This window comes from Aythya fuligula, chromosome 1 (assembly GCF_009819795.1).
Source record: "Aythya fuligula isolate bAytFul2 chromosome 1, bAytFul2.pri, whole genome shotgun sequence".
NCBI lineage: Eukaryota > Metazoa > Chordata > Aves > Anseriformes > Anatidae > Aythya > Aythya fuligula.
Window position 1 is genome coordinate 162784579 of NC_045559.1, and position 288358 is coordinate 163072936.

At 37.6% G+C, this 288358-nt stretch overlaps 6 protein-coding genes across 16 annotated transcripts in view; 4 read left to right on the top strand and 2 right to left on the bottom strand.

The window, feature by feature from the left end:
* The first annotated feature begins 12990 nt into the window (after positions 1-12990).
* On the top strand, positions 12991-206234 carry MYCBP2 (MYC binding protein 2). Of its 11 annotated transcripts, none has more exons than XM_032183624.1 (86): positions 12991-13268; positions 36869-36944; positions 44384-44599; positions 48584-48737; positions 50438-50634; positions 50855-51097; positions 51369-51440; positions 54414-54510; positions 59303-59376; positions 60516-60654; positions 61448-61524; positions 63048-63252; positions 65707-65871; positions 66413-66571; positions 67026-67230; positions 69219-69364; positions 71468-71569; positions 80957-81064; positions 87601-87720; positions 88129-88210; positions 94182-94299; positions 97735-97939; positions 98311-98464; positions 100989-101161; positions 102258-102383; positions 102494-102621; positions 104359-104450; positions 104994-105128; positions 105219-105302; positions 107001-107097; positions 109061-109253; positions 109915-110189; positions 110981-111202; positions 112828-113019; positions 114120-114326; positions 114482-114613; positions 114919-115097; positions 118017-118159; positions 118985-119085; positions 120296-120514; positions 121814-122039; positions 122390-122508; positions 123639-123726; positions 127534-127586; positions 128358-128530; positions 129210-129354; positions 131172-131384; positions 134015-134070; positions 134459-134574; positions 136498-136595; positions 140826-140942; positions 141688-141828; positions 147386-147460; positions 149599-149823; positions 150777-150909; positions 153820-153945; positions 158956-159141; positions 165449-165550; positions 168288-169928; positions 170962-171131; positions 171871-172115; positions 172766-172933; positions 174540-174697; positions 175131-175330; positions 175730-175879; positions 177936-178096; positions 178518-178674; positions 179233-179457; positions 180107-180172; positions 182134-182373; positions 182512-182610; positions 183352-183432; positions 184969-185235; positions 188059-188342; positions 188609-188705; positions 191705-191824; positions 193583-193684; positions 195382-195510; positions 198076-198208; positions 198489-198592; positions 199678-199866; positions 200360-200467; positions 201423-201632; positions 203882-203989; positions 204189-204354; positions 205429-206234. In XM_032183624.1, exons 1-86 carry the CDS (start codon positions 12991-12993, stop codon positions 205542-205544), a joined length of 14376 nt encoding a protein of 4791 aa, XP_032039515.1. In that variant the 3' UTR covers positions 205545-206234. The 11 variants fall into 11 exon arrangements, with proteins under 11 accessions (XP_032039515.1, XP_032039524.1, XP_032039533.1 ...); XM_032183633.1 differs by having other exon boundaries at positions 182512-182601; XM_032183642.1 differs by having other exon boundaries at positions 13037-13268; positions 158980-159141.
* An 8423-nt stretch (positions 206235-214657) lies between these two features.
* On the top strand, positions 214658-229869 carry FBXL3 (F-box and leucine rich repeat protein 3). Its single transcript, XM_032207943.1, has 5 exons — positions 214658-214879; positions 219327-219690; positions 221471-221593; positions 224683-224854; positions 229048-229869. Exons 2-5 carry the CDS (start codon positions 219328-219330, stop codon positions 229689-229691), a joined length of 1302 nt encoding a protein of 433 aa, XP_032063834.1. The 5' UTR covers positions 214658-214879; position 219327; the 3' UTR covers positions 229692-229869.
* A 4167-nt stretch (positions 229870-234036) lies between these two features.
* CLN5 (CLN5 intracellular trafficking protein) lies at positions 234037-242668 on the bottom strand. The gene is made up of 4 exons (XM_032207715.1): positions 242518-242668; positions 240300-240465; positions 238837-239062; positions 234037-236138 (listed from the first exon to the last, which is right to left on the bottom strand). The coding sequence occupies exons 1-4, from the start codon at positions 242613-242615 to the stop codon at positions 235627-235629; spliced, it is 1002 nt and encodes a 333-aa protein (XP_032063606.1). The 5' UTR covers positions 242616-242668; the 3' UTR covers positions 234037-235626.
* A 3645-nt stretch (positions 242669-246313) lies between these two features.
* LOC116492171 (glutamine amidotransferase-like class 1 domain-containing protein 3A, mitochondrial) lies at positions 246314-251336 on the top strand. The gene is made up of 4 exons (XM_032192717.1): positions 246314-246519; positions 247566-247737; positions 249542-249746; positions 251043-251336. The coding sequence occupies exons 1-4, from the start codon at positions 246412-246414 to the stop codon at positions 251233-251235; spliced, it is 678 nt and encodes a 225-aa protein (XP_032048608.1). The 5' UTR covers positions 246314-246411; the 3' UTR covers positions 251236-251336.
* A 1871-nt stretch (positions 251337-253207) lies between these two features.
* On the bottom strand, positions 253208-261869 carry ACOD1 (aconitate decarboxylase 1). Its single transcript, XM_032204564.1, has 5 exons — positions 261795-261869; positions 257828-257989; positions 256628-256717; positions 254992-255197; positions 253208-254162 (listed from the first exon to the last, which is right to left on the bottom strand). Exons 1-5 carry the CDS (start codon positions 261867-261869, stop codon positions 253208-253210), a joined length of 1488 nt encoding a protein of 495 aa, XP_032060455.1.
* Positions 261870-287664: 25795 nt separating this feature from the next.
* The window catches only part of KCTD12 (potassium channel tetramerization domain containing 12), a 2256-nt gene continuing 1562 nt past the window's right edge, over positions 287665-288358 (top strand). Inside the window, exon 1 of the mRNA XM_032206906.1 lies at positions 287665-288358. This exon is cut by the window's right edge and continues 1562 nt beyond it. Coding sequence (XP_032062797.1) covers positions 287665-288358 — 694 coding nt within the window.

Sequence of the window (288358 nt, forward strand, 5' to 3'; positions counted from 1 at the left end):
AGATCAGTGCAGAAGCAGGGCAGGAGGAGGCTCCATGCACTGAGCAGAATTTCCCCTACAGCCTGTGGAGAAGCCCCTGGTGGAGCAGGCTGTCCCCCTGCAGCCCATGGGTCCCACCTGGAGCATATCTCCATGCTGCAGCCCGTGGAGGAGCCCCCGGTGGAGCAGGTGGATGTGGCCTGGAGGAGGCTGTGGCCCACGGAGAGCCCCTGCAGGAGCAGGCCCCGGGCCGGAGCTGCAGCCCGTGGAGAGGAGCAGGAGCAAGGAGCCTGGGGGGAGCTGCCACCCGTGGAGGACCCATGCTGGAGCAGATCCTGAAGAGCTGCTGCCTGTGGGCAGCCCCCGCAGGCTCAGTTTGGGAAGGACAGCATCCCACGGGAGGGACCCCACGTGGAACAGGGACAGAGAGTGACCATGAAGGAGCAGCGAAGACTAAGCGTTAGGGACTGACTGCAGCCTCCATTCCTTGTTCCCGTGCGCCACTTGGGAGGATGAGGTAGAAGAGGGTGGGTGGGGGAAACATGGTTTTAGTTTGCTTTTAGTTCTTACTGCTCTAATCTGTTAGCGATACGCAATAAAATACATTAATCTCCCTGCACTGAGTCTGTTTTGCCTGTGATGATAATTGCTGAGTGATCTCCCTGTCCTTATCTCTACCCTTGAGCCCTTTCCATTGTGTTTTCTCCCCCTCTACCTTCAAGGAGGGGGAGTGAGAGAGCAGTTGTGGTGGAGCTCAGCTGCCTAACTGGGTAAAACCACCACAGATCTTCAATTATTTGCCTAAAATTAGTTTAGAAAAATTGGGACTCTAAAATGTTTCAACATGCCAGCTGGTTGAACTGTTGTTGATTCTTAGAAAATGAACTGCAACCTGCAGAGCTGAAATCAGATTTGGAAAAATAAATAAATAAATAAACAAATAAATAAATAAATGCCTGTTTTTCTTCTATGTAGTTAAACAAAATAGACACATGAAGCAGTCTTAGTTTAATAAATCTTTGAAAGAGTTTTCCATTCTTGTGCCCATCATCAGTCTTAAATAGAGTACTTTAATTAGGATCTCAGATACTTTTTTAAAAAATGAAATTAACTTACATTTTTCCCAAATCAGTTGAACTAATCTAGTTTGCAACTATACTTCTTTAATTTTATCAATCTGGCTGATCCCTCTTTAGGTTTCTAATCATAGAATAATTTATGTTGGAAAAAATCTTCAAGATCATCAAGTCCAACCATCAACTGAGTTGTATCACTAAACCATGCCCCCTAATAACATGTATTCTTAACGTTTTATGAATCCATTCCTCTGTCTCTTTTTTTAATCCGTTTCCTGTTGAGTATCTTGTTTTGGGTTTTTTCCTCATTATGTCCTGATAAATTATGTTGCAAGGCATGTTTTTTATGGTTTCTAAAAAGAATTCATGCATGTTAGTATTTGCAAGCACTAGCTGTGTTGTTGATACACAAATAAATGACTTTGTGTTCCCTAAGCTTTCATAAACGAACAAGAGGGGAAAGAGGAAGATGATGCTCTCAGTCTGACATGAAGATGGAATGCAGCTGGAGACTGTAGCTGGACCCAGATGTCAGGACATACCCCTCCATTCCACAGTTTAGATTGGCTTAAGTACCATTAGCGTAGCAGAAAGGAAGTCAAATAAGCAAATAAAGAGAACACATTTGTTTTTCTTAAGAAGCTTTCTAATCTTCCTTTCCAAAATGTACTACTGGCTGATCCATCTCTTCCTAACATTTAAAGCTCTAAAAGTTTGGCTGTCTATTCAGATCGTGACTAGAAAAGGCTCAGTCAACACTTGTTCCTTTTGCTACATTCATAGTGAACTACTGGCTTTAGGGTTACTAAAGGAATTTATAGGCTAAATTCAGTAGAAATCAAGAAGCAAGGTTAAAACTTATTTAATTACTAGAATCAAAGCTCCAGCCTGCTTGCTTGCTTGCCTTTAAAATGACCTGCCAGAAAGCACAGCTTCATGTTCATAAACAGATTTTGGGGAAATCTTCAAAGAAATAAGTTGTTTTTCTCTTCAAACCTTTCATGCTTTCTAAGCTACCCAAACTATTCATTTCCCAAACATTTCTAAAACATTAGATTGGCTAATATTAAGTACATTCATTTAAAACAAATTTATATTATCATCTATTGCCAAATCTCCATAGCTAGATAACTAATATAATTTAACTTTGAACTTGGGTGCTTTCAAAAACAATTTTATCAAACATCCAAGATATTCCAACTCAATAAAGACATAGCTTTCCTCTCCTCTCTAGACATTAAATATGATTTTAAAGGGTAACTAGAGTCTTTCCGATGGTAAACTAACTGCTATTTATCAACATTCCCATCATTTAATTCATTTAATCCAAATAAAACAAGCTTCTTAAACCTGAATTTTCCCTCAGTGGATATCTGCAAACCCCAAAATCCCGCGTAGCCTTAATATTTATACAGAGCTGTTGTTGCATACAAAAAGGGTTTGATTTTCAGAAGATCTTGATTTTTTTTAGAGCTAGTCTTGGTCTGTTCTTCAATATTAGGGAAAAGCCTACTCCAGGAGAAGAATAGCAGGGTTAACCTTATCTTCACATATATCTAAAAATTGCAATAATAAAATTTTATTATGAAATCCACAGTCTAAGCATAAACATATTAACTGAAGTTCAAACAAGAATATAATAAGTCCCTGTTTTCCTCAAAGCACAGCAGAAATAAAATTCTAGAACTTTGTGAGGTAAGAAGATCTAGCAAAAACATTTAAGCACTTGCATCTGACATGCATCTAGATCAGCTGCCTAGGCACCTTAGCGCAGCAGCCCCAGAGCATTTCCTGTATATAAATAAATAAATAAATAAAAAAGGACTATTTTAAGTGCAAGGGGAAAACTAATAGGATAAGCAATGGCTAGCAGCTTTGAGTAATTAAGGTCTAAGGACTGTACTGGGATATAGCTTCAGATGAAACTGAACTCACAGGAAAAATAAAATTACAGTAGCTAGCAAGCAAGATTATTGAACTTTGCAATATAAATTTCTCTATTGTGTTGTTCAAGAAACAAGGCTGGTAGGGCTTGCCGGAAAGCCTCTGGTGAAAATGAGTGAGAATTTAAGGGCTAGAATGAATGAATGCATTTTGACTTTACCAGCTCTTAAAATAAAAGAGAGCTATAGCTGAAGGTGCAAACACATTCAATGCTCACCTATAATAATAATAATAATAAAATTTAAAAAAGCCTTCTAATAGCAGAAATTAAAAGCATAGCTCCATCACCCCATGCTAGAAAGATTTGCAGCATAAGCCATATCCACCTTCACATTTTGCTACTTTGCATTGCATCAAGATGAGCAAAGAACTTGAAGTATCACAACTACCTAATTAACAGAGGTCTGCAGCTTTTATGTACTATTTATCAGTTTCAGGCTCTAATTAAAATATGGTGGGTACCTCTGGAGGGCAATTCATTCCACCAGAAAAACAGGTGCTAAGGACAGGTGGGATAAACTGATCTCTGGAGATACTTGTCTCCTTTTATTTACAATGGAAAGATCTTAACTAGTGTGGGCAAAACAGCTAATACATAGGTGGTTAAAGTAAGTGAGTCCTGCCTGGATTATTTGCTGCTTATGCTAGACTGAGATACATGTATGTTATGTACTTAATTAAATTTTAAGACAGATTAATCTGAGATACTTAACCTTTAGATGACTAGAATTAGATAAAATACTTCTGCCCTTTTGTAATAAGAATGACTATCTTACAGAAGGAGTTGTAGGTTAACTTGTATTATTCCAAGTGTGAATTAGCAGAGGCTAATAACTTCTTTTTTATGTTTCTCTGATTTACATTGTGAGCAGGAAATACTTGAAATTTTTATCAAAATGTAGCTGGCTAACTTTACATTGTATTTCATTGCTTTAAAAACATTAGTCCAATAACCGCTTTGAATGGAGAAAAGTGCCAAGTGCTCATAAAGTTGTCCTAAATTCAGCAGTTAGACACATGGTGCTTCCAGATTATTTTGAGCACTGTGTTGCAAACAGTCCTGTTTTCCCATTGCCTGTAAGTGGGTCTGGAGCAAAGGAGTGGAGGCAGTCCAGCTGTTCTATTTGACTAGTTATTTTGTAGGCTGCTCCCAGTATCTATATCTCTGTTCCTTTCTTCAGACATAAGGATATGGCATTCACAAAGCTGAAGCAATAGAAAGAGGAATATCTTTGTATATCTCTTTGTATATCTACATATACGTAGAGTATATGTAGATAGAATCACTTCTCTTTTTCTCCTCTTCATTTCTCCATTCTGTAATCAAGGATTATGTTAAGTCCTTGATACAACACTGTGCTTAGGTGTTATGGTAATGGAGTATGGATTCCTCATTATTGGGAATGAGAAAAAGAAGGTGAGAGGACTGTGTGTGACCTGAAGGACAGTGGAGGGTCTTTGATGAATTTTGATGAATAATGCTTTCTTTGTGAGTTTGCAAAATAAAGCTTCTCTGTTTAACTGCAGTAGCTGTATAGGGCTGACAGTCTCACAACCCCGCTAATTTTATTGCTTTTCATTTAAATACAAAAGTATACTAGAGGTAAAATCTTTATTTGAAAAAAAAATGTATTAGTAATGTTGTTTTCTTGTTGGTGGTGGTTTTTTCTTTTTTTTCTTTTTTTTTTTTTTTTTTTTTGAGTGGGAGAGACAGACAACTATAAAGTAACTTAACTGTAAAAAACTTGTAGCTTGGGGAATGTGCTTTTTTTTGTTTGCTTGTTTGATTTTTTTTTGTGAGGGACGTTTTTGTTTATTTTTATAGCATTAATTTTTTACTGTAGGGGGGCTGGATTTCAGTCAATGAAGTATACATTGTGATAAAAGTAAATTCTTTAAAAGGATTAATCGTATATATATTTTTGAGAAGTACTTGCTTATTTATAAAAAAATGTTTTATAAATGTATATCTATATGTTTTTAAAATATATAATATGTTTTATAAATCAGTTTGTTTGTTTTATGGTCCATTGTTTTATATGTAGTTGATGTCTGAGTCAAAATGTTTTGTAGTACTAACTTTGATTGCTACACTTGTAGCTTTCAAAGAGAGAAAGAAGATTTATTTAATGAGACCTACTTTATTTTTTTTAAGACCATAACTTATGCTATTTCATCTTTAGTTGTCTAGTCCTGCAATCCCTTCTGTTACCTGAGTGAGGAGAGATACTAAAATAAATACAGGGTAATTGTTTTCATTCTGTTTGTACTTTTGATACTAGCATAGATTTAGTCTTCTAGTTATCTTTTTATAGATCTTTGAGTACCAAGGAATTCCAGGAAAAAAAAAAGTATCTTGAGCCAAGGTTTTTATGTGCTTCTTCACTATAATCAGTTTATTGAAAAAAAAAAAAAAAGAGAGAGAGAGAGAGATCTGTAGATCTTCCTAACATCTAATTTAAGTACTAATGAACAGGGTATGCGAAGTGCCCAACTGCTTCAAGGTAATGTAGGCACTTTCCAAATACAGAACAAACATGTTATGTACTTAGTGCTTTTAGCAACTTCACTATCATTGCTTATTAGTAGGAAGAGAGAACATAGTTCACAAACCTTCCTTGAGTCAATCCTCCTTATTTCTCCTTATCCCACTTTGTGGTTGTTTTAATTCTAGTTGTCTTAATTTTGCAGCTGAACACCAGGCTTAAGCTAATTTGTCTTCTTTCCTTACTCAAAACAAATTAACTTAGAAATTCTGTTTCTACGTTTAAACTTTTCCTCTTAATATCCTTTAGTCAATTATCCTATCTCTAGATGTGGGCCTTCAAAAACATTAGATGTTTTAGAGGAATGTCTAGACATCTAATGTCTGAAACATCTAATTATCACACTTCTAAACAGATTTTTTTAGTGTACTCAATGTAATCATGGCATTAGAATGGATTTCTTTGTGATCACCACATTTCAGTTCACAGATCACCTTCATTCATAGCCTTTGTAGTCCAAACCAATTGTCATTAAACTGTACATAAGTTTAATGGACACACATGTACTGCTAAATAAATGAGGAAAATGTTGGCCCTGTTTCAGGGTCAGTTGGCACCACCTGCATCATGTCCTGTGTGTCTAAGACAGCTTCTTCTAGAGTAAACTAAATGCATCTATATGATTTAGTCACGGCTTTGCTGCACTGCTATTCTGAGTACAGAAATGTGCCTAATGTGCTGCCATTCTCCCTTGGACATAATCTCCACTGTTTTCTTTAAAGAAGAAGTAATGATCTTGCCGGTTATATAAACTCTCCCTCAATTGGTAATGAGGCCAATTATGTAAGTTGAATGCTTGATTATGTTAAGACAATTTCACTAGGGTCTTTAGACTTCTATCATGCCCATATAAGCAGATAGAAAATAATAGTGATGCTTCTCCATTTCTGTTTCTTACATGCAAGGCTGTACCATATGTGTCTGGTGTTCTCCTTGTACCACAAACACCTTTCTACGTGATACCTCTCACTTTGCACTAAGATTAAGAAATTCTCCCCCCTCAATGAGATATGCAGATTATCTCACTTGCACATCGTTCACTACCACTTGACTAATGAAGTATCCAACTTTATTTTCTTGCTCATTTTACAGCTAGCAACTTGTTTTAATATTTTCCTGTATACACTGGAACCAGGGTAGGTGTCAAAAAATATCAATCTGTGACTGAACTTTGGTAACTGCAAATTTCTAAAGCTTTAGATTACACCAAAACACTTATCTGCTGTGTTTTATCACCACTGGAGACTTTATAAACATGTTTACAGTACTTATCGATGTTGTTTATATTGTTTCTGTCCAAAGGAACTTGGACACTCTTGTTTTGGCCACTATTGAGTCCCCCATAAGGTTTTTTCTTAATCAATAGATAACATTGTATAAATTATTTGTATTTCTAAGATTAAAAAACTTCTTTTGACAAGTGCTGGCATAATACTGCAAAGTTCACAACCTTTTCTGGCCAATTTCTCGACGTTCTTTGTGGAGAAATCTTTGCTGTCCTCTTCACGTCAAAGCGGAAGAGCCATGGCATCATCCTCAGACTTTTCCTGTTTGCTGGCATTTGTATATGATTTATATATATATATATATATGTATATATGTATATGTGTGTATGATACTTATTTAGGTGTTGGGTGAGAATAGACAGTTGCCCACCACTCTTCAACACCTTTCAAAATAACACAAGTAACATGCAGCTCCACTGAACAGCAGTATTGGCTGAGATTTGTCAGGTCAATCAATGAAGTATTTGGTTATCAGTAGCAAATCCAAAGACATTGCCATCTTCCAGTGGACTGCTAGTGGAACTCGGGCAGTAGAATATCATGTGCTAGAATAATGTTTGGGCCAAGGTAATGTGCCCAGCATCTCAAAAGTGTCCAACAGTCACAAGCATATTTCTTCTTTGTGATACAGGAAGTGATTAGAGCTGCTTGAGATCAATTCCAAATTTCAATAAGCTCACATCCTCAGAAACTCCAATAAAATAGCTCTACATAGGTAGGCCCTTGTTCTTACATAAGTAAGGAATGTCTATAGATGCAGAACTTTGAGTATACATGTATGTACATACATGTATGTACTCTGATATGACCTTGTTTTTTGTCCGTCATAGCTCTATTTACTGTGCTATCATTTATTCCTTGTAATATTTATAAATTTGCAGCAGTTATAGTTTTTTTCCTTTCCTGTATTATCTCCTCTACTGGTATGCTTCTTACCTCTTCTATCTCCTTCTAAAACAGAACTAATCAAAAAAAGTGATAGGCAATGCCTGAAAAAAAAAAAAAATTGCTAACTTTCTTCTAACTTTCTTCAATGTGGTTTTGACTCTCCCAGATACAGAAGATCTGTTTGTATGTAGAATAGTGTCTAGGTCCGCTTCCTGCCACACTGTATGATCCTCTTCCTGCAAAGGTTTCTGTTTCTTAAAACAGAAAATTTTTAAGTAACTTTCAGTTACTAAAAATACATTTGTGGATAACTGCATAGGTTTTCAGGCAGTTGCACCTTAGAATGGTGTGTTTTCTTTCTTCCGTGATTACACAATCATCCTTTCACTCTCCTAGCTGGACTTACAAAGCTCTCACAATTGTCCTAAATATATTCCTGGCATCCTTCTCTGAGACTGAAATTTTAGTTTAAGATTGACCTTTTTTATCCATTTGAAAAGTCTCAATAATGTAGTTTCAGTCTTGTATGAAGACACAGTCCAAACAGAAATATAATCTCATCCCATTTTTCTTTTTGGGATATGCCTTATTACTGTTTGGAGAGTAATGTTTGCAGCATTAGGGTGTTTTTTTTTCTGCCAAGCTAAGTTTCCATTAGAATGCAGGTGTTCTGTGTCTTGCAAATGATCTACAGTCCCTGTGTCTGTTGCATCATTTCTGGTGGAGGACTGGTCTTGAAGACCTAAGTGATTCCTCCATTCCTACTTTTCTACAGTAGGACTTCTGAATGGGATTGCATCTTCGTCTATATTTTATTTCTTCACCCTATGTAATAATCCAATAAACATCTCATGTTATCTGGGACAGGACTTGAGATTTCCAAGGACAAGGTCCAATTCCAAAGTTGGCTGGCATCTGTAGATTTGAATGTGAAACCACATTTTATCTTCCTCTCAATCTAAATAATTTCACAGTAATTATATTTTATAAATCATTGTTAATGTCATCTTTCAAGTACTCTTTTTGGTTCTTGTAAATATTTTTTTTCCAATTCATACACATACTACAGTACTGCTGGTTATAATGTTGTACATAACTTTTCTCGCTTTTTGTGTCTTGGTAATATTTCTTCTACTCCATCTTTGTAGGAATGACAGAAAAGACTGAGTTAAATAACTAATTGCTACCTCCTTGAAAGGAAAAAGTTACTCGTGAACAGCATGCTTATTGGAACATGTATCTATTCTTATTTATTCTAATGCCAGTCATATCACCATGTTATAAGTAAAATGCTGGGGGTTTCTCTCTTGATCTCTCTACTGTACCTGAAAGAAATCATTAGCTTAACTTCAAGAGTCGATGCATATGGTACAGCATAATGCAATGTCTGAGCTGTAAGCTTTTACTTTGCACAATTTTTTTCTGAAGTCAGTTTTAAAGAGAGAATTTCAAGGAGAAGACTATACAGTTTGGCAAAGGCAGAAGTAAAGGCAAAATGTTACCACAACAGAAAGTATAAAAACAAAAGTTGGAGAAGCAGTATACAAAGAGACTTTCACATTAGTAAGCTCTTTAGGATATACGTGACAGCTGGCATATAAAAAGAAACATATGCTTTGTTTTTTTTTTTTATTTTATTATTATTATTAGTTTGTTTCCTTCTAGCACTTCTCTACAATTAATGTTGGGAAAATTCGACTTGCAAAAAAAAAAAAAAAAGGCAAAGCAACTAACTTAGAGATTTTTTTTTTAATACATGAGCTTTGTTTTCCTTCTCATGGGCTGTGTAGAGAAACTAAAAATGGGTAAGCATAAGAAGTTGTCACTTGTAAAACAAGCAGGTGAGCATCTCCTTTGTAGGAATGGAGAAGGCCCTGCTTTTACAGTCAGCGTAGTTCCTGTCCTGCACTTTTTATCATTAAAGAACTCTTAAAAAGTGCAGCACAGGGATTATCTTGTAAATTATTTTTTTCAATAATAATGATGTCTCAAAAAAGGAAAAAAAAAAAAGTGACTTTAATTGTATTCAAAGGTTTACAGAATATCTGAATAGTGACAGCAGTTTAGTAACTGAGGTATATAATTTCTCTCCTCCCTTCCCTCATTACTGCTTTAAGTCCTATTTGTGGATAAGATGTGACAGTAAGAGCTAGTTGCTTCTAGTGAACAAGAAAACCACCATCAACAGATTGTAGCAAATCATGAGTTTTATCACGGAAGTACTGAATTCTGTGGTTCATAACTTTCTGACTGCAACCCAACATGCAAAGGGCCTAGTTTGCATATTTTGAATTTATCTTATTCTGTATTCTTTGCTTGTGCAGAGATTAATATGTTGGTTTGTATCGGTTTGAAAGCTTAAAAAATTAAGGCCTACCTAGAAATATCATTAAAAACTAAAAAGGATTATGAAATTGTAGATCTTTCCCTTTTACATCCAGTCATGTAGGATACAGGAGCTTTAGAATTACCTGTTAGGAAATTATTGTAATGCTGTGTTGAAACCCATGCCAATACAATGTTCATGTGAGCAGTGATAGTCAACAAGACAAACCGTCAGACTCTGATTCTGGATGACTTCTGAACAATTTGTTCTGCTAAAACCTACTTATGAAGCTGCCAAGTGCATGAAAGCAACTGCTGAAACCCCACCTTAAAGTAAAAGGGAGAGACTGGCAAAGTGCTTCATTCAATAACAGCAAGTAGATGTTGCCAAAAAGGAAAAGAGTATTGTCAGAAGCAAGATATACTCTGGTTGCAAAGTAGAACTACCAAAAAATGACAGCTTTTAGTTGACAGAGACTGTTATAATAAATCCATCTTCTAAGCATCTCCTGTTAGATAAAAAGCACTGCAGCTACATAAAACAAAGGGCTAATCTGGTGCAAACTGTTTCTCCAAAACTGTGGTTGGTTGGTTGTTTTTTTCTCTCCTCTGGGCACAAATTTGAACCCGTACACAGTTACACTAACTGCAGAAGTTAGTTAGAAGTATGCTCAGGTCTCTCTTGTACTATGGAGCCCAGAACTGGACCCTGTACTCCAGATATGGCCCCACCGGTGCTGGGTAGAGGGGAAGGATCAGCTCCTGTGACCTGCTGGCAAAAAATTGCCTAATGAAGCCCAAGATACCATTAGCATTCTTTGCAGCAAGGACACACTGCTGGCCCATGTTCAATTTGGTGTCCACTGGGACGCCCAGGTCCTTTTCTGCAGAGCTGCTTTGCAGCTGGTGCCTGGGGTCCTCAGTTGTGCTGTTGGTTGTTGCCAAATATACCATGTACGCTGAAATTTACGGGAGGAGAACAGTGCACTGTGGATAATTGGTGAGATCAAAAAAAAAAAAAAAAAAAGCAAAAAGACTTGAGATAAAGAGATGCAGAGTATTAATAGTTGCAGCTTGGGGAGAACAAAGTTCGTGATGCCACATGTGGCTCTGTACAACACAAGCCCAGACAACTTCTAGATTGTGGAGCAATATGCAAGAATTGCAATAAATTGCATCACTTTCATAAAACTTTGCCAGAACTTTGCTTTTATAGCACACGTATTAAGATGGCTACTACAGCATTAGTGCGGAGATGTGACAGGCAATGTTACACCAGAAGGGAGTGCTTTTGCCTGGCAGTGTGTTTTTGGTTAAGGAAAAGTAACAGCTGCTGCAAAAAGCATACAAACGAGCTGAAAGGTGCTGGGGGTGGCTGGGTGGGGGCTCCCTCTCTTCTGCCATATTCTTGCCTCTAGGAATGACTTTAGGGAGTTCCTAAAAGAGGAGCTAGAAAGCATTATTATTCAGATTTCTAAAGGGAATGCAATTTGGTGGTGGTTAGCACCGTAAGACATGGTGCTTATCTCAGTGTGGTTCCTTCTCTCACTGCTGGATTATCCTTTTCCTTTTTTTTTTTTTTTTTTTTTTTTTCCTACAAACACATTACAGTATAAGAATTATACCTGAAAGCTTTTTATGTAGTTAGTATTTCAAGCACCTTTATGATGGTCTCTGCCTCTAAATACATTCAGAAAGCACTCTTTTTTCCTCAGTGATGGTGTTAATCTGGCCATCTTTCTGTGACTGTGAGAGCTCTATCCCTAAGAAAACCTGTATAATTTATTATCTTTGACTTCTCTAGTCCTCTGTAGAAAGTGCTTGAAATTTGGCATGGATACATAAGTGTTGGGGAGTAATACCCAAGCTTCAGAAAGATTACAGTCGCATATTGACTTGCATTTGCTGTTACGCAGGGAGCTGTTTGCAGATACGTATATGCTGATGTATTCAGCATCAGCAGAATTACAGGCTTTTTTTAGGCCTTCATTTGGGGAGAATAACAATAAATGATGGCATACATCTTGTTTGGGTGACAGTTTTTGGCAGACTTAAATTTAGTTGCATTTTGCATGCGGTCTTATTTTAGGAGGATCTTCTTTTCCCCTTTTCTACTTTATTTTTACAGCATGTACTCTGAGGCGTACACCTGAAGCCCTCAGCTGGGTAGAGCAGCAGGGAGTGTGACAAAACTGCAGGGCTGAAGTGACACCAGATCAGTGAAATTTTAAGGAGAAAGGAAGGCGAGGAGTGGGATGAAAGGAGGCAGCACAGGAGGAGCGCGCTGCAGGGGCGCCCGCTGCAGCGCCTCTCCTGTCCTCTGAAGGCAGCTGAAGCACCGTGGGGCTTGGGAGGGCGATTTGAGGAAACCTGGGCCTAAAGGGGCACCTCCATATAGGAGGGGTTGGGTCTCCGGGGGGCCTCCCGGAGCCTCTGAGGACTGAGGGCCGGCAGCTCGGCGCCGCCCGCTCCTTCCCCCCCTAAATACCCTCCATTTCGGGGCCGAGCCACGCATGCGCCCGGCCGGGCCCCGGCAGGGAAGGGAAGGGCCGGGCCGGCGGAGGTGGGGCCGGGGCGGCTGCGCGGCGAGGGGCGGCGGCGCCCAGCAGAAACTCCGGAGGGGAAGCGGCGGCCGCCGGCCTCCGCCCCCCGGCAGCGGGAGGAGGAAGCGAAGCGGGCGGCCGGGCCGCTGCCGCCGCCGGCCCCGAGGCGCAGGGTCCCGGCCGGAGCTCGGGCGGGCGTTTGGCTCCCCAACCTCCCCCAGCCACCGCCGCGGCGTCCCCCCAGCCCCGTCCCCGGCGGCCTCGCAGCCCGCGGGGCGGCTCGGGCGGCCTCGCCATGGCCGGGCCCCGGCGGTGAAGGCAGCGGGAGCCGCCTGCGGCCGCCTCCGTGCCCGTTGCCCGGCCGGGAGGCAGCGCAGCCAGCAGGGGGCGGGCGGGGAGGGGGATGAGCGCTGCCGCCGCCGCCTCCTCCTCCTCCTCTGCGGGAGCCGCCGCCGCCGCCTGCACCGGGGCCGAGGGCGGCTTCTTCTTCCTCTCGGGCGGCTCCGCGCCCATGGGGCCCGAGGAGGGCTCGGCCGGCGGGCTGGGAGCCCTGGCGGCGCCGTCGCTGGGCTGCCGGGGCCGCTACCAGCTGCTGCTGTCGGGGAAGGCCCTGGCCGACAGATACCGGAAGATTTACACGGCGGCGCTGAGCGACCGGGAGCTGGGGAGCCACCCGGGCAGGTACCGAGCGCCCATCCAGCAGCGGGCGGGGGGCGCCGACACCGCCCCCTCCCCGTCCCCGTGTCCCCGAGTCCCCGAGCAGGGCTGCCTGTGCCCATCTCCCCTCCACTCCCCTCCCCCAGCCGGGTTTGGGGCCAGATGACGCCCTTTTGGCCAACGGGGGCGATGTCTCGGCGCCCTGCTGCCATCCGGGGCCGGTGCCCCCGGGATAACGGGACCTGCCCGCCGCCGTTTGTGTGGTGTGCCCGCTCCGGGCATCGTTGCCCGCGGGAGGCGGAAAGATGGGGGAGAAGAAACGGGGCCCCGAGGAGGAGGAGGAGGGGGTTGGGGTCGTGGATGGCACAGAAATGGGGCCTTGAGCCGGGATAAGGCGTGGCGTGGGGGCTGATGGCAGGAGGGAAGCCCCTTCAGTCGGTGTGGGGTTGGTAAATGGCTGCACAGCACGAGGCGCTTGGCATCCTCGGGTGTTTTCGGGGTTTTGTTTGGTTTTCTGCCCGACTTGAACAGCAGGGGTCACTTCCCCCACAAAAGGCTGCGTATGGGAGTGTGTAATAGTGTAAGAAACTTAAAGAATAACGTAATCTTCCCAATGTGCTCTTGGCAAGTGCCGGGAGCGTGTGCTCTCTAACGCTGGCGTCTGACATCTTTGCGATTTCTGAGTGCTCCTCAGATCATATGACAGGGAAGCTACACCTTTTTACATATATGTACAAAATATATACATATATATATATATATATAAACATATATATATTGTACATATATATATATAAGCATATACATATATACACACACAAATATCGTATATACACACAGTGTGTATATATACACTGTAGTATGTATATACATGTATATGTATAGTATTTATATATATACATAGTACCTGTAAGTTTTCTTACCCTTGTTATTCCTTAGCTCAGCACTCGTGCCTTTTTCCTTTACATCTTCTTTTGCTACTTTTGAGCATTTATTCTTGGGACTGCAAGTGCTAAATGTGAAAAAAATTTATGTTAAGCTTTAATCAGATGTGATTTATCAGATATTTAATCTGAGTTTTTACCTTGACATGTCTGTACTATTTAAAGCTGTAGTTTTGAGGTTTTGTCTTCAATGGTTTTTGGTTTCAGCATAATTCAACTGGTATCTCTTCTACTTCTTGTTGTAGAAAATACCAGCTTTTAAGTGGGTGTAAATTTCAATATTTTTAATACTGTATTCATGTATTAATTTTGACCCCAAGACACCATAAATTGCATTCATTTTGAGTCTGTTTCCAACTAACAGGTTATTATGAGAATGACAATTAAAAGAGAAATGGTGACATTCAAAAGTTGCTGTGTATCTTCAGTTTTGAAGACTAGAGTTAGTCACTTGTCTTGGCTGCATTTTATAATCTTACAGTAAATCACTTACAGTAAATCACTATCAAGATTATTCTGTAAGCCAGAATCCTCTGTACAGGGGAAACAGATTGTGTTAAGGTATTAGGCAGGTGAATGCCAGCTAATTAATTATGGTGAATACAGTCAGTCTGGATAGTAGGAATTTTAAGAGGTTTAATGTTTAATGACCACGTGTTGCTCACCATCTCTTGATACTGACCTCCAACATCTCTTGCATCAGACTGATGGCAGCCAATGCACTGCTCATCATCTCCACCCTTTTCCACAGCAATGTCAAAAACATTCCAGTTTTAAGATTTGAGAATTTCAGCTACCTGCTGGTCTTCAAAAAGAAATTGTGAGGCATTACTAACATTTTCCTGTGCTCTAAGGCTCTCTGCTTTGAAGGGTGATAGTACAACCTGCTTTTGATATGGTGACATAGAATTCTTGCTTCATGTCTGCAAAATTGTGCTCCGCACTTAATAGCGTGATCAGTGCCTCATTGAGCTCTGTTATTCCAAACACTGACTTAAATGTTTATGAAGAGCTAGAGAGCCGTATTAGAATGCTTGTGCATGGAAGAGGAAATGAGGCATTGTGCAGAATGTGTAAAAGTTGCACATAAGATTAATTTCACATTTGCAAGGTGTTTGTGCTAGCTGTCACCTGAAAACAATGAATGCCACGTGTTGAGTAGGATGGAGTAATTGGCTTTGAAATAGCTCTAGCAGTGCTTTGCACGTCCCCCTGTAACACTGGCTGTGGTGTTACAAAAACTTTGATTGCTGAAAAAGATGGTTTGGTTGCTAGATGGTTTTGTTGCCCCCACTGTGTTTACATAATTATTTATGTAGTCTCTTGCAGTAACAGATTAGAGACTCGTGCTGGGTTAAAATTAACTTGGCAAAAATGGTTTGTTGTAATCCCGCCTAATTCCCTGATCTGGCTCACCTTGCAATTGTACCCATGCTTGTGACAGTGTGAGGGGAAGGTTGCACAGGAAGGAATCTGCACAGAGAGGTGGGAGGAGAGAGGCTGCTTCTTTTGCCACCAATGCTAGGCTAATAATTTTATGAAAGGGAACAGAAATAAAGGATCTAATCCTGTAACTTAATGTACAGCCATCTTTGGTCAGATGACAACTTTTAAGTATCTGTTACGGTTCCAGAGCAGTGGGAAATTTACGTGTCAAATCACGATTGGTTTGGAAGATGAATCTACTCTGAGTATGTTTAACCTGTAGTAAAAATACACGTTTTTTTTTTTTTTCTGATTTATCACTTGGAATTTAATCCTAACAAGCACCTCTATCCAGCTGAATTGCTGCTACTAATCCTTGTGTATCTCAGGGTTTTCCCTAAACTGTCAGACCCTTTGCTTTTCTTTCAATTGTGTACACATACTAGAAGGCTATCAGGTAGGTTTATTGTGTTCTTTGAAATCTTCTGTCATATACAGATAGAAATGAATTTGTAATGCCTTTTGTGTGGCCTGTCTTGTCATGAAGATGTTTACTGAATAATCTTGACTAATGTGAGTTTTTAATATTATAGTGACAATATATTCTGAAATGATAGTAATTTCACACTCACATCTTGAGTGTTTTCCCATCTGGTTTGCAGCTATCAATTGATCTTTACCAAAAAGATAGATTTTTTTTTTTTCCTGAAGAATGTAAACTCAGCAATTGTGGAAGTAACATCATGCAGACAGATCCAAGAATGGTTTCCGAATCGGTTCTTCTATGATCCCATATGCATTTTAAATTTCTTATAAGAACTGTGTCTGGATTTCTCTAGTAATATTAGGTGTCAGAGATACAGCAGTATTTATTGAATAATAATGAGCAATAATATTGAATATACTCTTTATGCTCCTTACTAAAGTGAGTCATCCTGCTGAGCTTATCAGGTTCTTAATTTGTTCTTTACATAGTTGCTAGAAACATCCTATCAATTAATGTAGAACCATTAGGAACTTAAAAATACAGCTGCTTTTTCTGGATTACCTTTTTTGTCCATTACTTCCTTATTAGAGTTGCCTCTTTCATATTAGTTCCTTCACAGGAGAAGGAAAAAAAAAAAAAGCTTGTATTTGTGTCCTGGGAAGAAAAAAAAAAAAACAAACACACACACACCAAACTAATGATGCGAAGTGGCTTGCCTTGAGACCAAGGATAATTTCAGTTATTGCTGGAGTATAAGATTTCTGCTGTTGACCAGAAATCAGATGGGTGTTTCTCCAGCCATTTTGACTGAAGAAGAGGCAGCCAGTGTCGTTTGTTTCATGATGTTTCTTTCTACTGGATGATAAAGAAACTTGGGGAGGTAGGCCAGCTCATAGTGGTAAACTATACATCCTTCGGAGCAAATGGATCACTAGTTCGTTATTAAGGCCTTTCACAGTTAAGTGAAAGTCTAAAGTCTTCACTTATGCCCCGTATGCTCAAAATGCAATGCTTGTTTGGCTGTGGAGTACTTTAAATATGTACTTGATATGTACTTTTCAAAATTTTATTGGAGAAATGCTATTGAAATAGTTCACCTGTGTGCAAAGGTACTAACGCGTGTGTAGAAGCCATGTTTATTAATATTTATATATGAAGTTTGTGTAGATGTGGTAGTTGGTAAACCAGAAAGCCTAAATTTCCTAAGATCTAAAGTCTTTACAAAAGCTATAAGCTGCTTTCTGCTTGGGAGTTGATACTTCTTTTGTTTTGTTTTTGTTTGATGAAACTATAATTGCAAAGAAGCATGGAAGCATTCATTTGATTTGGAAAAGGAAGGTTAATATATAGAGACCAATAAAATGATTAGTGTTTTTTTTTTTTGTTTTTTTTTTTTTTTTTGTGAAAATTTGCTTCACAGTTTTCCAATTCTTACATTTTGTAAATGTCATTTTACCAAAAAGAAAATTGAAGCAAGTCCATATGTAAACTTAAATTTTCTAATAAAATAAAAGATTTATGTGCTGCTGAATCTTACGTTAAACTAACCTTTCCTTTTGAAAAGCTAATAAGAGTTCCTCTCTGCTTTAGGCATTTTGGCTGCAATATAGCAATGCTTTAATACTTTATTTTCAACCCTGGATATGAGGAGAGCAGACATCAGGCTACTCAGGAAACTAGGTAGTAAGGGTTCCTTGGAAACGGCTTTTGAAGGCACTGGGGTCCTTCAGTGTTCACTTTTTGGGTACTACCTCTTAGGAACACAGGAGCAGGCAGTTCGAAAATGCTGGAAGTCAAGGAGGCAGGACAGAGGCTGAGTAGGAAATCTGGAGAAAAAGAGAGATCCTGATCCTTCTACAGATTGGGAGGGAAAAAAAGTATGGACACTGAAAGTGAGGTTGGGTGACATGGGAGGACTACAGAGATGCTGCTGGCCACTCTAGGGAATTCCCAATCAACTAAAAGCTGGCAAATGCTGTCCCAGTTCTCAGGAGGTCAAGAAAGAAGACCCTGGTAATTGCAGGCCTGTCAGTCTCACTTCAGTGCCTGGTAAAATTATGGAGAAGATTATTCAAGGAGTTATTGGAAAATGTCTGAAAGACAACACAGTGTTTGGACATGGTCAGTAGAGGTTCGTGAGGGGAAAGTCCTGTTTAACAAACTCAGTTTCCTTTTATGACAAGGTTGCCACCCGTCTAGGTGACCAAGGGAATGCAGCTGATACAATCTTTTTGGATTTCACAAAAGCTTTCAATAGTGTCTCTCACAGTATCGTTCTGGACAAAATGTCCAGCATAAAGCTAGATAAGTACGTAATGTGGTGGGTGAAAAATTAATTAAGCCCAGCTGACAGGCTGGGCTTAAAGGGTTATAGTAAACGGGGTTACATCAGGCTGGCAGACAGTCCCTAGTGCGGTTCCACAGGGCTCCATTTTTGGGGCCAGTTCTCTTCTATGTTTTCATAAGTGACTTGGATGCAGGGCTCAGGTACATATTAAGTAAGTTTGCAGATGACACTAATTTCTGCGGAGCTGTTAGCTCCCTCTTAGGGTGGAGAGGCCTTGCGGAGAGATCTGGACAAATCAGAGGGCTGGGCAAATCACTAATAACATGAAATTTATCAAGAGCAAGTGCTGGATTCTGCATCTGGGATGGGGCAGCCCTGGCTGTACGTACAGACTGGGGGATGAGAGGCTGGAGGGCAGCCCTGCAGAAAGGGATCTGCTGTTCTGGTTGATGTCAAGTTGAACATGAGCCAGCAGTGTGCCCTGGCAGAGCCAGAAGGGCTGACCATGCCCTGGGGTGCGTCAAGCACAGCACTGCTAGCTGGTCAAGGAGAGCGATGGTCCCAATCTGCTCTGTGCTGCTGCAGCCTCACCTTGAGGGCTGTGTGTGGGGTTTTGGGTGCCACAATATAAGAAAGATGTAAAATTTAGCATCCAAAGGAGGGCTACAAAGCTGGTGAAGTGCCCAGAGGGCAGGATGTGTGAGGAGCAGCTGAGGTCCCTTGGTTTGCTCAGCCCAGAGCAGAGCAGGCTGAGGGGAGGCCTCATGGCGGCCTGCAGCTCCCTCACCAGGGGAGCGGAGGGGCAGGCGCTGAGCTCTGCTCTCTGGGGACAGCGACAGGACCCGAGGGAATGGCATGGAGCTGGGACAGGGGAGGGTCAGGATGGGGGTTAGGGAAAGGCTCTGCACCCAGAGGGTGGTCGGGCACTGAGACTGGTTCCCCAGGGCAGTGGTCACAGCACCAAGCTGCTGGAGTTCAAGAAGCGTTTGGACAACGCTCTAAGACATAGGGTCTGATTTTTGGATGGTCCTGTGTGGGGCTGGGAGTTGGACGCAGTGATCCTTGTGGGTCCCTTCCAACTCAGGATTTCTATGACTGTATTTATGATATATTGATTTTATTATGATATTATGATTTATTCTGCTTTTAGTTAGCTGGGATTAACTTGTTAAAGCCATGTACTTCATATATCTTCTTCACTTATATTGTGATAATGGACGTTGTTCTACAGAGTGATTATTTTAGAGTTGCTATAGTAGGTGTTTAGTCTAATGTGGTTTGTATTTCTTCGGTGTTTGCATAGAAAACATAATGAAGTGGGAAAGAAGCAAGTAACCTGTCTGATTGTAAAATTATTAATAGGTCAAGTTGATAAAATCAGGGTGAAAGCACTGAGGCAACTAGACTAAAATTTCTAAGCACCTTTAAAAGGACAAAGTGAATTCTCTCTCTGATATGAAAAACTATAAAAAAAAAAAAAAAAAATGGAATCCATGAGGGGAATATTCTGTTTTTTGTGGGTTGCTATAAAGGAATTTCCATTTTGCAAAAATGGATGTGCAAACCTCTTTAGATGTTTAGCAGTGCTACAGGAGACCTTTGTCTGTGTAGTCATGCGTCCTTCCATTTCTTATGAAGGAGGAGCGTGTGTAATTTGGAAAGGCACTAGTGCATGTGATAGAATCACACAGTGTGGTTCTTCTATTTATTTTGGAGTACAAAATAATACTGTGTGGAACGTCTTGTTTTTCTGTCACAAGTTCAATTGCAGGCCATGCTGGAACTGAATAGAAGTTACAAAAAAGCCCTGTGAAACTAGGTTTTGTAGCTCTGGGAGTGTGCTTGTATGAGTGCGTGTCAAGTAGCAGCAGCTACTGTGTGAGCTGCTATTTAGGGACATTGGGAGTGTGGACCAGCGGAGAAGGAAAACAATTATTTGGAGAACATGTCAGTTTGTTACCAAATCATCTGTATTGTGGATGTACCAATTTAATTTAGTATTTTGATCATCGTTGGTTAAGGCTTCTTAGTGTTTATATTGTAATTGTGTCAGGAAGCATCTTTCCAGAAAATTATTACAGCAGATTGCTGCCTCTTCTTCCCATTATTGGCTCTTCCGTTTCAGCTTCAGGATTCTTACTGACCCTAATTAAGCATAGGTAAGGCCCTATGTTCTCTTCCTTTCTTGGTAGATTGATCCTTGGTGTTTGGTGATCTCTTGTTACTGCTGCTAACTTGAGGATCTTGGCTACTCAAAGTGTGCTCCAAAATGCTGTGTTTTTAAAACAGTTTATCCTTTCTGAACATCAGGTTGTGGATTATTGATGAGAATATTTGTGTGAATGTGCTTGTAGGTGTTGGTATCTGCACAGTGGCAAAGTCCTCAACTGCAGCAAGACCTCTGGCTCAATTATTAGCTTTATACTTCTAGAAGCCAACATGAGCTTAATGTAACGGAGTTATACGAAGTCTCTTCCACTTCAAACCAGCAAACATTGCCTGAATATTCTGAAGTTCACAAGAATTTGGAATTTTAATACCCAAACATACAAATAATACAACTTCTAAGTAGGACAGGATGAGAAAAAACGGCCTATTAGATTTGCAACATTTGTGGTTTACTTCATTTCCTCAATATTTTAACCAGCGACTGATTTTTTTTTTTTTTTTTTTTCTGTTTTATTTCAAGATGGGCCACAGCTTCATGGTTCAAGGAATAATTAGAGCTAATTTTGCTTAATTGGGATTGGACTTCCATTTTTTAAAGACATACGAGTTCTGATGGCAATTTAATATTGAGTCTGATATTCTATTCTCAGCAATCCTCAGACTGATCTGCGTGTCCCTGGGATTCTTCCACCTACTGATTTGAGACCATCTGTTTATGTGTTCCAGTCTTGTTTTCTTTCAATGCTGGTTTGTGGTGGGGCTTCTTTTGTGTTTTTGTTGCTGTTTTGTTTTTAAACTGTGAGGGAATGCCAGTTAATGTTTCAATTCCAGCTATGCTAGCTGCTCTGGCAGACTGGTGGTCTGTTAAGTGACACATAAGCAGTTAAGGTTAGGCTGGAGCTGGAGTAATATAAGAAGTTACCATCCCCCGCTGCTGGCTGTGTTAAATGAGTTGAACGGGCTGTCTGCCTCCTGAGCGCTTGATGTTGAATTTGTGCTTCCACTGCATGAGGATTTATTTTATTTTTTTTCACACTTCTTCCACTCCCTGTCCCGTCCCCTGCCATATTATGCTCTTCCTTTTGGCCACAATAACTTGAGGATGCTGTAGTAAATTCTTCTCTTGGTATGACTACTGATATGTTTATAGAGAGCACATATAACATATCACTAAGTCTTTTGTACAGATCCATTTCCTGCAAACAGATTTGTGTCCTCCGTTTACTTTGGAAACTTGCCTCCTTACAGTATCTCTCGAAAACATGGTTGCATTTCTTTCTTACCTTGCTTGCCATAAACAGCACTTCAGACTGAGATGCTGGTTGGAATAATAGTCCTATTAATAATGAAAGCTTTTATATTTTAAATATACTCTTGCTAAGTAATCTTTCACAGTCAATTCCTACCACTGTACCACTCCAAAAGATGAGTACTAGAAATTGGCACAGGAGAGTGGGCTGCTTGTGCTCTAAATGGCTACACTAAGATACATGGTTTTTATGTGTTTAAATATATGCTTCATTTTTTTCTTAGCAACCAGTATTTCTTAGTAAATAGCATATCATAGCTCAGTACCTTCCTTCAGACTGATAAATATCTGGGACTAAGTTTTTATCATTACAACTGTACGATGCTGCTTCTTTGCATGTGATATATCTATTGCTCCTTCAGTGTGAGAAAACTGTGGGTATTTTTCTTTTCTTACCAATTTAATAAGTAAGTCTGTACTAGTCTGCACAGCCTAGACAAGAAACTAAAGTTCAGCTACGTTGTCCCCACATAAATCTGGAGCCCTTTGGTTAGATTAGTGCCATACCTTATTTTTCGTTTTCTTCCCTTGATTTTACTTGATTCATGTTGCCAAGAATTGCTTGATTCATGTTGTCAATTGTTTAAGGTAATGGTTTTTCAGCTGTGGTTTGTGAATTCCTGGAAAACACTTCACAGATTCTGTGAAAACGGAAGTAAGATAAGGTGGAAAAAAAAAAAAAGCCCATTGTTGGTAGTTTTAAATCCATCAGAATGATCCAAACCACTACTGAAAAATTTTATAGGTCTACAAACATGAATAATTGGAAGTGTCTTCTATAACTTATGCTGCAGTGTCATAGGATTTAGGTTGTTTTGATCATGGGCTCTGTCAGTCTGGAAAAATACCTAGCTAAGAGTTTGAGCCTTAACAAGGTCAAACCCTGAACTCTTCATTTCACTTCTCCAGCGTTCTCTGTCTTCTTGATAACATCGCTCATCTTTTCTGTTGCTAAGCCTTTAATCCAATGATTGTCTTTATACAGATCTGTGGCCAGTCTTTTGCATTACATTGAGATGAGCTTGATTTTAAATACCGTATTCTCCTGTTTTTATTATCACAGCCTCATCTCTCATATCTTGATTTTTCTCGAAGTATTCTATCCCCTTTCTCTGCAAACTCGCTATCCCATTTTATCACTAGAATATAGAGTGCTGACCGTTCGGAGAATGTAAGTTTTCAGTAGTGTGCACGAGGTGGTTGCAGCTTGTGCTGTCCAGTGAAGATGGTGCAGTGTTTATTTGTTCCTTTGTAATAGCAGTCGCTCTGTCTAAGGATTTAGTACTGTCATTAACAGCTGTAGTGTGCTTTTTCATAAAGTGTGCTCTCTTTAAGTAAAGTTCTTCCTTAATTTCATGGAGTTGATTCTCTAAATTAAAATTCCACTGATATGATTTAAAAAAAAAAAAAAAAAAGCTTTGTACACGCTTCAGTTTTGGTGGTCGCATTTGGATAGGAAAGTGGCCAGAGGTTCTAATACTGTTTTTGCTATGGCAGAAAGACCTTTTTATTTTCACCTAAGCAAAAAAAATAAAAATAAAATAGCCCTAAATCTGTCTGTAGAGGTGAGAGATACAAAATGATTTCCTCCACACTGAAAAACTAGAAGTAGAATACTTCACTTACATATATTCTTGCAGATCTAGTTTCATGGATAATGTTTCAGCTAATTCATGAAAAATCAGGTAATTACAGAAAAGGAACTATACCTGTCAGTGGTTGTGTTGAGAAAGCATTCTCTTTGTGCAAGGAATACTTTGTAGGTGTGCTTCCTTGTGCAGTCACTGTGTTACTAAAACAGCACAAAAACAAACATTTTATTTGTAAAAGGGAAATTTCTAGATACTGTTTTGCTGTTCTGTCATGGTTAAATTAAAATCAGATCTGTTTCACTTGTGTAGTTGGCTTAAAGGTTTAAAAAGGATATTCCAGCAGGCTGAATAACCTGCTTCCTTAAGCCTCCAAAAATTAGATTTTCGAGGAAAAAGGATGCTAATTGTTTAAAAAATTCATGTAATAGTAATAATGATACCATATTATGTCATAAACTTGAGAAATTGCTCTGAGTTATGAAACTAAGAAGTCGTGATTAAAATGATGTGCAATTGCTGCTCACAAACAGCAGCGCATTAAATTCCCAACTGAGAAAGTAAGTAATGTTTTTTCTTTTTCTGTACCAGAGTGTGCTTTGATGTCTTAACTTACGTGTAGCTTCTGCTTAGCTCTGTATTCTTCCCCATGCAGTGTTCTCCCAAATCCATCAGACTCCTTTTTTGATTTTTTTTTTTTTAACCTTTTCTCTTCAGATCCTTTAGAAGCCCAGGTTAGCCTGTCCTACTAGCTTGCTTCTGTTTTTCTCCTATTTTAATTGGATTGCAGTTGATACTCCTTGCCCCGATTTACGGATTGAAGTGGCCAGATTTTGATGATTTTTCCATTTGTAGATACACTGCTTAAGCTCTGACTTGCCTTTTATATTGGCATGGTGAAAATATACGTCAGAATGCTTTTTTAATAATGCAAAGAAGATAGTACAGAAACTGGTAATGGTTTGGGGGACATACATGTGGCTGTTAGAATGAGCGTTGAGCTATTGCTCACTTTAGTAAAAAGTGGTGGAGATCTCAGATGTACCACATGAAGATAGTAATGCTTATAAATATTTGAAGTGATCTGAAGATAATGATTATTTTTTTTTTGATTGCAGATATAAAAAATAAGCTTTCATTATGCTGGGAAAGGCTTGATTGTACTCTCTAGTTGTGTTTTGAGATCTGTCACTCAAGCTGAGTGGTTTCCTTCTCTGGTGATTCTCACCAGTGAGTTCCTTAAAACATCTGGGGATGCCTGGGGAGGAGTATCCACAGGCACTAGTAGGTGCTGGGGGGCTGGCCAGCTGCAAAGCAGCTCTGAGAAGTAGCTTGGGGTGCTAGGTGTTCAACATGCTGACTTTGAGCCAATAATGTGCCCCTGTGGCAGAGAAGGCAGATAACCTTCTGGGCTGGGTTAGGAGGTGTTGCCAGCAGGTGATCCTTCCTCCTTGTCCAGCTCTGGTGAGGCTGTATCTAGAGAACTGAGTTCACTTCTGGTCTCCTCAGTACAGGACAGACATGGACCTACTGGAGAGAGTCCATCAAAGGGCTACACAGATGCTGAAGAGACTGGAGCACCTCTCCTCTGAGGAAAGGCTGAGGGAGCTGGGACTGTCAGCCCGGAGAAGAGAAGGCTCAAGTGCAGTCCTGTCAATGTGTGCAAATACATGGTGGGAGGGAATGAAGAAGAGTTAGCTGGGCTCTTCCTGGTAGTGGTCCCTGACAGGACAAGAGGCAATGGACACAACAATCATGGAATTCAATCTGAACACAGGGAAACACTTTAAAAAAAAAAAAAAAAAAAAAAAAAAAAGAAAAAAGTGAGGGTGACCAAGCACTGGAACAGGTTGCCCAGAGAAGTTGTGGGGTCTCCTTCCTTGAAAATATTCAGAACCCAGCTGTGTATGGTCCTGGGCAGCCATCTCTAGCTGACAGTGCCACAGCAGAGCGGTTCCTAGAACCACAGCATGGCTGAGGCTGGCAGGGACCTCTGGAGCCTGCCTGGTCCAGCCTCCTGCTCTAGCAGGAGGTTTATAGGAGGCTTACCTGTTGTCTTCTGATGGGGGTGTCCCAGGGAACAAACCCCAGTGGTGTTGAACAGTCTGTACTTGCAGCAGGGATGTGCTCAGGCTGTGGTGGTCATGTTACTGTGAACATGTATTGGACTTCCATGCCGTAGTTCAAGGGAAGTAGGGGAAATCAGAGGGGAACTGTAAAGGTAGCAGCAGATGCAGTTTTAAATAAAAGCTACGCAGGTGTCCTGATGTTCCTGGAGGAAGAGGTGCATGGTGACAAGATCCAATTGCACTGTTTCGTATCGTCAGCTCTTGTGAGCAGTTTCTGGTTTGTCCCAACGTTTTGTTGACTTCCCTCCCACCCTTTCTTTGGTTTTATATTTGGTGGATGTTTATCAGTTGTTAACAGCAATGGTCTATGCCCTGTAAAAAAAAAAAAAAAAAAAAAAAAAGATTAAAAAGCAAGTAACTTCTTGCAATAAAAGAAGAAATACAGTCCCACAATTTTAAGCTCTTCAGCCTTGATAACACTTTTTTCTTTAATATTCCCTTTCCTACATTTTGAAGTTGAATAGTTGAATTTCCATAGCAAAAAGACAGTGAGTAGTAAGTGTCTTGCTGACAGGCACACTAGTATTTATCAGCTGTGGTTCTCCGTTATGCTATTTGATGTTAAGATCAAACTTGAAACTGGATTACAAATTAACAGCTGTTTTGGAGCACTTTGGAGGATGGAGTAAATGGCATGGGAGATAGGGAAGCCCAGCAGAGGCTGCAGTTGCTTTAATGCCTCTCCATAATGGCTCTACCCTTCAGCTGTGTGATCATGTATCAGATAAATTATTTAGAAGATAAAGAAAAAGCACAAAATACACATCATTGTAGTTCATCAGAAGAGTACTGATTTTTTTTTTCTACGTGGCTGAAAACTGATGCAGATCCAGTAGAAAAGACAGTAGTGCCTCATTGCCTCATGATATGTTAAAACAATTACAATCAGTGGTGAAGGCAAGAAGAGTGAAATAACAGGCAAGAGAGTAGCTTGGTGTTTTCACCAACCTGATGAAATTCCCCTGTATGTTGGTTAAAAAAACTGGCAACAGGCTGAAACAATTTCAGAGCTATAAGGAATTATCTTGGAGACTTCACAGATGTATGAAGTTCTAAAAGACCAATATAAAGCAGATTAATAAACAGCTCCTGAATTAAAAAATGGATGAAAAAAGATTTGATGTACTTTATAGACTACATTTCTAAACGTACTTAAAAAAAAAAATCTTTTATAAATCAAGGTGGTAAGTTAGACAAGGTGGATTTATGATGAGCCCTGTCTGGGTGTAGTGGTTTAGCCCAGCAGGCAGCTCAGCACCACGCAGCTGTTGGCTTCACCTGCCTGCCTCAGTGGGAGGGGGGAGAGAACTGATTAAAAAGTAAAACTCATGGGTTGAGATAAGGGCAGTCTAATAGGACAGAAGAGGGGTGTGTGGGGGGAATACAAATAAATAAATAAATAAATAAATAATACACGAAACAAGTGATGCACAATGTGATTGCTCACCACCTGCTGACCAGTGCCCAGCCAGTTCCTGAGCAGCCCCCCAGCCAACTCCCCTCAGTTTTATTGCTGAGCATGCCATCATGGCCAGCCTGGGCCAGCTGTCCTGGTTCTGCCCCCTCCCAGCTCCTGGTGCACCCCCAGCCTGCTCACTGGCAGTGTGAGAAGCTGGGAAGTCCTTGGCTCCATGTCAGCACTGCTCTGCAACAGCTAAACCATCAGTGTGTTACTAACAATACTTTTCCTTCTAAATTCAAACACAACGCCATTCCAGCTACAGTGAAGAAAATTACCTGTCTGTAACCAGGACACTGGGAAACAATACTTGGTCACTATTAACAGTTACCTGAAACTCATTTTCAAAAATTATGGAGGAAGATTAGTACTTGCCCAAAATGCTAAGTGCTAAACTTACTCTGAGTGAGATGATGGTTAAGTTAGGACCCAGCTCCAGCTGGCTGTGGACCCAGCCTGTCCTTCAATTTGGCTTGCTGTGAACTGAAGCAAGCCCAGAATAACTTGTAGTAGATCAGCTAGGAGTATAAGAGATCCCTACATTTAGCCTTGGGTCTGCTCTGGGAAACACGCTGAACTTCAAACAGGTGCAAATCAGAAAAGCTGGTGTTGCCCGCATCTACTCTGCCTGGACTGTAGCCTTCCTGTAGTTGACTATTTTTGCATTGCCTTCCAGCTGCTAATTTGGCTGCTCCTGTTCTAATGTAAAGGGGGTTTATACCTGTTGAGAAACCCACTGTGGCTACGAGCTGCCAACCGGCCCGCTGCCAGACGGCCGATGCCGGGAGCAGCCGTGGTTGTGCATCTGGATCTGTCCTAGGTCCTGAACCGCTCCATCTCCGCAGCCGTGTTTTCAGAGAGAGGATTGAGGTTGGAGATGAAAATGTTTGCAGGTGATGCAAAGCTGGGAAAGATTGCAAGTATTACTGAAGATAACAACCTCAATAAATGTTTAGCTCCAAGGGAAAACAACCAATGTGCACAAGTGTAAAACCAAAGTGAATGCAAGTTAAGGTAAAAGTATGATAGCTTCTACACATTGTATAAAATTATGAAGTGAAGGTATCATACTGTTGGAGTGTTGTTGTTTTTTTGTTTTGTTTGTTTGTTTTTTGTTTCCCTGAAATGTAGATTCTTTTCTGTAGAAAACCTGAAGTAATGCTTGGCCTTTTGTTTGTAGCTGAGGATTGGGGGGGGTTCATTGTCTCTTTTCCTGAAAAGCTAGGTATGACTATAAGACAGTGAAATTCGTATCAGTGACTTAAATGATCTGTGGTTTGAGCTGAAAGAACTGAGACTGTTTAATTGGCAGAAGACTTATTTCTCCTGAGAATTGAAATAAATTCAGGCTGGTCATGGAAAAAGAGGAAAATAAACTTTTTTCTATCATAAATAAATAAATAATAAAAAAAAACAAACACACAAAACAAACCAAAACAAGCCATTAAATTGTCATAAGGAAGATAAAAACCTCACAAAGAGCTTGATTAAGACCTCACAAAGACCTTTCTAGTAGGATTACCAAATCATGTTACCATGTTGACAGCATGATCAATAGTATTGGCTGTATATTGGCAGTATTTAATAACTTCATAAGGAAAACACCTCTCAAGGGTCTCAAGAGTTATGGGTTAACCTTGGAAGGCTAAGCAGCGTGCAGCCACTTGCTTGTTCCCTCACCTCCAGGGGGATGGAGCAATGAGAAATGGAGAGTAAAAGTAAAAAACAAACTAACAAAAAAAGACCCCCTCAAAAAAAAAGAAAAAGCAACAACACCCTTGTGTTTTGATGTAATTGGCTAATTATTGAAGGAAAAGTGAACGAACAGAAAGAAAACAAAAGTGATGGAAAGGCAATGACTCACCGCTCCACAGGTTGACCCATACTCATCCAGTTACTGAGCACGAGATAGCTAACCTCCATGAACCCTTTGTTTTCCCTTTTTTGCTGCTGGGCATGTTGTTATATGGCATGGAAAACCCTTCAGTTAGTTGGGGTCAGCTGCCTGGTTCTGTCCCCACCAACCTCTTGTACACCCCCTGATCTACTCAGTGGGAGCCTGCAGGGTTGTCTCTCACTACTCAGTCTCCCAGCTGCTGTTGCATAACAGATTTTTTTCTTTCCCCTTTCTGAAATCTGCTCTCCCAGAGGCCCAACCAGTGTCACTCGCTAGCTCAGCTCTGGCCAGCAGTGAGTCACTTTTGGAGCCGGCTGGAGCTGGCTCTGATCTGGCCTGGGGTAGCTGCTGGGCTCTACTCACAGATGCCATCCCTGCAACCACCCTGGTACATTGCCACGTAATCCCAATATAACGTTCAGCTAACATTAGTGTGTTATCAGCATCGTTTTGGTTCCAAATCTAAAGCACAGCGCCATATGAGCTGCTATGAAGAAAAGTAACTACATCTCATTAATGTAGTTATGAATTAAGTGGAATTTGACTTCCTGTGCTGGACCAGGGAATGGAAAAATTAACCTTTTTGGTTCCTTCCTAGACACTTTTAATGATTCTAGACTGTTCTCCACTTGTCAAATTATGTTGTAGATTGTCTGTACATTTGAAGTTTGAAAAGTCTTGTTAAAGGTCCTGTACACACTGTCCACATCACAGAATCACAGAATGGACGAGGTTGGAAGGGACCTCTGAAGATCACAGAATCACAGAATTTCTAGGTTGGAAGAGACCTCGAGATCATCGAGTCCAACCTCTGACCTAACACTAACAGTCCCCGCTAAACCATATCCCTAAGCTCTACATCTAAACGTCTTTTAAAGACCTCCAGGGATGGTGACTCCACCACTTCCCTGGGCAGCCCGTTCCAATGCCTAACAACCCTTTCGGTAAAGAAGATAAAGCAGATCATCCAGTCCAACCCCCCCTGCAGAGCAGGATCACCTAGAGGACATTGCACAGGATGGCATCCGGGCGGGTTTTTAATATCTCCAGAGAAGGAGACTTCAAAACCTCTCTGGGCAGCCTGTTCCTGTGGTCTGTCACCCTCACAGTAAAGAAGTGCCCCCTCATATTCAGCCAGAACCTCCTGTGCTTTAGTTTGTGTCCACTGTCTTTTGTCCTGTCACTGGGCACAACTGAAAAGAGACTGGCTTCATCCTCTCAACAGCCTCCCCTCAGATATTAATACACATTGATGAGGTCTCTCCTCAGTCTTTTCCAGGATCCGTTTTCTTTTCCATTGATCCATCTGCATCAAGCAGCTCTCGATGTTGCATGTAAGCATGTTTTTTGTCATGCATTTCCAGTACCCACAGGTATTGGCTATATCCAAGATAGTGTGTGTTTGATTCAAGTGATTGGCTTGTCTTAATATAAGCATATACTTTAGGTGTGGTGGTATACTTTTCATCCCTTGTTTTCTTGTTAGCTTTGCATAGTACCATAGTTTTCATTATGCTAATTCCCACAGAAGTCTGCTTTTATGCCTAAATTTGCTGTGTTTGCCGATCCAGATGGTGAACAGATGAAAAGCTCAGTATGTCTCTACTTGGAAGCATAATCAGAAACATAGCAAGGTACCAGGAAAATGCTAAACAATGCTAGAAAAAATGTACTCATTCCATAATGTACAAGCACAGTTACAGAGCAGTCAAATTTTACTTCAGTATGTAAACACAGGATCACAGAACGGTTGAAGTTGGAAGGGACTTCTGCAGGCTGTCTACTCCCACCTTTCTGCATAAAGCAGTCTTTTTCTGCAAAGCTACTTTCCAGTCAGTTGGCTGACAGCGTGTATAGGTGCGTGGGGTTATTCCTCCCCAGATGCAGGACTTGGTGTTTCCCTTTGTTAAATGTGATGACATTGCTCTTGTCCCATTTCTTCAGCCTGTTGAGGCCCCTCTGAATGGTGGCATAACTATCTCATGTGTCGACCACTCCTCCAGATTTTCTGTTATCTGCAGACTGGCTTGAAGTTGGACTCTGTCCTATTATTCACAACCCTATGATGCCAGCAGTTTGGCCAGTTTTCAGTCCACATTTATCTAGATTGTACTTCCACAGTTTGTATGTGGGAGTGTTGTGACTGACAGTGCCAAAAGCCTTACCAGTGTTGAGATAAACAATATCCATTGCTCTCCTGTTACCTGCCAAGCCAGTCTTTTTGTTGTAGAATGAAAGTTTGGTCAAGCGTGATTTCCTCTTCATAAATCCAATCTGACTGGTGTCACTTTCTTGTCCTTTGTATGTTCATTTCAAGGATTATTTACTCAATCGGTTGATGAAGCTGACAAACCCGTACTTCTTCAGGTCCTTCATCACCCATGAAGACAGGAGGAACGTTTGTTTTCTTCTGGTGGTCAGGAACCTGTGCCAGTTATGACCTTTCAAAAATTGTTGAGAGTGGCATTGCAGTATCAGCAGCTAGCTCCCTCAGTACTTGTAGGTATATTCTGTCAAGTCCTGTTGACGTGTGCATGTCCACTTTATTTAAGTATTCCCTACCCTGATGCTCCTCCACTGAGGGTAAGTCATCCTTACCTTCCCTCTGGCCTCAGCAGCATGTGGTTGCTGAATTCTAGTCTTACCATTAAAGATGGAGGTGCTCAAAGTCTCTTGTAACCTGGTCCTTACCCTGTTCAGCATTGGGCTCACGTTTTCCCTAGTATTCCTTTAGTTACTTGTACTTTTGGTCCTTCATATCCCATGCCAGATTCAACTCCAGGTGGGCACTGGCTTTTACACACTCATCCCTGAATGCTCAGGCAGTTTCTTCATTCCTCCTGGGTGACTTGACTCTGCTTTCATCTCTCCTGTTCTTCCTGTGCTTCCTTTTTACGTTTGAATTTTGTCAGGGGCTAATTGTTCCGCCACGTAGGCCTCACGTCACCTTTGCTTGACTTCCTGCGTGTGTGAACAGGCTGTTTTCGAGCTTGGAAGTTGAAAATGAACTCTCCTGCACCCCTTTCTCTGGGAGGCCATACCCCCATGAGATTCTTCAGAGTAAACCTCTGAACAGGCTAAAGTCTGCTCTTATGAAGCCTAGGGTTGTAATTCTGCTTTTGCCTTGCTCCTTTGTCACAGGACTCCAAACTGCAGTGTCTTGGTGTTATTGCAGCCATGACTGCCCCCAACTTTAGTGCACCCAACTGGCTCTTCCTTGTCTGAATGCCAAGTCCAGCAATGTGCCTTGCCTCCTTGACTCCTCAATTGTCTGTGTCACTAAATTACCACCCAGGCACTCTGGAAACCTACTGCGTTGCTTGTTCCCTGCTGTGTCGTCCTTCCAGCAGATAGTAGGATGGTTAACATCCCCCATAAGGATCAAGGCCTGTGAGGTTTCTTGTAGGCCTCACCAACTTTTTCCTGTTCAGGCTGCGTGTAGCTGACACCCAAAATACTGTCATATTGGTCTGCTCTAATCCTGACTGTTAATTTCTCAACTGGCTTTAAGAGTTGTTGAGAACATTGTCAGCTATTTTGTCTCTTGTCTAGATCGTGAAAAGGACAAGGACAATTCACTTGCATTATGCAACAACCATGATAAATGTTCTGGTGAAGTTTGGATGTGGGAAGATAAAGGAAAATCATCAAACTAAATGGTAGAAGTGTGAAAATTGTGTTTGCAACGTCTTTTTAGGTATAAATTAAAAGCTTCCAGACTAAAAGGAGGGAGTACTGAAGTCATTGCATTTTCTGGGCAGTCATTTTATATTGATGCAACTTGGTTTACTCAAAATAATCTTCTCTTCCTTATCTCTCTTACAAATAAGTCTGTAGTATTTTAGCTCTTCAGCAGTGACTTAGGAGTAGTGGTGCTTCTGTGTGCTATTGTGTGACTGTAAAGATAAGGCTTTGAGAAAACTATGACAGTCAGGTGTTGTAATATGTTTATTTAAAAAAGAAAATCACAAAGGCGTTTGGACTTCCTGCAAATCCAGTACCACCCTGATGGTTTGCTGGGTGGAACTTGAGGTAAATAACACTCAGTGCACAAAACAAATCTGAGAAGCAACAGAAGTTTTAAGTTCATCAGTACTATTAAGCCTTGGGGGAAGTGCTCTGTTTGCATTTCCTCAGGTTTTTCAAACAGAGTAAGATCAGTGGTTTTGAGGCAGTCGAGGAGCATCCCCCAAGCAATGCAGCAAATACTGCAAACGCTAGCTAATGCTACTTCTGATTTGAAACCAGATGAGCTAAACATGCTGTTACTTCCTTCCACTAGAGATGCCACAAAGCTGAATGGAAGTTGCAGTTGTGTCATTTAAAAGCCCAGCAATCTGTTGCCACTTTTTTTTTCCTTTTGGTTTGAGACAATTGCTAAATATTTGTGAGTTGAACATTGAGAGTTGAACATCTGTGTGATTTTATGTCTTTGCTTTTATTTTCAGTGGATTTTTCTCTAAAGGCTGTAATAGCACCGCTTACGCATTCTTTGCCACAAACATTTTATTGTCAAGGTCTCCTCATGTTCTTTAGTCGTTTGATTTCCTTTGTGGTCTAAATCAAAACTAGTAATTTAGTCTCAAATGCTAAACAGTTTACAGAAAACCTGCCTAGGTCTTGCTGATAATCAAAGTTTGGTTTGTGTGTGATGCTGATAAACAGAATCAATAGCTGGCTTGAAAGTTAAAAGCCTTTTCTCACTGGAATTAGACTGTTAGCAGGGAGTTTCAGGACCTTTGCACATGACAGTTTACAGCTATTTACAATTGTGAACCAAAATTTAATTAATAATTCAGCTAGAAAATCCAACCGAACCAAGCCATATCAGGTGTTGTTAATCTTCAGCCAGTAGAAGAAACAGGCAGATAATTAATGCTTGTGGTTTTGAACTGGAAATGACTCATAATCTTCTTAATGTTATTTTTCATGAAAATATTTGACCACATATTATCTCTCCTATCTCAGTATTAAACCTCCTGTCACAATGGCATGTAACTGTAGAGCTGTGAATATCATGTATGTCTTTGATATATGCAGGTAAATTGTAAACAGGTGGTATGAATACAGAAACGTCTATAAAGTTAGTGTTGATGGGTGTTTTTGTTTGATTATTTATTTTTAATAATTAATTGCTTACTAGTTCTGAAGTTTCTTTTGAATGCAAGGTGAAATTATACTTCCTGCAAAAAATGTTTGAATTTCAGTATCCTTGAGATTTTGTTTTAAGAAAAGAAAACCAGGAAGAGAAATGCGGATTTTCAGTATGGCTTTTCTATACCCAAGTAGTTTGCATGCAGGACTTTATTTAAGCCTAAAACTTGCAGAAAATAATGACTACAGTAGCGGAGTGACTAGGAAAAGCTTGCATTTGCAGCATCTATAATAGTTGATGTATGAATGTGGGAGGTCACAGCACCACCATTTGGACTCTGAAAGAGGAAATAAACCCATTGCTGATCTTTTCACTCACTAACTGAAGAAGACATTATCTAGGTATTGTTGACAAATGAAATTAGTCCTTAAAATGGCAAAGGTTTTGTCACTTTGGAGATGAACCCAGTCTTAGAGAGGAGAAAAAGGAGGTTTCATTTTGAGGTATTTATTGATAAATACAGCCAATGAGAAAAATAGGCACCAAAATAGGGACAGCTCCTGTGAAATATTTACAAAATGGAAAGGAAAAAGTGCTCGTGATGTTTGCAGATTTTAACAAATTTGGAGACTTTACAAGGCTTTTGGCAGGCAGGATTAAATTTGAAATGTCTTGACAAGTTGAGTTACTGTCCTTTTTTTTTTCTTTAAAAAAAAAAGAATAAAGAGAAAAGCCCTTTTGAAGTTGGCTCTAGTAAGTGCAAATTGTACTGAGCAGTTGTATTGTACTGAAAGGCGTAATTAAATGTACAACTAGGTAAAGAGTAATGCAAGCTCAGTTTGAAGGTTTGCAGGAGAAAGTTTTCATGTTATTATGGGTTCTGTGAAGCTGGCCTGGTAATACCTAGAATACAGTTAGGTGTGACCTTGGAGGCATATGAGGCAATTCTTCCTCCTCTGCTCAACAGTGAATAAATAAGTACTGTCTCAGTTTTAGTCAGTGTGGTTTACATTTGGTATTGGCTAAGAGAGTCCACAATAAATCCGGACTTCTGCACCTGACTTTAGAATAAAAGTTTTATAAGAGGGTATTTGGTCCAGAGAAGATTGAGTGACTACAGTGTTGTGTTTGACAACAGAATAAGGAAGAAGAACTTGTCCAGTATAAATATAACTAAATAGTGAAACAGACTATGGAGGGTGGTTGTGGAAATGCAGACATTAGAGATTATGTGGATTGTTATCCCTCCTTACTTCCTCTTAAATACATTGGGCAGACTCTTATACATTGATCCTTTACCATTGAAGGGACCTTAGGAGGTCATCTAGGTTCTCTTCATAAGCTTTAACATACTGTATTTTTTTCCCCCTCAACTAAATTGCCTCTCTTAACTACCAGGATGATGGTAGTTGTTCCTTTTTATATACAAGACTCAAAATTTATAAGAAAAGTGGTGAAGCGATTTGTTTTTGCAGGAAGTGTCTTGAAGAAGTGTGCGCCACCCTCTGAGTGTTAATAGATGAAGGTGGGAAAGGTGATGAAATGTCTAGTGGGCAGCCTTTTGGGGATACTCTTTGCAGGGTTTCTTTGATCTTGTTTTGTGACTGGTGAGTGTCAATCAAACTTCAGTTTCTAGCTGTTGCCTGCTGGACCACAAGAGGTGTATCCTCTTGAAGTCTGAACACTGTATAGGAGAGAGTTGTAAGAAATATGCTTCTAGTCCCTCAACTATTGTTCAGAACAAAGTTGTTCAAATAACATATCACCCTGATTCTCAGTCTCTTTCCAGTTTGTTCCCTGAAATTGAAACTAGTGATTTTCAGATTCCATAGTTTTATTTCTCCAACTAATCTGAACTGTAAACCATTTGAGTAATGTTTGAGTGGCATAGAAGAATGTTAGTACCTGCTGCTTAAAGTCCAGTCTAGAACAAGCTGTGTGCTGCACAGATAACATCTGCCTGTTTTGCTGAGGGCTCGTAGTCCGAACAGAATAGAGAAACATAGAGTAGGTTAAAATGCATACATCTCAAGCAGAGTTTTTTTGGTGGTGGTGGCAAATGTCTGTGTGTGTGGCGTCTCTTCTACTTTCGTGTCTTTTTTTTTGTTGTTTGTTTGTTTGGTTTTAATTGGATAATAGAGGAGAAAAAGAATGTGATAGGAATGAGGTGTGGGCAGAAGAGGGTTAGAGGAGCGTGTGTTAGCTGGAGCTGTAGTATGAAAAGATGGAAATAAAAAGTCTATAAGTTGAGGGTGGGGAAAGAACACACTGAAGTTTTAAAAGTGGCGTGTTCAAACGTTGTAGTTTCCTTCCATCGCCTGAATGCTCTGCCAAATGGTGCATCTGTGAAGATGTCTTTTTGTATAGGGAGGCTTGAATCTTTATATCTGGGAAAGCCTTTACAAAAGGTGTGTGTCCTGGTGTGAATGTTCTGGTTTTGGTAGGACCAAAACACATGTTCTGGTTCTGATGTAACCAGTTATGAATCATTAAGTATTCTAATTTCTAGCATCGGTATGGTACTAATGGGCTTGTAACAGAAACAGTAAGGTAAAAAGTATGAAATGGAGGGTTGTTCTTTTTTCTTGCCCTAGCAAGTAGTCTGCTTAAAATAAGGAGAATAAAGGTTCTCGATCCAGTGGAGCATTAGGAAAGCACAATTTTAAAGACGTCTGTACACTGAAATTTTGACTGTATTGGTTCGTATTGCTTAGGCGAAAAAGTTTTAGAGGACTTACCACATATTTTTATTTGCTGGTACTGCTGTTTACCATGGGGAAAGGAAGGAATTTAATAATAATTATAATTATGTTTTCTGCTTTTTTTTTTTTCAGGAGTAAGAAACTTTTTAGCAAGAAAAAATTGAAAAGGAAACAGAAGACTAAATTAAAAGTAAAAACACGCAACAAGGTACGTGTGTAACTAACTTCTAAAAGTTCTGACTGAAAAACGAAAGTAATTTCAGTTGAGAGATGTGAGAAAAATAGCAATTCATTTGTTTTGAAAAGATAACAGTCCAGCTTTTTTTTGTCTCTTTACTGCATTCTGTGTGACCATGATACCAATGTTAACCTTTTTATTCCATGCCGAACATTAGTAGCAAATGCAATTGGATATGACCAGTGTTTTGTTTCCCCAATTCCTAAACTGTAAATATAGCTAAGAAACATGTTGGTCTTAAAGTTAAATTTTAAGAGATGCACGTCTAGCCAGGAGTTAGAGACTAGTGCTGTAAAGTTCTGTCCATATTGGCTGAAGGAGAAAGGGAGCAAGCACATAGTGTCTACATAATTCAAAGTTATCCTTGAAAATTCCTCTGCAGTGGAATAGATGATACTTAACAGTTTGTATTAATATTTTCTCCTCTGTTCATATCGCTTTAAACAGCTGGGAGCAGTACGGTGAACTTCATCAAAATGTTTACATGCTTGACTTTTTGCAGAAGCCTAGGCAGAAGTAGCAGTAGTTTGTAATACTGCTTTGCTGTACATGTATTCCTTCTCTATTAGAGAACTATTATTTCTTCATTAAAGGCAGAGTTTTGGAGGGATTTTCATGAAGGTTTACTGTAGGCATGGAGGATTATTCCTAGGTTTCTGCTGTAGTCAATGAGGTGAAAGTAGCTCTTTTCTAGAATGGTTGTGCAGGACGCTACCACTGAACTATCCGGTGAAAGCACTTTCTAGTCAGTTGAATGCCCCTGTAATACAACTAAACTGTAGATTGCATTGGCCATCTTATCCGTCTTTGCCAAACCTCCTGCAGTTATTCTATCTCAAGATGGATGACTTTGGGAGGGTGAAGCAAGCACAATATCTCTTAAGTTTATATTGCCTTTTTGGATACTTACCAGATTGTTCTGCTTATCTCAACTAGTGCAGCTCCAGACCAGGGTATAGAAGAGACTTATCTTCAACATTTCTTCTGTCAGTACTGTACAGTGAAGTGTTTCTAGTTCAAGCTAAATTTTAACCTCTTTTTCTGTCACTGTGAAATTAAAGTTTTTAGCCTTCATCGTTTTTATCAGACCCCCTGTCAACACAGAAAAACAAATTACAAATTAGAAGAGACAGTGCAGAAGGTGGTTAGTCTTTGTGTGTTGTCTGGTGACAGAAACATGTGCTTTTAAAGGAAGGTCACATCTTTGATCACTGTTACTGTATAGAGGGAAACTTGTTTTTGTGGATAGTTGTTCCCTAGTTGAACTACTAGTTAGGAAGCTAAATCCAGAATTACTGTTCCCCACAAGCTTCATAGTCCAGCCTATTTACTGGATATAGTTGCATTGGATAAATGGATTCATAGGATTCTTTTTGAATGGCAAGAGAAGACATGAGCGTAATGATTAGATGTGAAAGGTAAATAAATCAACTAAGGTAAATATTTGTTGCTTTAAACACACTTTTCAATAATATGGCAACATTTTCAATGTCTTCTCTATCACTCGTTGTTTCAACCTCAAGAGGGCATCCCTTTCTAAAAGATGCTTGAATTGTTCAAAGAATTTGTTTAGGTTTTATGCTCTGTGTTACACACAGGTTAGATCAGATGGTTATTTTAGGTTTACCATCTTTAACAACAGATTAACTTTCGTCTCTTAGCTTATAGTCTATTTCCGTCACATCTGAGAATAAACCATTCTTGCAGTTCAAGAGGAAGGAAATAAATTCATGAGAAAATAAGCTATGTCAAGATTTCATCTTTTGGTAGATCAGATTGTTCAGGTGGAAGACAAATGTAAAAGAAACCAAAGGGTTCTGGTTTTCCCAATTCTTTCCTTGCGTGTTCTAGAACATCACAGAGGACTAACTGAGAAGAGCACTTGTGAGTCTGGGCACTCCATTTTATTAAGAAAAACATTTAGGCTGCCTTTCGACCTCTTCTGCATAATGCACCCTTTTTTAGCAGGAGCTGTACATTTACAAGGGCAAATCACACATCAGGCTATGGGTTTCTGTGCTTCATTCTCTCTCCCATAAGGTAGCCTTCTGTCTTTTTTTGGGAAAAAGTAACAAAAATAATTTTTCACCTTGATGTACTAAGGCCATGTTTATGATTCATTACTTACATTGGCTTTGCAATTCCTCAGACTTGCATTTAGATTTCATTATTTAGTAGGCCAGATTTGAATTCTTATTTCTTCAGTATCTCTAAAACTTAAGAGGAAGACTTTTCTAATTTTATCCTAAGTTTATGAAGCATGTGGTCAGCTTTCTTTTTGTTTACCTAACATGTAGAAAGATTTTGTGAGGAATTTAACTAGGTTTATTGACTTTACAGATTCACTATCTATTCCTCTGAAAAAAATGTTTAAGTCCTTCTGACCACTGAAATGACCTTTCATTACTGTTTTCATCACTTTGTGTGGTTTCAGCTGAGATGTCTTCTTTGAAGTTTAATGTTACACATTTTGAAAGAATAGTATTTTGTTTAAAAATACTCTTTTCCAACCAATATTTAATTTCATATGTTTTGACAAAACAGAAGATGTGACAAATATTGTGTATCTCTTAATTTTTACAGTGCATGTTCCATAATATATCTCCATATAAGAGTTGTAGTGATAACAAGTGAAACAACAAAGGTTTCATTTCAAAATGTTGCACTTTTCATTGAAAAGTGTAAATCTGCTTTTTGGTCTTGGAGCTCCATTTTCTTTAGGGCAATGATAATTTCATACTCTGGGAAACCAAATGCTTTGGGAAGGAAAAATGTAAAGCCTGTCTATCATCTTGTCTTCAACTTGGACATCCTAGAAGCTGTGCTTCTGGTCATTCTTAGACTTAGTGAGTGCTTTGGGTTATAATATTAAGTAATTATGTAACTAGAAAGAAAAAAACATTTAGAAATTCAGTGATAGCTGCTTTTTACCTTATCTCTAGTGTTACAAAAAGACATCTCATATATTTGTGGATCCCAGTACACTTAAAAACAAAACATGCTATTTTATTTTTTTTTGTCTTGAAGTAAAGAGTTCCATAGTTAAAGATCATTCTTCATTGAATTCATAGAAGTTTGTTGACATTCTGGTTTAATATGCAACTGTTTTCCTTCACAATGTAGAAGTATTTTCACAGAATCACAGAATAGTTGAGGTTGGAAGGGACCTCTGGAGATCATAGAATCATAGAATCATTAAGGTTGGAAAAGACTTCCAAGATCATCTGGTCCTACCATCCCCTACCACCAATATCACCCACTAAACCCTGTCCCTAAGCTCTAGGTCCAAGTTTTCCTTAGACATCCCCGGGGACACAGTGATACCATCACTTCCCTGGGCAGCCTAACCACACTTTCTGAGAAGAAGCGTCTCCTAATCTCCAACCAGAATCTCCCCTGGCACAACTTATGGCCATTCCCGCTAGTCCTATCACTAGTTACCTGTGAGAAGAGGCTGACCCCCAGCTCCCCACACCTTCCTTTCAGGTAACTGTAAAAGAGCAATAAGGTTTCCCCTGAGCCTCCTCTTCTCCAGACTAAACAACCCCAGTTCCCTCAGCCGCTCCTCACAGGACTTGTGCTCCAGGCCCTTCACCAGCTTCGTAGCCCTTCTCTGGTCACAGATCATCTAGTCCAGCCCCTCTGCCAAGCAGGGTCACCTAGAACACGTTGCACAGGATTGCATCCAGGCAAGTCAGTGAATTTTGTGTCAATGAAATACAGCATCGTTAAAAGAATTGTCCTAACTAAAAATAGACTTTATTACTTCTCCTTGAGAAATGCTAAACTTTTGTGTGCTTGTACATTTACTTTTATTTCAGTCGTCTTTTTTTTCCTCTTAAATGAAAGACAGTAAACTGTTAAAGTCATAGTTTTCCTTCAGTTTTAACTTATTTTTACAACCTAACAGCTTGCTATTCAAAAGAGGATTTATTTAGTAGAGTTAAAAGGCCAATGATTTTAAACTGAGAAAACTAGGTAGTGTATTTCAAGATGATTCTTAAAGGGCATTATTAGGATTGTGACTATATTTGTCAAGTGTCTAACAGATGGACTATAAAGTGCTTCTAGTTTCAAAGAATTTACAATTCTTAGAAACAACGTATTGGGGGGGGAAGTGGAGATACAAGTAAGACATAAACAGCGGGTCTACATCATAGCTAGGAAATTAAGTCTAGTTCTGAGTCATTGTAGTGCTATGCTGTCTGTTCAGATGGAGCAGGGGGTTGTGGAGAACTGTACTGTAGTAAGGTCTGGATAGGAGGTTTTTGTAGCTATAGTTTGTGTACTTCTGTAGAAGAATGAGACACTAAACAGAATGGCGAAGGTGTTTTTACTATTTAAAAGCTAAAGCATTACGTAGGAAACTTTTTAATAGTTGTAAAGTATTGAGAATAAGGAAGGAGTTTTATTTCTGAAAATTAGTCAGCTTATTATTAATAGGCAAGAGAACAGGCATTGGTATTTTATCTAGCACTGTAATGTCTAAAATTATCTGTGCTGTTGAGATGATTTAGTCAACCTATTTCAAAAGAGGTGCTGTAAGCTACAGAGCTACAGAACTCAGATGTGTTCCAGAAGTTAAGTTCTGGAATAAAAGTTAGGCTGAACTGACAAGAAGGAACTGGAAACTCTTCACAGATGTTGTTAATTGTAATGCATGATACTAATCAGATCAGTGGACTTCAGATAGAGATCTGCCAGATAACTCTGGTATTTTTCTTTTCCTGTAACTGTTAAGTAGGAAGTGCATAGTAAATGCACTTTTTTTTTTTTTTTTTAAACCTGGTAGATTCAAGTGAATTAACTGAAAGCTGATGTTGGGTATTTGTCTTATCAGCAGTTGCAAAATCTTAGGGTATGTATATGAATATTTGACATAGAAAAGAGTCATGTTATAACCATTTAGTTTTCTGATGCCAAATTAATTTTAAAGAATATAATTGTTCTGGTTTTGGCTCTGATAGAGTTAATTTTCTTCATAGTGGCTGGTATGGTGCCGTGTTTGGGATTTAGAAGAAAAATAGCGCTGATAACACACAGATGTTTTAGTTGTTGCAGAGCAGTGCTTACACAGAGCCAAGGACTTCCCAGCTTCTCACGCTGCCGTGCCAGCAAGGAGGCTGAGGGTGCAGCTGGAGCTGGGAGGGGACAGAACCAGGACAGCTGGCCCAGGCTGGCCAGAGGGATGTCCCATAGGGTGTGGTGCCTTGCTCAGCCATAAGACCGAGGGGTTTGGCAGGGGTTTGGCAGGGCAGGTGCTGCCCTGGCATGGGCTGGGCATTGATCAGTGGGTGGTGAGCAATTGCACTGTGCATTGCTTGTTCTGCATGTATATTATTATTATTTATTATCCCTTCCTTTTCTGTCCTATTACACTCTTTTTATCTCAACCCACAAGTTTTACTATTTTTTCGTTTTTTTTTTTTCTGATTCTTTTCCCCATCCCCCTGGGTGGGAGTGAGCAAACGGCTGGTGCTTAGCTGCCTGCAGGGTTAAACCACAAGAGAAATAGCTCGTTGTCATTGATACCAATCTCAATCTGTTTTGGCACAGTTTGACACTGGAGTAACACATCATGCTGTATCTTGAATTCTTCCACTTTTTAATATCACGGGTTTTTAACAGCAACTTTATTAATTTCTTTCTGTTCATGTTGAACAAGAACTAAGCTTATCTTGCTTTTCCATCTCTAGTACCAGAAGTTTTGCTGTGCTCAAAAAATATATATCTGTATTTACTTTATTTTTTTAACTATATATATATATATATTATTCTTTTTACATTGCTTTTGTGAATTACTTCTAACACTGACATGGATAACATAAATTAACAGTGTTGGATAAAACAGCCTGCAGAGTAAACCATTGCTTCTTTGTGTCTCAGCTTCTAATAATTTTGTAGTAATAATGAAAAGGAAGGATATGCAAATATATACCAGTGCAGTTAGAATTATACCACAGTCAAAAATAAAAGGAAAATTGTATGAACCACGAAATATCTTGAAGTTATTTTGAGTTTTAAGTTTTGTAACATATGGTGTTAAAATGTTCTGATTTGGAAGGCCTTGTTATTTCTGTTAATAATTAAAACATATGTCCAGGTAAAAATGTATTATGAATCATTGCTGAATTTGACGTTCAAAGTTGTGGCTACCATAGAAAAATAAACCATTCCTTTCAAATATCAGTTCACTGGTTCTCAAACTTCTTTGGTAGTTGAAGGTCCTTTTCCCCACCCTTGTATGTGTATTTCCACTGTGATCTTTTCCATATCACTGTAATCTAATTTGCTTTGTACTACCCTGCCAAACAAATGCATTAATTCACAATACCTGGCCCCTGAAAGAATAAGAAAGAAGGAAAGAAAGAAAAGGCAAAAAGCCTCAATGCTCACCACTTCTGAAGAATTCAACAAGCAAAGAAAATAACCTTGTGAAGTTAGTCATAGCCCTGACTAGCTTAATTGTCCTTCAAATTTTTCCTGCCTTGTTCAAGCAAGGCTGTCCTGCATTCTTAACCTAGGCTTTCCTTCTTTACTTAGTCTTTGTGCCATCTGTCTACACCAGGGTATTATAGGGAATTCCTTACATTTACTCCGTATACCTTAAGTCCAGTTTCTCACACCAGCCTAGTCTTTGGTAGTACGCAACCTAAGAGAAAGTATAACCTGGACTGTTTGTTTTGGTTGTGGATTTTGGTTGTCTTCCGTTTGTCCTATCTCATTTTACAATCTGAAGAAAGGGAGAATAAGGGGCAGAATTTCACAGGCCTTGACATATTTTTTTTTTTTTTGCTCAGTAGTTTGTCCATTAGTTTTTCATTTGTTTTCTAGTTATACGAAATTATTATCCACGGTTCCTGCTGTGGGGAGGTTTTGAACTTGCCATCACGAAACAGTTAACACTATTAAAAATTTCTAATATGCATTTAGCAATCAGATTAAATCTTTATTTCCAGAGAATAAAATTAGCAACCACAATAAATAATGCATTTTAAAATTCAGTAATAATAACAAAACTGATCCTGGTAAGAAGATAAATCCTGAATTCTGCTCGTCATTTGGCTGTGGCACAGGTCTGAACCTTTCTTTAGTCTGCACTGCCTCTGTCCCTTTTCATTTTTTTATCCTGGTGTCCTCATCACAGTATGAGAGAGAGAGACTAAAGCCAGATGGAATATACTGAAATTTCTTCCTTTTCCTCCTTTCTTCCCTGCCTAAAATATGATTCATATCTCAACAGGAAAGTTCAGTCACCAGTTTGAGAACTGTTTGGTCAGCCAAAATTTCTAAGGCTCTGTTAAGATGACTTAAATTTAGCAAAGCTTGAAACTTCTAATAAGCTTCAAAACAGAATTTTCATTTATTTTTTTTTAAATCAACCTTTTTTTCCTTTTTTTTTTTTTCAGACGGAAAACCTAGAGAGTACAGTAACCATACCAGATATAAGATTACATAGCAATCCTTCAGCTTTTAATGTTTACTGCAATGTCCGCCATTGTGTATTGGAGTGGCAAAAAAAGGAAGCATCTGTATCTTTGGCTTCAAAGAACAGCGTGCAGAGTGGGGATTCGGACAGTGATGAAGAAGAGGAATCCAAAGAGCCACCTATTAAACTTCCAAAGGCAAGTATCTCTTTAAAGTGTGCCATGTGTGTGGTTTAAAGTTTGTATGTTATGTCTTCTGAGATTTAGCAGTGTTATGGACAGAACAGTTGCATGTGGAAGCTAAAAGGTCAGTGACATTAAATGTGTTAGAGGTTATGTGTTAGATGGGTATGTGTTAGATTAAGAAGAGACTCTGAAGGGTGGTGCAGTTTTAAAAGAAATGGTGAATTAGAAAAAATAGCATGGAAATTCAGTAAGAGACCTCAATATTCCTTTCTTAAAATATAACATCAAATTACATACTTGGTTACAGTTACTATAGCAGTTATCAAATTGATGAAAACCAGTATTCTTTCAAACTATTCATTTTTTAGCAAAGAAACTATTAAATATCTAAGAGTTCAAGAACTTCTGCTTATTCAACAATGATTTAGATGCTTGTTACAACCGTAAACTTTTAAATAACTATCTAGATAATATTGGATTGTTTAGATACCTATAAAGTAAGAAACTTTTATTATTGCTTTCATTTGCATATATAAATTTGAAAAAGGCATACACTTGAAGCTGTCTCACAACAAGTAGTAAAACTTACAGGCTAACTGTAAATTGATTTGTATTCTGAATAAGTGTCTGTCTTATGCTTTGAGTATAGTGTTCTGTTTTTTATGTATAATGAAAAATATTTAGTTGGGTTTAATTTGTTAAATATAGACAAAGCTTTTGAAGTTTCTAAGGCTTATAATATTACCTAAACCAGTTTCTGAAAGTAATCACTACCTTATTTTAAAGAATACCGATCTCTTCAGTGTTTGACACTGAGGTGAAAGTCATACTCCAAAAACACATAACCAGGATTTCTGCTCTTCCAGGTTCTCAAGTGTTAACTGTTGAAGTTGGTTGGTTGTGTGGTATAGTGATACTTTTTGTTCTGAAAATCCTTCGTTTAATTGAGAAGTTGAAAACATTGTATTTTTATGCAGCGTGAGCTTACTTTAAGATGTTCTGTTGAAATGTCTCTTAATCTGTTCTGTTGAAATGTCTCTTAATCTTAAAAGTGAGGAAATCAGTTTTGTCAAAGTTCTTGTTTAGAATACAGTTTGGAATAAACGTCTCTGTAATGAGATTGAAGGGGAAAAAAAAAAAAAAAAACACACCCGATTTGCTCATTTTCAGATGTTGCCACAATAAAGTTTGTATTTCTGTTATGTTTGGACAGTTTAGCATCTTGCTTTGATACCTTGAAGTTTTGGATTTACAAGAAATACTGGCCTTTGCCTGACTATTTGAAAGAGGGCAGATTCAGTTCTACTGCTCTGATTTGTAATTACTAGAGTTAGAGAGAGGCTTTGTTTGTCAGGGAGAAGAGAGTGGTGTCTTATATTAAACTTAGCATTGGGCTGTGTTTGATCCACAAAAGCCCTGTAGTAAAAGGAGCAAATGCTGGATTAAGGTAGAATTAAGCGATTAAATATTCTTTATTCCTGCAGTGGCATACATTTTACTGTTTTGTTAATGAGCTCAAGCTCATTTAAGCAAAAGTTTAAGCAAAAATGAAAGCATTTTAAGTTGTAACAAAAAGTAGAAGAAAAATAAGTATTCTCTTCAGAAACTCATTCTAAGTCTTTTAATATTCATTTGGAGAATGTTTTACCTGTGTAAGTATTTTTTTATGTATATAATAATATTCAGCATTAATTTTAATGTATGACAATACATATTATTTTGTATTATTAAACAGAAGTGCAGATGTTAGGTAATTATGAGAGGGAAGACAATAGTGTAGATAAGATTTCTGGAATAAATCATTGGACGAAATAATTATGGGTCGTAGTGGTTACATTCAGGACAGTGTTTTGTGTACCCTTTTTAAGGTGAGCTATGCTTTTGATTTTAAGCTTCAAAGTTTTTAGAAAGGGGCGCAGGAGGATGGCTTCATGGAGAGTGTCAGTAAAAGCTGGCAGGCTGTAACACAGAAAGTGAGAACACAGCAGCACTTGTTTTGGCTCAGAAAGCCTTCAGAGAGCTGTGAGAACAAATTTAAGGTGTCTTGAAAAAAACTGTGTGCTTATTCTGTTCTTCACTGTACAGAGTTGGAAGGAGTTGAGATAGATAAAGACTTTTTTTATTTATATGATGTTTGGCTTTTGAGTCCCTTCTGTCGCTCTAGCTCAAATAGTGGATTCTTCACAGCCTAATCTCCTAGGCTGCCTGTTTGCCTTTTCTGTTCAGCTGGAATGGTGCTTTTGGAATGTAAGGAGGAGCCCGGGAGGTGGGATGCCATTGTTTTGTCTCTTCCTAGCTGTAGCAGTGAATCAGCACGAGCTGTAGTTCCCAGTGGTACCTGAGTGAATTTTGTGAAGTAACGTTTGCTGTGCTTTTTCACTGTTTATACTTGGTGTCACCCGGGTCTGCCTGCTGACTTACTTCATAGGAGACCTGAAGGCAAAGAGACCTGTTTTGAGAAGTCTGCCCAATATATCAATGTCAGATACCAAAACAAGAATGTGTGTAGATCAGGATAAATCCCAGTAGAGCTATCCCTAGTTGACGATAAGTTGGTTACTACTGTAGTAGAAGTTCACCAAATTATTTTCTCTGCTGTTTTTCATGCATTAGGTTCCTTGCTTTCTTCAGGTGCTAGACAAGGTCTGTTGTCTGAAGACTGGGAAAAACAGTGACTCAGAGATACCCTTACTTTTCAGTGATATTACTTCTAAAAACATCCTACAGTGTATCTTATTCTTTAGCTTGCAAGATCATAATGACTTCGCATCCTGAAGAACTATCTATGCTGTTATTTTGTTGACAGGTTTTTCTTCCCGTGTAGATTGCATGCATGTCTTTTCCCCCCACTCCTTAGAGTGTATGAAACGTAAGGTGTAATTTGCAGGAAAATTGCTGTTGAAGACTTGATTCAATTTTGTTTCTTTTCTTCCTCCAGAAATCAAGCAAGTGGTAAAATAACTCCTGAAAGACAGGAATTGAAATAGATCGAATGACAGAGAAGACAGCTATAAGGCATCCAGTATATGTTATAGCTGGCTGTCAGACATGAGTGACAGTTCCATTAACAATTTTATTTATTTTCACGTTTCACTCCTCCTTAGATTTGAATCAGGAGTGAATCAGTATTAGATACTCCAAATGTTGGGGCTTTTCCAACATCTTAGCCTCAATGTTGTTTTTTTTTTTTAGTAGAAACACATAGTCAACTTTTGAAGGTATGCTCACCTATTTGTAATGAGGTAGTCCTGCTCACTTTGCTTTCATCTTTGTAATTATTAAAAATACTGACTTTGAGAAGGCAGTGAGTGGAACAGTCGGTAGGGATAAGCATAAATATAATCTCAGAATATTCAGGAATGCTGAAAGGGAGAGTTAAGAGTGGCTGTAACAGGTAACAGTGCTCTTATAGATGTTGTATTAGTTGGCATGAGGTGTGTCTGTGAGAAGTACATATGGAGCTTTACTGACTAGTAACTAACCTCCCTTTTTATTGTCACAAAACAATCTCAGAGGCTTTGGAGAGGAAAGTACTGGTGCTGCCAGTATCAGCTGTCAAGTATACTTCGACTCAAGTAGGGAACTCCAGCTGCAAGCCAATTCTCACTTGCTGGTTCACAGTAATGAGTGATGAAAAAGGGAAGAAATGGTCTGTCAGCTCAAGTATGAACTTAATAGAAATCAGAAGGGGTGAGAGGCAGAGTTGGTCTTATGCTGTCTAAAAATTGAGTTTCCTTATTTTTTCAGGGTGCTGTTACTGTGCTTAGATATGTTCTTTCATATAATCATACTATCTCTGTTTAATATTTACTAGTATGGTTGTGTAGGTGCTTTTTTTATTCTGATTTTTTAAATTACTGTTGTATTCTGTATTACATAGTGTTATTCAAATAACTGTCTTGTTCTGTGAATGTTGGGATATGCCTTTATTGATTAAGCAAGATCTGAAAATATCATATTAACAGATATTCTAAAGTATTTGTACTTTTTTTTTAGATCATTGAAGTTGGATTATGTGAAGTCTTTGAACTGATAAAGGAGACAAGATTTTCCCATCCATCCTTGTGTCTCAGGAGCCTACAAGCCCTACTTAATGTGCTCCAGGGCCAGCAACCAGAAGGCCTGCAATCAGAGCCTCCTGAAGTCCTAGGTATTATCACGTTTTTGTTCCCCCATCTGTTATTGTATTCAGTAGGAAAAAAAAAGTATCTTTTTTTTGTTTGTTTTAATTAATATGGTTGTTCGTGCTCTTAACTTACTGAGTTAATTCTGGAGTGTAAATTCCCTTATGGTGTGTGTAACCAGTAATTCTCAGCAGTAATCTTTTGTAGAACAGAAGTGTTGTCATGTAAAGGTTCATTTAAAAACAAACAAGTCATATTTGTTATTGTGTAATGCAGGGTTTCATTGAAACATAGTAAACCTGACAGTCTTATAAACTGTGATTCATTTGTTTTACTGAATCTATAAAATACTTGGTCTTACTGCAAAGAAGATAATTCTATAGTGAACTTATATTGCAATGTACTGTTGTATTCTACAGCTTAGCTATTTAATGTTGTAATTTAAAAATAAATAATAAGGCTGCTAAACAAATAGAACAGGATAGTGAGAGCAAACTAAAACCATTTTCCCCTGGAGCCTGCTTCTTCCTAGGCACAGTTTCAACCTCAGTTCTTCAGCCTTCTAGCCCTACCCCAAGCAGCACAGGGGAATGAGGAATGGGGTTTGCAGTCAGTTTATAGCACTGTTCCTCCTCACACTGCTGCTGCTCCAGCCTGGGGTCCCTCCCCCAGGATACAAGTCCTGCACAGACTGCTCCAGTGTGGGGTCCTTCCCATGGACCAAAGTTCTTTAAGAACTGCTTCTGCATGAGTCCATTCACGGGCTACAGTCCTTCAGAAATGCGCTGGTTCAGCATGAGTCCCCCACAGGGCTGCAGATGCTGTCAGAAAACCTCCTCCAGGGTGGGCTCCTCTCCATGGGCAGCAGGTCCTGCCAGGAGCCTGCTTCACCAGGGGCCTCTCCACAGGCCACAGGGGAACTTCAGCTCTGACACCTGGAGCACCTCCTGCCCCCCTTCTGTACTGACCTTGGGCTCTGCAGGGCTGGTTCTCTCTCCTCAGTCTCTCAGCTGCTGTTGCACAGCAGTTTTGTTGTTTGTTTTTTTTAAATTTTATTTCCCTTTCTTCAGTCTGCTCTCCCTGGCTCAGCTCTGGCCAGCAGCAGGTCCCTTTTGGAGGTGGCTGGACCTGGGGCAGCTGCTGGGATCTGCTCACAGAGCCCATGTATTATTATATTCATTATTGCCATGTAATCCCAATACAGACAAAAATTAAATTTATTTTCACACCCTGATTGGTACCAATATTCAGCCTTGCATATGATTAAAGTAATTTTCAAGCTTTGATTTGAAATGCTTATTTCTGAAAAATGGGCTGTGCTTCAATATGGGTAATGTTCATAAAGATTAGACAAAGCCTGTGAAAACCTACACATCATCTCAGTGATGAAGTACACTGAATAGGCAGGTAAAGTAAGTCCTCCTGACTTGTCACTTATAGTAGTGTTCCACGGTAACATGAAGACTTAAGGTTTTTCATGTTCTTCCATCCTTGTGATTTTCCAGACTCACCTTTCTCTGGGTGAAATAGAATGTAGAGTTAAGGTTGATTATTATAGCCCTGTTTAAATGGGGGGCAGCCTTTTCTGCATCGAAATAGGGTTAAACTTAATGGCTATGGGAAGATACCATGTAATTTGTAAGTTTAAAATTAATTTCCCATTGGTTGGCAAACTATCTAGTATGATCTTGTGACTTGTCTGTTTAACTGCTGTGTTTATCTGCAGAATCCCTGTTCCAGCTTCTTCTGGAGATAACTGTCCGTAGCACGGGAATGAACGACAGTACCGGACAGTCCTTGACAGCACTTTCCTGCGCTTGCCTCTTCAGTTTGGTAGCCGCATGGGGAGAGACAGGAAGAACGTTGCAAGCAATCTCTGCTATCCTCACCAATAATGGCAGCCATGCATGTCAAACTATTCAGGTTGTGTAATAAAGCTTTTCCATATCTGGAAATTTGTGTAAATGATGTCTACATGAATTCCAAGATGATCTGATATGTAAATTCAGATAATTCTTTTCTCACTGTTTTTAAAATAAGAGTAGGTATTTCATGGTCTCTCTTGAGATGTAGATAGAATAGAAAATGGAACACTTAAAAATAAGCATGTTTTTTAACTCAGTTTTTGTTTTACTGTTTTTAGGTGCCAACCATTTTAAACTCTCTTCAGCGGAGTGTACAGGCAGTTCTGGTGGGCAAAATACAAATCCAGGACTGGTTCAGTAATGGGATAAAGAAGGCAGCCTTGATGCACAAATGGCCATTGAAAGAAATATCTGTAGATGAAGATGACCAGTGCCTGCTTCAGAGCGATGGTTTTTTCCTATATCTCTTATGTAAAGATGGGCTTTACAAAATTGGCTCTGGATATAGTGGGACAGTGAGGGTAATGTTACTTTTTGTCTAATGAATGATAATTAAAATATTATCCTTTAAGATGTCCTGTTTCCATTGAGAATCTTTTGTAACTTAGTTATGATCAGTTTTTACATTTTGTCTATTCTGTTCTACTGATTTCTATGATAATTTTGCAGTATTTTCCTACAGTTTTCACTTCTCAGTATGGCTGAAGATGTTGTTCAGATTATAAATGATTGATTAATTGTATAATTGTGATTCTGATATTTGTTTAACAGTTGGAATTTTCTGATTTCCAGGGCCATATATATAATTCTACATCCCGCATCAAAAACAGAAAGGAGAAGAAGTCTTGGTTAGGCTATGCTCAGGTAGGTGAATGCTCAAAACATAACAAGCACCCTCCCCACCCTTCCAAGAGTAATTTAAGAAGAGAACAGCTTAGAGGAAGTTTACACAGATATACTTTATATATTTGCTTTATATATATTTTGTAAATACTTTATTTACAAAAGTATTTCTTTGGTACTGAGTTTCAAGTTACAGTGGAAGATAAGGAGCATCTAATGGTATAAAAGAGGGAATAATGAAGTGTCAATTATTTGCATTGTCACCAGAAGACTTTCTCCAAGTATGATGGTTCAACATTTATGAATTGTGCAGTGACACTTGATGTCTGTTTCTTTCAGTAAATAAGTTGGTGGATGTAAAAATGCTGTTGCAGCAAAGTGCTATAGCAGATGCTTATAATACCAATTTACAATTTATTTTTTTAAACATTTGCAGTAAAACATAGAAGTGCTCTTTAGGTCATTGAGTGTGGATTGAAGGGTACATAAACCATAAGTAGAAATAATTGTTGATGTTACCCCAGGGAAATGTTACCCCAGGGAAATGTTAACTGTATTTGGATATTTGGATGTGTGTTTTTTTTTTTTTTTTTAGAGTTAGTTTCTGGAATATTGGTAAACTTTTTTTTATACCTTTGCCATTCACTATAGAAAAAGTTTTGGTGTGGGTTTTTGTTTGTTTGTTTGTTTGTTTTTTCAGAATCAAGTTATTACCATTCAGTGCTCTCAAAAAAAAACCACCAAACAACTAAATGAAAGAACACTGAGTTTGCTACATTTTTATACTACCATTTTTATTGTATATTTACTATTAAACAAGTGATCTCATTGCCCGTGTGAAACTAGATATACACCTTGTCATGCTTTTGAAGTGAAATTTTTCATTAGAAATACATATTCTGTTATTACAGATGCCACATATATAATAGCTGATTCTCTTTAGTATTACAACAGATTATCAACATATACTGATACAAATGTGTGAGGATGCATTCATTCAGGAAACTTTTTTATTGGTTTGAAAACAAATAGGATCCATACAGTTTCACTACATACAGTTACATATTTGGACATTGTGCACATAGCTATAAATATATTTAATATTATTCCTTGCATGCTTGTACAGCTGTATGCATTCACACAGTGATTGTGCACAAAGACACTGCTAGTTGGAAAAAAAGTCAGTCTGGTGCTATATTTATAGGAGGATACATAAGTTTCATTTACTGCAAAGTATGTGACCATAAAAGAGGTGAAATGTGCCCACAGTTACATTTCCCTTCAGTTGCTATGTTGAGTCAGCTCAAGTTCAAGTGATTTTTCTTATTTCATGATGCAAGTTGTTTCAGACTAAAGCTTTTCTATCTTTAATGGTCTTTACTTCTTATTTTTCCTAGTTTGTGTTGCTTTTTTGTTTTTCCTTCAGCTTTGATGAATGTATCCAGGAAAATTCAAGTAGTTTAGATGGAAGAAAAAGCGTCGGATGTATTATTCATTCAAGTTAGGTTATCATAACTAGGGTCTGTGACTCTTTGGCAAGTAAAGGTATTTTGAGGTTAGGCCTCAGTGACTACCCTGTGAAATACATCCATTCTTAGAGGGGTAAATCTCCACCTGAGACCGGTCACGCTTCAAGCAAGTGCCAGCCACTGTCAAATCTCATGGTGTGACACTGCCACTGTCAGAATTATCATTTAGTCATTATTCACATTGGTCTCTGGAACCCTCCTATAGGTGAATACTACTTTGCTTGGCCTCAGTCACATCTAATTAATATGTTCATAGGTGCTCTTAAGTAATCCTTTTCCTTTCATGTGGCTGCATTTATAGCAGAAATGTTCTCTAAATGTAAATTCCCTGACTGTGTTCCTACCCTGCTCCTCAGCATCTTTGAAGGGTGCAGTAGGATTTGCAAGATCTAAAAAGACATAGGAGGAAAGTTGCCAGGTGCCTCTCATATGTATATGCACGTTATGTGGAAGTGTGGGCTTATGTAGGCTATCTAGATTAAGGTAAAGCAAAACATATTTTCTGTGTTTATATATGCACTCAAAGTTATAGGTGTAAATAATAAACCTCAAACGTGAGCTTTCAGGTAGGTAAATCTTTTTACTGAGAAACCAACTATAAACTGGTGACTAAATGAAACTTAAACAAAACAAAAAACTAAAAAACCCACATAAGAACAGAGAGAAGATACTGTTTTGCTATGCTAAAGTATACCAAAAGGTGTACAGCATCAATATGCTTGTTGATGTGGGCTGCTGACCATATATGGACTTTTGGGGAGCTGAAGGTATTCTACATGTGGAGAAACTGGAAGGGGCAATCATTAGTCCTGAATATGCCCCTTCACCTAGGTCTGGTTAGGAGATGGGAGGTGAACAATATAACAACTCATTTTATGTAACTTTTTGTGTCATGGCTGCTGTCACCAAAATCCCTACGTACTTTGGGGGAATCTCTTTCATGAAAAGCTTAGAAAGCTCACAAAACAAGATAGTCCCTATTGGAAGTCAAGGTGGTTAGCTAATATTTTTGAAAAATCTTACAGCCTTTTAATATACTTACTCATTAACATTTAGTCTACTATATGGGTCAATATATGTATCTTCTTCCTGGAATTCGTGCAAATCTTTCACTATTTTAGAAAATGGGGACAGTAACATGTTTTTTGCCGTGGCTTTTAACTGTATTTTATACACATATGAAGAACAGATTTACTCCATGTGGCTTCAGAAGCTGTATGTGAGTATCAGCATGTTGATCAGTGTGTGGAAAGTGTGGTGGGTGCCAAATTTCCAGTATTCGTCCAAGAATTTAATTATTGAAAAGAGAGTTGATTATGAAAGTAGAGCACATTTAATGTGAAACGTTTCAAAAAAATTTACACTATGCCTAAAATAATAATCGAATCTCTTTCATTTTTGTCAATGACCTTTGATGTATTTGAGATTATTTTCATACCAATGTATATATTCTTACTTTTACCAGGGCTATTTATTATATAGAGATGCGAACAATCACAGTATGACAGCCATAAGAATAAACCCTGAAACTTTGGAACAAGACGGTACAGTTGCTTTGCCAGGTATGAGCTTCCAGATTTGAGAAGATGGTTATAGTTTACTGTTTACATGTTATATATTTTCAAGTAAGCAGAAGAGAAAGCACAATAGATTTTGAGATAAGAAAAAAAATGCTTTATTGTGGCTCTGATTTGCTGCATTAGACCAGCTTCAGGGTTTTATTCAGAGGTTTTGCATCAACACCAACTACTGGAAGAATACTGTAATTTAAAAAAAAAAAAGTATAGTTATCTCAATTTAAAGACTCCAAGAGTTTAGCTTCCTTCTTAAAGAATTTTTACTTATTTCTGGTTCGGGCTTTAATAATTTGGCTTAGGTATGACTTTGTTTCCAGTATCTTTTAAATGGAGATAATCACAAACTATGACCACAGCCATTTGATTTTGAATATAGGAAGAAATATGTCCAAAAACCAAAAGAGACTAATGAGCACTGGACCATGCTTTTAATGCTTCAATTAGTGTATTTGTTGTTTGTATTTTTTCATAGGAGCCTTATAACTTGTGTCTCTGCTTAGAAAATTAGGATGTTTCTCCAACATATTTTGACGGCTTCCTTGGTGAAACTTGTCTGTTAGCCAGCCATGTAAACAGACAGGGCGAAAGAATATTTTTTTTATCAAACAACAACAGGTTTATTCTTACAGATTAGAAGAAAGATTTTGTATTGCATCCTGGCATATATAAGAAGGCATTGCCTGAAGTCTCTGAAAAATTCTCTATTCTTGTATTTCAAAACCAATTTTTCTGAAACAAAATATGCATGTAGAATCTAGTCTATGCAATATTTGCATAGTCCTTAAAATGCTAGTGTCACTTGAAGCTGCTTGGTCTTTGCGAGGATGTATGAGAAATTTGGGTGAGAGCATGTTCAAGGATCTGACAAATTGCCTTACAGGATTGTTTTTCCACTTTATTCACCTCAAGGCAGCTTCAACTGTTAGGGTCCTTTGAGGTCCTTAACTGTGTTACCACTGATAAGCAAAGTATTATTCTTCATTCAGGCCTTGAGAGACACTTGAACACATTTGAAGTCTACACCTCAAAGCTGTTAGCTTTATTCTGCAAATCTTGGTGAAAACAAGTGTCATTCTTCAAGACAGCCTGTTTATACTACAAAAAGGCACAAATGAAATAGAAATGTACTAAACCTTCAGTGCAAAAGCAAAAGTCTTAAAACTGTGGAAATACCCCTTCAAAAATCCTTCACAAATTGTTACACGGTTGTGTTTTGTGTGGTTTGTGATAGTGTTGAAGTAGATGCTAGATGTTGTCCATAACTGCTGCCCTTTGTACTTCAGCCCTTGAACTTTGCTGTCTTGCTTTCTGCACTTATACACATTTATCTCATACTTACTTATTATGAGCAGATAATGGTCTTGTTCTTTTGGCTAGAACAAGTGGAAAGGGCTCCACTTCTTGTTATTTCTGTTTCCCATTAAAAGAAAAAAGATGGAGGTGGGTGTGAGTACGTGACCTATCCTGAGGAAACCCGAGTATGTACGTAACTCTAAATAGTAATGGCTGTCCCATGTCTTGTAGCATGTTCTGTAGTTCTGAAAAACCACACCGGATAGAACTAGAGGGCAGTGACCTTGCTAACAGCTGAACACAGATATGAATCCAAGTATTTCCTCCAAATTGGTGTGGTATTCAGATGTACTTCTATCCGGAGTTAATCTCTTTCAAATGCCCTGGTTGGTCATAACACATTTAAATAAGGCATTCGTATTTATTTGTAAAGGGATGAGTAGGAGATTGGGTAATGTGATGAGGAGTTGATGTAGCTAGAAGTCATGTGGCATTAGAAAACTCTGTGAACTGTGGAACATTATCTTCTCTTTTCTCAGACAGTAGGATCCACCAGCTTCTTGAAACTATAAACTTCTCTTCCAAAGGGCTGCTAGACGACAGATTGGCTAGATGGCATCTGACAGATGATCTAGCCAACCTAACAATGTATGTGGAACTACCAGACTATTTGTCAACATTCTTGCATCTAATGAATGCCTTTGAAAAGTTTAATGCACTGTCCTTGAGCTGTCGGTCTTGCCTTCCCGGTGGAAATATCACACAATAATCACCAAATTCAGTGATATGCTATGTGATCGGACCTGAATTTACAGAGGAGGTTTTCATCTGAACTGTTTCTTTAATAGTAATTCTCACTATATATGAGAAAAGTTGGTGCGTTCAGCTGAAGTAGAAATAGGTTTCACTGTTCTTTAAAGTTGCATAAGTATTCTGGAGCTAAGGGCTGTTTGCTTGTTCTGCATAGTACCGCTACTGAAGATGGAATCATAGAATAGGCAGAGTTTAAAGGCAGACATGAGGATCATTGAATCCAACTCCTGACTCCACACAGGGCAATGTCAGTGTTGAACAGTGTATCTGAAAGCATTGTCCAAATGTTTCTGGAACAATGGACAGGTTTGGAGCCGTGATCACTTCCCTGGGGAGCCTGTTCAGTGCCTGACCACCCTCTTAGTGAAGAACCTTTTTAATAATATCCAATTTGAACTTCCCTTCACACAACTTTAAGCCATTTCCACCTCTCCTATCCCTGCTAACCAGAGAGCAGAGATCACCTCCGTCTCTGCTCCCACTCATGAGGAAGCTGTAGATAGCATTGAGGTCAACCCTCGGTCTCCTCTTCTCTGAGCTTAAACTGTTTGCTCTTTGTAACTCATGCCCTCTAGTCCTTTCACCATCTTTGTTGTCCTTCTTTGGAAACATTCTAGTATTTTTATATCCTCCTTATATTGTAGAGACCAAAACAGATAAGCTCAGTAGTATTTAATAGCAGGCACTACATTCATGATACCTTGTATGAATATGGAAAGTGATATTTGTCAGTCATCTTCTCTTGGAGCCTTTGAAGTGGCTATGACTAGCATGTGTCTATAATTAAGTTATTTAGGTAAGATATAAGAACTTCCTGCTACAGTACTCTCCAAACACAAACCCTGAGTAGCTTTTCTTGATGCCCAGAATAATTTCCAAAGTCATAATGAATGACTACAGATGATCAGAAGAGCTCCTTGCTAGCTGAGATACTTACACAGTCCTACTGTTTGCAGATACTTCATTCACCTTCCATTTTCTCCTCTCCCCATTAATTTGATATTTATTGATGCATCTGGGTTATTTAATCAAGTGCTAATGTTTAGGAAGTCTTCCAAAGAATCTATTTTAAAAAGTCACACCTGTTCCCAGTTTCCTTTTTGAATGAACCAGACAAATACATGAACAACCCCCCAAAGTTGTTTATTGGGAGGCTTGTCTCTTCAATAGTAATGACTCAAGAATTAGGCCAAACAACGTAATATGGATCTAGTGATGGCAAGAATATCCCATTTCCTTGACAGTTACGCTTGTGTTAGCTCCTCATATGCCATTCAAGGGATCTTAATACTTACCTATAAGACATCCGGCTTCCTGTAGCCTTTCAGAAATGTCATTTAGATTATTTTTGGAACTTCAAGCTATTGACAACTCTTTCTGTTACATTGCTAATACCACTTCGCAGCATAGAGAATAAAGTGAGCTGACTTCAGTCATTAAATCTGAGCATAGTGTTGAGAGAGCAGTATTTAAAATTTCAGTGTATATGCCATTCTCCATCCTGCCTGCTGCTTACATACATTGTGTTGCATAGTTGTATGTGCTCTGTTTTAGGTCTGCTACTTCAAGATATGAGAATTAGAGTAGGCCACCTAATGCATATTTTATTCCTTGTAAGACATTTATTTTTGGACGAGACAATATAGCAGGAAATAGTAAATAAGATTTTGGATTTGTAAATAGTTCAAGTATTTTTTCAGATGTATTATTTTTATTAAAAGTACTTTCTCTACCTACTTTGCAAAAAATAACAAATTTGCTAATTGTGCTGGAAGCATATTGTGTATGTTTCATCTAGCGTTAAATCTGCTGGATAAACTGACCGATACTGGAACTTTATTTAGGTTATTATGCAGGTACTTAGAGCGTAAAATAGCTGTCCTATAGTATTCTTGGAAGAGGCCTCTTTCCTCTGTGTGATCAATGAAGGAGACACCTTACATGTACAAGACATAGAATCTCCCTTGTTAGTAGTTCCATCAGCAGAGCAGGAAAGAGACTGTATAGGGATATACCTCTAAACTTGTAGAGAAAGTAGTTGTCTTCTTTTTTTCTTTAATGTGGGCAGAATTATTTCCCTACCTTTTTTTCTTGGAAGAGACCAACCTGTTTTCAATAAATGCATGATACATGCAAGTATAAGTCTTACAGTTTTCCACAAAGCACTAGGTTTTCTCCTGATGAACAATGGAAAAACAAACGATGATAAGTTTGATTCTCTCAGGTTCATTTATTTCTGTAGGTTTTATATGTTGGACTTAGTAAACTTCTATTAAATATAATGAACCTTACTTTAAAAAAAAAAGTCTTTGGGGCATGGGAAAGACTCCCAGGCAAAACTGAAAATTCTGTTACAGAAATTTAGATTACCCCTCACATGTGAATAGTAAATTATTTTACAATTAAATAGCGGGGTAACCTCTTACATTGCACACAACAGAAAGAGTTTTAATAACTTGTAAAGGGATGGAGGAGTAATGTATGTAATATATAGGTGAGAGAAGAGATACAATAAAAATCCTAAAATACCACATGATCAGGCCAGTATGTTCTCTTTGTAGATCTAACTAGAACTCTTGTAGTTAGATTGTAGTGAGAATAAATTAAGTGGAAGCAGAGAACTCTGTATGTGTGTTAATATTAACTAATCAGTGCACTCCATCTTTCACAGATTGTCATACTGAAGGGCAGAATATCCTCTTCACTGATGGAGAATATATTAATCAAATAGCAGCATCCAGAGATGTAAGTGTTATATATGATGGGTAAACTATTTTTCTCTCACCTAATTGCTTTATTTTACAAAATGTATACGATTTCATTTTTGCTTAAAGTTTGGCTTTTTCTTAGCTAACACAACTAAGGAAGAAATCCATGTAGCTAAAGGTAATGAAAAACTGCCATACATGTGTATATTCACACAATTGATTTGTGATGGAACATAATTTTTCAGATAAGTTTTAAGAAAAACTTCATCACTCTTTCTGGGAAAAAAAAATCTTACATTACATAATAATGGCTTTTTAACATGTTCTTCTATAGGGGCTCTGTGGGATAAGCTGCTTTAGTGTAATTTTAATCTTAATTTCATTTCCTGTAATTGCTTTGGTACTTGTTGGAGAATTTCAGACAGACTTAATAGAAGAGGTAGCAAAGATATACTACATTCCAGTAGATTTTATATGAAAATTCCACTGGCCAAAACTGTGGAATAAATAGCTGTGAAGTAAGCTGTGAAGTAAGTGCTTTGGTGAGAGGTGAAACTGTGTTAGCTGTTGTATGTTTTCTTTGGCAGGCAGTTATTGCATTCACAGTTCTGGACTGGTCACTGTTTACTGCCTGTGAGAAAACTGTAACACATGGATGGAGCAGGGCTGGGGTGGGGCAGGGTAGGCAACAGATACTAGCTAGACATGCATCTGTAAGGAAACCAGTATTAACCAGTTTCCCTATTCAGACAACTTGTTTTTAACATGGCCAGATGAATGTACTTGTAAACAGAAACCTCTTTTAACTACTATTTAAATCAGTCATCCTTAAACTGCACTTAGAATTTTGAGTTATGAACCAGAAGAAGTTTAGGGCTTAAAATAAGGTTATAAATCATTGTGAAAGCAAGACTTCTGTGGTGAAGTTGGAAGCTAATTATTTCTATATTAATTCACTATTTTATTAGCAAATTCAAAATATTTTTAAGGTCTGTCAGATGCTTCTCTTCAGACCATTCTGTTTGCCATTTTCTTCTTTTTACTCTGTACTAAACGTTACTTTATCTGTGTGCCATCTGATAATTTGCTCTGATCTAGTATAATGCACTTAGACCATGAAAAGTAAATCAGTGTATTTATTGTTCAATGAAACAATGAATATTTTATTTATTGCAGGATGGTTTTGTAGTGCGAATATTTGCAACAAGTACTGAGCCAGTACTGCAACAGGAACTGCAGCTTAAGCTTGCAAGAAAATGCTTACATGCCTGTGGCATCTCATTGTTTGATCTGGAAAAAGACTTGCACATTATCAGTAAGTCCTGTTCTTTGAAGGTTAATAGTAAGCTAATAATTCAAATAATAAGACTGAAACCCTGCCCTTCCCTTTGTTTGCCTTTATTATGTGAAGGAAGGTATAACTCCATTACAAATATCAAGAAGTATGAGGTTTTTGAAACAGCTTAAACACTGCTTGACTCATAGTAAGCCAAACAGTCGTTTTGAACCACAGTCTTTCTGTCTTTACCAGTATTTTCCTTTAGTTTATAGTTTAGTTTTAAGTATAGCATTGTTTGAAACTTAGACTTCATCATAGGGCTCACATAACATGTATTTAAGCTGTACAACTCCTTTCTGTGGGTCAGTGTTTATGAAAGTTAAAAGAACTGCTGGCTGGATTCATGGAAAGGAATGCATTGAAAGATAGATACTAACATATTTGAAAACCGCATTTGTGTCAGAATTTCTGAGATGGTAAACCATTGGTATCTGTGAAGGTAGTTTGGAAAAGTCACTTGGCATCTGCTTTGTTTTTGTTTTTGTTTTTTTGCTATTTTAGGTGACTGCTTTTGGCAGAACAAAAGGATGTTTGGCTACGTGGACCTTTTGTCTGACCAAGTGCAGTTGCTCTTACATTAGTGTTTTTTTCCTGTTTGAACAACTCCACCATGTCTAGCCCAGTAAGCCTTCTGGCAGCAAAATTTGTTTCACTTGCAGCTTTCTTAGAACCTTTGTTGTTACAAACTCTCCCTGATGGAGAGTCCATTAACTAGTCTGTGGAACTGCCTGGTAAAACTGACTGGTTAACTGCCTTCTTCCTTGCACAGGTACAGGGTTTGATGAGGAATCGGCTGTCCTTGGTGCTGGAAGAGAGTTTGCCCTTATGAAAACTGCTAGTGGAAAGGTATTAAAAATGTTTTGTAGTAAACAGCATCAACATATTTCTATTTTTTTTTAATTTAATTACTATTTTCAACAATTTCTTTTTGCCTTCTTAATATGTTAGAATGAATTTATATGACTGTATTTAAATTTTTTTTCAGAGTCCTCTTGAAAGGGAAAAATGCAAATAATTATTTGAAAACATAAGTAGATGAAGTTGGAACCCCTGGGTAATTGGTGGCTTTTTTGGTTGAATTTATAGGAATTTCTACAGTCACTCTTACTTGGAGACAGTGTGGGGTTTTGTTCTAGATTTCAGGGAGAGAGATTACCTTTTGTCAACAAATGATGTATTAGCACACTTGCAAAAATCTTGACTTCCTCATGACTTTCCATAAGCCATCTAACAATAGCCACTTACGTCTCAGTCTGTTTTTTCAGGTCCTTCAGACAATTATCATGAAATTTCCCCCATAAGAAGTTTTTGTTTGATTTTAAGTCATTTGATACATTGGTTCTGCTTAGTAGAGACTGTTTTTCAGGGGTGCTTGCACATTCACTGAAATTTAGAAATAGTTTCGCTTACTTTCACCATGACTTTTTGACATTATTTAATGTGTTTCTATGTCGGTTTGGAAAAGCAATGTTATTTCACATGTATAAGCATAGATCTTTGTTTTCCTGTGCTCAGAATTTTGTTGCTGTACTGGAAGGAGGCTTTGTTATGCCACAACAGTGAGATTGTTATGCTCACAACAGTGAGATTCATGAAAATGGTCACATATAAGCTTAATTACTTTTTCCCAGTAAAATTTAATAATATGAAACCTAGAATTTGGTCAAGCTAGAACTCTTCAGACTACAGATGGAGACAAATTATTTTGATCTTCAGACTAAGATCTCTCGTGTAGTTAAAGTCAGCAAACTTCCTAGTTTTGGTCTCTTAAGTTGTGTGTTTAAGCATAAAATACACTGTACAAGACATAATGAAAAATGGCTTTAAGTGCCTACATATGTTAACACACCTATTTCATAGTACTGTCCAGAGGAAGTCTTTTGTCCACATCAGTCATTTTGTATTTGTTCAAGTGACAAATTGTGTTTTATGTTACTGTTCACGTGCTCACTGCATTTACTGAAAATAAGTTTTTTATATATATAAGCATATTAGCATTCATAAAAAATCAGTGATTTTAATTATTTATGTTGTTTTTATACCACATTGCTTTTACAGAGACATTTCTCTTAAATGTTTTTTAACGCTTAGTTTCCTCTTAATAGTTTCTCTCGAACAGTTTCTTCTTGTGTATTTAATTTGTAAAGCCAAACAATTAGATACTAAAACTATCTGTTTCTCAGTAGAATGCATATTTCAAACCAAGTAGAATCTAATTAGGATGTTCCTCTCATTAAATCAAAATTCATAGGTATAGGATAGAGATAGAGATATCAGAAAAAGTTCCATGTGTTTTGAAATCAGCTTCAAACTAATACATGTTGAAGTGTTGTGGTGTAACTGCAAATGATATACTGTTTTTTTCCTAGATTTATTATACTGGCAAATATCAAAGCCTTGGAATCAAACAAGGTGGTCCTTCAGCAGGAAAATGGGTTGAACTACCAATCACGAAATCTCCAAAGATTATTCAGTTCTCGGTTGGACATGATGGTTCACATGCCTTACTTGTTGCAGATGATGGAAGTATATTCTTCACAGGTTCTGCTAGTAAAGGAGAGGATGGAGAATCAAGTATGTATTAGGTTGCTTGATCAGTACTTGTTAAAAGCCTATCAACTGCTTTTTAATTTCAAAGGAAAATTGTTAACATTTTCCAAGAACTTGAAAGCACGCCATCGGTAGAATTATTTTATATAATAGATACATTTTATAGGAAAAGTTTTTGAGAGTTGTATTAAAGTACTTACCACATACTAAGGAGATTTTGTGTATGAGCACATAACTTTGTGAAGTTATGCTTTAAGCAAAAATTGGATGTTTCTGAAAACTTGACTCTTGTGAACTTTCTTGTATTTCAGTAAAGTTTTTCAATGACATTAAATATTGCTGGGTTTGAATTTTACCCCAATATACAACCAGCATCACTGCTTCTCTCAGCTAATGATGTTGAACTCATTTTTAGTACAGTTTGGATTCTGTGGTGGGAGTGCTATTTTAATGTTGTTTTGATAAAAGTCAGTCGTGTTCAGTCAAGAGGCCATGCAGTCTGTCTGGGAATTTGTCTAAAAATCTGAAGACCCAAACTTTTGCCTCTTCGCTGTTGTTTTAGAGAACTTTGTAAACTGGTGTTTTGCCAGCAGATATTTCTCTGTTATGGAGAAATTATAGAAAAATAATACAAAAATTACCTCCAAAATTAAATATTTCACTTTTGGAAACAGACTGTTGTGTTTGTTTGTGTGAGATTTAGGTGGGGTGGGGAATGGTAAAGACTTTAATAGTACTGAATTTTTTGTGCCTCAGTGTAGTTAGTCAGAACTATCAAATTGAACTCTTTATGCAGTAATAGATGGTTAGAATTTAAAATAGAATTTTAAAATAGATTTCAATTGTGTATGTGTGGGGTGTATATATATATTGTATATATATATATATTTGTTGTATATATATATATACAACATGAGGTTGAACCCAGCTTTATCTCAATTAACTGTATAGTAGTTTTACCTTTCAATGAAGTTGCTAACTACAACTCATTGGGCTCCATATGCAAGGTTTGGCCTAACTTATTTTGAAACAAAACATCTATAGCCTAGTGTTACTGTGAAGGACTAACTACACAGAACAGACAGTATTCTCCAAGAATGTATATTTTTTCCCATATGGCATAACTAAAATACAGGCAAGAACATATTATATTATAACATATTTGACACATGTAGAGGGGATTCTTGAATGTTCTCAGGGGACAGAAAGTTAATATTACTCCTGTATAAAAGTCTGTGGATAACAAACATGGTATCAGCCACAGCAACCCTGTAGAGTTTTAAATGCAAATCTACTGAAAATCGCATGGAACGAAATCGTATTTCTTCCTTCAGTAAATTTAGAGTAAATTTAAGAGATTTAATCATTTGGGGCAAAAAGATTTCAGAAAATGTAATTAAAAGCAGAAATTTCAAGATTTCCTTGGGCAATTATTTGGGCAATTAAAGAGAAATGATTCTTTTTGTTGTATTAAATTAATTACAATTTCAGATGAAACAGAAGTTTAGCACTTTGAAGTAAATTGCTGTCACTGCTTTTGTTTGAGTAAGGGAAATTGAAGTGGACCTCAGCACTAGGTCTTTTTTTCTGGAGAATATGATCAGGAACCTGATCAGGCTATTCTCAGTTCTTTTAAAACTTCAACTCTGTTCAGACTGATCTAGTTGTCTTTGTCACTCTGTCATTTGGCTTTGAGTGGCTCAAACTTTACAATTTTTTTTCTGATTTCTTTTAAACCTAGGTAGGAAGATCGGTTTTCTGCCTGCAAAGTGCGTGTACACTTTCTCTGTAGAGAATGTTAACTGTTAGCAATTAAAGGTAGCTCACAGTCCTCTGACTTGGGTAAATGCTCATAGGCAGGAATAGTAGCTGTTAATTGTTTTATCTGGTCTTTAGCCATTCTTTTATTGTTTTGTTTAAGAACAGAGTGCAAACAATCTTTTTGTTGTTGTTGCTGTTGTTTTTTAATAATTTTTAGTACTTCTCTTTTCTCCTTAGAGGAATCTGTTAAGACTCAACTGTTTTTAAACATCATTTTAATAAACAGATAATTTAATATTTTTCTTTAGAAAATAACAACAAAACTTTTAATCGTATAGCTTACTTTGCATATATTGTCACATATTTTTCTGAGGTGGCACTGAAGACTTTTTAGTAATTTTGGTTTTTTTTTTGCACTACATATTGGTTTGTAAACCTCATGAAGTATGAGGTTAGTTCAGTGTATATATAATAAAAACAAAAACAAAAACAAAAAACCATGAAGGTTCATTACTGAAAGATACCGACTCATGACTTCTTTTTGCAATTGAATTTTTAGAGAGAAGCCAGTGCAATCCAACAAAAATTAGACCAGGAGATCATACAGATGGATTTTTTTCAGTAGCAATCTGAAAACTAAGCCCTATTTGTATAAAAGATGTTATTATGCATTCAGAGCTTTCTTGAAAAATAACTTGTAATTTAATTTATTTAAAGCTAAAAGCAGACGGCAGTCAAAACCATATAAGCCTAAAAAAATCATCAAAATGGAAGGAAAGATTGTGATATCTACAGCTTGCAATAATGGAAGCAGTTCTGTGATTTCAAAAGATGGAGAACTCTACATGTTTGGAAAAGATGCCATTTACTCTGATAGTACAAGTAAGCTAATATTTGTCTTTTAAATGATTTCTCAAGTAGAGTAATTTAAATTAGTTTGAAGTTTTTTACCTGTGGAAATGATGTCTGTATGTTTCTTACTCTCCTAATAAATTTCTGAATTGCTGCTGATTCAGCCAGATATGACAGAAAGATAGAAAGACGAGACTGAGTTTCTTTAAGTTCTGTAAAAATATATAGGGACATACTCCACCAGGGACAAACTCCCAAATGAATGCATCCAGTAAGGGAAAAGAATTAAAATCAGTTGTGTTCTTAATATGACATTAATTGTTTTTCAAAATTAGTGATTTGGAGCAGGGCTTAGTTTGCTTCTGGCTTTTTTCTTTTTGCAGGAGACATAATCTAGAACTAATTCTCTTTTCACTTCTTACTCTAGCACTTGTTTTGCTTATCCATTATTCTTTTCCCTTACTGTTAATTTAAAAGTTGTCAGTACTCATTAATAATTGTGTAATATTGCAGAAGTTTTCATCTCAGGTAGAAAGTGCAATTTATCACTCAACTGCTCTGTGTCATATAGGTTTAGTAACAGATTTGAAAGGACACTTTGTGACTCAAGTAGCCATGGGCAAAGCTCACACCTGTGTATTAATGAAAAACGGAGAAGTTTGGACATTTGGCGTAAATAATAAAGGACAATGTGGAAGAGACACAGGCTCCATGAGCCAGGGAGGAAAAGGTGAGGAACCTAGATTTTTCCTTTTGTTTTGTGTGCTGGAAAATATCACAAGTAAAAAAACATAACTATATTTATTTAAAATATAATTCTAATACTAAAGCTTAAGCACATACAGTGTACTTAAAAAACAAAACAAAACAAAAAACAACAAAACAGGCATGCACAAATGCACATGCACACAAACTTTTATTTTGTTTGCGAAAAAGCTTTTCTTTAAGAACAACTGAATAAAACCAAACCTCATTATTCCTTTTCTTAGTTGTGAAGGCTAAATACATGCACCAGCTCACGCTTGGAAAAGTTTCAGAGGTGTCGTTGTGCTGACTGAGCGTATAAATCAGGCATTTGTAGTTGTTCCTTTTAAAATCTGATCTGTGAGTGTTCTTCAGATCTTTTTCAGTAGCCATTGCTGAGCTCTGAAAACAGCTGTTTATTCTTTCAATATCCCAATTAGGTTTTGGAGTTGAGAACATGGCAACAGCAATGGATGAAGATCTAGAGGAGGAACTCGATGAAAAAGATGAGAAGTCCATGATGTGTCCTCCAGGCATGCATAAATGGAAGCTGGAGCAGTGCATGGTGTGCACTGTATGTGGGGATTGCACAGGCTATGGAGCTAGCTGCGTTAGTAGTGGCCGTCCTGACAGAGTTCCTGGAGGGTAAGCAGACATAAGGAAATAGACTTACTGTAGTGGGTTGAACAGGTAAAGCATGTGTTGAATTCAAACTGAGCTGTTGTGTTCTTAAACTTCAATCTAAGATAATATATTCAAACAGGTATGTGCTTTTAAAATCAAAAATAAGTGATTTTTTTTTTGCAAATAGCTTGTAATGGTTGGAGCTTATTTAAATGCTTTTAAAAAATTTCTTTAGGATATACCTTTTGTTTTACTAGAAGCTGTTGAATATGAGTAACAATATAGGTTGTCTCTTGACAAACATGTCACTAGAAAGGCACTTAGAGAACAAAGCTGTTATCAGACGTAGTCAACATGGGTTCATGAAGGAAAAGTCCTGCCTTAGTAATTTGATCTTGTGCGATAAGGTTACCCGCTTAGTGAATGAAGGGAAGGAGGTGGATGTAATTTTTCTGGGTTTCAGTAAGGCCTTTGCTACTGCCCCTCACAGTGTCATTCTGGGTAAATTGTCCAGCTGTGATTTGAACAGGTTCATGCTCTGAACCTGTTCACCACTCACCGAGTGGTGAACTGGCTGAACAGCAAAACTCAAGGAGTCGTAGTGAATGCAACTACATTTGGCTGTTGTCTGGTCACCAGCAGTGTTCCCAAGAGCAGAATTCAAGGGCCAATTCTGTTCAGCAATTTTGTTGATGATCTGGACACAGAAGCTGAACATATCCTTAGAAAGTTTGCTAAGGATGCTGATACTGAACTGGGAGGTGCTGTTGACTCTGGGGGGATGAGAGGCCTTACAGAGGGACCTAGACAGAGTGGAGCATTGGACAGTCAGCAACAAAGGAAAATGCTGGGTTCTGCACGTGGGACAGAGTAATGCTGGACAAAGGTACGGACTGGAAGATGAGTGATCAGAGAGCAGCCCTGCAGAAAGGGGTCTGAGGGTGCTGGTTGACAGCAGGCCCTACATGAGCCAGCAATGTGCCCTGGCAGCCAAGAGAGCAAACCACATGGCGAGCCAGTCAAAAGAGTGGCAAAATTCTTCTGCCATATTTAGCATTGTTGTGGCCTCGTCTTGAATATTGCATACAGTTCTGGGCCCCACAATATAAAAATGGTGTCAAGATACTTGAGTGTGTCCAGAGGAGGGCAGCAAAGCTGATAACAGCGCGGGAAGGCACGGAGAGGCTGAGGACACTTGGGTTGTCTAGTTTGGAGGAGAGGAGGCTCAGAGGTAACCTCGTTGCCCTCTGCATCTTCCCAAGGAGGGGAAGTGGAGAGGGAAGTGCTGGCTTCTTATTTGTGGTAACCAAGGATGTGCCGTGAGGGAATGGCACAAAGCTGCGCCAGGAGAAATTGAGACTGGACATTGGAAAAATGCTGTGAGGTTGGTCAAACGCTGGTTTGACCCAAGCACCTAGCAAGGTGCTTGATTGCTAAGGCCTGTCAGTGTTCAAGAGGCTTTTACATAATGCCCTTATTAATATGCTTTAAGTTTTGATTAGTTCTAAAGTGGTGAGTCAGGCTGTTGGACCTAATGATCTGTGTAGGCCCCTTCCAATTGAACTATTGTGTTTTACTTACAGAGATGTTGGCTACGGGATAACCTTTCTTTGTCCTATGATGGAAGATTTTATCTTGGTCTTCCATTTGATTTTATCTGTTACTTCAGGTTTGAGCAACATAAAGGGACCACTGCTTTGCACATTGCCATTACTTTCTCCAGCATTGCATGTGCTCACTGTTTCCCTGTTTGTGTTTTCATGTAGTGTGCATTTAATTAAATGAAGAAACATTACGCTGAGAAGTCAGTACAGGTGTGTATCGTCAGTGTATGCTCCCAGGCACCGTGCAACAGCATCTAGGATTTAAACTAGTTATACTTTTTGTTTTTCTTGGGAAGAATTAAGTTATTAGTTTGTTCTGTCTGTGAGCATGAATGTTTTAATTACCAAGGCATCAATAATGCATGAGGATTAAAGGTGTTGATAAAGCAACTCTGTTTGCTGCAGAATCTGTGGCTGTGGCTCAGGTGAGTCGGGCTGCGCTGTATGTGGCTGCTGCAAGGCGTGTGCTAGAGAACTGGATGGCCAGGAGGCAAGGCAAAGAGGAATCCTTGATGCTGTAAAAGAGATGATACCTTTAGATCTCTTACTGGGTAAGTGATATGAAATTAGGAAGATTACTTTTTTTTTTTTTTTAACTTACTACGATTTTTTATTTCCAGTTGAAGTGTTTTTTTTTTTTTTCATTTGTTTCCTTTGATACTTCTGTTTGTACTCTTTAAATAAATCAGTCTTATTGCTGACTTTTGAAACCTGAGTTGGAATAACAGGTTCGTGTAGAAATAGGTGTTCTTTTCAGTTAATACTTTTGCTTGCATTTTAATTTTTTTTGTGTTGTATGATAAAAACTTTACCATAACTAATGCAGTTCTTTCCTTGCAACTTCTGGACTTACATGGTAATTTTAGTGTAATAGTGTTAAAATGGATAAAATATAACTTATCAGACAGATTTATTTATTGTTACTGTAGAAAAGTGGGATCATTCTGGTAAGTGAAACGTTTCAAATTTTCCTTTACTATAGATACAAGTGTGCCATTTTGACCTGTGTGGTTAGGATACTAAGACTGATCCTACAAAGTTGTTCTTGCCCATTTTTGATAACCTGTGTTTTTCTGTAATCTTATCATTTTTGGAGAGAGGCAAAAGATGGGAAATATAATTTCTTGAAATTAGAATTTTTTGGAGTAGGTATGTTGCCAGGAGTATGGAAATAAATGAAAAATGCGTATGCACATAAGGAACACCACCTTAAGTCTTTCCTTATTCTAAGATCTGTTATAACAGCATTTTTAATATTCTCTGCATTTGCATCTAGGCAGTTACAGATTTTAGGAGATTTTGCTAGGTCCAACTTTTCTTCCTTATTTCTTTATTTTTTTTATATATATTTTTTATATTTATTCTTTCTTCCTCTTTTTTTTAGATTTAAGGTAGAGGCCTTAATCCTGCGTAGAAGTAGTATCTGATATAGAAAAGGAGCGCAAAATAATAATATGCTTAAGTTAAAATATTTGTGCATCTCACCAATTTTTATTTTTATCTTTTTTGAAAAGTAGCCATCGAAAATCTCATGCTATAATTTGAATGTGAGTTTTTTTCCACATAAAAGTTAACTGGAATGTTTCTCTTGATAAGTTATTCTAACACTAAAGATACCCTAATGTTACAGAAGTAGATTTATGCTGTATTGCACTGGCAGTGAATGTAACAACAGCATCTCTGCTTACCAGCTCTATTTTCATGCATGACCAAGGATGAGTTAAGGTTTTTACGTTTACCCCTGCTTTGCTAACTCCTCTCCTAGCAGAATAGGTAGCTCTTGGTCCTGTGTTGGGCTTGGCATAGTTTAAGGTGAGGGCATTGAATTGATTGACTCACATTCGCCTGGAGAAAAGTGACAGTGCTTCAAGGTGCATTCTGTTTTATCTGATGTCAGGGGCACAGTTTATATATGTATATAAAATTGCTACAGTTTCCCAAAGAAACATTGAAGAAAGGCAGTGCAAACAGCAGTTCTGTTCTTGTGTTCATTTAAGGTGATCCACAGCACAAAAGTGCTTATCAGTACCTTTTGAATTCATATTAAATTAGCTAGCTGTTAAAGAAGTCAGGATTTACATACAGATATATTCTGTTAAAGTAATCACATGTTTGTAAGGACAGAGCATATGGCGCTAAAGCATTCTTAACCATGTTTTCAAAACATTTTAAATAGATCAGATATTTTTATAGTTTAAGTGATTTATATTTTAAAATATTAACATTTAATTTTATTATTTTTTATGTTTGTCATTTGTGTTTATGTTTGTTAATAAACCTTTCTGATTTTTTGGGGGGAAATACTGCAATAACTATGATAATAGATAACTAACTATAAATATGTAATATGCCTGATAAAAATAACTATTTCTTTTTTTTAATTACTAAATTTAAAAATTGCTAAATACTAATCAGTAATGCTGAAATTGTGGCAGATTCATGAAAATCAGAAAATTCAGAGAAAAGGCCTAGTACTCTTAAGAAATATTGCTCATCTCTTTTTTTTTTCTTTCTTTCTAAATATTTTGTAAGAGCCATATAAGGGGCAGGTAGGAAGTTTTCTTCAGTTTCCATTTACTAAACTTCCACTGGGGTTTATTACTCTCCTAATATGTAAAACTATCTTTAAAAATTGTTTCATTTTCTTAATGTAGCTGTCCCTGTTCCTGGAGTTAATATTGAAGAACACCTTCAGTTACGGCAAGAAGAAAAGCGGCAGCGTGTAAACAGGAGACATAGATTGGAAGAAGGAAGAGGTAAGTGACTTAATGATGAGAGGCTCGAATAGTCTAAGCAAACTTACTCTGTTTTCTAAGAATGGATATTAACTAATTTTGCTAAGTAGGCTGATAGAGTAATCAAACACAAATCAGAACATAAAAAACTAGCTTATGTTATTTAGCTTTCTTTAGGAAAATTGGGAGAAATCTATGCATTTGTTAATGTGCATTCATTAAAATTTCAATGGTGAAGAGTAGCATTTGGTATTAATATTATATATTCAATTTTCACTTTTGTTGTTTCAAAATGGAATAATAATTATTTACTGTGAATGCTTAAACTGTCTTTATACAGAAAGACTTAAAATGTCTGCAAGCTTGTCCAGTGCTCATTTTCTATAGTATGAATTATTTATTATAAATTATTAATGAATTTTTATACTACATATAAGGCAAAATTGCTTGTTTTGTAAAGTGAAATTTTCTTTATTTGAATAGCCTGAAATGATCCAATACACTGATGAAATTAATCAAAAAACACTTGATCATTTCAAAATTTTACCGATTTTTATATTACCTACCTCAGGAATTATTGCTGACATTCTAAACAAACAGACTGTGTTTAAACAAGTTTTCAGTGCTGTTCTTTTTTAATATATCTCAGAATCTTAATCTGTTAATTAATTGAAGTTGAGAGATTTTAGATTGATAGAACTCGTAATATTTTACCGAAGCATGCTGATGTGGTTGCTAATATTATTCTGCACTGGGGAGAGGAACAGTTTTGTTGAAATTTTATGTTGTTTAACCTTCTGCTGTGTTAGTAATGCTACATTTTGATTCTGTCACTAATTTCTGATTTGTATTTTTTAAAAATAACTCCTTTTAAGATTTAGTTAGTTTTTTTTTTCCTAAGATATAATGTACATTGTGATCAAACTTGTTTTTTAGAGTCCAAGCCAGTGAACCTTGTGGAGCAGCTTTTAGTTTTATTTCATTTGCTTGTAAGAAATTACTAGCATTATCACAAGTAAGGAACAAGGAAAAGAGAGCCTACAGATCTGGAGGATAACAGAATATTTATTTTTCTCTGAATCTTTGCAATTAATTTTAGCTTTGAGGTAGGAAGGAGGAAGCCTTTATTTTTTTCTCTGTCATGCTGGACCTGCGTGCTGCTGTCAAATATTACAGACAGCTAATGACACCAAAGTGTCTCAGAAAGGTAATAGTGACAGAGCCGGAAAGTAAATTTTCAATTGGCGGGAAGGGGAAGAAAAGCAGAGCAAACCGGAGCAGCTCGTCTCTTTGTATGCCATATGTCTCTTAAAAATGTTCTGAATCTAAGTCTCAGATGATCAATATTAGGCACGTGTTGTTATTGTTGGTTTGATAGGTGTAGGGGGCTGTAGTTAAAGTGATGTTGCTGGAGAGCTTGTTGCATGCATCCACGTTATCTGAATCAAAGAGCACTGACATTGCATAGCTCTGTGTATATTGGAGGTAGTGGGTATGTCTAGTTGGAAGAGTGGAGATTAATCTCCTGTTTCAGTTCAGGATGACTTAAGCGATTAAGCTGGGAATATTGTTTCATGAATACGTAGAGAAATCTTCATTTATACAATCAAGTGTTAATCAGATGAAAAAAATGGTGTTTTGTTGCTTCTCTGTCCAAATGCTGTAGTTTTCTATGAATTGGTGGAAAGAACGGCACTGTTCTTGAGAACTAATGTTGCTCTTCTGTTTTCATGAGAGAGAGAGACTGGGAACTTTTAAATATCTATTGGATACTCATTTTGGTGTGCAAAATGTTTTGCAACCTGAAAAAACTTAGTTATACTAATTTTAAAAAAGAATAAGCAGGCTGCTTAGTATACCCAGAAGTTTTAATATTTGTGGATTTTTAACTGAACAAATGCTCACGAGGTGAAATAGCTATTCATCAAGCCAAAGGAAGGTTTTAACCTTTCACTTCTCTGAAAACTTCAGTTGATTGCTTGAAGGCCAGGTTAGCTCCTGTAGGGGCCTTCCTTCAGGTAGGTAGGATTTTGTTAGGATTATGATTTCAGGGTTTTGGGTGTTAAAGTGTGGTATTTGCTATCTTATGCAAGATCAGGGAGAAACAAAGCATGGATAGCTTCTTGTGTAGTAAATAATAGCATCCATCACTGAATGTTGCTGATCACTTTTCAGTTATGTGTAGTGACCTTTATTCAGTACAAATATTCTCTCAGTAGATCTTCAGAGTCTTGTAGACAAGATGACTCTGAAAACTTTGTAAGTGAATATGGGAATATTTCATTCCAAAAACAAAGAAAGCACACAAAAAAGAAACCCCTCACTCCTCTCCTGCTGCATGTGTTGAAATAGGAGTGAGTTGGAGGAAAAAGGTATAAGAGTACCAGTATTGGAAGTAAATTGATTTCCACATTGCAAGTTTCAAGTTGTCTAATTTGTGCTCCTTTAACAGAAAAAAAAAAAGCAGCTTTAATCTTTTTGAAACGTACACTTAGAATGTCTCCAAATTTACTTTTGTTACAGTTACTTACCTCTGTAACAGTGCTGCATTGGAATTAAGGGAGAAATTGAAGGCTATGTCTACAGGTATAATCATTTAACTCCTTTAAGAGGTCTGTTGTGGAGGATGATGAGTATGCTTAACTTCATTTGCATTGTTCAACAAACATAAAGTGTGAATTTCAGCATTTTGGAATGAAAAAGTAGTCATTGGTAGCTGTAATACGAATGGCATAGTTAAATGTTACTGTATTTTCAATCAAGAGCAGTTAACTCCTCATCTTTCAACAGCTTCCAAATCAAAGTAGTCTGCCAGTGTTGTAATGTACAGGGTTTATGTGCTGTTTAGCAGCACAACTTGGAGTGGTTAGTAACTTCAGAAATTTTTGCTGTTTAAACTGAAGGCTTCTTTTTTTTTTTTTTTATTTTTTGTCTCGAAATGACAGCCACAATAGATTAGATGATACTTGCCAGAATAGAGTTGCAATTAATAAATCGTTAGTAAGACTACAATCAGTTGATATTTTTCTTTCACTCAAGAAAGAAGTTTTATTTTAGCAACACATTAGAGCCTTAAAATTAGCAATGGAAAAGTGTTTCAGTCTCCGTTAATACATTTAGTATTTGAAAAAAAAAGTTAAGAGTTCCTTAGCCTTGGTTAAATTCCTCTGGACTTTTCAGTGCAGCAAGTAGTGCAGTATGTTCACTTGGCCAGTTTTGCTTCCTTTTGGTCACGGTGTTAGAGCTGCTTCACTCAGCTTCTAGCTCAGCAGCTGTGGGGCAAGACAAGTGAAGAGGGCTTAAAATCAATTCCACATTTTTAAATCTTGTATATGACCTTTTGAGAAATTTAGAAGCTGTTATGAATACAGATGGCTATGCTAATAGCTGTCTAATATCCCAATATAATGATTGATGGATTTGTATCAGCTTTTCACTGTCTCTTAAAATCTGGTGAGAAGCCGGTGTACAATACTGTACCATACAAATGCTTGCTGTTTTTTTCAAGCTGTTTAGGGGGCTTGATGGGAGTGATGAGAGGTGAATGTAGAAGTAGTTGCAATGTCTTCTTTCCCCTGCTAATGAGAAGTTTTGTATGTTAGGACATTCAGAACATGGTTAGGCTGTTTTTCCATTTCTATCAAACACTGGTTGTCTAGTCTCGAGGATATTAAGTTATGCCTTAATGGACTCATTGCACACGAAGTGTAACAAAGTTTAGATTACCATTTTCTAAGTGAGCTGATCTGGAGAGCTGTCCCTGCATTTTTTTCAGGTTGGGATTTGAAGTAATAGAAGTAGAATTTCAGTTTATTGCTTAAATATTAATCTGTTGCTCGTGGGTTTTTTGTTTGTTTGTTTTGTTTTAGAAGGGTGTGAGAATTTCAAAATAGCTTTTTAAACGAGCTATATTTAAGTAATACACTAAAAGATACAGAAGTAGCTGTTCATATGGTGATTACAAACAGCCTCTTCATTCACTGATATTTCACTACTTTACTCTTGCTCAGCCTGTAATGTAGAACTTTTAGATGATCACTACTGAGATACAGATTTGGTGTTTAACCTAGGTTTTGCCTTTTGATGCCCATACAGAAGGGGAAAATTATTTTCTTTCAATCTTACTCCACTTGGAAGAAAAAGAAATCTGGAAATTGATTGATATTAGTCAAAGCTGTTCTGTAGCGAGACAGTGTTATCTGAGGCTTCATATATTTGAGCAATTTTAGACTTTTCTGAAGTGTAGCTAATTCAGTTATTTCAGCAATTAGTTTTACTGTGGCAGGCTGAGTATCATTTAAATCTGTTTAACTGACATCTGCTCAAGCCACTACAAGCTTGAAATGAGTTTGTCAGTAACACTGTTATTTGCTGAGCATATTCTTATATATTTGCTCAGCATATGTCATTGCTGAGCATATACTTAAATATACAGCAGAACTGTCTATTCATATGCAATAATTTTCATTTAATATTAGTGCAGCTTTTTCCATAAATTTATTTAAGTATTTATGTTGATGCTTTCAGGACCTGGAAGTTTTATTTGTTTCAAAGTTTCTTAAAACAAAAAACTTTGTACTTGTATACATATAAATTGTATCAAACTCATACCTGACTTTCTGTTTCAAGAAAGCTTTCAAGAGAAGGTTGTGTGTTTTTGTCCTTAATTACCAGCAGGTAAGGTTTTGTGAAGTTACATTGTTATACTTGAGTTTATGACTTCTGTCTGAAAGAGGTGATGATTGTTAATTAAGCAAATTTTTAAAATAAAAATCTTTATATTTGTTATTGTTTTAGAACTCAGATTTGCCACAGAGTTAGTGAAAGCAGTTGCTTTATATTTAGTGGTTTAGTTCATCTTATGTTTATACATACAGAAATGCATCTTTCACATTTGTTTAACAATAGGTATACAGTCAAGTATTTAGAAGAGAGAAAGTGCCAAAATTATTATCATAAATGTTACTTCCATCTCATTTTCTCATACCCACCCCAGTTGTCTTGCATGCTTGTATTGGCTAGTCTGCATCTCTTTTTCACCATAAAAAGCCCTAGCAATTTTTCCTCCAGACCTGATTTATACACTTTAACTGTCAGTAGAAAAGAACTGTAAAAACAAAGGAAGATTCCATTTTTGGATATAATCCATTTTTACTTTCAGTGTTCTGAACAGAAGAAGCAAACTGTAGCAGAGGACAGTAAAACAAAAATGAACCTTAGTGTCTGCATCACACAGTGTCAATTTACACAAATGTTTCTGCTGTGATAATAAATTGCCACTCATCATCTGAAAAAAACACAGTTTTAAAGAATTTGCAGTTAACAATTAATATGGCCTCGTAGGATTATTAAGATTGTTTTTTGTTTGTTTGTTTTTTATCTTAAACCTAGAAGTATGGATATCTTAGTATCATAGTAAAATGTGTTCCGCTTTTAACTATTTGTCCTCAGTTTCATTTTTTGAAATAACCTTAAAAGTTTATGTACTGTTGACCTGTTAGATAGGTATTTTTTTTTGTATATTAAACGTTTGTCTCTGTATTTTATTATTTCCTAAAACAGTCTGTTCTTTCTCTTACAAACACTCAAGAAGACAAAAATAGGGATTTACAATGGAAAGCGTCATCCAAACTAGGAGATTCAGTTAGTAAATATGTGCTGAAAAGCTACTGTGTTTGAAAGAACATAAATAAATTGTGAAATCAAACACCAACGAGTGGCAGAAATCAAATTTCTTGTGCAACCTTAATTTATATTGCTTATGTACATACATTATGATACAATTTTTAATGATGTTATTTTGTTGTGTTTTTTTTTTTTCACATAACCTGCTACATTCAGTGCATTGGTCTAAGTAACCATTTGAGATCATTAATTTCAGTCCTCTGTAACTACAGCCAGCCAAATAGCAGTTGTTTAGGGAATGATACTAGAAGAGATCAAAATATGCATAAAACAAATACAAATACAAATCGGATAGAAAACTCTGAGGAAATTCTGCCAAAGTGCTTCGATGGCCTAGAATGCAAAAAAGCACTTAAGTGTGTATACAGAGACTCTGTTATCCCATAGTCAACTGCTTTGTTTAATAAACAAATTCTATTTTTCTAGAAAATAAAATTACTTCTGTTGATTAACAATTTTTGCTTTATGCTTTTAATTCACTGCCAAAGTCCATTTTGAAAGGCCTTGATTCTGCAGGTCCCAGAAAGAAAAGCTAATATTTATAGCTTAGAGATGTTTGATTTGGGAGCTATGGGAAAACATTCTATAAAAACTAAAGGGAGAGAGTGAATAGCATTTTGCATCATACAGCAACTGATTTAAAATAGCAACGTTACAGTTTACTAGTGGCTGTCATTCCTTTAACTCTCTAACCTGAGCTACTAAAATAGCTGAATAATAGGTTATTATTCCCTATGTAAATCTACATTAGAAGCTTCTGGAAGAGTTTTTTGAATGATTTTCTGCATTTTTTAACAAAATAAAGGAAGCATATGGTGTATGGCTGAATCATTCCACCAAAATAATTAATAGCACTTAAACTCTGCTCCCTTTGTACAGGCAACTTTTGATGTAAGTAGAAAGTAGACACAGTCTTCATAAATTGTTCGATTGGTTTGTGTCCTGTGGTGTTATATTCAAGGGAGAGAAGGTTCTTCACAGCACATGACTGAACATTCAGGCATCATAATACAATCAAAATGCAGATATTTCCTATGATATTTATTATCATTACGTTACAGATCTATCATGCATAAAAAGCCAAAAACAATGATAGACATACTCATTCTGTTCCATGGATTGGATACAAATTATTATGAAATGGAGAGATACTGTATTTAACTTTATTTTGGACTTGAGTTCCTCATGTAATTGATGGGAACATATAGGATATAGGAATATCCAGAAGCAAAGCTGCTTTAGTCAGAAGGTTGGACACCTTTACAGAGTCATCGTATTGACTAAGGGAATGAAATTCTGTTGAGGGGCTTGGCTATAGGCAGCAGTGTAGTAGCAGTATGCTGCCATCCTTTTATGCATCCCCAATATTCTTTATCTCCAAAATTTCTAATAATTCTTTTACTTACCCTAACATACTTAGTTTCCTTCTGTCCTTCTGATATTTTCTCTCTTGCCATCTTTGCTCTTAATGCCAAAATACCAAACATTGCGTTCAGGGCTGCATCCAGTCCCCTGGGCTATATGTTATGCAGGCATTTTCTGGAACTTTGGAATTTTTGGAAATTTTTTGTCTAAATTATCTAGAGATCGTGTATTCTGATTACCTACAAATACCTTAGACCCACATACTTCATACCTGCACTCTTTGCAGTCCTTGGATCTTTTTTTGTAACTGTTTTCTAATTCAAGCTTCACTTTTGTTATATTGTCAGGTCCAATCTCTGTTTCTTGGGCTTTTTATTTCATTAGGAACTTCTCAGTAGTAAGCAAGTCCTAGTCTTCCATCACTATCTTTCTTTTTCAACTCCAGTCTGTTTCCTCCTGTTGTTCACCTAGCTTTTCTCAGTATCTTTTGTCCTCCTAACATTCCTAGCTTTCGTAATTTGCCTGTCATTTATCTCTCTCCCCTTTCTTGACTTTTCCTGGTCTGCCTCAGTACCTCCCTTCCAACTTGAAAGAGAGAAAGAGATAGTATTTTTTGTGTGAATTTAAGTACTAGGAGGTGAGATGCTAAGCATAGCAAATGGCCTGGCAGAAGGTAGTCTTTGCCAAAAATGGTAACTGAGAATATGGGGTGGTATTAAGCATCTATTAAACAGAAGCTCGGATTGATAGGAAACTGAGAAGCAGGAAAACAGCAAGACAGTTAGAGGAAGAAGCCTCATGATGAAGGTAAATCAAAAACAAATTATGATTCTTGGTCATAAGGAGAAGTTGGTTCTTAATTAGCAAGTTGACCTATTCTGGTTGAACTGGATAAAGAGACTCCAAGGGTGAACCAAAACCTCCATGGTTGAATGAAACCAAAAATCTATGCTGTATATAAAAGACATAGATGTCTAATGAGGTTTTTAGGCATTATATTAGGTAACACATGTAGGAAATTCAAAGCTGAAAGGAAATGCAGTAATTAATTTTTAACACATTTATAGTTTTTCTTTTTTAAGTCAACTTTAAAAAGTCAACTTTAGTCAACTTCAGTGTGTAAAGTTTCTTCATTTGCAGGTTCCAAAGGCAGGTAGATTTGGCCTAACTTCCACTTAAATTTCTGTTCATACTGTTCCCTATCAGTGAGAGGTCTGATGGTGTAAAGCTGAAGGAAGGACACTTGAGACAATGAGCATTTACCAAAAGTTAGCCTAAATTAATTTGTAAATAAAGATTACCTATGGGAATCTTGGGGAAGAACAGGGAATACTAATTTTCAAAGGTTCATATAATCCACTTAAAATGTGACACAAAGCCTGACTTGGAGGGTTTTTTTAAAGACCATTCATTGACTGGGTCTGGAGACCTGTGGAATGGTGTGGGGTATTTATCAGAATTAGTTGCTCCTTTGCTATGATTTCCATGTGATGTCTGACTTCCAGAAGCAGGAGATGCTTCCAAAGAAATTCTTGATGGCAGACTTAACCTTTAGTAGAAAGGTTAAAAGTAGAGTAGAAAGTACAAATTTAAGCAAAAAATTGCTGTTCCATTATCTACATATAATCAGCTTTGATTAAACTTAATATAGCTATGCATGGGTCTAGATTAAAAATAAAAAATCTGAAGAAAACATTAAATAAATACATTATTGCTTTCTTTAAATATGAATCTTCTCTTGAAGATTTGACTTTTACATAGATGGGAAAGATTCAAAGAATAACTTAAATAGATTGCAAGATTGATAAGTAGATCAGAAAAACAATCATATTTGAATGATTTTACTCATGGAACCGGTTATTTTTGGATTGCTGTTTTCTTTATAATTGATAAATGAATTTTAAATCTGGTAATGATAAGCAGTTGTGTGGCTATGTTCTTTAAATTCAGCACTGATAAGGTGATATTCCAAATTATTGTTTTTGAATGTAATATTGTAGGAAGTAAGACGTGATAATTAATCTTTTATACTATTAAATACAGTAATGTATATTTGCTATCAAATTTTACTCCACTGTGAGTCTGTGTTTCCATTACAGTTCCATTACAGTAGAGTTTCATACTTAAAAATTTAGGTAAAGCTATCACTGTGGGATGTTCACTGTTTCTATGCATACTATTTTGGTCTTATTATAAAGAGATATGAATTTCTTTTCATTGGGGCTTTTTGAATTTAGACAAACAAGATTTATTATATAGTTACTCTTTTTTTGTCATTGCTTTTAATTTGAATTTTGTTTAACACACTGTTTCCATTTTGTGAGCTTTCCTATGCATGTGCAAAATGTTTCTCCTCAGGCCCCCTTGTATTTCCTGGTCCTATTTTTATGAACCATCGAGAACAGGCTCTAGCCAGAATCAGACCCCATCCAGCACAGCTAAAGCATAAACGGGACAAGCACAAAGGTATTTGGACTTCCTTTTCAGCTAGGGTGGAAATAAGCCGATCCTCCCACCTCACCTCTTCCATGCACTGAATCTGTCTTTTCAAAGAAATGCACAAAATGGCTTCTGCCTTTCTTCTTGTTAGTATTTTGTTACCTGAGGAGAAAGAGAACGCATTTACATGTTGACTTTTTATTTTTTTAAGTGTAAATGTTTGGTAGTCTGCATTATCTTTGTTTTCCTTTCCCTCTGCTTTTTTTCTTAGTTGAAAAATGCATTGCTTTCCTTTGTCTTCTCATTTCTAAGGTTGTCTCATTTCTAAGGTTCTTTCATTTGTAGGAAACTTTCACACCTTCTAGTGACTCAGCTGTGACATTAGTACTGTTAGTGTTTTTGTTTGTTTTTGAACTTCTGTGCAGTGTATCTGGGGTGATTCCTTTAACATAAATTCTATACTTGCTAATTCTGGCATAAAAGTTTTTCATAGGTATGTTGTCTATTAAAAAACCTTTTTTAAAGAAAGCAAATATTTAAAATAATGTAAATAACACTTTTTTTTTTGCTAGCTTTGAATGGGGAACGTATAGATCATAGTACAGTTTTTACATTGCAATATTCATGAACTGAACAGTTCTTTTTCAGAATGTAAGGAGTTACCTTTGATATTTCTGAAACTTTGGTATGTCTGGAAAGCCAACTCAGTAAACATTTAATTTCAAAGTGTGTAATGTGTTTAGGTGTAAATGATTTTTATTTTTTTTTTGAAGAAATACTATATTACTAAAAATTTCAGCTGCAAAGACTATAGTTGAACTGTATCAAATTTGATCAGTCTGTATCTGTGTATAGATGTGTGTACGTATGTATTTATAAAGGAAGGATACGTTTGTAAAATGCAGATTACAGACCTGATCAAAGTAATCAGAAAGCTCTAAAATGGTGTGGGCCCAGAATGTTTCAACATTTTTAAAGAATAGCTAAAAAAATTTTGAAAAGAATTGTTAGAATGGCTTTCAAGTTGAATTCATGCAAGTTAGTGATTTGTATTTGGCATGTATAGAAACAAATCGTATGACAATTTGAAGACTTCTGGGATATGATTTCAGTGGGGAAGAGGGGTGATAGGCCTACCTAGTTGTGAACATACCAGATAATGAAATTATCTCAAGTTTTTTTTAGGGGAATGAAAACAGAATCTGGTCCTTTGTTTTTGCATAGTATCTTCCTAGTCTCCCTGGATAACATATCATCTGCACTTTACCACTTAAATAAAATCTATCATAATCTCCCTGGGAGAGATTTCATGCTGAAAGGCAAATCATACAAAACCTGAGTGCTGTCATTTGAGTGACACTTGGCTGATAACCAATTTTCTTGAACTGGGTACTTCTGCTAGGTATATTGCATGCAAGCCCATGACCCTATAGGAAAGTGCATGAAGAAGTATGTTCATGCTGCCTACCTCTTATTTTTTGGCATGTGTTAGTAGTTGGAGCTCTCTTTAGCTCTGAGTAGCTACATCAAATATTTCCTTATAAGAGGTACATGCACTAGTCCAGTTTGAGGTTAACATTTATTTCTTGGAGTGTGTTAGCACACACAATGCAAAAGTCTGCATTGTGCTGAAGAATTTTGTTAGATACACTCTGTGTACCGACCATTTATTTTTCCTTAAGGAAGGCCATATGTAAAGAAATTCTGTTTCTTTTAGTGTGTTTTTTTTTGTTTGTTTGTTTTTTTTTTTTGTTTGTTTTTTTCCTGTCTCATACTAAACAGATCAGGAAGATTTGTCTTGTGTAATGTCTTTAGAAACAAATGCTGAGAACCCTTCTCTGCCACAGAAGATGGCTTCCAGAAAGAAGGCCATAAATTCCACTAGAAACTAGAAATACCCTCGTAACAAAGGAAAACTGGTGAAGTGGGTTGCTATCAAATAAGGGGTGAGGTGAAAGTCATGGAAAGAATAAGAAATATACCTCATTTTAAGACATTCTTCATCTGCTTCTCTTACTATATGCAGAAGATAAAATCAATAATCTCAAGCAATCTGAGGCAGGGATGTTGACTTCAGGAAAAGGACACTCCAACATTGAAATGGGTATGCTCTTTTGTCTCCTTTTTGAATGTGATATTTTCCAAGATAGCATTCTTACTTCAGGTGTTTCTGGTAAGGTAGTCTTTTAACAATTTACATCAGTCAGACCTTCAAGATCTTCTTGCAGGGAAAATGCATTTCAGCTGGTAACATTGTTGAGGCAAGGACTAGACTTGCAGATACCTGTTCCTGCTTCGCAGTCTTCAGCTGCTTATCTTCTCCTGATAATGATATTTATTTAAACTTGAATGGGAACAGCTGCTTCAAGGACGACAGTTGTGATCTAATTTAAAAGCTTGTACATCGTACATTGGTATATTATCAAATCTACATGGCTTTTATTTGTGGAATTATTGTGTTGAATTCTTCGGTTGAAAACTCCTTTAACTTTATCATGAATAGCCATTATCTGGAAAGCTTGCCACTGTCATCCACTCATTTCACATTTATAGGGTCTGCATATAAAGATCTTTCTTATTATAAAAAATATGTATTTAACATAATCCTAATCATTCTAATTTGTGTCTGCGTCTTCATCACAAATAGAAAGGAGAAGGCACCACCTTCTTTGGTAATCATGGAGTGCTTTGAAACTAAGAAGACAAATCAGCTTGTCCTTCATCCTCATTCTGTAACAAGATAGTGACTTCCCAGTCCATATTTCCAGTCCCAGGGGACTTTATCATTGTGGATCTTGAGTAAACAAGATTAAAGTCTGCAGAAGTCTGTACATTTTTCAACTATAGAAATCAGCTGAGTGGAAATTAAAAACAAAGTAAGCTCCTTGAGTCAGTTAAGGTTCTGTAGCAAACACTGCCTTTTTCCTGTATTTTGTAGTAGTGGTAATAAAATATATATATATATAATCCAAAGAATATGAAAACAAATACCAGAAGGACAAAGGTTAGAAGAAGCTGAAATTGTAGGGATGGAACAAGTTATATAACAATGATTTTGTAAATGCTAATCCAAAATTAGTGTGTTCAAGAAAATTTATGTTCTACTTTTTAACTTTAAGGGTAAGGGAAAGAGAGTTTGAAGCACTTACCAGAGAAAAACACTTAACAAAACCTGCTTGCCAATACTGGTACAAAAATTTTGGATAGAGTTGTTGCTATTGAGTTTGTAATTAGAATGCAAATACATTACCACATTATCATACTTGTCATGCACTTGAGATTCTGCAAGGAAGATCTCACCCAAGCTCTGTAGCCACCTCTCAAGCATTCAGTAGACTTGCTTATTTTTCTCCCCTTGTAGGAGGAATGATTTTTACAACCAGAGTGTGTTTCCTTTCCCTCCTGTACCTCCTGCACTGTAGCTATAATATTGCTTACTGATATTTCAGCTGCAGTGTGTGATGGGCAGTCAAGCTGCAGTCACAGGCTGCTTTGTTCAAGTAATGTGGTGTATAGAGCCTATAGATACTAAAGCATTGAGACCATCCCATGAGGATTGAACATCACAAATACTAAACAGTAACTTGACTGATAGGCATTATTTGGGTGATCTCTGCTGAACTTAAATAAAGAAACGTTGACAAATGGTGTGGTATTATTAAAAGACAGTTATTCTATGAAATTTTTATGTTGACAAGTATGTAGAATTAAAGCTTTTCATCTGTGGGGAGAAGAACCATGTTTAACAACCTTGGAAGCGCTTTGTCCCTCCTCTAGAAATGGTCCGTGAGAAAAAAGCAAATATCATCACCCTTCCTGCAGCAGCAGGAGACCAACAAAATGGGCCTCAGGTCTGGGCCCAGGTTCAGTGATGCCATTTTGTAAAATATTTTTTTTCTCCAGAAGAACTCTCATCTATAGCTCATGACTTCACTTGCTGCTAGAACTGAATGAGTTTTTTCTTTGTTGCTGGAAAACAGTGGAGAGCTGTTTTTATTTTGTTTGGTTGGTTTTGTGGTAGCAATATTAACCAGGAGAGCTTTTGAGCACAGGGGAAAAGATTGTCTTCAGAAACTCATTTCCCTAAGGAAAGGGGAGTTGAAGGGTGTTTTTGTGTGTTGTTAATAGTTATACCAGTTAGCACACTTTTCTTCCCTAAGTGTGAAAGGTATCCAAGTTGAAAAAACATCATTGTGAAGCTGTTCGTAGCACCCACCCCTCAGTGATGACAGCAGGAAGCATTTTTGAGCTTTCCCCCAGTGCTTTCTTCTCTTTCATAGAGTTGAAAGAGACAAAGTGGAAGTCCAGTTGGATAACACTGAAAGTAGTAACTTTCTTGCTTGAAGAGCAATCTCTGCTTCATTAGTGTTCCTTTCTGTGCTTTCCCCTTCAGGTTGCTTTGGTATTACTTCTAATGAAATGAGTATGTGCACAATTGTTTGAAGAAAAGCAAGCATGTGTCGCCACAGTTACATTTGTTCAAGAAACATCCCATTCCTGCATTCTTAAAGACTTTGACAAGTTAGCTTTGGAACTCAAAAGTCTCAACTCTGTAAATCTTTTTCCTTTAAAATAAATCTGTTTCTTGGATAAGGAAATGCAGAAAATTATTTTCATGTCAATGTTCTTTTCTCTACATCATACACAATAGTATTTAGCATTTCCTTATGCATAATATGGTATCATTTTATGCTGTGTGTCTAGTTAGTTTCATTTTGGGAAGCACATACAGCCCCATCACATACATAGTAGACATGTGCCTTCCTGGCAGTTGACTGTTGCAAAGTGCATTTGCACAGTGGGAGAGCTTATATTTGTCAGCATAGCCATCAGTGGTGGAGGAGGAGAGACAAGGGGCCACAGGTGACCTTCAAGAACAATTCACATTGCTCTGTTAGAAAAGTATGTGTGAAAGAGGGAAGCAGTAAGTAGGCTGCTTCCTGAATAAAATATTATGGCAGCAATATTAGCCCTTAGAACCATCTATTGATTCCTTTGTCATATACAGTTTAATACAGAAGTTGGTATAAAAAGTTGGTAGGTTTTGAGAAGTAGCCAAATTACTAACTGAAATAGTAGAAGCATGTTAAAGCAGAATTATATGACTAGAAAAAAATACATGTTTTTTCAGGTGTGGGTTTTTGTTTTGTTTTGTTTTGTTTTGTTTTTGGTAAATAGTCTCTTTGGTTTTGTTTTTTTTTTTCTTCCAAATAAGAAAAGTTTTGTTATTTAGTTATATATTTATTTATTTTGTGATGTGTTGAAGTTACTTCGAAAGATTTGCAAGGTTTTTTTTTTTACTATGCATTTATTAAGTATTTACTATGTGTACATAGTAAATAACGAATGCTCAGAGTCCAGACTTCCACTAACAGTTGTTCAGGAAAGCATATAGAAACTTTTAATGCAGATCTGAATTAACAACACATCAAGTGCTTTCAGCAGCAGTTGTTTCTCTGTATGAATTTTGTTAATAAGGTAGTAATAATTGGTCAGAATTATCACAGAGGCAATGTAGGATCTCTTGGGTGCACTTATCCCTTTTCTCCTCGTTCACGGTGCTAGAGAAACCTCTAGTTTAAAAGGATTTTATAACAGTAGTTAAAGGTGTGTTTACTTGGCCCACTTTGGTAATGTGTGTATGCTGCAGTCATATATGGCATTGGTCATTACAAAAATGCACTTTATTCAGAGCTTTTGTTGCCAGCTTCCTTCACAGGTATAAGTGTCTCAGTGGTGCTGAGCATGTTCTCTTTCTCTGTTTCCTGCTGGTGTTACAAAACCACCTTCCTTTGTGACCTTGTGACAATGTAGTTTAATTACAGTCTAGTTAACAGACTTAAACATCTTTTTCCCAAGATAGTGGCTTTCAAGAAGTTGATAAATAATACACTTATTTGTCACTTCCGTACCGTTATTTGATAAAAGTGCTGTTTGATTATAGGAACCAATAATGCACTGCATACTTAATAACAGAAAGCAGAGAAATGTCTAAAATTCATCATAGACCAGAAACAGACATGGTGGTAGTGAGTCTATCAGTGTTGTTAGAGATTAATTGTGTAACTAATTGTTAGTTATGTAAAGCAGGGCCAAGTTGGAGTCAGGTAAAATCCTTAACAAGTAGAGATTGAATGAGCCAGACTAGGCTATACCTGTTGTGTTCAAGTACAGTGCTTTCTGTGTAATTGATAGTTATTTCCTTGAAGAACAGAAGTGATGGTTATTAAGCAAAACTTCTGAAGTTATTGCACTTTCCTGTTTTGCTCATCGTTTTTTTCTCCTCTTCAGAAGTTTCTGCTTTAGAGGATGTGCTGTTTTCCTTTTGTGTGTGTAACTTTGATGCAGTAGATTGTTCGGGAGTAGAGCTTCTGTCATCTTTCAGATGATTCCTTGTTCCTAATTCCTTTGATTACTTGTTTTGAGCTCTTTCTCTCACTATTCTGTGAGTTCCTTCTCCTACCTTACAAATGGCAGGGTGGGGATTATTGACTATTCTTGTTCCTCCTCCTAACATAACATTTTTGGAAGATATGATATATAATTACAAGTTTTGTTTATAGACGGAAGTGGAGAAAGAGGTGAGAAGGATGCAAGCAAAATCACAACCTATCCACCAGGGGCTGTCCGCTTTGACTGTGAACTGCGAGCTGTACAAGTCAGTTGTGGATTTCACCATTCAGGTAAAAATAAATAAATATGAATTATAGTATAGATTCCTTCCCTCCCTTCCTTTTTTCCTTCTTTCCTCCCTTCCTTCCTTTTTGAAGTTTGAAAAAGGTTGCACTATCATTTTGTAGTATACTACATTGTCCTTCAACAGTGCAAGACACCACAGAAATACCATATATGGAATTGTATCAGAGTTTTTAAGCAATTTTTGAGCCATTTGGTAACAACTGCATGGCACAGCTGTATCCCTGTGTAGAGATGCTAGCTGTGATATGTTGTGGAAGAAGGTATAGATCTTATGGTGTTCCAGTAACAATTGGTAAATATTCTGCCTAGAAAGACTAACCAGCAGTGGTGCAGTACACTGTTAACACATACATATCTCAGGAAAAATATTGTTCTTTTTTGTTTGTTTTCAGTGGTTTTGATGGAGAATGGTGATGTTTACACATTTGGATATGGGCAGCATGGGCAACTTGGACATGGTGATGTTAATTCCAGGTAAGCTGGTAATCGCAAGGCATGGCTGTGTATTGCTGTTCTGCTGTATAAAAAGTGGCTAAATTTCTCTGTAGCTAGGAAATGAGAAAACTCATATATTTTCCCAGTTAGGTACTGCACTTGCTCCCCATAAGCCCGTTGGGTAGATCCATTGTTAGTAGTAACCATACTGTTGTACTGTGTAGGTAACATGTTCCATATGTGAAGGCTTGTGTGTGTAGTTATCCGTATAGCTTTGATAATTGGGTTGTAAATGCTTCTGTCTCTTTATTTCTCTGTCCATATATAAGGGAATAATGTTGAAATCTCCTTAAGGTATCGTTATTTCTGGAAAATATTGCATATGCAATAATTAAAGTACTATGAGGTTATAAACTGAGATTAACCTATTTCTGTTACATTACTGGCAGTAGTTTGCTTCTGACTCTTTGTTTTTAAATAGTTTCCAAAATTAAATCACAAAGTTTGAGTCTCAGCTGCATGTTGTTGGCACTTACTTTCCAGGTCCGCATGAGAGTGACGTGTTTTTTGTGGTCAGTGGAAATAGAGAAGTCAACAGAGTCTGGAGAACTATCTGACTAACCAGCTGCCACTTACCTAATTCAGATATATTGAGTAGCTCTGTAAAATATATTGCCTTGATCTCCATTGACTATAGTGAGAACACAGACAACTAAATACAGGTGTCTCTAATGGGAAGCTGAATCTCACTCTTAGTATCTCGTCTGCTTATTGAAGTAGATAATCAATGTTTTGCAGTAAGAGGAAATACAATAGTGTTGTTCTTTGGGTGTGCCCATGTACCATATGTGTGTAAGATGGGGTTTTTTAATAGTAGGGATCATTGAGGCTTTGGGTATGTCCAGTAATGCCCAATATCCTTACATAAAAGGCATAAAGAGGGAGCATCCATGACTTGTCTTCAGTTCTGTTGTTTCTTTTGTAACAGTGAAATAAAAATTGCTTCAACATCTATCCTCCTAATCTCTTGCAAGACTTCCAAATAGTCTCTTTTGTCAAGTTTCTGAAGAAATCATCTTCTTCTTAAATCTTTCATTGCATTCACTATACAAAGGGAGAGAGGGAAGGAAGAACGAAAGTTAATAGGAAACATTACTTTGCATTGGCTGCTGTGCCAAATGGTAGTCTCTAAACTGTTACACTTACCCAGTCTGCATTAGACTGGTGAATGCTGTCCCTGTTTCTGTCTGTAATAGGGCCACGTGACAGTAGTCTTTTTCATTCCTGGAAATTCATGGATACTGGAAGCTGCAACTGCTTTAGCAGGCAGTTCAAGTCACTCCTAGGATAAGGCTAGTTGTTCTTTGAAGAGATACAAAAAGCAGTGGCGTTTGTACTGGTAACTTACTGTCTCCCATTTCCAACTTAAATGAAATTGCTTGGGTTTTTTTTTTTTGAAGGCATCAGGGCTATCTGCACTATTTGTCAGAATTCCAGGCAGTAAACGCCGCATCTGTTGCTTATTTAGACAGAAACTGGATGGAGACCAAATGAGATCCTAGAAGAGAACGTGAAACATCCTGTGTGAAAAGATAGTGCCTGACCAGTCCTAGAAGCTGAGGAGCAGCTTGGCACTGACCTTTGTATCATTCCACAGCAGATCCTAGACAGTGTCTGAAAAAAGCCTTGAAGAAATTTGGAAAATGTCCTGTGCATGAGAACTGGCTGTAGTACTATATTGCTGTTTAGCACCATCATTCAGATGATGATTTCCTCATTGATGTACTTCTTTTTCCAGCTTTGAGTAGAGATCACTCCTCTGTCCTCACAGTAAGGGACTCAGAGAAGGAAACAGGGAATCCTTATGCAGAGTTCCACCTCAGTTGGGACGCAGTGGTGCTGAGATGGCCAGCTCCAGCCAGGTCAGTGGTATGTCAGTCATGCAGTGTGTCACATTGCCTGTATTGACCTCAGGAAGACCATTGTCTTCTGAATCCAGGAACTGATGATCTTCTGTGTTTCCAGGAGAGGGAAGAAAAAAAAAAAAAGAGGAGATACTGTTTAGGCAGCCTAGCTAATACATGGTGGCCCCTGAAATCAAGAACCGACAGGACAAATGCAACAACTCTCATTTTCATGTGAGGGAACCATCTTCATTACCAGATGATGTAATGATTGAAGTTTCTGGGCAGCAAGTGATGACTTATCCTTTCAGAGACTTCTGTCTTTCACTGTAAAGAAATTCTTGAAAGTAGTGAGTCTTGAAAATGCTTATCTATTTTGAATTCCGCACAACTGTCTAGACATGTCTTATTCCTTAATTAAGGGGATTCTGGACTCCTCGTTTAGACAGTGATAAGCACCACAAATTCTTTGTACTACTCCAGAAAGAATAAGGCATGTTACATGCCCTAAAAAGACTTCAGACTATTATTTTCTGTGTTCACAAGCAAACAAACCAGCAGATGAACAGGATGACATGATTCTCAATAAACCATTGACAGAACTGAAATGGTGTGAACAAGCAATATGCACAGGATGATGATGTTTTTTCTTCAGCAAAGGCTTTAGTCACTCACAGATGGACGACATACAAAAGCAAGTGATCTGGTTCCTGGGAGACCATTTTTTCCATATCAGTATGCTGGAGCTGTTAAACTAGTCTGCATAGGCTTTCTGCTGTAAAAGCCACAGCAGTAGATGTTGATGAGATATTTGCTACGTGAAGGATTTGACATCCCCTGCTCTTCAAACTAGATGCTGAATGGGTGGATAGAAACTCAGTGGAAGCAAGAAACACATCGCGGTATCTAGTATTGGTTAAAAATTGTGCATCTTGTGTTTGCATAAGCAAGGAACTGTGCCTTGGTGATGCTTTTCTCAAGAAAGTGTGACTTAAAACTTCAGGATCTTTCTGTTAGTGTTCAAAGTTTGCTTGCATTTCTTGTACCTGCTGTTGCTTTCAGCACTTGGCAGTCAAGCTCCAAAAATGGAACCACTGAAGTAGAACAACATGATGTATCTTTGCTTCCAAAGGGTCAACAATGACATGGAAGAAATACTTGAGCATGGACAGTCAAATATGTTCTATGAGAAGACAAAGGGTAAAGACTACTCTATTATCTCTACAACAAAACGTGTCCCGTAAGACTATTTCTAGGTGCATTGTCCAATTATTTTACTTCAGTTGTGGACTGCCGGTCTTACTTACATCTTTTCACCAAGCTTCCATTTACATCTAAAATCTGAAGATCTCCACTTTGTTTATTTTTTTAACCCCTGTACTGTCCAGCTCTGCCTGCAATTTACAGTCGTTTTCTTTTGACACAGTACACAGTAACAAATAGCCCATGGTGAACCTGATCTTACAGCACCACGGTCAGCAGCCCCATGTGAAATGTTGTGCACCTGCCAGCCAGCTATCGGCTGGGCATCTACCATGGACAGGCACCTATTGCGGGACATCTTGTTGAAGATCACATCACATCTCCTGCCAGACATGCTTATCCTTCAGGACAGAGGAGGGTTTCACTGTGGGTAGCCTAAATTGTATCTGGACTTCTTGTAGGATCCTGAGTTAGCTAATGCGTGTGTATCTGCTGCTTTTCATTCAGCAATCTTCAGTTTTCCCAAGGGATCTCAGGTTGCTATGTGTATAGCTGAGTTTGGTCTGTGATTGATCTCTGTCAAGTGCCTGTGTCTCATCCAGAAGCCAGAGAAACTGTGATTTTGACACAGTGTCCTTCAAATCCTTCTGAGAAGAATACTTCTCAAATGCAGAATGTGTGCTTGTCAAAACTTTGCCCAAAGGGCCTCTTAGATTCTTAAGGGTCTACATTGTTTTTCTATGCTGAGTTTCAGTGGATAGGAAAATACTTGTATCAGTTTTCACATTCCATATAAGGCAGTCTACCCTGTTTATTGTATTTTTCCAAATTCCTCCTAGTTTTATGAAGCAAAAAATATTACTCTTATGCAGTTTTACTGTATTTTTTGACGTGGTTAAGTGTCTTTTTTACAATTCATTTTCATAGTAGGTGTGCTGTGGTTAGCCATTCCAAAATTGGGTGATCTTAAGAAAAGGGCTAACAAGTATAACATGCTACATCTGTCTACTTTAGTTGCTTGTTCATTTTTGCTCTGCTGTTACTAAGCATATATCATACTCAACTTTCAGGTAATATAGCTGATAGATGGAGTAAGATTTGTGTTTGTTTTTTTTTTAATGTAAATTGTTGTATTTATTTGTCAGAGTAGACATCATAGTGGTGAGATTAGAGAGCTAATACTGCTTTCTGGCCATCTGTACAAAAAGAAATTGTGAAAATTTTTCACTCTAAGTGTTTTTTTCATTAGTTTTTAATTATGTTTTTTTTCTGCTTCGGTATCTTTTTGAGCTCTCATAAAGTTAATGGAGGTTGAACAATGTCTCAGTAATGTTCCGTCTGTTTTTAAAATATTTCATCATTGCTGCTGCCAAACTTAGCTTTGTATGTGTATTATCTTACTAGTGTCCAAACCCTTGTGCTTTTAGGCCAACAAAGACTTACAAATTTATTAATGTCATGTTTTGTGTCTTCTACCAAATTCTGTGCTGCTCTTCAGTCTATCCATTTCCCTCACAGTCACCCACTTCAAGCAAACGTTCTCCACAAAGGAATCACTTCTTTCTGTATGTGTTCCCTCTCAGGTCGTTATTCTGTCTTCATACTATATTCCTCTGTTCCACATTTCTATGTGTCCACATCTTCCCTTCTCTTACCCTTTAGAACATACTCTTCTTCCTCCTACTTTTTTGCCTTCAGTGTAGCTAAAAGCAGAACACACAGGTAACCCCTCTTTTTGCACATCAGCTGCTAAAGAACTGCTAGGTAAATGTGGGCTGACACTTCTTTATTCCAACATAAAACAATCTATTCTTATTTCATTAGATTAACTTATTTTTGAAAGTGCATACAAGTAAGTATATATAGTGCTCCTATTCTCTAGGGTCAGAGTTCCCAGACATGGAGTTATTCTGGAGTCACTTGTTCATCAAATACACAGTCCAAAATAATTTTGAAGTGTAGGTAGTCATTCGTTATAGGACTCAGATTTTGGTACAGTTCTTATAGTCTCCTGTTCATTTTATTGTGATTTATGTAAAAATTTTAGTTGTAGTGTTTCGTAGTTCTTTCTTTTTGTCTCTCTTGCTCTTTCTATTCTGAGTCATCACTGCAATCTTTCTTTCTTTGCTTCTTGCTCATGCTGCTGTTTTTTTTCATTTATTTTGTTAAAATGGTAAATTGATTTTCTTATACCTGTCCATATTTGGGAGGCATAAATATTACACTTGTCCAGATCGTTATACAGGAAAACATTTGGGGGAGGATTGTTCTTTCTCAATTCTGTGAATTTAATGGAGAACAGGTTTTTAATTCCTTATTAGAAAGTTACTGGAGGTAGGTGGACCCTCGCTTTCTTTTATGGTTCTGTAGACAGCTAACTCAGGAGGGCCACAGCAGTATTGCTTCTGGTCATTGTACTAGAGTACCAACCACATAAGGCTTTGATCACTTCATCAATTAAACAATTTTGTTAAGTACATAATCAACATCCTCGCTACAGATTTTTTTTTAATGCTACCATTCATTGCTCTATATTTTGTATGCCTATACACACACACATATTTATTACTGTACCTACTGTAACAGAAATGTAATCCTACAATAATATAATTACCCATTTTTATTCAATAGCAATTCCTGAGTTTAGTTGAAAAAGGTACTTGATCTGGTTCCCTGTAACAAGAAGGTATAAACTCAAATATCTGGTACAATTTTTCAAGCTTCTGTTCATTTAATAAGTAAGATGTTGCTTCACATAAGTAAGATGTTGCTTGGCAGATGTTCCGTATAGTATCTGAACATAATGAATGTATTTCAGTTAGTGAAATCATAGTAATACTAGTATATACGTTATATGTTGCATAAGCATGTAATGATACAAAATTAATTTATTTTTGATATAGGGGATGTCCTACTTTGGTGCAAGCATTACCAGGTCCTAGTACACAAGTTACTGCTGGAAGCAACCATACAGCTATTCTCTTAACGGATGGCCAGGTTTTCACATTTGGAAGTTTCTCAGTAAGGAAATAATAACGTTTATTTATGGGAATAAACTGGTAATCAATGTATTGCTCAAAGGCCTTTCAAAATTGTTCAATTATATTGCAAGCATAGAACAACTCACGGATTCTGCATGTCTTTTTATGTCTGTGTCTCATGTTTAAAAATGGGACCTCTAATATTGTTGTGTTTATAAAAGCATGGTACCAGGGATTCTTGGCAGTTTTGAGGTGGAACAGTTTTCTCAAACGCTTTATTGTTACAAGCTCCATTGCAAATAAGTATCTATTGGATATTCTATTACCTGCATTAGTTGGAAAAGTAACAGGGTCACCTTTTCTTCCATAGAAATGGCAATGAATTGCAGAAGTTGTACTTACAATTTAGGAGAAATTGTTGATCAGTACAACACAGCATGACTGTGGTACTTTTCTTTCATATCCACCTGGCATGTACTCCCCCATGTCCATTGGGATCAATTTATATTTTCACTGAATAAGCACTTCAACATCATTTAATCCCCCTTCATCCTGACTTCAGGTCTTTATTTCGCCTTGTCCTTGAAATGCTCCCTCACTACAGTTTTTCCAGGGTAATTTGTTGTTAGTATTTTCCCCAGAATGTTCTTTTAACAAATACTCGAGTGTAGAATTGTTTTTATAAGTTTTAAAAACAATGTTTTGCCAAACACAACAGATACATCACCTTTTGGAGTCTGTATCTTTTTAAAGAAAATGCGAAAAAGGTGAAGATTGAAATTTTAGAATTGAAAATTTCATTTTTAATTAAAACTGTGCCCCAGATGACTCTTATATTAGTTAATAATCATTGTTTTTCACACTTTGAGTTAGATCTTCAGTCTTTGTCAAAAGTGACTTGAGTATATAAAGGCTTAAACTTTGTTGACTTTCTGTGAAACTTAGCTCCTGAAAATCCAAATTCAGTTTGAGAAATAGGATTTTAAAACTTGTCTGTTGATTGAGTCTTTCTCTTAAAATAAATAAATAATAAATAATAATAAATCACCCAGAAACAAAAGAGGCTTTGAGGCCGTATTTAGACCACCTGTCCTAAGTATTTAGTCTTATCTAGTCTTAATACTATCAGACTGTAAGTTCACTGAGAGTTTTATAAAGTCAGGCAAGCCCAAGAGCAAGCATATTATTTGTAAGTGTCTTCACTAAACAAACAACTTCACTGTTGTTTACAGTTTGAAGTATTCTCTTATAGCATACAGTTTCATTTTCAAATAAAAATGTGATGAATAATTTCTAAATAGGCAAAAAATGAGATGAAAGCAAAAAAGGTAAATTTTTCAATACTGAGATATTCAGGAAATAGTTTACAAAATAAAAAGGTATGTTACAATTTGCCTTATTTGCTAACATGGTTTTAGTTATGACTGAAGTGTAAGGGGAAATTGAGATTGATGGATATGTATGGTTAAAAAAAAAGTGGGCTGTACAAGTTCACCTACCTAGAGGGATACACATTAGTATCTATACATCTTTTTTAATAGAAAAACTTCACTGAAAATTAACTTACTAGTTAATACTGTATTCATATAACATGTAAATAAGCAGGAAAAAGAATATAAGTAGTATGTGTCCGTGCATGTGTATTCATTATACATACATTACATACATGCAGTATAACTTTATTGTTTTTCTTTCTTGGTTCAACTTTAACAAGTTTCTGATTGTGCATATGTGAATAGTGAATTCCCTTCATTCAAAATTAGTTCAAATGTAAACTTTAAAGACTGGACCAAACTTCTAAATTAGATTATCCACATCAGTCTCTTCCTCATTTGTCTCTCCCAAACAAAAGTGGTGGTTTTGCTTCAATATAGAATATAATGAAAGGATGATGGTATGTCAAAAAATATTAAATATGCCTGAGAAATGGTATTACAGTATTGTGTGTACTTACTCTTCAGGTTTTGTAAACTCAGGAGTGTAGAAGTAATTTTATTTTCAGAGGTTGTCAATTTGGAACTTTTCTTTTAGCAATCGTGATGTTTTTAATTAAAGAAACTATTGATTGGTGAGGGAAACTACATGGTGTTAGAAAACGTGCAAATTTTGTTTCTTCAGGGAGGTATTGCAGTACTTGGAGTGCCATATTTGTTTGTCTTCCTATTTGTAGAATGGAGATCTCAAAATTCCAGTCCATATTCTCAGTTCTGGATTTGGATTTTATGATGTGACTTCCCAATTAGATGTGAATAAGCTATCTCTGAAACTGAAGCAGGGATTGGAATTGTAATTCTCTGTTCTATGGAGTTTCCCACAAATCTGCAGTTTTGGGCATTTTTTTCCCCCCACACCTTTTTTTTAATTCTTGGCTTTATGAACTTTATTCATGAAGCTTAGTTTGACCATGTTCCTGTTCAGTCTCACCTGTAGTTAATATTTAGTGTTATGTAGAGAGAGAGAAGTAACCTGCTGGGCACAATGTATTTGCTGTACATGCGTGTTCTTCTCTTCTAGCATTTTAAATTATAAATTACCTTAACTTCATTGGTACTGAATTAATTTTTTTTACCCCAGTGAAGCAGATGGAGTTTAAGCAGGTTTATTGCATCAGTTCTTACTAGATTTTAAATTAGAAAAACAAGGTAGATTTAGATTAGATATAAGGAAGAAATTCTTCACTCAGAGGGTGGTGTGAACAGGTTGCCCAGAGAAGCTGTGGATGCCCCATCCCTGGAGGTGTTGAATTCCAGGCTGAATGGGGCTTTGAGCAACCTGGTCTGGTGGGAGGTGTCCCTGCCAATGGCAGGGGGTTGGAACTAGATGAGCTTTAAGGCCCCTTCCAACTCAAGCCATTCTGGGATTCTAGATACTTAGGCACTTAGGTCCACCTTTCAGTTAGCTCGCTGTAGATTGGAAATGAAACCCTAGATATTCAGGTCAGGATGTTAATGAGCATATTCAGGGGTGCTTGCTTAGGCATTTTATACTCTTTTTAGCTCAAATTTGATGTGCTAATAAATTTCAAGGAACCATTAAGAGTTATGTGTTCTGTCAAACTAAAAGTCCATAGAAGTTCAGAACTGAGTTTAATTTAGGCTGTCTGAATAAGTTCCTACCAATTAATTCCTTGTTTAGCACTGAAGTTATTCAAATATTGAGTATTTAAATAGAATAAATGCTGTTATATTTGACTCCGAAGGTGGAAATGAATGTTCTCCCTAATGGAGTGTTTGAGTTCCATTAAAAAAAATAAAAAATAAAATAACTGAATAAGGAGGGAAGAGTATTTCTCAAAAGCTTGCTTTATATAAACGTCTAGTAGTCATTATTACTTAAAGTAGTCATTATTTTCTGAAGGTAATTTTGTGGTAAGCTCTCTCTTCCAGATTACTTATTTTTTATGCTTTAACTGTGTAAGTAACCTGCTTATCTCTGAGACTTGGTGTTAATTACCAATTTTATATTCTCTCTATAGAAAGGTCAGCTTGGTAGACCAATTCTGGACATGCCCTACTGGAATGCAAAACCAGCACCGATGCCTAATATAGGCTCTAAATATGGACGCAAAGCAACATGGATTGGAGCAAGTGGAGACCAGACTTTCCTCCGGATCGATGAAGCTCTCATTAATTCTCATGTGCTTGCTACATCAGAGATATTTGCAAGCAGGCATATAATAGGCAAGAAATCTTCTAGAATATTTTAAATGCTTACAAAGTTATTGGAGAAGAATCAGATTCAGGCATGCAAACAATAAAGGAGCAACAAATTGAAAAAGTGAATAGAGCAAATTAAAATATTTTAACGTTGTAGTTATACTGAGCATGGCTCATGGCTCCCTTAGAAATGTAGTTTTATTAAAAATAAGATTGTTAAGTCTAAGCTTTTTTGCACTTCACATTTTTTGCAATCTTACTATGGTTTATTATTTGCTGTAGCGATATCTGTTCTTTGCTACTACATTAATGCTTCATGCATAGAATATGCCATGTAATGAGCAAAGTCTTTTTTATGTTTTTTTTTATTATTATTTTTCTCCCCCTTGATCTAGGTTTGGTACCAGCCTCAATATCAGAACCTCCTCCTTTTAAATGTCTTCTGATAAACAAAGTAGATGGCAGTTGCAAAACATTCAATGATTCTGAGCAGGAAGACCTTCAAGGTTCTGGTGTGTGTCTGGATCCTGTCTATGATGTTATTTGGAGGCAAGTGTGGATTATAGCTCCTCAAGTCATAGTATAAAATCCTTTAAAATTATTTTGGGAGGCTGGAGATTTGATTATGCTCATTTCCTGAGTAAACAAAAAAAACAGTTCTGAGTCTTCTATGCATCTTATCATTCTCATTCCAACCTCATGATGTTTGGGGAATCCCAGTGTATTCTGCTTATTTTCTTTTTTATTCTTCCCTAGATTTCCTTCATCTATTTAACATTGTACTGACTACTTGAATTTTCTTGACATTCCAGTTTCTACAACATCGTGTCTTTCATCTTTGTTTTTCTCTCTCAAGCATTAGTGATTAAGACTTAAACAGAAGGAATAGAATAATAGTATTCTTTTCACCTCTGATATTTTGAGGTTAAACTGAAGATATTTACACAGATAGTACAGGCATTCAGGTTACAGTTGTCTTTGAGTGTTGCATTCAGTGGAGTCGTTTACCAGGTATAGATCATAAACCTTTGTTCCAAAACATAACATCAGATGCTTCTCTAAAGAGTTATTTTATAGCTGTATTAGACAGTATTTGGGACAGAGAGTTGAACTGATATCTGGGTGCAAGTGGTGGGTGATTACACTTATTTTTGAAGACTTGCTCAAAACACAGTAATCACTTAAAGTTAGAATAAAGCAGGGAACCAGCTAGTCAGCATTCATCTGGAAAAGATACTATCACGTAGGAGCATATCTTGAAAAGATCATCGTGTCCAGGCTACTTCCATTCTACTTTGGATGCCTTCATCCAAAATTGAGGCTTCAGAACATAATATGGGAACTTAACATTGAAGCATGCATGTTTGCTAGGCATATTTCTTTATGATCTCTAAAATTCCTTGGGTGGATGTAGTCCTGCATTGTGCACATCCCCAGTATTGTTGGAGTTTAATTCTCCAGTTTAAGTTTTCAATCTCCAGACTAAGTTCTTACTTAAATTATGATGAGATTTGAAATAAGGAAAAGTAGCACCCACACCCTTTCAAACTTTTGGTTGTGGTATTATCAGCATGACTAAAAAACACTGAAAGACCCGATTTGTGAGTTATTCCTGGCCATAAGAAAGCAGGAAGTTTCAGGGTGGAAAAAGGCAGGTGAAGACACTCAACTTGATGTAAAACAATAATGGTTATTCAGCTTGACAAATTTCAAACTCAAGTTTCACATTATAAGAAAGTAACTTAAAGGTGATATTATGGGTAAATGTGGGTTGTTAAGATGTTGTTCTATTGCCTTTCAAAAATTTGGAAAATAGAAGTAAATCTAGAACTTCAGGACATAACTATGAAGAATGGATTATGGAAGTCTCTGTTTGCAGATTTATTTCTGTGTTATATTCCATACTTGTTTAATAGAAAATATTAAAGCAGTCTAAAGAAGAGATGTTAATAAATCACACAGAATCACACAGAATTTCTAGGTTGGAAGAGACCTCAAGATCATCGAGTCCAACCTCTGACCTAACGCTAACAGTCCCCACTAAACCATATCCCTAAGCTCTACATCTATATGCCAGTTGGTAGTGAAATATGTGGTATATTAATTATAATTCAAGGGCAGTTTTATTCATGCCTATTTAAATGAAAAGGGCAGTTCCTTTGTACAAACTTTTTAATTTTAAAGATATTCTTCACAGTTTTGTGAATTTTTTTAGTTAGTAGTGTGGATAAATTCAAGTGGTTAAATCATTTCATGTATCTTTATATACATATATGCATGTATATAAATTTAGACATTGCTAAATTGTTGAAATCCTGAATAGATGTAGTGTCCTGTAATATCTTTAGTTAAAACTTTCCTTCTCAGTTACTTATACCATCTTAGTCCCTTTTGGATTTTTAGTCCAGTGTACCAAGTGAAAATTTATTTTCTCCTTAATCAGAACACTCCCATAGGCCTGTGTCTTTTAACTGTTTCTTCCTTTTACATAGTTATATCAAAAACTTCATTTTCTTTTTGTGCATGTTGATCTATAGTATAGAAAGTCTTTCTATTCCGTTGTTCATGCTGCCATTTTCTATGATCCTTTAAAAACTCACAATGGGATCTTATACATTCTAAAAGCCCAAACAAAATATGTGGATTTCTCAAGATCTTTTTAAACTTGTTTAAAGGTGAGTAGCTTTTTTACGTTCACTTTTCATCTTTATCATTCTTGAGCACATCTGCCATTATGTCTAGTACTTTGCTACTTAATTCATGCTTCTTAATAGATTATACCATTTTAATATTTATTAGGTTTGAAAAGTGCCTAACATTTTCTACAATATGCAAATCCATAATATGATCGTTTGACTTGAAGTACAATAAGAATGTTGTCTCTCCATTTGCCTAGTGTTAAGCCAGTAAAGCTTATATGCATTTGGTGTAATGATGTGCACTTTTAAGAGTTTGTACTGGAATATCTACATTTTACATTAAAAAGCTTATTTAATTATCAGTTAGTTTTTTGTATTTTTTTTTTAAGTAGGTGAAAGGGTTTTTTTTTTTACTCTGTTTTGTCTTGCTCTAGGTTTCGACCAAATGCTAGGGAACTGTGGAGTTACAATGCAGTAGTTGCCGATTCCAGACTTCCCTCAGCTCCAGACATGCAATCCCGGTGTAGTATTTTGAGTCCAGAACTTGCTCTACCAACAGGTTCCAAAGCTCTAACCACCAGATCTCATGCAGCTTTGCACATTCTAGGTACACATTTATAGTTGATAAGTCAGAAGCTTAGGTGAAATAGACACATTACTTAATGTATAAATGAACTGTAGTGTAACAGCTTTCTGACTTCTTTTTTTTTTTTTTAAGTTAAAATCTTTTAATTTTTCACCATTGTTCTTAACACTTATGATCTGGCTGACATTCATTTATTTTAATCAAAATAATTTTCTTCTGCCATCTTAATGATGCTAGATGATTTTAGAGTTCTGATGGAACCTGCAGAGGTAAGCAGAATACAGTAAGAGAGCTTCCTAGATAAACTTTTTGGACAGTCTGCAGTCAATACTCAAGTTAATTTGCAGTCTCCAAAAAAAAAAACCAAAAAAAAACCAGAAAAAGCACCCTTAAATGTGCAATTTTGAAATTAATTCAGTATCTGTAACTAGAATTACTTTTTGCAGCTTTGTATAGTCAGCCATTAAGAGTAATATGATTTCCTTTTTTAATCTAAAAAGCCCACCAAAATGAAAAATAATCCTGTAGTATTCATGTATAAATTGGCCGTAACCAACATGTCCAGTGCTTCAAAGCACAGCTTTGGAAATAATTTTAGGTTACTTGCTCAGAGATTGTAATGTGTTCATTGTCCTGTGTGTTAGAGACAGGATAAATTTTAACTTGAACAGTATTTTTTGTGTTCAAGTCAGAATAAAGTATCTTAGGTAACCATGTATATGAAGCATAAAGCTTTCTATGAGGGCTCTCAAATCTGCCCATTGTTCATTTGTTACTTCAGCTCTTTTTTTGTGGTAATATGGGAAGTAAAAGTAAAACCAACAAACAATGAGAGTGTTGCTGGCTATTTATTTACCATTAGATTAAATCATGTTTCTTGGTTATTCTGGAAATTAAATCAATTAAGTGACTTCGATCTTCAACAGGAAACCTTCAGATTTTATAGCAGTGACCCATAACCTAATCAAAATTAAAATGATACTTAGGAGACTACATGTGGTTTAGGGACAAAGCAGCTAGGTTGCTTTGATCTTCTTAACTAGGATTCATTTCCATTTCACTGATCATAATTAACAGTAAGAAATGTTAAGTGTTTCTTGGTTTTGCTTTCTTTTAGGTTGTCTTGATACTTTGGCTGCTATGCAGGACTTAAAAATGGGTGTAGCAAATACAGAAGAAGAGACTCAAGCAGTAATGAAAGTTTATTCTAAAGAAGACTATAGTGTTGTTAACAGATTTGAAAGTATGTACACAGTAAAATTTTATAGCATAAATTAATCAAGCTTGTGGAATAAAAGACTAGGGTAGATTAACTGTATTTTTTTATTATTGTGATATTTTTTTTCTCTTTAGGTCATGGAGGTGGCTGGGGTTATTCAGCCCACTCAGTAGAAGCTATCCGTTTCTGTGCTGATACAGATATTTTGTTAGGTGGTCTTGGTCTTTTTGGAGGTAGGGGTGAATATACTGCAAAAATAAAGGTAAGTTGTTTGGTTTTGTTTTAAATAATTTTACATCTCAAATTCAGAACTTTAGAAATGCCACCTGCAAACATGATTAATTTTATTTCTTGATGAATGAGTGGTTTCCTGTATATTAAAAGCATTAATAATAGAACTGGCACCAGGCTTCTTAGTGAGAAGTAATGAACCTTACACAGGTAAGGTGGATGAGGTAGAGAACTGAAAATTACTATTCTTAATGGTCAAGAATTAGACCGTTCTAAATGCTATGCCATCTTACAGGTGCCTGGATCTGATACAGCAGTGTGTAGAATAGTTCTGTGATCATTTTCATGAAGCTCAGAACATTTGCAGAAATTTTGTATTGTGGGCTTCAAGTTAGAAACACATCATGTGTCGGGATACATGGGGAACTGCCTTTCAAAAACAGGAAAAGAATACTTATCAGTAGCTGGAATTCTTTTAGTAGCAGCTGAACCGTTGCTTCCCACAGTTGCTGTCATTTCTTTCCCAGACTGACCTCTGGGTGGCTTTTCAGCTGGGATTCTTCAATTGAAAATGAATTGAAATAGCACCAAGCATACAACTTGTGTTTGCTTTGTGCTGAGCATAAAGATGATTAGGACTGGAGCATGTGTACTGATGTAAATAATTAAATAAATTGGTTTTGAATTGGAAAAAAAAGCTCAAGTAAACACGGTGCGAATACAAGAGCAATCGTTTCTGATAAATACCTTCTGTTCTTGCATTTAATAGGGATTTCAAAAACTCCCTGAAAAACATTAAAAAGGAAGGAAAATAGCTGTAGGAGATCTCTGTTTGATCTTTATATAAGAAATATGTTACTGTTGTCATATGTCTATCATTTAATGGGTAATTGAGTTTCTTTTTCTGTTTTCAGATGAATAGGGCTACTAATTATTACGGTTTATTTTAGGGAAATTGATGGTATGTGGTTAGCATTTACATTTGTGTAAGACAACTGGAGAGCTGAAATAAATAGTTGTAATTTATTCTAGTTTAATACAGTCACTTAGAATTACAAATGATTAAGGAAATCAAAGAAAGTTAACCCGAAAAGCATTACTAAGGTTTAAGTACTAAAGATTGTAACCCTGACAAAGCATTCTTGTATTATTTGTTTCTGGTTGTCTAAGATTAGCTTATGACCAAAATAAGATTTGCCAGTCCTATCACAGATAAACTACATACTAAATAGGGTCTTACAACATAAGTCATAGGTATGTATTTTGGGCCTCTCTCAAGCTGATCAAATTGAAGAAGTGATTTTTGACTGATTAAGAAGCCCAAGTTCTTTTGAAAAGTGTAACATCTTTTGTCCTAGTCAAGAACTGTTCATGATATTACTGACAGTCAAGCTGTACCTTTCCAGATAAGCTGAGTATATCTCCAGACAGAAAACCTTCATATTCTGCCAAACTTTGCCTTTTTTAGATGCTCTGTATTTGTCTTGTCTGCAAGATTTACAGAGTTTCTCCACTTAAGATTAGAATATATTTGGGCATAAGGCATTTGGGAGATCAGTGTCAACTGCTGTTTTTTAATAGTTCATGACATTACAAAATCCTGACTTCCAGGTCAGAATTTCCCTATCAGTAACAGTGACTAGCAGTTATTTTTGGGAAGGGGAAAGAATAATATTGAACAGTTTCTGGAATACAAGACAGGAAAAAGTGGTGGCACGAAGTTTGGAACAGCTGAGACATACTTTTACCTTTTTTCTTATTCTACCAGTTGTTTGAATTGGGTCCAGATGGGGGAGACCATGAGACCGATGGTGACCTTCTTGCTGAAACAGATGTCTTAGCATATGATTGTGCTGCTAGGTAAGATATTTCCCTTACTACTCATACTGAAAGGATGCTTTGAAAGATGAAAGAATTTACCATTGAAACAATCCATGACTAATTCTTTTAAATCTTAAGTATTAAGACCCATGTGTATAATACTAGTTTCTTAAACGTTCATGAGTAACTCCTAAGAATCTATGCATAAACTCTTGTAATTTACTAAAAAATTTACCCACTTACATTAGTTGTAGTAATATGTATTAAATGTAATTAGCTTGGTGTACATTTTAAATTAACTTTATTTCCATTGTTTGCATTTCATATCTGATTGTTTCAAAATGTAAGACCATGCTAGATGTAAGCATTTGCAGGTCCTTCTGAATTTAAAACAAAGAAAAAGTAAAATTTACTAGTGTTTTCCAACAAATTATTTTTAAATGTCAAATGTAAATAGATACTTGAGATTAATAAATTAATTCCCATTAATTTTGAATTTTCTTTTATAAATGGTATAATTTGTTAAAGATCAATATATAAACTGATTCAGTTATATATATTTTTTGAACTTATTTCTTCCAGAGAGAAGTATGCAATGATGTTTGATGAACCTGTACTCCTACAAGCTGGCTGGTGGTATGTAGCTTGGGCAAGAGTGTCAGGACCTAGCAGTGATTGTGGATCTCACGGACAGGCCTCTATTACTACGGATGATGGGTATTTTTTTTTCTGTATTTTTTAATGCAGAAGAAGAGATCTAATATTACTTGAATAATTGCTTTTGTTGTTGTTGTTTTTCTCTTTCAGTGTTGTCTTTCAGTTTAAAAGTTCCAAGAAATCAAATAACGGTACAGATGTTAATGCAGGACAGATCCCACAGCTACTCTATAGGTAATATTTTGATCTCTATTTAGAACAATTTAATGACACAATTTTTAAGCAGAGGCCCTATTTAAACAAGTATATATTTCATAGCATTGTTATTATCTAAAGTTAAGGAGATCAGTATCTGAAAAATTGACGTAAAACTTAGTATCTAAGAAAAGCATTAAGTACATTATACCACCATGTATTTCTCAGTGGTTTTTCTTTAAAAGCTTATTCTTTGCATGTTATGTTCTGAGACATTCTGTGTTTCCCATGCAGAGAGTGCTAGGTGACAGTGCTTGGCAGGGGGGTTGGACCAGGTGATCTCCACAGGTCCTTTCCAACTTCAAACATTCTGTGAGACTTTCATTTTTTTAAAAATGACTTTAATCATAAAATCATAGTTCTATAGAGCTTTGTGACTTCATCCAACGTTTCACTTCTAGTTGGGAAGTATTCCATTTTGTATGCTTCACTTTTTGAGTAGTATAATATTAAACAGATTTTCACATTGCATTACTGTAATGAAAAAAAGCTAAAACGAGTTGTGCTTTACAATTAGCTACCCTAATTTTATTGTCCCCATGATAAATATTATGCAAGTGGTTTTAAAAAGCAAGAACTCTTTCACTGTATTATGTATCTTTCAGACTTCCTCAGATATATACAAAACCTGATACATGTATAAATATATATATTCTTATATATATATATATATGTTAATTGAACCATATGTATACATCAGGTCCCTTGCTATGTCCTTTTTATGGTCCGTTGTCAGAGCAGCTGACTTCCAGGTAAACTCTGTGTCCATAGATGCCTCTCTATCCAGAGGAATGTTTTGACTGATGCACGTAAAGTCCTGGTACAATTTATTAATCGTTTGGTTAATTTCTGTGGAGATACAGCTATAACCAAAGACAAGCAAACTTAGGGCCCTCTGAGGAAGGATGTGGCTGAAGAGCCACAAGCACATGAGGAAAGGTGCTGCATTAACATGTGCTGCCTATATTGGTTTTGCTTTTATTGTGTGGGACTTTGGGACCCACCTTCAGATACTTTAATTCCAAACAACATCCTATACACTTCAGAGTTAAGAATAGACTCAGGGATGTTATATCCCCAGGAAATAAAAATACTTTTTTATTAGGAACCGGAGTTCTTCAAGATGTTAGTATCCCTTTGGTCTCCTCTTCTTTTGCTTCCATATAGGTACATGAAGTTTTGTCTTTTTTCATTGCAGTTTGAGTGAAATTGAAGTATACTTGAACTTGTATCTGCCTTCAGGAGGTGTGGACTGATTTTATCTCTGTGAATACTCAAAGACAAAAACATTTGGTTTTAATTCTGAGTGCTTGATATGCATTAGATATCACAAAGTAAAAATGATGACGTGGCCTACACATACTGAAAACCAGTATTCTTTGAGAAGTAACATTTCTAGTCCTAAAATTTTTATTTGAAGAAATACAGTAAATGCTTGTATAAATTTCACATAGATCTCAAATTTATTCAGTTGTCACAATACTGCTAGTTGAACAGAATTCAAGTTATTTAATTGCTGGTCTAGAAGGGTTAGGAACTGGAGGAAGTTATGCTGAAATTGAGCATTTATGGATAACTCTGTTAAACCTTTCTTTGTCTGTTGTTCTTCAACAATAGAAACGGGAAAGCTTGGTGCAGAATTTAGGTCAGTTCTTAAATCTTAAATTGTCCTTCCAGGCTGCCAACAAGTGATGGTAGTGCCTCCAAAGGAAAACAGCAAACCAGTGAACCTGTGCATATTTTAAAGAGGTCTTTTGCCAGAACTGTGTCAGTGGTGAGTATTATCTGGAATCCTTTCTGTTTTGTGCATGTTCATTCATACATTCATACTTACAAAACCAAAAGATGTATGTGTGATAATCATTAGTGTTTTCGTTTGTTTTTTTTTTTAAACCTGCTGTATCAAGCAGAAGTTACACTGTTATATAGAACTTCTGTATTTTGATTTTGTTCAATTGTTTTTATTATTTATTTGTTTTCTGAAGTTTGCGGACTTCAAATTTAAGCCTAAGCTAACCTTGGTATTAACCTTATGATGCAAACCTGGAAATATTTTTGTTTATAAGGCTTAGTTTACTTTTCATGTATGAATTTCTTAGTTTTCTTTCTGATTGGCTTTGTTTTGTTTTGTTTTGAGTTTTTACTTACTGATTGCATTCAATGTAAAAGCCCTTACTGCAAAGAAATTAATATTGGCAGATTTTAGTTTAGTTTAGTTTTGAAGGAGCTTAAATGTATTCTCTTTTCTGTGGCTTTTACATTGCCAATTAGTCATTGGTAAGATTCATTTTCCTCTTGGATGCTTTCCAGTATGCACTGAGTATCAGCATTTAATTAAACTCTGATAAGATGAGGTAAGGAGTATTAATAGCTACAACGCCCTGCAACTATTACTAGAAGATAGTGTGCAGTTCTTCACATACAGCAGGACTAGCAGAAAGCTAGTCAAATTTTGAGGCGTAATACACTCCATTGAAATGATGTATTATGATGCAGAGTAAGGCTGATTCCATCTTTGTGTTTTCCATTTTTGTGTTTTTTACAGTCCCTTACTTACCTGTTACAAGCAATGATTATTTGTTGTTCAGTTTCATCCTTTTTTCAGTTTCATCCCATAAAATATATTTTATGCTGCATTATGTGTACTGTCAGTATTCTTAACTAACAGTTACATAGAAATTATTGACTACATACAGACATGTTCAGTCAGGTTTTCTTAACCATTTTTTTTCTCATTTATATATTCTGTATTTTTTCAGTATTCTCTAATGATCAGAATGATCTTCCAGTTTTCAGGTTAATTCTAGAAATTTGATATGATTTGTGTTTTTAGTAATCATATTATTAGAATGTATTAATAGCTACTCTAAATATGTTTACTTTAAAATTTTCTCATTAAACTAGGGACTACTGTGGCTTTTAATCCTTCACATTGTATCTTCCTTCTTCATTATTTTGATGCTATTATCCCTCACCACAGATATGAATTGGCATATGAGTTTTATCATTCTAGAGAATCAGGCATTGTGGACATTGCATACGTAACTGAACAGTCAGTGTGTTTGTTGCAGCTTGAAGGTATACCTGCACCTTGTAGGTAATCAATACCAAATACTTGTAGGGAACCTTCTGAGGTACAGCTGTATGAAACTAACACATTTCATAACAGTAGAAACGAATTTTTGGATAAACAAAACTTTGTAAACCCTCAGGTTCCTCATGGATTACCAAGTGCTTCTGTTGAAATTTCCAAATACTGTAAATGTGATATAGTTCCCATGATCTTGCAGATCATAACTGCTTAAAAGCAAGGCAAGACCAGCCCTGATACATTACCATTATGGCAAAAATGTATTCTGTTAAAAGTAAGTATCACACTATTCAATGCAGATTAAACAAGTAAAATTTACTGAAAAATCTGTATTACAAATGAATACAAACAGCTGTCAGTTCTTAAATAACTAAGAGACTTCCACATGCCTATTATTATAATGTGTTATAAATTGCTTTTAGGACAGTAATACAGTGAAATACTCCCTATCTTCTCAGTTTGTGTATTCTCAAATAAATAGGTTTTGTGTCTTGTATGGTAGATTCATGTAGGTATAGGTATGTTTTCAGATTAAATACTGATATAGATGTTTGCATTTCATCTTGTTCTGTTGGTGAAAGTTCATTTTTTTGTTTTGTTTTTTACACAAAATCTGTCTTCCTTTACGCTTCATATCCTGAAATAGGAATGCTTTGAGTCTTTATTGAGCATTCTTCACTGGAGCTGGACAACACTGGTGCTAGGAGTCGAAGAACTTCGTGGACTTAAAGGCTTCCAATATACTGCTACTCTTCTGGATTTAGAAAGATTGCGTTTTGTGGGTACTTGCTGTCTGAGGTTGCTGAGGGTCTACACCTGTGAAATATATCCAATATCAGGTAGTTTCCTTAATTCACTTGTTTCGTATTTATCGGCAAATAATAATGTACAGGACAGGACATTGACAAGATTGATCTATTATTGTAGAGTGAGCTGTAAGATGAAATTGCTTCTACAGATATTTTTATTGGAGCAATTAAGAGACTTAATTGCTCCAATAGAAATGGGATATTGAAATGGGATATTGAGATGGGTCAGAAATGGGATATTTGCAGCTAACCGTATAACCAAGTGTCCAATACCACATGTTTACACTGAAACTCATGTATATTTTAATTTTTGTTTTGCTTGACAGTTGAGTTCTTTTAATCCATTTTGTCTTCATTTCTCCCATTTCTGTGCATAGTACGTGCTTTGGTAGTGAGCACAATTTAAATTTGAAAGACAGTAAATGTTTTTCATGCCTGTAGTTTAATAATACTTATATTAAAATTCAGCATGTATTATGAAAGACTGGAAAATTGGAAGTTTTTGATGTGCAGGTTTCTTTGATGTAGCTTAACACACCCTTCGCTATTTTGCTTTGTGAAATTAACATTTCTAAATATACATTAATCAATGTTGCTAACTTCTAGTTGTTTTATTTGCATGTATAATGTGCATTTTATATGAAAATGTTTAATTTATTGAACATGAATGCTCTTCTTTTTTATAACCTAGCTACGGCTAAGGCGGTTGTAGAAGAAACCAGCAAGCTAGCAGATTGCATTGGAAAAACGAGGACCTTGCTGAGAAAAATCCTATCTGAAGGAGTTGATCATTGCATGGTCAAGTTGGACAATGATCCCCAAGGATATCTCAGTCAGCCCCTGAGCCTTTTAGAAGCTGTTCTTCAGGAATGCCATAATACATTCACAGCTTGCTTTCATTCTTTTTATCCAACACCAGCTCTCCAATGGGCATGTCTTTGTGACTTGCTCAATTGTTTGGATCAGGTACATGAAAGTTTCACAAGTGAACATTACAATGTAGCTTGCTCTTGTGCTCAAAGAAGCAAAGCAGTTTTAAAATTCTTTATTGCTTTTGTGTATTGCTTTTTTTGTATCATGGTTTGAAATTCAAATTCTGCTGTGGTCAAAAAAACTGCTGCACACTGCTTTTTCAGTGTGTAGTCTATGCTTTATATGTGAATATATGTGTGGAATTTTTGATACTAATAATTCGTCACTAATAAACAAGTAATTTCTCATTATTAAATGTTGCAACAATGCTGTGATCCAGCAAAGTAGATGAGAAGCTGGCAATATTATCCTATAATCAGCAAGTTTTTCCTAAGCGTCTTGCTTATTCTGAATGAGCATCCCGCATCTAAGTCGCTCACTTGCATTAAATGAGATATAAACAATTTGTTTCTTTGCTTGAAAATTCATGTAGTATATTAAAATCCAAGGAGGAAACAGTTCGTTAGCATATTATTCTAATTAAATTTTAATTATAAGAAGACTTCAAGGTAGTATCATGATTTCAAAAGTAATTTAATGGGTTTATTGTTTTAAAACATATGTCATAAAACAAATTTTAATTATTCCAGTTTGAAAGATCTGAATCAAAGCTCAGGAGAGAAGATAATGTAAAATTCACAGCAAATCTAAAACTACATGAAATTGTTTATTTAAGCTATTTCTATAATTACTATAAAACCGGAAATTTCATTTCAAAAGTTTTTCTTCCTCATTGACTTTGAATGTAACAGTGCATTTCTATTTATTCCATTTTATGTTTTTAGGACATCCAAGAAGCAAATTTCAAAACCTCCAGTAGCCGGCTTCTTGCTGCTGTTATGTCTGCCCTCTGCCACACTTCAGTGAAACTGACCTCTATTTTTCCAATTGCTTATGATGGAGAGGCATTGCTTCGATCAATGGTAAAACAAGTCAGCACTGAGAATGACTCTGCTCTGGCCCATCGTTTTCCTCTTTTGGTTGCACATATGGAAAAACTTAGTCAGGTTAGGATATGTTCTAAAAATTTAAAAACCTGTTTTACTTTGCAACAAATAAAAGTTACGTAATTTAAAATTTTAGTTTTATAAGGTTGTAGCTGAATTACTTAAGTGCTTTCTTTCTAAAAGATTTGTTTCAAAAATTTATTATTTTATCAAATTTTTATATTTTGGTCTGAATTACTCCAGTTCTTGCCTGTTTGAGAACAATGTTTGAGAAAAGATGTTTATTCTGGAATATAAAAATGGTAGAAATATAGTTTAGAGTTGTCTTCTGTTGCACAGTGTTCTCTGCAAGTTTCTCAGCTTTTGCACATGATCACAAGAAATAACTTGTGGATAGGTCCAGTGCTTTGAGGAATAGTCAGCACATCTTCAGTAAAAAATTCATGTTTCAAACTGAAGTTTTTAAAGGAGTAAACAAGCAGGTGGACAAGGGAAGTCCAGTTCATATAGTTCTACACCAGGTTGTTGAACTGTCAAATGCTGTATTTTTCAGAAATTTCGGAATTTCAGAAAAGATTTACAGGAATGAAAAAGGTAAAGATGATAAAGATCTAGGACTACTAAATAGTTTTCTTCACTTTAAAAGACAAGAAGGGTAAGGTCTTATGAAATTGTGAATGATGCATGAAGGGTAAATAAATGATAGTCATTGAGTCCTCCAATACCAAAACTTTGGAGTAACCAGAGACTTTAGCAGAAGGTAAGTTCAAAAAGTAGCTGTTCTTCCTTAAACATGCAGCTAAGCTGTGGAATATCTTTCTGCAGACCATTTCTATGATAAAAGTTTTCATGGATGTAAAAAACATCTGTGTAAGTTGATGAAGAAAAAAACTCACCAAAACCTGTTAAATGCAAAGATAATATTTCCATCTTGGATACAGGTGTTTCTTAACACCTAAAGATTGAAAGTGTTTGTGCAGCTATCTGTACAGGTTTGCTTGACATGATTGTCTTTCCTGGCTATTCACTATTGGATATTATTGTAAGACAGAATGGTGAGAAAGACAAGCTTTTGATTCCAATCAGTGTAGCTGATTCTATTTTTAATTACTGGGAATGACTTTCAGTAGGTATAACTATTTTGAAAAACAGTGGATGTCACTTAGGTAGAAGACACAGTAGGTACTTAAGTTTAGATTTGTTTAACATTCTTCATTCAGTAAAGAAAATAAGCTCCCCATCACTGACTTCATCTTATCCTTTTGGACAGAACATTCTCTTTACTAACATCAAAGCCAAAAAGCTTCTGAGTTTCCTTTTAGGCGGAGGGAAAGACAATGATATGAAGAGCTCAATAGGTAGCCATTTATGTGCTGTGATGTATTGTATGCTTAAAAACTAAGTAATCTACAGCATGCTTATGTCGTGGAGGGATATAAAAAAAGCTCCATCTTGAGAAGAATACCAATACGCAATATTAACGAGGTTTTTGACAAAGGAATAAATGTTATGATTGCTTTGATTTTTATTTTATTTTTTTATCTGTCTAGACATTTCTTATTATTAATAAGTCACTGATTCATTATTTATTAATGTTTATAATATGTGGAAAGCTTAAAAAGTTTTTTTTATTATTATGTAAAGAATGAACAATGTTATTTGCCATTTTTCTCTTCTTTATGCAGAGCGAAGAAAATGTTTCAGGGATGACAAGCTTTCGGGAAGTGCTGGAAAAGATGTTGGTCATTGTTGTTTTACCAGTCCGGAATAGCCTTAGACGAGAAAATGAACTTTTTTCTTCACATCTAGTTTCTAATACCTGTGGGTTGCTTGCTAGTATAGTGAGCGAACTTACAGCATCAGCATTAGGATCTGAGGTAAAGCTTACATAAGACCATTCCTAGAAGAAGTCTTTTAGGACAGGTGTATTATGAATGTAATACATGCTGTGACATCAGTTATCTAGGTGTGTAGATCTTTTACAGATGCTGGAATTGCTCTCAGCAGCTTTCAGATGTCTAAGTTTTTTTAAAAAGTTCACTGTATTAGGTAAATACTGTTGATAATTAGCTACTTCATCATGGCTGAAGAATACTGTACGTTTTTCCAAAGTGACAATATTTTTAAGCGTTGTTTTTTTTCATGTATGCCTACACATGAAAGCACCATGAAATCATGCCTACATACACATGAGATGTATTCATTTGGTGTTCATTGGAGGCAGTGACACATCCCTGAGCATCTCTGTGCCTCTGATGGTATCATGGGTCTTCCATGTGTTCTAATCCTATCTGGTTTTGGTTATGGATCAGAATTTATAATGTGTTTTGGTTATGCATGGTATAGCATCCACCTTGTAGTCAGTATTGTATAATACACATATTCAATTTATAGATACATATAAAAGACATTAGACTTTTTACAGTTTGTCTGGTTTGTATTTGAAAACTGAGAATGTTACTGAGTCTAACTTCTTAAAATCCAGAGTTTCACATGTATGAATCTAACGTGTTGTTAAATGATAGGAATTTATTTGATTTTATTAAATGCACATCACTGTGTACTATCAGCAATTTTTTTCACAGAAAGTACACTTTTGATAAGATTGATTAAAGACCTTATATATATTAATATATATGAGAAACGTATCTTTTCTCTCTTGGTATTGACCATACTCTAAAGCACAAATATGCAGGTCTTCTTGAGGCACACCAAGTTATCTTTTCTGATAATTCATCCTACAAAAATATATATTTAAATGCCTGAAAATAAAATAAATAAGATTCCTAATAATTCTTACTTAACTCATAAATATTACCAGAAATGTTTTTTTTTTGTTGTTTGTTTTGTTTTGTTTTGTTTTGTTTTGTTTTTATCTGGCACTGAAAAGAAGCCAGTAGTGGCATTTGCTTTGCCTTATTAAAGTTGCCTAATGTTTAACAGCTAATTTTTCATGCTTTTATTTAATTTACTACAGGTTGATGGGCTGAACTCTCTTCATTCTGTGAAATCCACTCCAAACAGATTCACTAAAACAAGCCAGGGAAGAAGCTGGAATACTGGGAATGGATCTCCTGATGCAATATGTTTCTCTGTGGACAAGGCTGGTGTAGTTGTAGTAGGCTTTTCTGTTTATGGTGGAGGGGGAATTCACGAGTATGAACTGGAAGTATTAGTTGATGATGTAAGTACTGCATTTGTAAAAACTTTTTCAGTTTTGTTTTATTCGTAATGCTGTGTTTAACAATTTCTACAAGACAAAATAACTGGCGTATTTGCACGAATGTGCTATGTATTTACATAATAAATGTATTAAAATGCCATTGTTCTTTGATTCAGAGTGATCATACTGGAGATTCAACTCATTCTCATAGATGGACATCTTTAGAATTGGTTAAAGGAACTTACACCACGGATGATTCTCCCAGTGACATAGCTGAAATCAGACTTGACAAAGTTGTACCACTGAAGGTAAATCAAAGAAGTACACATCGTATGACTCGTACAAGTTTCATATGACTTGTAAAAAACAAAATCTAGAGCATTCAATGTAAATGGTTTTTTGTTCACACATCTACGGTTGATTTTGACATGTTTGCTTTGTAAATTGTCACCTTGTAACTGAAAAGTGCAAATCCTGGAAGTAAAAAAAAAATAAAACTTTACTTTTATAATAGCATAAACAGATTATAATTGAAATAGCTTTCATTATACCATGAAGCCTAACTTACATACTTGTTTTATACTGCATACTGCTTTTGCCTGTCCTTTTTAAGGAAAATGTGAAATACGCGATTCGTTTGAGGAATTATGGAAGCCGGACTGCCAATGGAGATGGAGGAATGACCACAGTTCAGTGTCCAGATGGTGTAACATTTACCTTCAGTACATGTAGTCTGAGCAGTAACGGCACAAACCAAACACGTGGACAGATTCCACAGATTCTTTATTACAGGTTTGTGTGTTGTCATGATCTATTTCTAAGAAAAGTAAATAAAACTATATGCGCTATTATACCACACCTTTTTAGAGAAGTAACAGAAATAAACACATCTGAAGTGTGCTTGAGGAAAGGTTCTTTAACAGCAGTATTGTGTTCTCTCAGTGTAGTTTCATTCTTAGGGTATTTAGTAAAGACAGCTTTTGGAGCACCAGTTGTACAGTCTTGTATTAGATTCTCTTATTTTTGAATTGGCAAATACTTTGTTAGTTCACCTCTCTTGCAAGGTCCATTGTCTACTCCTTTTAAAGTTATAATATGGGGGACTGATAAGATGCACTACTAAAGTCTGGCATTTTTTATAACCTCAGAATTTTTTGAGAGACTGTTGACTGGAATGTTCCTCTCTGATTTCATTCAGTTCCTTCCTTTATTGCTGGAAAGGATTGTATAATGTAGATAAGCGAGGTCTGTTTATTATGGGAAGTTTCCTATCTTACTATAAAGTTCAAATGTATAAAAAGAAAAAATGCAAATAAAATCAACTGAAACATCTGACTATTCTTCAGAGAAGCTTTATGTTAGCCTTTCAGGATGAATTCACTTAATCCAATGCTTTAGTGGAAAGTATTGCTTTCAGTTTTCAGGCGTTTACATTGATACTAAAGAAAATGTGATTTTCAAAATGTAGTAGTGTCTCAGTATATGAATTACTACCAATGTCTGTACAGCAAAAAAGTGTCATACCCTTTACTGAAATCTCAGTTTCTGCAGTAAATTGTTGATCATCAGTAAGTAGATCCAAGAAGTAAAACAACAAAGAACAATAATTTACTTTGATTCCTAGTTATGCGGTAGGTGCACATAACTAATAAAAGATGAAGAGGATAAAATAAGGAATGTAACAGGTAATGACATATTTTGGACTAACAATTCTAGGAATCTGTTGCTCCTAAGAAAATTTTAAAGGAACTAAAATATGAATAAATGGAGTTGCTAGCAAAATTGTAGTAATAGCATAGTTGAAGATGCAAGTAGTTCTTCTAAACTGTTTTGAAATGAGATTGGGTTACTTTGAGTTGGGTTACTGAGATCCAACTTGTCATTAATAACAGTAAGTTCAAGTAAACAAGTAATAAGTAATAATGAAGAATGAAATAAGTAATAACGAAGAATGAAATTACAATGGTACATACCACTACACTTTCATTGATTTAGTCTCTTGGAATCATGGTTATCTATGTTTAGGGAATCCCCTCAACATTGTAATTGCTGATTTTATTAGAGTATCAAAATCGCATGTGAAAATGAGAACACAAGGAAAACACTTTTATTCCCAAAACTTTTATTTCTCCTCTTAGGAGCAAAGAGTATGAGTTTCCTTGCTTTCAAAATGGCAAAGTACACAAAAGCTAAATTGAAGCTTCATGGTGTTCTAACTTAATAATAAGCTAACATATGGGGAAAAATATAAAAAATAAAAATACCAAAGTGCTGTCTTCAGTTGAGAAACATCTCTTTTTGTTGTATTTTCAACTGTGATGAAATTCTAGGACACTTTTGAAGGACCCTAATAGCATAACTGAGAAGTGCTCTGCAGAATAAATTAAGTTTTGTTTGGGAAAACCTGCAAATTGCTGCCTCTAATGACAGTGTCTTCTGAAGTGTCCTTGGACAACAAAAAACAAAATGTTACCTGATGGACATCTATAATTATGGACTTGGCAGTCAGTTTAAGGATTCACAGTTTAGTACATAATGACTTGAGGTGTTGATTTGTATCCAGTAAAGGAATAAATGTTCAGTCAAATATTACAGAGCAGAGCTTGTAAAATTGACACTCTGTTTAGTTTGAAGGATGCTCACATGCAAATAGAGTTGTTGCTTATGTGAATGACAAGAAAGGCCATACCAAAAGAAGTGTATTAACATGTTTCTGATTAGGACAAAAACACATTGTAAGGATTCATTGGAAATGTAAAATTGCATTCAGTGTCAGTTAATATGGCTTGAGGCTGACAACAAAAGTACAATTTTAGGATTCAGTGACAAAAAAACTTTTTGTAAGAGTGGTTGATTTAAGTGATAGAGAAATATAAGTGTTCTTGCTGTACATTTCATTTGGTTGCACTTTATTCTATGTAAAGTCAAGTCATTGAGCGTTCTGAGCTGCTAGTTCTGGAATCTTAATATTGTAGATTTTTTTTTTCCTAAGTTCAAAACACAAGAAATCCAAAAGAATTTGAAATTTGCTTTACCTGTTGACTGAGTGATTTCAGTTGTCTATGCCATTGCTAAATTATTACCATATAGAAGGCTTGAGTTAGTTTATGCTTATCGTTGAACTGCTGTGAAAATAACAATCAAAACATCTTTTATATAATTTAGTGGAATCGTTTTGTGCATAATATCCATATATTGATTAGGAGAATCTAATTTGACATAAACAGTAGATTTTAAAGAGAAAACTGTTTGTTAAGGTTAAAGCCTAACATTGTATATCAAAAACATAATTAATCTTTAGAATAGGGAAGGGGAATCTTTTTCACAGTTGTGATACTACAGAAATATCAATAGAAAGAGTTTCAGTGACTTCTGTGAGGCCTTCAGTATTGTTCTGTTTTTATCAAGATACGTTCTCTCTCTTGGAAAAGCATAACAATTAATAAATTCTAAGATTTGAAAGGCATCCAGTGAAAACAAGCATTTCAGAAATATGCTTTTCATATTTCCTGGCAAATAAAAATAAAATAATAACAAACAGCAAACACTGAGGCATCACCTCCAAAATATCCTCTGTGGTTGGATTTGTTTGTTTTCTTTATTGTTTTATCATAAATTAACTGTTTTAATTATTCTGTGCCAAAAACAAGTGAGACATGTCTAAGTTAATTTTGTATTTTATTAACTTACTTTAACTTAATCTACATCCAGGAGTGAGTATGATGGAGATCTGCAATCACAGCTTTTGAACAAAGCTAATGAAGAAGACAAAAACTGTAGCAGGGCTCTTTCTGTTGTGAGCGCTGTTGTGCGAGCAGCCAAAGACCTGTTGCACAGAGCTCTTGCTGTAGATGGTAAGACTTTTGAAAATTGACTTCCCAAATTGACTTTTCAGAACTTCTTTCCTTGCTAGGAGGAGGTAAGAGTAGAAACTCAGTGATACGACATTTGTAATATTTGTAATATTTCTCTTATGTCTTCAGAAAATATTTTTCTTACCTGTCATAGCTGTAGTAACTCAAACTGAGTAACCTTCTAAATGATTAAGGTGCTCTTAATCATAGGCAGATACCTCATATAAGTTTGCTCATCAGTTTAGCAGACATCGTATTAAAGCTAGTTAGATTCTGTATTCCCAAAATATATGCTGTAATATGTCAGTACCAAATTTTATTGCATGTTTCATGTGGTAGGAGGAAAAATGGTGTATGCAATGCATCTGTAAGCATTTAGATACCTGTTTTTTCAGAAATTCAGACAGTAGTCTTAAAACTGAATGTTTTAAGCTACCATATGCAGCCATTCTAGAAAAAAAGAGGAGGCCATAATATTGGATAATGCTGTAGAAATTGATTTTGAGATTAGATACTAGATTTTATAGCATAGAAAATATGAAGACCATTTTACAAACTGATGAAATATTGATGAAATTATGCTGTAAAACAAGGAAAAATTTTAATGTAGAGCTGTATCTAGTGTCATACTTATTTCAGGTGAACTTCGCACACTAATAATTTGTTTTTGAATTATAATGCCAAGTAGCTTAAAGTAAAAACTAGTGTAGAAACTGGAATAACTCATAAGATGCAAACCATAAAAATAAGGTGTATTTTGAACGGTGATCTATTTGTTATAAAGAATATAATTATGATACTTATGTTCTAATTATCTTTGTTTAGCTGAAGACATTCCAGAACTACTGAGCTCTTCCAGTCTGTTCTCAATGCTGCTACCCCTCATAATAGCCTACATAGGACCAGTTGCAGCAGCAATTCCCAAGGTATGCTCCTCAACAGAAATTACTGAAGAAATTTAAGAATGTTATATAAGGAAAAAGTTTACTCTGAAAAAACTGAACATGGTGATTTTTTATAATTTCATGAATTAGTGGTTTATGTTTGACCACTTGACTGGTCATGAAATTTCCAAGACGCAAGAAATTTTAAAAACATGTTATACTCGAACTATTATGAACTTTTTTTTTTAAACTTACACTGAAGTCATTAAGGAAAAAAATACAACCTTATGTAAGCAGAGAGAAAGAAGATCAGCTTTAATAGTAGGAAAAGTCAACAAGTTAAAAGGATCTGGAATTATTATTTATTAATGAATATTGGTGGGATAGGATTTCTTACATAAATTCAGGTTTTACAACGAACATGAAATCAGTAGTAGCTATTAATTAAATGAAGATTATTTCTATCAAGTTTACAGTTGGGAGGATGTCAGCTATCAGCAAAAATAACCTTTTCATTGGCAAAACATGTTTTCACGTGTCTGAAAATCTTGAAAACAGTCATTATATTTGCAAATGTTGCTAGTCCTTACTTAGTAGACACTATTGTCTTTTACTGCATTTTCATGACCTGTAAGATCCCTTCTAACTTCTCTATAAAGAGGAAGAAAAGAGGACTGATCACTTAAAATCAAACAGATTTGTTTCTTTAAAAATAGTTTGAATTTGTAGTTACCTTGTCACTGTGATGAACTGAAGTTTCCAACAAGTGTTTTGTTTCAGAAGTGTTCTTCTCTTTTGAAAATCTCATAAAAATTACAGAGAACAATGCACTGTTTATCAATGCATGCATTAAGAATATTCAATATTGGAAAAATAACAATATTCTTAGAAAACAAAGTACAACTGGACTATGACTTCAGTATTTGCTTTCTCTCAACTTACAGTTATTGTTCATTAATGTTATGGCTTTCTAGTGTTAGGAAGTTTTCTGTGAGTGTTTTAATGTAGATATCTCACAGCTGCAAACAGATTCTTGTTTCATTTTTGGTATCTAAGAGGAGTATTTGAGATTAATGTGGTGATGCTTTTCCTGCAAGCCTTGTAGATGTAGGATTGGAAAATGTAACTAAATGAACTATGCTATCAATATTGTAAGAATATCCATAATAACCCTTACAGAGAAATGCAAGTTTGAGTATTGTTTTCACCCCATCGTAAGTAATAATTTAGCATATCTGGTGTTATGTTTCAGGTTGCTGTTGAGGTCTTTGGCTTAGTACAACAGTTACTTCCTTCTGTAGCAGTTTTGAATCAGAAATATGCTCCTCCAGCTTTTAACCCAAATCAGTCTACAGACAGCACCACAGGAAATCAACCAGAGCAAGGGCTTTCAGCTTGTACTACCTCTAATCACTATGCGGTTGTGGAAAGTGAACATCCCTATAAACCAGCCTGTGTTACTCACTACAAGGTAAACACCATTTCTTACGTTGTTGAAAAATGGTTTGCCATGGATGGTAACTCATATTGTCTAATATGAGGGAGTTTTCCGTATTGTTACTATACAGCTTTCTGGACCTGTCTTTCTTCAGTAAGTATGGGGAAGCATGTAGTTTTAACCTTCTAATTCAGCTGTCTAATATAAGCAACTGAATTTGTTGTCTTAGATTTTCCTACTGTCATGTACAGTTTATTTGTTCTAACTGTACAGACTGTGGGAGTTGGAAGTCTTTATGTAGATGTTACCTCAGTGCTAAAACAATGCTTTGTAAAAAACAGTTAATGTCAATTCTGGTCAAATTCATGTGTATTGTAGTGTAGGGATCTACCAATTCAAACTTTTCACAAATTGCTTTCAGTTGGACCATGATTTTGCTTTGCAGAAGTCTCTGAAGTCCACTTAAATGTGTTGAGTCACTTTTAATGGGATTCATTCTGCCTTACGTAAATGACTACTTAAATGAATCCAGATTTTCCTAAATGTCAATAGAAAAAGGGTGTTTTTGTTCAGCTGAGTAAAGGTATGAGGTATTAAAGGCCTGAAATATAAATCCAGTGTTTCAGTTTGAGAACTAGTGAGTTTTGTGGTGGCATTGATTCCAAAGGTACCAAACCTGGAATCAAGTAATTTATTAAGTGGAATAGTTTCATAAAATGTATCTATCCTCAAGTGATTATGCTTATTATTGCTTTGACAGTTTATGGAGCCTATCTGAAGCTCTAGTCTTAGCTGTTACTGCTTTTGAAATCCTGTAACTGTTTGCTATCATACAGTCAAAAATGTATCTTACAAAAATGTATCATACAGTCAAAAATGTTCACAAGAATGCTTCAGCTGCTGTGTGCTTTTCTAGGATTGCACAAAACAGAAATGAATGAATGTGTCTTTTGAAGTTTGTATTTAAAAGGATATTTGAGACTGAAATGTTTGTAGTAGTCTGTCATTTTGTTTAATGGTCATCTACAGAGTTCTTTAAAACAAAAACAATCACAAAAGGTATCCAAAGCGTAAATGCTTAATCTGGACATATGTTAAAATACTTGATTACAGCATTTCAGGTGTATCTGAATTTCAAGGAATAAGTTAGGCTACTAAAGTATATGAAAACAGCTCTACAGAATTACATAACTGAATCACTTTTATAGCTTTAAGAACAAAAGACAGAGGAAGTGAAGAATTGAATGTTTGGAGAAAAATAAAGGCAAAGTGACAAACGAACAAAAACCACTTGCACATAATTAGGTTTTTGACCACTGTTTTTTGTTTTAGGTGACTTTTCCTGAATGTGTCAGATGGATAACAATAGAATTTGATACTCAGTGTGGCACTGCTCAGTCAGAGGATGTTCTTCGTTTACTAATTCCTGTCAGAATTGCACAGAGTCTGGGGTTTGGACCAAAGCATACTTCTGTTCATGAAAATCTTAATTCATGGATAGAACTGAAAAAATTCTCTGGATCTTCAGGATGGCCTACAATGGTATTAGTATTGCCAGGTAATAAATATATATTGCAGTAATTTCTATTGATGTGAATTATAAAAATGATGAAAATAAATTTTATTTTTCTGCAAAATCATATAAGAAAACAAAATTGAAAAAGTGTCTCCATCCAAGATAGCAAGAGTTCATTATGAGGCATTGGTTGTACATCAGTGAACTATGTTTATATTAGGCTTCTTTTTTGAAGTGTTCATCTGCGTGTTATTTATGTTTTAATTTGCGTGGTGCTTACAGAGCCTACATTTGGTTTATGTTTATGTTCATGTGGTAGAAACATTTAAAAAGAGGAGAAATATTAGAAGTTCTATTTTATTTATTTTATGTATCATTTTACTTCCTATAAGGAAATGAAGCTCTTTTTTCTCTGGAGACTGCATCAGACTATGTGAAAGATGAAAAGGCTTGTTTTTATGGTTTCAAATGTTATGCAATTGGATATGAATTTAGTCCAGGATCTGATGAGGTAAGGAAAAAGTGGAATGGCTGTAAATGAACCTATAAATTCATTCTGATATGACGAAGTTTTTTTTTTCGTAAAAATAATTGACTTGTATTTCTGACTAAATAGAACTAGCAAAATGCTTTTAAATTATTTTCATACAATTTTTAAACTTTTATTGCTACAGACACAATTTATCTGGAATTCTTTAATCTGAATATATTGGAATGGCTGCGGGTGTTTTTATTTATCAAGGGTTTTAAGAACTATGACACTCTGCAAATACATAGCATTATGATTTTATCCATTTCATCAATAGGATATGAAATTATCTAAAATTCTGAAACTTCTTTATCCAGATGAATTACTAAATATTATATGAACATGATAGAAGTTCAGATGAATAAAGGCTTTGTCTTGAGAAGTTTACCTTTCATATCTTTATTCTGATGTCATAGATCATAATGAAAGATGTTTGTCTTATTTAAAATAGTAGTGGCCCTACTAGATGCTCCCCATATCCCTCAGATTTATTTTTTTTTTGGTTTGGTTTGGGTTTTTTTTTTCCATCTTGGGAGGAATTTGTCAGACGTTTCTTGGAAGTGCTGAATCATCCCCAGATGTAAGTCTTTAAGCGTGTAAAAGACTTACATCTTTTTTCCCATCCTTGCATCTCCAACTAGAGAGAGGGAAGAGGAAAACAAAATTATGAACAGTATTACCTTTAGAGAAGACAGAAGACATGAGCTTTTGTGGTGTGTATATATATATATATATACACACACCACATAAACTGTACATCTGTACAGATTAGAAGAAGGATTTCTTTGTAATCTGAATACCTATGTGTAGGTTTTTTAGTTATGAGTTCCCTTTCTCTTCAGCATCAGTCATCTTCAGATGTTCTTACTAGGCTACCTAAGCATGGTAGCACTTATCAGTCTTCTTAGCCAGTTGAAATTGTTCTAAAAATAGCGGTACTCAAGCCCATTAAAAATCTAGCCCCACGTTAAAACATGGCAGTCTAGCTGTAAGACAAGAAGCATATCACTGAGAAACTTAAAACTGGAATGTACAATTAATATCTCTTAGGAAAAAATACTGTCAAAGAAACACATCTGTTGTCATATTTTCTGAATACTTTTTTTTTTAAGGGTATTATTCAGCTGGAAAAAGAATTGGCCAATTTAGGAGGGTCATGTGCAGCAGCTCTGATGAAGAAAGATCTAGCGCTTCCTATTGGTAAGTCCTACTCAACTTACTTTGTTATTTCATCATTGTTTCAGGGTTTCTGCATAAATGCAGTCTGTCCAAATGTTGCTTTTAATTCTAAATGATCATACACAATTGATTTTCAAACTGAATTAATCAATCAAAATAATAAAATAATGTTGTTTTCTGCTTAAACAATTACGGAGAGAAGGCAAACCTAGTTATTTGAATCTAAATCAACTCACCCCATCCACAGGTAGCATATCAGTGTACGAGCTATGTCCTACAGTTCCTTTGTGGTGCTTCACAAATGTGCAGGTATCTTATTTGTATTTCCCTTTCACTGTTTTTTCTCCCTGCACTGCACACCGTTCTGAATAAGGAACACCTGCAGCAATGAATTGCAAAATTTAGACTCGTTAGTTTAAAATTGAGAGTGGCCATTGTATCTGTAGACCTTGCAGTCTAAAATACTGCTGCTGTAATTTTTTGCAATTATAAAAAATATTGCATACTTTTACAGCAGATGCAGCAAACAAAAGTTTACAGGAATTCAAATGCAATTTAAAATATAAGGAAAAACAAGAATTTATGAAAATGAATGAATATGAAGATTGAGTTAGACTGTTCTAATGATGTAGCTGTATTCTGTATAATAATAGTATTTCTCGTAATTAACATTTACGTATAGGAGAAATGGATTTATAACCTCTAATAAGGTATCTTTTGTTCATTTTAATTTAGGAATGCAAATGAGAGCTCAAATAGTATTAAGGAGACTAGCAGAGAAAAATATGAATTAATGAGCAGGAAGGCATTGTTCAGTGTGCAGTTATAACCACAAAACCTAATTTGACTTTTTTTTAAACCTAATTTGACTTTTTTTTTTAACCTGGTACTTTGCTTGTATATTTGAATGTGCAAATTTCTTACTTTATGTTGCAAATGAGCACCTCAACTGCACTGGTAAATCTGTATTTCTCTCTCAAAAGTACAGGCAATTCTATAGTTTAAATAGAGTGCCCTCTTCTGTTATCCTTCAAACAGCCACCTTAACTCCTTCGCTTTATTGATTTCCCTAGTACCCATTTATCCCACCATTCTCTTCTATACAAAAAAGCTGAGTGTGAATGCTCATAACTTCACTTCCCAGGTTTTCTAATGCTTCATTCTTCTTTCAGAAGAGGTTTTCGTTCTAATTTTGAGTGTCTAAAAGAAGAAAGGAAAGTAGGTGATAGGTAGATCAGTTTCTATGCTTTAAGGTAGAACAGAGTTTAAACAAAACATGCAGTCAAGTTATCTACGCAGTCTCAGCAAACTTATACAAGGGGCCGTGTGTGAACTGCGACAGAGGAATGGTAGGTGCAGAAGCAGGATAGTTTTCTGATTACTGAAGTAATTGATGCAACATAATAAAGAATGCATCTCACCATTTACCCAACACCAACTCAAGGACTTCAGCCAAATCTGTTAGTTTTGCTGATAGTACTGCAAAAGTAATGACAAACAGATATAAGTGCAGAGGTTCTCCCCAAGACCACTGGACCTTAAGAATAAACAGATGAATTATAGGCAGGAATTGTAGTGTTTGACTTCTGTGATGGAAATTACTGTGCCTTTTAAGACTGTTTTCAGTTACCTGTAATTTTACTTGAAGTGTTTTGCCTGATGTCACAGAAACACTTGGCAGGAAAAGAGGTAAAATGTGGTTTTGGAGAGCAACATTTAAATGCCTTAGTATCAGACAGCTTTTTCTTTTCCTGCATTATCTATAATGTATCTTCTACCTTTTGCTGTAAGTGAAATGGTGCCTTGAAAAGTGCTGCATTTTATGTGCTACTGTCATTACTCATCTGTGGAACAGTATAATTTTATTCATGAAATGGAGAGCCCTTTAAGAAAAAGATATGTAATCATTTGTGATTTAAAAGACTGTATTGTAGTGCATGCACACAAGAAGGCCCTTTGTATTAGAGTTTTCATGCTTCATTTTATAATTTCTACAGTTTTACCTTAGTTCCATGTGTAGGTGTATATAGTCTAAAGAAAAAAGAAATTACCCTAAGGAAAAGGCTTGCTTCAGGAGGGAATAAGCAATTTAACATATAATGTCTGAACTTTGGCATTCAGAAGTTAAGCATCTGACTCTAAGCTAGTTGCTCTAACCTTCTTTTAGAGATAATGTAGACATCTTCAGGGGATGGTTCATGTCATTCTATGGTGAACATCTAAAAAATAATAATCACTGAAAGAAGATGCCTGTTTCTCTTCCATTTGCTGTAAAAATATCTTGTAATACCTACAGCTGAGTTCATTATCTCATGCCTCACTGCCCAAAAGTGGGTGAAGTAAATCCTGCTCCATTTCCCTAGTAATGTTCAGACCTCTATATCCAACAAAGTGATCTTAAAACCTGATGACTTTAAATTAAGAAACTTCACAGATATCATGGCAAAATTAAGAAAAGTAGGAAGCACGTGTTTGAAAATTTTCAACAGAGAATTTTGTAGGAGGTTGTGCAAAGAGCATCATGGGATAGATAGGATGAGTGAAATAACTTCAAATTAGTTGCTAGTTGTTACGGGAATCCTTGTAGAGCCTTCCATCCTTACCACTATTAGCATTATTTTCATGACTGCATCATGGTGTAAACACTTTGCTGAAGGAGGATATCCTTCACAAAGAATTGCCTTGTTTTTTAATAACTGTTGTAGTGGATATTCTTTATACAGTAGGCCAGATAATTGTGTAAGTATTCCTATATAAGCATTAGGAAAGAAAAAACGTGCTTTGAAAGGGCATCAAGAGGGCTTTAGTTGTTTTTACTCCAGAGGAAAATGCACCAAATGGTGATTCCTTTATTTGTTATGAGAACTTCATCTTTGAGAGTACACCCAAATATTGAGTTACCATGTCAAAAGGCAACATTTCCTCCTTGCAAGTTTCCTCAGAGTTAAGTTTAAGATGCCTCTACCCAAAAGACACAATTGTTTTGTGACAGAGATCTAACCTAAACAGCAGTATGGAATTGATCAGTGCATTATTTAATGGTTTAACATTATAACTTAATTGTTTCAAATTCTGTAGAAATTGAATTTTATTCTGAGCAGAGTATCTACATATCTATATTTCTTAGAATTTTAAAAGTGCCTTAGGACTTGATTATTCTAATTTCTCTTTCTCTCTCCTTATTAATAGAATTGCCTGACATGTTTTGAGAGAGACTAGAAATATCATAACCTTACCTGTTTGACTTTTCTTTTCTGTTAAGACTGTATTTGGCAATTCTGGTCACACTGGAATTAGGCTTTTGAGTTGGATTTTTGAGAAAGAAGTGCCATAGAGTAGAATTCATTTGATTTTTATGCTCTGGGTGGATTCATAATTTACAAAATTGTACAGAGTTTATCAGGTTTTTAAATAAATTTATTAGGGCAAGTTCTTATAAGGAAGCAATTGTTACGTAGTCTTAAGTACTGCTTCCTGGCTATCAGCTTGACCTCCCAGAATCTTTTTCCTAGAAGTATCTAGTTGCATCCAAAGATTTGCCATACATACGGTCTTGGAGATAAGATGATAAGTACCAAATTTGATTTTTGTGTAAGATATATTGTTTATTTGCTTGTACACTGAACTACACAGTACTGCATGTTTACTAGGCTTGTTAATAGAAGTAAAAAAAGATGAAAAGATTCAAATATTAATCTTTCAACAGCAGTTAAGCAGCAAACTTAACTTTTTTAATATAAACTAAAATAAATGGATTTTCAGATTCCATAATGCATAAATAAATGTCAATATTATTGTTATGAAAAATACATGTTTATATTTTTACAGCAGGTAATGAATTTGAAGAAGATCTTGAGATTCTTGAAGAAGCTGCTTTACAGGTATGCTGTTGCTTTTAAGTCTTACTGTATCTGCTTAGAAAACATGCATAAAATATCAGATAGATCACAGAGAAAGTTAGATCACCTTACATCTTGTTTGCACGATTTAATAAATTTTAAATAATACTTAACATGTCTTTGTAATTGCAGAAGTAAAATAATTCAGTTGAACAGTAACATCTATGAAGTTCTGGTTAATACGTCTTTAGTTGTTCTGGATTGATGATGGTTTGGTTGTGGTGGCAGCTGATGCTGGTCAGTAGCTCCCTATTTTTTGCCCCTAACCAATGATGAACAGTGAAAAATGAATTTTTCATGTTCTCTCTCCCGCATAGTTATTTTCAGGGCAAATGTTTTGAAATTTAGTTGTTACTGTACTTGCCGGAAAAACACATCAGTGCTACAGTGTCATAGCATAGGCCTGAGATGACAGATCAGTAAACAGAAACTTGAGGAATCAGATGTTCTTGAAAGAAATTTTTTTTCCGCAAATCTGTTCATGGATCCACTGTATTTTAATTCAAAAAATTAAAATTCAAAAAATTCAAAAAATATATTCAAAAAATGAACTGGGAGTGTGCATACAAGTAATGGATGAATTTTCACCAAAGTAATTTGTCCACTTTGCCCCTTCTGGAATGGTTTTCAGTCCCCCAAATGTCTGTGCCAATTACTGTCGTATTATGGGAAAGTGTCTAATGTTATGATACTGAAAGACTCGTTTTTCTGTCTCTTTTATCCCCACCCAACCTCAAAATAAAAAAATAAAAGGTGTGCAAATCTCATTCCGGCATTCTTGGAAAAGGGTTGGCACTATCTCACTCACCAACGATACTGGAAGCTCTTGAAGGAAATCTTCCACTGCAGGTGCAAAGCAATGAGCAGTCATTTCTGGAGGATTTCATTGCTTGTGTACCAGGATCAAGTGGTGGACGACTTGCAAGGTAAAAAGCTTGTGTACTTCATGAGTAAACCCATGACTTCATAGCTGTAAAGTATTGCAGTGAAATAGAAATTGTTTAGTTGTATGCTAAATTTTAATAACTGTGCACTGTTGTCTGTCTGTAGAAGTAGCTATGTAAATTTAATAACTGTTTCAAACACTTGTTGTATTTGTTATCCTTATCCCTAAATTGGAGAGAGATGGATTTGAAGGTTGGACAGTTTGTTGGATAAGGAATTGACTGAATGCCCACACCCCAAAAGTTCCAGCCTGTATGTCGAAGTGGAGGCCAATGACAAGCAGTGCCTCTCAGGGGAGCAGTTTTAAACTAAAAGAGAGGAGATTTATATTAGATGTTCGGAGAAAATTCTTTAGTCTGAGAGGAGGAGAGGCAGTGGAACAGGTTGCCCAGAAAAGTTGTGGATGCCCCATCCCTGCACGTGGCAGGGGGGTTGGAAATAGATGATCCTTGAGGTGCCTTCCAACTCAAGCCATTCTGTGATTTAAGTAGAACTGTTTGGTGGTGCTGGTTTTATTCATATATTAGGTAAAAGCATATATTTAATTATTCAGACCTTCTGCATTCTTTCTTAGGTGGATATCGTGTTTCTACAGAATAAGACTTAATCTTTTGAGGGGCTAGAAGATATTCTAATGATAAGTATCTGTCTTTGCTGTAGATGGCTTCAGCCAGATTCATATGCTGATCCTCAAAAGACGTCATTGATTTTGAATAAGGATGACATTCGTTGTGGTTGGCCAACTGTTATTACAGTACAAACAAAAGACCAGTATGGGGATGTTGTTCATGTTCCTAATATGAAGGTAATTATTGCAGTCTTGGCTGTTCTTATACTTCATCATGTCTTCATTTAATACTTGTTGTAGATACTACACAGAATACTCTTGTATAGGGCAGAATGTGGCATTCTTAAATTCAGTGGACTTTTTAACCTATAAATCAAAGAATCGTCGAATTCCATATTATGCCAACACGTCTCATGCAATTTACGTCTTGTCTGTAATGTGCTACACATATATAGTAGTGGAAATGCCCACTTTAAGACCTTTGGTGGTGGTGATGTATAAGGTGACAAGAATCCACTTCGTACTTGTAAGCCAGGAAAGAGTATTATAAATTGTAAAGTAAATAAAAGTGATAGAAAAAAAGTATCAGAAGCACATTGGTAAATCATTTTTAGTCACTTTTTTAGATTAGAACAGCTCTTCCCCCTTTCTAATATTTGGAAGTTCCTGTAGTCTTTGAACTTATTAACTGGCAATATCTGAGATTCTTGATTTTTGCTTCATCCTCTTCAGTTAATCACAGCTGTTTTTTTATCATTATTGAAGTACTGGAAAGGAAATGTTCATGACCACCTGAGGCAGAATTAGAAAACCCTTCCAGGCTTGGGTTTAATACCTATGGGATATGTGTAAAAGTTGGCTGTTAGTTTTGAGATAATGAAGCATGCAAACAAATGAAATTGAACACAAAATGTTACTCACGTAGTTTTAATAAATTAGGTTACATCTATGTTTTAAAGCCCCCTATTTTTCTGGAGTTGTACAGATGTTTTCAAATCTTGCTTTTGTCAAGCATAAAAATAAGTACCTCAAACAAAGGTAAGATTCCTATAATAAGAACTCTCAAGACTAGTCTTTGTATATGATGTAATAGAGTTATCTTTCAGTGTACTGTAAATTCATTAATAGCCAGTGAGTTTTAAACAATAATACAAGAATCAGTTTCGTCACACAATTTGAACATAATATAAATATGTAGCTAATGAAGTACATTTGTGACAGAGGAATTAGAAAACTTTTACTTACTTTATTCTGCAAATTGGGAAAAAGATGTGTGAATATAAACCCATCAAAATAGTTGCTAGATTTGTTATTTAATAACTGTTTTTCTGCACAAGTATATTAAAGTAACACATAATTTAATGAATTATTCTATCTGACTCATTCAGTGTTCAATGTACTGAGGTAACTTCCAATAAATTAGGTCAAATTTTGATAAATATCTTACGACATCTGCAGCAACTAAACATTTCATTGCAGATTTAGTCTGTTCAGTTAGTCCAGGTAGTCTGTTCCTCCTCAGAAAACTAAGTTCTGCTGACTCTGTTACCTACACTAATAGATGTCTGTGGTACTTCTGGGAAAAAGAAAAAGAAAAAAAAAAAAAAAAAGATACAAATTAAAGTGCACAGTGCCGATGTAATAGGGTGCTGTGCCAGGTCTGGCAGGTGCTGATGACTCACTCTGAAACCTGAAGCATTTTCTGTTGTCAGCAAACTTAGCTAGTGCACCAGAATTTACTGTGCTTCCTAGGGAGTGCTCTGCAACTGGCATAAGTTACCTAACCTTACCCTTACCGATCACGTGCAAAGTCAGTTAGGTGCTGCTTCCCTGTACATTTACATTCTCAAGTTTTACGCTAAGATGTTGTTCTTGACTTTGTCTGTGTAGACGTACGTTGTCTGTGTAGAGGCATGTTTTTGACATAACTAGATTAGTAGCAAGTTCTTTAAGCAGTGTCACTGTACTTTAGCAGGTCTAAAAGAATGCGTGGGTTTGCTTTCTCCCTAAATCATTTCCCTAAGTCATCTCCCATGTTCTGTGTCTGATTATAGGTAGAAGTCAAAGCTATTCCTGTTTCTCAGAAAAAAACATCTTTGCAACAAGAGCAAGTTAAAAAGGTGCAACGGATACCAGGGAGTCCTGCAGCAGCTGCATCCCCTAGTGCTGATATGACTTTTGGAGGACTTCCTTCACCAAAGCTTGATTCTTCTTACGAGCCAATGATAGTAAAAGAAGCTCGATATATTGCTATTACAATGATGAAGGTAAATTACTGTTACTTGAGCAAGGTAGCTATAAAATCCAGTATACAAAGTGGGTAAAAGTGTGCAAAAATGAAGGGGTAAAGTATGTTTCAGTTTGATCACAATCTAAAAATGCATTAGTTGCAAATTACTTTGATATATATTAAGTTCAGCAGAAAAGTAGATGCCTCAAAATGGCCAACTGTGCCTGAACTCTAAAGCAAAAAATAAACTGGATTAGCATATAAAAAGAAAAGTTGTGTATTTAATTTTGATTACACTGATTAGAAAACTAGTCTGAGTGAGAGGAGAAATAAAAACAGTTATTGAAATAAGGGGGAAAAAAGACAAGCCTCTGTACCTATATAGGGCTGGAGTGTTGCATAGAACCTATATTAAAACCTATAACTGGTGAATGTAAGAAAAAAATCAGAGCTAAACAAAGTTAGAAAGATTATAAAAATGATTGGTGTATCAACTCAAAATTGCCAAATAAATCATCTCAGAGACTTTGCAGGCAACAGTTTTTAAAGACATGAAAACAGTTACTATTGGTTTGAGTGTATTTTAAAACTGGAAAGGTGCATTTACATATAGGTAAAATATTGACCCAGTTACGAGATGTGACATGACATATATAACTAGCAGATGGAAAACTTAATGAAACGTGATTAATCAGGAGTTAGAGAAAGATAATGCTATACCCTGTATGGATTTATGTGGAAAAAGAGTCAGCAAACTACCATCTTTTAAAGGGTACAGGTTTGTTTGCTGCAGATGGTAATTCAATCAATATAGGATAAAACAAATGATTTTAAAAACTTGTTAAATTACATGTCTAAAATGAAACAAGTGTGGGGTTTATTTATTTATTTACTATACTTGGGTTACTGCAAAGATCACTCCTTGACTTGATGCTACTTGATACTTTTATCAGTGACTTGAGTGAAAAAGTACATTATTTATTCATACTTCGAACCCAGATGTGATTTCTAATAACCACTGACTACAGGCTTCTTTTTAGTAATAGGTATCAAACCTGTTCACACTGCTGTTACAGTGGCACACCTTACAACACGTTAGGTGTGCTGGAGTAACTGTTTGTGGAGCAAGTGCAAGTGTCTAGAAATTCATCTCCAGAGTTGATGTACCCTTTGAGTGAGGAAAGCTTGGTATTAGCTAGTCAACTTCAATAATTTTTAATTTGAATCAAGTTAAGGTAAAATTAAAACACAAATATTCATTTAAAGTCACCTTAGTATATAGGACAAAAGTTTGTCATGGTCAAAGAGACGAAGTAAATTACACACATCAAGGTAAAATACAAAAAGTGTCTTTTGCTGAAGCATGATTGACCTCTATGTTTAAAACCTTTTTTGAGGAAGTTTCTTGCAAGTTTTGGATGGAAAAGACTTACAATAAATATATATATATTTTTTTTAATCAGGAAGAGAAGTGGTATTTTGCTACTTAAGCTAAGGACAGTCCAATATTCTGAGAAATGCAACCTGCTGCTTATGATTAGCTTATTAACTTTATTGATTCAAGAAAGTGAAAATTCTCTTTTACTTCCCTCTCTGCATTACTTAGTTACTTCACTGCAAAATATAGACATCTTCTAACCTTTCTGTTTTATGCCAGCCTGTATGTTGTATCAGTGCTAGATAGAACCATCCAAATACAATTAGAAACTGTAGCTCCGCACTTTGTGACAGTAAATAATACATACAACAAGTATGGAAGATTGAAACCCAAAACCATATTGGATATTTGGACAGAGACCCAGAATGGCTGATCTGCAGCTATGTTCATGTGTTTTTATCCTTCCTCTTTTTTCCACTGTTGTTTTTGATGAAGTGTATGAATCTGATAACTCAGCAACTATTGCAACCAGTGATACATTTGCTGAGTTTTGGGACTACCATAGTCTACACTAAAGCGGAGCTTTTCAGTGCAGTCATTTCACAAGTAACTGTGAAAGTAGATTTTTTTTTTTTTTTCTAGTGACAATCAGCAAAAGTGTCACCTCAATACAGAGGGAATTTCTTCATTTTGAGTAGAAAGAAAGAACATTGAAGGGTGGACTGTTGGTTGGATAAGGAATTGACTGGATGGCCACACCCAGAAAGTTCCAGCCTGTATGTCAAGGTGGAGGCCAATGGCAAGCAGTGCCTCTCAGGGGAACAGTTATAAACTAAAAGAGAGGAGATTTATATTAGATGTTCGGAGAAAATTCTTTAATCTGAGGGGTGTTGAGGCAGTGGAACAGGTTGCCCGGATATATATCCATATATTTGTGCCTACAAGGAAGTTGAAATCTGGATTATTAAAAAGAAAAATTAAAAGGAATTCAAAGGCTTTTTAATCAAGTTAGATTAGAAGGAATTCAAAGACTTGACTGTGAACAAAGCTTTTGTTAGCAGTGTGTATTTTTGTTAATGGCAATTTAAAGAGAAAGTGAAGATACTTGTTTCATGTATGTATGTATGTCTTTGTCTCTCTTTCTGTGTTCTGGAATTGATTTTCTGTTTTTTTACTCAATATTTCTGGTGAGTGTACGGTTAGATTTGTGTGTTTTTCGAGAAAATACTCTGCCTTCTTTTATTCGATAATTGTTGATTTTATGTTCATTTAATTTCATCTGTTGATAGGCGTATGAAAATTACTCATTTGAAGAACTACGCTTTGCTTCACCGACACCAAAGAGGTAAATGTTAAAGAATTATTTTTTATTAGATACTAAAATTAAGATGTCCCGTCACTTTTGCTTACACCCTGAGTTGCAGGCCTTTGTTTTCTTAAATTTAGAGATTCTGGTTTAAAATATTTCATTCTTAGGAGTTCTAATGTTGATTCTATATTTGTATTATACATTTTCTGAATGTGATCTTTCATCTTCTGCTGTCCAAACGTGCTGTAGAAGGTTATGGCTTCATTATAAATAATATGGGGTTACTGCTTTGGACAGAGGAAGAAAGCTAGTTAGATTATTTCAAAGAAAAAAAAAAACATAGTTTACCAAACTTAAGTGTTACAGACAATTTCCAAGAAGACAGTAATTGTTTAATGATCTCAATTGTTTTGTTTATGCCTAGACCCAGTGAAAACATGCTGATCAGAGTCAACAATGATGGTACATACTGTGCAAACTGGACTCCCGGCGCTGTTGGTCTCTATACCATTCACGTTACCATAGATGGCATTGAAATAGGTACTTAATTTTCATAATACTTAAGCAGAAATTAATCTTATATCCACTTGTATCGACTATCAATAAAGGCATGTCTTGGTGCTCCTAAGATTTAGTATTAAAGTTCATAGCAAAACATAGTACCCCCGTTTTGGTTTAGAAGCCTTCTATTGAAATCCCTCTTCTTTCTCAAAAGAAAAAAAGATCATGGCTATTCCATCATTGGAATAGGGACATATTTGGCAACTTGTGTATTCATAATGCATTTAGAAAACAAGAATAATAGAGTATCTTATTTTGTGCTCTGTGTTGCTTTGAGATGTCTAAGACTGCAAGAAAAATGTCCAGTTTCAACTGAGAGTGACAGAGATGTATAGGTGGAGGAAGGATCTGAAGAACCTAAGAAAAGAAGAAATTGTTCCCAACTGTGCAGGAGTAAATTGTCATTTCCTCTGTGGAAAATTGAGAAAGAGTGGTCTTCACTATCTTAAATCTCAACTGCTAATACCAATATTAAATGCTTTTGGTTTCTTCTTTGCTGAAAATAATTTATCTGTCTTGCTGGTCCTGGGAAATACGAGTTACTGTAGTGTGCTAGGGGAAGATTTCCCCTTCAGAAAATGTCTACACCTTCAATTGTCCCTTTTTAATTCTACAGGTGGTATGGTGAAGACAGCAGCACAGATATTGAAGGCATTGTAATTAGGCCCATCTCTCATAGGACGGTTTAAGCGAGTGCACCAGCAATTCATCTTTGCCAATACTGAGCAGCACCTTTTGTAAATAGATACATAAATTCCAGTCCCATTCCAATCCAACGTGTATTACCTACAGAAAATAAGATCAATGTTATATTTTTCATAATAGTTATCTTTGTTCATTAATTGCATAGGGTTAACTTCTAGAAATATTAGAATACAGTTGTTAACCTTGGTTATTAGACAGGTATGAGTGTCCTCTAGTAGTTGTCGATGCCATCTTTCTTCAATGTTACTTCTGTTGTTGTTCAGTGGGGTTCATATACCCATACTTGACCCATGATTTGCTCAACTTTGGCCCTCTTAAGTACTGGTAGCACTTAGTTTCTTCTCTGTTTCAGATCTTAATCCTTCTAATCCTTCTAGATTCCTTCTGTTACTTACATATTTGTTTAAAAGAACGTTCCTGAAAACATTGCTGATTTATCACTAGGTCTGGTTGCTTCACATTCTTGCTCTTCAAAGGGTCAGCCTGTAAAACAAAACAAAAGCTTAAAACCATTAAATTGCTATAGTTTGGCATTAACAGCGATTTCTGAAAATATTTTTTTTAAGATTACTATTCAAGGTTATATCCATCTATTACAGAAGTTTGAACTGTTTCTTTATTTGTGTTTTTCTTTGTAATCTGAGAATTTTACTGTCTTGAGATATTTTCTAGCACCTCCTGGTTTTATAACAGTGTTGGCAATTAAAGGTGCTGGCTCTTTAAATTACAGGCCTTTTCTTGTTGTGTAGCTTGCCTTCTAAGGCTGTTGTCTGTTTATTGCATTTTGTGATTAGCATCTGCAGCAGTATAGCATGCATAAGCTGTTGCCTCTCTAGGAGCTTTTACTTGCACCCTTCAAACATTTAATTCTGTCTTCACCATTCCTTGAAGCATGTCTGTGCAGACATTAGGATACAAAATTACCTAGTAGTAATGTGGACACAGTGTGTGACAGATACTTAATAACAACATTAAATTATATATCTGTGAATTTCTACATGTGACTTTATAAATGTTGATAAAATAATACTTTGCACCATTAAGCAGCTGCAAGTGTTTGTCAACCAGATAAGTGAGTGGCTACTTTGCATACTATTAAGTTGTAGCACTGAAAAACTGCAGTTACTATATGACTAATAAATGGACTTATTTTTTTTTTTATTATTTTACTTTAACTTAGTCTTTGTTTACTTATAGATGCTGGGCTAGAAGTGAAAGTAAAAGATCCTCCAAAAGGAATGATACCGCCTGGGACACAGCTTATTAAACCAAAGGCAGAGCCTCAGCCAAACAAGGTTTGAAAAACTAAATGAAAACCCAAACAGATAGTTGGAGTTGGGTGGGATTTTCTTGTCGTTTAATATATACTTTATCACTTCGTAGCAGTACAGGACTTAAGACAAATCACTTTAATGTGCTGAATGGAATGAAATTAGTATACTGAATAAAATGAAAGATGTTCATTCCGTTTTCTTTCTGTATACCCATTAATAAAGCTGTTAGGAACTATATACAAACTATATATATATATGTATATATATATTTCTCTAGGCTTTTCACACAAATATTGTGCAACCATTATGAAAACCACATTCTACGCTAATATTAGTTATTTGATGTTGTGCTATGGCATGAGTTGTACAAAGGGCACATATTGTTTGTCTTCTGATCAGGCTCTTTCTTTAGGCAGCAAAAAATCCTAAATTAGTTTCTTGGTGATGTCTTCCTTTCTTAGAATGTCATGCCTTCATTTTAAAAGGTTATCCTTTCTATAGCTTTTGACTTCCCCATTTCATGTTATTGTTCTACCCCGAAAGACTGAAGTAGGCACAAATAACGGGTGAAAGGTGAAAGGTGGTGTGGCACTGCTGGGGAAATGCCAAGATGAAGGAAATATCCTCAATAACCCTTCCTTAGCATAAAGAGGGAGTTAAGCAAAGTACTGAATCTTACTTTCATGCAATAAATTTGTATTAAAAGATGTGAATTCTGAAAAAGCACTAAATTATCCTTCCCTTTTTTATTACAAGAGTAAAAGTGGACTCTTCCCCTCTTCTAGGAAATACACAGTTACAGAAAGAACTGGGTGTTTGCCAACTTCTTAGCTGTATGGTACATCTTGATAGAATTCTTTCCCAACTTTCTGGTTAGTCTAGAAATAGCACCTTTTGTTATACAGCTCCCAAGTCTGTAAATACATCATCCAGTGTCTGCTTCTGCCACTAAAATGATTCTTTTTTTTTTACTTCTAATTTCCACAGATATTTTTATTCATTGTTTTGTTTTGTTTGCTTCTTCCACAAAATAATTTTAGGTTGTCTCCCATCTCTCCATTAGGAGAAGCCCCTTGTGACTTCCTGGTTACTTTATCTTATTTATTATCTTAATTATTAATTATCTTAATAAGAACTTTCTTCTGGGTGAAATGCATCTCACAGATGTTAATGGTATCTCCATCCAAGCTGTGTTTTACTTACTCAGTGAAGAGAAAGAGACAGTTGTTATGATACAAGTTGCTGGATGGAACTGCCTTTCTTGTCAATTACTACAGTGGGAATTAAGGTGACTGGTTCATATATAACAGCTATATATTGTCAAGCAACAGTCATGACAGCTTAAAAACAAAACACAACAAACTTGACAAAAGTTAGGTAACTGGTGTTCTGAGGCAGTAGTCAAGTGTTTAATCATCCGCCTGTGTTGTTGTTCTTGTTTCTTTTTCCAAGTTACAGTCTTTTTGAAAGGGGAAACATCCTTCTGTCCTGTATATGGTGTCTGTTAAGCCTTTGTCCACACTAGGATTTATCAGTGTTGCAGGAACACAGTAGACTTGTCATGATAGATCATTTTATCAGTTTTCTTTCTTCTGTGTCACAATTGCATAATGAACCAGGTTAGCATAATTCCACGTATGTGAACAGCAGTATTATAAATAATCCAAAAGATAATCATTGTGCTGTGCATTCTTCTGAAGCCAAGAATGCAGATTAGACATGTACATCAGAAATGGTCCAGTATGCCAAATCCAATTTCACTGAGAAAAATGGGTTAGTTACGTCCTAGAAACTTCTTTCTCTCCTTTCCCAGCCCTAAATTTCAGATAGTTATAACCAAATAACGGTAATAGTGGTGATCTTTTCTCACCTGGAAACAACAAAATATTTTTGTTGAAACAGGAGCATTCCAGTTTTGGAGTCAGACCTAATTGAATCTCAGGTTGAAAATGGAATAATATAGTATTGATCTGTTCATTTTCTGTTAATTGAAGTTGGATGAAAATCTGACTTTCCTGTCCATCAAAGCTGGTTATGGAGGTTATCACAGTGATCTGTCTTCAGCCTGGAATACAAGAACTGGTGCCGCCTCATGGGCTGTGAAATTTAGATTAACTACTTTGTAGAAAATCCTATCCCACGTCCTACTGAGGGAAACACTGTCTTATAATATGTGTAAGGTAATTCAGGGTAGTTGGAACCAAATACAAGAAATCAGTCCTAATTTAATTGAATTGGAAGGGACAAGACTCTTGCCAGAATGACTGGAATCTAACGTTTTGTTTCTACTGCCCTCACATTACTAAACAAGAAACTATCCGATTTAAAAAAAAAAAAAAAAAAAGGAGGGCTAGTTTTTTGTATCCCTCCATGGGAGGTTTACCCACTTTTAAAGGTTGTTTTATTCTATGCAGCACACATTTCTGTGCTGCAAGATGTACCTCTTTTCAGATACACCAAATAAGAAGGCACAGTAACAAAGCTCTTGCAAAGTTCTGTGCACTCTAAGAGATACATATATGTCAATTGCTATGCCTTTCTGCATTGTAATCAATTCTTCTAGTCAGAGCCCAGTCTGTGTGTGCTCCATGGAAGAAGCAATTTGGGCAGTGTTACATGAATAAGATACTGAACCGTCATGTTATAGAGAAATACTCCAAGCAGAAAGGTGCTGTATCAGAAAGAAGACCCATACAATTAATGTATGGAAAATGCTCTTTCCAGACTTGTTTGTAACCAAATCCTGGGTGTGAGTTCTTCTTTCTCTAAACTGAAATTTTTAATCCAAGCTCCAGTTAGCCTGTCACAAGATTTCTCTGAAGTAATGTTTAATAGGGGTAGCAATGTAAAAATTAGGAATTCCTAATTTGCAAGGCTTTGTTTATAGGCTTCTATATGTTGAGAATGCTGTAAGCAATGGTTCGGCATTATATTTTTACAAGGAATGGAATGGGATGGAATGGTTGGAAGGGACCTCGAAAGATCATCAAGTCCAATGCCAGACCACTTCTACTTCAGGGCCAACCAAAAATTAAAGCATATTTTATTAAGTATATATTCGAATGTCTCCTAAACACTGACAGATATGGGACATCAACCACCTTGCTAGGAAGCCTGTGACCTTCACCATCAAGAAATTTTTCTGAACGTCCAGTCTGTATGTTTCATGGCACAGCTTTGTTTCATTCCCACGCGCCATATACCAGGGAAAAGAGATGAGCATCTCCCTCTCTTCTTCTCCTCAGGAAGTTGTAAAGAGCATTAAAGTCAACTCTTAACTTTCTTTTCTCCAAACTGCACAAAAACATTTATGTTATTATGTTTTTTGTTTGTTTGTTTAAAAAAGCCCTAACATGTATATAATTTCTTAAATAATTTGCTTAGAGGAAAAAAAATGCACTGAGCTTTTGCCTTCCTTTACCATTTTCCTGAGTTGATTCGTTCCATATCATTCTGTGCTAATTTGAAGATTGAGTTCATACTTCAGTTGATACATTTCCGTTTTATAATGTTGAGTTTGAAAATAACCTTCAAAGAAAGGTTTTGTACAACACAAACAGAATATATGCATTTATTAAGCTATCTTTTTCATTTCTGACTTTAAGTTGTTCTTTGGGACAGCTGCCTGATAACATGCTTGAATGACCAAAAAATAAAAACCACATGAACTAACAGCTGGGAGATTTGGGGGCTGTAGTAAATCAGACTAGTAACAAGGAGCGTCTCATCTAACTTTCCTGTGAAAAAGGAAGAAATTATTCAAATGCCTATTTCAAAAATAAGTAGAAAGATCTGCTCTTTTGCTATTCTCAAAAGGCTATTTAGACTATCTACTAAGAAAAATATCCATATTTTGACCAAAAGCAGAATATTATGATAGTGTCAAATGAGGACTGATAATCTTGAGTTGGTCGGTTACTGGAAATAGTAAATTTGATGAGAGAAAACCCTGACCTTTGAAACTTAAAGAAGAATAAATTGTAGGTGGGCAGTTATAAGAATGAGAAGCTTGTACTGAATGTTGTCTGGTATAACAGAACCTTCAGAGAGATTGAGTTGATGTAGTTTAAACATAGTTTTAACAAAAATAAATGAAATCATACACAGCAGCCATGGGAAACTAGCAACAAACTGTAACTCTGACTGCCATCTTGTCACTAGCATTTCAGAATCTGTTAAACCTATTTCTTTTTACTCTGAGAGCTCTGTTCCAATTTTTTCTTCCTTACTATCTTTCTTTGCTTCTCTTAGGTTCGCAAATTTGTGGCCAAGGACAGTGCAGGGCTTCGTATCCGTAGCCACCCTTCCCTTCAGAGTGAGCAAATAGGCATAGTGAAAGTCAATGGATCCATCACTTTCATTGACGAGGTAATTAATAAGAAATTTCTGTTGAAAGTTGAGCTAAGATGTAAAGGTAATACATGCAAATAATGTTTTTTTCATGTTTAAATGTTGACATGTACAACTTAAGAACATAAGAGTATAAACTGCAAAAATCTCAATATTTACCAATTTAGTTTTTCAAGCTGTCATTTCCTTTTTATTTGCTTACTTGAAAACCTTTGTAACAGACACTGTGATATCAGGAAACAAATTTCTTAGAGTTCATCTTCCAATAATATCTCTAAGGATTTTGTGTTTAGCTATTTCAACTGTATATAAAAATTCAAAGATGCAGGTATCATTTTAATTATATCTTTCACTTACACTTCTGAAAGATCACTAGTGTGTTAGACTACTGTGCATGTATACTTCTTCTAGTATAACTTCATATACAAGGAATACTTTTGCAATTTACTAAGTTAAATGAGCAATGGAAAAGTGGAAAGTGGACAACAGTAAGCTTACGAAGGCTTGGCTTTTCCTCTTTTCTCTCAAAGCAAGATCTGATTTAAAACTGTCTTTGCACCTTGCATTCTAAAAAGATGTGCTTCCCATTGCTTTGAAATTCTGATTTTGTCAATATTCCTTTTTACCTCTTCTTATGTTCTGTCAGTATAGTGAAGGTCATTACATCCTTGCTACTGCTGTTTGTCTAATGTCTGTTAATCCTTGCTAGCCACGGAACGGTTACAGGAGGGCATGGCTCGTTTTTGTTGCTTGTTTCCCATAGATCCACAATGATGATGGTGTTTGGCTGAGGCTGAATGATGAGACAATAAAGAAGTATGTTCCTAACATGAATGGTTACACTGAAGCCTGGTGCCTCTCTTTTAACCAGCATCTTGGCAAGAGCCTTCTGGTACCTGTTGACGTAAGTAAAAGGTGCCTTTGAAAAATATCCAGAGTACACTCTATCCTCATTACAAAACTTTCTTTAATTAAGGCTGCAAATGAGTCCTGAGGTTTAAAAAAAAAAAAAAGTTTAATTACTAAATACTATCTTACGTGTGTTTCCGTTTTTGAGGGCTATTGTGTAATGAGGGTGGAGTGTAGAAATGTACAAAGCTTTTTATGTTGAAGATTCTTCTCCTAAAAGAGAAGCAAAAGCAGAAAGACTGATACAAGAGTATAAAAAAGTATAACAATTAGATTAAGCACCAGATGTTCCTGATGCAAGACTTCATTGTCCATAAAGTGGCCCACTGATGTAATGATCTCAGAAGAGGCTTACAGTCTGATCTCAGAAGAGGCTTACAGTCAACAGTTAACCAATGTAGTTGAGGCACTTTTTAAAAAACTTTTGAAAATCTTTAGGCTGTGTTGTTTTTCATGGATATTTTTGTGAGTTTTGTATATGAATCCCTGAGTTACAAAATGGTAGCTAATGAAAGAATCACAGCATCAAGGCTCAGTAAAAAAACATTTGAGTTTATAAGAGTAAGCGTAATTTATCTGGATAACTTCAGTGGTGATCACCATCACTACAAATCAAAATACACGTTTTCTGGCAACAAGATACAATTAGATACAAAAGTGTATAAGTCAAACTAATGTTTCTCAAAAAACTTCTGAAATTGTAGGTCTTCTGGCTTATCTGGTTTTGTGCGTTCAGCAAAGTGGGCAATAACATGGTTTCTTCAGGGCAGAGTGTGAGAACTAGATCTAATTCCTAAAAGAGCTGTTTAGTTTCAACTTGTCCTCTTATATGGGTGAGCTTTATTTTGGTAAATCAATTTATCAATTTTGATAAATCTTGTAAGCATGGAAGGGTAAGATTTTTTTCGGGTTTTTATTTTTATTTTATTTTTTTTGTTTTTATTTCTAATATTTTTTTTATGTGCTGTGAGGAATGTTAATCATATGAGCAGTCACGTATATGATTAGCAAGAACTTACTGGTTGGTATATTTTAAATGGCTCCAGTACACATTTATATGTGCAGTAACATACACTTTGTTCTCTGAGAAAAGCTTAAAAGAGATTACCACTCTTAACAAAATAATAACAATAACAATAATAATAATAATAATAAATCCTGAATATTAAATTTTGATAACATAATCTTGATGATTCAAATTCACTTGAATAAGTAAGCCAGGTACAATTAAATGTGAAGAATAGTGTTTGATTATTATACATCTCACTCTATGAATGCTTCTCTAAAGTTCAGATAAAGTAGATTTTTTCTTCTTAAAGTGTGTTGTGAAAGTTTTGATACCATGTGAACTCTAAGAATATGACAAATATAGCTACTTTTATTTTAACTAACCAGTTACATCACATTCTCAATCACACTAGGTAAAAGTCACATGCCTTCTTAGTTTCTAATCTATCAACAGCCAGTAGCAACCAGCAAATATGTTAAGAAAGCAACTATTAATGTAAGGTGGTTATGTCTAATAACAGATATTTTAAGTTACTTATGGATAGATGTTTTCTTTGCATCTTTTCCATACTTTTATATTTTTGAAAGGACATAGCATGTCCTGAAACTATGTAATTTTACTAGTAACTGTATTTAAGCATTCAGATTTGTTGGCTTGATGCATAATCATAAATGGAAAAAAAAAAAAAAAAAACACTATATTTTTTCTTTCTTAATGGCCACAAAACAGAAGTCACAGTTCAGTGGCTTACTTTTGACTGCCTTAGTCTCTACTGCAAGCTATTATGTTCTTATGCACCACACAACTTGATGAAAATTAACAAACTCTTTTCTTTAGTAAGCTCCTGACTTTTGTAAGTCAGCTTAAAACTCTTTTCTGCTAAATCTTGACCACATAAAGTGTATCTGCCCATCCCTTTTTTGTTTAATTGGGTAACTGAATGGCATTATGAGCAAAATGTAGTAAAAAATCTGTTAATTTACACAGTTCCTAGAATCTACAGCTGTTCTACCAGTATTGGCTCTAGAAATGGGAAACATACTGGAAAAGGAGTCTCATATGTGACTGCAAGTACATATGGAAAATCAAGTGGCTGAATTAGTCATGCTAATCCCTGTTTAAAGTAATGTCACAGTACTTTAACTAGGCTCGATTTTTATTCAACTCAGGAGTACGCAGACTTGGCAGCTTTGATGACGTTACTTTGCTACATTTAAAAATACAAGCTTCTTGTGATCATCAGTTACGTAGAAAAAATCTTTCAGTACATTTTGTAAAATACATTTAAGGTATGCTTTTTACAGAAAACTTTAATTGCTCTATTTCATCACTGTATTAATTGAGCAGTGAATAAAAAAAAAAATTAAAAAAAAAGATTTAAAATGATAAAAAGAACAATTTTTTGTAGTGTTAATTTCAGCCTCTATCCCATAAATACGGCATATATACCATAAATATGGTATATTTATCCCGTAAATACAGCATATATACCGTATTTACATTTTTGTTTATTTATAGACATTAACTAGTTATTTTATGATACAGCAAATTTGAGTATCTTAGATCTCCTTAGTACACTGTTTCTGTATATTTTGATCAAAGGTATTATATTTATAGATAAATGATCATAGGGAAGCCGAGATCCACTGTAGTTGCCAGACTCTGTTTATTTTAGTTGTGGTCATTTACTTTCTGAAGAAACACTGTCAAATTCTCAGGAAACATAGTCAAATCTGCTCTTCTCCTTTCATGAGGAACAGCTACGTAGCCATTGATCTAAACTTGAGAATCTAATCCATTTTAGGTAATACGATTATGAGACTATGAGTCCAAACATGTTGTGAATTTGGATTAGCTTCTTACTGTCCTGATAGTTACTTTTCCTTCTGTCTTGTGCGATACAGTTAATTGTTCTTGCAAAGTTCTGATAGAGGTTATCATGTATACAGACGGTTGTGTTTTCATGCATGCACATAATAAAAGATACATACAGCATAAAGCGATACACACTAGTGAGAAATAGCTTTATTTTATGGGGAGTTAACGGAATTTGTCTTTTAGTTAAACTCAGGAACTTTTAAAAAATCATATTCTGAATATGGTTTTGTTCCTTAATTTTAAATGTCAAATGTATAATTATAAGGAATACTCTATCCTGCTGCCCAGTTTTGGTGTTATATTCCCCAACCACTACAGGCAAGCAGAACTGAGAAACTGCATATTTTTTAAACTACTAATGTAGTGTAAGAGAGAACCAAAATTAGTACGTAGATTGCTGAGTTTGATTGCAGAACCTCAGAAGGTTTTGTGGAAACACCGAAGGACATTCACAATAGATTTCTACCATCATTTTAGACATGATGGGAAATAATGGGTAAAATAATGGGTAAAAGTCTAAAAAATCATTTAAGATAACACTTAGCTTTGAAAAATAATATTAGTTGAGATTTTAAATGCTTTTTTCATTGCTAATTTCTAGTGGTGAAGTAATTTATATTCAGTTTTATGATTTCTGAAACTTAAACTTGATTGGAAAAAAAAAAAGATACGAAATTTTTCCTGGAAGAATTCCTGAAATTATTTTTAATTTTTGGAATGGAAAGCTTGAAAGGAAAAAATGAACTAAGTCTACAGATGGTAGCATGAGGACTAAATACTAAAGCTTGTATGTAGTAGTTTCTTCAGAATTAAATATTAATTCTCAATTATATGCTATTTATCTACATATGCTATGTAGATCAATATGCTATTGATCTACACTGACATACGACATGCTAAAAGCCAAGAAGCCAGAAAGCTCTAAAGTTTGAAGAGCAAAGGTCTGGTTTGATCTTCTCTGTGTTGCAGAGCCAGCCAGCATGGTCCCACTTCAGTGCTGTTGGTTTCTTTCGTGCTTTTTTCACATATAACTTTATGGCATACAAAACCAGATCTTTGAAATGATAATTCAGTATCTTGGGTATGGTACCACATTCCTCTGAACAGTACAAGTCTCTCACAAAGTAGGAGACGTGTTGCAAAGTAATGTAATCAGTCTGTTAAGCTACATTGGATGCCTATGAAGTAAACTCTCACTAGGCAAATGTAGTCTTTTTATAATTATTATAGTTTTATGTCAGATTGGTAAGCCTTTATTCTGTGATTTTGTGATCTTCCTGTCTAAAACACCACCACCACCTTCCCTGATGCCCCCAGGCATCTTTTATTTGTGTAGCAGTGCCTCGTTCAAATTCAGGAGGAGGTGCTGCACTCTAATAAAGTTATGGCTTTTGATAATTTCTTCATTTTTGTCCAAGTTTAAAGTTGTTTTCTTTACTAAAGATGGATGTAAGGAGAATTTTTGCAAACAGTAGTAGATGATTTACTTCTGTCATGAGGTGGATTTACTTATTTTTAACATCAATTTTTTTTTCAAGGAATACAGAGCATGCATGACAAGACTATTGTACTTGCCAATTTCTGCTTAAAGTGACTCTTTTATTATTATTTTTTAATTACTGTTAAATTTTGGTGTGAATGCTGCAGGGATTTCACTTCGTTTTCCTGCCAAGATGGGGATAGGAAATTAAAAAAAAAAAAAAAAAAAGTGTCTTTACCAAAGAGACTGTGCTGTAAATACTGATTATTAATACTACTACTTATGTACTACTAATTACTTCTTTTGATAGGGACAGTGAAAATTTCTTTGAAATGAGTAGAAACAAGCTTATGGAGAGAGGTTACTTAATGGAGAAAAATGGCTGCTTTTGGTGTTTTCCAGTGGCTAATAAATGCCATCCTAGCTGTTCTGTGGGGGAAAAATGCACAGAACAGTAGAGCTTGTGTCTCTAATATGGGCCATTGCTTATAAAATTAGGGAACTCGAGCAGCTTCATTTGATTGTTGATAATTCATAATAAAGTAGTAAATGAATCATATGTCTTATAACACTAATGAGATCTGAGTGGTTCTTCCTTACAGCACTCTGCAGTTTTTGCTTCTGGTAAAGAGTGTGGTATCGATGTGCAAACTAGTGAAATCACTCTGTACAAGTGAGTTGCTTTCAAACATAGTGAGCTCAGCCCTTCTGCGTCTGTGCAGTTCTGAATTGGTGACAAAAGACCACGTGCAGTTGTCCTGCAATAATTGAAATCCTTTCGAAACAGCAGACTGTCTTGCTTGTAAAACTGTGGTATATGGTGGAACAAACTACTGTTTCGTTGTAACAGAAGTGTGGGATCTGTCTCTGCGTAGTCTCAAGCTTTGTAAGAAATGTCTGGCTCTCAGTTTCAGTAAATGGCATGACACACTACATCCATTTCGAGCTTTTGACATACCAAACTGTTTTTGTTTAATAGATGATTTGGCAAGGGGAGCAATGAACTCTCAGGTGACTTGATCAGAAAAACAAAACTTCTCACTTTTGCAAGATATTCTACCAGTAAAATTACTTGTGGAGAAAGTTTGCATTACTATACTTCTAGCTTCTTCCTCCAGTGTTTCTTTGTTCCCATTTCCTTGTTGATATATGTCTTTTTTTTTTTTTTTAAACTTTGTTGTTCAGAATGTCTTTAATGCTAGCCAAGGAGTAAGGGATTTGGACTTTTTTTCATGGACTTCCAAAGCTTTACCCCCTAAGGTGAGTTAATTGACAGGAACAGTCACACTGTATCTCTTTCTCTTTTTCAGAATGTACCTTGTAATTCAACTTTACATTAAATATTCTTTGAAGTCTACTTCACCTTGAAATATTTTTACAGGAAATACAAGGTTTGCATAGAATGCTGTATCTGGATCTTTTCCTTTACGAGGAGAAAAAAAAAATTGGGGCAGGTTGATTCATAAGTAGCACTTTCCTTTATTAAAAAAAAATAGAGAGAGAGAAATTCAGAGATATTAATAACATAATAAAGGCTTTCATTCTCCTTCTGAATGCAGAATGAATAGTAATTTTTTTCTGTTATTGAAGGGCTCCCATGAAGTTGCAGTATCTAATAAGATGACATTCATAGGAGGAATGACACAAAAATTTTATAAATAGACCATTCCTTTTTTTTTTTTTTTTTTTTTAATCTGCAATTACAGGAACAAATTACAGTATATGCAGTTAAGCAGTCTCAGTTAGCTACATAAGTGCATATCTAAATGTCTTTACAGCCTTGTACTGATTTTTAGATCCCAGTTGTTTTCATATGAACTTTGTAATGAAGATGATGCTCAGTACTGTACCTACTGGTTTAGAGATTTAAAAATCTGTTTTTCACTGAATCTTCTTCCCCAAGATAGCAAACTTCTTTACTGTTAAATCACGATCTAGACAATGTTCACACTATCTTTAGAACACAGATTTTTTTTCTTTGAAACAATTTACTGCAGCTTGCTTTGAAAGTTAACATATTTACAGAACAGGTTCATTTGCTAGAAAGGCTTCTTGGTAAGACTGTTATATAATTCTGGACATGATGCAGACTTCAATACCAAAAATCTGAAAATATATTAATTAGAGAGCAGAGGAAATAATGTAAATTAAAAAGGAAATAACATAACTGGAATTTCGGTTTAAAACTGATAAAAGTATGTTTCTACACGGCAGGTAATGAACTCCTAGAAGGCGTAGTTATAGGAGATTGTGGATGCAGAAAGTATCGGCACATTCAGAAGGGATTAAACATATTTATAGGAACCAGATTCATAAACAGACACTAGAGGAAGTAGGGGTGTACCCTCTAACATCCATACTAAAAAGATTTTAAATGTTGTTGTTATATAAGGGAGAGACCACTAGTAATGTCTTGCATGCTATTTCTAAACAGTATCTCCTGTTGCCATTTACTGGACTAGGTGAGTCACTGGCTTCAGCCAGTAGGGCATTACTTAGGTTTTTAACTTCCAGGTGTTCTTTTAGAAGTACATATGGTTTGCATTTTAAGCATAATAAAGCATTCCTGTTTCTCATCTGCTTTCTCCTGATAGGAATGTGCAATATGTTACCTCCATCCTTCATAGTTTTTGTATAATAGACATTTTAGACATTTTTATTAAGCCATGGCTAACTGAAAATCTATATTAGTCTGTCTCTTATTTTTAGTAATTACCATTTTTTCTACTGGTAGGAAACTCAAAAAGTGTGTTCTTGTTTAAGATTTGGGTATATATTTAATCTCTCATCATTACTGTGTGAAATAAATTTGCAGGCCATTTTTATTATGTGAGTGAAAATTATAAATATGCACGACTATTTCTACGTGCATTTAGGTTTCTGTGGTGTTTCTATTACTCTGTCATAATTTTACCTTAAGTATAAATTAACAGTGTGTTACAAAATCAAAAAAGAAGCATATCATTTGAAAAGAGGTGATATTTAAGTTCCCTTTAAATGGCCCCAGGCTTTTTGCTATATTAGTTCACAAATACAGCAGGAGGAATGAGTGTGTATCTTGATAAATGTCAGTATGAGGCAAGGTTTAGTTGAAGTGATAGAGAAAGTAAATGTTTTCTAATTGTAGATATGAGATACTCCTTTTAAATAAATTGCCTACATTTCTGTTTCAAGAGTAATAGGGTAGCTTTTCAATTAAATTGCGATTTACTAGTAGTTCAGTTGTGTATTACTGCATGCTAAAATTAGCAATGTAACTAGTACCTCTTCTAGCTTTGGAATTTAATTATTGTAGTCTTTAAATAAGTATTTCTTATATGAAGAGTTCAAAGGTATTATTAATAGGTTTTATTCTGTTCTGTTTTTTGTTTTGCCTTTTTTTTTTTTTAATTTCTCAGGAATCTAGGTCTAATACTGATGATTTTTTCAAAGACCTAAATTCACACTGCCCACAGGAAGCAGTGATGCAAGAACAAGATATGCCATTCCTCCGAGGTGGTCCTGGAGTGTACAAGGTAGTGAAGACTGGCCCATCAGGTCACAACATCAGAAGCTGCCCTAACCTTAGAGGTATCCCAATTGGAATGTTAGTTCTGGGAAACAAAGTCAAGGCAGTGGGCGAGGTATGGATCATTGTAGCTTCAGTTCATGTCTTCATAGATACCAATATATAACTAGTAAACTCAACAAAAGAATCTACCCCTGTACAGGTTTGCTTTTCCAACCCTCATGATAAATGCTAACTTCTGAACTTGGTTTGTATTATAAATACTAATGCAATTCTTTTTGTTTGGTTGTTTTTTTCCTTTTAGATGTGTGTACTGACTGGAATAATGTTAAGTTGTACTGCAGTTACATATGCTTGATTATATATTTCTGTTACAGTATTCTTTTCAAAATGTTGTTTCGTATTCAATGTTTTTGTCATATGCTTTGAAAGAATTTTGTTTCATTGAAAAAAGAAATTTTATAGGACCTAACCAATTAACAGTTTATTCTGTTTCTCTGTTTTGATTCATTTGTTCAGTTGCTGAACTATTGTTACTATTCCCAATTGTCCAACTGTGGTGTTTTATGGTTAAGAATGGCTTAAGGATGAAGTGTGTCATGCTATTTCCTAAATACAATGACAGGAACAAAATTAGTACTTGTACAAACATTTCATATATATAACTTGCTACTATAATTCTACTGTTGCAGCCACCAATGAAAAGGCATACCTTGATGAATATCTCCTTCAAATTTTTATTTGGGCTTGTTTGGATGTTCCAACGTTGTGGTGTTGGTGATTTGCTTTTTCTGAACATAAACAGGTCTAATATTTTTGGAAATATCCCTAACTCTATATGTGCCATAAATGGTTTTGGTCCTTGAATCTGCCTCAGTCTGTGGCCTTAATTTAAGAAACATTAAAATAAAATAAAAAATAAAATAATAATAATAAAAAAAAAGCTTTAATTGTAATATAAAGATTGGAATGTGCGTATTTTTTCAGTTTCTGAAGTAAGTTGCTGAGCCATGCTAATGAATAATCTGGAAATTCAGTATGTTGTGCTTTTTTGTGTGTGTGCATCAGGTGACTAATTCAGAAGGTACGTGGGTGCAAATGGATAAGAACAGCATGGTAGAGTTCTGTGAAAGTGATGAAGGCGAGGCGTGGTCATTAGCTAGAGACAGAGGTGGAAACCAGTACCTCCGACATGAAGATGGCAAGTTGTTTTGTTTTGTTTTTTAATTAACTTAAAAAAAAATTACAAGAAATCTAAACAGGATAAATAAAGAAGAAACTGAGTTTAAAAAAGGTATAACACAAATCCGTACGTTTTCATTTGAGTTGCTTTACACTGATGAATTTCAAAGTTGTTTAAATGTTCTTTCTATGTTTTTAAAAGAGCAATTAAAACATTCCCCCATATTTTCTTCTGTACCAGTGGATATCCTTCCTTCTTTTAGCTCTAGAGATGATTTTCAAATAAGTACTTGTATATTTCTCCTTTTAGCTTTCTTTGGTCTTTTTTGTGTTTCTGGGAAAAGCAGAGCAGAAAAAAATATTTACGTTGCTTTTGGTTTTGTTAAGTTTGTTAGTTCTGCCACACCACATCCTGTTAAAAACACACTACATATTTATTTATTTATGAACTTCATATTTAAAATTAATATCCCACTGCTAATTACTCTAGTTAGCAAAGAATTATTACCTTTTCTTAAAATGCACAATTTCTGTCCTGATAATATTCAAACTGGATAAGACCTAGAAAGAATAAAAGTAAATGTAAGCAAAAGGGTTATTATACAAAATCTGTTATTGCATATTTTTAATTTTCTTCAATCATTCTTCTTACTGATCTTCCTCCAATCAGATACTGATTATATTTACTGATACAAAATATCATATAAGTGCATTGAGGCATCTTGAAACTGTTCTTTCCCTAATAGATAGATCCAAATGAGGTTCTCCAGTACGGGATTATGGCCTACCTGTATTATTGCAGAAGGTGAAACAGGGCGAGAGAGATCTGTCAGTATTTATACTTCTAGAGGAGATCATCTAGTCCAAGCTCCCTGTCAGTGCAGGTTCAGTTAGATGATGTTGCTTACACCCTTGTCTAGTCAAATTCTAAATATTTCCAACATTTCTGGACAACCTGTTCCAGTATTTGACCCACCTTTGTGGTGAAAACATTTCCTAATACAGTTTCACATTCTGCAGCTTTTGTTTGTTGTCCCTTGTCCCATTTCTTTGAACCTTTGAGACGAGTCTGGCTTCATCTTCACTAAACCCTCCAGTTTCTCTCAATATTTCTTTCTGAGAATACTTGTAAGTTTCTTCCACTGATCATAAAATTTGGTATGATTTCCTCTGAAGCTGGTTTGTTTTAACTCACTTCAGAGTTAGTTTCTTCAAGCCATCTTTTTTTTTCTTCATACATTTCTCTGTTTCCTGATTGAATCTGAATATTCTCAATTTATAATTTTCTCACTCCTTATGAAATCTAATACATCCATTTGTCAAGAGGTGTCATCTGGAAAATTATCTAATGCATGTCCTATGTGTCAGCGTGTCTGGTTCTATTCTTTCTAGATGAGTCTTTGTGTTTATAAATAAGGTAAATGCAGATGTCTCTTGTGCATCTAGCTAAAGCAGTTTGCTATCAGTGCAGCTACTGAGATACTTAAACATATTCTGTGTTCTTAGTACATCTCAGTATTAAGGAGCTAAGGAGCTTAAGCCACATATGAAAATGATGTAAACTAATTGCCTTTTCTGTTTTGTTTTGTTTTTGGCCAAGAAATGAATTAGGAATTCTGTTTCTTATCAATTTCCATACTTCTGCTGGAAATAAGCATTTGGAGGAGCTCTGGCTAGATTTCCAACTCTCTCTGTTTTCACACATAAATAATACCCTATTTCAGATTGCTTTAATATTTTAATTACATAAGTAAATGATAATGAAATTTTCAGAAAGATGTATGGTTTGTGTCAGAGCTAAATGCCCAAGTCTGTAGGCAGGTATACAAGTACTTTAGCAGGAAAATTACAGCAAAATCTACATATGTCTGTAATTCAGAGAATCAAGGTTGATTTAAGATAGATTACACACTTGTTTCAAGTGCAGTATTTTGCTGTTGCTTTCTAATTCACCCATTCCTCTGTAAGTTCTAAGGCCAATTTTCCTTTAGCAGATAAACAACATTAACTTAACAAAGGATTAAACCTTTTAAAGTGAGTGTATGTGTTATCTAAAAGTACATAGTCTGAAGTGCAGTTTTGGTCTGAAATGCTGAAATTTTATAAAAATGGCTCTTAGAAGAGTTGTGATTTTTTTCAGTTAATTGTAGTATGGTTAGAAAAGGAGAAAGTTGTTCAAGGTACCAACCTGATCTTTTAACCTGCATTTAAGAGATTTCATGTGAATTACTTCATGTAGGTTATTACTTGGAATGGTATTTCTGACCACATTGTCAGTAATGCCACTGTAAATCTAAATGTTCAAGTGGATTCTGTCTCATATACTTTAGCTCGTTGTTCTTATGAATATTTTGAAAGACTCTAGGTTAGTTTTGGTTTGAGTTATTATGGTAACATACAAAAAGCATAACTGTAGTAGTCGGTATCAGATATGAATAAATTTGTCAAGGTAAAAAAATGTCTTATGCTCTGGGAGTTAGTAAGGATTATTAAGTCGGGATTAGAAGTTTATTGGCTCTGAGTTTCTTGTCACTCTGAAAGCATCTTTCGTCCATCAAGGTCTATCAAATAAATTTAACAATTGCTGTCCAAAGAACAAATATTCAAATAGTATGGTGTTACCAAAAAATAAAATGTCAAGCCTGTTCCTAAGTGGCATATGACAGCAAAACTTGCAGCAACTCAGTCAAATATAAAACTAGACTGCACGGTATTAAATCCTCAATCTTTTTAATTTTAAAGCATGACCTGTAGGGAAGAAAGATGTCCTTTTCTTTTTGAAGAGGGTTGAGTAGAGTGGAGGAGTGCTATCTGTGGGGAAAGAAAGAAAGAACAATAAAGCTCTTTGCCTTGTGACTCATCTTTCCAATGTAAATCAGTTACTTAAAAGGTCTAATTCTGAAGTGATGTGTTTTGTTTTTTTTTGTAGAGCAAGTTCTTCTAGACCAAAATGTTCAGACTCCTCCCCCAAGTCCTTTTTCAATACAAGCTTTCAGTAAGGGAACAAGCTGCAGTAATGGACAAGGGTTTGATTATGGCCTTGGAAATAACAAAGGTATGTTTTTAAACTTATGTTTTATAAAATTATGTTCTTCTCAATTTTGCTTCTGTTTTTGTTACTCATTTCCTACTCTTCTAGGCACCATCAGATGTGATCCAAAAGATAAAACCAGTAACACAGTGAATTTTGTAAGGGGTTCCACAATACATGAAACTAAGATTGTAGCTGCTTTTTTCTCTACTTTAATTTCATTCAGTCTAAGTACTCTATATAAAAAGGATCATCAAAAACTTGTAAGTTACTGCTGAGGTTTCTATAGGGGTAGGCAGAATACTAATTAAAAAATGAAAAATATATCTTAGTAAATCAAGATATGAACACTATTGGATTTAGAAAGCATGGGTTCTAAAAGATCAGAAACACTTGTAAACACTTCCAAACTGTCTTAACATTTTTAAGTGCTTTTAATTGGCTGACAGGATAGTAGATACCATGTGAGATATATGTTGTAAAACTGAAGTTGTCTTTCAATCACATAAATACTAGTTAACAATACTGGGAAGTAAATAACCGTATTTATTTTACTGGCAAAATAATAGTTACTCTTAAGCATAGTTTATTGGTAAGATGTAAGTATAAATAAGCCATCACAGTAAACTCAAATTGCTTGCCTTCTGTTCATTCATTGATTAAATCTAGAATATCTAATAATATAGAAGGAGCTTTTGATGAGGCAGATGTCTTTGACAATTATTACTGAAACACGTAGCTTTGTCATTCTACTCTTATGACTCTGTACTCCATCCATGCCGGTTAGAACATGGGCCTTAGGTGTGCTATGTGTTTTTAATACCAACACACATTGTGAGTAATCTCTTAAGCTGGAAAAAATAAACAAACAAACAAAAAACACCTTGAGTTGAGCCTTGCTTTAAAGGAAGACGTGTAATACATGTGGATATATATGATATTCACAGTTCTACTGTTACATACCATTATGCCAGGAGGTTTTAATATTGACATAGAAAGGATAAAATATGGTCAAATATATGCAAGAAAAACAAAATTGAGGTACCAATTTCCTGTTGGAAAACATAACCATTAATTATGAGCCTGTCTCTTCTACTGCATGATAACAAAACCTGAAATTATCAAGTAACCTGCAAGCTGTTATCACTGTAGTCCCACAAGTCATGTAGTTACCATCATGTATCAGGGTCTTTCATCATAGCATCGGATTCCTTATAAAGCTGTAAATCTGCTGACATGCTTTACTAATGGGCAGTGAAATGTGAGCACGAACATGTGGACATTGGTTGAGAAGTAATGAACCAGTGTTTCTTCCACTGTTCTCCACAGCTGCCCCATACTCAGTTACAGAGCAAGATCAGCAGCGCACATAAATCACGTAAATAGTGCTCTTTGGCAGCTTTCTTTATAGGGTCAGTTAGATTACTTTATTCGTTCTATTTATTGTAACTGATTCTGAATTGCCAAAGAGCAGGGAGTTGTTGGCAACTATACATGAAAGAATAAAAGTACTGCTTTTCCTCCCCAAAATAGACCTCTTGTATCATTATTTTACATGCTGTTGTCTTGCATTCTCGGATCTAGATCTAAGAAGCTTTGAGTTCTGTGGAAAAGAAAGAACTGAAGACAAAAGCACTGTCAGGAAAATGAATGAAACAGTTCTGTTGAAGATGCCTGTTTGTCAAAAGAACTTCTTGTAGGGATGTGCTAGTTTCATTGCAAACTCAGTCACATTTACATCAGTCAAATGTAAAGATACCCATATAGTAGGTTTGTGTTTACAGTATTGCCTCCAAGGCCAAAGACATTACTCCCACAAATGTTCTGTTTGATTTAGCTGTATCGTCTATGTGTGAGCCTTTTACATTGCATGCAAGTCTTTAATATTCATTATGAATGGCTCTATCCCCCTCCACATTTAATTTGAGCAGATAACTTTCAACCTCTTTTCAGAGGTTCTTCCCTTTAAAATAATTACTCATATGTGAAATAGGCCTGTTTGTTTAGTGTGTTCATTTACTGGTCATTTATACAAACTGGAACAATTATAACTGAAAATGGACTTACGTACATTTTCATATATCATCGCCTCTTGAAGCATTTTATAGCTTTAGGAAAGGTCTGCTTGGTCTCACAATCACGACCTTTGCAGCGACTCCAAGATTTCCTTATACCTGCAAGTATCCTGTTTAATGTCACTGTTTAAATAATTCCACTTACAGATAACCTTTCCTTACTTTTGAAAGTACTTTTATGTAAAGAAGCAGAGTAAGAATGACTTTGATATTCCAGGACGTACCAGACACTTAAGCAGATGCTATTCTTTGTCCAGAGAAAGGGATTAACTAAAATATTTTTTTTTATTAATTTCTAAAAAAATAAATAACAAGGTAACCAGAATCCCATTTTGTTCTGAATTCACAAATGTTAGAAGGAAACATTTTCCTTATTTGTATTTAAAATATATTTAGCATCAGCTAGACTTTAAAATGCTGAAAGTCACTTACTAATTTTGAGACAGCATTAAAAGCCACAGGGCTATTGAAGTAGTGCCCAAACCTGGGTTCCTGGACAACCATAGAGGGGAACTACAACTGGCTTGCAGGGCTTTGTGTATTTCATGAAAAATCATTTCCCAGTCCTCTAATAAACAAACAGTAATAGTGACAAAACTGATCTTATATATTGACACACTAGATGATCGTCAGCTGTTAGACTTGGTAGCTTTCCAAATATCCCCTTTGCACCTACCCTAAAAAGCGTTAGGAAAGAAAGACTGAAAAGATTCATTTCATGATAACCAGGATTCCATGGTTCTGGAATGTGGTACACGAAGAATTTTATATTTTCATGTAGTATAAATGTGAATACATCAGGTATTCAAGGAGAAAGAATTAACTAATTGTTTTTATGTTTGTTTTTAATAGTGATAACAAAAAGAATGATACCAACTTTGGACCTGAGAGTCAAGTTCTATTTCATTTCTGTAGATGCTAAATTTTGTAGCTTGCCTGAGTGCTTAATTCATATGAGAATTTCAAAGGACAAGACTTATAATTCGGTGATTCTGCTTTATAAACCACGCGTAGAACTAAGCTACCATGTCTGATCTTGATGAATTCCTTGAGCTTTTTAGTTTTAGGTCAGCATCTGTTCCCCTCATTCAGCTTGACTCCTTCAGAGCCAAAAACCAGGCATCTCTCTGTGATCGTCTGCACTGTTTTGTGTTCTGAAAGGGCTTATTGCTGCCAGTACTTGAGACTGGATCGAGTGGTTTACCAATTTTTGTGGTATGACTTGTTAGAGCAGTAAGCCCCAGTGAAGCACTGGGAATACCAGGAGAGACAAAAAAAAAAAAAAAAAAAAAAGTGTTTTAGGTTTTCCAAAGTACTGAGCTGAAAGAATGATCTGCCTCTACATTGTCATTTGTGCTTTGTTTCCTGCTGTTAACACAGAATACAGAACCCAGCTACCTGTGCTGGCTTTGCACTAAAGCAGTGCTAGGTCAGCAGAGTTTACTAGTTGAGTCTGTGAATTGTTAAAACAAAAGTTAGATCTAGAAATAGTGTACATACATTCAACTGAAAATGTACAAAGCATGATCTGAACAAAACCTGCACAGTATTTTTGCATGTGTGATAGGGTATAAATAAACTACCCACATACAGTTGAGAGTTACTGCTGGGTTTTGTCTTCCAGTGTTGGTTGTTTCTCTGATAACCAATGTGAGTTATATCCAGGAGAAAATATTTTGCAACTCTTGACCTGGAATTATCTTTCAAATAGTTACTTTTTAGGAATTATAATGCCTTCCCATATATGTTATTCACTTCTGGATTATTATGGTAGGAATGATTGCTGTCCAAGTATTGATTCCCGTATTTTTTCGCTGTGCTACTTCCAAATTAGTGGAATAAAATTCATGCATTGATATCCATAGGTGATTATTTAGAACATAATTTCATCTATTTCCTGGTATTTTCTTCTTTCATTTTTGAAACTAAAATATCAAGAAAATTATTGTAACATTTCATTTTGGAGTTCTTGGCTAATAAGGGTTAAGGGTGGGTTCCATACACCCAGCAGTCTTTCTCTAATTCCATGAAAAGACAATTGATAATCACCTAAATCTAAGATTTATTGAGCTGAAAATTCTGTATTAGCTGCTTTCTTTTTTTTTTTCTTTTTTCTACTAGATTTTCTAGAGTTCTGTCAAAATGATGTGAATTTGCAGAATAAAGTGCTGCTATTAGGATTTGGGTGGTGATCATTCAAATTTGCAATGCTCTTAAACTCTTGCTCTCTCTAAGCTCATATGACTAAGCTTACCACAGCTTATAACATGCTATGATAAACTCTGACTTTTTATTATAGGCTTCTTGTATTTCTAATGCTCATGTATAGTTTTTCTGAAAATTGGCATTTAGGAATTAAAACCATGTTTTTAACGTGCTAGTTTTTGAAGGCCTTCATTTGCCCCACAACGAATGTCTGTAGTTCTTCAGAAAACCAGTTTCAGTTCCTAAATGGTATTTATTTTTTTAAAACGATTTTCAAACTGATCTTGAAAAACAGCATGACAGTATACCTGTAAAGATATTTGCAAAAATGAGCAAATATTTACCAAAGCCTTGGCACAGAAATACACTTGCCAAAGCCTAACTACATGTTATCCTTCCCTTCTCATCAGTTTTTCTAATCTTTATCTGCATGTTCTGTTGCATGTGTGTATTACTGTAAATGCTAGGGATTTCTGTTTTTTCTTGGCTGCTTTGCATTTTTTTTAGCAAGATGAATATAAATCTCTATTTTGAAATGTTTTGAATAACTGCAGTAAACTGTCCATGATTTTTAAAAACCTTGCTTGTACTTTTCAGCAATTTTATAGCCATGCATGGGATGAGGTTTTTATATTTAGCCACAACCAGAGCTGTATGTGGCTAAATAAGAGCTTTCTCTATTATAACCATTGAAACTTTAATTGAGCACCATTTTACTCTGCATTTCTGGAGAATGACAAGTAACAGGTTGTAGTTTTGACTGTTTTGCCCACTACAGGTGACCAACTGAGTGCCATACTGAATTCCATTCAGTCACGGCCAAATCTCCCAGCTCCTTCCATCTTTGATCAAGCTGCAAAACCTCCCTCTTCCCTAGTCCACAGTCCATTTGTGTTCGGACAGCCCCTTTCCTTCCAGCAGCCTCAGCCACAGCTTCAGAGTAAGTTTGTCAGCCTTACCTGCCTCATCAGTCCATTTCTGCAGCTTTTTACGTTGCTGTCCTCAGTTGCTTACCAGCTGCTAATCATCCCTCAATGCATCTTTCTGGTTTTATTTTGTTGAGTTAGTTTTTCATGATTCAGAAGCATGTGAAAGAATGCTCCTTAAAGAATTATACCTGTTCAACTTTATTTTCAATATTGACAGTATTTTTGCTTTTGCATGTGTCCTGCAGTGCAGATAACATTCATTAAAGTGCATTTCCAGTATTGTATGCAACTCTGGGTTTATAATTAAGGTAAATTTCTTTCATAGTACAAAATGTTCTTTTTTAAAATAAAAAAATGCAGTAAATTCATAGTTTCAGTTTTCTGACCTCTTAAATTTCAGTTTTTTGTTTGTTTTTTTTTCTATCACTTATAAGTTTAGGATGTAACTGGAAAGTTGGAACATGTTGATACTACTTACAAAGCTTTGTACTCATGCATTGGGTGCTCTTAAGGTTGGTGTGGACAAGGAAGTTTGCACCTAGAAGTGAATGAAAGCTAACCTGATTACTGGTGCAAGAACAGGAAATGGTTTAGGTTTTATTTAGTGAAAAAATAAAAGCTTAGAATTCATTTTGAAGAGCAGATACGGCAGTAAATTCTTCCTTATATAAAGAACACATATAGCATATTAGTCTTCTCCTCTCACCCACAGACTATCCAGCAGAAGTAAAATGTTCTTTTCTTGTGGGATGCTGACAGTTCAGTCTGTCCTGAGTCTCTCCAGCTCAGCTTACACAAGTGCTGTGGGAGAGAAGCAGATTAAAATCTCTAGCTCACTTCTATAACGACTGTCAGAAATAGTCTGACAGTGACTGTGTATACTTCTACTAGGCTTAAACCAATGTCATGAAAAGAGAGTGTTCCAAAACCTATGTAGATAAAACATGATTGCCAATGGCATCAACACACCGTTGTTGGGAATTTGTCAGAGCTTCTTACTCAGTGTTTCATCACAAATAACCCTAATTATCTTATTTTAAACTTCAGGCTATTTGTCCTTTGTTATTTAGATTTGTAGGAGAAGAAATACTGATATTTTTTTATTGGCTGCCCCCCAAAAAATTTGCTTAATGGATTTGTCTTTCCAATGGATGTGGTTGGGTAAAAGATACTCATTAAGTTACAATCCAGGGTTTGTGTTTTAAGTATCCATGATTCAGAAGGAAGCCTTTTTTTTTTTTTTTTCATGTAATTTAAGATTTCTTGTAAATAATGTTAATTATACCTGAAGGAGATAAATAATAACATTTTTGCTTCCAGGATCAAAAATCAAGAAATATATGAGGGGAAAACAGTTAGAACTTTTTTAGTCTTTTGAAAATGTGTTAATCCTCGCTTTACTAGTTTGTCCAAATGTTTTATTTAGAATATTGTCTGCGAGGCATGTAAGACTATATTTGTGTTCATTTAATAGTTGAGAAAATTATCAGGGATCTTTGAAACTTAAGAAAGGTTACCTAGATCCAATATTTTGGTTTAAATAATTATTCTGATATTACCATATTTCTAGAAACTGCACATATTAGAAAATAATGGATTAATTAGTACTGCACGATTATTAGAATAACGAGACACATAGGCAATAAAAAAAACTTAGACAAGTTCTGTTGAGATCTAATTTTGTTGGTATTTTTAATGTGTTCAACTTTACAGGTGTATTAGAGCCATAACAGAAACCTTTATAACACATGCCATTTTCATTCATTATTTCCAAAGCACTTTATAGCTTCCTATTACTAAACATGTAATTAGAATTGAAATCCACTAAAAACATCTCCCAAGGTCAATTGATTTTTGCCCTAGACGTGCTTAATTACAGTTACAAATGATGTGCTTTGTCCTTAAGTGCTTCACGCAATAAATTTAGATCTAAAAATGAAAACAAATGTTTGTAGTCAATAACAGCTATATTAAAGGAACCAATAATAGTTTAACAGTTGAAAGTAGATATTCCCTGCCATAGATTCCCATGGCTGCAGACATGGAAACAAAGAAACATAGGTTTATTTGATTTTAGTCTGAGTAAATATCTTAGGCTACCACTTATACTTTCTTTTCTTCCTCAGTTACCTGTCTTATTGAGGAGTTTTATATTGAAACGCGATTCTGAGGAATGTTAAGATCATGCTCAACATCCTCTAGATTTATTTCCTTATATAGTTTTTTAGAATATGAAGAAAAATTTGGGTCTGATTGTAATACATACTCCGTGCCAGAGACAGACTATAGATTTTCTTTAGAGAAATTTTTAGATAATTGTTCTTTCTGAGGCACGATTTCTGTTCTTGGTATTTGGTTTGGTTTTCCAAACTGATTTAAGGAAGGGGGTAAGGGCTTTTCACAACACATTATTTTCAGATACAGTGCCTTGTTATTTTTGTAGAAAAATTAGTGTTTTGGACAACCACTTCCTCAGTTATTATGCTTGGAAAAAAACATGAAGTGTATCTGCTATTCTTATCAAATCGGAAACAGATAAACTAACAAAAATCCTGTGCTTTTTGTTTTCAAAGAAATATTGGAATTTAATATGGAAGGCTTAATACAAAAAAATAAGTGGAAATTGTGGAACTCAGTTTTGTGTTATTTGCTAGGACTCTGTGAAGGGCTGATTGTTCTCTGCTGTGCTGATTTTCACAGATACTCATACGAGGGGGAAAAAAAGCTGATATAATGCTTTCTTTTTCATGGTGTCAAAGTTAAGAGGCTCTCATCATGTATTTTAATTTCTTGTAAATATTTTTTATGCAGCTAAGTCCAAAAAAGGTAAAAGAGATGGCATACTCCTACATGGAGTTTAGAAACAGCTGTATTGATTTGGAAACTTAGCCAGGATTTTTTTCCAGGAAGAGCACAAATCTATATGTTTCTTCATTGATTATTTCAATGAAACGTTTTGTAATTACTCCAGCCTGAATAGGCTTGCTTCTGAGAAATGTGTAAGATCATCAATAACAGATGTGGTCAGGATGGCAGCTTCCCACAGCTGCAGGATTATTATTACTGGTTGCTTGATTAATTTGTCTCTGCATTATGTGAAGAACACAGAAGGCTCAAATTTCTGCTTGGATTCTGAGTGTAGGTGAAGTGCAGAAACCTAGACCGTCAAGCAAGATCTTGTTTCTCAACTTTAAGCAGTGTGTGCTGCATCATAAAACTCCTTTGACGCATCCAGTCAGGGAGATGGGATCGTGCCACATCCTTCAACACCAGTAATTACAATTTCAGAATTGGATGTTGAACTCTGAGTTTTGGGAGGAGGCTTGAGGTCACAGAAGCTAGACCTTTCTGCCATTTTTCTTCACATCTGAGTTGCTCTGGCAAGTGAGGAACAGATTTATAGACTGAGGAGGCTTTAGACCCCCTCGTTAGCTTCATCTATCACATTCTAACTCTTCCACTGTAGCCCTGGCAAGTCACTCTGAGCAGTTTGCACAGCACAGCTGTTGTTTCCTGACTCATCTCAATCCAGGCAGAAGGTGCAGTGCTGAGCTGCTGTTCAGTATATTCATGGTGTCCTGTGAATCGCACCGATCTCTTCTATGTCACACTGAAATGATGTAAATGTCATGATAAGAAGCGTAAGGGTATTGGTTTGACTTTTTTTTTTCCTAATGGTTCTTATTGCCAAAGCTTCATTCCTGAACTAAGTTAAACTGTTTCATACCTTAGGTTTTAAAGATTGGGTCTTCTAAGCTATGTACAAAGCATACATGTGGGTTTTTTTGTGCCAAACTGTTCAAATCCAAAACCATCTCTGGGGGACTGCTAAGGCAGTTTGGAGGACAAGTATAAACTGTCAAGCTTTATTTTAGAAATAAATCTGGCTTATTGCCTTCAAAATTTATAAAATCATAGATTCATTATTACAAAATTATAGATTAATTTTATATATTGCTCTAGCACAGGAATACTTCTTTCAATTAATATATTTAAGTGACTCAAGTGTTGGTGATCCAAACCCTGCCTTTGGGTAATAAACACAAATATTATGTTTGCAATGCACTAATATTTTTGTAATGATACTGCATTTCAGCTTTTCCTTTTGTTTACTCATTCATTCCCCTACTAATGGTATCTAATACTGCTTTCCCTTTTTAATATTTAATATTCAAATGTTTGACTTCTGTATATTCTTGTACTTAAGAGCAAAAAGAATCTTTATCAGTACAGCGTTTTGCATTTTTCAAGATGTGAAAAAAAAATAAATAAGAGGCATCCATTGCTTGGGCAAAAGCAGGTCAGTGCATTCCTTCATCATCATCATGCAGAAAGGCAGAAAAGGAGTGGCATTTCAGAAGAAACTTTAACTTATCTCCACAATCCAGAGACATTTTACTCTCTTTCAGAGTTTAAAAAAAGACTAGCATGGACCAGTTGGCAGCATGTCATGCCTTCTGGTTTGGCTTATCAGCTTTTCCACAGAGGAAGCAGGCACTGCTTGTAGAAGACTACATCCTGGCACAGGAATTGAGCTGCCTCTTATGTCTCCATGTTGTGTAGTTTTTCAAGCTGGAGCTATTTCCATGTAGAGGGAAAGAATATGACTAAAGATGGACATTACAGTAAATTGTGACTTGGCAGAGCTTGCCTACCTGTTTTTGAAGTCTTTGTAGTCTTTGAGGGTGACTCAAAAATCAAGTCATGTCCCTGTGGCTGCCCAGCTGTCCTGGATAGATTGTTTCCCAAGGCAGCAAGGGAAAACTACATGGGGAAACTCATTCTCTTTGAGCCAGTCTCCTTGAAATAACTGAGTAGCAATACAGTGTTCAACATGAACTAGATCACAGCATTGTGAAGTGTTCTCAGACATAGACTGAAAGAATTAAATGAAAATGTGCTTACATTAAATTGGATTTAATAAAGATTTTCATTTAATTATTCCTGTAGTGGTAACCTTATATATCAAATTGACATTTTTAGGCTTGTATTTACAGAATTGTTCTTCCAATGCTACTTTGTGTTCCTAATTTGTTTTTCTGCATTTTAACTTCAAAAATTGGTGGAGTGACATCCTGCTTCTCAGAAGCTATATTGTTAATATATGGTCTTAGCAAAGTTTTTGTAGGCATCCAAGTAGGCAGTACTATTCTTAAATTTATGATAACACTGGAATGAGAAAATTCAGATTATTTTATTATTTTAAAGAATGAAATTTTTACATCAAGCATGTGTGAACACCTCATTGTAGGGTCTATGGAAGTATTGCTTGTTGCATTAGGTAGGGCTTTTAATGTATTAATGTACAACTTAGTAAACATAGTACCAGAACAACAACAATAAAAATGTCTTCAGCAGTGCAGGAATTGAAATCACTTATTTTCAAGGCACTTTTCTTCTATTTGTACAAAAGTGTATTTCTGAAACTGAGTATCTTCTAATATACAAAATATCTTTAAAATTATTAATGCAATAAGAATTTAACTTATTTTTTTCTAAAGCAATGAATAAGAAATGAAATTAGAATTAAATGCATATACATATATATGAAAGTAAAATGATAGAATCATACACTTGTAATTACAAGTCCCTGCTGTTATCTTACTCTGCTGTGGATTATAACCAGAATTTAACTTTTTTGGTTTCCTAAAGGCAAAATTTTTTAAGGGCTGGTACAGACTTGTTTTCATGTCTATACTGTTTGACAGGAACTCTTCTACTGCTAATTATATCTCTAAATAGTACTGAGAGAGACTAAAGGTCACATTATATGTGTTTTTCAAAACATGACATTACAAATGTGCATTCAGATTTGAAAAAGCATTGGTGGGTTTCATAGATTTTTCATCATTCTTTCCAATGATAAGTGACTTTCCAACACAAACATCCAGATATTCTCTATTTTTACCAAAAGAATATGAGAAATGGTCACCTAAAAATATAATATAGTTTTCAATAATTCATTTCTGAATTTACAGATTTAAAGTTCGCACTTGAAAACAGAGTTCAGTTCAAAATTGGATACTGTTAGTTTTACAATAAACCATAAATGTGATTGGCTACTCCTTAACTATTGCATTTTAGATCCTAGAAGTTAATGTTTAATTCACAAAAGATTTTTATTGTAATTATTGTTTTAAATTCACATCAGGAAAAGCATTTTGAAGTAACTGTTTCTCATTTAAAACTAATGTAGGAGTCTCAATGAATTAAAGAATATCTAACAGAGGAGATGCATATCATTTGAAATGCTTGTTTTTCTCTGCTATTTTTTCCATTGAATCTGTCCTGCTTCTGTGCAACTGTTTTCCACTGTAGAAACTTCATCCTGCTGCCTTGCTTCTCGTGAGCGTATTTACAAATCTAGTGATGTAGCTGGGCCTGCCTCTGCTCTTTCATCTCTCTCTCACAAACTGAAGGGTGGGTATGCATGCAAACATAGCAAGGTTATTCGGATTTTACATTCAAAGTGTTTTTTTTTCTCCTTCCATTCATTTTCATGTCATTCATTTTATGAAATTCTGTTTTGAAAGGAAACGTTCAAGTTTGGTATTTGTTGGGAGTTCGCTTATAATCATTTGGTGTTGCTTTGCTGAGTGGCAGTGATTCCATGCTATGTGATTTAGCTATCTCTTACTGCTTCGTGAACAGAAAGGTGACTCTTAATCTAGTCTAAAAATAATCTGTTTTCAAACAATAAGCAAACAAAATATGGAAGAAGAAGGGGGTAAATCATGTTGTGTTTTTTTTTTTTTTTCCTTGTTTATAGATAAATCAGTCTGATACATAATTATGCAGTTTTTCATTTAGTGGATTTTTTTAGTGTTGACAGTGTAGAATGCTAATTAGGTGTATTTACACATGTACATAAGTACAAATCTAAACCTTTCATTTTTTTTTAAAATATATTTTTATTCCTAAAAGTTATTGCTAGGTCATGCCTTTCAAAGACAGTTTTGTTCTAGAAAGTTTCTAGAAAGATTTTCACTGGTAATGCTTTGAAAGTGATACATTGCTGAATGGTTTACCGTTTTTCATGTCCTCTAAGAAGACTAGAGTCACTGTTGTTTGTTTTTTTTTTTTTTTACCTTAGGAGGAATTCATATCATAAAATATCATTAAATGATCATGTCTACAGTTTTTTCTCAACTGGCAAGCCTTAAATTCAGATTTTTGTTTGTTTATTTCTGGGAGAAGCATTTGTGAAGTAATTATTTTCATTTCTGAATTCATATATCACAAAGTAGACATCTTAAAAATAGTTCTTCAATTTATAACTGAGCTGGCATAAGCAAAATGGTTGGACTGCTATTGAATAAGCATTTTTATTTTTTTCTTTTAGCAAGAACAATCACTTTATAAAACATGATATACCATGCTATTTCTTCCTTTCCTCTTCCCCCCTGCTCAAAAGAAACAGAACAAAAATGCATAAGAAAAAAGACCAAAGACAAATTGGATTCTCAACACTGATGATGAAGATATATGCAATGTTCTCATTGTTTTCTACTGTTTACATTTAGCATATTATTCCTGAATGCAGAGGAAATACTTATTTTCTGCATGGAGAAGTACAAACTCCTACTGTGTCCCATGTGCTAGAAAACAAGGAGAGTACCCTTACCTTAAAGTTTGTTAAATATTCTAATATCAGTATTCTTCACTTTCTTCCATTGCTGTTTGTTTTCTATAAACTAATTAAATATGGAAAGATCAGAATAATAAGAATTATTTTGTTACCTGAGGAGACATCTGCATTTCTAGTCTTCGTTCCAAAATACTTATTGTTTGATTGATTGATTGTGAGATTTTAATGCTATCAGTAGGAAAAACAAATGATATCTTTCAGTGCTTCTTACATATATTCTAGCATAGGACTAAGGCTTCATGCTTGAAAATAAGAAGAATTTAGAATCCCATACTGCAGAAAGAGGTAAACGTTGAAGATACTGAATAAAAATGAGTGTAAATCATCTCTGTTCACATTAGAAAATACGGCCCAAATTTGCAGACATTCTCTGATTAATTAAAACTTTTTTTCACAAATAATCGTTTCCCCAAAAATGTGCCTGGAGCATTGAAAATAGCATAATCCACAGTACTGTGACCTTCTTTTACGAGTTTTACAAGAGAAACTACTTCATTTTAACTAATGAAAATACATCCAAATCAGAAGGACAAAACTGTATGTTCAAGTATGTTCAAGACTTTGCAGTGTAATGCCTTGTGGAGAGAGTTATATATAATTATGCATTCATGATTGCTGCATTGCTTACCAGTAATTTAAACATTGTCTTAATTATTAAAATACAGTTCTACAAGAGAGACTGAGTATGTTCATAGAATTATTAGAAGTAGATTGCTTTAACAAGCTATTTACTTGCATATACTAGTTTGGCATTTATTTATTTCATTTATTCTCTGAATTAATATATGTACAAAGTCAGTGTCCATGAGAACAATAAGGTACTGCATCAGACTATGAGGACATGATGGTTTAGCTCAGTAGTAATAGAAAAAGTTTGTTAAGAGTAGACTATTGTTCTGGTAGAAGAACATTGATAGCATATGCTCTTAAAAATGTGGATATTTCAGGTTATCAGTGTGAACTGTTCTAAGCAAGTTTGCAAACTTTTTACCCAATTTGCCTTATAATTGTATTTTCTTCCTGTGCTTTCTAACTTTTGAGCATTAGAGATATAAATACATCTGGTCATACATGTGATCTTTATGCCAGTCTCTTGTTTCAATCAGTCTGACACACAGAGACAGTAAAGAAATAACCTTTAGTTTCTGTTACAACTGGAGTAAACTTAGTTAATTCCTGGCATTCTAGCTAAGGAAGTAAATTGTGCTTCCTTTATTCGAGTTTCGTGGAAATAGTGAACCATGTCTTTTGATACCTCCGTAATAGTGTTTTCTTTAAAGATTTTCTAACCAATGTTTGGAGATGTATATTTGAACATTTCTTTGGGAGAATAAAAATATCAGTATTATTCTAGTGAAAAAAAAATAAATTTCTTTAGACTTATATGTATTATGATGTGAACAGAAGCATGTGTTTCAATTTTATCTTGCATTCAGGTCTTTAATCCTTGTTTCGTATTATTAAAAGTATTGCTGCCAAAATGTAATAACTATAAAATATACTAAACAGGTGACCGAGTGAATTTCACAGGAGCTGCAAGACCAATTTCTCCGGCAGGAAAATCAGATATGTCAAAACACAGAGCTGACAGCAGGTCACCCAAGCTTGATGTGCGAATGAATAGAGCTGCTGCTGACCAGAAGAAGCCTAGGAATACAGAAGGGTTATCTGCCAGTGAATCTCTTATGCTGAAATCAGATGCTGCAAAATTGCGGTCAGATTCTCACAGCAGATCTTTGTCTCCAAATCATAACACTTTGCAAACACTAAAGACTGATGGAAGAACTACTACTGGTCTGAGAGCTGAATCTCCAGGGCCAGGAACTCGGTCATCTTCTCCAAAGACCAAGACGCTTACAGCAGTTAGGTCTGGTGCTAGTTCTCCACGGTCCTCCTCACCCCATGATAAAACTCTACCTCAGAAGGCTCCATCTCCAGTAAAAACAAAGCTTGATCCTCCTCGAGAACGATCCAAATCAGATTCTTACACATTAGATCCAGACACCCTTCGCAAAAAGAAAGTACCGCTAACAGAACCCTTAAGGGGGAGGTCCACTTCACCCAAACCAAAAATTATTACAAAAGATGGAAAACCTGTTACTGAAACTGAAAACAGGGCTCCCTCCCCTCACGTTGTACAAGAAAATCTTCACAGTGAGGTTGTTGAAGTGTGTACGTCGAGTACTTTAAAGACTAACAGCATTACAGATAGCACCTGTGAAGATAACACAGAATTCAGGAGTCTGGACGATGGTTCTAATAAAGTTCATTTCAGCATAGGAAAAGCACCCCTGAAAGATGAGCAAGACATGAGAGCGTCTCCAAAAGTGAGCCGTAAATGTGCTGGTAGGCACACAAGACCCAAAAAGGAGAAATCCAGTTTTCTTTTTAAAGGAGATGGATCCAAACCTGTAGAGCCAGCCAAGCAAGCAATGTCACCTTCTGTCGCAGAATGCGCGAGAGCTGTATTCGCTGCTTTTCTTTGGCATGAAGGAATAGTTCATGATGCCATGGCTTGTTCATCTTTTTTGAAGTTTAATCCAGAGCTGTCCAAAGAGCATGCACCAATCCGAAGCAGTCTTAATCAACAACCTGCAGAGGAAAAAGAAACCAAGTTAAAAAACAGACATTCATTGGAAATATCATCTGCTCTTAATATGTTTAACATTGCACCGCATGGACCAGATATATCTAAAATGGGTAGCATCAACAAAAACAAAGTCCTCTCAATGCTAAAAGAACCACCTTTGCATGAAAAGTGTGAGGATGGAAAAACTGAAACTACCTCTTTTGAAACATCCAGCCACCACACGATGAAATCCAAGTCTCCTCTTCCATTAACGCTGCAGCACTTGGTAGCTTTCTGGGAAGATATTTCTTTAGCAACTATTAAAGCCGCATCCCAAAATATGATTTTTCCAAGTCCCGGTTCTTGTGCAGTGTTAAAGAAGAAGGAAAGTGACAAAGATAACAAGAAGAACAAAAAAGAGAAAAAGAAAAAGGAAAAGGTTGAGACTAGGCCAAGGGGAAATCTTTTTGGTGAGATGGCCCAGCTTGCAGTAGGAGGACCTGAAAAAGACACCATCTGTGAGTTGTGTGGAGAATCCCATCCATACCCAGTGACTTATCACATGAGACAAGCTCATCCAGGTAAGATGAGATATTTTTCTTCCTGTATATGTCGGCAAAATATATTATACGTATACGTTCTTGTATTAATTGCTGTTACAAAAATAACTCAGGCTTCCTTGTCTAATGTTTTACACAGCTTACCATATATGCTAAATTGAGGCTCAATGCCCTGAACACTTGTGTAAGTAATTTCAAGTACATACAGATTTGAGCTCTGAAACATGAAAAAAATTTTGAAACAAGACCAAAACAACAAGCTAAGCTGGCTTTAAGGTTCCTCTCCAAAAAAGTGCTGTTTGTTACACTTCAGCACTTCAAAATGTGCTGAAAAAATTGGATATAAAAGTATCAATTTTTGTTAATTAAAGTGTCTGTGCTTCTAGAAGTTTTCTGTTCTACTACTAAACTTCTGCGTCATCACTTGGTATCATTGACTCCCATCTTTTGCTTTAAAATGTATCTTCAGAAAATTAAAATCGAGTCAGTGTCTAGAGTTGTAAACTTTAATCAGAAGGCAATTTATAAAATACAGCCCGAGTCTTCTGTTTTGTCCCTCTACACATGTACCTGAATCTCTTAAGGAGGTTGTTTAATTTTAGGAAAATTAAGGAAATCGTTATTAGCTAGGCATTATCTCTGGAAGTTTATTTCTGGATTAGCTCTGGTGTATTGGAAGTTAAAGCTTGTTAAAGAACCTCAATATTCAGTAATTATCAATGCCCTGAAATTTTCTGAGAAATGGTAATCAGCAAAGGAATGCACTTTATTCTCCTTTAAGCTTTATTAGCATGTTATTAATTTCTGAATAGAACACTGTCGATATGTTGGACAAGTTTATAATAAACACAAGTTTATAATAAACACGTGTTTGGCATGCACCTTGTTTTTTGTTTGTTTCTTTCCTTTAATGAGTTGAGAGATATAGAAAAGGAGAAAAATAGGCCAGGAAAAGACAAGCATCTTCCTCCCCACCCCTTGCATCCCTGTTTTGGGGACTGGAAAAAGAAATCCTTATTTTGAAATAACTTATCTGTTTATTTACCTTGTATAGGTTGTGGCCGTTATGCAGGTGGCCAAGGTTATAATAGCATTGGACACTTCTGTGGAGGATGGGCTGGTAATTGTGGTGATGGTGGTATTGGAGGAAGCACTTGGTATTTGGTTTGTGACCGATGCAGAGAAAAATATCTTCGTGAAAAGCAAGCAGCAGCAAGAGAGAAGGTATTATTCATCTGTTTCTGTTATGTTTAGCTCTCTATCTGCTTAATAGTAACACATTCACAACTTGAAAATAGGGTTTGAAAAATTTGGAATTTCAGAATTTTGGAAGGTTTTGAAATACGTGCTAATGTCATTGATAGGCAATAAGATAGAAACTCTAGCGAACTAGAGGCCAGTCAGCCTCACCTCAAATCCTGGGAAGGTGCTGGAGAAAGTGATCCTGAAAATGATTTCCAACCATATGAAGGACAAGAACGTGATGAGGGACTGTGAGTTTGAAATTATGAACAGAACACCATATCTGACCAACCTAATAGTCTTCTACGAGATGACTGGCTTGGCAGAGAAGGGGAAAGCAGTAGACACTGATTATCTTGACTTTAGCATGATAAATGACTTGCCATGGCCAATTTCAAATTATTGCTTAAAATACACAAATATGTGGAGTTTTTTTTTTTTTTTTAAGATAAACAAAACAATGCTAATTTAACTTGAATGAATTAAACTAGATCTAGTGAAACTTTCTGCACACACAATTCATCCTGAGGCAAACATGAAAACTTTCAGTTGTTATTAAAAGTTTGCAAAGTTTTGAAAATAATAGAAGCGACATTGTATAACAGAAAGCATCGTTGTACAACAGGAAAAGTCAAGCAACTTTTCTATGCAACAATTGTCAGCTCTTCTTGTGATGAAGAATAATTTAAATATAACATTTTTTTTAAATCACTTTCTATAGATTAAACAATCTAGGAGAAAACCAATGCAAGTTAAGACTCCTCGTGCCTTGCCAACTATGGAAGCTCATCAAGTGATTAAAGCCAATGCATTGTATTTGCTGTCATTGAGCAGTGCTGCTGAACCCAGTATCCTCTGCTATCACCCTGCAAAAGCATTCCAGTCTCAACTTCCCAGTGTCAAAGAAGGAATTTCTGAAGACTTTCCCATTAAAATGCCGTGTCTCTATCTACAGACTTTAGCAAGGTAATTAAAGGAAGTATATGAATTTTGACTATAATACTCATCTATTTAGTGTTTAAAGAAAAATATGGCTAGAAACTAAACTAAAACTTACATAAAAAAATACCTGTTTTCCAAATTCGTCAAGATCTTTGTTCTTCTATTTCCATGATATTGTTCAATTTTTTAGATTGTATTTGCTCCAAGGATTAAATATACCCAGGTAGCTCTAGGATGCTAAATATTTTTAGTGGCATTAGTTTATGTACAAAGAATTTATAATTTTGTGAAGCGTTTAACTTTCTGTGTTACTCTAGCAGATATGCTCTTCAGAATTCAAAATAGTAAGAAGGAAGCCAGACAAGCTGGGCTTGCCCAGTGTTTCTGAGTAGATCTCACTGTAGCGTTTCACATTTATGATGAATGTACATTTGGCCCTAAAATATATGATGGAAAGATAGCACATGGTGATCCCCACCCTGTGTTGGTTACTGTTTAGTTCACTAGTTTGAAATGCCAGTGTGTTCTGCGTGAACATAGGAATTCCAACTAGCTTAAATACATTAGGTGAATGGTAAATGATGTGAGCTGTCTGAATGTATTTGCAAAGGAGTATGTTGTATGTGTATTTCAGTAACTTTTAATCCTAATTTATAAAATGTAATTTGATGTAGGCATCATCATGAAAACTTTGTTGGGTACCAGGATGACAACCTCTTCCAGGATGAGATGAGGTACCTGCGCTCAACTTCAGTACCTGCACCGTACATCTCAGTTACTCCCGATGCAAGCCCTAATGTCTTTGAAGAGCCAGAGAGTAACATGAAATCTATGCCCCCAAGGTACTTCCTTGTAATTCTAAGTACTATATACAAAAGTTAAAGCATTGGCATAACCCCAAATTCTAAAAAAAATAAAAATAATGGAAAACTTTGCTGTAGTTGAGTAGCTAAAGTATCAGGTCAGCCCCAGTCCATCTCTTGAAATGACATCAAAAAAAAACAATACACAAAGTCACATGAAACTGTAGTTATAAAAATATCTTCAGTAAATCATAGCATATCGAATATATTTTCAACTACTAGCAATGCAAATTTGAAAATCATATTTGAAACTTCAAGGGTAATTCAGACTAGTTGCTTCTCTCTAGAAACATCTTGATTGCACAGCCAATATATATACATGAAACAAACACAAAAACCCATATGTTCAGAAACTGATGAAGGACTCCTAGTGTGCCTTAGGGAAACTTATCCATAGCAATGGTCCAAGAAAAATAGCTGGTGCCAACTACCTGAAATTTAGTCCATTTTTTCCCGTGTTCCATTCTATAACACAACTGTTTGTGGTGTGGATATACTACCTTTTTGAAAAGAAGTAGCTCTTCCTTTCAAGATCTCATTCTGAAGGGAAGTTTGAACCAAAGGGAATTTCATTACTATATATTTTCAGTAAAGATGTTGCTGCTTCTTCCTTGAGGAAGTTAAAGTGTCATGGAAGAAATGGCAGGTTAATGCTACATAGGACTAAGAGCAAGAGGTGATTTGTGCCAGGTTAAACCATTTCCTTATCTCATTAAGTTTACTATAATCCAATTAAAGCAATTAAAGATTTTTTGTTTTGTTTTACCCAGGGAAAAAAGGCTCTTATTGATACTTAATAATAGTAGTGAATCAACACAGATGCTTGAAGTTTTCATATGTTGGTGATTCCACATATAATGAGGGTGTGATGAAGGGAAAACTTGCTTTTAATCTGTTTTTATTTCAATATGTTATTTTACACTGACTGAAAAAACAGTTTGTTGGAATACTACAATCTACAATGTAGTCTTTCCAGAAATAGAAATTTTCTAACAAAACTCCTTAAGAGCACATCGTATTGGTATATTCCTTTATTAAAACTGTGGACTCCATGGTCTCCTGAGGCCTATAGGGACAGCATAATCTGGGAGTTCTCCTGCAGACTGTAAGAATTCCTCTGAAGGTAAGGAGTAAAAACGTGTTAGAGGCATAACCATAGCAATTGAAAGTTGTCTTTAAGGCCAATGATGTTGGAAACTTCCTTCACATAAAGTTCTAAATTTCAGTTGGCTTGCATATTGAAAAATCACTTCATAGATGTTTTCACATACATTTATCAGGGCAATTTTGTCTGAAACGTTAATTCAGGCATGAACAGAATCTTTGCATTCTCTGAAAAATACCTAAATTCTTAGAACTTACCATATACATCATAATATTTTTTTAAAAACTCTTGCGTGCTTTTTCACCATATGTAATTCTAATACGTTTCTTCTTTTTAAGTGTTTAAACAGTTTTTGGGTACATAAAACATGCAGCAGCAGTCATTATGAAATGCATGTTCCTTTATTTAATATTTATGCATAATTTAAGTATACTCTACATATTTACTAATGGTTCTGTAACTTCACTGATTTCTTTGTAGTTTGGAAACCAGCCCAATAACAGATACAGACCTTGCAAAGCGTACGGTCTTTCAAAGGTCGTATTCGGTTGTTGCATCAGAATATGACAAACAGCACTCAATTTTGCCAGCACGTGTAAAGGCAATCCCTAGGAGACGAGTCAACAGTGGAGATGCAGGTAAGAGCAGTGAAAAAAAATGTCAAAGATAAGGTATTGGATTTGTATTTCTTCTTGGAAACTGTAAACAAGAATAAATATATGTATATAAATATAATAACTTCTATTTCTGTTTATTCATAAATACTAGCTGTTTATTAATCTGCCCAGGATTAGCTTCAGAAGAGCTCAGGAATTACTACAGTTCTGAAATGTGTGGTGCATATTCTGTGCTTGATTAAAAAACTAAAGTGGCATTTTATTGGGTTTAGTGTCTGCTTGCTTTCTGAGTTGAAGCATCATTTTTACATGTTGCTTTTTCAAATGCATTTCTTAGAAAAAAATAAAGTATATCAGTTCTGAAATTGGTCTGCTGCTTTTTACTTTTATTGTGGCTGTAAAATTAAAATGTACATGCAATCTAATTTATGTATGTTCATATGCTTTTGAATAGAAGTGGGATCCTCTCTCCTGAGACATCCATCTCCTGAACTTTCTCGGTTAATCTCCGCCCATAGCTCTCTTTCCAAAGGAGAGAGAAATTTCCAGTGGCCCGTATTGGCATTTGTAATCCAGCATCATGATCTGGAAGGACTTGAAATAGCAATGAAACAAGCCTTACGGAAATCTGCTTGCCGAGTATTTGCTATGGAGGTATTAATATACTGGTGGATCTTTTATGATTAAAATAAAGCATTTGTGAATTGTCTGTTGTTTTTTTATACATATATATAATTTTTATTATAGATTTAAACCAGAAAATAATTCCTATTTTAAAAATATGTTTTAAATATTCACTTGTATTTTCAACTCTAAAAGTTAGGAATACAAAAATGTTACCTGAAAACCTTCTTCAGTAGCGTATTTCTTATCTAGAAATGCATTTGTCATTTTAATAAACTGCTTTAGCTATAGAGCAATGTCTAACTTGAAGACCAGTGCATCATTATTTGACTGTTCAAAAACATCAGTGTATCTGTCTGCTTACATAAATTGGTTTTACTCCAGGTTTGCTTAATCAATTGGTAACTTCCTGTGTGCATTTTATTTTAGGCTTTTAACTGGCTTCTTTGTAATGTCATTCAAACAACTTCTCTTCATGATATTTTATGGCACTTTGTGGCTTCCCTGACACCTTCACCTGTAGAACCTGAAGAGGAGGAGGATGAAGAAAATAAATCAAATAAGGAAAATGCAGAACAAGTATGTGAGGTTCCGTATACCTTTCATAAATAAAGGATGATTTTTGCACTTAATTTAGGAATATTTTCAGTATATCTAAAAAGGAGCCTTAATCCTCTCTTTGTGAAGAAGAGCCTTAGTTATGGAATGAAAATTTTTAGGCTTAAATTGTACTTGAACTCTTTGATGATCATAGATAAATTATGTTTTCCTCTAAAATTAGCAGATTTTTTGTGATTAGGAATCCTGGTCTTTTAATAGATCAGTTTTATGAGTATTCTTAGGAGAGGAAATTAAAACATACACAAACACACAACAAGCACATTGCTAATCTAGTGGCAAAAAAAAGGAAAAAAAAAAATCTGTTCAGATTCCATTCTCCACTTTGACCTTCAGAAAGAAGAGAAAAGGAAAAGTATTTTTCAGAGGAGCTGTCTGCTGTGTCTTTCAATCTTTTAAGTAGAATCTATAGTTAGTTCTGAAAATCTAGTGTGTAAAATGATACTATCTAGCATACCACTATTCCAAAGAGTTAGTTCATACAAATTCTTCTAGATTCATCTCAGATTGAAAATGTATCATATTCACCATAAACAGTTCAAGAAAGCATTGAAAGCAGTGTTAGAGTGAGGGAAATGTATTCCTACCAGTCTTTATGCTAGCCTCCAAAATAAGATCCTTTATTATAAAAAAAGAATAAAGAAATACTCTTAGCTGTAGTTTGGATAATTACTGACTGAAATATAAAGCGGCTAAGAAAGGAATGATAAAATATGCCACTTCTGCTCTTGGTGGGAATGTTGCTGCCCATCTTTTGATACAATGAGGGGACTTGCAAAATTCTGCTTGGTCACTTTGCTAGGATGAACAAATTTATGACCTGCAGGAACTGACAACAGTTTTCAGCAAATTTCTAAATACACTACAGGTGATGTATATTCAAATCATAACCTTCCTTCAGTACTGTGATCATATGATAAAAATACGTACTTAAATGTATGCACACAAGATAATAAATTTAAGACAATTTGGTGCTTGTTCAGAACGGTAGTTTATTTCCATATGTGAAATATTTTTACTTATTCTTTTAATGTACTGGGAGAGGGTGAGAAATCCCAATGTTGAATGTAGCAAAAATGTGAGGCGGAAATCTAGAATCATAAATGGCTTAACGTATAAGATGTAGGTTTAGGGGCAATGGCCTTAGTAAAGCAAAACAAATTGCAAGAATTAGTAGGCTACAGAGGAGACAGGAGGGAGGAGGATGTTAACTGTGTAGATAGGCTCTCTGGTTTACCTAGGTTTTGAGCTTTTTCTGAATAATTGATCATATTTAGCGTAGAGTTCAATTTCATGCTTGCTGCTTTATACACTGAGTACACATTACATTACACCCTCCAGGAAAATACATAGAAATATCTAGTTTGACTCTAGTCTAGGTAAGTAGGTATCTAAAATTCCTGTCAAGTAGGGTTGTAGTATTTCTAGGCACTCAGACAATTGAACGGGTTAAATAATAGTTTTGAATCTGGCTCTGGATGTTAGTATGTTGGTTGGGGTCATGCAGCTGGGCTCTGTGGTTCAAGCATGATGAAATTTTCTTTTAGAAAATAAGCAGTTTAGAAGACGGAGGGAACAGTTTGTATCCTTCATGGATCAGTCTTTCCCCTGCCTTCTGAAACAGGATGTCCTTCTCTTTCTCTGCTACCCTACCCAACAGCACGCTTGGCTGTTTCCCCATCTTTGTTGATCCTCTGCCACTGCTTTCTTATCCACTGCCCAGTGGAAGTTTGCTTCCAATGCACAGTTTTTCTTTTATTGACACACCTTAAATACGAATCAATGTTTCCACAGGTCTAATAAAGCAACTGATATCCTTAGATTAATTAGTAATATTCACGTATATTCACGTGATTGTTGTTATAAGAATTCTCTGAGAGGAACTGCTTTGAAGTTCACAGTTATTATGGAATTGATACTGTTACTCTCAAATATCATAAATGTATTTATATTTGTTTATTTAACCTTTTTTTGTGTGAAAGTCTGTTAACAAAACACAAATTGCTTTGAATCTTAGGAGAAAGACACAAGAGTGTGTGAACATCCTCTGTCAGATATAGTAATTGCTGGTGAAGCAGCTCACCCATTACCCCACACTTTTCATCGTCTGCTCCAGACAATCTCTGATCTGATGATGTCTCTACCCAGTGGTAGTGCATTACAGCAAATGGCCTTAAGGTAAGCACAAAGTAAGAAAAGTATTAAAAGGCTGAGAGCATCTTTAACGTTTCTAGATGAGAAGGTTTTTCAGTGTAGATTGGATTGTGAATGTGGTAGTACGTGTGTATGTGCATGGTAGTGTAGTATTGTGTGCTCACAAATCTGTCTGCTGAGTAGTCTTCTTAAAAGGCTTGAAATTTTTCCTGTTCATTGGTCTTGAACACAAAAATTGAATAACAATGAAAATATTCTGTTAAAATTTTAAGTTTATTCCTGCTTTCCTTTAAATGTCAAATAGACTTACGATTCTGAAAAAAAAGTAAGTTAAAGGTTTATACAAAACATTTCAAGAAGCAAAAATTTAATTAATAGCTTTGCTGGTAGGTTGTGTCTTTTAATCAGTATTCAAAGTGTGAAAATCGGCTATATGTGTTTTTAGGTGTTGGAGTCTCAAATTCAAACAATCTGACCACCAGTTCCTGCACCAGAGCAATGTTTTCCATCATATCAACAATATTTTGTCTAAATCTGATGATGGAGATAGTGAAGAGAGTTTTAGTATCAGTATACAGTCAGGTTTTGAAATCATGAATCAGGTGAGTATTAATCTCTCAAAACCAGATATCAATTATGAACAGTGTGTAGTTGCTATAGCACACTCTATATGAAATAAAAATGTATTTTATCGCAACATAATATTTCTTTGAATGAATCTCTACAGGGAATCTTGTTTCTGATACTCAGGTTTTCATATTTGGATGTAGAGGTTCAAATATTGCCTCTTAGCCTGTATAGTTCATTTAGGTAATTCATTTAGTTCATTGAGTTAGTTCCATTTCTGCATACTTCCAATTCTTACTTGCTCATATCTTTTTTTCTTGTATTGTTCTGAGGAGATTAAGACTCCTAATGAATAGCTCTAAAGTGTTTTCTAAATATATTTACTAATATATTTGTCTGCTAGCTATATTATTGTTTCCTTTGTTTAAAGGTCTGAATAACTTGAACCAACAAGTGACAAATTTCTTCCTTAATTCAGAGAGCATAATTCTCATAACATGAATGTAATTCCTGTATGGTTTTTAAAAGTGTAGATAATGACCGTATTTGGGCATAGTTTCAGATATTTTAAATGTTCTTATTTGTTTTCACAGGAACTCTGTATAGTGGTTTGTCTAAAAGACCTGACAAGCATTGTTGACATTAAAACATCAAGCCGACCTGCCATGATTGGTAGTTTAACAGATGGGTCTACAGAAACGTTCTGGGAGTCAGGAGATGAAGACAAAAACAAAACTAAAAACATTACAATCAACTGTGTAAAAGGAATCAATGCACGTTATGTTTGTGTTCATGTGGACAACTCCAGAGATCTTGGGGTAAGAAGGAAATGAAATGAAAAATGGAATGAAGTGGAAATGCATAGACAAAGTTGTATATGTCCATCACTCAAGAAATACCATATTGTCTGTCCAGTTCAGTGAGTAATTCTAATTCAGAAGTTCATATTTTAAAATAAAGTTTCTGATTTCTCTAGCTTTGAAAGCAGTATCTGATGAGAGTGATTCATCTAAATTTGAAGTTTATGTGAACCTGAGACTGGGAAAATTAGTTCTCAGTAGCATGTTCAATTTCACGTGTACGTACATACATATACATATACATACACATACACATACACATACACATACACATATACATTTATTTTCTTTTATACATGTCTTTTCTTTTATACGTTTCTTTTGTACAAATATACAAATACATATACGTGTACATATACAATAATACATGTACACGTACATGTATTATTGTATATGTACACGTACATGTATTATTGTATATGTACACGTATATGTATATGTATGACGACCTATACTTGGGAATTCTCTGTCCTTGGTTTTGATCACTTTTAAGTTTTATTTTCATAACAAAACAACTTGTCTCTTTTATGTACATACTCTCTTAATAGGGAAGAAATACCCAGAATGGTCTTCAGTTGAAATATTTTCTTTTGCTTATCTGTTGTAGAACAAAGTGACTTCAATGACCTTCCTAACTGGCAAGGCAGTAGAAGATCTCTGCAGAATAAAGCAGGTAAACATTTTAACATTGAAAAATTGCAGTAATGTTTTTGGCTGCATATGCCAGAGTTTTAGAGAAAATATTTTCCATTTCTTACGGAAAATACATTGTTTTGAAAATATTGGGCTTCCTTTGAAAATACTATGTTATTAATAACAGAATTCACTTTTCATATATACTGAGTATTTTAGAGTTTAATTTATCTAAATATGTCTGAAATAATTGTATGGCATAGTATTATACATTATTAGATGCTCTGATGGCTAGCTGCTTAGTGTTGTACTGTTACTAGCTTTCATCTGCTTCATGGAAGCATTCTTCATTAGAGAAGGGCAAGTGAAGACTGAGCAGAAGTAGAACGCTGAAGAAAAGAAAATAAATTATTTACTTTCAGCATTAGGGTTTTTTTAATATGTTATCTAATACATGTTCATAACACACATTTTCCCTTGTTTCTAGTTCTCAACTTTGTGTAGATTAGGATGTCTGTCCAGAGAATCAAGTTCAGAATAATATTCAATCTTTGTAGTTCTGTTACTAAGCTAAATGATAAATGCATGTTTTTTACACAGAGAATAGTGCTTTGTATTTCAACATTGATGTGACCCATTAAATATATTTAAGGTTTTAAGTAAGCAGTTACTGTTTGGGGCTCAAAACTTCTATCATTTAGCTTATTTATTATTTAGCTTCTATCATTTAGCTATTAGTGGTAAGGTTCTTCAGGGAGAAGTGTCTTAACTGTGTCACAGGTGACATCTGATAACACTGAAATTCTGTACAGTTAAACCAGATGAGGGAGAGATGGTTTCGCTTTTCTCTGCGTTTTATCCTCAGAGAGCATTTAAGGTAAAAATATAGCTCCAAAAGATGTTATGTTTCTGAAACAAGCAAAAACTTTGGTACAGTCTGCTCATACTAAATAGTGAAGTGTGAGTGTGTCTGGATATACGTAGACATAAGTGTGTGTGTGTGTATGTATATGTAGTGTATATATTTCTCTGAGTCTTGTTAGTTTGATCCATGCCTTTGTTTCTGTCTGCTGGAACACAGTGCCCAGGCATTTTTCCAGGGATCATTCACTTCCAGAGGATAAGCAGGACTTAATTCAGCTTCGCTTCCTCCTTGTTAAACAGTCCTCTAGCATTTCTCCCACAGGCTTTTTATCTTAAAATGCACCAGCATACTGTACCCCATCTCATACATAGTCTCTATCTTGTGCTATTAAATAAAAAATCAGTCTTGTCTGCTGCAGCACAGTTTAATGCAGACACTGAGAACTGGGGTAGAAATGGGGGAGGAACAAATGCTAGTTTGTTTATATATAGTATTTGGGCCCTATGGAAGTGAGAGGATACTCAGGAACAACTGTAATTTAGGGTCACTGAGGCTGCTCTGAGCATGAAGCATTTTTTATCTTCCAATAGTGGTATCATAGTTTAAATGATACAATTCATCTGTCGTTTTTTACAATTATGAAGTCCTTCCTCTCTTAATAAGGATATCAATTAGTGACATCTGCAGAGTTAATATTTTACAGGGGTTTATGTGAAGTGAGATAGAATAACTTAGGTACTGATAATTGTGCTTTATATTTTCAGGTAAATTATGGTGACTTTTTTATTTTTAACAGGAAGCTGTAAGCAAATGTCAATTCAAAATGGATATTTTTAATGTGCGAACTGTTGCTTAGACAATAAAAGTGACTGATAGTTCACTATTTTCAATAGCCTTTAAAGACACAAATAATGGCTGTATGTCATTTTACTTAAGTTTGAAATGTTTTAATCTGCATTCATCAAGTTGAATATTTTTATAATTAAACATGTTGGTAGTCTTACTACTCAGAATGAAAATTTTATAGTAAATGCTGTATTTGTTCCAGTGGTATGCAACAGATTTGTTTTAAAGGTAGGTGACTTTTCGTTTGATGTTGCAATGTCAGTTCCCATCTTTATATTCCTGTTTAATAGGTAGACTTGGATTCAAGACATATTGGCTGGGTAACAAGTGAACTTCCTGGGGGTGATAATCACATCATCAAAATTGAATTGAAAGGTCCAGAGAACACACTCAGAGTTCGACAAGTGAAAATTCTTGGATGGAAAGATGGTGAAAGCATTAAAATAGCAGGCCAGATTTCTGCAAGTGTAGCTCAGCAAAGAAACTGTGAATCTGAGACGCTGAGAGTATTCCGACTTATTACGTCCCAGGTAGGTTTTTGCTGATGTGTTAAAACAGTGAAAGCTACTATAAGTGGAGACTTTCAGTGCTTTATGTATTAAAGTAAAATGTCACAACAGCACGCTTTTATCTTTGAGATAAGTTAATTATCGGTATCTTTCTTCCAGGTATTCGGAAAACTCATCTCCGGTGATGCTGAGCCAACTCCAGAACAAGAAGAAAAAGCACTCTTGTCTTCCCCAGAAGGAGAAGAAAAAGTACACAATGTATTTATTTGTATTCTACCAATATTACTTCGCTGAAAAAAAAAATCGAGGATGATTTTCCATATTTGTCATGTTTTATGCTCCATAATTTTTAAATCACAACAAAAGTAACATGTCACAATTGCATATTTTTTCTTAAAATTACTTTTTTTTTTTTTTATTAGCCAATTTTTATTGGGGTATACATGTATAGCAACATCATACTATCATACTAGCAGTGACACAAATAATCCATACAATTACAAAAGTACTTAATGCCTGAAGTAATGGTCAGCCTGAAAGCCGTTCTTGCCTAATATCTTATGCCTCAAAAGGGAGGGGCTCTGTTGATGTTTGGAGAAAAAAGAATTATTAAAAAAACTCACTAGTATCCTTTTATCAAGCATACTCTCATGTCTTCCAGCAAGGAGTAGTTTAAGAAGTGTGTATTGCCTGTTTCTTTTATTGCAAAATATATAAGGTATATATAAAGTGAAAAGTATATTCTGTGCACTGCTCTACAAAGACTTAATGAGTGATTGTATTAACGTAAATGAAGAGGATGAATCTTGGGTAACTATACTACACCTTTTTTGCTTATTGATTATCTTACTTCATCCTCAAATTTTACTCCTAAAGAGGAAGAAAATTAAACATTATCAAATTTATTTTGCTTATACTTCTTGCTTTTGTGTAATTATTAGGAAGTTAGGAATTGTTTTTGGCACTCTTGATCTAATATTAAATATGCTTTTTACAAAGGCAACATCAGATGCGGACCTGAAAGAGCACATGGTAGGAATCATATTCAGCCGGAGCAAACTGACGAATTTGCAAAAGCAGGTTTGTTCACTCTGAAATGCTTTGAGGATTAAGTATATGTGTTCTATAATAGTTATACTATTTTCCAGTAAATATAGAAACTCTTATTTGACATTTTCAGTTATGACTTCATAAATTTATAGAACGGGTGATGGTGATTACAGAGAACTTCTGTTTTCTATAATCAAATTTTGGGTTACATTTTAATTGTGTGTATGTATTTTATATGAAAAATCTGCTGAAACTGGCACTGAAAAAAACGATTTTAATAAGATAAAAAAATATTCTGTTACTCAAATTGTTTTAGAAGTTGTAAGTGGTACGTAATTTGTTTCTGTTGGTAATAGTAGTGTGATAATATACACTCTAAAAGTTAAAGGAGGTGATGACAGACTTTAGACTCTTAGTTCACACATTTTTCTCCTCCTATCTGCCAACAAAACATATTTATGTTTGATGAAATGTAAGCCTAAAAAAGTAATCAGTGTAGGGATTCTTAAATTATTCTTTCCTGTAGTTAGTGGAAGTTCAGGTGTGTGATTTTACTTATCTTTTTTTCTCAATGTGAAGTAGTTACAGAGTGTGTTGTTTTCTTCTTAGATGTTAGGAAGAACTTCTTTACCAAAAGGGTTGTTAGACATTGGAACAGGCTGCCCAGGGAAGTGGTGGAGTCACCATCCCTGGAAGTCTTTAAAAGACGTTTAGATGTAGAGCTTAGGGATATGGTTTAGTGGGGACTGTTAGCGTTAGGTCAGAGGTTGGACTCGATGATCTTGAGGTCTCTTCCAACCTAGAAATTTCTAGAAATGATTCTGTGATTCTTTTAAATATTAAAGTTGTGGTTTTTTTTTTAATACACCAATTAACATATCCATTTGTTTTATTTTTATTACACCTATGATGAGGCAAACAGTACAGTGAAAAATTTCACAGTAGTACAAGAAGAATTAGATTCTGTTTGAAGTTTAGTAGATTATTCATGTCTTGTCCTTTTTTGTCACCTATCCATAGTAAGTTTTAAAATCTCTTAAATATACTTTCTAACATGCCATTGGTAAAATGAAAATACGCTATCCAAAACCTCTTCAGTTTCCTAAATAATGAAGTAAACAAGATAATAAGCATTTAAATAAGTACTTTTCTTTTGTGGATATTGATTAAATGTGTTTCCTTATACTTGTGTGTTTTGTTCTTCACCTGAATCCTATATTAAAAAAAATAGGCAGTGCAGGAAATTACAGTAAAGACTCGTTCTTCCAATGAATTTTTTCTGAGTGAAGAGGAGCAAATCCAGTATTAAATCAAAACATTAATTTTGAAGAATTTTATCTAAATCTTTATTCTAAATTTAGATTTAGATTTTATTCTTAATTTCAGTTTGTTAATGTTGAGAAGTAATTTAAAGACAGGACAAATTTCACAGGCTTCTCGTTTTTGTCATATATGTGACGATAATGAAATTACAAGTGATCAGACTGGGTTTAAAGTTTAAATTTTTTAAGTTTTAAGTTAAAAGTTTTTAAGAGTTAACTACATATTTGGATTCTACTTGGCTAGGTATGTGCTCATATAGTCCAGGCCATACGAATGGAAGCAACGCGTGTGCGTGAGGAGTGGGAGCATGCCATCTCCAGCAAAGAGAATGCCAACTCACAACCCAATGATGAAGATGCTTCTTCTGACGCATATTGCTTTGAGCTGCTGTCAATGGTGCTGGCATTGAGCGGTTCCAACGTAGGCCGGCAGTATCTGGCTCAGCAGCTGACTCTGCTTCAGGATCTCTTCTCATTATTACACACAGCTTCTCCTAGGGTGCAGAGACAGGTGAGTGCTAACTATTCCTTGCCTGTCTTGGTTTCGTAGAAAAACGTCTTTAAAATCCTATAATCATGTGCTTGATAATATTTCTTTGTGAAATATAAGTTTGAGTTTTCACTTTCAAAATGTTTTTCCAATCATATTCAGACTATTCCACATAAGGAATAATTGTAAATAGAGCATCTCAGTTTAGTATTGCAGTCATGAGTAGAGGGCAAATATAAATTTATGACTATTTGAAAGCAAGTTACAGAATCTCTTTTTGGAATTTAACTGACAGTTTGTTAGTTTTTTGGGGTTTGTTTTAAGTTTTTGAATGGGGTTAAAATGATCAAGTTCTATGTGTTTGATATATATACACCAAACACCACCACAATTTAACTGTATAAAGCTGTTAGCAGTAAACTCAATATTGAAGCCTACAGTAATAAAATAAAATCACTTCTGAGGAAGTTTTTTATGCTTTGTTCCCAAGAGGTGTAACTTGGAGATGGAGGAACACAAAATTGCTTTAGATAACATTTGTGTCATAACCAACCTAAACGAAGAAACTATTCCGAAATGCCTTTGAGTAAAAACACTTAACTGTTCTTGTCCTTATTCTGAATAATTCTGTATTTGGCAAGATGAGCTGCTTTCTCAGACTGTGTGTCAAAGGGACTTAAGGTTTTCTCAGCAGGGATAGTTGCTGAAATTAAATAGGAAGTACAAAAGCAATTGCTTGTCTTGTACATCATAGAAGGTGTCTTTTACAAAAACACACAACCTTAGACTTGGAGTGATGTCAGGAATTCATTCTTCAATGAATTCAAACTTCAAAAATTCAGTGAATCTGACCTTCACTGTAACCCAGTTGTTTGTGTTTTCAACAGGTTCATCCATGTCCTGTTAAGTTATGTTCAGTTTGTCAGGTATTTCCTTTCAGTTGCAATAACTTCCTTTTAATGAAACTTTAGATTCTGAAGTTGGCACTGCCTTGCAACTGGCAATGCTTAGATCTAGACCAGTTTTATCTATTACATTCCAAAAAGAAACTTTTTGAAGTTCACATATTGCACTTGTTTGCTTTGCTTATAAGGAAGAGCATCATCTAGAATTATTACAAGTAATTGCAGGAACTAGAGATGCTCTTTTAAAATATCAGAGCTGTTAAGTTTACATTTCTCAAATGTATTAAGTTTAAAGCCGGTTTGTTTTTTGTTGCAAATAAGAATTCTTTATAAAAAGCAGATCAGTTTTACAGGCATGGAAGGAGATAGTGAGGTGACTGCTTATTTTTTAGTAAGATGTCATGGTCCTTCATTGTGCTGAAAAGGTCTGAGAGCTATTTAATTACTCCCTTTATATGTCACGTGTATGCTCTAAATGTTAGTAAATCTGTGCAAGATTTGGAGAGGCCATCATTAATTCTAACCTTTCTATTATTGTGTCTGCCCTCAGGGCATAGTGACAGCTAGTTTTAAGACTAGGTTTAATGACTGTCTTGCTAAAACATCAACAGATGAGTGGAAAAGTCTTAAAATGTCTGTCCAATGGGCAGGACCTAAGAATCCACTGTGATTTGGGTAATTTATATTTTGCATATCTTATGTCCATATAATCTGTGCAGGTAAGATCACAGGTTTTTAATTAGCAGTCTGTCTTACTGTTCTGGCATGAATCCATAGCAACTTTATCTTACATTCAGGCTACGAGTAGCGTGGAAGTAGATAATTCCTTTCTACTTCTGGTATCCTCAGGTAGAGTTTTAATATTTCTGTTTCTTTATGAACTTGAGCATTGTCTGTTTGAGTATATTTGTATTTATATGCACATAATATACCAAAAACTTGTACACGTGAAATATTTCCTTTAGTACAGTTAATGCACTAGCTTGCTGTTGCTAGCTGGTGTGTCTTCTCTGTGTGGATTTTTAGTTCATGTTTCAGGAGTTTTATACTCTCCACATTCCTCTTTTCAATTTTCTGAATTGTTTGAATGCTATATCTCGTCTGGAGGCAGATACTGTCCCACTTGGAAATTCTGACTTATTACAGATGTGCAAAATAAAGTTTTTTCTTAAAATGTAAACAGTTTTTCAAGAGAACAGTGACGGCTTGAGAGATGAGAGAAAAAATATAACTCTCTAAACTTTGGTATATCCTGATTTGGACCAAACTGTGCATGGCATATCCAATTTCAACCCCAATTCCACCTGTTGGTGAAGCTGAAGAATATCCTTTCAAGGTGGATTATGTTAGATCAAGATCAGTTGGCACAGATTTCCTTCTCAGAAGAATCTAGTTAGAGTATCACAAGGAAACTGAAAGGGGGTGTGAGGCCAGTGGCCATGCAGCTAGAGTGGAAGGCCAGTGGCCATGCAGCTAGAGTGGAAGGGTATCATGGTTTTCGGTACCTCAAAGAAAGTATTTTCTGTTTTCAGAAGTCTTAAGTCTCCAACTATTCTACTACAGTTTATGACATTTAAAGACTGTATACAGGGTGGATGTGTCGGTAATGTGCAAGCAAATTAAAGTTGTGCAAACATCTGCATAGCTGCTATCATAACTTCAGTACCAAGCATGGTTTTACTATTATATGAAGATTAAGAATTTTTTGAGTGAGATTGGTTTTGGACTCTTAGGCCTTGCCTCAGCATATTAAGAACAATTACTTAAAAGTAAGATAGGAACCTTACAGAATGTCTTACATGTGTAATTTCAACACATAGAGACATTACATTCTGTCTTACAGAAATAATTTATGAAGGAGAAAATGGAGTTTATATGATTTTGCTTGAAAACTCTATCTGTCTTGGTAAGAGTTGTGGTGATTTGATTCTTTTTCCAGGTAACATCGTTACTAAGACGTGTTTTGCCTGAGGTAACCCCTAGTCGCCTGGCTAGTATAATAGGAGTGAAGTCTCTTCCACCAGCAGATATAAGTGATATCATTCACTCTACAGAAAAAGGAGATTGGAATAAACTGGGTATCTTAGATATGTTTTTGGGATGCATTGCCAAAGCTCTCACTGTACAGCTAAAAGCCAAAGGAACTACTATAACTGGGACAGCTGGCACTACTGCAGGCAAAGGAGTTACTACAGTCACACTTCCCATGATCTTCAATTCCAGGTTTGTTTAAAAATAAGTATGTGCTCTCAAGCTAAAAGCATAAAAGAAATGCATATTTTGAAGTCAGTTGTTGTCTTTTATATTCTTTGTTTAATAAATGGGAAAAATATATAACACTGACGGTATAGGTCAAGTTATTAGTGAGTCTGATTAAAAACAAACAAAAAGCTACCATATGCTGAACATGTTCACTGTTTAAGGTAGATTTTGACAAATATAGCTAATTGCTTGTTTTTTTTTCATTTATTACAATATGTTCTTTGTAGCTATATTCGGCGAGGTGAAAGCCATTGGTGGATGAAGGGTTCAACACCTACACAGATTTCAGAGATCATTATTAAGCTGATTAAAGACATGGCAGCAGTAAGTATCTATCCTTTAAATGTGTGTGGGATATTCAAATATTTCTGATAATCAATAATACATTTTTTCAGTAATCTCCATTAGAGTTAATATTGTGTTGAGATTTTAAATGTGAGTTGGTCTCAAGAAGAAAAAAATAGAACCTTTTGGGTAGAGTCTGAGCCTAGAAGCACAGTAAATGCCATGATTAATGTGATGATTCCTGTATGTATAGGTAGGTCCATGTTTTTCTCAGGTATCCCACTCCATCGTATAGGATGCAACATACATACAGAATGAATTGTCAGGGGCAGCTGATTTGTTCAGGACTTTTTTTTTAAGGGTTGTTGCTGGTATTGTAGCTGCTGTTGGTAGGTATGTTTTGGATAAGTGGGAAAACATCAGGAAAATAGTGGATTGTCTTGTGAAGCATTTTGAAATGATATTGGTCAAGTCTTTTGAAGCAAACTCTGTGGTCCTTGTTTATGGGATTCTGGCTTCACATCCTGTCTTAATGCTGGATGTTCCCAACTTCAACTTGAGCTAATGAACGCTTTGAGTATCCAAAATATACTTCATACATATACTGCAGGGGGAAGAATAAATGCATCCTGCATCATCTCAAACTTGAAACTTCTGAAGCGGTTTATAGTATTGACCTCCAATCTCTCAAACTAAGTCTGTTTACTGTGACAACCCTTCCCAGTCCATGTGTCACATAAGAAAGTTGTGTGCTGGCTCCACTACCACTCCTGGTTTCCATAGAGGGAGAACTACAGTACACAAATTGTTTGAGAGCTGTGGTGCAGACTCTGTGTCTCATTTTATGTTTGAAGTTGCCACGGTCCTTAGCACACAGGAAGTTTATAAGATGAAGATTTATGAAATGCTTGGCACCGTTATGACTAGTGTGACAGGAAGCTCCATGAACATATGACTGAGTTCAAAGAAGAGCTTGAGCACTGTGCTTTTAACAGTTGTGAAGTCCAGCCACTAATTTGAGAAAAGAAAATACTAGATTGCTATTCATTTGTTCAAAACTGACCTGTAAGAAAGCAAATATGTAATCAAAGTGATCATAATATGTATATTTTAAAGGAGTTAAATCAGTGTCACAGAGATACAAGCAATGTTAATTCAGATATTTCCCCATTTGTGACCACTTGGCTTTGCACTTGAATAATCTTCTAATAGCTGTTGTGTAGTCCTGTTGCAGAACTGCTTGTTGCCTCACAGAATCCTCAGCCTTGAGCCATGAAGGCTCCCAGCATGGTAGTGAAGCTTCCATGACAGGAGAGGTGATCCCTTAAAGGAATAACCAGTCAGAACTAAACTATGCAGAAACCTTTGCCAGGAATAAAATAAAGAGATTAGTAAAAATAAAAAATGGCTGACTGACTAGAATCGGGTGCTTGTAGTTTTGTCTAAGCAATTTCTGTCACCATTCAAGACCTTCACCCATGAAACGCAGCTGCATTCATTAGTATCTGGTTCTACAAAATCATTGCAGATGTGCAGGAGAGTGCTTAAACCTTGTGGAATTGGACATGACAACTTAAGTGCATATACAGAGTATGCTTGGATATGTAATCAAATATCCATCTTGCACATGCCCTGATAGTTTTCTGATAGTGTTGGGTATGCTGGTGTGGGTCTTAAATTCTCTTGTTAAAAGTATTCTATTTGGAATAAAAACATAATTATTGATTACCCCCAAAAGGAGGAGGGAAATCAGGTCAGTCAGATAAAGGCGTAGGCCTCGCAGATATGGATATAAATCTCTCAGTAGATTCTGCACTGTTTAAAGTATAGCATCTCCTAAAAGAATGATTGGGTCTGAGTTACTCTACAGTATTTAATAGCCGCACAATAAGGACACTCCTCTCCTGTTGTACAGAGAGGAGATCTGAACTTTATTGCCTTTTATTTTAGGTGAGGGAGATGTGGCTTAGGCATTCAAGGGTTGGGAGTACTAACATTTTCTGATTAAGTATGTTTTATAAGGGACCTCAGTGGTTTAGGTTTGCTCAGAGCATGTTCTGGTGATCAGCCCTGTTACTCCAAAGAGGGTAGAGGAATAGAGGAGTCCCAGCTTGAAAACGTTTCTTTGAGGCCTTGTAGAGCTGCTAATTAGCAGTAGGGTAACATAGGTCTTACTGGTCACTTTCAAAGTGTTACAAATCGGATTCATCTCACTTTTTCAACATCTGCGATGTAGGCATCTACATCAGAGTTAGTCACTGTAGCTTCTGTTTCGGAATTCAGTGAGTCTCAGTTGTTTCCAGCACCTTTAGCACAAGGTGATTTTAGAAATTACATTAAGAAGTTAAGAATTTAGCAGTCTCTAGGTTATCAACTTTGGGGTATAAGTCAGTGCCTGTGAAGGAGAGGCTGAGGACACTTGTGTGGTCTAGTTTAGAGACAAGAAGGCCAAGAGGCAACCTCATTGCTCTCTACAACTTCCTGAGGAGGGGATGTGGCGAGGGATGTGCTAAACTCTTCTCCCTGGTGACCTGTGTCATACAGGAATGGCACAGAGCTGCACTAGGGAAAGTTCAGAATAGATATCAGGAAAAATTTCTTCCCTGTGAGCATGTTAAAACACTAGAACAGTGCTTCCTAGCATGCTTGTTGATGCCCTATGCCTGTTGTCACTGTTCAAGAGGCATTTGGATAATGCCCTCAATGATATGCTTTAATTTTTGGTTAGCCCTGAAGTTGTCAGGCATTTGGACTAGATGGTCTTGGAAGATCCCTTCCAACTGAACAATGCTGTTCTGCTCTTTTCTGTCATAGATTCTACCTCAGTCAGTCACCTGACTATTTGAGGATTAATTTTACCAGATTTGTTGGATTTGAAAACACCTGATTTGTCGAAGTTATTCCTGACTCACTCTTTTTCTATTCGAACCTGAGATCCTAACCTAACATTGTAGCAATTCAATTTTAGTTGTTTTAAATATTAATAAAAACTATAATAAATTCTTTGAGACATTTACATATAGTTCCTTCTTTAACAGGGTCATCTGTCAGAAGCTTGGTCCCGTGTGACAAAGAATGCTATTGCTGAAACCATCATAGCTCTGACCAAAATGGAAGAAGAATACCGATCACCAGTGAGGTGCATTGCAACAACCAGAGTAAGAATTTTACTGAATTTGACATTAGTTCATTGCAAACATGCAGTAGGAAGAGCCCTCCTATTCTTCAGAAAATATTTGCCTTGTGGGTTTTCTCAGGAAATAATGTATACAGTATACAGCTTACGTTGTATAAATTTAGCTCTGTGCATAACATTAGGTTATTACTTAAGCTCTGTGCGTAATGACAGGTTATTCTTAAGTGAGTCACTGCTTGTCCTAATAAGTCCTGCTTTCTTCATGTCACAGTAGATTGAGTTGTTTTATTTGTGGTAAAAACAGAATTTTTGATTAAGTCTGCATCTTGCATACCTCTAAAGTAATGAAGAGTAAGTGTTATTCCTACACTTTTGGTTTTTTTTATCCTTGAAGTAATTCTGCTTTAAGTTTGTGAAACTTTCATTTAACTAAATTTATGTGATCTGCATGGAAAATTGCACAATATGTATCAGCTGTCTTTCTCCAGCTCTCTGTGCTATCATTTTAAGTGGTTTGACTTCTAGGTCATCAGCTGCCACATCTCAAAGCTATTATGAAAACACTCAGGGAAAAAAAATAAACATTCTCTATCACAACTAAGCTAAACTTCATCTGTGTTTTAGTCTCAAAACGAAAAATAATTTGCTGAGCCTGTTTTTTTCTTTACTTCTTCTATGAATCTTTTACAGAAATTGAGACTAACTTCAATAGATTGCTTGAAATTCCACTAAAAGCATACCTGTAAATCATGGCAATCTTTCCATCTTAGGCAGTACAGATTTTGTCTTCATAAATGTAATATTGAATAAAAGAAGAGATTTGCAATGGTTGCATGCATTCAACACTCATGTTGTTTTCCATCTAAAAGGCTGTGCCAGGATTTTATTTCACCTTCTTACTAATATATTCTCAGCTTTATCAAAGACACTGTCTCAGAATACCAGTAGCTCCTGCTGTCACTGTGTTAGTTTAATCAGGTCATAGAGGAGCCCTGAACATCAGGCCAGCTCTCCTTGTGAATGAACTTAGTCCTGTCATGAAAGTGCACATTTCTGGGGGTATTCTATTACAGTTCTTCAACAAAAGCCATTTTGTTGAAATCAAAACTTGTTCAAAAACTTGTTCAATTCCTTTTGTTCAAAAGCAATTCCAAAATGCACCTGTCAAGTGCATTTCAGTTTGGGTTGCAGGCCTGCTGACAAGTTATCCTCATGTAGCTAATCTCTTTAGGATTTCACTGTAGTCAATGAAGAAAAAGAGAGAAAACATTCCTGTGGAGCCTGAAGTACATTTAGCTCAGAACCCCTTTCTGGGTAATGCCCAGTACAGTGAGGAGAGAACATAGGGAAATGAATCTCACTGACCTAAAGTTACTTTTTTGATTAGTCTGTCTCCTTCAATTTTCTCCTCTCCCTACAAAATCTGCAATGCTTTGGGATGATATATGAGTGTTAGTTGTTTCGTGTATTTTCCACATTTCTGTAATATACCCAGCTTGATCTTTCTTCACTGTTTCTCTCATGTGCCATAGTTACAACCATAAAGTGTCATAGTTGAAAGAAACAAGGCAGCTCTCAAAAGTTCAATAAGTTTGTTTTGTGTTTGACTTATTTCGGAAAAGAAAAAACTTGCACTATATGGACAGGCTTCAGCTAATGATGGTACAGGTTTCAGGTAACAGTGGTACTCTTAGCTGTCAAAGTTTAATTTTTTTGCATTTTGATTTTTTTTTTAATTTATTTTTTCTAAACCATTTACTTCTGCCTTTTCTTTAAATAGTTGTGGCTGGCCCTAGCATCCCTCTGTGTACTTGATCAGGATCATGTTGATAGACTGTCATCAGGAAGGTGGATGGGAAAGGATGGACAACAGAAACAGATGGTGAGATTGAAACTCATATGCTTCTTTCTTTATTTGGATTTATTCAGTAGTCAAAGAATTTCAAGTAGGTGACAGGGAAAGGTGAACTTTGCCTAACCTTATTCCACCCTCATGGAAATTGTACATACATGTTTGAAGTATTTGGTTTCTAGGCAAATACTGCTCAGAAATGGAAATTCCGACTTACATCAATAGTAAGGTAGCAATGCTACTGCTACTCAGGGTGCATTGAAGACCTGTAGGATGGATTTTTGAGAATAGATTGACTCAGTTAATACGATACCTTCTGTAAGAGATTTTTCCCTTCTATCTGGATCTTTATAACATAACAGAGTCAATTATTTTGTATTCCTCAAGAACTACTTATCTGCAATTTAGCTTTGTCTTCCAGATCTAAGTGGGAGACTACTTGCCTCAAAAAGAAAGAAACTCTCTGAATGAATTTAGTAAAGCTACCATTCAGCCAGAGGATTTACAACTTTAGTATGACACACAGTGGATGAATCAAGTTTCTGTCAGTATTTTCCAGTATCACAAAAAGCATATGAGGCACGAATGTTTTCTGAGGTGATTATGAAAAGACTCTAGAAAGTCAAGAGGCTTCTGTGTACCTTTTTTGAAATTCAGCACAAAATATTGCTCAACTAAGAGGAAACATGAAGCCTAGAGCAGTCTTTTCAAGGTCATCAGCAAAGATGCATCTTTAATCTTCAAATCTTTTAATCTTTAAATTTTGGCTTCCCCAAATCTATGAGTTTTCATACCTAGGAAGTCATCTTTGTTGTAATGTATGATTTAATGGAACAGCTTTAGAAGTTAAAAAGCCTTATTGCTTTTTTTAATCATGAACCATTTTAGGACAGGCCTATAGTAGAGATTTTTTGTCAGCTAATTATATAGCTAAACTAGAAACATGAATTCCATAATAAAAAAGATTGACTTTATGAAAACAAACTGAACCCATTTCATCTGTCTGTGCTTTCACAGGAAGAGTTTCATTGCCTTAGGCTTCCTGTGCTGTTCCACAGAGACAAGCAGTAGGGGATTAGAAAAACAGAACAGTGGTCCAGTTTGTAGATAGGAAGAAAAAAAGTTAGAAATTGGGGCTTTTTTGAACTAGTGGAAATGTTAGAGGAGCAGCCAAAACATAGGCAAGCAGCCATACAAGCTGCTGAACCCAGCCCAAAAATCCCCAATCCCGTTTTATACCAGGATGTTCAAATTTTGAGGTGAAGTGTGTTCTCTCTGGGTTGTAGATAACCTACAACTTAGATTAGGTGCTTGAACAGACTGAACTTACCATATGAAAGAATTAAGGGTGAAAATTTTGTATGTCTATGAAGTTTTCTGTTAATGTGCCTGTAACCCATGTTAGCACATTTTTTTTTTCTGTGAAAAAAAAAAAATCTGTTGAAAATGATGTCTCAAACATATTTTTGTAGAATAGATCTTTACTACCTCTTGTAAAATAAGAGATGAAGAATATTGGAAGAACTGATGCAGTAAACAGGGGCTCTTTGTGTCCAGATCTGATTATTAAGATATTAATTATTTGAAATATACAATTAATAACCTATACACGCTCTTTATCCTCTATTACTAATTTGGGAGGCAGGGTTAGGGGAAAATAAAAACACATGAAAGTAAATGAATGATTTAATAGAGAATTGTTTAATAATGTTTCTTATTTTTTTCAGCCAATGTGCGATAACCATGATGATGGTGAAACTGCTGCAATCATTTTATGTAATGTCTGTGGGAATTTGTGTACAGATTGTGACCGATTCCTTCATCTCCACCGGCGAACAAAAACTCATCAGAGACAGGTAGAGTATTCATGTCATCATGTCGTATGCACTGCAGACATATTATGTGCATTTCCCCAATTAATCTACAAGCAAATGGTAGTTGCAAGATTCAAACCTAAAAATGCTAATTGCTTTTGTTTTGATGATGGAATAGAGAAGTTTTCATTTAATTCTTTGTTCTGTTTTAGTTAAATTCCTATCTGTTATCTTCTGAAAAACATTTGAAAATCACGTAGCATTTCCCAATTCTAATTCTTACACTACGTCAGCTTTTTTCTCTCATCCTAACATTGTCTAGGAACATAGTTAGGAAACATCTAGGAACTGTATAGCCTCTCTTAAGTGTACTTTGTTCTTTATCCCTTTTAAATTATATCTCTTTTACTACTTCTATCATGAATCAGTGCTTGCGAACCCCTTCATGTTTAAATGCTTATATATTTTTTAATATCTAGGAACATCACTTGACAACAAATTTTCCTATTGGTTCCCTTATGTCAGTCTTCTCTTATTTTTCAGTATTTCTCCAACCCTCACTGTCTTTTTGTCACATGGAAATATGTTGTCATTATCCATAAGCTTGAAAACTACCTGACTTTTGTTTTGTTTTGTTTTCCTCTTGAGGATGAAATGCCTTTCCTCTTTGACTTACCAAGATGAGTTTTTACAAATTGCTGTGTACCTTGCTGTTTAGTGTTCTTTTGTGTTACCCTTTTATCCTCTTCATGTCTAAACCTCAGAACATATTCTCCTTGGAATATTTCTTTTTCCAATTGCAATTTACAATGAAGATGCTGTTACTTTTGAAACTATTGAATATTTCCTCTTTCTCAACACCCTCTTTCATGTTTTTGTGGGCCTTTATTTTCCCCTTTTCCCATGACTACTTGTATTACAGAGGTTAAAATAACAGACCTCATTAACAAAGCTAATGCAGAAGATACCATTACTTTTCTCCCTCTCCTAAGAGTGAATCTGCATTAGTGTTTTACTTAGGATTAGGAATGTGCTTTTGAAGCAGGTATGATTCTCTCTCCTTATCATGCTTTGATTTGATAGAGAGCCTTGAAGCACTTGAATTGGATTCCTTCCAGGTGAAAGTAAAAACAAACAAAGACAAACAAAAACAAAGAAAAACAGCAGAAGGTCCAGAGACACACCTAGTGCAATTCAGCTCCTAATGAGCAGTCAGTGAGTGCAAGGAATCAGCTAGTCCAGAGTACATGTGATATAAATATGAGATCATTGGCACTAAGAGTTTCCCCCTACAGATCTCTTCCTTGATGCCTCAGCATTTGCAATGTAAATTCGGCCTAGAAGTTCCATGTGCCTCCATTGTCTTCTATTTTTCCGCATGGATTTTTGCAATCCCCTTTGAAACTTTTCTGTTTTGTCATCTTAAGAAGATGATTTTGTGTGTCTATACTTCAGTCTTGTCACACCACAGTCTAGTCTCATTTATTTTTCTGATTTCTCCTATATAGCCTGTTCAGATTACAGTTGATAAAAGTAAGTTCTTATCTCATAGAAGTCCTCACATCTCTCCTTTAATCTGTCCAAAATAGCTACTTATCAGATTTTTATATTCACCTCTAAAAGCATGTTTAAACTTTTAATCTTTATTTACCACCTTTACCTTTACATCTTTCATGTCAAGCCCCTCAATTTAAACTTTAAATTCTGTCATGTTCCCTGTCTCCTATTTTCTCTTAGCTTCCTTTACTTTGTCCAACTTCTGTCATACATACTTTTTACTGTATTTTCTCTCCTTTCAAGGTAGGACAGTCTGTAAGTTACTATGACCTGCTTAGGTGAATCCTTTGTGAAGCTATTAGGGTTTTTATTTTCTGATTCCAGTATAAATTAAAATATAGCTTGAGTTTATACGTCTATGCACAGGAAAATTCTTTTATTGCATTACAGGTAAAACAGATAAACCTGAACTTTCTTTGAAACTTAGGAAAGGAGAAAAAGAAGAGACTGCATAAAGTCCACTAAGGATCTCATGCAGCTTTTTGATTTTGCAAAAACAAAAAAAATGAATTTTCCTGATTTTAGCTAAAAGTATTCACTGCGTATTTATGCGAAAGTGATAAATGTTATTATTATATCTTTATGTATTATATAACTGCCATTATATAGTACATAGTATTATAAATAGCAACCATAACTATCAGCGTTGTTTTGATAAACTTCTGACATGGTTATGTGAAGGTATTTCTGATGTTATCTTGTGCTTTTAGTACTCTGTGGCATATGGAAGTTGTTAAATAGCAGTTAGGAACTCCAAGTTCCATACTTTTTAAATTAGAAAAAATGTTATCTAACTCTTTTCTTAGCATTGCTGTAGTATTACTTCCCAGTCATGTTATACCAAGTGATAATTTTATGTATTCTTACTTTCAAAAACACAAAACCTCTATCCACTCTCCTATATATACAACGTACAGAATCTATAAAAGAGAAATAACTTGTAGAAGACAAATTTGACAGAAACTTTAAAATATCCGTTCAGAATCCAAAGAGAGAGTGACAAAAATAACATAGAAATGCTATTTATTATCTCTTTGATTGACCTGACAGGTATTCAAAGAAGAAGAAGAAGCTATCAAAGTTGATCTTCATGAGGGTTGTGGTAGGACCAAGCTTTTCTGGCTGATGGCATTAGCGGATTCTAAGACTATGAAGGCTATGGTGGAGTTTAGAGAACAGACAGGTAAAACAAATTGTATTAGCTGTTCTTTTTCCTGTTTATACTTGCCTTTTACCTGAACATTTGTCAAAAAAAAAAAAAAAAAAAGTTATGATTTTCACTTGCTTAAGGGAAATACTTTTGATTGCTGTTTTTTAATAAAAATAAGACATTTTAAATGTGTAAGAGTTATTGTTTGGTTGGTTGTTTTATGTGATTGTTGTTCAGGTGTCTGTTTTTAGGATATCCGTCACTTATGTTTTCTTACAACAGTTTTCATTTTTGTTTCCTTTTGTGGACATAGGCAAACCAACCACCAGCAGTTCCGAAGCATGTCGTTTCTGTGGTTGTAGGAGTGGAACAGAATTATCAGCAGTGGGAAGCGTTTGTTCTGACACAGATTGCCAGGTGTGTATTAATAATTATCAGTTATTGGGAGATGCATAAAATAGACTGTAGGATCAGACCTTATTTTGAGTAAACTGTATCGCTGTGGTCCATTTTAAATGAGTTCTCTCATGAAAAAGGGTTGAATATTGAGTATTGTAATATGATTCATATATGTCCCAGTTCGTAAATATTTAGCTTAATTATAAGCTACAAACACCAATACTCAACTGAAATAATAGGTAGTTTCATTATCTTCAAAAGTATCTCAGGTTTTCACAGTGGTATTCCAAATAAAAAGTTAAATACACTCTGTCAACATAAAGTCTAGTGTACTGGAAAGCTTGTGGTTTGTGTAGCAGCCTGTATATATTATGTGAGCATAGAAGATAAAAGATTTGGGGTTGTTTGGCCAGATTTGCCTGTTGTATGCATGTGTCCTGAGTAGTTTTATGCCCTTACAGTCCAGGTACAGAGGTACGTTTGGCAGAGGGCCAAATCCCAACCAGTTTTTTAGGGTACACTATCTATTTTTGTTTGTGTTGCACATTTACATCTTCTCTTTCTCTTTCAGCCTATATATATGATTGTAATAATATTTCGGCTCAATTCATTGTTGGCTTCTTGGCAATTTACAATAGTTTTCTACTTACTAGGGCTTGAAATCAGAGGTGATTAAAATATCATTTTCATATAAGCATAATTTCTAAAAGCATTTTATGCTAGTTAATAAAGAGCCCATAAAGTGTTTTAATACAGGGCAAGCAGTGTTTACATGGAAGGTACTCAATATACAAAATACATGTGGAAGATTATAGAATATTTCTCTGTATATTAAAATGAAATGTTACAATTTAAAAATCATGGTTTCTTTATGCCATTGCTATTCAGGAGTGATACTTTATGGGTAACTGAAGATATGAATTCTACTTAATGTACACAAAACGTTCAGTTTTTCTCAAGTACCTCCTCTAGCAGTGGACAGCAGTATGAATAGTGATTCTTTCATCTCAGTTTATTGCATGAACCAGCAATCCTTCAAAAAGTAACATGATATCAAACTCTTCTTTGGAGGGAGAAGTAAGATGATTGTTTACTTTTAACAGGAGTATGCTAAAATTGCCTGCAGCAAGACACATCCCTGCGGTCATCCATGTGGAGGTGTTAAGAATGAAGAGCACTGTCTACCATGCTTGCATGGTTGTGATAAGAATGCTACCACTCTTAAACAAGATGCTGATGACATGTGTATGATCTGTTTTACTGAAGCACTTTCAGCAGCACCAGCTATCCAGGTTCATCCTTTTTCCCCTCTTTTTGAAAGATAATATTGTGGTTTTAATATTAAATGTCAAAGAAGCTAAAATATAAAATCCTTCAAATCACATTGTTAAAATTTTCAAAACAGACCCAGTATCAGTACTTAAGTTACTTGAAATGCTTTATTTTTCCCGGAATTACTGCTATTTCAAATAAGCAGGTTGTATCAACTTAACTTGCTATGTTTACTCTATTTGAAATATATAAATGAGAAAAACAACTAAGATAACAGATATATATCATATATATTTTATACAGCCACTGATTGTTCTAGAATGGAAGGGTTATGATTTTAACAAACATTTAATATTCGTTCATTTCTTTATTAAGAGGAAAGTAGGGGTCCTCCAGGCTTTTAAGTAAATTAATTTTGTATTTTGTATGTGTTGCCACTTAAAAGCAAGTAAGTACCTATATTTTAGTGGTTAATGTAACTTAACTGTTCATTTGTTCTTTCTTTCCCTAAAGTTGGACTGCAGCCATGTTTTCCACTTGCAATGCTGTCAACGTGTACTAGAAAACAGATGGCTTGGGCCGAGGATAACTTTTGGGTTTATGTCCTGTCCTATTTGCAAGGTAAATGATCTATGTGTTTACTGTGTAGGTCGAACAAATTACCTAATACTCTCTCTGTCCCCATACTTTTTAAAATACTATATTGCTTGTTGTAATATAAATTGGATATACATCACTTGTTTCCTTAACTTCTCATGTCTCTTAAAAAAAGATGATGGATGCATCTCATTGATGTATCTTTTTACGTTCCCTACTATTCCCTAAAGTAAGGCTCCTCTTAAAAAGTAAGCATAATGCAGACATTACCTTAATGCTGTTTTATTCTTAGCACCATCTGCTTGTAAATTCCCATTTTAGGCACTGGGGGGAAAGGGGAAGAAGTAATCTTAATTCTCAAGCAGGAAACCTAGATTCTCCATTTTATGTACACCTTTTAAATCTGCTTTGTTTATCAGTGGCAGAAGTGCAGAGCTGAAGAATTACATGGTATCTGCAGAGAAGCACCTTAAAGCCATAAGAATGTTAAATTTGTCAGGCATTTGTGCATGCTGTGTTTCTTCCTTCGTGCTGCTTTTTGGTAATTTATGGCAATAGCTTGTAATTATTAGATGATAAAGACTTGGTACGGAGGACTAAAAGTCATTATTCTTAATTGTTGAGTAGTAAGTCAAAAAGGAGCAAAATTAGAGAAAACAGATAACCAGAATGTTCCTGTGCTAGGGTGAATATTTCATGTACCTTTTACGATCCCTTTGTGGTTGTTACAGTCTGTTGTGAGGCTGTTGATTTCATATAACAAAAGACCATTTTTGTTAAAAATGTATTCCAAAATCAAATAAAATATTTATCAACCTTTTTTTTTTATTTGAAATGTCCATTACCTGAATGCTTACGTCCTTACGACATCCATTGTGCTATTTGTGTTTGACCACAATACAAGTTACTACAGGTATTGTAATAAAGATGCAAGATACTTTAATCGTGGTTTTTTTTTATTATTATTTATTTATTTCAGAACAAAATCAATCATACAGTATTAAAGGATTTGCTTGATCCTATCAAAGAACTCTATGAAGATGTAAGGAGAAAAGCACTGATGAGATTGGAGTATGAAGGGTTGCACAAGAGTGAGGCCATCACAACACCAGGTGTTAGATTTTATAATGACCCAGCTGGCTATGCCATGAACAGATATGCTTATTATGTTTGCTACAAATGCAAAAAGGTATGACTATTAGTACTTTCTCAAATTAAATGTATGTTATCATAAGTTTCAAAAGTCACTTCTTAAAGAATGGAACATATCATTAATATATTGTGTATGGCGTAGGAAAGCAAGAAAAGAAATTGTTAAACCTTAAAAAATAAAAATATTGAGCAAGTTAGACGTACATAGTATCTTACTTTGTAAAGCTCAAAAGTGTGTACAGAGGAATTCAGAAACCAAAAGCAGATTGAGGTCATAGCCTTCTTAAAAGAATGTGCAAATGATAACTTTAGCAGAACACCAACCATCCCTTTGTCATACTTCCACCTCATCCTTTATGTGAATATTAAAATGCCATAGGTTTCATTTTAACTCTTTGATATAGGGACTTTGGCACTAAGATTTCACCTGAATTGGGCACCTTTTGCCTGACTTGGAGCTCAATACAACTTCAGTAAACAGCAAATGTGAGGCAGAAAAATGACCTCTTCTACAAGCCTGTTGGTGTGGTTTTCCCCAGCAATAGTCTTAAAAGACAGGAAAATATATTCTCAGTTTTGATTCATGACGCTAGAAGTCTTAGTTGAATTGTTCAGTATGGGGTTAAGGAAACTCTTAAGTGGTTATGCCTAAGTTCAGATCTTAACATATTGAGATCCTTTGAAGTGTAGAAATTACAGAGCTGATAGCCAGGTGAGCTAGAAGAATGAAAAAGGAAGTATAGAAACAGGGTATGTGTCATCTAGCCTGCTGGGCTCCGGGTCATCTATGTATAATTTTCTTCAGGCCGAGTATATGAAATTTATCAAGAGAAAAAACATACACAAACAGCCTGATCACTCCACCAGCAGAGAAGGACATATATTGTTTAACTATGGTTAGAGAAATTGTAGATTGTTACTGACCCCCTCCCATTGTTTCTTTCATCTGAAGCTGATTTGAGTGCCCAGCTTGCCCACGTCTTTTTCTTTTTTCCCTTAGGAATGAATAGAGTGAGGCAATTTCATTATAAAATTTTCAAGAGGAACACCAGTAATTGTTATGTTAAATGGAAATATTCAATTTGGAAATAGAGGAGAAAGGACTGACTTCCATATGCTAGAGAAGAGCAGTAATGACAGCCCCTCTAGCTCAGTACTATGCAGTTTCTCAGTTCGCTTATGTTTCTGCCTCCCACAGTTAATCAATTTTCACTTCTCATCCTTTAGCAACTTGCTTCTTGCCTTTCTAAGCTCCCTTACAAAAATACTTCCGTTTTTTTCATTTTTCTCAAACTTACACTGTTTTTCATTACACTTCTTTCCAGTATTTATTGCTGTTTCTGTTTTTCTTGTTTCCCTCTTTTTCCTTCCCTTGTATCTCATTATTCCCTTTCATACTGCACCCATGTCTTAACAGCAACATTCAATTAACTAATGTCTAACAGTTTTCCCTTTCTCCAACTCCTGTTCAACACAAATTTCAATCTAATGCCCTAACATACATCCCTTAGGAAGGTCTCTGTTCTTTTAGTCTGCAGAGTTTGGGGGAAGGTGGTCTGCTTAACTTTTTCCTTCCTCATACTTGCCTTGAGACCATTTTCCCTAGCCTTTTGCAGTCATAGAGCCCTAATTGTCACTGCAAAAAGGAGAGAATGCTGAGAGCAAGAATTCTGTTCATTGTCTAATTAGTTAATAAGATGGTAATGAAAGAAGCAAGGATCTTAGTCCTCACCTCATCTCACCACTCCGTGTGAAAATACTTTATGAAGAAATTCATTAGATTTGGCAGTCTTACCCGGTACGTTTTTGACCCTAATGTATCCTGGTAGAATAACATGAGAAACTGTAATGAATGTCTAGAAAATAGAAACCTTGTAAGAATAATATTATTACGTAAGATTAATATTATTATTATGTAGAAAAGTTCTAATTATAAGAGATCACACATGAGCATAAAAACTGATACTCCCTTTGGCTGATGAAAAGCTCTGCTGGCAGAAGGCTTCCTCAGTCTGTCTAATATGCAGTTTGTAGAATACCCATACCTTGCAGTCACTAGCATAGAGCAGAGTAGGTTGTACAGTTTTTAATCTTGTGTGTCTTGAGATCGAGACATTGTCTCAGTGCCTCAGAAACATGTACAGAGAGTCAATGTCAAGAGTTACTCAGGATAGTGTAATGGATACTGTAATGGTCGTTATTCATCATTTTCCTGTTACAAAACAATTTTGTTAAAATACCAGTTGTCTGTTGTTTAATGTCCAACCATTCCTATCTGAAATTTAGGCATATTTTGGTGGTGAAGCTCGTTGTGATGCTGAGGCTGGACAAGGAGATGATTATGATCCAAGAGAGCTTATTTGTGGTGCATGCTCTGATGTTTCAAGGGCTCAGGTAAGAAAAGAACTTGTACTGAAGTTATTAACTAATTCTAAAGCTTTTCCTGAGTATATGAGCCATACAGTAATTCATACTCATTAACAATTATTTGTATCACATGATACTAATATACACTAAAAATGTGGAAATGTATTGTTCGGATTGTTACATCATTGCTCTTTCATTTATCAGTTTTTATTTTCTTTCTGTTTAGATGTGTCCCAAACACGGTACAGATTTCTTAGAGTACAAATGCCGCTACTGCTGTTCAGTTGCTGTTTTTTTCTGTTTTGGGACAACACACTTTTGCAACGCCTGCCATGATGATTTCCAAAGAATGACAAGCATCCCTAAAGAAGAACTCCCACACTGTCCTGCAGGTAGTATTTTTACAGAGCAAATTTAGCAAATGAAGTGCTGAGATAAGTAATTAGTTCTAACTGATATTGTTGTCTTTTCATGCTGATAATTTTTAGGATCGGATTCAGTATCTGGAATAATACTAAAATGAGTTTCCTCTATGCATGCCTTTGATTTTCCCATCAATAATACAGGCAATGTGATCACACTGATTCTTTAAACATTACTTTTGTTACAGAAGGACATTTGACTTTACCTAAACCAGTTCAGACCTGAGATGTGACATGGTGTGTCAGAATTATATTGAAAACTTTTAACATGCTACTGTTAAAACCTGTATCTGGACTTAGGTACCTGCCATGTGCAAAATATTGCCGGTGCCTTAGTTTCTGACTTTACATGCCATTAATTTGATGCTGATCTCATTGGATCATATTATTTTCCTTGCTGTTAAAAACACATGACAGCTTTTTGATTAAGGTATTTACATGAAAGAAGTAAACAGGAAAAAAAAAAAAAAAGATACCTGTTAACACCTTAAAATTCCTTTTTATTGCAGAGTACAACTCTTGTTCGTATTTACTGATTTTGCCTTTAGATTGTGCTGCTTTTATCCACATTATTGATTTGATGAAATCTATTTCAGTTACTCTTCCTGTAAGCTTTTTGCCTTTTCTACTTTGATGTATTTGATTTATTTTAGTTACATGGCTGCTTAGTCTTTTTTGTTGCTGGTAGTGGTGCTTTTTTTCCCTTTCAATATGAATTTTAATGTTTGACACAACTCTTTTAGGAAGCTAACGATTTGTGATCATGTTCTATTAGATCTAATTGAATGGCAGTATTTCTCTTAGCTTATTTAGCCTTTAGACTTCTTGCTTGAATTTGACTGTGTGAAAGCAGTAAAATCTGCTGTTTCTTATCAATTCATAAGGAATCAATAATAAAGGCCTACCATATATCCATACAAACATACTACCTTCACTTAATATGTTTTTTGAGGAAATTGGGTATTATGTGTATGTTATCCGAATTTACATCAAGTATACAAGCACTGATCCCTTCTTTTTCCCTTTCTCTTAAATTCTGTGTAGGTCCCAAAGGTAAACAACTTGAAGGAACAGAATGTCCACTTCATGTTGTCCATCCACCCACTGGTGAAGAATTTGCTCTGGGTTGTGGGGTTTGCAGAAATGCTCACACTTTTTAGACTTTTGTTTTTTAACCAGAGCAAAACAGGTGCCCTCATCCCACAAGTGTCCTGAAAATAAAGTCCAGCTGGGATGAGGATGGGACCATTTCATAACCCAGGTAAAAGGAACAATTTACAGTGCAAGAAGGATGCCAAATACCATGTACATAATTCTTGCTGTGAGAAATTGACATTTTTTGAACCGAGACATCAAAACTTGTGAGGTGTTTGCATGTGGCCATTACAGTCATTGGCTAGGAAACATTGGACATTTACAAATAAATAATTGCTATTAAAGGATCTGTGTGTCTGTGGACTATGAATGATGCTGGCTTTCAGGAGAAAGAAAAAATATTGATTATTGTATACTGACTTTTTGTAATCTTGTACAATTGTAACGCATCACAAGTGGGGATGGGAAAGAGGAATATTCTGGTTTATTTCCTAGACTGTTATTAAAAAAAAAAAATTGTGTTAGGAAGGCATAAATGTAACAAGTATCACACTGTATATAAAGGTATCAATGTTTGTCCTGTATAAGAATTATTAAATTACAACAGCAGTTTCATTTAAACTTCTGGGTTATGTTTGAGCCTGAAATTTTAATGAAGTGCAATACTGAGTGTGCCTCATATCTTGCAGCTGTAAACATAATGGAATGTACATGTCAATAAAGCCACTGTACATTTTTATACAGTGAAAGTCTAACAAATGTGTAAGTCTTAATTTCAGAAATGTTTTTAGTATGAGGGATTTTTCCTCATCATTATTTCAGCAGGTTCTTTTAAAAAGTAGGGAAGTTGTTGGGTGAACGGTTGATTATGGAAATACTTCAGATATGAAAAATGCTGCTCAAATCTTCTTTAAAAGAAAAGCTGGATAATTTTATTATTCATATGAAGTATTGCATTTCCAATTCAGTTTTCAAAACACAAGACTTCATTTTATATTATTTTTATCACTTACTAAGAACTTCTAGTAATACATCATCCCCACTTCCAGGACAAATAGCTTTTTGCCATAAATCTTGCTATTTTCATTTAACAGAGTCCTCTAGCCCTCTGTAGTGAAAGCAAAATATAACCAGAGGAAAAGGTTCTTTCCTGAAAGAGTCTCTTTTTAGCTTTTCTCTGATAGGCATGCTCAACTCATTTTCTATATTTTTTTTCTTGGAGATGATGAAATGTGCTTTACTGATGGACACAAACAACTGCACTTACAGTTAAGATACCAATAGACGGCATCCAGTTATGTCAGAGGATCTTGATCAGACTGGAACCATCTCTCCTAACTTAAAACATCTGTAATGTTTTAAATCTGTAACATCTGTCTGCAATTTGGAATAACCGGGGGAAAACACACCGTGAAGTACAATTTATCTCATTCACAGTAGTGATGTACCATGGTGATGTACCAGTCTCAGGTGTGTGAGTAATATTAGTGCAAGAAGTGTCAGAGTAGATAGAAAGTTAGAAATATTAGTGTACAATTAAATGTATTTTATGTTATCAGTATAATAGGTAGTGAAAGAATTCGTGCGACTCACTGATGGAAGCGGATATAGCGTACTCAGTAATGACAGGGGTGGGAGAGGCTGCAGGAACAGGGGCCAAGGCTATAAAACAGGGCTTGCACTGGGCTTGCAAAGAAATACACGACATCCTTTTTTTGTACATCTGACAGTCATCCAACTACTGAACCTGTGACAGTGAGAAATTTTAACTAGTGGATATGTATTTTGGAAAGCTATGCAGCAGGAGGCTGCTTGATAAGTTCTTGGAATATATTTGCAATAAATATGATATGTAAAGTAGAGAAAGCAACTAAAAGAGGGCTCTACTAGATTTGATTCTGTCTGAAGGACAGCTTTGATGAAAGCAACTGTGAATTTACAACATTCATGATTCAGAGAGGAGAGGAGAAGAAAGGAAAGAAGAAAGCAAGATAGAAAAATTATGCTCAGTAAATTTGTAGATTTTTTGGGTAAGATCCTGTGGGAATCAAGTGCAAAGAAAAAAAAAGGGGGGAATTGAAGTTTTCTTTACAATAACCAAGTACTCTAAGATCTCAGCCAGCACCTATGCTAATGTAAACAAGATATGACTTGTACTAAGCAGTTCGCTTGGTCAAGACACAAGTTATGTATTAAAAAAAGAAAAAAAAAAAAAAAAAAGGAAACTAAAATAATTATGGATGAATAGAAGTAGGAAAAAGGGAAAAGATACAAGATAAAACTCAATTAGCAATAGATAAAAAGAATAACAAGTAGACAAGAGAAAGATTGGTCCAGTACCTGCAACGATGAGGTATGTCGTTCCACAAAAAATTCACTAACAGTTTGAAGTTGAATGTTGGGAAGAAACCAACGTGTTGTTCGTAGTCAGCATCTTGAAGTCAGGCTTCTTCCTACATCATACTTCAGTTTTCGAAACAAAGAATGGCTCACCCTGTCCAAGCTACGTCCATACTGTGGATGTTTACCTCAGGTATAGTCATTCTCAGTGAAGAGCAACAGGCACTTCTGAGATATGGTTCATTTCACCTCACTGCAAGACAGATGCCATCTGGGTATCTCAGATGTAGATGACTAAAATGTGCATCTTTGAAGTTAGGTAGAGTCATCAAAACCTACTCTGCTGTCTGCGAAACAGAAACAATGCTTTGGACCCCACTCATTGCAACCTTCAGCATCAAAGTAGATTTTTTGAGAGCATGTCCAAATAGGAAGAATATAAAGGTCAAGGTGTTTGATGTATTTATTCTGTGTTTGTGGCTCTGTGTTGCCCAGTTATTATTTTTTCTCTACAAAAACACATCCTCAGCCATTTCTCTGCTCTTGTGCTAAATTATCTTCTGAGAAGTGAAAGGTAGTCATTGTGCCCTGAGGTTTGATGGTTCATTTTTTAATACTGCCAGATATTTTTAGAGACCTACTATGGACCTTAAGAGGACTAAGTGTCTTTTTTTGAAAACATAAATTCATTACTCAGTATCTGATGATCCTGTTTCTAGAGCCAATGAACTCTGATTAGGCAGCCAGAGTCACTTCATAATGGTAGCCCACAATTATCCTGGCTTTTTATTAACGTTTAGGGATTGAAAGAGCTGCTGGTTCCTGCCAGTCCGTTCTCCAGTATCTTCAGTGGACATTGCACCTAGCTGTAGTGTGTGAGAAACTGGCAGGCTGGGTGTAGTTGCAGCACGGGTTCTTGATGTAGGTCCCCGTGGCTCTGAAGTTACGGAAAAACAATTAACAGGCAGAGTAGACAAGTCTGAAGTGTCTGACCCACTATCATCTTTAGAAAATTTCCCAAGTGTGGTACCTTAGTTACAAATTAACTTGAATTCTATTTTTGAAAATTTCAGCCTTCTCTTCCATTTTAGGATAACACTAAAATTAGTTTAGGAAAATGTTATCACAGCAGGGAAAGGAACACCAAACAAGATGACACTGAGGTGCAGTGTATGTAGTGGACTGAGTGCAGGATGGGCAGCGTCAAGGAAACGCTTCCCACACACACGACTGACCCTCGCCGATTACTGCTGCAGGGGCACGGCACGGTCAAGCACGAGCTTGAGCTCCTGGGTCGAGCTCGGCTGTCCCACGTAATGCTCGCACCTTGGACGCTCTGCTTCACCGCCGTGCCAGACATTCGCGTCACCACATCTCCCCCCTGCGCTGATCTCCGCCGCTGATTATAGCCAGATGTCAGCAGAGGCCACTAATCAGATCAGCCCACGGCGAGGCTGCTGTATGCCTTTCCAGCAGTTTCGCACACGCGTCTGTCAGCTGCCGCTCCGCAGCCCACGCAATGGAAATACTCGGTTCTTGTTCACACCACCCTGCCTGCCTCGGCTCACCACGTGGTGCTCAGCCAGTTTATACACAGCTCCTGGCCAAGGCGAGGCTGCAGTACTCCCACTTGGCTTATACATCATTAATTTACAAAGCTCAAACTTTCACGGGTGTATCCACCTACTGAGCAGAAAACAATTACAGTGAATGCAGCACGAAAAATTAACCAGCCACCATCAGGGCCTGATAATCTTGATCCTTAAAAAAATGGCATTCCTTAGTCCTAAATTAGATTGCAGTAAGTTAGTTCATTGTTTCAACCTGTGCAGAGACTAGCTAGGGAGTTTCAGGACCAACTAGTCATTCAGGACACAACTCAAACTTTACTTTTTTTTTTTGCCACAACCCCTTCCTTGATCCACTGCAAGTGTTACAGGTGACAAGTGCAGTGGTTGTAGATGCCTCGTGTCCCCCTGCCCAAGACATACTGGAAGGGCTGTGCTGTTGCACACCTGCTCTCACTCCTGGGGTGTGCAACTTCAACCTTTGCTAGCAAGGACTCCGGGTGGCAGGTTTTCACTGGGTGTAGTGATATAGATGCAACCGAACACAGAACAAACAGCTTGCAACCAGCAGGACAGCAAGCAGGCATAAGAGGGCATCACAAGTCATCAACAGCCCCCCAGAGATGCCCCTGCCAGCTAACCAGTGTGTTTCTAGAGTGACAGCCACCTCCGTGGTCTGCTGGGATGAAGGAGGCACCCAAATCAGGGCTCTCCGCTGTTACCACAAGGTTTCACATTGGCTGTCTCCTGCTAGTTGAAATCCAGTCACTTTGGATGCGGCTGATTCTTCCCGAGCACCTAATGCGGGGTTTGGTCACTGACAGTGTTAAACAGTGCTTGAGGTACTGCTTTGGGATAGCCTCGGAATACAGGCCTGAACACTTGCAAGTTCAGGTGGTTCAGTATGATGGTCCACCAGCAGTAATTCTCCATCTCCATCTGAGTGGTGGATCTGAATGCCAACCCTTTAGAAGCTTCTGCCTAAAGGCAGGTTTTGTCGGCAGACTCTGTCGAGGAGCAGTAATACCAACAGGGATGATCCCATGCACAGGGTAGCTCACCGCCTGCAACCTGTCCCATGTATTTTGCTGTCCTACGCATCAGGTAAGATGGTATGCTCCATCTGCATCTGCCTCTGTCCTCATTTTACCCAGTACAAACAGGATTTGAACAATGACATCCCAGTTCAAGCCACTGCTACTATTAAGGCTATTGTCTCTACCTCCACTCCTTTGGGTTTTCCCATACTACCAGTGTAGTATGGGAAAGCCTGTACTACTGTATGGCCTGGGTCCATACATGTTTATCTCCCTCCAGGTGGAGGCACAGCACAACTACATCTCTCCCACCAGCCAAATTACATGCTCTGGCAAGCCCCAGGTGCTTAATGCTGTTTGAACTTGAAGTTTCCCACCAATAGGTGCCTACTGGTAGGACACTGGATCTATTCTTCCAGCACGCTTGTGCATTCAAGGAATTGGTGAACATCTGGGTTTCACACCCAGTGCTGAGGTATGGGGACTTAGAAACAGGGTCCTGGACCTATATTTGAAAACCTGTGTTAGGGTGTCCACGCAGGAGCCCAGGTACCCTCTTTCAGTGCCTACTTAGCCAGGCATTCAATCCTAATACAAATGCCAGCCCCCTCTTAGCAATAAACCTGTTTGGGATTTTAACTTCACCACTGCTATTCTGCTGATCACATTAACTCCTCACCCGCTGGCAGAGACAGCTAAGCTGATTTTCAGGGACACCCACAGAACAGAGAGAAAATTCATGGAAAACAAAAAGCTCCTGTCCCAGTACGCTGTCAGGTCAGCCTGACCCGGCGCTGTCCCTTTCCGTCAGTCTCAAGTGTTGTTCTCAGCTGGCGACCCGCAGCCCGTGACATGGAAACGTTCAGTTCTTGCCTGTGCTGTCGTTCACATGGCTCGCCATGCTCAGCCTGTCCGGGATGAACTCCTTGCCAAAGAGAGGCCGTGATATTACTGCGTTGGAGATGTGCCAGCGAATGGAGGATTTTACTGTGATGTCCCACCAAACATAAAGAGTGATACCACAGCTTTCACAGATGAGGAAACCATCTGAACTATTTATCTGGTAGGCATCACTATAGACTCCAGACAGAAATAATATCCAGACATTAAGTTCTGAGGAACCTTTTAAAGCAATTCACCCCAGCATTTACTGCAGCATGAGCAACAACAGCAAGTAATCCACCTGCTGCAGGCAACACTGCCTTGCTGTCACTCATCCTTCGTTTTATATTTTTATTTTTCCATGCCCATGAGTATCAGAAGGTCCTGTCTGCAAGTCTTAAGCTGATACCCTCTGTTTTAAGGACCATTTCACCTGTTGCCCTTTATTTTAAAAAACAGAATGAGTTTCAGTTCCTGTTCTATACGGCCTTGCTTGTGATAGACAATACAGACTTATTTTATCAGTCCTTAGTGCTGTCTTCTAACAGTGTAAATGCTTCCTTTCTCCTAGAAAATCTTTCCTGACTGGTCAAATCCAAAGACTGGTCAAAATATGGTAGTGTCTGAAAAATGTAGAGAATGTATGACGCTGAGCCATTCAGGAAGATTAAAATTGTTCAAGAAATGTTGATGGGATACCTTGGTAATTCTAGGTCAAGACCAAGTGTACTGCATGCAACTCACTCAATATTCAGAGCTGCGTGAGGGACCCTTTCAGCATTCTTCTCATGGCACTTCTCAGCCACAGTCACTGGTGATGTTTCCAGAATGCCCCACAGATCTTTCACAAATCAGCCCAGAGACCTATGAATGCTGTCTTTGGACCTTTGCTACTTGGACCTTTCTTTCTTTGCTGTCACCAGCTACCTCAGAGTCCAAGAGCTCCATAAACACCATGGTTTTGTCCAGAGCCAGCCACAAGGTGCTCTCCAGGTGTCAGAAGATCCCCACACCACCAGCTCCTAGGTTTTCTTTTATTCAGTCCTGGCAAACTCCCCCATTCTCATGCTTTGCCAACAGATGCTACTGACGCAGCTTGCAGTGCGTTCCTCCATGTCCTGGGCCTGATATGGCTCAGTGTAGAGCTGAAACTTCCCTCCTTGATGAGTTTGGCTGATACACCCTCTACTAGTGTGATACACAGAGTTCCAGCTGACTTGTCCTCTTCTCCTCCTACACTTAGCGTGTCTAAAACTTACACAAGCAATTACAGCACAGCAAATAAGGGCACAGGCACTGAAGCAAACTTTTTTCATTCCAAATATCAGGCAGTAATATAAAACTGTGAGGCAGCGTAACAAGTCTCTCCCAGTAAGTCAACACATCAACACTCAGATAATGCATTAAGGGTTAAAAATTACATTGAAATAAGGAAATTTCAGGCCTGTTACATCTTATGAGTCCTTTACCACAAGATGTTCTTTATTATTATTATTTTATTTTATTTTATTTTTCTGCAGACATCAGATTTTCATCAGAGCATTAGTCTTGGTGAAAAGGTATTTCTGACCTTGCATGACATGGATCAGTCACATCATATCACCAGCCTAACACCACCTGAAAACAACACAGGAGGCTATCAGGAGGAGCATGAACTGCTCACTCTGCATTCACTATTAAGCAGTAGATCATAAGCACAGATACTGGGGTCAATCCATTCTACCTTCCTTTCCCACATACCCAGAAACTTTCAAGTCCTTTATGTATGTATATAACTTATCATTACCAGCAACTGTAACTGGGGGCTGTTATTTTCCCATCTTTAGACAGCCAACCCTTATGAAGTAGAACAATGACAATGAAAGAAACCTAACATTTATAGGTGGAGACAGTGGAACAGTTCCTTCTGTTTTCTTGAGTGAGAATTGGCTTCAGCCACAAACACACCTTGTTATCTTCCAAGCTTTATGAAGCTGTTCTGTAGAACTCAACAAGTCACAGTCACACAGCTATTATATGCTATTATAAGCATGACTGGGATGCTCATTAATGCTCAAAGTGATAACCCACCTCTCATCTCAAGATTTTTCTGAAAAGCTGAAGGCTGACACTTGCAAATACACATGGGACTATAACGGTTGAGCTACATAAATGTCTTAAGACACATTAAATTCAAAAGTGATTATTTTATTATAGAAATTCAATACTGAAATTAACATTTCTCATTGAAAAGCATTGCTGTTTCTCTACAAGTAATTTTTCTCCTTCCAATAATCTCAAGGAATTAGATTTAGAACTGAAAATAAAACAAAACAATCAAAATAAATAAATACATACATAAATCAAGCTTCTTTTTATCAGCTTTCAGTTATGTAAGAAAATGTCACAGTATTATTTTTTTTCATGTAGGTTGCTTCTGGAAGAACTGAGGGATGCTGACATGTGAGAGATCACCGAAGAACTGTTATCCTGTTTCAAAACCGTTTCAAGACTGGGAAATCATTGGACCACATCTGGCTATTTTTATGAAATTTATGATGGAAATCAGGATTGAATGGGAGCTATTTCAAATTTCTGTATGTCTTGGCAACTCCAACTTTAAAAACTTCTGTCCTTTACAGGACTGAAGAACATGCTGCATGGCGTTGTTCAGCCTGGAGAAGAGGAGGCTCAGGGGCGACCTTATCGCACTCTACAGTTACCTCAAAGGAGGCTGTAGAGAGCTGGGGGTTGGTCTGTTCTCCCATGTGCCTGGTGACAGGACGAGGGGGAATGGGCTAAAGTTGCACCAGGGGTGTTTTAGGTTGGATGTTCGGAAGAACTTCTTTACCAAAAGGGTTGTGAGGCATTGGAACAGGCTGCCCAGGGAAGTGGTTGAGTCACCATCCCTGGAGGTCTTTAAAAGACGTTTAGATGTAGAGCTTAGGGATATGGTTTAGTGGAGGACTGGTTAGTGTTAGGTCAAAGTTTGGACTCGATGATCTTGAGGTCTCTTCCAACCTTGAAATTCTGTGATTCTGTTCGAAGGGGCAATATCACACCGACATTTCCAGCCAAAGGGAGCCGCCATACACCACTCTATCTTCTTCACCTAGCAATATCTCAAGAACTTTATTCCCACTGATGTCTGCTTCCTCCACTACGTTTATTCCCAATGCTAGCCTGGCACGGGGCGTCCAAGTTACTCCTACAATTAACTCTATGAGCGACGAGAACGCCCCTTCGCTCCTCCCTCCCGCCCCACCCAACGGCCCCAACGGCCCCGGGGCAGCCGTTGAGGGGCGGCCATTACGGGGCGGCCCCGCCCTCGGCGCAGGGAGGGAGGGAGGGGGGGGGTGGTGTCGCCTCACAGCCCGCCCGCCGCCATTTTGGCTGCGGCCGCGTCGCTTCCGCTGCCGCCCAGTAAACAGGGGAAGAGGGAGGGGAGCGGCGGGACGGGGCGGACAGACAGACGGGCAAAAAGACAGACGGACGGACGGCGACGGCTGCCGTGGAGGGGCTCATGTGGCCGGAGCGGAGGCGCCAGCGCGGCCCGAGTCCCGGTTGAGGCGAAGCGCAGCGGGGAGCCGCCAGGTGAAGGGGCGCGGTGAGGCGGGGGGCGGCGGAGCCCTGGTGCTCCTCGTCGTGACCCTGGCAAGTGGCCGTGATGCCCCCTCGGTGCCGCCCCGGGCGGGTGTTGGCAGCAGTTTGGGGTGTGGGGGTGTGAGGGGGCTGCCCCCTCTTCCCCTCCTCGGGTTGTTTCTAGAACAGCCTTGCGCCCGCTGTAAACAACGCGGGGAGCTCGGCTGGGCTGCCCCATAGCGAAGCGTGGCCAGCAGGGTACGAGCAGGCGTGCGCTGCCCACACCCCCTTTTTATTATTTTATTTTTAACTGCCGTCGTGCTCGTGCTCGGCGCTATAAACAACGCTCGGCGTGTGCGGTGCTCCTCCTCCCAGCCGGTGGCTGAGCAGGACCATACCACAGAGGAGATGTATAGCTCGTGTCGTGCCCAGCTCGGAGCCGAGATGTTATTCTAGGCCGAGAAATTCATTTGGGAAATCTGAACGAGTCGGGCATTGTGGTATCACATCACTTTTTAGCCTGGTAGAGTTGGCAGGTTTCTTTCCTTCTGTCTTTTGTTTTGTTGCTGTTGTGTTTTCCTTTCTGTCAGTGTCTTTGCTTTAAAAAGCAAACTTGGTTACAGCAGTGATTTGGAAGGACAGGTTGGTGGTAGCACCTGAGTATGCCAGAGAGAGTTAAAGATGGTTCAAACATTGAAGGAAGTGTTAAACAATCATTATTTGAAAAATAAATCTGCTGATAATTAGTACTAAGTAATTAGTATACATTAATATGCTCGTAAGGAATCTTGCATCAGTGTCTCCCTTCGCTGAAGTTGTTTCTGGTGGTCTTAAATTCAAAATGGTTAAGTATCTAGACTATCAGACACAAACAAAAGAGAACTGCTCAATTTTGCTTGCCTGTTCTTAGTGAACCTTTCTGCAACCTTTTTGATTCTCTTAATTGACTTTTTTTTAATAACTCTTTATGGCTCTGCTAACTTCTGTAGGGAAATGTGCTTCAATTCTGCACTTGTTCTACTCTTAGGCATGCTAAGAGGTTGAAACCAATTATGTTTTTAAAAATCTTTTCCAATACTTTAAATTCTACAACAAGAAAAAGACAAAACAGTCATCTAGGATTTAAAATCATTGTTTTTAGTCTTTACGCTTTCTTTTGTGATTTTTGAGAAAGTTCCACATGGGACTATTTTTCAAAATTCATCTTTCTCTTTTAAATTTCAAAAGCATCCAAAAAGTCATTAGCAAAAAAACGTTCTCTGGAAATACCTTTTTCTATCCACTACTTTTTAATGACGTCTTATTTTCTTGGAAGGTTGTGACCTAAAGACCGTCAAGTACAGTTCTGTTGATGATTATTTTGTCTCAATTATTTGTTTGTCTGTAAAAACTACACCCTGCAACTTCCCAAGTGGGTTTTAATCTGTGACCAGTGTACATTAATTACTTAGAACTCATCAAGGTTGGTCAGTGAGCTCCAAGGTGCAACTTTTAAGTTGGCTGTTGATGACCTGGTCCACTTCTGTCATTCATGTATCATAGGTTCTGAGAAAAAGAGGTTCAGCTGAAAAATCACAGTTCTGTCAGTAGCAGTGAGTTCCTTGTCATTTCTTCTAGAAAAGTGCCAGATCTACTGCTTGTGTCTTTGAAAAGGTCACTTAGTAAATGGATTGTGAATGCAAATCAACTGTACTCTGTGTGCACAATAGCCCCTACATGTGGTAGGGAAGAAAATCCAGGGCTTGACCCCCTGGAGCTGTGATGAAATAGCATGCTAACTTGGAAAATGGGGCATTTATATTAGCTTCTCTGTAAAACAAGACTTAGCTCCCCAAATGTAATGTTCACCACGTGTAGTTTTTACAGATAAAGAAGAAATGGATTGGAAATCAAATATCGGGCACGTGCCATCTCAGTTTTGGCAAGTGAGCAACTTGCATATGGCGGTTGCTCATTAGAAGCTAGTTGTTTTGAATATGTTTAATGTAAAGTTTAAAGGAGTATTTCAGTTCAGACTAACTTATTGCAGATAAATGCTAAGCATGGTGCGAAAATGTTATTGTAAACATAAACACGACAGGTCCCCAGTGGATTTGCTAAGCTAATTAGCAGAATGATTAGATACTTGTTCTGACTATTCTGCTTTCACAGTTCCAAAGTCCAGTTCCTTCAACTTTGTTAGATGCGGGTGATTGAAAGTGACTGTATCCAGTTTTATTGCTTTCCATCTGTGTAGTGAAGATAGCAGCTCAGCCACGGAGCTCTCTCAGGTGGAAAGCTTGTTCTGCCACTGCAGTCATATTTTGCATAGGTTTGTAGTCGTTAGCTGAGGATCACAGTAAGTAGTTCTCAGGAACTAAGAAGAGGTTTTCTTGCTCTTATGATGGTGAAATATTATGATTGTCTGCAGTGCTAGTGGGATGAAAGAATCAAGAGAGAAATTGTGTTCATCAGTCTTCCATGACAGTATGTTCAGGTTTGATCACAGCGTTTTATAAATAGTCACAGACCCCAACTGATAACTCACTATTGTCATGTGAGTAGGAGGCATGATTAAAGTATCTCAAAGATAGATGAAGAGATGCTGGCTTTGAGAAAATAAGCTGTGATGCATTGGATGATAAAACAGTATGATTTGTTGTATGGGTATCTAGGGTATTGCACTTTGTGTTAAAAAGACCTCTAAACTTTTACTTGGTTGTAGTATGTAGCAGGGAAAGTTAATTGTTCAGATGCCAAGCAAATTGGACAAGTGTCCTGGTTGTGGCTGGCATAAAACTGTATTTCTCCACTGCAGCTGGTCAGGTGCTGTGTTTTGGATGTAGGAGAAAAGTAACACTGACAACCCTGATGTTTTAGCTGCTGCAGAGCAGTGCTTGCGCAGAGCCAGTGACTGTTCAGCTTCTCGCTGCCCTGCCATCGAGGAGGCTGGGGGTGCACCAGGAGCTGGGAGGGGACAGAACCAGGAGAGCTGGCCCAGGCTGGCCAAAGGGATGTCCCATACCATAGGACATCATGTGGAACAATGAAATTTGGTGGGTTAGGTAGGGGAGCTGCTCGGGGACGAACTGGGTATCAGTGGGCTGGTGGTGAGCGATTTGTCTTGCACATCACTTGTGTGGTATTTTCTTTTTTCCCCTCTTTCTTATTAAACTGTCCTTATCTCAATGCATCAGTTATCAGATTTTTTTTTCTCCAAATTTTCCTCCCCCCATCCTGCTGTAGGGTTAGCTGCCTGCAGGCCTAAACTGCAAGAACACATAATAATCTTGTACCTGAAATCATACTTGACCACTAAGTCAAAATTATTTCACTGTGTATGAAGTGCATATTTACTGTCCAGAAATCATGACAGGGTTGGAGGTGATTACACATATCAAGCCTACTCTGCCACCCTGGTTGTCTTAGGCTTTTAGGGACTTCAATTGAATGTATAGTAGTTTAGTTTGAAGTCTCATTCATAGGCCTTAAGGACGTGGTGTGTGTCACATTCAGGTTTTTAAAAATAAATGTCTGGATGCAAGTTCAGTTTTAAGGTGGTGTGTACAAAAGAACATGCTTTGATCAATAACTGATGTTAAATTTCAAATGTGCATAGCGGTGTTTTTTCATATTAAATACATGAAGTTATACATGACTTGTTTAAATGGGACTGCTAGGGAAGAAGTATATGCTACTGGGAATGAGGTAGCCTTTTGCCTCAGATTTGCTTAATGTGATTTTGAAGAAAGTTTGACTCTTCTGTAATCTATCTTTATTTTTTTGTGGGTTGGACCTTCCAGACTGTTTATTGGAAGTCTTTCACAATCCCTATTTACTAATTGGCTGGAAAAACTAAAGCACGCATGTTCTTGATGAAATATGTTTTTTAAGGATATTGATTTAAAATACACACACTGAAGTAACCTCTTTACTTTTAAAAAAAGAAAGCTATTTCTGTCTGTAAATAAAAATTAACTGGCCAGATACAATACCTGCTAACATGTATACATTCTTCCTCTTTTTCCTGCTCTTACCTGTCTTTTGCTTTCCACAATTTCAAATGTTATTTCTGGTAAATAGGAGTAGGGGAGCACTATGAATAATAACTGTTCACAAAGTAGTTTGGAAGAATGTCTCCATTCATGGGAAATTGAAGTGATAATCAAACAAAATGGTGAAACAAATTAGGTTCAAAGTGTTCTCAAACACAAAAGCAAAATGATGACAAGACAGTGCCTACATTGTAAATGGTTTGGTGGTGTTAGTGACTAGGAAAGTAATATTAAATTCACCTATCTAGGTGGTAGTATGATTTTTAGACTTGCATTTCAAATTCATTGCTACTTGTTTTTTTTTCTTTACACAAAATCGTGGTTACAGAAAAGGTGCATCTTCACCTCCACAGTTTTCTATAAATACCGTTCTTTTGAGCTGTCTTACACATAGAAAACTTATAGAAATTTTCTTGTTCTTGCAGAATGAAACGAGGGAGGAAAACTGATGAGGCCAACAACAGTTCATCTGAAGAAACAAGTGAGAAAGAATCCAAGAGACACAAGATCACAGATGAGAAAGCCATTGTTGCACAGAGTCCTGACTGGGGTAACCTGCTCCAAGACATTATCCTGCAGGTATTCCAGTACCTGCCCCTTCTGGATCGTGCTCATGCATCGCAGGTCTGCCGAAGCTGGAACCAAGTGTTTCACATGCCTGATCTCTGGAGGTGTTTTGAGTTTGAACTGAATCAACCAGCCACGTCTTACCTGAGGGCTACGCATCCTGAACTGATCAAGCAAATAATAAAGAGGCATTCCAATCACTTGCAGTATGTAAGCTTCAAGGTAGTGTATTTTATAGGCTCTTTTAATACCTTTCTAAAAATGTGTGTTAAACTTTTTTTTTTTTTTTTCATTTTATTAGGATTGTTTCAAGGAAATGTACTTGAAACGGTTCTGATGATTCATCTAGATCAATATCAAAGCATGAGAAGTACTCTGTTAATATCAGTAGTTGAAGTACTGATATTGGCAAATAATGATTGACAGTTGCAATCAAAACATTTTGACATGCTGAAAGTTAAAGAACATCACTAAATGTTAGGAAAGGCTTATGACATGATCTTTGTGATTAGGATCCTCAGTTAAGAGGGAATATTGCAGCTCTCAGCCTGGAAGACCTAGTTCTCAGGCACCGCATGCTGAAGAAATAAGTTCTCCAAATGGGTAGAGATGCGTCTTCTAATTCATTATTTATTTGAATATATTTTGGGAAACTGAACTTACAGTAGCAATTCTGAACGTGCTTTTTTTTTTTTTTCTTGAGGCATCTTAGCTGCTTAGAATTCTGCTTCAGCAAGCAGGCACCTGTAACTTCAGTATTGTTAGTAAGCAATAAGCAACTAGCAAATTTACTACCAAATTATATGGGATTGTCCACAGCATTTAATCAGCATGGCTGCCTTTCAGTAAACTGAACAAAAGTGCATGGCCTTTGCTCAGGAGGGTATATCTGCTGATTGTGTTTGGCTGAGAAATACCATTTGGTCAGGACAACTTTGTTAACATTATGGAATTATTTTAAATGGATGGAAACTTTGAACATTGGCCTACAGATTCCTCTGTTCTAGAAGGGTGGTGGGAGACTGTAGTCATGGCTATGTATGGATCAGCTGTGTGGTAATTCCGGAAAAGAAGTGGCTTGTGCAGCAAGGTGGACATGCTGTTTACTTGTTTCTCAGATCTGGCAGGTTTAATGTAGGAAGAAGCATGAGTGTGGGTGGGTAGTTGAGGTACTTCTGCTGGATCATATGCATTGCAGCAGCTTGATATGATACTGGATGTAGACTGGTTATTCGAAGGTTTGCAGGTGAACATTCATCAGGCGTAGATTGATTGCTGATGAGGTAGCATGGCATATGGTAGACTTAAAGTTGATGTCCTGATCGTGCTTTTTTACTGTTCTGGAGGCCTATAAAGGTGTCATGAGTACTGTATTTAAGAGGGTATTCTGAAAGTGCATCTGAGCATTGGGAAAGTGCCACTGGAGGCATGTTAAGTGATTCAGCTGTGTAACAAAATGATAATTAAGTGGTGTTTTTTTTTCCAGGGTATCCATTTCATATCTGTTGTGGTGTTAACGATGAAGGTGTAGCTGTGTATGTTCAAATGATAATGTACTTGATTCTCCAGCAGCTCTATTATGAGCTGAGTCACCATAATGGAAGCGTCCTTTTCACACAGGGAAGGGTTGATAGAATTCCCACATATTGATAGGAAATACGGGGACGGGTTTTGGAGCCAAAAGAACCTTCACCTTTTTATTTCTTGATGTCGACCGAATACCTTGGAACAGACTGCTCAGCTGACCGCTCACCATGCTAAGTTTTAGCAGAGGATTTAGGAGCGCAGTAAGTTGATAGCAAACTATCTTGGATTTTTGATATTTGATTTTTTTCCTTTCAGCGGGAAAAAAATAAAGGACATTGGTTTAAAAAAATAACTCATTGAGATTTCAACATCACATTACAAAAGATTAAAAAAATAATAAAGTATAGCAACTCTTTTCATAACAGTTGTGTTTTGATGCAGTATTTTCTGAATCAATGCATTTACTTTTGTTAAGGTGGACAGTAGCAAGGAATCTGCAGAAGCAGCTTGTGATATTTTATCACAGCTTGTGAACTGCTCTTTGAAAACACTTGGACTAATTTCAACAGCCCGGCCAAGCTTCATGGATTTACCAAAGGTATTTTAATGTGTGTGTTTTTTCTATGTAAAATATTGCAGTGGTTCGTATAGTTTAATTGTAACTTAAAGACAAGTTGTTTTTTTTTTTTTTTGTAAGAATGAATCTTTGGCAATGATTTTTGGCAAAGAAAAATTAGTATTATTGGGCTCTACTAAAAAACTTCCATATTCTACTAAGATGGACATCTGAAGTTTCACTTGTTCTCTGCTTCATGTAAGAACTTGGTCCTGATTTTATTTTTCAAAGTATTCCTGTCTTCTGGCTTTGATGTAATACTGGGTAATGTGTTGCAAATCAGGAGGCTAGAGGCCTTGTGTCTGTAAGTGTACTATGGGAGCAATGTTTTCTTTAGGAAACAATTAAAATCCAAGCAGTAGAGTTTCATCCCTGTGGGAATTAGACATTGATTTTTCTTTAGAATGTGGTATGATTGTGACTTTTCAGTGCTTTATGTCACAATCAGGTGTTGAATTCTTAGCTAAGTGCACTATATTTCTGATATCTTCTGTCAGATTTCTACCAAATATGTCTACCAAAAATAAGACTGCATTAGAAGGCTTCTAATCTAAAAGAAGAACCTTTTGTATGCAGTTCTGAGCAAGAATCCCTCTAGTGAAATAGAAACATGCTATTGTGGAGAAGGAGGAGAGTGGTTGTGGTAGCCTGGGCAGCTTGTTATATGCAAGAAGATCCTGGATGTCTGTCAGCCTCAATTCTAGAATCCAGTCGACATGGATGTGAAGAGGCAGTTAAAGCTAAGCTGTTAGCTGGATCACAGTGATGTCACTGCTGATGGCAACAAGGACAAGGAAGAGGTAGGGACAACCTCAGGAAAGGAAGTAGGATATAGGGTTTAAGCAAGGTTAACTACAGAAGGATTATCAATTATTATCCTTGGCAGTGATCACAGCCATGTCATTTATGTACCTTGAATATGTATTTTTAATCCTTAATTTTCAGAAAGGTTTTTAAGATCTCTATTTTTTTCTATTTTTTTTTCTTCTTTCAGTGTGCTTTGAGCTGTGACCTAAGGAAACCTAAACATCAGTGGGAAAAATTCAGACTTAATGTGTTCGTTAATGATACTTTGCTTAGCTTTGTATATTTTGTCATTTCTTAATCTGAATGTCTGTCCGTTTTCAACTGGAAGGATATGTTGTGGTCCTATTCAGCTTGCTGAATAAATATTTGTAGTCATTCATGGTGAGGTCTTCTGCAGCTTTGATTCTTTTAAAATACAGACTTTCTTGTTCTTAATAAGTTTATATGTGGCCTTTTAAGAATGTTCAAAATAAGTCTAAATCAACTCTGGGCATAATTTGCCTTTTGATATTTACCACTCCAATAATTCTGTTGCTGGCAAATGCTGCCAGCAGTGATTCTTTTTTTATTTTCCTAGACTACTAATGAAGCTAAAGAATAGAATTGGACCAAGAATAAGTTCCTCTGGGAAGTCTTTATTAAAAGGCCCATTGGTTGAGAAGCAGCCAAAGATGAATAGATCTAAAAAATGGTTAATATTATGTAATTTTTTTTATCAGATTGCATAGAAAGTCTGAACTACTTGGCATATTATCATTGTTGGCACTCTTCTCATTTCAAATAGCATGATGTCTGGTGAATATTTGTAAATCATGTTTAGCACTATTTTGCCTAAGCACATTCTACTTAAATCTTCTAAACAGTCTGTAATATCAGAATCTCAGGACTGTGCTGTGGGCTGCGTGTGTGGCAATATTCGAGAGACATAAAATCATGAGCTTTTACATTTTGGCATATTATGTATCTTCTGTTAACTCCTCAAGCTACAATTTTAGGCACCTGTCCTTTACAAACATGTTTGATTTTTTTTTTCTTTAACTTTCTATTTAGTGTTAGTCTTAGATGGAGTTGCATTCTAAATAAAATAAAACACAATACTAGCATTCTTTGAATATAAAGTAAAAATATTAATAAAGCACCTTTTCCTCTCAGTATGTTATGTGTATAATCAGTGTTGTGCACATGGGAGTGGTGCGTAAAGTCAAAATACCTAATGCTTCTGATTGGAACGTTGTTTGCGTTTGTGTGAACTGACTTGGCCAGTTCATGTTAATTTGAAAATACTAAATCTTGCTCTAAATCTAATTGTCTGTGAGCTTTAGTAAAAAGCATAAACGCATCACATATAAGCGAATACTGTTGTCAAGCCTTCTCTCACTTAACTGTGTTCAGGATTGTGCATATGGATCAGTGGCACAGTGTGGAAATCAAAGTAAAAGTTTAGGACGCTTAGTGGAGTGCATGGAGGAAGTACTTGCTTGTAAATCTTGTAAGAAATCATGATTACAAGCTAGTTGCTCAATTCCTTCATACCAGTGATGGTTTCTGTGAACACTTTCACATCTGTTCCTTAGCTGATGTTTTTCAAGGCATTCTGGGGCTCTCTTTACTGGTGAGTTTGGATCATTCCACAAAGATGCTCAGGAGCAACCTTCAGTGTTGGACCAACATTAATTGCCAGTTAAGCAGCATCAATAATTGATTACCTGTTTCCTGGCTCTTGACCAACACAGTTGGCTTTCTAAGACGAGTAATTCCAAGCTTAAGTACTCGCTGTGCGTGGCAGCCAGGCAGTAGTGCTGTTTGGCTTTGGGCACTTCTGAATAGTACAGGCTTGCCACGCTTGGCTGTTTACATCTCACCGGAGCAGCATAACTCACCACAGGGGACTTTCTGCTCTAGAAGATGCTACTTTAAACGTGTGACTTGCAAGTTTTCCTTAAAATGAGAGCTTCTGTGCTCTCGCTTTGCTTGTGGCCTTCCTTATGGCTTTAAGTTCATGCAGTGGATTGTTCTGGGTCGGGTTGTCAGTTTGTTTAATGTCAGACATTCTGATTTGTCAAATACTTGGCCTGATAGCAAAAAATATTATGCTTTGTTTTACTCAAAATGTCTACTATTTTTGAGTAAAGTAATATCAGGTTAATGGAAGGCTCTCTCAGCAAATACTGCGAATAATAAAAGAAAGCCAGGATGATTGTGTACAGCATAAAGCCATTGAGATTTTTTTCAGATACCACTTTTTTGTAAACTTTTTTTTCCAGTCTCACTTCATTTCTGCGCTGACGGTGGTGTTTGTAAACTCCAAATCGCTCTCGTCACTAAAGATTGATGACACACCAGTAGATGATCCATCTCTCAAAGTGCTAGTGGCTAACAACAGCGACACGCTCAAGCTGTTGAAAATGAGCAGTTGTCCTCACGTTTCTCCAGCTGGTAAGCTACCATGTTTTGTTTACTAAAGTGTACCCGTTCAGTTCTGTCTGAAAACTGGTAAACTCCTGGAAAAAAAAGGCATAGGGTAAGAGTGAGGCGGAATATGGTATCTACAGCAACTGTTACTAAATAGAATATTAGCTGATTGTCAATCCATCCATCCCACTGCTTTTCTCTGCAGGAGTCTTGCAGATTGACTGCTGAGCTAAGAATAAAATAGTACACGCTCTGGACAAGCACATAACCTCTTGCAGAGGTTCAAAGAGCACATACTGACTTGCTTAGTGCATTATTTCTGCAGTGAGTATTTAAGTATTCCAGTATAATTAAGGTTTTTCAGGCTGAGTTCCTTTTCGGCAGTTAGTTGTGTACAGGTTCTGAGTGCTGAAGTGCTGTGGATTATGAAGATGCTGGTGCAGTTATTCTGGAAGAAAACAGCTGAATCTTTTGCTCGGGAGCAAGTGCAGGCTGCATCAAAGAAGGGGAGATTTGCTAGAACTGTACAGTTCTTCTGCCATTACCAATTATACTTAATTAGCGCTGTAAGTGCATAGCGATAATGAAATTAGCTTGTATCAGAATGAAAAGGTCGAAGTTCATTGTTGAATGCCATATTTTGTTGAAGTTCATAGGATTAATGTTTGTGGAAGGTTTATGCAATGCGCAGCAAGCATGAGATTGCTGTCACAGCCCATCAACTTCACACTTCTGTTTATCACTGAGAAATGGAAGAGGAATCATAAATAAGATGCTAACAACTTCATTAAATTCCTCTTCTGGGGATAGGTAGAAACTATGGTTACCATAGCTTGCTTCTTGCCAGTTTACTGCAACTGTAAATATTACATGTAAAATGTACCAGCAGGACCCCTAGTATGGGGAAGGTGATACTGTAGAAAGGTCACAGCGTTGTAATGATGATAAACAAAACACAAACTTAATACTTTTGCCAGGTGTAGCTTGCAAACCAAAGCTTATGTCTGATTTTGTAGAAAGTCCTGAGGATGCAGGTTGATTTGCAGCAGGCTTGTCCAGCGGAGTGTTTACCAGCTTGTTAACTGGAATGTTACTTCCTTCAGAGCTTCATAGTTATAGATAGGGGGTTGTTTAAATTAGCTTGAGTGACTGTTTTTTCCTGACTTAAAATGTCATTTGAGAATCTTTCTGTTCCTGAGGAGCACAGGAGCTATAACAATGTCTAGCCAGAAGAAGATGATCCAGCAGTAATTTGTAGCTAGGTGTGGGATGTCATTCCTTTGAACTTGGATGCAAGAACAGCCTGGTGGTGTCAGCTCTACTAGACTGTGCTGGTTTGTGGCTACTGCTTGCGAGAAGGCTTTATGGAACATCTTAGGCTTGGTAATTTGGGGGAGGATGTGGGTCTGTAGAGTTGCTGGACTGGTATGTGCTGTTTGATCCATACCATGCAATGTTTTAAACTAAAGAGCAATGGGAAGGAATGACAATGCCTGCTTAAGGAACAGGGAACACAACTGTCATCGTTCCCTGAGTTGGAGTGAACAGAATGGGATCAGATGTGCATGTGACAAAACTGGAGTGCTAAGCAAATGGCGGAAGAATTTGATTGCTTAATCTAGGTTTGGGTGTGCCTTGAGGTGGAGAGAAAAAAGTAGAACAAAAGAAAGGAGCTGGTATGTGGGTAGTTGGCTTCTTAGCAAGCAGACTGCAAAAACGAGACTCTTGAAAGTGAGGAACTCTTAGCACAGAGACTTACCTGTATTTTTTTTTTTCTAATGGGAATATTTTAATTACCAGGCTACTATAAATTGTGAAACAACTCTAATTGAGCCAAAAGAGTCATGAGTTATGCGAAAGCAGTTACTTGTAGATGCGCTTTAAATGTATAACGTGCCTTCAGATTGCAGTTTCAGGGTGAGGGGGAGATGTTTGGTACTAGACTAATTCATAAGAATGTTATTAGTGAAGGATGGAGAAGAGCAATGCAAGTAGTGCAAAGAGGGGTCCCACTACTGGTGGGGTAAAGGAAAAAGACTGATTTCAAGCTGCAAACCATTTCCAAAAAATGCTCTGAATAATCCCTAGCTTACTGTACAAAAACAGGACAGCATGTTTGGGTTTGGTCTGGAGTATATAAGAGCAGTGATGTTTTTTTAATCTTTTGTCAGCGTACCCAGAATTTCTTTTCCTTGCAGTTTCCAACCTGAACTTTAGCTTCCCTGTAGGACTGCAACAGTATCTTGTAAAAAATATATTTCTATTTTTAAATCCACATCTATGTGGTGTTACTTATTACTTGAAATACTGCCTATTGCAGTATAGTAACTAAAAATATTCATGTTAATATTATTCATGAATAATATGATACTCATGAATATAATATTTTAACATGAATATAAAATATTCATGTTAAACATGAATATAAATAACATGAATATAAAATATTCATGTTAAAATATTATAGTATAGGAACTAAAAATATTCATGTAAAGGCTGTATCTTTGCGTGGCTTCGGGGGTGGTAGAGTTGTATCTCTGAATGAAGAGCAGGAGAGAAGAATGGATGCAGTGGCCACATCAGCAGTGTGGAGCACAGCAGACAGTTTTTGATGCAAATCTGTGCAGTATGCTATCAAAGCAGTTTACTTCTTGGTGGTGTAAAGGTTGAGGCAGTGCTTTGGGATGTTGTGGGAAAGTAGCACTTGCAGCATAGGCTCTAGGCAGGCCCTCCAGCTGGCCAACCATCTACACAGTGCCCTGCGTGTGGAACTGACAGCGAAGGCAGATTTCATAGCCTGCACGTGATGTGGCTGTGCAATTCTAGACAATAAAGGATCACAGCAAGCTGAACCCCACTTCTTCCTTTTTTGGATTGCACTAGTCAGTAACATACCTTTAAAGTTAACAGATGACTTTACAAAGGATGTAAAAGGGGTGAGTTTTTAGATGCTAAATCTGTTGCAAGTTGTTTCCTGAAACTAGTGATGAGAGGAGGCTTATGAACCCTGCTACTTGAAATAATTCAAACAGCTTCAACAAACCAGCCTATTACAAAGCAGCGTGCCTGAGTATGCTTACATACCACAACTGTTTTTACAGGAAAGAGTTGCAATAGGAGTTGAATTAAAACTCTGTTTACCTATTTTTTTATTAATCTATCAATCTTTTTATGTTTGAAATGACAGCACTTGATGCACTTGGAGGAACTCTCGCAAATTCTCAGGCGGAAAATACCTACTTTTTATTTATTCATGCAATATTTTTACAATTTTCTTCAATTTTTTTAGGCTTGATATAGGCTTCTTGAATTTAATAACCATGTCTGTCTATAAAAAGACAGCTATTTTTCTTCCTGTTGCTTCACAGCCGTAGTTGGTTGAGCTCAGTTTTTTCAGTTCCATGTTAGACGATGTGTCCTCACTTCTCTATTCATGGAAAGACCATATCCTGAATTTTGTGCTGCTATCTGGGCCACGTGAAATGCAGAGGTCTGTGCACTACTTGTATCTGCAAATAGGATGAATGGAAACTTTATAGGCTGTATCAAAGCCTTTTTGTTAATGTCTGTTTCTTTCATGTTGGATTGATTCATTAAAGGGATAGAGTTTGGGGAAAAAAAAACAACACCACTGTTCTAGGAATACTGCTCCTAGTTTTTAGTGTTTTCCTTCTTGTGCTGTAGATTTTCCAAATTTCAAGACGCACGGTTTGTCAGTGTTTGCTCTTTCTAGCAGCAATGACTTCTCTATTTAATGAAAAGCAAACATTCTTTGCAAGTTTGCATTCCTCAGGTGGCAGTTTCATTCTTGTCTGCTTGGTCAGCTACAGACATAGACAGCAGTAGTCCCAGAGCAGGCTATGGAAGTAAGTCTATGAATAAGCCCCTTTAAAAAATGAATTTGTATATATGTGGATTTATGACAGGGCAGATTGGAGTATGCTGTTTAGATTTGTCACACACAAAAATCAAACACAGAAAAGTATACAATCTGTAGCGTATGTCTTTCTTTCCATGCACAAAGTTAACAACACTCATGTGAGAAAAGATTTGTGTTCTGGTTGTCCAGTATGATTCTATTTTGATATGATGGCTTGATTGCATGTAGAAATACCTGCTCTTTGCACCCTTGTGACACAAAGAAACAAACTAGTTCTTATATTTCCTGTTAGTTTTTTAATATATTTCACCTGCATAACAATGTTCTGTTTTGCCAGGTATCTTGTGTGTGGCTGACCAGTGTCATGGCTTACGTGAACTGGCGCTCAACTACCACCTGCTGAGCGATGAGCTGCTGCTCGCTCTGTCTTCTGAGAAACACGTCAGGTTGGAACACTTGCGCATTGATGTTGTCAGTGAAAACCCTGGGCAGACTCAGTTCCACACCATCCAGAAGAGCAGCTGGGACGCTTTCATCAAGCATTCTCCTAAAGTAAACTTAGTAATGTACTTCTTTTTGTACGAAGAAGAGTTCGACCCGTTCTTTCGCTACGAGACACCCGTCACTCACCTTTACTTTGGGAGGTCGGTAAGCAAGGATGTGCTTGGCCGCGTTGGGATGACGTGCCCGCGGCTGGTGGAGCTGGTCGTGTGCGCCAATGGACTACGGCCTCTGGATGAGGAGCTGATCCGTATTGCCGAGCGGTGCAAGTACCTGTCGGCTGTCGGCCTAGGGGAGTGTGAAGTCTCTTGCAGTGCCTTCGTCGAGTTTGTGAAGATGTGTGGCGGCCGTCTCTCTCAGCTTTCGATTATGGAGGAGGTTTTGATTCCTGACCAGAAATACAGCTTAGAGCAGATCCACTGGGAAGTTTCAAAGCATCTCGGAAGAGTCTGGTTCCCGGACATGATGCCCACATGGTAAAGTCCTTAAGAGACTTCAGGGCAGACGGAATAGCACCTTAAACCCAAGCTCATCATGTTGCAATTAACTGTGCAAGCTTACTTAATACTATGATTTATTACTGTAAGCCACTGCGTTGTTTGATGGAAAATTATCATTTAAAAATTATTTATGAAATCCAGACTTAAAAATGGAAATCACAAATCACTCAAACGCTTTTTCATTCAAACAAAATCTGTTTTAGATTTTTTCATCGATGGCTTAAATTTTTATGGAAAAAAAATTAAGCATTGAAATGTACCTGCGTACTACTAAGTCTCAATATTCCATCCTTTGATTTTTATATGCTAATATTGAATGCAATTGGATTTGATCTAAAAGCAATGTAAATTGCATGCTCTGCAGACTATGGCAATTCTAAATCCAGTTACTTAGATGACAGGATTAAGATTATAGGGAAAATTCAGGAGGCCCTGAAATACACATTATTTTATGTAAGCATTGTAAAAAGCAAGAGCAATACACAATATTGTAAGTTAGATAATTAAAATACTGAATTTGCTACCTTACTCAGCAGACTATTAGATCCATCTAAAATATATTTAGAGTGCAAGCAAACAGTAGTGAGAGCTACCACAAGTGGTTTGCTTTTCATTTTTTCTTCTAGATGTTTTAATATAGTTTGCTTATGGGGTCTCAGATTCATGTCTAAACCTGTTTTAAGGTATTTTATGTCTAGCTCAGGAAGCGCAAGCATTCTGGGGAAAAATGTAGATACATTGTATTTAAAAACACAATGGAGTTAATGAGCTCTTCCTGCACATTAACCGGTTTTGCAGCATAAGTTTAGATGGAATGATGTACAGTTTATTAAGTGGACACTGCCATGTTTATTGGGGTGACATGGATGTCGACAGTGTGAGACAAGAAAGGTGAAACTCTGGTGACCAAGAACCTTTTAACTGAATCCTAGATACATTGGTTGCTTTCACTTTGAGGAATAACGGTATTGTAATAATTGCTTAAGCTGTATAAATTAATTGTACACTGTAAATCTGTTTCAGAAATGTTTATGTATAAAGTGAATGTTTGATAGATGATCATTTTGTATACCTTCTAATTCAGTTAGTTCAATCATTTCATATTTAAAAACCTAAAAGCAGTAAACTTGGTGTGAAGTAGAGCAATAGGCAAAAATTTGTTTTGAATATTTGGTAAATGAATCTTTTTGTTTTTAAATATTTGGTAAATCTTTTTTTTAAAAAAGTTTTAGTCTTAAGTGATGTAGGCAACATGCAGCCTGTGATCTGGGTGTGGCTTGTGACTTCATTTCTTACTGCCAACAGTTGTGCTATTTGTTCCTCTACACTACTGATTGGTAACACTAAAGTATTGATGCAACTCACGGATGTGATTTTGAAAGGTGTGATGGGCCATCAGCAGGGCAAAGCTTCTCCAGCTGTACTGAGCTTAGCTGGTAGCTTCTCCTTGTTTGAGCTGTACAGCTAATTCTGGGAATGAGTAGATTTGTAATGTCTGATTTCAGTAATGTTTATCCAAATGTAAAGTCCAACGGTAACACACTTATGAGCATATTTAAGTTCATAACTATGTTTTGAGCAAGCACTGCTCAGTGGACTGGATGTCTTTATAGGGGAGTTATGTTTCTGTAGAGCTGTGTGATTTAAAAATCACGTTTTATGAAATACACATTTTTGTATTAGAATTTGTTAATGTAATACTATAATTTGCTTTTATTTGTATAAAAGGTGTCAATATATATAGCCCGTGACATTAAAAAAAACAAAAACAACGCCAAAACAAAGCTTAGTGTTCTTTATATTCTGACTCTCAAAATTGCCTGTGTGGTGAAGTTAAGTAACATTAATAATCTGGGGAAGAGGGGAGTGTTTTCACTACGTTGGCGTATGAAGTGCTTTTATCTTGTAATGCAGCGAAAATTTATTTGGACCATGGCTGCTCGTGTTCTGATGCTGGCAAGGTAAGCGATGAGTGGTCTGTGGCTTGCTGCTGTGGGAAAAAAACAAAAAGCGAGACAGGTAACCCAGATACCACAACTTCCTCCTGCCAGGAACTCACATCTTTGAATTCCAGCCTTCGGCTTCTGATGGAGAGAAATCCATCAGATCCTGAGGCAGTGAGCATACCAGTGTTTGGAGGCTTTACATGCAGTTGCAAATGAACTGCTCACCCCTGCAAGGTAACTGGTGTCCTTTTCTGAGAAGGTGTCTGTTCTGCTGCATGAACTTCTGTACCAACACAGAAGGACTTTTTGATGTGACACACTCAGTGTTCAAGAAAAAAAAAAAAAAAAAACACACTTGAAGCAATATTCTGTTTCTTTGGTTTAAGGCTTGCAGTGTTTATACATCAAACCAATTACAGCATCCTCAGCTCAACTAATCCAGCTATAAAACAAACTTCCCGGGCATGTCTAAGTATTCTCAGGAAAGGCTGCAATGCTCCTTTTGTCTTACGCTGTTTTTATTTTGCTTTCTACATGTTGGAATGATTAAATGAATGATTTAAAAAAATCCACAATGTAAATTGTGACAGGAATACCACAGTCACTAGAAACATAGATGTATACAGCTGTATAAAATGATCTTTCCTGGATTCATCTTTCTCTAGTTTTCAGAAGATAATTCAATGTTAGAGTGATTGTCCAGTTTTTGGGTAGGAGTTGTTAATGTGGGTGGTGACAAATCGTATCTCTGAACAGGAGTTTCAGTTTCATCACTTTATTATTTGGATACAAAACCAGTCTTGAAAACTGCTGATGCCAAACAGCTGAGATAATCCTGACCAGTTACACTAGCTTAAATTGTACTGAAACAGAAGCAGTGATTAATGTAACTGCAACTACATACCTCAATTTTGTGGTTTCATGTTAACTTACCTAAATTCACAAACTTGTGAATGTAAGTGGGTTTTGTAGGATTTTTTTTGTAAGAAACTTTCAATGATATTATGTAAATGCATTTAACTATATAGATACAAACTAAAAATATCTATTCCAGTTAATGTTAAAAGCTTACTTCATTTTCTGTTAATTTAAAGCAGAGTTGAACTGTGGCTTGTTGTATTTGGAGTAAGCCTGATGGAAGTCTGAACTTTGTTACTTTACTTCAGAGGGACCTGTTCGATGTCTGGCTGGTCATATGTGGAATTGTAAAAACAAGTTCTGCTGCTTTATCAAAAACTGGAGCATTGTGTTAATGAGGAAGTTATATATTTTTTTTAATCTTAAAGTAGCTCAGAACTCCAGTGTCTGTGTAGTTCAGGCTACAAAATGTGAATTAATTTTCCTAAAATACTGGCGCTGTAGGAACAAATTCCTTGGAGATACGGTTAGTTTCCTCATAGCAAAAGTAGGACAGTGAACCCACAATTAACCTTAGATGCTCCGTAATATGATCTGTTCATCTGTTCCGGGATTACATCTGATACTTGTGGCTCTGTGCTTTGAAACAGTGAGTGGGGGCCTCTTTGCATCCTCTTGGCGTTTTGTCGCAAAATGCAAAGGAACGCAGGAAGCTCAGCTATCACCTTGTGTTGTATAAGGAGAAATACTCGTGATTCCTGATGTTGTACTTCACCTGTTGTGTGATCTCATATGGGTATCAAACACACGTTAAAGAACTGCACCATTTGGATTGACAGGTCACTGGATTGACAGATCCCTGGCTTCAGTCAGGGGCTGTTATTTCACAGCCTAATTAAACCATTAAGGCAAGAGCTTTGGCAGATGTATCATACCCCTTTGTTAATTTTATTTAATAAAGTGCCACCCCCAACCAAAGACCTGAATGTAGGGGGGTGAGAGAAGGTGGGACACATGGCATAGGAGGGAAGGAGAATTAAGTTTAATTTCCTAATTCTGTAGCTGAGGTCTCTGAAGGTAACGGAGTCTGGGCTGGGAGTCCTGTAGGCCTACCTGATGGCTCTGCTGTGGTGACTGCAGCACCAGAAGAACCTCAACAGCACTTTCCCCACCCTCAGTGATGGGACAGAAGGCGACAGCTCTCACTCCACTCCAGCATGGCTGGGAGTGGGATCGGTGAGGGGGAGGCAGAAACCCTTTGCTCTGCTCTTCCCACTGCGAAGTCCTGCAGGGAACAGGAAGCACAGGCTGTGCTTGGCCTTGGTGTATGAGCCAGGGGGGTATCTTTGAGCCTGGCAGTTGGGACAGAGTCACGGTTTTGGCTGGGACAGTTAGTTTTCTTCGTAGAGGCTGACACAGTGCTGTGTTTTGGATTTTTGATTAAAATAGTGGTGATAACGCACCAATGTTTTAGCTGTTGCAGAGCAGTGCTTACTCAGAGCCAAGGACTCTGCAGCTTCTCACACTGCCCTGCCAGCGAGCAGGCTGGGGGTGCACCAGCCAGGACGGCTGGTCAAAGGGATGGTTCCTTCCTAGAATCTCTTCCTGGCTCCGTGGGGAATGCCATGGGGAAGGATGCCCTTACCCACCATGGCCTCTCCTTCAGGCTCTCAAAGGGCTCCCCTCTGGCTCCATTGATGCTACAAGCTTTGTAGCAAATACTAGAGAAGCTTTTGGAGGCTTCTGATCCAATTTCCCCTTCAGACAGCTTGGGATGCTCTAGCTCCGAGGCTGAAGCTTTACCTGGAGGTGATAAATGTGGGCTCAACAACAGCGAGGGGCTCGGAGTCACAAAGCCACGCATCAACAAGAACGTGCCTTCTGTAGACACATTTGCTACTACCCTTCATCTTCCCTACTGCCTTCTGGATCACTTTCTTGGTGTGTATTGTGCAAAGAATCCGGAACCCAGCCTGTTAAAGCACGGGCTCATGGCTTTGGCTGCAGAAGTGCGTTCTTTACTGTTGGGGGTAGAGTGAGTTTTGCCTAGCAGTGGAATTGTTAGGAGATTTCCCCTGCAAAATTTCATGACCTCATTGTTCTCGTGCCAGCTCCGATGCTTGTGCCTTTACATGATAGATTAGATAATTAAAACTAATTAATTTTAGTTCTTTCTAATACAAGGTCAAGGTTCTTTTATTCTTCTGATGTGAATCAAATCACAGTGTACTCACACTGTGTACTCCCCTCTTTGGCTGCAGCAGGCCATTAATTCCACTTAGGGCCAATGAAACTGCAGTTTGCTTCCACTGTACAGTCATAACCTCTGCAGCAGTGCTGCTCATTCAGCAAGTGGTATAAAAAAGAAGTGACCATTGTTCACTTGCAGGTGATGATGCTGCTGCAGGTGTATTTTTGTGTGTGAGCATCCCAGGGACCACAGGAAAGGGAACAGTGGGATTCTGGAAAGGGGGAACCAGCTGCTCTAGGTGCAGCCAGGAGAACAACTTCAAGGACACCACCACTGGTGGTACAGCACTGCTACTGCAAGCAGTATTTCAGTTGTGCCTCAAAACACACACGTTAACAGACCTGTGTTAGAAAACCACCACACCACTCCCAGGGAGAGCCGGCTGTATTGTGTGCACAATGCAGGTGATGGAGGCAAAGTGGCAACAAGATACCGCCCAGGCCCTCCTATCATAAATTCACTGCCCTTTCCCACCCCACTTCATGAACCCGCCAACAGTTCTTTGGTCCTGGTTGTACAGAGCAGAGGAATACGGATGTAGTGATCTAAGGCACGGCTGAGGGAGCCAGGCACTCGTGTTTCTCAGCCCCGGCACACAGACAGCTGGATCGGCCAGACCAGGAGCTCCTCGCACCGCTGGTGTTTCACCACGGCTGCAAAGGAGCCTTCAAAGTCAGAGATGCTGAAGCGTTTGTGGACTTAGGCAGCTTGTAAGAAAAAAGGCATGTTCTTCATGGGGCTGTAAAACAGCTTTTGCATTTAGTGTTGAGACGTACAGCACTTTAACACCATCGCAGAAGCACTCCAAAATCCTTCCGCGTATTCTGGCAAAAGGACAAATTTGGCTCTTCCGTAAGCAATTACACACCGACAGAAGTTTTGCTGCCAACAGGTAAAGGAACCTCTTCATAGATTATTTTGAGATACGGGAACTTCATAGGTAAAAACCAGTACTCCAAGTTGTAAAAGAGGTAAAACTCATGATTCAAGATGACACGATCGATTATTTTTAAGAGATCCACAAAAAACTCTCTGACTGTCTTATGAGGTTTGAATGGGTAGTAGAAGTCTCTTATAGCTGCTGCCAATGTCTTGTTTCCTTGAGGGCCAAAAATAGATGTTTCATTTCCCAAATAGATAGGTTCTCCACTGAACAGAATGATGCTGGTATAATTTGTTTGCACCTTGTTAAACACAGCTCCCAGGTCAGCCAGCTTCTGGTACGTTCTCAGTATAAACTTAGAGCATTCGTAAGAGTCAAACCATACTGTGGATTTTTTGTCAGGGCTTGCTTGAACTGTCCAGGTCTCGTAGTAGATGCCAGTCTCGTTGTCGTACTTCACCCATTTTGCCATTTCATTAAACATGGCTCCTGTAAGAGATGAAAGTAAGCATTACAGAGACCAGGTAACAAATGCAAAGATGTAACTAAAATGTAACAACTTACATGCAAGTTATTCAAACTTTACTTCCTTTTAATGGCCCATTTCCTGCTACTGTGCCAGGACACTCAAACTTCCTGAGGATCGTGACGCTCCTCATTTTATTTTATCCTATTACTATCTACAGCAGATGTTGACAGTATTCACCAGTGTAACAGGTGTTTCTGCCCCTCCTAAAACTTGATCCAAATTCTGCAACTCAGAGCAGGATTTTTCATGCCTCTCCACAAAAGAAGCCCAAGTAAGCTCTGACTGAGACACTCTTCTGGTTCAGCAGAATCTTCCTTTCCCCCCCCATACTCCTAGCGATGCATTTCAGCCTCGCCCTTATCCCTCTCTTTCCTCAATCACTGCACTGGGTACAACTGCACAAGGGTGCTGCACGCCACACGTAATCCCCCTGAACAGGCTGCGAAGGTCAGATTTCTGGGTCTGCTCGTCATTAGAGGGCGAACACATCTCACGCTTATCCCAAGGTAAGACACACGGGCAGGCAGGTACCACAGAGCAACAAGAGCTCTGCACTCTGCCCTCCTAGGCTGCCCCCATTACAACTTGCTCTTTGCTGCACACTTAAAGAGCTCTGGGGCTTCACAGTGAGCATGACAATCATTCTGTTTAACGAACGTGTTGGATAATTTCTTTTTTAATTGCCCGCTACTCGCTTTAATAAAGCAGCAAGTCATTAAAATCTGTGTCAAGAACTGTAGTTACTGTACACTGTAGATGGGCTTGCAGCTCCCTTTATCTTCTCTAATTCCTACCAGATTAGCTCCCTAGTGGGTATTCTGCAATGTACGTCACTGAACAGGATTTGTCTCTCCTAACAAGACCAAGACGGACTTAACATCGTTAACCAAACAAAAATATTACAGGTTTATGCACAGCTCCGCAACAACCTGTTGGATGATGCCTAGACAGTCAAAAACTCAGGCTCTGGGTATTCCTGCCCTAATTTCTCAAAAGAAATGCATCCCTAAGCAACGCTAACCTGGCCCACATTGTTTAAAAGGAAATAAAAATGATTCCTTGTGTTCTCTGACACTGCTAACAGAGAGTGCAATAGGATCTTGCAAGGGCAAAAAGGGTCCAGGTGTTTCACGTGTTAAAGTCTTCTCCCACAAGATGCTTTTTGCCTGCTTCCTGAAGGGAGTTTAGCTCACGATGCTGTCCATCTGTGCTTGCGTCCATTCGCTCTCTTCCACGGAAACGTTCAGATTTCCTAGTCAAATTCACACAATTCAAAACACAGAATTGCCACCTTCCTACAAGTTTCATGGTAACAGGAAGCAAGAGAGACTTGAAGGACAGTACCAACACCTCTACAAGGCACTGGTGTGGCCTCACCTTTCTCAGGTGTTGAATAGTCCACACAGACAGAGAGCATTATGAATTCAGAAACCGTTTGAAATATTTCACTTGGTATTCATACCAAAGAATTTGACCATATCTTCGGTCACGAGATACAAACTCAGAGGAAAGCAGCTCCACTTACTTCATTTCTTAAAGAACCACTGAGAATTTATCTGCACCAACAAGAGAGCCTAGGGACCAAGTCCAGCAAGCAGCTGAAGGTAGAAGTAGGCAAAGATAAAGCTCCACGTTGTGTTACCTGTGGCAATTCCACACTCCGGTGTGCCTTCTACTACTTATTGCACTAATTTGAGAGAATAAACTGTTTTGTTCATGCAAAATTGCAGCTCTCAAGTCCTCAGGGAGCTTTGTTCACAAGTCACTGCATTACTACAGTAATCAACCAGATTTATTCCAACGACCTTTTTATTTTAGGATTTCATTTTTCAGTATGTATCGGGAAGTTATTGTGGTGATCATCCGCAAATTTAGAGGTATATATCTGGTTTTGTTTTATGACATATGACAGAGAGACCTATTACTAGGGACATTTGTACAGTTTTTATGACACAAAATGTGGGAGATGGGAATTGAGATGAGTATTTTTGACAGTTACGTGTATTTCTAAATATCCCTTCCTTAATTGTTTCCTCAGCAATGCACACATTGTCACCACTTCTTCCTATCTCAGCAGTCATTTGCCACTTCACAATAGGAGGCCTTTGTTTTGAGGACAGCATGTGAAGAGAGTCCATAATTGTTCTCTACAAGCTGTTTTGCTATTTTTATAGTCAGGAGACTCAAGTGTTTTTACACAGCTACACCAAATGACACCCATTAAACAACTCTTCAGTGTGCATTGTTCAAAAGGCAGCAGCTTTTGAATATCACCATCTATATTAAAAACAAGAGCAGAGAGAATACTTCAGTTTGAAATTAGTAGCATCAGCCACTAACATTGCAAATAACCTACAAAACATAAATGAAAAGATACTGCTTAGGGTGGAAATGAGGAGACATTTCTTCTCAGAAAGAGCAGTCAGGCATTGGAATGAGTTGCCCAGGGAGGTGGTGGAGTCACTGTCCCTGGGGGTGTTAAGGGAAAGGTTGGAAGTGGTGCTTAGGGACATGTTTAGTGGGTGGCATTGGTGGTAGGAGGGTGGTTGGACCAGATGATCTTGGAGGGCTTTTCCAACCTTAATGATTTTATGCTTTACCTAGACGGGTTGACCATATTTTATGACATTAGCACCACCCAAAGCATCTGAAATATACCTGATATTGTGGTCACAAGAACCAAGGTTCCATTTTCCTTCCAGTGTGCATCATCTATTCCTTCATAAAAGCAAGCAGCTCCCTGGTTACACCAGAACGGTGCATCCATTCCAGGCCGGAGATGCGGAAATGTGCAGTTCCCAAGCTGAAAGAGCTCATACCACTCCATTGTATAGTTTTTGCCAGTTAAAGCGCTCTTGAAGCCCACAGCATCATGCATAATTTTCTGGAAAAGAAAAAGATGAAGGGAGAACACAGGAAAAAAACAAACAAACAAATAAACAAACACAAACTTTAACATAAAGAAAAATGATCCTATAACACTGACATCAGTGTGACCTACACAGAAGATCAGACACCTGGGAACTGTTGAGTAGTAGGGTGAGAAAAGGGAAAGTAGTTCCTGCATCATCTTAGTTTTCAGTAGTGTTGATGCACAACACACAAGATTGTATTGTGCACATACTGCTAACTTGGAGTCACGCTTGGTGTCTCAGTGCTTTTTTTTATCTACCCACCATATATTCTGTTATCTGGAGGCACACACTCAGCGGGAGCTCACCATCAAAGCTCACATTTACGTTTGAATGCTTAACTCACAAGGGCATCAAAGAAATGCAGAGCAGAACTAAATTACCAAAAAGCACTGAAAGCCACAAAAGGAGTAAGATAAATATTTATTTTAAAAGCTGTACAGTAAATATATAAATTCAGTCTTAGTTTAACAACTAAGATGATGATATTTGAAGCTATTTCCATTTTTGACTCTGTGTGCTTGGTTTTGATGTTGCTATTTCATGTTCATTAACATTACTTTAGTCATTAGGGATTGTGCTCTGAAGCTTATTTATACTACTGTTACAGCTATAAACATTGTTAAAGTTGAGATCCTTTCATATTTGCATGACTCCACAAATAGACTTTGGTTTAATACTAATCATAATATCCATAAAAGAACCATAAAAGCAATCAACTCCCTATGATCTGCCATTCTGACCAGCTAGTTTTCCACCCTGACAGGTATCCATGTTCATGCAAGCATAACCCAAGCAAGTTTTCAGCCACAGACGTTAGCACACTAAGCAGACATTTCATCCAACATAAGGGGCCAAGTGAGTGTGTTTTCTAGAAGCAGTTCTAGTGAAGAAATAAACCCAAAATGTAATGATGTGGTTATATGAAATATTCCTAATATGCAGGTCTGTGGTGGAACGCATTCAAACCCATCAAGAGTGCTGGTCATATTTCTTTAGCCAAGATAAATTCTGTCAATTTTGTTTGGAACTTGCTGCTCTTCAGGTACCTTTCCTATAGACAGCCTAATCTGTGTGCTCCCATGATCTTCCATACAAGGTTATCCCAATTTTACAGCTCTTGCTCTCAACACCTGCTGTTCAATTCAGGTGAATTTGCTGCTGTAGCTTCGCTACAGCACAGAATCAGAAATAGAATCATCACCTTACCAGATGTCCAAGTAGATCCCCATATTTGAATTCCCATACTGGAGCCTGTAATCGATACACTTCAATGACATCTTTTTCTTTCATTACCGGAACAGCAGAGCCAGTGGGACAGAAGGTGTAGCGAGCCTGGCAGTAAGGATCGGTTTTTGGACGGTAATCAAAGCGCCTGCGTTGGGAAAGAGAAGCACACGGGGTTGTTAGACATTGGAACAGGCTGCCCAGGGAAGTGGTGGAGTCACCATCCCTGGAAGTCTTTAAAAGACGTTTAGATGTAGAGCTTAGGGATATGGTTTAGTGGGGACTGCTAGCGTTAGGTCAGAGGTTGGACTCTATGATCTTGAGGTCTCTTCCAACCTAGAAATTCTGTGATTCTGTGATCAGCACAGCTTCACGGCTGGAGCAACTGCTTTGCCACTTCCCGAGAGCCTGAGTCGGAGAGGTCGGGTGTGCAGCACCTGCCAAAGGCAGACTCTGTGATCCAGACGCTGCAACACTCAGAGTGCACGAAGTTCATGGGACTGCTGAGGCGTGCATCTGCAGAAGCAGGACTAAGGCTACAGACACTACAAATGCAAGTCATGCAGTACACAGTGCTGATGGCTAAGATGTGGAAATCACGTGGATTACAAAGGGGGACTTATATTCACAGAATCAAAGAGATATAAATGCTGATTAGAGGATGGCTTGAGACCTATCTGCCTCAAAAACCTTCCCCTAAGTTTGTCTAAACAGGGATTGACCAGTTTGCTCTGGGAATCTATTTTATAGTAAGTAAATTAGTACTCCTAGTAAGGCTCCTACATCCCTGTCAACAAGGTAGATTGGCATACACAGCCTGTCTGGAGCACGGACTGTGATTTCAGCACATCCTGGCACTTGTGTCCGGTGCCACTGAGACAGATCCCCCAGCTAAGCGATGACTCAATGACACTGGACTTTCTGAGCCAACTAAGGTCACTTGCTCCGTCTAGACACTGTGGATTTTCCCTGTGGACTTCTCCACGCTTGCTGCTGTATTTTGACATTTCTAATTTTATTTTGTCTGTGCTGGGTAGAAAAAAAAAATAGAAAAAAAATATGGCTAGAACAAGAACACGCAGACAGAAAACAAAGACTTATGCCATCCATAAATTTAAGCCCTGTTTCTAAATTACAAGCCCTATGTTTTCATTTTCCCCTCCCGGTGCACACTGCATGTGACAACAGGAGAACAAGGAAGTTCAGAAGCATTAAAATACCACATTTCTGAGTGTTGGTCTCGGACTGACCGACAGGTTGGTACTCTGATTTTGATCATCCTGAGACCAGGCTTTGCAACTACTGAACTTGCTGGAAAATCTGAAAGATCTGTGACCCCAGGATCAGTTCCTGAGACATCACTTGATGAAAACATAACTGCTAGGAATTAAACAACAAGCTTTCATTTATCATCAACAGGCATAAGAAGTGAATTTCTATTAAAAAAAAAAAGCCTGATTTTGACACCACAACTTTTCACTAAAATGGGAATTAAATGAGCATCTTTAAAGCATTTCTGGGAGCAACAATGCATCTGCTGGAAGGAAAAGCTCAGCTAACAGGTCAAATCTGTGATACCTGTTCCCTTGCTGGTGAGTGGACTATATCAAACACAGTACTAAGGACAAGCCAGGTACCAATGTTATTAAAAAGGTGAGGCTGTACATTACCTTCCTAAACTAAATGAGAACAAAACCACACGACCGGGGAAGCCCGATGGGACTGCCAGCTCCACCCAGGCCCTAATCCTGAGAAGAGGACCTACCAAATGAAAGCGGGATCGAGCAGACCCGGACCTATTTGCAGGATTTCCCTAATTTAGCTTGATTAGCACACCGATAATGAACTCCTGTGAGGCCGCGGGGCGCTGATGCCCCTTGCGGCAGCACGAGGAGCTCGGAGGCGCTTTTCGGAGCGGGAGGAAAACGAAAGCAGCTGCCGAGCCAGCTCAGCCAGCTGATACCGACTGCAGCAAGGCCTTGCAGGGCCAAACCCGAGCTCCTCACCAGCATTTTCACGCCCCCTGTCCCAGCAGCAGCAGGGCGAAGGGCGCAGCCCCGCTCAGCCGCCCGCCCCTCAGCGAGGGCTCCCCCATTTTGCGGCGCCTTCCCCCCCGCTACCGTCACCTCCCCACGGGGCTTAGCGAGGGGTCTGCGGCTCCCCCAGCCCCCTCGGGGGCTCCCCTCGGGCCGTCCCTCACCTGTAGGGCACCGGCCAGTGCCGCTGCGGGAAGCGCAGTCCCCAGGCGCCCATGGCCAGCAGCAGCAGCAGCCCCGGGCAGCGCCCGGCCGCCCTCATGGCGGCCCGGCCTGGCTGTGGGCTCCGCGCCGGGCACGACACCGCCCCGGCGGCGAGGAGCGCCGGCAGGGGGCCAGGCCGAGAGGGAGGGACCAAAAGAAACGCCGAAAGTTGCAGTGGGGGTGTTTTAGCTTTTTATTTATTTTCTTTCCCCCCCCCCCCCCTCGTGCTTCGGAAAAGCGCGCGGTGAACCGGCCCTCGCATGTGACACGGTGCTGACAGGCGGCGTTAACCCTGCCCTGCTCGCGTAGCTCCTCTGAGCCCAAGGGTGCTAAATTTCCTCAAATTTCCTTTCTAGGAACTAGTCCTGCATGCACCTGTGAAGGAAGCTAAGCTATATCAGGAAGGAAATAATGTGTAATATCGTATTTTAATGGAAAACTTTAATGTCTAGTGGTATGTGACACTGAATGTTTGACTGCACTACATTTGGATGGATTGGGGGAAAAAACAGTTGTGATTTTTTTTTTCCCCATTACCAAAGAGATATCCCCATTATACCAAAGAGATATTCTCGTTACCAAAGAGATATTCCCATTACCAAAGAGATATTCCCATTACCAAAGGGATATCAACATTACTTAGGGAAATTTTAGTCAGTCGTATCTCTGACTGGCTAAAGGAAATGTCACTGGACTGAATGAGGATTTCTCTGGCTAAGAAATAAGGTCAAGACAGGTTTGCGAGCACAATCTGTGTGGAAAACATAGCTTTTCTTCCACATCTCTAGAGTTTAAAATGGGATATGCTGGCATCGGAATCCAGGAGGCTGTCTGGTTGTTGGCATCTGCAGTGAAAACGCTGGTTAGTGCTGTTCACTGGGCAAATAACTGCTGTGGACTTTTGACTGTGAGGTGCTGGGAGAGATATCACTGCTTGGTTCATGCAAGCTCCGGAACAGCTATCAGTTTTCCCCTCAGCACTAAGCTAGACTATACTCAACCCACCACATTTGAGGGAAAAAACCCGCATCCAACATAAAAATACAGGATAGGCTTCTGGATATCCGCTTGGGTAATGCTGAAATGACTTAATGTGTTTATAAACTTTTAAGATAACAGAGCTATTAAAATCTTTAATTTCATCAACATTTCAGTATCTTGCTTCATTGTTACTTGATTTTTTAATTGCCTATCTTTAAAATTTAGCTCAGCACTATATTAATTCCTTGCATACATATACTTCCATATTTAATTTTTATCTCATGTATTCTGTATGCCTGCCTAATAGTGAATCTCTCTCTCTTTTATGTTTATAAAATATATATATTATATAATATTATATATAATATATAATATTATTCATTTTTGCTTCCTAGCTTGAATGTTTTACAAGATGCCATCCCTTCCATCTGTTCAAATAGATATGTATTTGTGTGGAATATAGTACTGGTTCTGACTTTTAGAGATTCTGATATGCAACTCTGGGAGTGGTTTCTGAAAGAAAAGAAGTATAGTTTGTCCCTTCTATGAAATTAGGATGCAGGGAAGCAAAGTGAAATAATGAAGGTGCCATAGCTGCTCATTAGCCAAACTAGAAATACAGTGCGAACCTGTTCTTGGTCATCTGCTCAGCATCTTTGCAGACTGGTAAGTATCCATTCAGGCACTGCTGTGGTTGCTGAAGGTGTTGGACCAAATGACTAAGATGGCAAATCTGTTTGATATGTATATTTTAATAGCCTTTTTGTATCTCACTTCATTGCATCCCATATCACTTCATTGCATCCCATAGGAAACTTTTGCAGCACAGTACTGTTTTTTCATGCAAGCTATGTTATGATGTGAACCACGTTTTAAAATAGTAAGTAAATGATTAATGAATTTCTGAATAATATACCTGAACTAAAATGCTCACATGCCAGCAGTATGAGTCAGCAGCTGTCTAGTTAATTATCCAAAAGCATGTCAAAGTGCCTTTTGTCAACTCACAGAACTGATCTCCACCTTTGTCCACTAGTAGGCTTTGAGGAAAAAAAAAGGATTAGCTACAAAGCTGAACTTCTGAGGTTGACTGCATTCGTAATTTTTTTCTGCCTGGGAGAGACACAAGATGGAATGAACAGAGAGAAAAGGGGAAAAGAAACCCTGCTGCTGCAGCCAAAAGTTGTGGTTTGGAACAGCTAGTTTAGATTTCAATGTCATCAGCTGTCAACCTGCCCTAGCACCCTAGCGATGCCACACAGCAGAGCAGTGGCACTCTTTCCCACTCCAAATACATGACTATTTGAAGTCAGATGCCAACTTTAATAGCTTATGCTGGGTCTGTTAGCTGTAGGGATGTCAGGGAGCAGCAGAAGTAGGTCTGCTTTGCAAGGGAGGACAAGGCAGGAGGAGAGGCAAACATGGTGCAAGCTGGGACAGTGATTTGAGTGACCACAGTACAGTCCTGTAATTTCTAAATGGGGACAGGAATGTGTTTGTGACTGGATCCACCAATAGTTCCACGCACAGCAAGGCAAAGTCAAGTTTAGCATCCAGCCAGGAGATGGGACTACCTGTAATAACGTGTCCAGGTTCCACGCAGGAGACAAGACTGAAGGCCACCTGCAACATAAGCTCACAGGAATCCTTGTCAGGACTGCAGGAGACAGAACTGGATGCACATATACACCTACAGCATAGCTCAGGTCACATTTAGATGCCCAGGTCTAAATTTACATGGAGCCCATGGTCAGAGCAGGTCTGGGTGGAGCCCCAGCTGAGGCTGAACAGGGTAATTAAGACCTATCACTGCACACTGGGCTCTGACAGCAGCTTCTCCCCCACCAAGGTGTGTTCTCACAGCTTGAAAAGGTCTCGTGTAAGAGGTGGACCCCTTGTGAAGTGCTTTTATTGCTATTTGGTGTTGTGGCCCTGGCCAGAGATGAATCATCATGGGGCTATTTCAAGGTGATGCAGAGCCAGGGCAGGAACATATCATGAGCTGGGATGAGTACACGGAGCTGAGAGAGAGAGAAGGGCATGATCAGGTCACAGGGAAGAGACAGAGCATGAGGAAGTTGAAGCTGGACTATGACACAGGAACATAACATGGTGGATCTGCAGTGGAGACATCACATCCCAATCAGATCCAAAGCCAATCCTGGGAAAAGGGCTACCTATAATATAAGTGTGACATCCATCAGTCATCCATGGATGATCCTTCATCATCCATGAAGCAGGACCAGAAGTGATACTGGAGATGAGACATCCTACAGTTTAGGTTCAGGGTCTATCCAGGGAGCCTGGTCAGTAAGTCAGGAAAAGAAAAACAGGGAATTCCAGCTCTCAAGGTGCTCACTCCCCTAGCTTTGACATTAATCCTGGCCCTAGCGCACAGGGGTTTCAGGTTTCAGGTTTCTTATCTCCACACGTGCACTGGAATTAAAACTCTTTCCAGATATCAGCATTCGCTTAGCCCATGTGTGAGGACTCCAGCTCACAGGACTAGGCTCCCCAATGCCCAAACCTAGCGAACCCTCCCGCTCCTGCAGCTGAGCCCACGGACTCCTGTGTTAATGAATGCGTTGAACCCTAAACAAAACATGTTTATATTATATTTCTCTGGGTTGGGATTGATCCACTCCAGTTTCCCTGTGGGTGTGTGTGACCCCTGCCACCCCCCTGTGAGGAGCCGGGCAGGGCAGGGCAGGGCGGCGCGGCGGGAGCTACAAAATGGCGGCCGCCGCAGCGCAGGCGCAAAGCAGGGGAGGTGCTGTGAGGGCAGGCGGGCTGCAGGAGCCCCTGCACGGCTCGTCCAGCCCCCGACCGAGCCCCGGGGCGGTGCTGCCGCTCTCTCCCGGCCCGTAGCTGCCATGGGGAAGCGGGTGGCGGTGGTGCTGGCCGGCTGCGGCGTTTTTGATGGCAGCGAGATTCACGAAGCCTCGGCGGCGCTGGTGCACCTCAGCCGCGGCGGCGCCGAGGTAGGAGCGCGGCGGCCCCATCGCCGCGGCTCGTCCTCAGCGCCTCGGGCCGGCCGGGGCGAGGGGTGCCTGGCATGGGGGCTGGGGGCACCGCAAAGCTGTCCCTGGGTCAGGAGCAAGGAGCAAAGCTCCAGGGCAGCCCCTCTGGAGAGCTGGAAATGGGGTGGGGTCGAACTTGATCCGCTTTCTGAGTGCTTTTGGGGAAGTCAGGCTCCAGCGCTCGCGTGGGCTTGCCTGTTTGTTTTGTGGTAGCTGTCCGAAATATTATTTTGGTAACCTCGGGTTCTTCGGAGAGGTTTGGGCCCGGATGCAGTGTTGTGCTTTGTTCCTGTCTGTGGTGACCACACAAAGTGGTCACTCTCAGGGGTCCGATGGTGACACCACCACCGTGTGAACAAAAAAAAAACAAGCCCTGTATTTAGCACAGAATCATACTCTTTAAAACTAACTAACACAGCCCTCACTGAGAAGTCTACAAAGCAGTCATCAAAGCATACTGGCCCCTGGGGTAGACCTTTCCTGAAGCTTTATGTTTTTGATTCAGCTTTTACACCCTGTACCTACCCAGAACATGTTCCACATTTTGTTTTCTACTTCCAGCTACCAGTCTTAGGAGAGTGAGTAATTATACTATTTGTACTACAAATGCTTGTAAAGTTTGGATCTCTTATCTGTTAAACTATATATTTTTTTCACATCTGTTTTAGTACCCTGATCCCATGGCAGGTAAGAGCAGCCTTTCTGCGGACTCTGCTGCCTGTCCATGCAGGCAGCTGGTATAAATTGCAGTGCTGTTTGGCCTTCCAGTTACCTGCAGAGCGAAGGCAGGCCCTGGCAGGATTGGTAATGTTGGCGCAAGAATGCACTCCAATTTTTTTTTTTTTTTTTTTTAGTTATTTAAAGCAATAGATCAGGCCTGTGGAATCCACTTGTCTTGGATGAGAGGCTTCAGAAACAAAAACTTGCTTCACTAAATGACCTTCATTGTCACTGGTGTATAAGAGTTATAGTTCCATGCACAAAATTGTTTCATTTCTGTGTTCTAGGTAAAGATATTTGCCCCCAATATTGAGCAAAGGGATGTAGTCAACCACCTAAAAGGAAGTCCAACAGATGAGAAGAGGAATGTGTTAGTCGAAAGTGCCAGGCTGGCAAGAGGAAACATTCAGGATTTGGCTGAACTGAAAGTCAGTGAATTTGATGCGGTCATTTTCCCTGGTAGGTGCTTTTAAAAGAACAATTTGTGATTATTCAATTGCAAAGAGTGTGTTGTCTCTGATGCTTTTATATTTTTAAATTCATTTAGATAGTAAATTATTCTCTTGAAATGGAGAGGGATTTTTTTTTGTATTTTATTTTGAGGATGAGAATGTTTTAGCAAGCTCTTGTGAGTTGACAGGCCACCTTGGTTTATTTATTATTTTATAGTTCATTAATTTTAAGTGCCAGTGTTGTTTTGGTGTTGGATTATACATCAGACTATTCCTTGCTTCTAAAGATTGATAAGCTTTAAGTACCTACTTGTGGACAAGAACACAGACTAGAGTTGAAAAGTAAGGCCTGAATGTGATGTTGTGTGGTAGTGCCTTAATTTTAGGGCCTCTGAAATTATTGGCAGAATAGCAGGATGCCAACATGCTCGATGTCAGATGTGGCCACATCTTGTTTTAATTGTGTATCTGGTCCTCTGCTAATCAAGTTACACTAAGTAAGTTTGTGGCTAATTCTTTATTTATAGGCCATGATGTTGCCTTTCAGATAGAGGTAATTGTAATCACTTCAGAAATGAAGAAAATAAAATGTAATGAGAAAATTGTGACTACCTCAAGATTACTTTCCAGAATATTCATAACTTTGTTTAAATACTGTCTTCACAGCTGTGCTTAAGTATCGACTTTGAAATTGTTGTACTGTCTTCTGTTGTAAGGCCAGCAGAGGGAGCATGTGTATAACGCTGGGAAATCCACTTCCAGAGCTTTCGTGAATCGGTGACAACAGGGCTGATCTGGGAGTAGTGGCTAGCAAATATTTTCCATGTTAATTTCATGCTCTATTATAACCCGAGCTCAGGGGAGTTGCAGTAATAACTGTTACAGGGAAATAAAATATATTAAGTTTGAAAATTAAAACCTTACCTCAGAGATTCCAGATAACAGCAAACAAAAGGGATTGAGTGAAAGCAAAAAATATTAAAAATACAGAACTTCTTGATGTCCCTTGAAATTCTTCTGGAAAATCGTTTATTTTAATACTGTTGTTATTATGTATAAAGAATTAAATATAATGGATGTTACACTTAATAATAACCTTTGATAATTCTGACAGTTCTAAATCCAGCAAATGAGTGTTGCAAAATGTAATCTGTACAATTATATGAAGATTAAATGCAATTAAAGGATTGTTGTAACCAACTTCTAGACAGACAAATTAGACATTATTTCTAATAGGATATTTTTATCATTCACATGTGGCATGTCCCAGAATATTGTACGTTACCAACTCCTTTTTAGGTATTATCTGTTTTGTTTTTATTTTATTCATATTTTATTTTATTTTTTTAACTCCAGGTGGAATTTGGAGGGGGGGGCTCTTCCATAGCTAAGTATTGAACTAAATTACTGTAGAGGGGCAAACCACTGTTTGCATTACTCCTTTGAACCGTACTCTTCTACTTTTAAGCATTATTGGTCTTTAATCTCCCTCTTGCCTATTTGGAGGGGGGGGGGTGTATCAGGTGGTGCAGTTTTTCCAGTGACTAGCAAAAGAGTGCAAGGTTTGCAATTTGTTACTTATTGGAGAAACATTAAGCTTTCTTGCCTCTAATGTATCTGGTATAAAGAAATTCACAGCTAAACTTGTAACATTATAAACCTATCATGTTTCCTGTGCAGAAGTCTTTCAGTAAGGTAATGTAAAAGTCCAATGTATACCATGATTATATTGTAAAAAGGAAAACTCTTAAGTACTGAATTTAATGGCTTTTGGCAGAGTCTTACATCTGAATGTTTTTTTTCTTTTTCAGGTGGATTTGGTGTAGCAAAGAACCTGTGTTCCTGGGCTGTAGATGGCAAGAACTGCACTGTCAATGAACATGTGAACTCCACACTCCAAGCTTTCCACAAAGCTAAAAAGCCCATAGGTTTGTGCTGTATATCACCGGTCCTGGCAGCTAAAGTCTTTCCTGGTTGTGAGGTCACAGTCGGCCAAGATAAAAACATAGACGGAAGGTAAGGAAACAGATGGAGTTAATTTATGTGGGAGTTAGGATTAGAAAATGAACAGTCTTCTGTACTAAAATCTGAGGTTTCTGGTGTCAGCAACCCTTTGGTAACTTCTTAGTGGTAGTTTTCTCTTATTTTAAAGTTTCACTTGGGTAATGCTCGTAGATGTGGTGCTCTTAGGGCGGCAGATGGGCTGAATGCATGAGGTCAGGAGACTTTGTATGTACTACGGTTGGAACAACTTATCCCTGAATTTAGAAATATATTGGTTTGTGATATTGACATTATCCCTATAATGTCAAAATCCACAGACACATTACAAGTAAAGTATGAAAAATACAGACAACCTTATTTCTTGCCTAAATCATCATTCTGCAAGCCACTGAAGGCAACGTAGGTTCCTGCACTAGCTTTATTGTGCAGCGTGGATGCTAACGAGTCATTGGATATAGTGTCCATCAGTCCTGAAAGTGGCAGAACAAAATGAGTTTTAAGAGGATCGTGGTTGTGCCAACAAGCAGGTGACCAAGGGTATCAAGTCTTATTTTTTTTGCTACATTGCTGGTAACTGAGTGACAGATTTTAGCTCCTATTAATTGACATACTCAATTTGCTTACCCACTACCTCTGAAGACTGACTCATGTTGCAAATAAAGGATAGATGTCTGTCCAGTTGGGATTCAAAAACTTAGTAATTTGAGTGGCCACTTAAACTGTCTGTGGGGTTTTGTCTGCTCGTAGATTTTTAGTGAAATTTTTCTGTTGGTAGCAGATTGGGGCCAATTTAGGGGAAACGTGAGAATAGGCCATGGCAGAAATCAATGCTGCTTCAAGGACTATCAACTCTTGATAAGATTTCTGAGTGGAATTTCATATCAGCAGTAATAGGGAGGTATTTCCGCCATCCCCCTGTTCCTGCCTTATCCCCAGAAAATTAAATTCGCTGCAGAATCCCAGTGGAAGACCTTATATGGAGGTGCTGGAAAGGGTCTAACGTGCCTGCAAGTTCAGCTGCCATATCAGAAAATGCTGAGGATTAGTTATTGCTGCACTTGGTATCATCTTATAAACACACTCAGAGCTTGTTTAACAGAATTGTACCTTCAAGCATCGTGACTGCATTTCAGAGATACTGGATGAGTTATTACAGGGATGATTCGACACTGACAGTCTGTTTTACTCCCTTGTCATCAACTACAAAGTCACTTAAATATTGTCACTTAATGTTCTTGTGCTCTCACTCAAGTTAACATTGGCAGTATCATCTCTTTATATGTTAATCGCCATATTTTTTATTTACAGATTTCCTGATGCTGAAACAGCATCTGCTATAGCAGAGCTTGGATGTAAGCACATTTGCAAAGATGTAAGTGAATCCCATGTGGATAAAGCCAATAAAATAGTTACTACCTGTGCTTTCATGTGCAAGGCTCCTCTGCACCAAATCTTTGATGGAATTGGAACAATGGTAGAGGAAGTCCTGAAACTTGCCTGACTGGGAGCGTACAGACTTCTGCAAGGAACTCAATTTAGCAAAGCACGACCATTTAGCTTCTTTTGATGGTATTAATAAAATAATGCAGCTATTAAACTTCACGGTTCTTGGTGTGTTTTTTTTTTTTAATCTGTAATACATCAGATAGTTACTGCCATGTTTATCCTTTTTGTTTCTTCTTCAAAATAGAAAGCATATGTTGAAGTTGTTGAGTTTATTTACTTATCATGACTGAATATATTTGGATTAATAATGTAGGCACCCTTTTCATCCAATTTTTTTTTTCCCTCACATCACCGATGATTATCCGTAATTTACATTTGGGATTACCCAGGTATAATCACAGATGCCATAGCCGTAGATGTGTCTATGTCTTCAGTATAGATGAGTAATTTCCCTTTCCAATCAAAAGGGATAAAGAACTTTTCTCTGCAAGTCTTGAAACAAGCAGAACTACTGGATTTCTGAGAAATTTTTAGAACTCCCTAGATAAATTAACTTTATAAAACAAGAGTCAGAGTATGAAGCACTTAAGTTCTTTGTACTTAAGTACAAATTAATACCTTGCATGTGGAAAATACACAACTATTGGTGTAATAAATGAAAATATTTTTTTACTAAAATGAAGTAGCTCCATTTTGTGTTTTTAATTTTTTTTTTACATACGTCAATGCCCTAAGGTAGGTACACTTCATACATCTTAACAACACCTGCTTTGATCTTACAAACGTGGGCAAAAGTCAGCCTCTCTTATAAGCACAATCTTTCAAGGCCCTGTTGAAGTAGAAGTGGTGAGGTTCAAGGGAACTAGAGATTCCCAGAATTAGTTACCAAGGTGAGTAGATTGTCACTGCGGTCACTTGGTGCTTGCAGCATAAGAAGTGTCTTGATACCTACATGTCTCATAGCCTGTGATTTGCAGTGTCTGCAGTAATTTCCTAAACATGGCATCACTAATTGGTACTGAGCGGGAATGGTTATCAAAGGAAAAAGACAACAGATAATCTGAAGCAAACAGCTTGAGCATAAACTTGAAATATGGCAGAAGCAGTTTTCTTATTAAAAACTTGCAGTTCTTCACAAGAGCATAGTGTATCTCTTACCAGGATTGCACTTGGATCTGTGCAGTCAGAAAATGTAGGATTACCACAACCTCTCTCACCGTAAACTGTTTCTTGCCTACTAAGAATAAACATCCCACAGCCTAAATGCACAATTGTTAAAAGTTTCTGGTTGTCTCAGTGGCTGCTATTGGGTGAAGTGGGGGTGAATATCCTGTTGAGCCAACACCTTTTAGTTGATGTCGGCATACAGCAGGAATAAACCTGTACTATTAAGCAGCCAAAAGATGGGGCTGGAAATAACGCTTCTAGGAGTGGAGTAGGAGTGTAGAGTTGTCCCTCTTGCTGTGCAGCAGCGTGATGAAGAACATTCTGGTCTTGATACTCTGCAGTACATCAGGCTTTGCTATCAAGAGCTACTACTCTGTCTTGTGTGTTTATTTTACTGCAAACATCAAAGCTGTGATGTAGCAGGTGGCCTCTTCAAGGATATGCTATAACTAAATGTACAGAAATACACAGAGACTTATTTTCTGTCCTTCTCACAGTGGTGTTTCTCACAGAGATAGCATTCCCATACTCCTCCAGAATTTGGATTTCCTTTACGAAGTGATTTAGCAGAAGCAGAACATGCAGACTTCTTTTGGCAGAAGGCTAGGGAAACTTATGCAGCACGCAGGCAGTGCTCTGCCTCTGGAGATAGAAAGATAATTGAAGTAGACTGTGCCAGCAGATCTTCAGCCTCTCTGACTGAACCGTGCATGTTATTTCTAAATTACTTACTTAGTCAAAAACTGGAATATTGGACTGACAATGGCTCTTGTGTTAGTAAGTCCAATTTAAAAGTGCTTGAGCCACTAAGGGCTCTTCCTGAATTTTGTTTGCTTGGCGAATAGCATCTAGCTGTGAGTTCAAAGTAAGCGCAGTTTCTCTGAAAGTGCTCTAGCTGACTGTCCTGATAAAAACATACTTAATATGGAGCAGTCCTTTACTTTTTCCAGGTTGTACACAGTCTCTATAATGCCTTCTGTGGCTTCTGGAGGGAGGACTTCAGAAGCATTGGATTGGAATTTTTTCTCCAGGTCCTCCTTTTCCAGAGGTTTCCTCCAGTGTCCGTAAAAGGTGTCGCAGCGGTCGCTAATCGTGTTGCCGTCCCGAAGCACGACAGTCACTTCGCAGTAAAGACTCTCGAAGCTAGGTTTGTTATCGGCAGGGTGCTCTAGCTGAGTTTTGCAGAGAAGCTCTCGCAAGGCTGGCCGGTGGATGTTCTCACTGGCAAAGGACTGGACCGACATGCTGCCGTCCAGCAGAGCAGAGCAGGCAACGAACTGGAAGGAGTGTCGGGCTTCGTGTTCCGAGTTCGGGTTGGGCCTGTTCACGTACTTGACTTCTGGGACTTTGACAATGACTTTCTCAATTTTATCAAGGGGAAGCACATGGTCACTGCTCTCCACGAGCTTCCTCCTAGCAGAAGATGCTGCATCAGCCACCCAGTGCGTTCCAAGATGAGCAGGGAAGCGCTTGATGGCCACGTCCTGCTGGTCCAACAGCCAGGCGTAGGACTGCAAGGTTGGCAGAGACTGTGGGCTGTAATCTGTGTAAAAGGCGCCCATCCCTGACTCCATGTCCAAGATCTGTTTGTTTCCTTGAAGGTCCTGTGAGGCTAAGCAAGCTGCTTCCAGTCCATGTTTGGCAGCATTGCCAATGTGGAGGGGCTTCATTTGGGTTGCTGCATTCGCCAGGGGGGCGCCTGCATAGGAGGCAGCAATAGCCAAGGCGTTTTTGCATTTCGCCTGGTCAAGAGCCAGCAGTTTTGCACAAGCTGCTGCACTCCCCATCGTACCAACTACAGTCGGTGGGTGAAACCTGAGAAAACAAAATCTCTTTGTTACCTCATTTCAGAAAGTCACCCAAATTCACTATATATACAAGCTTCAATTTCCCTTTACTACATTGCAAGGTGGACAGTACTGTAAAGAAACGTACATTCATAATTCAGGTGTGGTCCTAATGGAAGAAACTGCTGTTTTCCCCAGGAAAAAGTTAAACTGTAGTAATAGCACTTGTAATAGGGCCTCCCCAGCTCCCCAGAAAGCAATTGGAAAGTTAGAAGTGCTCATAAGTCAAGGTAAACTGAACAGGAAAATGGCAAAAGCGTCACAGTTTTTCCTCATCTATAAATTATATGTACTAGAGGATGCAAGTTTTATTATTCTGAACCAGGTTTGCAAAACTGGTAGAAGGAAAACACAGGAGCTACCAAGGAGACATCTAGTCCATCCCATACTTCCAGGGCATTTCTCCCACCCTGTCTTCTTGGGCTCTGCTCTGAGCCCAGCACAGGTGACTCCAGGCTGCTGAGAGCAAGTGAGCCAGAGAGAAGGTCATATATGTTCTTGAGATCTTTTGACCTGTGCTAATAAATGTTGCTACTTTGCTGCTGATTTTAATTAATAGAGAGATCAGCAGAGCCTTTTTGTAAACTGATCAATGCTCTCGAGAAGAAATCAATTACCCAAGCAGTAAGGAGTTACGTAAGTATATTCATGTTTAAGATTGAAGCTTTGAAGCTTTCCAAAATTGCTGGACCAACAACAGAAAATATGATTAACTATGCTATTTGTATATTAAGTGCTATCTATTTAAGTATATTAACACTTCCATTTAACTTTTTACCTGAATTATTTTTATATACCTTTTTGGAATATTTCTGGCTTCATTGGAAAAGCGTAGCAACCTGCCTTGCACCTCGATTCCCACATTGAAAGCTAAGAGCAGGTCAAGACCTGAGATTTTTTTCTTCTGTGGAAAGGCCTCGGAGAGAGCAATCACGGCAGGGAGCACAGCCCCAGAGGGGTGTGTGGCTGGATGCCATGTGTCATCAAAATCCATTGAGTGCACCTAACAGAGAGAGAAGCTTTGATTTGTCATCAGCAATAAACTTGGACTTGGCAAGACTGGCTAAGTCAAATGAAAATAGTGTAGCTGTTGTAAATGAGACTGAAAAACTAGTTTTTCCTTAGAAAGCGAAACTTAAAAGGTCTTTCTTCTAAGTCCTTTACTCTCAACATGGCTCTATGAGAAGTGGAAATGCAATATAAAGCATTTATCATGCTTTAGAATAAATATGTATATAATAATTCTAACTCAGGTTAATTCATAATTCTACCTCAGGTTGCACCAGTCTAAAACCAGTTTGACAATGATTCTTGTTTTCTACAATAGGTTTTTGTGGCTTTAATTAGATGATATAATTATGGTATAATTATGGCAGCAATTTTAGTTCCACTACATGAATGGTGCATTTTCACTTCCCCCAGAACAAAATGTTAACATAACGAACCACTTCCCCTGTGCTGCAGCTGATGCTGGCATTAGGGCTTACCCCACTAGAGCTATAGCAGCCCAAGTCCACACCACTAACAAAGTTATATCAGCATAACTTCTCTGTTGCAACCAGCACAAGCCTGCAAATGGACATCAGACTTCAGCCTGAATTTTGAGCACATGTTGCATGAGGAGCCAGCTTGCCTGGAGTTCCTGGGCTCAGGAGAAATCTACAGTCTTAAAACTGGGACAAGCTGCTTAGCTTAAGAGTATTCACAGATGTCTTTTCTCTCCCACACCCAGAGCCCACTTCTAAATTCTTGTTGAAGTCTTCTTGTTGTCAAGAAGTTTTGTTGGCACATGAATTTAGATAGGCTTAGTATATCAATTCCATGGATGGTCACCTTCTTTAGTTTTGCATAGTAGCCAAATTTGTCCACTCCCACCTCTTGGTGTATCTGTTGATTTCACCTGGTTTCCGCCTAAATTTGAATTTAGACAAACTTCTGGGAAGCCAATCATGCATTACTGGCAAAGTATGTGTCCAAAATCCATAACTGGCTTTTGCAAACTGCATGACTGAAGATTAATTGTTCTGAGATATATTGTATGTGTGTATGTGTATGTAAATATGTCTGTATCTATGTTTTTCTGTTACTATACTTTGCAAGCTGGGGTGAAATCTGCTGATACCAGTGAGAGATGGAGCATCTCTTTGTTATGCAGTTGCTGTAGCCAGGCAGTAACAAGCTGTAGGGTTCTGACCTTTGAAAACAGCCCTGAATCCCAAATTAAAGGCAAGGGATGCAGATATATATCACACCTTGAGCCTGGTCTCATTGGAAGAAAGTTGAAGCACATTAGGGAAAGACACTAGTGAAGTTTTGTAGTAGGCTTCAGGCACAAGATTAAAGTAAACTAAGATTTTAGGAGCACTCTGTTCTCTGGAGTGAGAATGGAATCAATTAGTGTGATTTAAGAGCAAATAAAAGAGCATCTCTTACAGCCACTCCATTCACAAAAGCTGCATACAGAGGAGGCAGTCGGAAATCCAAGTGGCCCCAGATGGTACTGGATATATCTGAGCTGTAGATCTGGAACAAATTGACATCAATTAATTCAAAGTCCTGAAACCAAGGATAAACGTGCGCAGTATCTTTTATGTAACTGAGATCAGATCCTACCCTCTTGAGACCAAACTCTTCCCTTTCATGGGAGAAATACCTCTCTATCGGAAAGTATGAAAAGAAACTCATTTTCCTGATGACCTCTGTCAAGGGCCCCTTCCACCCAAACAGATCATAGGGGGCAGGCCAACAGCATGGACCTGGCCGTTCAGTACCTCCACAAAACCTCTGGCCATCCGTGTCCCTTCTCACCGCTCATGAGCAATTCCCTCAGGGCAGTCATCTTGTTGGGGAAGATCTCCAGGTAAAAGTTATGTCTTTCAATGTTTTAGTAGACCCTGGTAAATGATATGTGGCCTCCTGATGCTGGTACCCCTGTACTCTGTTCCTCTCCTTTTGATGTGCAGATCTTTTTGCCAACAAAAGATCTTTATGAAATTAAATAAAAAGGAATAACCACCACAGTTTGGGAAGGGGGCTATCTGTGCAAGGAGCCTTATTGTCACACAGTGTTCTGTAGCCTGAGCCCAACTACCCAGGTATTAGCAGTAAAACATTGGTCTAAACTCCTTCCTAACTGATGCAATCCTGTGTTGGGAAGGGTTCTCCTCAGGGTCAAATGTTCCTTTAGCACAAGCAGTGCCAGACTGGAGGAGAAATATGGCCAATGTACCTCAGATGACTGTTCTATTTTGTGGACTGAAAACAACCCAATACTAACTTTTCTTCCGTTTAACTGTCCCTTATGTTAGAAAGTCCAGCACCAAGTAATGTTTGCTTTGCTGGTGCTTTTAATAAGATCTCATAGGTGAAAGAAAAGAAGAGATTCTTAATAAACTATTTTCTGCTTGTGGTGGGGGGGGGGTCTCAGCATAGTCTGTTACATAGACCTTTGCTCATCCAGAGTTAACGTAACTCAAGCAATGAAGTTTCCCCATCTCCAGTGGGAAGAACATTGCCTTCCTCTTTCCATCACCCAAATAATTTTGCAATGACAAAGTTTCCCCTTATAGACTATATTATCCTTTGCTTTTCCTGTAGGCAATCCTTAGTGTATACCATGAATGCCAAACTTACTTTGCTGTACTGTTTCACCTTGTGGTAGACCTCAGTGCTGGTCCCCAGAAGCCCCACTCCAAGAGTATCCAGAATCATTCGCTTGCTTCTCTGAATGACTTGATCTGTCAGGTGGTTTGCATTCAAACCATGAATCACATTGGCAAAGTTTCCTGTAACTGTCTGAGAGGGAAAAAATAAATAAATTAGATGTTTCCTTTATTAAAAACAAAACAAAACAAAAAAACAAAACAAAACAAAAACCAAAACAACAACAACAAAAAACAAACAACTTTTTATTTCTTCTTTTTTTTTTTTTTTTTCTGTCAGTCTGGGGTTACTGCTTAGCATGTTGGCACAGATTGCATCAGCAAAACAAAGGCTTGTTTTCTTCCCCTTTTTATTCCCAGAAATGCCATGTGGTTATTTATGTTTTGGTTTTACTTTCTTTTGTGTCCTTATCTGTTCTCTATTTCTGCTGCTTCCTTCTGAAGTCCTCGAGGCTAAGTACTGCAGGTGATGTGACTTTGCAAGACATATATATATATATTTATTTATATAAATGTTTATATATTTATTATATATACACACACAGAAGCATATGCACATAAAGAAACACAAGCACAAAGCGCCTGGCTTTCCACAGCACCTTTTCATTGCACTGAAGTCAGTGGGAATGTGGCAGTTCAGGCCCACACAGCCACTAGCACTCCAGGAGGCAGGATTTAATCTCCCCGAGAAGCAGGATTATTATCACAAGCCTTGCTGAACTTGGAGCTCAGCGGGAGAGGGGACCTGGCAGCGTTACCTTGCACCCACTGCTCCAGGCTCCCAACTCCCACTGAACTCCAGCTCAGCTGCAGATCCAGCTTTTCTCCAAGGCAAGGTCTCACCTCTATGAAAAGCAGTGACTCCTTGTTCCTGGCTCCTGCTGATCTGGGAATTATATTGCTTTTTTTAAATTTATTTTTATGTTTTTTTTTTTTTTTTTTTTTTTTAATTTTTATTTTTCCCATTGAGCACTGACCCATTATGCAAACCCAGTCTGCTTCTTCTTGACTGGAGCTATTAGCTGCTGTTAATATCTCAGTTAGAAAGTTCCTTTGGAAATCATCTCTTCCCACTTACTCTCCTCCTTCCCCTTCCTCTACTTTCTAGCACATATCCACACACAGTGATAGTATTTCCTCTTGGCCTTCGTTTGGCTAAGTTAAATAAACTGAACTGTGCTGCTCTCTCCTTTTTAGTACAGGCTCACCCCTCCTATGCTAGTAGCTTTTCTTTGCACTCTTCTAACTGTATTTCTCTCTCCTGGCAATGGTGACCAGAACTATATAGAATCAACCACAGAATCACGGAATCACAGAATGGTTTGGGTTGGAAGGCACCTCAAAGGTCATCTACTTCCAACACCCCTGCCATGGGCAGGGACAACTCCCACCAGACCAGGTTGCTCAAAGCTCCATCCAGCCTGGCCTTGAACACCTCCAGGGATTATTTGCATTATTTCAGATAAATTCTCACTGAGCTCTGTGCTAAAGCATCAAGACTATCTTGAGTAACACAGGGCATTGAAAGCAGGTGAATCACATATCCCACAGCATGATGCACACCCACTGAACATCAACAGTGAGAGTACAACAAATACTTACACAGAAAAGTTCACCTTACAGTGCAAAGAAACAAGACAGTACCTTTGCCAGCATTTTGGAGGGATGGTGTGAGGTCCCAGAGAGAAGCAGCAAATGAGTGATAGCTCAGGAGCTGGGGAAATCACTCTTTCACTACTTATATATGTGTGTTTGGGGTGGGGGAGGGCATATTAAGCCTGTTCTGGTGTTCATCTTGTCCTGCCCATTTCCTCCTCTGCCTGGAAATGTTCCTTTTTCTTCACTTTCAACTTTCCTCTGACTAACTGTACTCTAAACTGATGGAACATGTGGACGTGGATAGGAATTTGCCAGTCACATTCACATGTCATGAGTGAACTAATATATGTGATATTTTATTAGCACATGGAAGCTAGTAAATTGATTTGAATACCGTACATTTGGGAGCATGGAGAGAAGAGGTCACCAGGTGTGTCAGGCTGATGTTGGGGAACCATGGTACACCATGGAAAACTTCACTGACCAGGAGAGAAATCAACCCAGTAGCAGAATACAGGGTGGCAAAGGCTGTTTTAACTTAAATGTCCTATTATGTACATTTTATTTCCCCTCACTATATCTGTGTCCTGTGTAATGCATGCAGTTCAGACATGGGTATTGTGTACCATCAGAATTTCAGACCATATGTTGGGTTAGTGTCTCTTGGCATTTGATAGTGCTTTAAAACCATGAATCACTATATGAGAGCAAATAAATCAGATTCCTTCCTACTAGCAAGCTTTCTGCATCTCAGGCAAGGATGACTTCCCTGAGGAAGGAGGCACTTCTCCCAACACCAGTTTAGGGTTTTCACTGCTGTGGGAGTCTCAAACTACTACAAGGTAGAGAAATCCATGCCCAACCATCCTATCAGGAATGTAGCAGATCACAGAACAGCATGAATAGATCAGAAATAAATCTAAATAAATCAGAATTAAAAATTAATATGTCTGAAGTTTAGGCATGTTCTGAATTAGGGAGCAAAGTACCATATCTTTTCAGTTGCGGTCTTGCACTTCGGTGTTCACTGCCTAAAACCTACTTAGAGGAGCCTCAGCCCTTTAAGTCCAGCCTTAAATCATTGTGTAAAGCTTTCTCCAGCCCCTGAGTGCTTCCAGACAGAGAACAGCATGGATCTACAGGTGAAGTTTAACATTGATTTGAGTGGATCTAACTGCTACAGAAAGGGATAGTCCTGTCCCAGATTGAATCTTCTCCCTTCTCCTGTCCCTGGACATCCAGTTCTCCCTGTGCCACCTGAGATGCTCAGCAGACCCCTTTCTGCATGCAGCCTCCCTCCAGAGCTGTCAGGGATTCTCAGCTGTCAGGAAAAACTGATTCATTGCCTCAGAAATGCAAAATTAAATCTAGCAGCACAAGCAGAGGGAGAGCAGAGTAGGGCTAGCAGTATTGTGTGAGATCTGGGGAGGGCATGGGCACATAAAAAGAGACAGGAGGGCATCAGTTGTTCCTCAGACAGCTCCAACCCAGACATCTGCCTATTTTACCTGTGCCTGATTATGGATTTGTGGCGGTTTTGCCTTGCTGGGCAGCTAAACTCCACCACAACTGCTCTCTCACTCGCCCTCTTCTGAAGAAGAGGGGAAGAAGAATGGGAAAAAACAATTCATGGTTTGAGATAAGGGTAATTTAATTAAATGAAAAATAATTATTAAGGGAAAATTATTATTAATTAAGTGAATTAACTAAAGGGGGAAGGAAAAGAGGGATAAAACAAAACAAAACAACAAGCAACAATAAAAAAGCAAAGGCCATGTGGAGGCACAGAGGAAAGAAATTACTCTCTACTTCCCACAAATGAGCGATGCTCGACCATGTCCTTGAAGCAGGGCCTCAACGCACGTAGCCAGTATTCAGGAGGAGGACCGACGTTTTCACAACAAGAGCCCACCCCTCCCTCTTCTTCCTTTTTCCACCTTTTATTGCTGTGTGTGACACCATATGGTATGGAATATCCCTTTGGCTGGTTTAGGTCAGCTGCCCTGGTGATGTCCCCTCCCCACCTCAAACCCAGTACAAGATGTCATCTCTGAGTGCATAACTTGAGGCTGAAAATTGCAGTGGGTATCCAAGTGCCTTAAATGACAGAAGTGGCAGTGTGTCTGTTCATGGATCTAGCCAAAGAACCCAGGGCCCAGGACTCCAAAAACGCAGCCCTACAGACACACACATGCTTCTGTACTGTGCATTATGTGCAGGCTCCATTTAAAACCTTCGTCTTGTCTTTCTCTTAAACATGAGCAGCTGTTCAGCATGGCTACTAACCCTCTTCCCACATGCATTTCTGTAGCTTCTTCACTCATGCATGCATAACCTACATCTACATAAAACATCCCAACTGCTTTTCGTAGCTCCTGGATGAGATGTGCACTTTGGTCAAATCCTGGTACCATGGGGAAACAGAACCTGCAGGTACATCAGTGCTTATTTCTTGCCTTTCCATTTCCACACCAAGGGAAACTTTGGAGGTAGCCTGGATGTGCAGAAAATTTATCTTTGGCCCTGACATTGGAGCATAAAAATCCAGCCCAGCTAACAGGATCACTCATATTGACAAGGTTGGCAACAGTTAGATAGGTTAATAGAAGTTAATGCTATTAGACTGAAAAATGGATTTGTTACCTTTCTCTTTTTGTTCTTCCAGCTCACTCTTCCCTCCAGAAAAAAAAAAAAAAAAAAAAAAAAAGGAGAAAATATCTAAATCATAAAACCACAAACTCACAGTCATTGAGGTTGGAAGGGATCTTTGGAGACCATCTAATCCAACGTATCTCCCCAGCATGGCTACCCAGAATATGTTGCCCCAAGCTGTGTCCAGTTGGGTTTTGAGTATCACCAAGAGGATGGAGTCTCCACAACCTCTCTGGGCACCGGAGGCACTTGACCACCATAAAGTAACATATTCAACAAAACATATTCAAACCCTCAGGTCAGTCCTCTTTCAGTCCTCTTTTTCCTTCACCCTTGGGATATCATTTATAATCCCAGTCCATTTCTCATTTTCACCCCCTTCTTTGGGAAAGAGTGAGACAGAAGTGAAATCCGAGCATCTCCTTGACCCCTCTTTGTTACTAACTATATCTTGGAAGTTTTCTGACATCAGCAATTGGGGCCCTTTGCCTTTCCTCTGCCATTTCCAGTGGAGGGAACTGTGAATACAGCTGAACAGATGAAAGATATGAAAAAACTATGCAGCAGTGTAACTCCTGATTGCTCTAATTTATTACTCTAATGACTAAAGCCCACAGTCAGAATGGAAAAAAAAGGCTCGTTACTCTTTCCATCTCTAAAAGGCACAGTGCAGTAGGACTGCATCCACCATCAGCAATCCATTTGGCCTCAAAACAAGGTGTGTGCCGTAGCTGCCAGCTTACAATATTTTATTACCACTTGACATTTAGAAACACCAATTACAGGAAAGAAGTGCAGAGGCCCAGCTATCTTTACGCCCATGTCAAGAAAGTGAATTTAAATGGGAGCCAGAACATGTGATATGCTTTGTAATGTGATTTGTTGTCACACCCCATTCACTGGCTGATTTTAGATACACGGTCACTTCCTTCTCTGACTTTGGTTCCTGTATGGATTGTCCAATACTTTGCAATAATAACATCAGTATTTTTAGGGACTGAACTGAGTTATTATGAGAAAGTGACTTTTCTCTCTCTCTCTCTCTCTTTTTTTTTTTTTTTTTTTGGTTAAAAAAAAAGGAAGTGAAGCTGTAAATGCACAAAATTAAATTGCTTGGGAGACTGATTTACAAAATTGGGTCTACAGACCTTCAAGTCAGGAGTACACTGTAGCCTGAGAGGGAACGGAAAGCAGTATGGTTATCACTGCAGGGGGAGAAGGCATCTATACAAAGTCCTGTACCTCCGCGGGAGAATTTGCAGGGGTCTAAATAGAAGAAGGTCGAAAATGACTGACGGAGGGTTTGGCACAGGCTGTCCACTCCTGACAAAGGGAATCTGCTGCTTGCCTCTTCTTTGACACAATATGCATGGTTCAGCAATTTGGGCAGAAAAAATTGTTAACTAGCAAGCGTGATGGAAAGACAAAATGCATTCATCAAAATGCCATTTGTAACATTGTGCGTGGCTACAGTAATGAGCTGTGTTGATTACAGAACAGGGCTTTAGAAAACCAGTGCCCCATAGGGCCCATTTTCTCCTGCTGACATCACATTTTTAAGCTTTTTCTTCCTTTTGCCTCTAGTTATTTTAGGCTAAACTGTGCTCGCACCTGCAAGCTGTGTGTTTGCAAGTGAAAACTGTATCTGCCCTCAGTATTATGCTCCTTTTGTCCTAAAGAAATTAAAAAAAAATATGACAAAATACACAGGCCAAGCTTCCTGCCTTTTAAGCCAATTTTTAAGATGTGACCTTGTTCCTGGGCTGCACTAACACAAGAAATTGGGAGACCGGTAGCAATGTGCTTTGCTTACTGAGCCTCTGCTATTCTTAATGATCATTAGACACCTTCTAATTGCAGGACCTGGGCCTTTCTTCTCTACTGCAATATATTTCAAGTACAGTAAAGAAGTGAGAATTTTGTTAGGGGCAGAATCACACCTGGAATAGGTGGCTTGATCTAGATCCTGTTAGCCATACAGCCATAAATCTTGGGATGCTGTAATTCTGCCCCACTATCATTATGCTCTCCCGTGCCTCTTCTTGCCCAGCCCTACCTCCTTCCTTCCTGTCTTCACTGCAAGAGCAGTTACTGCTCCAGCCTGTCTGTCAAGGCAGCAACACTACACAGCAATGGACAATGATTGCACCACAAAACAATAGTTCTGGTAATTTCTAGTCTATAGCAGTTCTCTTATACTTGCACAACCAGGGACAACTGCAATCTCTGATGAATTACAACATTCTCGTTTCCTTTTTTTTTTTTTTTTTTTTTTTTCAAACTTCACATAGCAAATCTTGGAAGTGCCAAGCCTTATTCTGGCAAAGGTTGCTACAAGTCAATACACCAGGTCTACAATAAAATGTTCTTTCCTCCTTCATAAATTAGAGCTGCTACTTCTAAAGACAAGTCCACATAGCTCGGTGAAGCTTGTGTATGTTGATTTGCTTGCATGAGTTGTAAGATAGCAGTACCAAACATGAATGGTGTTGCCACACAAGATCTTGTCCAAGACAGATCGATCACCTCTAAGGAAATGGGGTGGCCACAGCTAGTAGCAGGTGGCCGTAGGGTTTCCATACGGCATGAATTATTCTGGTCTGAATAACAGCACCGGGTATAGGATATCACATAGGTTTGCAGTGTGTGCATGGACTTTGAGATAACTTCCCTTTGCTGCTGATGGTGGCAGCCTGTATCACACACTGCTCTCTTCATCAGAGTAGTCACTGATGTCTGCACTAAGTGGTGAACACACAGCCGGGTGTCATTGCAGGATTTGTGTCATTTGGGGGGATGATATTACTCGACTAGCAAAAATTCAGTTTGATTAGCAGAAGCCAAATTGGTGTGAATGCATGTAGGGATGTGGCAGTTTTAATTAAATAACCAGCAGAACTTTGTAGTGCAATTAAAGTATTAGTCACTGCATTAAACTGCTGCATCCTACATAGCAAGGTGCCCAGCAAGGAGACCTTCCTGATTCTTTCAGAGCAAGGCCCAGGTGTGACAATGCACCCGTTCACTGTGCTGGCAGTCCAGGGGGAAGGTGTGGATATCTTGATCCAGTATACAAAAAGCTACAACATTAATTATGGGATATAAGAACATCTCTGCATCTAAATTACCGCTCAGGGATTTTAAGCCCCCTACGAAAGTATCCCAGCCACCATCACAAGCTTTTTTTTTTTTTTTTTTTTTTTTTTTTTTTTTTTTTTTTTTTTTTTTTCCTGCATGGGAAGCTCTAAAATAACACCTAAAGCATACAAAGGTAAAAAGGAATGAATGATAAAACACTCTGCTTCAAACAGAAATGGACTTTGGGTGAAAAATCCACTGAATTTTATGGGAGTCAATCATTTACCTGTCAGCAGCTGCAGAAGCACTTGAGACACGTACTGGGAGATGATTTGTGTGTTGGCAGAGCTGTTCCTCCAGCTTTCACTGCAGGTGCTCTCTCCCTTCCTGCTTAGTGCCTCCAATATACAAACCCTCAGAAAGGATTTAAACAATGAACCATGCTGCAAAGGCCACAGAATCCTTGTTGTTTTGTCCTGCTCATCCTGCAAGGCTGTCAGATATATATACATATCTTTTTTTCTTTGTTTCAATTGCTGGACTGCATCATCTGCTCAGGCAATATGCTCTCAGGTACCACAAGGTACCTGAGTCTTGCTGTCTTTTAGCATCTTGTGGTCCCTTTTAGGATAATCCTGTAACCAGACTTTTTCCTCATTTATGGTTTTACATAATTAAAGCATGCATTTTCCAACTCTGAAGGATTTTTAAAATGCCAAGAAATATTGCAAAACAGCCTAAAATTACACATTGAATGTGGCAGTCTCTGATTTATGGTGTAATTATAAAACGTGCCATGGTGGTTATTAGTTGTGAGATTAAGTATTACATGTTTCAGACTGTAAAACACACTGGAGAATTTCTAACTGTGATTGTCTATTCATCTCTAAAGAGAAAATGGGCATAATTACACCAACATTTCTAAAATGGAGAAATATCTGCAAAAAAATGAAGAAAGGTTATATTTGAAGACAAGAGCTGTAAATACATAAAGCATTTATACTATTACACTTTTCTAATGGAACATTTAAACAGAAGTTAATGATTTGGTTTTAATTGGTCCTTTTTACATAAGCAGCAGTTGAAGAATCTTGTTTTTCAGAATTTATATGACACGGCTTTTCCCCCACATTACTCATCTTCAGAATAGTAGATTAAGACAGATGCAGGAAGCATTAAAAATCAAGGAAAATAACTACTTTCACAAAATGAAAGGAGTGATTTTGTAACCTTTGATCATCTGTGTTGACTTTTCAGCATCAGCAGGGTTTAAAACCGTACACATAATAAGGTACCTAGTGTCAGATGTAGTGGAGATCAACAAATATTTTATTTATCTTTTTCCTGCCCCACAGTATTTGAAGATGTCCCTCCTCATGTGTCCTTGGAAGTTGCAGGAGCAATGGAGTTAGCCATAAGGAGAAAAATATGCTGTTCTGAGTCACTGCATTTTTTAGTAAAAAAAAAAAAAAATTAAAAAATTGAATATCATATTCATTGTGAATGTACAATGTTAGTTGCACCACCAACCCCCACAGCTTATCCTATTGACTCTGATAGCAGTTCTGAATGGCAAGATGGCAGCACCATGACTTTAGTTTTAAAATAAGCAACTAAAATATCTTTATTCTGCCTTTTTACAATCAGGTTTCCCATTTCTGCAGCATAGCTGTTTCCATTCTTCATCAAACTGAGCAGTTATGAAGTCTGTTTGGAAGTCTGTGATTTCTTTTAGGGTAGTTTTTGCCTTTTAATTTGCTTGCTCAGTTATGGTATTTTATCAAACTGTGAGGGAAAAATCAGAAGAGAAAGGAGGTGCATATTTTTTGTTCAACTAATTGACTGAGTCACAAATGAAGGAATACTGGGATTTTGTGGTCCACCCTAAGACATCAGCACAAGCGCAGTGGGACTTGAGTCATACTGTTCAACTAAGGATACACACAGGGCAGGAACAATGCAAGGCTGTGTTTTTTTTTTTTTACAGTAAAATAAAAGCAGACAGCTTCCTTGGGTGGCAACTTTTAGGAGGCATCCTGCTGCCTAAGTTGCCTGTAAATGAAAAGATAAAGCTGTATTTTTTTATTTTTAAACCTGATCCACCCATCCCTGCCTTGTACTTCTATGTTTGTCTGCTGCAGCTGCTGCTGCTGCTGAAAGGTGGGCTTGTTAGGAGGAACGAGGTGGCTGATGCTGAGAAGTTGTTTTTCCCCCTCTGCTTTGTGATGTCTCACCCTACTACCCTAAGCAGCTGGACTCTCCATCTTCCGAGCACAGCACAGCCCTGCACTGTCTTGTTTCCCCCTGTGCGAACAAGGCCCAGGCATATTTCCCCGTACTTTTCTGCTCCCTGAAAATCTGGGAGGCATATCCAGTAAAAATCAGGGAAAGTGGATGCTTGTCTGGGAGAGGAGAGGGAAGAAAAGCTATGTGACTGTATAAATAAAACATGTCCTGTCCCTTAGGATGCTGGAAGAGCAAATCTTTGTGGGGCATGGAAAGGAATAAGGGGATGAAAGAGACCCCAGGTCTCTTAGTGTTTTATATGGAGCTGGTACAGGACAGTATCTGCTGAGCTGTTGGTGGAGGAGTAACCAGTTTCCCCAGACAGTATTTGCAGCTGAGCCTGAGTGAGTACTTATTTCAGCACAGCACTTGGGTCCACACCCTCCACTGCAGTTCACGTGGGGATTGTGGTGACTGCGCTGCTGCTGCTGGCCCTTGCAATGTGCTCACATGGGCCAGGCTGAGCATCTCCCCGATCCAGGGTTATACGGCTTTTTGTCTATCCCCATTTCTTTGCTGGTGGCATTTGCTTCTTCCTGATCCTCTGGTCAGTAGGGAACAGTTCAAAATCTTGGGGCTGTGCCCAGCTGCCTGGCACATCTGGAGCAGGAGATGCTTGGCAGTGGTGGCAACACTCCTTCCTCCATTGGAGCCAGGCTCTGCTGGAGCCGTCTCCCTCTGCTTGCTTGGCCATGTGTGCAGACCAAGGGCAGATGAGCTTTGTGTTGCTCTTCCTCTGCTCCTAACTTAATTCTGTCTGTGCCATCATTTCTGGTCAGAAATGCTGCCTGTCACTTTCAGACACAGTAAGAAGTTGACTAGAGACTTCTCTCGGGGGCTTGATGGGAACCCCCAGCATGGGAACTGACCATGTTGACGACTGCTCTTGAGATGTGGCTAAGAAAAAAAAAATAAATCCCAAACTGAGGATCAGACCACTCTCAGGCATTTCTTTACACAGTCTTTTCACATAGGCACAGAAAACTTTTCTAGCTGGTGCCTGTTAGGATAGCTGCTCCAAAGTTTGCAATTTTGCATCATGCACCTCACCTCTCCTTTCATTCCTGTATCCCAGATGGGTATGCACTGTGAGGCCCTCACCGTAACTATAGGACAGCAATGGGGAGATGTTCAAGAGTCTGGGAGTGTGAGAAAGGGCTTGCAATCAGACCTCTGTGAAATTGTCATATGTTCATGAGAAAGGTGGGAAAGAGATCATGGCTAAAGGAAGGTGGAAAGTAAGAAACTCACTTGTCTCTTGGGTGTCTCTGTTGCATGAAATTCAATGTATTAGTTTTGTATCTCTGCTGTATTTCTATCCAGAGCTGAGTGGCAAGGCCGTCAAGAATTATCAGCTGATTTAAACGCCACCTTGGAAAATGGAACTGGCAATTGAGACCAGCAACTATTTCCCAGCTACATTTGCTATATGCTTATTTCACCTGATGCTTCCAGATAGATACAGGAGTCAGTGGTACGATAAGCATGCTCACTGACTCAAAGTGAAAGATGTCGATGGGTCTGTGGCCTACCCTCAGCATGCTGTGGTATTTACTGTCTGGTATTATACCCCTTTTTTACCTGGAGAAGTTATCTTTTCTTCCTTCCTCCCTCAAATCCTACTGCCATAGGACAGATAGCAGGAGCTCTCACCTGACACCAGTGCAAGATATCAATCCCCAAATCTTTATAAAAAAAAAGTCTTCTCTAGTTTATGCCCTAGGAGTGGATGCCACCCTGATGTTGGTGATCTGTGGTCAGACTGCATGTAAATCATTGTGGAATGAGATCATGGCAGGGTTAGCAATCAGGACTGGAGGTGGCATTGGGAAAGGCCTTCTCTGCCTCGTTCCACAAGTCATCAGCCTAAATAATCTCCCTTAGGGTGAGTGCTTCAGATGGAAGGCCTGATGCTTCAGGGTGTTTGAGAAAAAAGGTACAGGCCTGAAGGAGCAAACTGAGTTGGAGAATCTGCTTCTGGGCTGCGACAAAGATATGGTCAGACCCCAAGAAGTCACTGTAAGGATATGGCAAGATGGGCTTTGAAAATTCACTACATTCATACACAAAGAGGTGAGCAGCATAGAGAGCTAAGTGGGGTTCCTTCTGTAGTGTTGTCACATCACCAGGCAGCCTGCAGCAGTGAGATCAGGCATGAAGGTCCCCTTTTCCCACATCTTCTCTGATCCTAAAATTCAGGGCCTGCCCATAGGCCTCTGCTGTTTTGTACTCAAAGCCACATGAGAGACTTCACAGGGAGGATGGGAAAGCCCAGCAATGCTTTCTTTCCTTCAGAAGTGGCATTTCTGAACTTCTTCACTGTGTCACTTGCAGCTGGCTGCTCTGTCAGCACTGACCTCATCTGGGCAGCACAAGGTTTTTGCCCAGTATGACTTGTTGAAACAGCTGATCCCCCTGCGGTAAACTTCTTCTTCATGTTCACCAGAGCTGATCTGTGGGCTTCAGCTGGCCCCCCCTTTATGTTGCCAGAAGAGGATCCCACAGAGATGAAAAGACTGCTTTGCAGCCTGCTCCATTAGCATTGCAACAGCAAGGCACTGTGGCTCTGCAAAGGCGGTGTGGTACGTGGAAAACGGCAAGAGTGTGGTGGGGATATGGGTTGAGATGCACTGGGCTTCTCTTGGAGAACTGAGACAAGCTGGCCCAGCCCAGACAGAATCTGGTTGCACAGGACAGAGTAACTCACAGGTTTCCCAGGCTACAGTGGCATATGAGTTCAGCTAAACAGACAAGGAAGGAGGCATTATGGGCACAAACTTCTCTACTGTGTGGGTGTCATCCACAGCAGACAACCTAGCACAGACTCCCACCTCGAAATTATTAAAGCAAGTAGTGGGATTTAACAGACCAGATATATTTGGGACCCTTGTTGCCTTAAGGTTGCTGTTTCTGCACCCTCGGGCTTCACATCTGCTGCATTTTTGCAGTGATAAGAGAGAGCAACTATTATAGCAAAAACTTCTCAGTTGACTATACAACTTCAGATGGTGATGGCTTGAAAAGTAAAAACAAATTCTTCAAGGCCCTGGATTGTGTTGAGAGAACTAAATGAATATGAATCAGGAGTGAACACATACTGGGAAAAATAAAGTATTTATAAATATCTAAAAGACAGAATACAGCAAATCTTAACATCTTTTTCCTATAGATTGCAACAAACCAAAACAAACAAATAAACAACTTGCATGAAGCCATTAAACCCCAGAGTTCAGATTACATGGAAGACCAAGTGTGAATCTGTCGTGTACCTACTCTCAGTATATCTCAGTGCATACACACAGCAAAACTGAAGGGATATTATGGGAAAGAATGTTCTCCACCTAGAGAAATACTTGACTGAGGTTCTGCTGGAATGTCCTAAGTTAGAATTGAACATGGCCACATGAGATGGCCACATGAGCAGTGACAGCATAGGGGAGGGTGCAGATCAGAGTGACTGTCCTTAAACTGAAAAAGCATGGCACAGGATGATATACTTGTGCTTATCCATCTACCTTGTGAGTGCAATTATTATACAGGTAGGCAAAGTCACAGTAATGACACACACAAATTAGGTATAGAAAAACAGGCAGAGGAGCACATGAGCAACCACAAATCTTGTTAACCTTCCTGGTTAATTGTTCACTAACTGAATCATGAATTTTAAACATTTGTTGGAGCACAGAATTTATGTTAAATGCACCATATGAAAAAAGATACACAGGGAGGATACAGAATGGTAGCAAGCTTTGAAAAAATGGCCTGTGAAGGAGGTGTGAGGATGTTTATTTAGGCTAGAAGAGAGAAGTAGCGTGGTTTCACATTACAGCTAAGCCAATCCAACCACTTGCACTTGTATGATGCCTCTCCTGGGAGGTTAATTCAGTGAACTAAGTCAGCAGAAAATTCATTTTGCAAAAGACCCGAAAGTTCTCCACTTTGTTCTCTGAACTGGTCCATCACAATCACACAAGGGCTAGCTGAGTGTGGAGAAATGTAGGGTGGTTCTGGCAGCATTCTGGCAGCAGCTAACCTTCCGACTGATTTAACTTTAATGAAAAAGTGCAACATATAAGGGTGCATGATGCAGAAACATAATCTGTATGTTTTACAAAGAAGAGGATGTTGAGCAACATTGCTGTATCCACTGAGAAAACAGAAAAGAAATCTACAAAGTATTTATTAAAGATATGAAAAATGTGAAAAAAAAACAAACACCAACCAAACAAAAAACAACAACAAAAACTTTATAACAGGAAGGGTATCAGGTGCTCAAACATTAAAATAGCCTATATAAGAATATCATTGAAGTTCTTTTGTTGGAGTCATTACCAGTGCATTGCACTGGTGTCTGCCAGGATTAGTCCAAGGTTTCTTGCCTATGTGCAGAGCTGGGTTGGAAGACGACCTCTTGAGATTCGTGATTTACCAAGTTTACCCATCTTGCCTAAACCAACCTCTAACTCATCTTAATACTACATGGAAAAATGTTTTTAACAAGTACAAGGGCAGATTCTAATAGTGCCATTTGATTAATATTTTGGTGAAGTCCAGAGAAACATCTGTGTATACACTGTATACAGACTACTTACAGTCTGCTTTGAATTCTGAAAACCTTCCTGGATTAGCATAGCCGGTCCCCAAATAGACCATGAAAATAAATCATACTTAGAGATGATTCCCAGGCTTATGGTTATGACTGCAAGGGGATTGCAACACTCACAAGTCATTGCTCAACCATGCTGTAAATTCCGTTGCAAATACTGGAAATAGGAACTAACTGGGAAACTAACTGGGAAGCTAACTAACTAACTAGGAAAGTTGTACACTGAGATAAACAATTTCATTAGCACATCAGAAGAAAAGTATACTGAGCACCTTTTTTTTTTTTGTTGTTGTTGTTGAAATATAAGAGATGTTAATATTTAAATTGCAGAAGTATAAAGCTGGAGTTAAAAATGAAGCAAAGAAACATACAATATTCACTTTTTTTTTTTTTCCTTTTTGCAAAAACAAAATTCTAGAAATGACAGGTTGCAGAAACAATGGATCAGCTTTGGCAAAATACTGAAAATCACTTAACTTTCTGTTTCCCCATAGTCAATAAATGCCATTATTAATAATGTCGTCTAGTGAGGTGGACAAAATTAAACACCACATCTCTCCTACACAAAAGTCTCTTATCCCTTTAATGTAGGGAAGTTCTGGGAAAAGCCTTGTAGGAATAATATAATAACAACAATTTACAGATATTTGATAAGAAAAGATGACAATTACTTTCATTTGTATATATATATAACTAAAGAACTAGAGAAAACAGTTCAAATGAGTCTGTGGACTCATCTAGACTTTACAGGTGAGGGATCAACCTCAGAAGTATGCTCTACTGAGCATCTTTTCAAGTCTTTGAAAGTCTTGTCAAATGGACAGGATCAATAATAACTTAGGGAGTACGTGTAAGCCCTTCAAAGAAATCTGAGTGCAGAACTTGCTGTGTAATCATGCCCACCATGCCGATGCTGTGCAGCCTTATGTGGGAAATCCCACTCTGGGACATGAAGCTGCCATCCACGGTCTGAGGAGCAGGCAGCTTTCTTCTTTGACAAGCCCTGCTACCTTTGAAGCTCAGATCTCCTTGTTCTAATGGGACTGATTAGAGAGGGATAGGAAACTTCAAAAGACTTCACTGCCTCTGTGAACTAACTAGTCATAAGGCTGTGCTGACAACCTCTTGTGACATGTACCATCATTTATTTTTTCCCTTAGCCCCCATTATGCCCCTTAACATTAGCAACTTCTTTCTGTTTGCACGCAAGAACGCTGCAGTTTGCACATACATCATAACATAGTCTGTTCCTCTACATGATAAGGGACTCTCCCACATATCTCCCTGCTGGGCTTCCATTTTTTTTCTCTGAGGTTTCGTTGTGAGTCACATACTTTAAAGCCATGATCCTGATTCAGCAGCAATACATGGATGTGATTGCCTAACTGACAAGAGGCATACTTCTAGCACAGGGTTAATTCAGTGGGAAGAGCAGGAACAACTGATACATGGAACAGGAAAGAATAAAATGCCAACAGAAAGCCCTGTAAAGGGGTCTGCAGCTCCAGATGTGGTCCATCTACTTTGTGTGTTTGAAGCAGGATCATGTCTGAGTACTCTCCCCTCTCTGTCTTGACACTGACCCTCCGGTCAGTACAAACTCTTCATTTTCTTCTCCCACTTCTGCCTGCCCTTATTGAAGGAACAACTTCCTCTGCTGATTTACCAAAATACCACTTCTCATTCAAACTTCTGAAAAAATTTACTTCATCACATACCCTTACAGGAATAAATTTGAAAATGAATCTTAGGTGGAATTTCCAAGAGTCTCCAGTTCGACTGGTGTGTCTTTTCAAGGGATAGGGATTTTCTTTATTTTCATGACACTAGTGTTATTGCATTCACAGTCTTTGCTCCTGTCCATGACATTGCTGCTGTATTTGCTGCTGGGAAAAGAACTGAAATAAAGGTGATTGCTAATTAGCCAGGTGATTACCATCATTTATCAACAGTCCTGGCTATCGGGGGAGGTCCCAGTCAACTGGTGGCTAGCAAACGTGATGCCCATCTACAAGAAGGGTCGGAGGGCAGACCCAGGAAACTACAGGCCTGTCAGTTTGACCTCAGTGCCAGGGAAGCTCATGGAGCAGATTACCTTGAGTGTCATCACGCGGCACTTACAGGGCAACCAGGTGATCAGGCCCAGTCAGCATGGGCTTATGAAAGGCAAGTCCTGCTTGATGAACCTGATCTCCTTCTATGACAAAGTGACGCGCTGGGTGGATGAGGGAAAGGCTGTGGATGTGGTCTACCTTGACTTCAGCAAGGCTTTTGACACCGTCTCCCACAGCATTCTCCTCAAGAAACTGGCTGCTCGTGGCTTGGACTGGCGCACGCTTCATTGGGTTAGAAACTGGCTGGATAGCCGGGCCCAAAGAGTCGTGGTGAATGGAGCCAAGTCCAGTTGGAGGCCAGTCACTAGTGGCGTCCCCCAGGGCTCGGTGCTGGGGCCGGCCCTCTTTAATATCTTTATCGATGGTCTGGATGAGGGGATTGAGTGCACCCTCAGTAAGTTCGCAGATGACACCAAGTTAGGTGCGTGTGTCGATCTGCTTGAGGGTAGGAAGGCTCTGCAGGAGGATCTGGATAGGCTGGACCGATGGGCTGAGGTCAACTGTATGAAGTTCAACAAGGCCAAGTGCCGGGTCCTGCACCTGGGGCACAATAACCCCAAGCAGAACTACAGGCTGGGAGATGAGTGGTTGGAAAGCTACCAGGCAGAGAAGGACCTGGGAGTGATGGTGGATAGTCAGCTGAATATGAGCCAGCAGTGTGCTCAGGTGGCCAAGAAGGCCAACAGCATCCTGGCTTGTATAAGAAGCAGTATGGTCAGTAGTGCTAGGAAGTGATTGTCTCCCTGTACTTGGCTCTGGTGAGGCCGCACCTCGAGTACTGTGTTCAGTTTTGGGCCCCTCGCTACAAGAAGGACATGGAGGTGCTCAAGTGAGTCCAGAGAAGGGCGATGAAGCTGGTGAGGGGCCTGGAGAACAAGTCCTACGAGGAGCGGCTGAGGGTGCTGGGTTTGTTCAGCCTGGAGAAAAGGAGGCTCAGGGGCGACCTTATCGCTCTTCATAAGTACCTTAAAGGAGGCTGTAGCGAGGTGGGGGTTGGTCTGTTCTCCCACGTGCTTGGTGACAGGACGAGGGGGAACGGGCTAAAGTTGCACCAGGGGTGTTTTAGGTTGGATATTAGGAAGAACTTCTTTACTGAGAGGGTTGTGAGGCATTGGAATGGGCTGCCCAGGGAAGTGGTGGAGTCACCATCCCTGGAGGTCTTTAAAAGATGTTTAGATGTTGAACTTAGCGATATGGTTTAGTGGAGGACTTTTTAGTGTTAGTTCGGAGGTTGGACTCGATGATCTTAGGTTTCTTCCAACCTAGACAATTCTGTGATTCTGTGATCCTGGAACAATTTACAGTACAAGTTTATACCTGTACAAAAATGGTAACATTTTTTTTAAGCTCTAGAAATAAATGACAATTGATCGACCATAAGGGCTAAGCCAGAGATGGATGCCAATAGCATCGGTAAAGATACACAGTTCATTAGCTAGATCAATCTTGGGTTAAAAATACAAGTTATGAAGAGTCACTTTTGCTCCTTGCTACATACCTACACACCTATACTCCTCACTACATATGCTGAAGCAAACACCAGATGTCTAATTGGGAGGAATGTCACACAAGAGAATGATGCTATTCAGAATTTGGAAGATAAGTTCCCAGCACCCTGATGAGTTGGCACTATCTGTATGCAAAAGTGCCTCTGCCTACAGGAACCTGAGCTATTAAACCTGCTTCACAAAATGGCTCCTTTCAGTGATGATACTGCAGGACTTTAAATACTGAGAGCAGACAGCACTGCCACCTACTGCTCCCAGGGACATGGGTCTCACTTTCATCAGAGGAACCACATTTTGGGTGGTAAAAGTTGGTATTTACCATAAAATTACATTTTCTGCAAAAGTAAATTGAATACAAAAATAATAACAAAAAATTTGCTGTAATAGTAACTGTACACTTCTCAAAACATCAAGGAATAAAATAAGCCAGAATTACTTTTCTGTCACAGTTTCAAAAAGAAAATAAACCATCCTGCCCTCTCTGTTTTACAGCTTCGTCACATGCTTTGATGCTATTATCTTTGGCTAGTTTAATGGAAGAAGTTTTGTTAGCAGTGTAGTGAAACAGTAGGTAGTCAGCATCTTACCCAATTAAGGCTTCAGATTAACAATACTGTCCTTAAGGTATGATGGAAAATTGCCAGCAAGAGTGGTAGGAGAATAACAAAAAGGAAAATCAAGATGAAAAACATTGTAACACATGACTTAGGAGTGAGTATGCTTGCATTTATATTTGTTTTCTATATCACCTGTCATCTACAGCTGAAATGATCAGCTTGAGTCTTAGAAGCCTTGCCTTTGATAAACACTACCAGAAATATGCCTACACAGTTATTATTTTAAGGTGATAATAGAAACTACCACAGAATTCCTTGTGCTACAACAGTACGTCCTTGGCACATACTAATAATGACTACTGATTATTCTAAAGCTTCATGGAGATGGAGCTAGCAAAAGACACAGTTCATCAAGATTAACAAGGTCAAGATATGACTAGTGAAGGGGAGCTTTAGGATTACTACAAAGTCAGTGCTAAAGAAGCCACACTGGGGTTTTGTGAGGTAGGTCTGATGAAATGGAGCTCTAGATGAGACTTTATTAAAGAAGTTTGATTAGAGTTTGTGCTTTAACAACTTAGTTGCAGAGGTTGCCAGAAACCATAAAAGTGATGGTGATTTTCTCTAACAACAATGCAGAAGTTTTGAAGAAAAAACACTGTAGTGTTTGGGAAATTTGAATTTTCACATCTTCCTGTCAGAAATGCTTAGATGAAATAAATAAATGTATATGAAAAGGCACACATACAATGCATGCAGTCTTGCACACTGGGTGAAATCCTGTCTGAAACCACAGGGAACTGAGCTGAGAGAGGCCAAAATGTCAACTTCTGTATTTACATTTGCATGTGAATTTCACGAGGAAAGATTTGCTTTCTGGCTTTTGGAACAACTCTTCTTTGTGCTAGATTCTAAAGAAAACTGATTTTTCCCATTAGTCAGAGCGCTTGGCACACAGCATGGCATTACAACCTGTTCATACTTTGTCTTCTGATACTTTGAATCAGGATCATCCTCGCTTGGCAAGTCAAGCTGCCTACTGCTTCTCCACCCGTGGTGTATTAACACTGCTTTGTGAGCCCATTCATCTGTCCCTGTTAGAGTCCTCGCTCATCAATCATTCACACACATGAGCCTGAGCCCTGCCTGTAGCCTGGAAGCTCTTTGGGGTGTCAGCAAAAATGCTGACCGAGACAAGTGCCTACAGCGTGCTCCTTTCCTCCTTTGGTGCAAATTCAAACCGTTCAGTTTATAGCACTGGTGGTTTGAACAAGAGGAGTTGGAACAGAGGAGTATTTCAGCAGAGAAACACGATTCTTGGCCATGAGAGAGTGACTCAACAGCATTGCCACCTGGGCAGCCTGGTGCCTGGTATGTCCTGGCAGAAGCATCTCTGACCACATCCTGGTCTGGATGCATCAAGCCAGGAGGCTTGCCGTGCCAAAGCATTGTGAATATACCCAGTCCTTTCTAACGAAAATTACTGTGAATCTTAATGCAAATTAGAACCTTAAACATGTGATGCTCTCAGACTACGTAAAACATGACAGAAAAAATAAATCAAGAAATCTAAATGTAAGATGGGGTAATAGGCTGCTACGAAATTCAAACTTTACAAGCATAGAAAGTTTAAGTTAAGAGAAAAATATATGGGGTAAATTTGTACATATTTGTTTATTCATGCAGTGTTAGCAGACAAAACATATCCAGACTTCATTTACCAATATATTGTCTGTTTCTCAAATACAGCAGCTTGAAAGAGCACAAAACTAACAGCTGCCTAACCAGCTCAGGTGATAGATGTTTGTGCTTTAGGGGTGGGGATTAACAAATTAAATTAGCTGTGCTTCCTCTGCACCAATTTGCCAGAAGACATACAGATGGATTTATGATTTGCATAATAACAAAGGTTGAGTTAGTCAAAGGTATGGGAAAGTTTTGGCCTAACAGCTCCAATTAAAGTAAGTGGAAATTGTGTGACTAAGACCTCCAATTAGCTTTGCCTCTTGAACCAAGAATCTCTACAGAGTTGCAAAGCTTCTTACAGAACCTAGTGTTTGTGCCCCAGGTAGTCTGAATGTTATATAGAAGAAGAGATGTTTAAATCCTACAAGAAAACCCAAAATAAGATACAGAACAAGTGAGTGGAACAAGCCCATTGTTAACTCAAGGTGATGTGATCTGTGATCTGTAAGGTCTAAGTGCTCAGTAAACTTACTGATGATACCTGGCTGAGATTAATAAACCAATTTTTTCTTCATAGAGAAAGCACAGTATCAAAACAATTTTTGATCACTGACAAAACAACAATAACAAAAACAACCAAACCCAAACGAACAAACAAACAAAACACACACACAAAACAAAACAAAACAAACATGGTGCATGGAATATATTCACTCTAGCTGATGGCAGAAAACTGCACCATCACAGTAAAAGCAAGAAGGTACAATATTTGGACTAAGTACACAGAACGTACCTTACTAGTAAATCGACTGTTGTCAAAAGGCAGTGACCCAAACATCACATCTTTCCGTTAGAAGTCAAGGTGACAGCCACATCGGCCTTGACCTGAGGACAGAGACTGAGAGGTCAGGAAGAGAGATCACATATATACATTACTGGTGAATATTTTACTCTTTAACACCATTATCGAACAGGTCTGAATAACCACGTGTATTACCTATATACAATTCTAAAGACATGGCTATCTAACTACCATAACTCCATAACTGTAACTACTATGACATTAAAAATCTGCAACTAAAGGCACATACAATCCAGAAAGAATTGCTACCCTTCCCCTTTGTACACATTTTGCTTTTTCTTAGCTATATATTCATTTTTTTCTCCTTCTCCTTTTCCCCTCTGCTTATGCTTGGCAATTTATTCATTTTTTTTCTTTTTTGGACTGCCAGTCACAGTCAGTCTTGACTTACAAAGAGATCTTTTCTTATTCCAGAAGCTTTTTTGCCACTTGGACTGCAGTTTTTACGCTTATCTTCTGCCTCTCAGATAAGCTTCCCCTTCACCAAGATCCATCCTATAATCACAATCTCTTTCTATGTGATTTAACCTCCCTGAGATAAATAGATTTTTTTTTCCTTGTTTTATTTGAAAGGGAATTATTTATTGGAATTGGTTCTAACACAGTCTAGATTTGTGGCTTATGGTTAAAAACACAAACAACAAAGAAAGCATTACATTTTTTGAGGATGGCAGTTTGGCAGAAGGCACGCATACACAACACACATGAACAATTACAAAGTGAAAACAAACAGGTCCCTTTGCATGGGTGTTGATCTTTACAAGACAGCAAAAGTTTATAGCATGTAGTCCTGCAGTTGTCTTGCTGCAGAGACGGGAAAGATAATTCCTCTGTTTAGCTACTTGACCCTCCCAATTTGTATTCATAAGCCAGAGCAATCTTTATTTTGTCAACAGCTTGCAGGTATACAAAGAGAGGAGCGCTTCTTAAAAATCTAATTCCTATATTCTTGAGGGCTTAGAGAGTCTGCAGACTACTGCAGTTAAGTGGCTGTGATTTGTTTGAGAATTCAGATGCTTGCTTCATTAAAACTTCATTAAATCTGAACACTTTCACTTTTCCTTCCATATATTTCTGAACATCCTGAGCACCTCTCAGACATTTACTGTGTTGGTATGTTCATTTTAAGAAATGAAGTATTACTTATATTTACATGCATGACTGAAAATCCCAGATGTTGTACACAGATAATATCTTACAGGAAATAGTAAGCAGAGTGCTAATTCCTCCATATAAACTTGGAAGAGGAAAGCACGTTCAGAATTTTCTAGACACAGTAATTTAATCCCATTTTGGCTTCTCCAACTAAAGAGCAAAATATGTGCAGTAAACTTCCTTAGGAAGGAAGACAGCCGTGTCAATCTTACTTCCAAATGAACCACAGCAACTCTCAGTTTTAATTTACAGGTAGGAAACAGCTGCTTTTCATTACTTTGTGCAATAACACCTCATTAGCACGGCACATCGGTAAGCTGGGGAACCATCAGCTATTCCTGATGAAGTTGATTCCAAGTTTCTTCGAGCTTGGCTTGAAAAAACAGAACTCATTCCAAGCCAAAACTCAAGTTGGGTTCTGCAGTGGATCAGGAGGTAGGAGTGCAAGTTGAGAAACACTGCAGAGGATGAGGGCTGGCACTTCATGAATGAAATTTTCTGCCAAACTCAGCTTTGGTGCTAGCAGAGGCTGACCTGCCATTTCACTTGCTAGGCAGAGATATTCAGCAGTTAGGCAGCACATCATTTTCCCTGCCAAGTGTGCAAAAATAAATGTATTTGCTATGATGTATTGGTTTATGTGGTGGGTCAGGGAGCGTGTCAGCAAGCAGGAGGTCCAGCACCTCCTGTGGGTACAGCTGTGCAGCTGAGATGCACTGCCTACAGGAGCTAGGCACATCTACTGACAGTCTTCACTAACAGATGTCCCTACTGACATGAACCATGGTTGTGGCCATGGGTGATGATCTTCAGTGAGATCCTGACCGCATGGATGTCTTCCAGGATGTTTGGAGCAGCGAAAAACTGGTGGAGCTGCAGAGCATGCAGCAGAGCCTACACTCTGAGGCCAAAGAAGTAGAAATGAGTCTGGGCGTCCTAACAGTAAAGGGTCTGTCTGTTTTTGCACATATAAATTCTGTTTTTGTCATCTCCCAGGTGGGAATGTGAACACTGAGGCTCTAAAGAGATCTCATTAATTGCATCTCAGTCTGTGTCAGAGGAGATGAAGTCTGGTGGACAGATACTTATGGAGCCCAGGAGAAAACTGGGCCCACCTCTGCCATAGCATCCCCATAGCATCCTTCAGGACTGATAACCTGAGGGAACATTAGCAAGCAGGGAACTGTGAGATGTTAAATAAGCTTTGTCAAGCCATTCACTTTCTCACAGTCCATTTAATATTGCTCGTTAGTTTAGGTGGGCTGTGAAACAAGCAGGGCTTGACACTAGTACACTCAATTCTACAATCAAAGCTTAGGTAAAGAAAAAAATAGGGCAAACTTTTTTTTTTAGGTAGTCCTGTCAAAAATCAGTTGCCAACTTATCTATGCTAGAGTGGCTGTTGTGGGCTCACACCAAAGGGCTTTCTTCCCCTCTGCATTTTAATGGATACTTTAAGCATCCTTAGTAAGGATTGTGGTATTTTTTCTATTAAACATAATAGGAATTTTACATCAGTTTCAACAGAAAAAGATGCAAAGAGAACAAAGAAAATGTCAACGCTTGAGTCTGTTGAAGTGAACTATACCATCTAATTTATTTTTATCTAAATTAAAGAGTTAATATCGATTAAGCACAGCTTACATTGGTACAGTGACAGAAAGCCAAAGCAAACAAATTAATTTTTGTTCACTGACCACAGGTATGACTTTGAAAAGTGCTGTTACTGAATAGTATAACCCACAGCTAAATCACAGCTAAAGTGAGCAGATAGAATTTGTCAATAATAAAGACATTGTCACCGATGTCTTTATTATTAACTACTTTATCTTTGAAGAATCACTCTGTAGGAAAGTTTAATCAATACATTTTGAAATCTTCTGTTAAAAAAAAAAAAAAAAAGTTTTAGAACTAAGAAAAGGATTTAAGCAAGACCTTTAACCTTTGAAAATTACCTTAAAAAGTATTTTCTCTTGGATAAGTTTCACGCCCAGGAGTGACACTACCCTTGTGATTAGCTTCTCAAAGGAACAGACTTGTGGGCAGTTCTTAACTTGCTCCTTTGCAAACCAATGCTCTCATCTTTTGATTCGAGCTTCCTCCCTCCCTCCTTGACTTCTGGCTTTGGACCACTCTCAACCTTGCCCGAGCCTTGATTCTTGCCTTCAGTTCCTACCCTGTGGCTTTCAGCACTGAGAGGCACTGCCAGTACCCTTACATCTCATACACTTACCTCTCACAATGAGAGAAAGTGGTACTCATAAGAAAAAAATGTGCTTTTTCACACTAACAACTAGTCTGAAGCCTGACAGACTCTAGAGGAAGGCAGGCTGATAATAAGTGGGAGTAGTGGTTGCTTTTGATATCCTAATTAGCTGTGTTAAAAATAGATAATGAGTTACATTTTCCATATTAAGAGAAACTCTTTTATTGAATCCTCATATGGTCAAAATCTAGGACACAGCATAAGGCTGTTGACCCACACTGATGGTTGATGTAGAAGATCGATGTAGCTTTTACTCATGTTTGCAAAGGTCTGATCGTCTTTCTGTCACTACTGAGGTAGAAGCTGGGTCAGAATGCTATTTATTCACAGAAAGAAAAATTGCCAAGGGAAGATTTGAACATGTGAACGAAACATTTCACAGCGATATGGAAGATTAATCTCTTAGAGCCAAGGCTCACAGAGAGAACACTGACTTAAAACCACTCCATAGGGACGATGAATAATTTAGCACAGGAGAAAAACCGCACATGTTGTGCATGCAAAATATTATACCACTACATATAATAAAATGACATAACTGTCCTCTGTCTTTTTTTGGTATCTGACAGAGCTGTAAATTCCTGATAACTAAAGCAAGGAAACAGGAAGTCAAACATCACATTTTCCTTGATATCATCTAGAAAGAGGAAGTTGGGGATACTTCCCCATTTGGTAAAAGGTTCATAGCCTCATTTTTTGTGTCCAAATTCAGTGATGCTCAAGATTTGTGCAGAAGACGTCCTCTTTGATGCTCTTCTTTATTGAGGCAGAAATAACCTTCATGACATTGAAAATTCAAATTTTGGAAAGGATGCTTGAAGAAAATTAGTATGGCTTTGAACTTCACTAATTGCTGACTTGATTATGTTTCTCAGCCACAGTTGGTAGTTGCTCTGTATCAGCCAAGGGCACGGAATATGGACCTGATGGCTGTCTGTCCTCCCTTCCTCTCTCCCTCCCTCCCTCAACCCCAGGCTCTGAAGAGGATTGCCCTCACAGAATTCTTCAGAGCAATGTCTGTATCACACTGGCAGGAGCTCATTGCTTCAGCACTGAAGGTCTCTTCCAAACCCAAATTATTTTATTATTCTTGCTTCAGTTTCCTTCGTGCCTGAATGCGTGTATTTTCATAGCAGCTGGACCTCCTAGAGCATGTAGTTCCAGCTAAACATATTCAATCATATATGCAAACACACAGACACAGTAATCTTTACTAACATATTATCAGATACAACTTCATAGATAGCTCGTTACAATTATCAAGAAAAATGTAAATCTATGGATTTGTGTATTTGTGTTGTCCAGCTATAAATAGCACATGAGACTGAGTTTGCACAGAGCACTCTGTTTTGAAGGAGAATTATTCTGTCTTTGTGTGGAATAACACATAATTCAAGTTTTTTGGCAATGTTACTTGGTATCACTGGAGTATAACACAGACCCTGACAATTTAACCCTGAGCAACGATTCAGAAACAGGAAAGGACTCACCTCACAACCATCTGTTGACTGTCAGTGAACTGCATGATTTAGAGAGCATCTAAGTTTCAAATAAGTGAAGTGTTCCCATCTCTTAGACAATAAACTCTGCTGTGGAACTAACACATTATTTTTCTTGCATCCTCTAAGCAAGATTATGAAGCTTTAATGAGCACAGTTGAGCCTCTAGTTCAGCTCAGGTCAGTAAGCCCGTTTGCTGTTTTTATGCAGGAGGCTAAATAATTTACTAAATTCAGCATTGAACTGTAAAGCAATTTAATCATATCTAATAGACGTTTTCTAAACAAAGTAATACCATTTCACATAACACAGACTTGGAGAAATAATAAATGCTAACTACCATATTTAGTTCAGAGTAGGGACGTGTTCTTGCTTTGCAAAGATTCATAGGAAAAAGCTGAATATAGTAATATAGTTTACTTCTACTTTTTGTGACTAAAAAGGCATTTCTCTTTAATTTGGAGCCTTTTACATTTGTTAATTGCAATGTGGGTTTACTCCCACTAGGTGTTACCCTTCCTCTACGCTTTGTGAAGGAAACTGTCCTTGAGTAAATCTGCACCAGATTACCCCCCATGGACGCGCTACCCAAAATGCAAAGAAAAAAACAGGCTCGTTCTTCATCCCACGCCAGCGTTGCTGAGAATCGTGATGGAAACATCTTTCTAAACATTGACACAACAAATGCATCTACCCCCCGCCCCAAAAACTCACAACACAGTGAAAACTCAAAAATACTAAAGGAAGAAAGTTGCTGGATCCTATTAAAACAGCATGCATCCAACACAGCTAGTCCCAGCAGACAGGTAATAGCAAACACTGAAATACGACCGTCTTACCTGAAGCAGCTGATGCTCAGAAATGCCTTGGTACCGCACAGTTAAGGAAATTCAACTGCACATTTATCGTCATAAAGCCTAGCCTGTCTACTAGATCATATTTAATTCTCTTTACGGGGGATGTATGCCTACCACGGCATTCTGTGGCATCCTTGAATGTTACACATACTAATATTTCACTGCATATCCCACACAAAATAAGAATAAAACACTCAGATTATGGCTGTGTTATGCAACCAGTGACTGACACACACATGAAAATAGTTGCATTTATCCATTTAGTACCCCTGGATGAAGTCCAATTCTCCTCATTGGAGATAAATGTAGCCAAATACAAAGGGAGGGGAAATGGAGGAAAAAAAATAGTTGAGTATTTGATGAAACTTCTGAAAAAAATGTTAAAGACATAAATTTCAATAACCACAGCCATGCAGCCAGGCATAAGCTTCCTTGCATAAAGCTGCAGCAAGATGCCCAGAGAAGATAATTTTTCTGAAGAGAGGTTGCTTCAACCCAAATATTTCAGTGCTGTGCATATTTTTAAGCCCAGAAAAATCAGAGCTGTCTCAGGGACAAACTCTGCAAGTTGGGTCTTTGCCCAGACTGGTGAACAAGCTGCATGAAGAGTATCTATCTCTGGGAAGGCGAGTCAGGGGTCAGCTTGGATTTTGGAGCATGGGATGTTGCAGTGGGGTGGATCAGCTTGTGCCCTTATAGGAAGACCTGGGATGGTGGCCCAGGCAAGGTGCTTGTTGCAGCTATGTCCCCCAGCCCCTGTAATGTGTGTGGTTTTGGACATCATAAAGTGCCACATGGAAGCACCATGGGTCCTCTCTTCTGGCCTCCCATAAGCCGACAGGCAAGTGGAGGTAAAGCTCTGGAGAACTGATGTCTGAAGGAACAGCGTTACTTTTTTCATTTCATTTGTGAAACTTCTGAAAACATGAGCGGGAAGATTCATTAAGCTCGTGTCTTAAAGTCTGCTCTCAGATCTAACAAAATAGCTCAGGTCAAATAAAAAGTTCAGGTTTAATGCATAAGTTACTGCTGTGTTTTTGTTAGCCTACGTTAACACTCACTTGGTTACAGGGAAATTAAGTTTAATTAACAGATGAATTAAACATCCCATTTTTTATACAGAAGCATCTGTAAGACTTGCCTGCTGGCACATATAAAATCTTCCACTGCAAATTCTGCTCTGAATAATTGCCCTCACGAGTATTATATGATCTCATCTTCTGGGTGCACAGTTTAATCACAGTGCTCTCAATAGAGAGCCCACACGAGGGAAGCTGAGTTTAAAATACAAACCTGTGGGAGGCTCTTGAAGTGGCTTCTTGCTAAGTATGGCCAGGAGCAGGGTGATGTAGGGGGGAACACACCAGATTAAGAAACTGAGAGGCAAAAGTAACTCCATGAAGCTGTTACCAGCAAAACACAATGTGCAGTTTTCAAGTGCTTTTAGTCTGGAGAATTGCCCCTAAAATACGGAAACAAAACAAAGATCCCCTGTATGCTAGCAGTTAAGTCATGTTATTTTCCTTTTTCTTTTTTTTTTTTTTTCCCTAGTGACAAACTTGTATCTTTAAATGGGTAGCAAGTCAATTTCATTCAGCCTTTTAATTTTTTTTTCCTGATCTTCCAAAACTACGGTTCTAACCTCTTGCCTATTCCTCTCAAAATAAAGAAGTGAGAGATGGAAACAAGTCACTTGTTATAAAATGTCAGCAAAATATCAGATTAACCTAATTTGCCATTTTGCTCTCACAGATGAAAATACGTCGTGGTTGAAGTCCTGGCAGCCTGCTTTTCCACATGGAAAAAGCAATATTCCACACCTCTGGTACCTTATTCTTAGATTTGTGCAGATTAATCTCCTGTAACTTCCGAGTGTCCAGTGCCACAAGCGCACATCCTTCCTTAGAGCACAATACGTCTGTCAGCTCTCTCGCAACACACTGTTCTTTTTTTGTCATCTATTCCCTTTTCAAAACTTTTATTTCTCAACACCGTCTCTTCTTCCTCTTCTTCTCTTGGGCAAATTTAGCTTGCTTCTCGAGAACTAACTTGCTTTTCCTTCCGCACACATTTCTCAGTATCTGAAGCACTTTTAACCCTGTCTCTGCATCTCCTGATTTCTAGTTCGCAGACCAATGCATTACGGTATTTGCAGTAGGGCAGGGCAGAGAGGGCTTCTTTCTCACCTGTGAAAGGAAAGGAGAGCCCTGCCTGCTGCCTTCACGCTCCTCAGCTCCTTTTGTCCTTTGAGTTGTTCTCTCGAGGAAGAAACCACGCTCAAACTCACAGAGGAGAGCGACTGAGCGCCCCAAAGCAGCAGCTCTTTGCGGCTTCTTGTAGAGAGACACGGAAAGGCAGACGAAATTCGAGCAAAAGCCCGAACCGTGAGTTAAACGCTCTCTGCCAACGCATTTTAAATAGGTGCTTATGTTTCGCGCAGATCCTGATGCACCTAGTTAACCCAAATTAAACCGCAGCTGTAAGGGCACCCAGCCACATACAAAACCACACACACACACGCGAGGAGCCAGGCTCTCAGGGCAAACCGCTGCTCGACATGCGGCCGGGGGACACCCCATCACCCGGGGGTCCCTCCCTCTGCCGGAGCCGAGCCCCGATGCCGGTGCCACCTAACGGGACATGCTGCAGCAGCTCCCGCGGCTCCTGCACCTCGGCAAAACCGACCGAGGGCGGCGAGCCCGTGGCTGCTTCCCCTCCTGCGAGAGGGAAAAGGGGCCGGGGGGCAGCCGGGCGGGGAGGCAGGACGGGGCGGGGGGACGGGGCTGACGCAGGGTCCCCCGGCCGTCCCCGTCGCCGTCTCCGTCCCCTCCCCGCGCTCGGCTCTGCCCCCCGCCAGCCTCCCCCGCCTCCCGCTACATAAACGCGGCCCCGCCGCCGGGGCTCGCCGCTCGCAGCCCGACGGAGGCTCCTCCTCGGCCCCTGAGCGGAGCGCGGCGGCCGCCCGGCTCCAGGCACCGACGGGGCGGGAGGCTCCGGCGGCGGCGGCAGGAGGAGGAAGAAGAAGAGGAAGAGCAGGAGGAGGAGCGGCGGCGGCTCCCCGCCGGCGGCGGGCTCCCTCCGGCATGGCCCTGGCGGACAGCGCCCGCGGGCTGCCCAACGGCGGCGGCGTCTCGCCGGCGGCGGGGAGCGGGGCGGCGGCGGCGGCGGCGGCTGGGGGGGGTCCGGGCGGCTGGGCGTCCTTCCCGGAGATCGTGGAGCTGAACGTGGGCGGGCAGGTGTACGTGACGCGGCGCTGCACCGTGGTGTCGGTGCGCGACTCGCTGCTCTGGCGCATGTTCTCGCAGCAGCAGCCCAGCGAGCTGCCCCGGGACAGCAAGGGCCGCTTCTTCCTCGACCGCGACGGCTTCCTCTTCCGCTACATCCTGGACTACCTGCGGGACCTGCAGCTGGTGCTGCCCGAGCACTTCCCCGAGCGCAGCCGCCTGCAGCGGGAGGCCGAGTACTTCCAGCTGCCCGACCTGGCGCGCCGCCTGGCGCAGGCACGGGCAGCCGCCGCCGCCCGCCCCGCCGCCCTGCACCGCGACGGCTCGCTGTGCGCCGACGAGCCGCCGCCGGCGCTGCTCGGCTACCTGGAGGCCGAGCCGGCCGACGGAGGGGGCGGCGGTGGCGGCGGCAGCGCCGTCGGGGCGTCCGCGCCGTCGCCCACCGCCAGCCGCAGCCCCTCGGGCGGGCCGCTGCTGACGCCCTCGCAGTCGCTGGACGGGGCGGCCGGGCGGCGCTCCGGGTACATCACCATCGGCTACCGCGGCTCCTACA

Coding starts and splice junctions, on each gene's coding strand:
- FBXL3 (XM_032207943.1), top strand. CDS start 219,328: ATGAAACGAGGGAGGAAAACTGATGAGGCCAACAACAGTTCATCTGAA. Junction 221,594..224,682: donor GCTTCATGGATTTACCAAAG/GTATTTTAATGT, acceptor TTTTTTTTCCAG/TCTCACTTCATTTCTGCGCT. Junction 224,855..229,047: donor TCCTCACGTTTCTCCAGCTG/GTAAGCTACCAT, acceptor CTGTTTTGCCAG/GTATCTTGTGTGTGGCTGAC.
- CLN5 (XM_032207715.1), bottom strand. CDS start 242,615: ATGAGGGCGGCCGGGCGCTGCCCGGGGCTGCTGCTGCTGCTGGCCATG. Junction 240,466..242,517: donor CACTGGCCGGTGCCCTACAG/GTGAGGGACGGC, acceptor TTCCCAACGCAG/GCGCTTTGATTACCGTCCAA. Junction 239,063..240,299: donor GGGATCTACTTGGACATCTG/GTAAGGTGATGA, acceptor TTTCTTTTCCAG/AAAATTATGCATGATGCTGT.
- LOC116492171 (XM_032192717.1), top strand. CDS start 246,412: ATGGGGAAGCGGGTGGCGGTGGTGCTGGCCGGCTGCGGCGTTTTTGAT. Junction 247,738..249,541: donor TGATGCGGTCATTTTCCCTG/GTAGGTGCTTTT, acceptor TTTCTTTTTCAG/GTGGATTTGGTGTAGCAAAG. Junction 249,747..251,042: donor GATAAAAACATAGACGGAAG/GTAAGGAAACAG, acceptor TTTTATTTACAG/ATTTCCTGATGCTGAAACAG.
- ACOD1 (XM_032204564.1), bottom strand. CDS start 261,869: ATGGTACCAGGATTTGACCAAAGTGCACATCTCATCCAGGAGCTACGA. Junction 257,990..261,794: donor TTGGGATGTTTTATGTAGAT/GTAGGTTATGCA, acceptor TTTCCCTCTCAG/ACAGTTACAGGAAACTTTGC. Junction 255,198..256,627: donor CTTTTGTGAATGGAGTGGCT/GTAAGAGATGCT, acceptor TCTCTCTGTTAG/GTGCACTCAATGGATTTTGA.
- MYCBP2 (XM_032183624.1), top strand. CDS start 12,991: ATGAGCGCTGCCGCCGCCGCCTCCTCCTCCTCCTCTGCGGGAGCCGCC. Junction 94,300..97,734: donor TCACATTTGGAAGTTTCTCA/GTAAGGAAATAA, acceptor TTCTCTCTATAG/AAAGGTCAGCTTGGTAGACC. Junction 171,132..171,870: donor AAGCAGCAGCAAGAGAGAAG/GTATTATTCATC, acceptor CACTTTCTATAG/ATTAAACAATCTAGGAGAAA.